The sequence below is a fragment of the Danio aesculapii genome, chromosome 12 (genome assembly GCF_903798145.1).
Source record: "Danio aesculapii chromosome 12, fDanAes4.1, whole genome shotgun sequence".
Taxonomy (NCBI): Eukaryota; Metazoa; Chordata; class Actinopteri; order Cypriniformes; family Danionidae; genus Danio; species Danio aesculapii.
In genome coordinates, this window is record NC_079446.1 from 30,023,321 (window position 1) to 30,311,678 (window position 288,358).

General features: G+C 35.7%; 4 protein-coding genes and 1 long non-coding RNA gene across 5 annotated transcripts; 1 reads left to right on the forward strand and 4 right to left on the reverse strand.

Annotated features, from left to right (window-relative positions):
* Positions 1-5,238: 5,238 nt before the first annotated feature.
* LOC130238896 (uncharacterized) lies at positions 5,239-8,941 on the reverse strand. Its single transcript, XR_008838655.1, has 2 exons — positions 6,024-8,941; positions 5,239-5,823 (listed from the first exon to the last, which is right to left on the reverse strand). It is a non-coding gene; the product is annotated as an uncharacterized LOC130238896 (long non-coding RNA).
* Positions 8,942-9,034: 93 nt separating this feature from the next.
* On the reverse strand, positions 9,035-138,238 carry myo1d (myosin 1D). The gene is made up of 23 exons (XM_056469283.1): positions 138,215-138,238; positions 137,774-137,874; positions 110,264-110,472; positions 106,038-106,131; positions 103,141-103,306; positions 100,951-101,004; positions 100,571-100,666; positions 97,877-97,993; positions 97,258-97,461; positions 95,150-95,295; positions 94,944-95,058; positions 94,629-94,799; positions 80,471-80,541; positions 79,558-79,632; positions 79,342-79,474; positions 78,230-78,396; positions 74,145-74,352; positions 57,674-57,897; positions 55,725-55,863; positions 55,524-55,628; positions 55,325-55,438; positions 47,426-47,580; positions 9,035-9,898 (listed from the first exon to the last, which is right to left on the reverse strand). The coding sequence occupies exons 2-23, from the start codon at positions 137,866-137,868 to the stop codon at positions 9,742-9,744; spliced, it is 3,015 nt and encodes a 1,004-aa protein (XP_056325258.1). The 5' UTR covers positions 137,869-137,874; positions 138,215-138,238; the 3' UTR covers positions 9,035-9,741.
* Positions 138,239-143,610: 5,372 nt separating this feature from the next.
* Positions 143,611-152,049, reverse strand: LOC130238619 (uncharacterized). Its single transcript, XM_056469693.1, has 8 exons — positions 151,941-152,049; positions 151,674-151,748; positions 151,453-151,518; positions 151,291-151,353; positions 150,028-150,097; positions 147,625-148,074; positions 145,269-145,364; positions 143,611-144,526 (listed from the first exon to the last, which is right to left on the reverse strand). Exons 2-8 carry the CDS (start codon positions 151,746-151,748, stop codon positions 144,123-144,125), a joined length of 1,224 nt encoding a protein of 407 aa, XP_056325668.1. The 5' UTR covers positions 151,941-152,049; the 3' UTR covers positions 143,611-144,122.
* An 11,288-nt stretch (positions 152,050-163,337) lies between these two features.
* On the reverse strand, positions 163,338-173,827 carry pdk2a (pyruvate dehydrogenase kinase 2a). The gene is made up of 11 exons (XM_056469315.1): positions 173,639-173,827; positions 172,568-172,709; positions 171,805-171,876; positions 171,381-171,565; positions 171,197-171,286; positions 170,981-171,058; positions 169,515-169,591; positions 169,325-169,423; positions 167,254-167,364; positions 166,225-166,338; positions 163,338-165,920 (listed from the first exon to the last, which is right to left on the reverse strand). The coding sequence occupies exons 1-11, from the start codon at positions 173,754-173,756 to the stop codon at positions 165,777-165,779; spliced, it is 1,230 nt and encodes a 409-aa protein (XP_056325290.1). The 5' UTR covers positions 173,757-173,827; the 3' UTR covers positions 163,338-165,776.
* Positions 173,828-177,627: 3,800 nt separating this feature from the next.
* Positions 177,628-270,505, forward strand: tbkbp1 (TBK1 binding protein 1). Its single transcript, XM_056470055.1, has 10 exons — positions 177,628-177,833; positions 222,673-222,914; positions 232,732-232,857; positions 239,525-239,629; positions 240,217-240,361; positions 246,206-246,405; positions 247,823-247,884; positions 259,033-259,148; positions 263,986-264,773; positions 268,191-270,505. The coding sequence occupies exons 2-10, from the start codon at positions 222,690-222,692 to the stop codon at positions 268,320-268,322; spliced, it is 1,899 nt and encodes a 632-aa protein (XP_056326030.1). The 5' UTR covers positions 177,628-177,833; positions 222,673-222,689; the 3' UTR covers positions 268,323-270,505.
* The last annotated feature ends 17,853 nt before the right edge of the window (positions 270,506-288,358 follow it).

Sequence of the window (288,358 nt, forward strand, 5' to 3'; positions counted from 1 at the left end):
TGTATCTCTTTCTTTATAGTCAAAAAAGAAAAGGAAAAAAAAAAAGAATGTGACAGTCATATAAGCAAACATGTCTTTGTTAACTCATGCCTGTTCTTCTCATGACGTGAAAGTGGGATGGATGGATTTTGACTGACCTGCTCGCCCTGCTGCATTGCTTTACGGGACTGAAGGAAGCCAATTATTTTACAGAAAACGAGACTTGCACTTTTTTCTGTGAGTCTGAGAGACCGCAGGGGTTCGAGGTTGTGGGGGCAAAGTAGGTGAAGCCCTCCTTCGCCGCTTGCCTGCTATTGTTTGCCCCCAGCCCACAACAATGTGCCATTTTTTTCACTTGCATCACAGAGTAGTCCTTTGAAACAAAGAAGAAGCAAAAGATTAAAACTCCTGTCAAACTCTCTCTGTATCTGTTGTGTAATTCTTTGAAAACATGTGTTATAAAAGGATTCCATGAGAGTGTGTGCGAGTGCATTTGTATTGAAGAATGTGAAGCGCGTGTGTTGATTTTCTAGGATCAGAGCATGGCCGTGCTTATTAGAGAGTAGGACTCTATAGTATCAGGCTAGAGTTTGACTCGGGGTTTATGGGGTCTGTTACCATTTTGTTGTTTTAAAAAAGAAAACAAGATGAGAATCTGTTGCTGTGACCTTTTTTGCATTTGTTTTCTGCTTATTTTGATTTATTTTTGTACTGTGATGGAAAATAAAATGCACTGATCGTTAAAGACAGCACGGTGTGGTTGTTTTCAGCTGTAATTATCAGCTGGACCGTCCAAATTTATCCTAGTCACATTTGAGGCACAGGGTTGTTACGTAACTGCAGCTTAGCGACATGACCACTGGCAGCTTGTTAACATGATGTCCCCTTTTTTCCAATTATGTGGGTTCACATTATAGCAAATCGGGTTATTTATTATAAAGGTAGCTTCTTAATTAATATTTCCTCATTTAATAGATAACACTGAAGCTAAAAGATGACTTACAGTAGCATCAGAAAAAGCCAATAAGCTTCGTAAATAATGTCTCTCTTCCTGTCCCTTCCTATTTCCTGTGAGGTGGATCTTCAAATAACAATGAGGACATTCATTCTGTATTTAATTACATATATATTTGAGTGAGATGCTAATGGTCTAATCTGTTTCAATGATCTATGCTAAGCTAAGTTAAAAGAGCCTCCTCCAGACCCAGATTGGCTGATTGGATGCAAAAAGCTGTGAAACTCAAATGTTTAACTCTAGAGGAGTTGTAAACTCAGCCTATTTTCTAATAAAAAATGAGAGAAATAAGTCAGCAAAGAAGTCAATTAATTCAGTAATCAATTATACATTAAATACATTTTTAATGAGATGCTAATGGTCTAATCGGATTCGATGATTTATGCTAAGCTAAAAGAGGCTCTTGCAGACCCATGTTGGCTGAATGGATGCAAAAATGGTCAAACTCATCTGAAATTCTAAAATTAGCCTATTTTTTAATAAAAAATGAGAGAAATAAGATGGCAAAGAAGTAAATTAATTCTGTATTCAATTACATATTACATACATTAAGTAAGATGCTAATGTTCCAATCTGTTTCAATGATTTATGCAAAGCTAAGCTAAAAGAGCCTCCTCCAGACCCAGATTGGCTGACTGGATGTAAAAATGTATTTTTTTATTATAAATGAGAGAAATAAGACAGCAAAGAAGCAAGTGTTTTTGTTTTCCTCATTGTCCATGATGTTTTAAGCTTGATAAAACTATACCAGTGAAGCAGTGAAGTAATATTTACCGTTTGGGGGTAACGCAGTACAATATTACAAGAATTAAGTAATAATATTTGAGGCACTTTTTAAAAATGTAAAGCAACTTAAACTAAGTAATTCCTTAAAAAAATCAATAGCTGAATTCAAATTAACCTAGTCACGTTGAATCATGCACTCAATAAGAGAATGCACTCCCAGCCGGAACAGACACAAACAAAAACAGCTCTGGCTTACATTTCCGTGATGGAAGAATTCTCATTATTTTGAATGCATCAAAGAAAAGGAAAAGGGGATTTTCTCAATGGACAGTGATTACACTTAACTAATAAGACAAAAAGTACAAATGTAGCAAACACATTACTTTAAACTTTCATTAATCTGTATATACAGCATGTATATAGCTCTGGGGTCAGAAAGTTCTCAGAAAATATCATATTAAGTTTTTATTTTTATATGTTTATTTAAAGGTAAATGAAGGTTATATAGTTTCTTGTTAATAGCAGAGCTCCTCTATTTAAAAAAAGAAGAAAAAAAACACCTGCAAGTTTGAGATCAAGCCTCAGCCAGGTAGGAAAAGGTAACACAATAGTAACACAAATATAACATAACACATTACTTAGCAAAAAAAATAGCCAAGCAATGCAACTAGTTACTTATTTGGGGAGTAATTCAATATTGTAAAGGATTAGATTCGAAAGTAACTTTTGCTGGATATTTATTTGATTTATTGTTGTTTGTTTACATTGTTATCAAGTCTAATTTGATTTGTGTAACAGTAAAACATACCTGTTCAGAAGTTATATCAGCTGTTTCAAAAGTTGCTTTTTTTTCCCTGAAATAATATCAAACATACTATGTCTATAACACTGTTCAAAATATCTTTAACTCATAACGGATATCACATTATTTAGTAATCACATTATTGCCCTAAAATAAACCCAGAATAGCATGTTTATATATCTAAATTGTGACAGACATGCAAAAATCAATGAATTAAATTAATAATAATAATAAACAAATAGCTATGGCAATTCTCAAAAGCAAAGCAACCCAATTAAATGTACAAAATAAAACTGTCTCTTCAATAAAAGGAAAATATACAAATTGTACATAACCGAATATCTTTGGCACGTTTGGAGTGAATCAGCTCTTAATCTTGCTGACTTTGTTACTGATTCAGGTTGTTATTCCACGTATTCTGTATTTTATTACAGAATATCAATATTTTAAGCCATATTTCCACCTTAAACTAAAATACCCGTTGATGAGAATAAACAGTGTGAGCATGAACACTCACACAACTGTCACTAGATGTGCTTAGGCCACACTCACTTAAGAAAAGACTGACAGGTGAGGACCACCATGTTCTATGGTAAGTGAAAGAAGAAAAGGACAGAACTGGCTCTTCCTGCAGATGAAAGTGAGGATGAGACTGGTTTAGTGGCCATGAGCATGATGCAGATTGGACATTTGATAAGAGCAGTGATGGAGACAGTTCAGGTACGTTAGCTCAGAGGCAGGCGTATTATAGTAAACATTGTTAGCTAGTAGCTACATTATTCTGATGCATCTGCATATATTAGACTTTTTATTTATTTGTTATAACATTTACTGGAAGAAATAATCATACCTAATGTATGCTGTATACATGATCATACAATGTTATGTATGTTTTTATAATATTCAGCAAGAAAATGAAATGGTGTTGCAATAACAGTTGTTGGAAAGTACGCATAAGGTGTAATTTATAAATTCTGTGTTAAAGCTTATAATACTGCACAGGCCAGGATTAAGAATTCAGAGGCACCTGGACATAATAGCTGCATCCCAAATCGCAAAATTATGCACTATTCAACGCCAATTTGTAGTATAAATAGTGTAAGTAGCGCGTTCACACTGAAAAGTCTAAAATTAATAAGTGCACTTTAATTACCCGGATGATGCACTCATTCAACCGGTAAAATGAAGTGTGTAATGATGGACACCTCACGCACTCAACGACCGCAGCTTTGCTCAGGTGGCGGAAGGGGCGGAGCTATCGGGCGCACATGTTGGATTATTTATTTTGGATGGTGAAAGCAAAATTCTCCTACGAGAGTGATTATTGCGCCCCAGATGGTGAATGCGGTTATACTCATGATAGGTATTATTTAATAGTGTGGTCATTTATTTCACTGATTTGGCAACCGTCAAACGTCATCAGGGAAATGGATTGAATTTTTCGCTTAGTAAAAAATCATTAGTGTTCCATTTGGGACGACACTACATACACATACTATGCTGTTTAGTGTGCAAGTGCATAAGTATATAGTGCATGAGTGCATAGTGTACCATTTGAGACGCAGCTAATGTCTTGTAGGCCCCCTATCTGACCGCACCCTTATAGTTGAATTAAAAAATAAGATTAATATAATATTTGAAAAATAAAATCAATCTATAATGTATTGACCACATTTTTAAAATAAATGATATACAGTACATTTCTAGTGTACTAAGATTTAACTTATTTTTAAAGCATTTAAAGCGTACTTAAAAAAAAATACTAATACAGCTAGTAAAAATTAATGGATTTTAATATACTTGTTCAAGTTTGCTGAAGCAGTACTAAAAAAATATACTTAAGGGTATTTTTAATGTATAACTTCTATAAACTTATAATGCATATGATTTAACACCTCTCCAATCCAGTTTCATGAATCCGAGTCCTCCATAATACACACACTTATTAATGATTCCTATTTGTCTGCCTCGGGATGAAGAGTAGGCTAAATCGCATATGTAGTGGGGGAAAAAAGAAGAATGTGTTCATCAGACTCTATTTAAACCGGGTTCATGATGCTTATTCCAACGAGGTGTGCTATTTGCACTTAGCCTAAATAGACACTCCAAAATTGGCATTTTTTCCCCTCTCGCAGGGGCCCCAAGTGCACACGGGCCCCTGGGCCTGTGCCTATAATGCCCATAGTTAATCAGGCCCTGATACTGCAACACCATTTAATCAAAACAAACAACATTTAAAACAACAAAATGATTAATTATATGGAATATAAGTGCTACATTTGAAATTTCTACGTTAGATCCACTATTGGACGTCTCATATGATACTGGACATATCATAAAGTACCTTAAAAAAATTGTGTTTTACTGCACTTCAAGTAAAGCCATTCTAAGAAAAGAAAAACAGTCAAATTTTTTTTTTCTTATAGGTCTATCAATACGTGCAGCAGAGGTTGTTAATCTTGATGGCTTTGTTATGGATACAGCTTATGATTTTACATATTCTGTATTTTATTACATAATATTAATATTTTAAGACAGGTTTCCACCTTAATCTAAAATACCCATTTATGAGATTAAACTGTCACTGGCTATGCTTTGGCCACACCCACTCGAGAAAAGATTGACAGGTGGAACAACCTCACCAACTTCCCAGCGGCAAACAGATGCTCACCCTGAATTGATGGCAGATCAATAAAATAATGACAATATATCAGTGTGATGGAGCAAGAGCCTCGGAGCAGACACTTCAAGGGCAGGTTTATTTTCAGCAGAAAATATCAGATACAGCGTTTACTTGATTAACAAAACCGACTATCATAAATCAGTAATACGGATTCTACACAATACATTGATTTGAAAGTCTTGTTGTTTGGTTTCTAATTTCGGACAATGCAGATTAATTATCGCATTAATATATACGTAAACAAGAAAACACAGTATAAGCCGGATTCCCTTTTCGATTTGGTCCACATTTTTAACAAATTTTAACATCACTTTAATATATATATATATATTAATTAAATAAGAGAAGTGTAAAAGTAGGCACATGGTTTGATCGGATCTGACTACATCTTCAATATCAACCAAGTTATAATTACAACAACATAACAGATGTTTATCTGGGAGCTGAAAGTATTCGGCACTTAAATCCAATCACCACAAGAAAGAAAGAATTAATTATATATTACATAACAACCCTAACAATATCTGCCAGAATGAAACTAGCTTCTCAATCTATGATATGCAACTGAACAATCACATAACTCCTATTATCAGCGCACACATTTTCAATATATTCCACCTAAGACAGGGGTGTCCAAACTCGGTCCTGGAGGGCCGGTGTCCTGCAGATTTTAGCTCCAACTTGCCAACACACCTGCACGGATGTTTCTGGAAAGACTAGTAAGTGCTTGATTAGCTAGCCCAGGTGTGTCTAATTGGGGTTGGAACTAAACTTTGCAGGACACCGGCCCTCCAGGACCGAGCTTGGACATGCCTGACCTAAGAGATAATAGCGTTCGATAGATGAAATGTAGACTTTTAGTGTTCGGATTTTGCTTTTAACAACTAAGAGAGAAAAAAAAGGGCAGAGTGTCTGATTTTATCCATCTAGTCTACTTTGTTCTTGCTTTTACTGACATACTTTACCAAATCGAGGCTAATAGAAAGCAGGGACTGAAGAAGTGGATGAGGGAGAAAGACATAAATATTGTTTTCGATGCAAAAACGCATCTAAAGCGAAATGATTCAAACATTATTGACTGAGCTTCATTTCAGATCACTTATAGAGCTCAAAGTATGACAGCGACGGATCAGTATTCGTGGCTTAAAGCTTGTATCGAATCCACGCACACAAACACACTGGAAGAAGCTTATTTTTGGCCACAAACAATGATTCTAATTAACTGATAAACAATATCTTTCGAAATGCAAACCACGAACAAAAGAAAACAATTATAGGAAAACAGATTTATGCAAACATTTGCTTTGAAAGGAAGATCAACAGTCAGTTTTCGGCTTGGCACTTTTTTTTCCATTAGTTGCGAAAGCTTCAAACTGGGTCAGACATCTTGGGAGTTTCCACTCAGAACTCTGTTGATTTTGTTCTATGAATCAATACTGTTCTATGTCTCTCTCTCTTCTTTGAACACATTTACTCAAACAGATGTGCAAAGCTGGTAATATTAACATCCTCTGTTTGCTGTGTTAATACAACTAGCTGACAGAGGTAAAATAAACCCTGATCTGGTTGCTTCTTCTTCAACAAAATAGGCTCTATTTATCAAACTTTTTGTTTGTTTTGTTTTTTGGTGGTACATTTTTGGCTGAAGTAAAAATGGCGACTACTTTGGATTCACTCTTTGTAAACATTGTTTAGGTACATTTACATAACATAGTTTCCAACTAAAAATGGAAAACTGTTTGTGTTTTGGCTGTTCCTTTATATGACAACAGCATTTTAGGTTTCTTTATCCAAAATCAAACAAAAAATGCTCAGGGATAGCTTAAAAACTGTGTCGGTGCTCTTTGGGTAAGGGATTCATCAGAATAAACAGCAAAAGTCCAAGGTACTCGAAATATGTGGAAAAAATATTAAAAACACAACCTTGATGAACACAGTTGTTTGCCAAAAAACGTAGGTGCAGTTTGAAGGCGTTTTAATATTTTTTGCTTATTTTTCGAAAGCATTGGACTGATTTTTGCTGTATAAAACTGTTATCCACTTTGATTAAGCACTTAATTTATGAAACAACAATCGCAGACGAACAGACTGTGTTTATATGTCAAAGACTGTATATGCGCACAGATGTGTAGTGTTTGTTTAGTGATCTGTTTTGCATGTTACAAAATTTGTAATTTTTGCCAATCCAAGTGTAGAAATACCCTTTTTTTTTACATTTACACTGTGATTTATGGGTGTTTTCCATTTATTTATGCTTCTGAATTGTATTACGGGACCTTAAAGGGATTGTTCACCCAAATTTTGTCATCATTTACTCAATCATCACTTGTCACACGTCTTTAGTAGTTTTGAAAACATATATAAACAAACATTTTGAAAACATACATAAACATAGTTATTGACCTCCCCAGGATTTGTATTTATATGGAATTATTAACTATGGAAGTTGTTTTATGTTTTAACATTTTTCAAAGTATCTTAATTTGTGTCTGACAGAAAAAGGAAACTCATAAAGCTATAGAACCACTTGAGCTTGAGTACATTTAAATTTGTGGGTTAACTATCACTTTAAAATCATAAATAAATGTAACACAATGTGAATCTCGAAATACAGGGTTTTGAATGGGTATTTTTGGATTCACTCTTTGTAAACATTGTTTGGGTACATTTACATAGCCTCATTTCCAACTAAAAATGCAAAACTGTTTGTGTTTTGGCTGTTCCTTTATATGACAACAGCATTTTAGGTTTATCCAAAATCAAACAAAAAATGCGCAGGGATAGCTTAAATAATGTGTCGGGGCTCTTTGGGTAAGGGATTCATCAGAATAAACCGCAAAAATTAGTTCAATGCACTCGAAAAATTTGGAAAAAAATAATGAAAACGCTACCCTAATGAAAACGCATAAGCACAGTTTTAAGAAATAGCCATGTCGATAAAGGCTTTTTAATATTTTGCACATTTTTCAAGTGCCTTGGACTGATTTTTGCTGTTTAAAACTGTTATCCACTTTGATTGAGCACTTAATTTATGAAACAACAATGGCAGACGACCGGGCTGTGTTTAAATGTCAAAGACTGTACAAGCGCACAGATGTGTAGTGTTTCTTTAGTGGTCTGTATTGCATGTTACAATATTTTTTTGTCATTTTTGCTGATCCAAGTGTAGAAATACCCCTTTTTTAACATTTACATTGTGATTTATGGGTGTTTTTATTTATGTCTCTGAATTGTATTAGGGGACCTTAAAGGGATAGTTCAACCAAAACTGAAAATTCTGTCATCATTAACTCAATTATCACTTGTCACAATTGAGCTTCTTTAGTAGTTTTGAAACGTTTTGAAAACATGTAATTATGGATTCCATAGTATTTGTATTTATATGAAAGTATTAACTACGGAACTATGGAAGCCAGTTGTTTTATGTTTTTAACATTTTTCAAAGTATCTTCTTTGTGTTTGACAGATAAAAGAGTCTCATAAAGATACAGAACCACTTGAGTTTGAGTACATTTAAATTTGTGGGTGAACTATCGCTTTAAAATCATAAATAAATGTAACACAATGTGAATCTTGAACTCTAGAGTTTTGAATGGGTATCATGTTGCTAACATTGTCATCTATAGAAGGAACATTTCCATTTTTAGTACATCATCATATAAATGTACCCTTAATGGCTTTATCATTACAAAAGTGGTTTATTTTAACTTTATTTCTAATTCTTTTATATATATATATATATATATATATATATATATATATATATATATATATATATATATATATATATATATATATATATATATATATATATATATATATATATATATATATATATGTATTTTGGAGGACTAAAGGGCATAAAAAAAATCTACTCCAAGGTCATGACATATGTGAATAAATGATAGTTATCATCCTACCTATGCTATATATATTGCGTATACAGTACATGATACAAACTATATCCAACTATTTGACAGTTTCTGTATATAATTATGCTATAAATGACCAGCTATACGCAGAAAAAGAGAAGTTTAAATTATGAGAGAGTTTAATGCTCCTCTCTGAGCAGTGAATGAGTTTACGGATATGATCAACACATCCAAAAAGCTCAAAAAAATAAAAAAAACATCTGAGCAGCAACCTCAGGACTGCTTCTGTTCTGATCTGTGCAATATATCAGGATGCAAGCAGAGCTATTCTTTATCCCACATGAAGCGGTGATCAAAAACCAATATATTCCCTTTGAAACTCAAGTTGGATACTTTCAAAACTCTGCGTATCCTGCTAATCATAAATATTACATTTATGATCACCCTTCATTTGGTTGTGATGTTTAATAAATAGAATCGAGTCTGGTAAATCTATCTTAATTCCACCTTGTCATGTTGTAAATAATCAAAGCTAAAGTTTGGAATTTAGGGACAAACTTCTCTAAATTAAAGGTTCCTCCTTGCCCTGTAATTAGGCAAGTTTGGTATGGCTTCATTTTGACTACCCAGCTGTAAATGTCCTGGAAAATGGGATCCCGGTCCCCTAGTTGCCTGGCACTGAGAGAATGTATCCTGATCGACTTTTGGTGAAGTCTGGCTGTGATTGGCTGATCTTGGTTTCCACGACCACAGTGCACTTCCTTCCATTCATACTGCAGTGAATGGGGCTCACAGTGTTCACCTGTAGCTTCCTCTTCTCACTAGAAACAGAGAGAGAGAGAGAGAAAGAAAAAAAAAAATCATTGAAATATTCCATATGTTGTTGTTTTGGTTCGCAGAGCTCTGTCTGTGTGCTTGTCGCATCTGGTTGGACGTTTCTGGGTGGATGGGCATTTTATGCCAGACTGTCTCGCTGAGGGGATCAATGAGGCTCTAGAGTAATTCACAGAAAAAGCTGTGGGTTTTTTTTTTTTTGAGAGAGAAAGGGGTAAATGGAAAAGTAAATGTGTATCACACACTCTGCAGTTTAAAGGCAATAGAACCGCTAAAAGCATCGTTATACAGAGCAAACCTTTTAGCTCCATAATTACATCCTCACATCACATTGGAAAGCTGTATATTGAAAATGTGAAGCCAATTTGAACATGAGATTGAATATTCTGAGTTCAGTAGTGGTAACTAGGAAATAAATTGATATTGAGAACAAAAATGATTAGGAATTTAAAGGAAATTATTTGTTAAGTTGATTTTTATGGATACAGAAACAAGCAATTTTCATGTATGTATATATTTACATGTAAAAAAAATATGTATTTACACATTCATCTTTTATACACATCTTTTATATCATGCATACACTTGAATTGATGCACTTTCATTTTATATCCATAAATTCTTAAGAATTTCAATAAAAAAGTCAAAATCTCACTTTCTGAAAAAAAAAAACTTTTATTTGAAATTTCAAGTAAATGTTATTAGACCTTTATAGAATACAATAAATATGATCTTTTTACTCAAACCCAAACCTAACAAATCCAGTAAATCACAGGTGTCAAACACACCTGATCAAACTAACTGAGTCCTTTAGGCTTGTTTGAAACCTGCAGGTAAGTGTGTTGAAGCAGGGTTGGAACTAAACTGTGCAGGGTTGTGGTCCTCTAGGATCTGAGTTTGACACCCCTGCAGTAAATCCAGGAAAACTGAGACCAATCAGTATTTTTCCCCTTCAATATTAAAAAAAGAAAAGAAAACTTTTTGAAATAATGTGTCACAATATATGCAAAGTTATTTACTAACCCTTTGGCTATAAAGACGCCTGCAAAGTAACTATGCACCTCATGCAACTTTGCTTTTACTATCTCTTTAACACTCTCACATGACAGATTCTTGAACAAACTGTTTTTGTAAAACATCATTGAATGTTCTGTCTTTGTGTTTATTACAGCAGAACGTCAACAGCTCAGTCATCTGCTATATTAGAAGTGTTATTCAGAAGAGTGACATTCACCAGGCGGCTTATGTAAGAAATCCTGCTGATGACAAAGTGCTGGTTTTACAGAGTTTACTGTACCAGACATACATTAGCAACCCAATGAACTCAATCATGTGTTGAAGCTTTTATCCCTTCATTCACAATCATTGTAAAAGGGCTGGAAAACCTTACAACTGCTAGTGTACATTGCCATCAATATGCCCTAAATATGAGTAGTGTATATACATACACACACACATACACTGAAGCCTCTTGAGTTTGTTTTTAGTCGAGAATGAAATCCTTGAAATCTTTTCCACCTGTTTGTGAAGATGTATGTACAGTAGATGATGTCAGGTTATAGTTTTGGAGACTTTCTGCACCTCAGAAAAGTTCAAGACTCAGCTACTGTCATTTCTGCAGCCGTGATTCTCTCTGATTTTTTTTGCCTACCGGAACTTTCCTCCTAACTGAAAGACACATGTTCTCATTAAGACCAATCCAAAACATTTCCAGCTGACTTGAAATTCTGAATTATTGCTCTGAATTATTGCATTTTCAGTGTTTTGTTGTTTTCTCACAGGTACTTCCCATTTTGTGAATTTAATCCCAGGACAATTACCAAGCCGAACTAGCAGCACTGAAAATGACTGTGTTGTCATCTAACATTGGCTGTGTCTGGTCTTGTCTGGGCCAAAAAAGCTGTACATGTACACACCAAACAGAAGACAGCCCAGTGAAGCGAGAATGTATGTAAGAGGATGCATCTTTTCATTTTCACTGGTGGCAGTACTCTGTATTGTCAGGTTTTGTTCTTGCGCTTTGATAGCTGAACAGCCAATCAGAGCACTCTCTTTAACTTATGGTTGATGTCAATTTTACATGCTGAATCATGCAAACTCCCTCTAACATGAGCCCAACTAGACATGTGTAACCCACTAAAATAAAACTAGCCTGACAGACACTCACCGAAGGTCCGACACTACCCAAAGGGCAACCATCTGTTTGTTCTGGCCTTTAGACTGTGTTTCCTTATTATTATAATCCTATGAAATGTTCATGGATCAACAATTTCATTATTCTACATCGTCAAGTGTACTAAAAGAAAGTAAAAAAGTAGGTACTGCAATCAAATTTAAACTTACTACTCAGCTGTTATAAAAGTATGTTCTATACAGTATGAATGTCAGTAGTATGAATGGAACTCAGACATACTACATCTGCCATTTTGTCACGATAATGTGACCTTCCCACGTGAGTTGCCTTGCTTCACTCCAATTCATGAATTCTCTTGCGGGGCATCATGGGTGCAGCGTGCATCGGATTCAAAATTTTGAATCTCGCCGGAAATAGATGTATTTGGCCAAATATTGTCTTTTACTAACACATCATACAATATTTTTTCAGCTTTCAGATTTAAAAAGATGTACCCTTATGACTGGTTTTGTGGCCCAAGGTCCCTTAAATATTGATAAAACCTTGCTGTGCTGTGCTTACAACAGTTTGTTCTCAATGTGAGCAGCATGTGGATTTTTGTTAGTATTTTGAGCAAAAGATCAAAAGGTTTAACAGAAGACTTTTTTTTTCACAGCGTTTTTTACTCATATTTACCAATGGTGCCAATATTAGTAGAGGTCACTGTACATGCTATACAATTTCTCAAGCTTCCTGTTGAGGCGGGACTGAAAGGTTAGTCAATGAATGGCTTAAAGTGTACTTGAGTTTTGATTTTCGCAGCAGGGAAGGGCAGGAAGACTGCAGATTTGGCCATAGTGAGCATCTGTGTGTGATCTAGACTCTCTCTCACAGCGCTGGGAAGCAGACGGCTCTGCATGGCCCACTGGAAAATCAATAGTTTCCAGCTCTACTCTCCCCTGTGCCTGTGCCCTTCACGCCAACTGACGCACCACCTTTGAGGCCTGCACTGCTGCTGCCGCCCAGAATAGCTGGAGTATTAAGGCAAGAAAAGTGAATTCTCCGGAGATGCAGAGCTGACTGGTAAATACCACTCCAGTTGTCTAGTGGTAAACAGAATCATGGATAGGGCTGTATACGCTCTATATATGCTATGTATAGCTATTCTGTCATGCTTCTGTAAATAATGCATCTTTACAGTGATGTTTCTGGATTCTGTGAATAAGGAGACCACATTTACAAAAAATTCACTTGAAAATATTTGAGTATCATTGTATTACAAATTTGATTATATAAAAAATTAATGCATTTAAAAACGATTCCATAAGCACGCCCTATAGGAAAATATTTCACAAATGTTAGCTATATTTTAAAGATTTGCATTTAACCAGAATAAGATTCATAAATGCCTGCAGTTACGTGTATGGAATATACATTGAGTATTTACGGCATACAAGTTCTTCTAAAACGTTTGACTGGTTGTGAGTCTGTATATATATATATATATATATATATATATATATATATATATATATATATATATATATATATATATATATATATATATATATATATATATATATTTGTTTGTTTAAATGATTTATCTATGAAATATATTTGTAGTAATGTAATGTAATGTAATGTATTTTTTATTTAATGCCATGTCAGCAACCAAGGTTATTTTCATGGCAGGAACATTTCAATAATAAATATACAATTAAAAATCAACAAACCAATGAATACATAAATGAAATAAATCCTTAGTGTTAATACATGATAAAAATTCTAACCTGTTTCCTGGTGTCACTTTGTTAAAAATGTCCTTAAGAGAGTTCATTTCATTAAAAAGCCTTCTCGAATCATTAAAAGCAGGACAGTCCAGTAAAATGCATCTTACAGTAAGGGGAATTGTGCAGTTACAAACACTGAGTAGGGTCTTCACCTTTGAGCAAAAAACCATGGGTTATTCTTGTATGTCACATATTTGTAGCAAGTTTTTTTTAAATGATTATAATTTAATAATAATAATATAACTGCAATGTGTGAAATCTGGTATTCTAAACAAAAGCCTAGGAAATGTATAAAATCAAATGTCAAAGTATGAAATGATTGTTACAGTGCTTTATACATTGCCTAGGCATTCTATAGAATTGCCATTTTTCCCCCCATTGATGTTGGCGGTGGCACTTGAGTTGTTGTTTGATGATGGCAATTGAAGCATGTGAGTGTAAACGTTATTGTAAGATAGTGTATTGCTGATACGAGGTTCCACTATCACAGAAAATATTGTAATAAATACGTAATCTCAGTTCTTCTGTCATTGTTTTTCCAGTAAGAACATCCTATGCTTTATTTCGTACTCCTTCCACTTTAAAAATTGTAATGATAAATAAAAGCTTTTGTTGTGTTTTTCTGACACTTTGCTTTACTTGTCATTCTATATAATGCCTAGGAATTGTATTCACCTTATTCTCCGCGTACGAGCGGACGCAGCCATTTGAATCTTTTTGGCTTGAGACTTCCGGTCTCATTCACTTCCATTAATTTTTAGAGGTTAAAACAGCTTGTTATGCTGCTCGATGTTGCAAACTCATCTTTTCTTATTATATTATTCAACTTTTTATGTATAGTCATGCAAACACATGTTTGTAGAGCGAGTAGTTCTGCCGTTTATTATTTCTAGTCATTTCTCCCATAGGCAACTGAATCGTAAGTCCTAAAACAAAATCGCAAAAACGAGCGCACTTCAGCATTGTAGAATAAGGTCAATACAATGCCTAGGAAAAGTATGCAAAATCTTTACAAAAAACTGATTGTTCATACTTTGCCTAAAACCATCAGGCATTATACATTTCCTAGGCATTCTACACAATACCAGGATATCACACATTGCCAATAACATATGTAATAAGTTTAACTGTTGTTAGAATTTATTAATTACTAGTAATTAGTTAAAGTTATTAGTAATTAATGAAGTTGTGGTAACTAACCTTAACTTTTTTTTAATTTTGATTGCAATGCAATAATGTGTACTTTTGTAGAGCTGATTTGAAACTATAATTATTGTGCTATACAAATAAACTTGAATAGAATTGAATTAACATATAACAGTTAATTACTATTTTACTTTTATTCTTTTTATATTTTAATCTTCATACATAGTTTCTTTTTTGAATAATGTTAATTTTATTTTGAAGACAAAATAAAATTTTATTAAAATTAAAATTCAATTCAATTCAATTCAGTTCAGTTCAGTTCAGTTCAGTTCAGTTTAATTCAAATAAGGGGTGACGGGGTGGCACAGTGCGTAACGCTGTCGCCTCACTGCTAGAAGGTCGCTGGTTCGAGCCTCAGCTGGGTCAGTTGGCATTTCATGAGTTTGCATGTTCTCCCTGTGTTCGTGTGTGTTTGCTCCGGTTTCCCCCACAAGTCCAAAGACTTGCGCTATTGACCTTATTCTTCAATGCGGAAGTGTTTGCGATTGTTTTAGAACTTCCGATTTAGCTGCCTATGGGAGAAATTACTAGGAATAATAAACGTCAAAAAACGATCAAACTACTTACTCTACAAACAAGTGTTTGCATTACAATACAGACAAAATAGAATAATGTAATAAGAAAATATCAGCTTTCAACACCAAGCAGCCAAACGAGCTGTTTTTAACGTCTAAAAATGAATGGAAGTGAATGAGACCGGAAGTTTCAAGCCAAAATGATTCAAATGGCTGCACCCGCTCGTACGCGGAGAATAAGGTGAATAGGTAAATTGAATAAGCTAAATTGGCCGTGGTGTATGTGTGTGAATGAGTCTGTATGGATATTTCCCAGTGATGGGTTGCAGCTGAAAGGGCATGCGCAGCATAAAACACATGGTGGATAAGTTGGTGGTTCATTCCGCTGTGGCGACCTGATTAATAAATCCCATGGCATAAATATAAACCAATTATTAAATAAATAATTTCTAGAAGGTCAGCAGGCCGAAATGAGGATTTTCTTCATGTGAGTAAATCCCCAGTGACACCTCCTCTACAGCAGCAGAGGTTGAGAGGGGTCTTAAACACTCTCGTATGATCACTATCCTCCATCTGTATTCATCTGCAAGGCAATTTTTTTCCCAGCAGATTTAGTGGGTCGAGGAAAGAGAGAAAATGGGAGGAGAGAAGAACGAATGTGTGTCTGCAACACCGTCACACCCCACCTCCCAAAATAGCAGATATGCCCTTGGGCTGATCCGTCTTCACATCCTCAAAAAAAAAAAAAAAAAAAAAAAAAAAGTATAATGCTTGCTGTGCACTTGAGAGAAGAGAGGCAGAATCCCAGCATCCTTCACTTCATAGAGCCCCACCCCAATCATAACACACACACACACTGACTTCCTCAGGCTCCAAGCACATTTGTGAGGCTGCTATTATTAAACCTTGTCCTACAGGATACAGGGATTAGAAACGAGAGCACAGTTTATGATGCTAGAAATTAGAGAAGCGAGTCTTCACCTACCTCTTGTGAAATATTTGATTATAAAACGATTTATAGTACATATATTGCAAATTAATGTTTACTATAGTAATGGCCACTGTATAGTTTTTTGATGTTGCTATAAAATAAATGTCAAAAATGCAAACAGAGATCAACAGATCAATAGGAGAAAGTTAATCAACAGAAGCGTTTAAATAAGAAACAATACTAAATGTTTTTGTTGTTGTTCCTACTATTGATATCAATGCCTGCATTTTTACAACATTCTTCAGAATATGCTGTTTTGTGTTCAAAAAAAAAAAAAAAAAAATCATTAACATTTAGAACTACAAGAAAATAGTGAGGAAATGTTCATTTTTGGGTAAACTATCTTTTAATAACATCTAGCATAATAATATACAAGTAATATGTAAATAACATATAAGTAGGCCCACACGGAATCTGCACATGCAGAAATTTGCAGATTTCCGCAGATTCTTGACCCATCATTGAGTCTACGTATTTACTTGTGTAATTGTGAGTAAACTTATATTTATTTATTAAGTTCATGAATTTATTTCACTATTATTGTAATATAATAATATTAATATTAAAATGTTCATATAATGTATTTACAATACAGTTTGTAAAGTAATATTTTCTGTCTTTTAGTAGATATATTATATGAGAGACTTTAAGCGGATCTAATTGGATTTGCATTGTAAACATTAAATAAAAGTTACAAATTTGTTATATTTTATTTTTATATATTAAGTTTTAGTTATGATAATCTTAAAATCATTCTGCATAAATCCAAAGATTTTTTTTACAAAATTCTCAGTAGAAATAGCTAAAAATGTCAGCACATTCTGTCTGTCCCTACATATAAGTGATAACATAATATAAGTGTTATATACTGTATACGCACGTACCTAATATAATGATACAGATAATCTTTTTACCCCCTCTGCTTATGTTTGCTTAAAACAGGGGTGCCCATACTTTTTTGTATAAAGGGTTTAAAAACTAAATACCATTGATAGCTGTGGGCCTAAGATAAATATACCAAATTATTTTACATTAAAATCGGCATGGGTAATTTATTAATTAATTTCATAATCTTGAAAAGTAAATAGAAAGCATTACTTTAAATCATATTAACTAATGCTGTATAACTTTTTAAATGAGAACTTATTGCAATAAAAATTCAAACAATCACATTTATAACACAGTGGAGTTCAATGCTGAATTCACTAGTCAAGCAGAATCTACCTTTGCCTTGATTCGCTCACCAAAGTCTCTGCATTGCCCTCTCTCCGTCTTATGTACATTTTAACTAAATCTGGTTAATTTAACACATCATTTACAGTACATTGAAAGATGTAATTTCAGATAGCTGTTTGAAGTTTAACAATAAAACAAACAAATAAAAGCTTACATTACATTTGAAATGATGCAGAAGGCATGGTGGGCCAAATCAAAGATTACCATGGTCCAACTAGTTTGTGCATCTCTGGCTTTAAACATAACCATCTATGATTACATAAATTCATTTATCATGAGATAATTGTGTGTGTATCTGACTGTTCTAGTACAATATGCTGCTTTTTAATAGCACAATATGCTGCAAAAAAATAGAAAAATTTAAATATCTTGTGTCTTACTGGGTTTAATAGCTCTTTTAACATCAAGCACATCTAACACTTTATTTTCGAGTATACTGGATTGGAAAAGCCATACATAAGACTGATATAGTTTGTCATGTAAAATTTTAAATATATTAAATCAACAATTTATGCATTACAGTAAAAGTGTTTTGAGGTGAAAGTGTTAGGAACCTTGCAGAAGTCTTTATTAATTGATTATCTACTGCATTAAATTTCCTGCATTCATGGCTCGTTTCCACTGAGTGTTACAGTACGGTACGATACGATACGGTACGGTATGGTACGGTACGCTTTTATGGCCGAACCGAACCGTACCGTACCACTTTTTCAGCACCCTTTCGAAAGGGTACCAAACACGAGAAAGGGTACCAGAGAAACAGAGAAACGTCATTCGCTTACACAACAAGCCAGAATGAAAACAAAAGAGCCACCATGTTTAAAATACAGCTGAGAGATTACAGCTCAATACTTATAATAACAAGCCATGGTTGACCCGGGCTCAAACAAGCCTTGTCATTGTCTTGATGAACAGCCACAATGCCAAAAAGTCTGAAGCGCGAGCAGTTTCGCTTTCTTGCTTGCACCCACCGCGCGTCTATTTCTGAAATAACAAACTTCTTGAGCTGATGATAATAACGTGCGCTTGATTATTGACGTGCTTTTGAAACCCTGTCAGACACTGACAAATGCGAGAGTGACATGTGAAAAACAGAGAAGCCGGAAAAAAAGGAGCACATTATTTTTTCAGCAAACGTGAACAAACTGCCATGTTTAACTATTATCATCACCTTTTGGACTATTATTAACTCAGAATGATGGAATGACTCTCTAACAGAGGCTACATGTGCTGCTGAAGATTACAGACACAGATGAGAGGTTTGCACTGACTGTGGGCTATATTTCGTGTTGTTTTTGAACCTAAATAAGGACTAAATGTATGCTGTGTGCAGTTTTTCTGTAGTTGGTAATATTTATTGGCATTTAGTTCATCTTAAGGGTGTGAAATCTACCAAAGAGAGCATGGCATTCACTAAAGCACCAGCACTGATTATGATGGAAATATAATTATTCAGCTTCCTCAAATCTGCCTGTGCCGTAAAGCCCACCCTCTAAAACTGCTATTTATCAAATGGCAGCAGAAGCTTTAGCCTCTAGTATGCATCAGATCAGTGGTGGGGCTTCACTGCCTCTGCTCTTTTTCACAATTTTAAAGAGAGCTGTTAAGGAGGAGATTACAAAGTAGGTCATTTAGAAGCACTGGGAGAAAAGGCTTAGCACGAAGAAATATTGATCAAAGCTGGGGCTCTTCTCAGAGAACGGCAGACATGAATACCAAACAAGAGTGAGGAGGGCAAGGAGATAGAGGGATGAGCGAGTGAGTGAAAATGAGAAAGTAAAAGAGTAGAATGAGAGGAAACAATGGTGGGGAGGGAGAGAGAGAAAGAGGCCGAGCCTGCAGGGAAAAACACAGTAAAACTGTTTTGACAGGTAACCTAAAAATATGCTTCATAGAAACATCTACATTAACTAGTTTCATTTAGGTGAATAATACGTCTCTATTTTAAGAAACAAAAACATATAAACTGTATATCGTCGTCTTCATCTTCTACAACTACTACTACTACTAATAATAATAATAATAATATGTTTGACTTATGGCAGCATGGTGGCTCAGTGGTTAGCACTGTCGCCTCACAGCAAGAAGGTCGCTGGTTCATGGTTCAAGCCCCGGCTGGGCCAGTTGGTATTTCTGTGTGGAGTTTGCATGTTCTCCTCGTGTTCATATGGGTTTCCTCTGGGTCCTCCGGTTTCCCCTACAGTTTAAAGACATGCGCTATAGGTAAACAAAAATGGCTGTCGTGTATAAATGTGTGTGTGTGAGAAATAAAGTGTATGGGTGTTTCCCAGTACTGGGTTGCAGCTGGAAGGTAAAAAAAAAAACAGCTGCTGCGTAAAAAAAATGCTGGAATAGATGGCGGTTCATTCCACTGTGGCAACTCCATATGAATAAACGAATGACTTGTAATCTAAAGTTTATGTTGTGTTGTAAAAATCCATATTAACTGTTTAATTTAAAGTAAAAGTACCACAAAGTGTCACAAATTTACATGTAAATGAGTAAAAAATAACATTTTGTTTTTAAACAAAACAATTTTTTAAGATAAAACACTTTTTATAATGAACAAATATTAATTATTTCAGGATTTAAAGTTTATTGCCATACTGCATACTGCTACTAATAACAATTATACATATTAGAATTATTGCTTTTTATTAGTATTTATTACATTTCTGAATCAAAATCTATATTTAATTAATTCAGTAAATAAAATAAATGTACTGTAAAATATTTAAGCTTGCAAAATAAAACAAAACAAACACAAATCATTTTTGCTTGGTATTTAAATCCACTTTCAAATCAGGATTGTTTTCTGACATTTCAACTATAATTCATATTTTGAAAGGGTTCCATTTATAACAATAATAAACAACAGATATATAATAGACAGATATATATAATACAATATAAACAGATGTATAATTACAGCTAAGGGTCAACATTTTATTCAGTCTGGTGGTTTCGATAACACTTCTTTGCTTTGCGAATGCATCAAAGAGCTAATATAACTGAATCAGCTTGACTCTACAACTTGAAAGCTCAGATCAAATAGAAACAGGAATCAAAGCCAAAAGTAACCATGCTTTTATTGAATATCTGCATGACTTCAAGCTCAACAGAAACCTGCAGATCAGCTTGTTGACTAAAGACAGACACCGGTGTTCCCGTCAGGCTATCCGGATCTGAAATCACCGGCAGCAGGTGCTGATGTGCATCAGAAGTATTTAGGCAGTATATTTGCTGAAAGTGTGCAGATACACTTTCAGTCAAGGGTTCACCAGGATAAAACTTAACCACAGAAAACGTCTGCTGATGGTTTTAGCTTTAAAACACACAACTTTTACTGTATCATCCAGACTACTATGACCATTGTTCAACCCTCAAAAGTGAAATGATGGAAATGATGCAGACCCTATTTAAGTTTGAAGACTCTGGAATTGTGTTTCATGGTAATAGTATAGATTTTTACAAGACATGTTACTTACATATTTTGAATAGGGAAGCGTTACATTTATTATTGTTTTTTCAAAGAAGATAGCCCCACCTTCTAATAAAGTAGCCAATCATCAATCGCTATACACTAACGATTCTCCAGGGGAGGGGCTTGGCCCAGACATGTGTTTTTATGACAGTTTCTGCAACTTCATTGTTATAAATTCTCTGGGGTGAGAAAATGTGCTGGAAACTCATGCCTCACAGACATGAGAAATTTATCAACATAACCTTATGAAAAGAACACAAGGTACATTCTTTCCACTCTGACCTCATTATTTTAAATGAATTCCGGCCTCTGCCATTGAAATGCAAATCACACCTAAATCTGGCAGGAGATATGATTTAAGATATTAAATTACAAATATCGTTACATTGTTTGATTGACAGGATGGTGTTTTAACAATAAATTTATGAGAGAGTTATTACATTTTTATTAGTGATTCCAAATATGAAACTTTATTGTAAGCTCGTCAAATACTTTTGGAGAATATGATATATCCCCATTTAAAAAGATAAAACAGGGTTTGATTGGCTCATTTGGATCATTGCATATTCTCTGATTTGTCAAGTTTTGGTCATAAGATTACATTTGATTATTGGTGATGAACATCTCAGGTTTAAAGGACCATAAATACCTATGTTTTATTTAAAATGCCACAATGTCTTGTTTTTATAGTGAGTTTCCACAAATAAAGGTATACCCTTTACAGTTTTGAGTGATGTCATATTTGCAGTATATCTGTATGAATAAAAAAATGACAGAGTATTTAATATTATTTTGTTATAATGATCAAAGTCTGTCCTTGTGCTTTATATGTATTGCTAACTGGTCATTGTAGCCTCAGGTTATATAAATATTTATAGAAAAAGTTACAGTGTAAACAGTTACAGTGTGTAGCTAGTGCACTAGAGTAAACTTAGCCTTAGAATGAGTCAAAACCTCAATAGTGATGCAGGGTTCATTACTGCCCTAATCTTTTAAACATCTTCCAGACTTCCAGGCCAAGGGTGAGCAAAACCATTCACTGACTCCCAGACAATCTGCTCCTCAATGGTCAGAATACAAAGCGACAGATGCCCCATGAAAATCAGCACACTTTAAAAATACGCCACCCACTGTTATCTGCCCTGTTGGCTCTTGAGGAGACAATGTCACTTCCTGAACAAATCCCCATGGTAGCCGCAAAGTCAAAACGACATTTTTGGTGGGGGCAATACTTCAAAACATTCTGAGTCACTTTTCTGGTTGCTTCAAATCATATGAAGATAATCCTGACTGAGCAAAATTGACATGCTGATGTCGAGATGTAAAGGCCTAATAGGAGGAAATCAATACTGTTAATGCAGATTTCCCAGAGCGTGGCGGGTTGCAAGGACAGCCTTTCACTTTATTTGCAGCAAGAGGCCATTGCTGTGTTTAAGCGTGACTTACCAAACCTCCAGATAATGTCTATATAGCCATAAAGCTGCTTACTGTCATTCATCAAAGCTCAGAGCAGAGTCTCAGCAGAGAATCACTGCAGGAGATGAGGAAAGAGTTCGGGTTATAAAAGAAGAGAGAGATTTGAATAAAGGCAGGATTAAAAAGAGGAATGCAAAAAGTGAATGAGGATAAAGAGGCTATAAATGATTTTAGATGTAATACACCCTACCATTTCCTCAAACTAAATTTTTGATATTAAAAAAAAAAAAAAATTAATTAAATAATAATAAATGATATCTTTGATTGATTTGTTTTCTCACAAACAACAATGTAAAATGTTTAATTTCTTGCATTCAGGTTAAGGTGCTTTTTTAAATTGTATATGTTGAGCATATATATATATATATATATATATATATATATATATATATATATATATATATATATACACATATATACACACACACACACACACACACACACACACACACGGTACATCCAACTAGCACCGGGCTGGACCCCCTTTTACCTTCAAAACTGCCTTAATCCTTTATGGCATAGATTCAACAAGGTACTGGAAATATTCCTTAGAGATTTTGCTCTATATTGACATGATAGCAGATTTTTCGTCTGCACATCCATGATGCAAATTTCCTGTTCCACCTCATTTCAAAGGTGCTCAGTTGGATTGAGTTCTGGTGACTGTGGAGGACATTTGAGTACAGTAAACTCATAGTCATGTTCAAGAAACCAGTCTAAGATGATTTTGCGCTTTATGACATGGTGCATTATCCTGCTGGAAGTAGCCATCAGAAGATGAGTACACAGTGGTCATAAAGGGATAGACATGGTCAGCAATAATACTCAACTTTAGGCTGTGGCATTGACACTGTGCTCAATTGGTACTAATGGGCCCAAAGTGTGCCAAGAAAATATCCTCCACACCATTACACCACCGCCAGCCTGAACCATTGACACAAGGCAGGATGGATCCATGCTTTTGTTGTTGACGCCAAATTCTGACCCTACCATCTGAATGTTGCAAATAGAAACAGGAATCAAAGCCAAAAGTAACCATGCTTTTATTGAATATCTGCATGACTTCAAGCTCAACAGAAACCTGCAGATCAGCTTGTTGACTAAAGACAGACACCGGTGTTCCCGTCAGGCTATCCGGATCTGAAATCACCGGCAGCAGGTGCTGATGTGCATCAGAAGTATTTAGGCAGTATATTTGCTGACAGTGTGCAGATACACTTTCAGTCAAGGGTTCACCAGGATAAAATTGAACCACAGAAAACGTCAGCTGATGGTTTTAGCTTTAAAACACACAACTTTTACTGTATCATCCAGACTACTATGACCATTGTTCAACCCTCAAAACTGAAGTGATGGAAATGATGCAGACCCTATTTAAGTTTGAAGACTCTGGAATTGTGTTTCATGGTAATAGTATAGATTTTTACAAGACATGTTACTTACATATTTTGAATAGGCAAGCGTTACATTTATTATTGTTTTTTCAAAGAAGGTAGCCCCACCTTCTAATAAAGTAGCCAATCATCAATCGCTATACACTAACGATTCTCCAGGGGAGGGGCTTGGCCCAGACATGTGTTTTTATGACAGTTTCTGCAGCTTCATTGTTATAAATTCTCTGGGGTGAGCAAATGTGCTGGAAACTCATGCCTCACAGACATGAGAAATTTATCAACATAACCTTATGAAAAGAACACAAGGTACATTCTTTCCACTCTGACCTCATTATTGTGTGTATATATATAATAATAAATATATATATACACACACACACGCGGTACATCCAACTAGCACCGGGCTGGACCCCCTTTTACCTTCAAAACTGCCTAATCCTTTATGGCATAGATTCAACAAGGTACTGGAAATATTCCTTAGAGATTTTGCTCTATATTGACATGATAGCAGATTTTTCGTCTGCACATCCATGATGCAAATTTCCTGTTCCACCTCATTTCAAAGGTGCTCAGTTGGATTGAGTTCTGGTGACTGTGGAGGACATTTGAGTACAGTAAACTCATAGTCATGTTCAAGAAACCAGTCTAAGATGATTTTGCGCTTTATGACATGGTGCATTATCCTGCTGGAAGTAGCCATCAGAAGATGAGTACACAGTGGTCATAAAGGGATAGACATGGTCAGCAATAATACTCAACTTTAGGCTGTGGCATTGACACTGTGCTCAATTGGTACTAATGGGCCCAAAGTGTGCCAAGAAAATATCCTCCACACCATTACACCACCGCCAGCCTGAACCATTGACACAAGACAGGATGGATCCATGCTTTTGTTGTTGACGCCAAATTCTGACCCTACCATCTGAATGTTGCAGTAATCGAGACTCATTAGACCAGGCAACGTTTTTCCAATCTTCTTTTGTCCAATGTTTGGTAAGCCTGTGTGAATTTTAGACTCAGTTTCCTGTTCGTAGCTGACAGGAGTTGCACCCGGTGTGGTCTTCTGCTGCTGTAGTCCATCTGCCTCAAGGTTTGACGTGTTGTTCGTTCAGAGATGCTCATCTGCATACCTCGATTGTAACGAGTGGTTATTTGAGTTACTGTTGCCTTTCTATCAGCTTAAACCAGTTTGGCCATTCTCCTCTGATCTCTGGCATCAACAAGACGTTTGCACCCACAGAATTGCCACTCACTGAATATTGTCTCTTTTTCGACCATTCTCTGTAAACCCTAGAGATGGTTATGCTGGAAAATCCCAGTAGATCAACAGTTTTTAAAATACTCAGATCAGCCAGTCTGGCACCAACAACCATGCCACATTCAAAGTCACTTAAATCCCCTTTCTTCCACATTCTGATGCTCAATTTGAACTGCAGCAGACTGTCTTGACCATGTCTAAATGCCTAAATGCATTGAGTTGCTGCCATGTGATTGGCTGATTACAAATTTGCATTAAAGTGCAGTTGGACAGGTGTACCAAAAACAAGTGGCCGGTGAGTATATATACGTATATATGATAAAGGTTAAATAATGTTTGCGGTAAGGGGTGTATATGTTTCTGTGTCTGTCATGGATGTGTGTGCATTTGTATCAAAGACAATGCAAGCATGAACTTTGCATTAAAAAAGGAATGATTTGTAATTTTATGATATTGTGTAAATATAATTACTGTATTTGTGCTGTAAAACTAAAATAATCGAATTATTGTATAATAATTTAGAATGTTAATGCTTGAAACTACTTTTGACCAATCAGAATGAAGTATTGTGATTACCACACCTAACTTTAAGAAAAGTGCCATTACAGATGCTCGAGCTCACTTATGCAAACCAATGCAGTTAATAAATAATACAGTTAATTATTAGAGAGACTATATGTTAGAGAGAGTACTGTATATGTGTCTTTGAATTTAATTATTTATTTATTTGACTGTCTTAGACCATAAGAACATTTTAAATAACTAAAACCATCTTAATGATTTGAAACTACAATCAAATCAAGAAGACTCCTCTAGTCTAACTACTTTAGCTGTGCATTTATTTTTGAAATACTGTAACTGCACAGCTAAGAATATTCATTAACCAATCAGAATCAAGCATTCAACATTCTTGTAGCATAATAAGTGACACTGTAGCAGGATAACAGAATCAACAAAATTACTATAAGAGTAATTGTATTAGCGCATTAATAGCCACAATAGCAGCAATTACAAAGAGAGAAACTATAATTATGGCATCACTCGTAAAGGCAGCAACACAAGCTTAAACATATAAGCATTTGATTACATTCGATCAGTGACAGAAGAAGAAACGGTAAAGAAAATGGCTGTGCAGGCAACAGAAGCAGAGCAGGTGAGAATCACACAGATGGAGGGGGGTTGAACATGAGCCAGCGAATCATCCACCCTTCATCACCTTCATTTCTGGCTGGTTGGAGAGCAGAGAGTGAAAGAATGTAAGACACAAGGGCAGTGGGGGTGGAGCAAAAGCGAGCGAGCGAGAGAGAGAGAGAGAGAGAGAGAGAGAGAGAGAGAGAGAGAGAGAGAGAGAGAGAGAGAGAGAAAGAGAGCGAGAGAGAGATGCAGCATTGCAGAGCCAGCACTGCAGAAACTAGGTCAGATTCATCGACTTCAATTCAAACGCACACAAGCGCAATATCAAGCCATCCACCTACACTCAAACAGCCATATAAATCCCCCAAACTGCTCTTCAGATAAGCCTTTCTCTTCAAGAGTTCAACTCAGGAAACGCATAAACACACCCAGATCATTAGACTGTACAACACTTATTTGACAGAGAAAGTGTATCTATTTATGCACTTCAGACTTCTAATTACAGAATAATTGACAGCACATTGATAGAATGACATGTTGTGTGCACTGTTTTTGAGAGCTGTGTTTATTCATGGATCTGTATCTGTGTTAGATAACTGTTCGGATTGATTGCTGTTTGATGTGGCTGCTAGTGTTTAGTGATCAATGTTTTATGTCTGAAGTTCTTGTTGCACCATCTATTGGGCTGGATGGTGAAAGAGGGCAATAGCTATGGTGGCCGAGAGAGCTTAACCTGCTGCAATTTAAGAAAACCCATGCAATTACAAAAAAACACCAGCAAGTTCTGCAAATCTTCACAATGCATTGACATTAAAAAAATGGTGCTGCATTTCACACGATGCAAACAAATTAATAAAACACGCTGCATTTTCTCACAATACTTGCAAAAACATAACTGAAATGTTTTAAGGGAAACCTAATATGTGATGGATGCCGCTGTGCCATGACTATTGCTCAGTGAAGTTGTAAGTCTTTGAAAGGGGAGTTTTTTGTTTGTTTATTTTAACATCCTGATTCCCTTGTCTTGAATTTTATTAGCCTAAATAACCATAAACTAAATAACCAGGTATGTGATGTTTTAGGGTCCCCGTTGTTCTGTCCTTTTTGCTAGTGTTGTGAGAAAATGCAGTGCATTTTCGTAAATTGTTTGCGTTGGGAGGATTTGCAGCATGTGTGCTGTCAAAGGAATGAAGATCTTTTCTCAATTTGCTGGCGTTTTTTGTGATTGCACATGTTTTCTTAAATTGCAGCACGTTAAACCTCTCTCGACCTCTGTAAATATCAGATAGTCACCCTAATAACAATAATAAAATAATAATAAATAACCAAAGCATTGTTGTTATTAACTCATGTGCATATTTATATTTAAATTGTGCTTTTCTTCAAAGCAACCTACAAATACATTGAAAAATACTCAACATTTTCTATTTTGAAAATGAGAAAATACATTCTTATTGCTCTACAGTGGTTCCTCGCTATAACGTGGTTCACTTTTCGTGGCCTCGCAGTTTCACAGATTTTTTGTGCAATATGACATGTTTTTTTATTCTACAGAGCATCGTGTTCTACCTCCTGATTAGCGCATTGTGTTCGCAAATTTACATGAATCTAGCAGTGTGACTCTGAAGTGCTGGACTGTATGTTTGCAAGTTTTCTCCCACAACATCATCGAAACGTTCCACACTGTCAAAGGCACCTGCGGTAGCACCCAAAAGGCAGAGGAAGATGCTAACCATAGCACAAAAAGTTGAACTTCTGGACATGCTAAAGGTAGGTAGAAGTTACCCGGCTGTAGGGTGGCATTACACAATAAATAAATGAAGATCATATAGATTTGATCTTTGAGTTCATTCCATAATACTGGATTTAATTTTCTTAACTTTCAGAGTGTTTAAACAAGACAGAAAAGTGTCAAAATGTTAATGCCTGTCTGGGAAAAGTGTATAAAGTGTGCAGTTTTATAGCCTTAAAACATCTATAATATTTGTAAAAAATAAAGCTGACTACTGTTACGGAAGCAGACGGACAAACAAGGGGAGTAAGTATAAATGAGGTTTATTACAACAGCAGAGTAATGTGGATAATGATTGAGAGTTGAAATGGAGTTTGGATGAACTGATGATTCTCTTTGCCAGGTGGGATGACAGACACAGAAGGATGACCGAATGCACACACCAGAGGACTTGCGGGGAAGACAGACTGACGAGACACACAACGTTGACAGGACAACTGGAACACTGGACAGACTGGAATGAAAACAGAGTACAGGTAAGTATATATGCTGAGATCGCAGGGGAGTGAAACCTAGGAAGTGGTTCACTCAGAGTCCGCTTCGTAGGAACGAGACCGGACAATGAGTGAAGTGAGGTGTGTGCTTATATAGTGAATAGGAGTGATTGGGTGCAGCTGTGCGTGGTTAATACTCAGGTGAAGGTGCTCGATGCGTGATGTTGGTGGAAGAGCCTGGCCAATCCGTGACATTACCCCCCTCCCCAGGGCCCGCTCCTGAGGGCCTGAACCTCCGACGTCGTGGTGGTCTACCTCGTCCTCGAGGTGCTGGAAATTTTGGGTGATTGGAGTGGAACTCTTCCATAAGTGCGGGATCTAATATATCGGATCTGGGGACCCATGACCTTTCTTCTGGACCGTATCCTTCCCAGTCAACGAGGTATTCAAGCTGACCACCACGACGCCGGGACCGTAGGATGTCCTTGACTTGGTAGATGGCCCCTTCTTCTAACATCAGGGGGGGAGGAGGTTCCTCTTCATGGCCAGGCTCTGTGGAGGGAATCAGAGGATCGTGAAAGGGTTTTAGAAGGGACACGTGGAATGTGGGGTGGATTCTGTACTGTGGTGGTAACTGTAATTTGTATGTGACGGGGTTGACCTGTTCCAGAATGGTGAAGGGACCAACAAATCTGGGACTTAATTTTCGGGAGGGCAGTCGCAAACGGATATCTCTGGTGGAGAGCCAGACCTTTTGTCCTGGAGTATAGATGGGGCCTGGAATCCTCCTCTTATCAGATACCTCCTTTGTTCTGCGTACTGCCCTCTGGAGATGGTGATGAGCATCGTCCCAGACTCTCTCGCTCTCCATAGTCTGGCGATAAATTGTGGTCCTCGGTCCGAGACTATATCTTCTGGTAACCCAAAATTTCGAAAGACGTGGTTGAACAGGTTTTCGGCGGTCTCTAGGGCTGTGGGTAGACCTTTCAAAGGAATCAAACGACAGAATTTAGAGAATCGATCTATGATGACTAGAATGCAGGTGTTACCTTCAGACAATGGGAGGTCTGTCATGAAGTCAACTCCTAGGTGTGACCAGGGGCGGTTTGGGATGGGCAAGGGATGGAGTTTACCAGCAGGTAGATGGCGAGGACTCTTCGACATAGCGCATTCTCTGCAACCTTGGACGTACCTTCTCACATCCCTCGCCATGTTCGGCCACCAAAAGCGTTGGGATAGCAGCGAGAGGGTGTTGTTGGCCCCAGGATGTCCTGTGCCCAGAGATGTATGGCTGGAATGAATGAGATCTACCCATTGATTTTCAGGGATGAAACGTCGATTGGGGGGACAGCCCGGCGGAGTTCTGGATTCTGGAGTGGCGGTTACTGTAGGAGCGGACCATTGGATGGGACAGATAGTGATCTGATCGGGAAGGATCTTGGCCGGTGTCTCAATTTCATGCTGGTCTTGAATTCTGGAAAGTGCGTCTGCTCGGATATTCTTTGATCCTGGTCGATATGAGATAGAGAACTGAAATCTGGAGAAGAACAATGACCAACGGGCCTGACGAGGACAGAGTCTTTTAGCATCTTTTAGGTATTGGAGATTTTTATGATCTGTGATCACCTGGAACGAATGTTTGGCCCCCTCCAACCAGTGTCGCCACTCCTCCAGGGCGAGCTTGATGGCCAGAAGTTCTCGATTTCCGATGTCATAGTTCCTTTCCGCCGGGCTGAGCTTCCGGGAAAAATAGGCACATGGATGGAGTAATGGAGGAGTACCGTGGTACTGGGAGAGGATGGCTCCCACTCCAGTGGTCGATGCATCCACTTCGACCAAAAACGGTAAGTCAGGATCGGGATGAGTCAGCAGTGGGGCTTGAGTGAAGGATTCTTTGAGGTTTTGGAAGGCTGCGGCGGCTTCGGGAGGCCAGGGTAGTGTTTTAGGTTTGTTTTTCAACAGGTTGGTGAGCGGAGCGGTGATGAGACTGTAATTGTGGATGAAACGTCGATAGAAGTTAGCAAATCCTAGGAAACGTTGGAGTTCCTTTATGGTTTTTGGTTCGGGCCAGGAGATGACGGAAGTGACCTTCCTCTCGTCCATACGAACCCCTCTCTGATCGATGATGTACCCCAAGAACTGAACAGATGGTAAATGGAAGGAGCATTTTTCAGCCTTGAGGTACAGGCGGTGTTTCCTGAGGGTTTTCAGGACCTCCGCAACGTGGTGGCGATGTTCGGCCTCACTCCGGGAGTAAATCAGGATATCATCTATGTATACAATGACGAAGAGATGGAGGAACTCCCGGAGGACTTCGTGGATGAAATTTTGGAATACGGAGGGGGCGTTAACCAGACCATAGGGCATGACCAGGTACTCGTAGTGTCCAGTAGGGGTCACAAACCCAGTCTTCCACTCGTCCCCCTCACGTATTCTCACCAGGTTATAGGCGCTGCGGAGGTCCAACTTGGTGAAAATTTTGGCGGATCTGAGTTGTTCCAAGGCTGCCGGGACGAGAGGAAGGGGATAGCGGAATTTGACTGTACCTTGATTTAGGGTTCTGTAATCGATACATGGCCGCAGCCCTCCATCCTTCTTAGCCACGAAGAAGAAACTTGAGGCAGCAGGTGACGTGGATGGACGGATATACCCCTGACTCAGAGCCTCATGGATGTACTCCTCCATCGCCTTGGTTTCTGGAAGGGACAACGGGTAGATCCTACCTCTGGGCATAGGAGCATCTGGAAGCAGGTCTATGGCTCAGTCCCATGGCCGATGTGGAGGTAGCTGGGAAGCTCTCTTGGGGCAAAATACATCCTCGTATGAGGAGTAGATCTTCGGGATCTGAATGGATATTTTCTCGACTGGACTTTCGACAGACGTGACGTAGACGGTAAGGGGTCTTTGAATTTGTAAGGGTAGATCGGGAAAACAGCTGGATCTGCATTCTTCTCCCCATCTCTTAATCTCTCCTGTGCCCCAAGAGAGGATGGGATCGTGCTTCACCAGCTACGGGCGCCCTAAGATGATATCCATCGATGCACCCTCCAGAACCAGAAATTGAATCTCCTCTTTGTGGAGCAGTCCTACTTGGAGATTGACGGGTTCACATTTTCGATGGATATGTGCCTGAGAATGGATATCGTTGGTTATGGGTTGAATCTGGTAGACGTGCGTCGAGGCTTCGGTGTTAAGCTGGAGTCGGCGACAGAGGGCGTGCGAGATGAAGTTTCCTGCTGACCCGGAGTCGATGAGGGCTGTGACTGAAACTGAGACAGAAGGGGTAGTTAACTGGACATTAGTGGTGAGAGGATGCATCTTTTCAATGGGAGAACTGAAACTCACCACAGAGCGTGCTGGACGAATGGGACAGTCCAGCCTGACATGTCCTTTGGCACCACAGTACATGCACAGACCCCGGGTCAGCCTCCTCTGTCGCTCGGTGATCGTGAGTCTACCAGATTCTATGATCATGGGTTCTGGTTCTGGAGGGACGGCTGGCTCTGGCGAACGGAGGAGTGCTTGGGATACTGGTGGAGGATCATGCTGGTAGACCCTCAGACGATCGGAACAGCGCAGAGAGTGTTGGATGAACTTCTCCAATCCCATCGTGTCGTCGAGGGCGGCCAGCTGTAACCGGAGGCTGGGCTCTAGTCCGAGCCGGTAGGTTGTGAGGAGAGATCGCTCATTCCACCCGCTGGCAGCAGCCAGAGTTCGGAACCTGAGAGCATAATCCTGAGTGGACATGGCTCCCTGTTTGAGATGGTATAACTGTTCTCCAGCTGCTACTTCAGCATCCGCGTGACCAAAAACCTCCTTGAAATACTGGGTGAATGACTGAATGGAATTTGTTACCGGCCCAGACTGTTGCCAGATGGTTTCAGCCCACCGAAGAGCCGACCCAGAGAGAAGGGAGATGATGAAAGCGATTTTGGAACGATCTGTAGGGTATAACTCGGGTTGCATAGTGAATACCAGAGAACATTGTAGGAGAAATCCATTGCACTCCTCCGCCCCGCCAGAGTAGGGCGCTGGTCGAGCCATGGGACTGGATGAGTGGGTGGACGGTGAAGAAGTGCTCGGTGCTGGTGGTGCTTCGGGAAGTGGAGCAGATGGTAGTAGCACTCTCTTCAATGAATCCACCAACTCCTGAAGGGGATCGTGAGTGCTCATGCTGTTGGTAGTTGAAGGTCCGGTCTTCTGTTACGGAAGCAGACGGACAAACAAGGGGAGTAAGTATAAATGAGGTTTATTACAACAGCAGAGTAATGTGGATAATGATTGAGAGTTGAAATGGAGTTTGGATGAACTGATGATTCTCTTTGCCAGGTGGGATGACAGACACAGAAGGATGACCGAATGCACACACCAGAGGACTTGCGGGGAAGACAGACTGACGAGACACACAACGTTGACAGGACAACTGGAACACTGGACAGACTGGAATGAAAACAGAGTACAGGTAAGTATATATGCTGAGATCGCAGGGGAGTGAAACCTAGGAAGTGGTTCACTCAGAGTCCGCTTCGTAGGAACGAGACCGGACAATGAGTGAAGTGAGGTGTGTGCTTATATAGTGAATAGGAGTGATTGGGTGCAGCTGTGCGTGGTTAATACTCAGGTGAAGGTGCTCGATGCGTGATGTTGGTGGAAGAGCCTGGCCAATCCGTGACAACTACTTTGAGAAACCTATTGCAGGTTTTTTTCAGAACGGTGCTCCCACGAATAATACTACTCTACACTTTTAATGTTGGAGTTTAACAAACACATAATTACATAGCAATAGCATAGAAATTCATTAATATTAATTAATACGTAATTATAATAAATAAATGCTGCTGAAATGTTGTTAAACGCTGTTTTATTCCATTTTAAAGTGTATTAAAAACAGTATTAATACTTTACAACATTACCGCTTTTTTCCAAATTACATTCGATTTGTTTTATAGAAATAAATAATATTTTTCATTAAATTAATGCAGCCTGTATAACACAAAATCTTTTTTTTTTAATAAGTGCAAAAAATAAATTTTCATTATTTCAGTGTAGCTCGATACAAATAAAATGTGCAAAATGTAAATTGTAAATTGCAAAATGTAGAAATATGATTAGGTGTTGTAAAAAAGGCACAATAGTGCATCAAAAAAAAGGTTCACATGGCCTTGCAAAAATTTCAGATGACAAAAAAAATAAAAAACAGCCCTTGCAATAATTAAAGGGCTATGAAAACCCCGTTTTCACATCTCTAGTTTGAAAAAAGTTTGGAAAGTGGGTTAGCCCAGCTTTGTTTAGGTAGGAGTGTTGAGTGGCGAAAGAGGGAAAGGTTTGCATGAAAAGGGGAGTTTCAGTACTTGCACGTGCTGATTTTCACATAAGAAACACCGATGCAGGGGAGATAGACAGTGACTACATGGACATCAGTAATCGAATTTGCCTTAATTTGAATAAGATAATAATATGATTAAGGTGTTTACATGTGTTGCTTTTTGAATGTTCCTTTCATGATCCGGTTTACATGTTATAGCACAAAACTCGATTAACATCATAGCATCACCACACTATCCACATTTACTCTGGAGTTTCAAGTCATTTCGGGTGTTTCCTTCTTAATTTGTCAACTTCAACTGCCAGTTTTGCACTTTTACTTTCATTCAGGAACATTTCATGCATGCACCCTGTGACAAAGGAGATACTGGATGTGAGGAACTGCTGGAAGAGTGTAGTTTTGATGGAACGTTTGATACAGCACACCGTATAGAGGGGAAAAAAAAAAAACACTGGTTTTCTCGGTAGATGCAGAGACTTTGTATAGGAGCAGAGAACATGAAACAGCTGTGTGTGTATAGACTATCCTGTCACAAAATTGCGGCGGAAATTCTACACGACCATCATAGTTTGATTTAGGTGTTTACATATTCTACATTCGAAGAGTAGCACTTACAGCGGATATTTCAGTCCATAATATTGTAGTGATATTAACGTACTGTAAACTTAGTAACCAAATCATTTTGACTAAGGTATGTCTTTAAAAACTACTGAGTACTGCTGACGATACTAACTTTGCCATCTACATACAGAACACTGATCACACACTTACCAATCCGTAGAGACAGGACAATCAACATGAACTGGAACTCCATCTTTTTTTTTTTTAAAGCAGCAAATCCGGATTTCACCATTTTCAGATGCGAAAAGCTCTTGGGTAAAAAAATATTCCATATAAAAATATTCTTGTTGTGTGTTAGCAGACCACTGTAATCCACAAATGTGGGCCCTCACGCAGCGGTGCTCTTATTGCTGGAAAATGGAAACAAAACCTTCGTTGCAGCACATATATAAACACAACACTGACGACCCATGTCTCCGAACAATTCTTCTTCTTCCACTTGTTTTGATTTCAGTTGGCAACACAATATGGCGTCTCTCTGCCATCTGAACACTGTAACAGGTAAAAACAGTCTTCGAAGCTATCATGCATATTATTGAAGTTGCACCTCATTCACAATAGAGTGCGCTGATTGGTTCGAACCATGTCTTTTTCATAAATAAATGTTGAAAACTCAGAGACATCACATTGTACCGGCCGGAACAGACATCCAGTCTACACACTGGAATTTACACAATGATCTCATGGCCATGACGTAGCTTAAAAATTTCTTTTTAAACTGGAAGAACGAATTTGCGCGAAATAATGCAAAAAAAAAAAAATAATAATTTCGTTTTTTTTGAGCAATATATGTGTCCTAATAGTGTTTTTAGCAGCGTTAGGACATACATATATATGACTGTCAACTTCTCAAAATAAAAATGCATTTTGGTGTTTTCGTGACCCTTTAACAATAGCAGTTTTATAGCATGTATTTCAATAAAAAATATATATTGATTATAAAAAGTGTAAATGCACTTAACACCTAAAACTAGATTAACACTTGACTAAAAACAAACACACAGCAGACTTTACCACTGAAGTGGATACCCATATGCACATTGAAGATTGCAAATTCTTACTTTTTTGTTTTGCTTGGATGTACTAAACTGCATTCTCCCTATGCAGGCTACTGTAAGGCACTCATTTACATAGAAATTCTGGTGTAATCACTGGAACGGGCAATTCATAGCAACCTTTACCTTGGAAATGGAGCTATTTAGAGAAGCATTGCTCTCTCTCTCTCTCTCTCCTTCACTCATTAGTATTCTGAACCGGCAAGCCAACTAATGGACTAAATATCAGACAGACATGGATCGTCTAGTTGCTATGGGAACTGCATCTGCAGCACAGAGCGTGAGGTGAGGTGAGAAATACGGAGGCAAAGAGAAACAGATAGAGATGCAATGAGAAGGCAAGCAAGTGGAGGCTCAGGGAAATAATGGAGAACAAAACAAGAAGGGAAAACAAAAACAGCATCAGAAGACAGACGAGTGGTAAATTTGACCATATGGAGGCTAAATAAGCGTTCAGCATGAAGGATGACCTTGCTGAAGGACACAGTGATTGCAGCCAGCACCTCAACTCAAGTCATTGGCAAACAGACTAATGAGGCCTGAAAAAGCGTTCACATTATTGTGTGCATTTTTAATACAGCACATTAGCCACAGAGCAGGTTCCTGTTGCAGCTCTGTGCTGTATCATGCCCACTTCTCATTACACTGACACTCTAACACACTCTTAAGCCAGACGCTTTCCTCAGAATTAGAAACCCGATTCCATCAATGGAGGATATGGACTTATGGCTTTACTCTGAAATTATTCTCTCAGAAAGTTTCTATCCATCGATTTAAAGAATGCTAATAGATGTACTATTATTGTAATATTTAGAGTTTTATGAAATTACAGGGTCATTGCGCTTATTGAGATTTAATTTTAAAGTAAAATAGTTCACCCAAAAATGAAAATTCTGTCATCATTTATTCCACTGTTTAAAACCTATTTGATTTTCTCTCATCTGATGAACAGAAAAGAAGATATTTTGAAATAAATGCTGGATACTTGTAACCATTTTCTTCCATAGTATTTGTATTTACTACTGTGGAGGTCAATGGTTATAAGTTTCCAGCAGTCATCAAAATATCTTCTTTTGTGTTTAACAGAATTATGATCTCACAATTTTCTTCTCTTAAATTCTGACAAAACAGAAGTATTACTTATTGGTAGGCCCACACGGAATCTGCGTGTGCAGAATTCCGCAAATTTTTTGCAGGTTTTCCACAGAATTCCGCAGATTTTTAGCCCATCATTAATTCTGTTTATTTACTTAAGTAAATCTATATTTATTCAGTTTTTAAATTAAATACAGTAATATTATTGACTAATATGAAAATGTTCATCTGATTTATGTACAGTGCAGTTTGTTCAGTAATATTTTCTGTCTTTTAGTAGAGATATTATATGAGAGACTTGCTTTGTTTACCAAATAAAGTGAATCTAATTGTATTTGCATCTTAAACATTAAATAAAAGTTAAAAAGGTGTTCTATTTTATTTCACATATTAAGGTTTTAGTTATGATACTCCCAAATAATTCAGCAGAAATCTGCAGATTTTTAGCAAAATTCTCAGCAGAAATAACAAAAAACGTCCACAGATTCCGTCTGGCCCTACTTATTGGGCCTAAATCCTGTACACAGCGGATCTCACAACTCGACCTGCAATTAGAGGGATCCAAAGTTAGTATCAGGTTGACTGTAAAAGATCTGGGTGGCATATTAGACAGCCATTTAACTTTTGGAAATCATACCTCTTTTGTCAGAAAAAAACCTTTTTTTATCTGAGAAATATTGCTAAGTTATGAAGTATGCTATCCATCTCAGATACAGAAAAGCTAGTTCATGCTTTTATGACTTCTAGGCTGGATTACTGTAATGCTCTGTTCGCTGGTTGGCCAGCAACCTCTATTAATAAACTTCAGTTTGTGCAAAATGCAGCTGCCAGAGTTCTTACCAGTTCAAGAAAATATGACCATATCACCCCAATTTTATCCTCCTTACACTGGCCATCTGCTAAGTTCCGTATTGATTATAAAATAGTGCTTCTTACATATAAAGCTTTAAATAATCTAGCTTCTGTTCATCTAACCAACCTTCTGTCTAGATACATTCCAACCCGCTCTTTAGGATCTCAAAACTTAGGGGTTCTGGTAGTATCCCAGAATAGCAAAGTCTACTAAAGGAGGTTGAGCCTTCTCATTTATGGCCCCTAAACTCTGGAATAGCCTTCTTGATAATGTCCAAGGCTCAGACACACTCTCTCAGTTCAAAACTAGATTTGAACTAGAAGACCTATTTTTTTGTAAAGCATACACACAACGCATCACATAACAGTATGATGCACGAGTGTGCTCCACGCAGGTGAGTGGGCTTGACAACCACCTGTAGGACACACTGCTCCTGTCTTAATGCACTAGGCATTTTGTTAAAAACACTCATATGCTTTACATGTTTGTTTCTATATTTGTTTATATTGCAACTATTTTCTTTTATAGCACTTAATTTTTGCATTTTGTGTTTAAATACACTATGAACAGCAGCTACGCTACTTATTTTCTTTATTTTCTATTTCCACCTGGGTATACTCAGAAACCTCTAGAGATTATGCAGCGCCATTGATGTGACTCAAGAGCTATGAAGAAATGATGCCATGGTATCTATAATTTTTCTCCACTTGTCAATTAGTGAAGTTTTGTTCTTCGCCACTGTCGCCACTGGCTTGCTTGGCTTGAGAATTGTGGAGCTACGCATCGATGGATTCAGTGTTTGGACTTTCAGCAGTGAAAATTAAACCACACTGAACTGAACTAAACTGAACGTCAACTCTGAAACTGGACTGACACAGTTTCAATTTACTAGAACTTCCATGTTAAGCTGCTTTGACACAACATTGTAAAAGCACTATAGAAATAAACATTAATACACCACACAAGTGTAAACAGTGAGTGACTTTTTTTTTTAGTTTGAACCATCTCTTTCCAGTTTAAAATTTAACTATCAGCAAAGAATAGTAGAACAAAGGAAAACAATGCACATGAAAGCAAAGCTAGTTTTATTTTTATTAATTTATTACTTGAGCTGAGAAATCAAATCTTTTTAATTATGAGGGGTCATTGAACTATAAAAGCTAAATTTCTTGTTGTCTGAAAGCAGCCTGCATTGAATCTAATCTGCCAAAATTACAGGTGCCACTATGTGACCGTGTGTCTAAACCATAGACTGTATAAAAATATGAATGTAGAGTCTGTGATTTCACCCATAGGTTTCTGAAGAGTGCAAACAATGTTAAAGTGGGTGGAGCTAACAATTGCCATTAACCATGCTTCTCTCCTAGTTAATAGAACATGGGCAAAGAGGTGGGAAGTTTTTTTATTTCTTTTTTTCTTAAAATGCTTAAAACTTGCTTAAATGCTTATGCTTAAATGCAACTTGTTCATGTTCTGGCCACATGTGCTTCATTGCATACTTTATTAATAATATCAATAATATTTCCTAAATTTGGTATTTCAATGCATTTAGCCATATTAAATATTATCGTTAAGTTGAGCTAGTGTTCAAGGACAGCACTTTTTTGTCTTCGCTCTTAGTAATGTGACAGAAGACCTTGTCAGTCTTTATCGCACATGAAGCATGTCAACTCAGATTTAATAAACTGAATTGCCTCCTCCACAAAGATGTACTGGAAGGAGAAAATTTGTTCAGATGTTCAACACAGTATATGGATTTGTTTAGTTTGTTTCTCAAGGTTCTTTTTTCAGCCTTAAATACAGGTTCCAAAAGACGATTTTCACAGTAACCATTTTGAGTTTGGACAAAAATCTTTCACACTAGATATGGAGTTAACACTAACACTAGAACTACAGAGGCACACATTTTGCCCATTTCTAAATGTTGTAATTCATTAACTGCTAAAATAAAACCCATATAACTACTATACCCTGATTTTTCTCAAATGTGTGTATATTTTTATGTAAACATTGTCATTTTATTAAAATTGCAAAACAAAAATACTGAGTATTTTTTGCAGGGCTATAACAGGCAAATTTAATATCACCTTCAGAGACAATCTAGTTCCTCAATAAGCTACTTTATATTACAAAACAAGATCATTTTTTAGGCTAATGACTTAAATCTGATGACAGACTACGATTTTAATGGTAGCTACAGTGTTAAAGAGTTATTGAACCATTGATTTCCTATTTTCATTTAACTCTTTTTCAATATAAATAACATTTTAAGAAATGAAAAAGACTTATTGAAGTAAAACTTTCTTCATGGAACTCTGAATGCCAATAAAGAATCATACGTTTTTGTAGTCTAAACCAGTGGAGTCTAAACTAAAATATTTCTCAGGGCAGGAGCACACAAAGCAGTGTTGGGTTTCATCTGCGTTAGATGTTTGGCATCAGTTTAGTGTGTACCAGCCTTAAATCAAACCTAAAGATATTTACAACATTTTATAAAGTAGCTTGAACATAAAACTATGCTTTATGAGCATGTTTTACGTCATTGAGATGTCCAAGAAGCTTTAACTTTTCAGTTGAGGTGCACAAGAGTTTTCAGTGCCCTTCATCTGCAACAAGAATTTGGGTTCACTCTTATTTTAACTTGTAATGGATTGCTAATACTGAATTATCACAAGCTAGACTGCTAATAATTCACCACTTAACTATTATCACTGAGTTAATAGGATGCTTTTAAACAAGCTATCATTGATTTTGGGTTTAATTAAATGTTTAATCGCTTAACACAAATTTATTTTGAACTTCAAGTTTTACAGTGTGTGTGGATTGCTGTAAATTGCTCTTCTCTCACACAAGCACACACACACATATTCAGTCTTTGTCTCTGGATCTTTTGCAGCACAGCACATTAACAGTGTAACAGGGAAGTGCAGATTGGAATCTGGCCCAGTTTCGTTAGCAAGGCCATGAAGGTCATTCAGAGGCACTCTGGGTAATAACCAGGCAGAAAGTGATCAAAGAACAAGTTAAGATCAATAAAGAGTAATGGCATGTGATTTTGCTGAGTTGAGAAAGTAAAAAAACAACAGATAATCCTTATTTTAGCAGTGCATGGAAAGCCCTGAAGACAAATCAACATGAAGGATGATTTAATATCAGTGACGGATTAGTGTGTAAGAGCATTTCCATGACCTTGTGACCTCCTATATGCATGTCAATATACAATTACAATGACAGAGATGCAAAGCCCCCCGTTTGCTTTCTACTGCCTGAAGCACAAGTCTTTGACCCCTAATCCTTAACACTGTAATGATGTCAGAAACGACAAGCAAAGTCCTACTTGCTCTCCCAATAGCACTGCAACGGGATTTGAGTCCGAAAGACCCCATTCATTCCCTCAGCGAAGTGTTAAAAGGGGACAGACTTAATGAATTCCTGTAGAGAACTCTTTCATTTCATCTCACAGAGCCTTTTAGTTCAAGCCACAGTGATCAATAGAGACAAGGGTCCTCATTCAGATGAGACACTAGCTGAGCTGACACCAACACCTTTGTTTCAAGCCCAATTTAAACAGATTACACAAACACACTGGACTTGGCATCTTGCAGTGGAATTCCCTCTTTTGAAAGAGTTACACAGGCTAATAATGGGGACTGAGGACTTTTTTTTGCTGCAACAAAGTAGTCAACAGAAGCTGAAGACTGAAAATAGTTCAGCTAATCCTGACCCGGGTCTTCACACGTTCTACTCTGTGCACGAGTGAGATGTTTTTTGATATCTGTGACAGGATGACTGACAGCTACAGTGATGCAGAAGGATGTGTGTCCATGTGTGTGTGTGTTTATCTGTCGGCTTGTAGCTTGGAACTCTTTGAATAATGTTTAAAGGCAGGTGTGACGGCTGGAGAGATGAGGTATTCCCTCTGTAGAGAGAAAGAGGCGCAGTGCTTTCTGTGTGCTTTGCATGCCAATGATGAAGAGCCTGGTTAAAAATAGAGCTGCAGTCACACAACCTTAAATATTTAATCTCCTACATCTTGTCGCTGGAGGAGAAGAGAGAAAGTAGGGTAAGATAAGAGAAATACGGAGTACTCACAGGCTAAACTTTGGAAAGATGGGTATTAAAATATATATATATGATTGTCATTAATTACTCACTCTCCTGTTGTTTTTTAAACCTGTTTCTTTATGTTCTGAGGAACATGACAGTATTTTTGAAAAGTACTAGTTTAAACTTCCTTGCAACTTTGGTATTATAAAATTTATGAAGTATGAAGCTTTTTTCCAAAGCATGCATTAACTTTGTAAGAGGAATGCGCTGTTTTTAAAGGAACTGATTTTAAGACTAAAACAATTTTGTTTTACAATTAAAAAACTAAAACAAACATTACAAATTCGAACTATTTTTTAAATATTTTGCTAATGTTGTTTAACAGAGCAAGGAAATTTTCACTGTATGTCTGATAATATTTTTTATTCAGGAGAAAGTCTTATTTGTTTTATTTCAGCTAGAATAAAAGCAGTTCTAAATTTTTTAAAAACCATTTTAGGGTTAAAATTATTAGCCCCTTTAAGCTATATTTCTTTTCGACAGTCTACAGAACAAACCATCGTTATACAATAACTTGCCTAATTACCCTAACCTGCCTAGTTAACCTAATTAACCTAGTTAAGTCTTTAAATGTCACTTTAAGCTGTATAGAAGTGTCTTGAAAAATATTGAGTCAAACATTATTTACTGTCATCATGGAAAAGATAAAATAAAACAGTTATGAGTTATTAAAACTATTATGGTTAGAAATGTGTTGAAATGTTTTTTCTCTCCGTTAAACAGAAATTGGAAAAAAAAAAAAAAAAAAAAAAAAAAATATATATATATATATATATATATATATATATATATATATATATATATATATATATATATATATATATATATATATATATATATATATATATATATATATATATATAATATATATATATATATATATATATATATATATATATGTATATATATATATATTATATATATATATATATATATATATATATATATAATATATATATATATATATACATATAATATATATATATATATACATACATATATATATATATATATCATACATATATATATATGTATATATATATATACACATACGATTTTTTTTTTACTAATGTTTAGATATTTTATTTACTTTTAGTTTTATTTATATATATTTTATTTTATTTAGTTTGTTTATATATATTTATTATTATTATTATTTTAGATATTACTATAATAATAATAACAACTGATTCAGTTTTTATCCATCTCAATCTGATCAAACTGGTTCTCAGCCTCACTAGAAAAGAAGATTACCAACAAACCAACAAATAACATTTCAAATCCAGTCTGTTTTTCAAAATAGCACATCTTCAGAACAGAAAATATTTAATAGTATATGGTTTTGGAATGGCAGGTCATTTTTGGGGTCAGTTACTCCACAAAATGACTTAAATAAATTGTTCCAAAAATTCTGTGAAATATAAATTAATTTATTCATTTATTCGTTTTCCTTCTGCTTAGTCCCTTTATTTATCAGGAGTCGCCACAGTGGAATGAACTGCCATCTTATCTAGCATATGCTTTACAAAGCGGATGCCCTTCCATTGCGGATGCAACTCAGTACTGGGAAACGCCTATACACTCTCACATGCACACACATACACTACGGTCAATTTAGTTTATTCAGTTCACCTATACTGCATGTCTTTGGACTGTGGGAGAAACCGGAGCACCTGGAGGAAACCCACGCCAACACAGGGAGAACATTAAATTATACATTTTTAATTTCTAATAAAAAACATGGTATTTGTAGATTTAATTTACTAAATTAATAAATATATAATAAACACTAGTTTAAATTAAACAAGTTCAACAATGTGTTTATTTAATGTCTGCGTTATCTCTTTCTAAGCTTATTACCATTAGCACTGTTAGCTTAGCAACATGCTAACATAAACCTCACTCCACTGTGAAATTAATTATGGCTCTAGTCACCTGTGTGCACGCAGAATGCTGTTTGCATAGAAAGGTTAAATGCTGCCTATAGAGACAGCAGAAATCAAAGCTGATCGCTGCTTTGGAACACAGCCAGAAAGATGCAGGAATAATGAGGACGATAAGCACATACCGGGTCTCAGAGAAAATGAAAACGTAGAGAGAAAGTGTACACTTAGAAAAATAATCCTCTCCTCTTACTGCAGAGTTATCAGTGACTTTATTGACAACATTCTTACCGCAGATAAGAGGGTTACGAATTTTCTCGCATGTGGCACAGACTGTGCCAGTCAGACTGATTTTCAATACATGGGCTGTTCTTCCAATCTATTTATAGCACAGGCAGAAAAAAATGGTTATGTCTGCAGTTTCCCCGTGAAGCCGCTCTGGCAGAAAAGTCAAACCGGTTCAGTGTCAAACCTCAGCGAAACGTGCCTGGAGATCCTAACTCACTTAACGACCACACCGTGCATAATGTGATAGGTTCAGTATCACTGAAAATGATTTAAACAGACTACAGTTTTAGTATTGCAAACTCCTAAAAGCTGCTGCACAAGCCCTTTCCTAGACGTCACTGTTGAAATGGTGATAGGAAGTGAAGAAGCAGCCTCTGTGCGGTGGCTAGAGCTCAAGCCGGACAGCAAAGGAGAGATAAAGGTTAAGTACACATCTACAGGGAGAGGAAAGCAGCCTCAGAGCCTGGCCTTTTGTTCAGTGAATGGATCACGCTGATGGATGGATCTAGAAAGCGCTTACGACTGCAGGTCATTAGCAGCGAAACGTTAGCAAGGTGTTTTCACCAAAAAAATCAGTCTACTTGGGGGAATACAGAGGCTTTATTTAAACAAAAAGCAGTGAAGTTTCTGTGTAAGGCAACTAGATATTGCTGAGCATGTTCACTTGCGCAGTTATTTTTGTAGTTAAGCTACAATCCAACTGGAAAATACAGCGCTTCACTTTTTCACATTTTTTTAGGCTACAGCCTTATCCAAAATGGATTCAATTCATGTGTTTCCTCACAATCCTTCACACAATACCACATAATGACAATGTGAAAAAAAATGTTTTGAAATTGTTGCAAATTTATTAAAAATAACCTGAAAAATCACATGTACATAAGTATTCACAGTGAAGCTCTAAATTGAGCTCAGGTACATTCTGTTTCCACTGATCATTCTTGAGATGTTTCAGCAGCTTAATTGGAGTTCACCTGTGGTAAATTCAGTTGATTGGACATGATTTGAAAAGGCATACACCTGTCTATATAAGGTCTCAGGGTTGAGAGTGCATGTCAAAGCACAAACCAATCATGAAGACAAAGGAGGTGTCTCTAAACCTCAGAGACAGGATTGTCTCAAGGCACAAGTCTAGGGTTACAGAAAAAATTCTGCTGCTCTAAAAATTCCAATGAGGACAGTGGCCTCCATCATCCATAATTGGAAGATGTTTGGAATGACCAGGACTTTTCCTAGAGAGTCAGGGAGCAGATCAATAACCCGATGGTCACTCTGTCTAAGCTCCAGTGTTCTTCTGTGGAGAGAAGAGAACCTTACAGAAGGACAACTATTTGTGCAGTGATCCACCAATCAGACCTGTATGGTAGAGTGGCCAGACGGAAGCCACTCCCAGCCTGAAATTTGCCAAAAGGCATCTGAAAGACACTCAGACCATAAGAAACAAAATTCTCTGGTCTGATGAGGCTAAAATTGAACCCTCTGGAGTGAATGCCAGGCGTTACGTTAAAAAAAAAAAAAGGCGCTGCTCATCACCAGGCTAATACCATCCCTACAGTGAGTGCATCCACAAAGTATTGAGCAAAGGCTGTGAATACTTATGTACATGTGATTTTTCAGGTTTTTTATTTTTAATAAATTTGCCACAATTTATAAAAAAAAAGTTTTCACATTGTCATTATGGGGTAATGAGTGTATAATTTTGAGGAAATAAATTATTTTAATCCATTTTGGAATAAGGCTGTAACATAAAAATATATATATGGAAAAGTTGAAGCACTTTGAATACTTTCCGGATGCACAGTATATGCAACAAAAAAAATCTATTATTTTAAGAATTATAAACATTGCAAATAGTGTTGTCAAAAATCCCCCCAAAAAATTATAAATTTGATTATGAAACACCTACATATATTACGCTACTGCATTATTTTAAGTCATAAGAGGAACGTTTTTTCTTCTTAGACATGCTAAGAAATTAACAAATATGTATGTACAGTCAAGCCTGAAATTATTCATACCCCTGAGGTATGTTTTAAAAGTTGAGAATGGATGGCCAGGTTATTTATCATCGTTTACAGTGACTAAAGGGCCAACAAATCACCAGCAGGTACAACAGTGGTGACCAGGGCGATGCGTCACAGTGCACAAATGATCTCAGAATTCTGGGTAAAAGCCTGTGTAGTCAATGACCCAGCCAGGCCCCCATGTTACATATACAATTGCCAACAATGCATGCAATCATCCCAAGATCATAGAGTTTAGACCATTGATGATCTGACAAATCAACATTTACGGTGCATCAAATCAATGGATGGCCGAGCACAGTTGATGGCAATTTCTGTACAAACAAAGGTCATGGCATCTTACTACACTCTCAGCCAACCCAAATTTATGATGGCAGTTTCTGCTTTGAGCAATGTATTCTTGGAAAATGTTAGGCCCAATTTTCTCAACAGAACACACCCCATGACAGCTGTCTGGTATCTGAACTTCACTGTGGCATTGTGCACCTATTCAAGGCCACTGTGTTTTCTGTCAGTGATGGACATGCCACACTGACAGAATTGCCAAGGAGTGTCTTGAGGAACATGCTGGTGAATTTCTGTTATTTCACAAAACTCAGCTGATTTGAACCCGAACATTTCCTTTGTGCCTTGGAAAATCCGGTTTTAACTACATGACCGTTACCCCAGCAAACATTTTAAATTGTAGAAATACCAAAGTGGAAAGTTACAACAGAAAAATAGATATTTAAAATAAATGAAAATTCATATGAACTTCAAAGATTCTTACTGGATCACTGCATTTTCATTTTAAAGGGTACTGTACTTCTAGGGAACTACTTTTATGATTGTGTGTTTGTGTTTCTAAATCATAATCTGCCCTGTCAGCCTGACTCATTTGGCTAAAAGACACGGAAACATGACACTGAAACATGACACAGAAACATTCATTCAAACTGCCCTCGTCTTACCCGTATCTCTTGACCTCCCTCTAATCTCAGCACAGACGCACTTCACAAACCCCAGACAGTCAATCTCATTTTCTCTGACTCGCAATCTATACACAAAAACATCAAAAATGCGATTATAAAGCCTACCGCCCATCGATTTCAGGAAGTGTAACCCTTCAGCCCAACACACCAGGGCATAATTTAACAAACATCATGCAGAACATACTGAATTTTATCTCCTTTCTGCACCATGCACTTTGTATTCGGCAGCTTCTAGTAGGCTTAAATGCAGCTACTAAACCTAGAAGACACTAACTTTTCATAAAAAAGCCATAGGGGGTACCAATCTGACAGAACTAAGCTGACTGCTCTGTCCTCAAATGCCCTGAACTGGCATTACAGACAGCAGAATGAGTGAATTATTATGGTTGGCATTCTTCGCCTTAAGTGCCCTGGCTCCACCCACAATGCCCCGCTATGTCACTCAGGAGCGCCCCCTGTTGGTGTTACCTTTTAAAGTGGCTGAGCAGGGTCCCGACCAGCTCCCCGATGCGGCTGTCCCCCGCTGGCACCATGCCCTGCAGGCACACGATCAGGTCCCTGTTGTCTTTGGTATGGAAGACGACCAGCTGGTCCTTCCCAGGGGAAATGCTCACTCCGGTCACCTGAAAGAGAGAGAGAAAGGGTGATGAGAGTTAAATCAGCACACATACAGAGGCAGCAGACCACCATGTGCTAATAAGCACTGCCATAATCTAGTTCTCATTAGCGTGTTTTGGAAACATTATGCATCAGCAATTCATTATTTAGCAACAAGGTGTGATGCATGCTAATGGAGCAGATGACCTTCAGGACCAGTTGCATTTTCATGTTTTAGTAATTCATATACTATTATAGAGTTTATGACTATTTAAAACTAGCTTTTGTTTTTCTGTTTTCACTTATAATTTATAGTAATTTTAAGTATTTTGGATTTTTTTTCCCTACATTTCTAATTAACATGAAGGGCTCTATTTTAACAGTCCAGGCACAAAGTCTGAAGCGCAGGGCGCAAAAGCATTAAGGGCATGTACGAATCCACTTTTGCTATTTTAAAGACGGGAAAAAACGCTCTGCGCCGTGGTGCATGGTCTAACAGGGTTGAGCTTTTTCTCTTAATGAGTTATAGGTGTGTTTTGAGAATAAACCAATCAGAGTGTCATGTCTCATTCCCTTTAAGTGTCAGTTGTGTCGCTCCATGGCGCATTTGCTATTTACATGGTGGACTTTTCAAGTGGAAAAACTGAACACTTCAAAACAGTTTAACAGCATCTGCAGCAAGAGGATAATGAGCCTAATCCATTTAGCCTTTACTTTCACATTCACTCTTTTTTGGATAAGGAAACAGTGTTCTACGCACTCCACTGAAGACATCCATTAGCCAACGGAATTAATTCCGTTTGTTAAGCGCAAAGATTTGTTTCAAAACTATTTCTAAATTCAGTTCTAATTTCCAGCAAACGAATAAATGAACAATAATAACAAAGAGTGGTTAAAAAAACTGAGTTATATCTAAAGACATGTCCTATGCCCCATACGGTCCACAATCTGACAGGTGGACAAATCTAAGCTTGTTCTTAATAAAACAAATATAAATATGCATATAATAAATAATACTAACAATAATAATAACATCATAAAAAAACAAGTTGTTGTAAATAAAATGAAAAAAGCACCCCGAGGTGAAGGCTTGGAGGTAATGGTTCTTATATTTATGGAAAATAATAATTTTCGTAAAATTTTAATCCTTTAATTCTTTTTCATTTATAAAGATATTTAAGCGAGGCGCACAACTGATGTGCTCTGCGCTGGACTTTAGACCTGCTCTCAGCTGGTCTATTGCGCAGTCTTTTTTAGTTCCTCAAAATAGCAACGCACCAGCAATGTGCCTTAACACACCTCCTTTTTAGTCTATGGGTGCACATATGAGTGCAAATGCATTTGCTATTTAAACAGCGTGGTGCAAAACATCAAAATGATACTTGCGTCGAGCTGAAACTGGCACATAACATTTACGTTGTGCCTAGTTCTCTGGCATTGCTCCTGGTGTATGATAGGGCCCGAAATTATCTGCTGTGTAAAACATATGCCGGAAAAGTTGGTTGTTCATTCTGCTGTGGTGACCTCTGATAAATCAGAAACTAAGCCAAAGGAAAGTGAATAAATAAATGTTTCCAATTTTTTTTCCATGAAATTACCTTTTATTCCTGTTAAATGAAAAAATTGATGAACAACTAAGCAATTGGGCGTCATGGTGGCTCAGTGGTTAGCATTGTTGCCTCACAGCAAGAAGGTCACTGGTTCGAGTCCTGGCTAAGCAAGTTGGCATTTCTGTGTGGAGTTTGCATGTTCTCACCATGTTCGCATGGGTTTTCTCTGGGTGCTCCAGTTTTCCCCCACAGTTCAAAGACATGCGCTATAGGTGAACTGAATAAACTAAATTGGCCGTAATGTGAATGCGAAAGTATATGGGTGTTTCCTAGTACTGGGTTGCAGCTGGAAGGGCATCTGTGGTGTAAAACATATGCTGGAAAAGTTGGCGGTTCATTCTGCTGTGGCAACCCCTGATGAATAAAGGGACTAAGCCAAAGGAAAATGAATGAATTAATGAGCGGAGCAATTATTACTTAAAAATTATGCTAAAATCTTTGTTTTATAATTTTGCTAAGAGAAAACTACTCTACGCATTTAATTTGTTTAAATACAGTCAAAATTTAATCAAATTAAGCTTTTGAATTTGTTGACATGAAGTGTCATGATGAAGATGTTTGCGTTTCTGTATATGACATGACAATAAATGATTATAGTCTTCCCCAAGTAAAATGGTTATTTGCCCAGAAATGAAACAGTAAATTATAGACGCTCTTGATCTGTAAATGGAATCATCAATCTTTTTATGACATGGCAAGGCTAGCTCAGGTTGGTAAATGTAGAAAACAGCAATAAAAACTTTGATGTTCATAATTCAGATTTGCATTCATGACATAGTAATCTAACAAATTGTAAAATAAAAATAAACAATTACCTTGAAAAACATAATTAAAAAACATTTGACTATGACAAATGATCACTCTTCATAGCTGCTCAAAAACTTGTGCTGAAAACATTTGATAATTTGTTTACATTTTTTATTTAAAAGATTACATTTCTAAAACTGGACATTCAGACATCCCTATCTGATATAATACAACAGCAAGTGTATGTACACAAGTGTTCTTATCCAGATGGAGCACTTAAAAAAATCTGTGCAGTTTCCTTAAGGTAAAATATCTTTGGCTTTCATCTTTCTTGTTCGCCCAGACAGAGGGTAGGGTTCACCGAACACAGTCTGGACTACAGTAAAAAACAGCTAGGGGGAAATTGAGTGTACAGACTCCCCTGCGGATGAGTATTCCTTGGCAAAAATCACTAGCTGAATAGATTAAGAAACTAAGGACTTCACACCACACTGTTAGTAACATTTATCTTGCCCTCATTTATCACAAACCGAAGATCAGCTAAAAAGGAACCATTACAAAGATCTTGCTGATGGACTAAGAGAGAAAAGATGCGTGCGGGAGGGTGACAGCTGGTGTGAACAAATTAGGACCAAATGATAATACAGTCATTATGGCATGCAGGATATGAGCAATTTGTCACTTACGGTATGAGTAAATATTTAAAGGACAGCTACAAAAGGCACGACGTTAATGACCACTCCGGTTTTTATTTTCTTCCTTGTGTGGAAAACATTTACATAATCCAAAGAACCATTTTTTTCACTGTAAAACAGACTTGGAGGGATAAAATGTTTTCATGGATGTTCAAGGTTTTCCAATAATAACCTTCATGGCGGGGGCGTTGGATGGCAGAGGGGTGTCGTGGATGAAAGTGAAGAGGGTTGGGGAGTTGCGGAAGAAAGTGAAAGTGAACAGCGGATGGGGGATAAGGGTGGATGGGGAGTGGGATCAATAAAATGAGGTGCACAAATTAAGCCCAGGGCTTCCGGTTAGGCGCATTCACCACGTGCACACACCATGCGTAGCAATGGGGGCGTGGTCATAGGTGCTGTAATGTTATAGCAGAGAAAACTAAAATCCCATACAAATGCTGCTATTGTGCACAACACAAAGATAGAAATGTTTACAATTAAATTTTAATTATGTTCCAGAGAATTAAGAAAAAAAAATAAAAAAAGTATATATATATATATATATATATATATATATATATATATATATATATATATATATATATATATATATATATATATATATATATATATATATATATATATATATATATATATATATATATATATATATGACAAAGGACATCTTGCAGAATCTTCTCCAGTTCAGTGCTGTATTCGGCAAAAAATTCCTTAAAGAAACAGCAGTTCCAACCATAATAGACGAAGCTGTGGATTGTGAGCCACAACATTTAGGTATTTTTAATTGTTCAAATTTATCAATTACATGCACAGTTTCTAGCGTTAATGGTATGTTGTAGCGAGGACATAAACAAGCATGTAAACATTGGGAAATACTGTTTGGCACCGCTAACAATTTAGCTACTAATTCATATTAATCAGTCAAACTCCTGTGAACACTCACAGTCTTCACCAGCGCTACAATGTCTCGCTGTGGATGCTTTGCCTGCGTTCTACATCTCAAATAACGAAAAAGATACGTGAACGTTTCATATTACTTACACATGCTTATTTCGAATATATATGAAAAAGCACAAACTTCTGCAGCTAACAGCTTGTCTGACTGACTGTTTGCACAGCGTGCATGCTTGAAGCGCCGTGAAGCTTCCTGGTGGCGTGGAGCCGATTTGAGAATCACATTATGCTAGCTGACCAATCAGAGCCTCTTGAGGGCGGGCCTTTCAGAGGAACTAGGTAATATGATAGTCGTTTTCATGTTAGCTGAGTAGCTGTATATAATCAAAGATATATGAAAATATAAGGTGATTTTCCACAAATGAAGCATGAACACACATTGCTTTGCATCTTATAAACACAACCTAGCCTTAAAAAAATGGCTCTCTGAACCACCCCTTTAATATCCCCTAATTTCTCAAAAAGTTTCTTTACAGTATTTTCTATTTTTTTTTTTATTAGCTTAGCAGAACAAAATATGCTGTCCTACTTGCCTAGTTAACGTTATAAACCTAGTTTTGCTAGTACTAGTAAAACTAGTAGTAATATTATGTACTGTCATGAAAGACAAATGAAACTAGTTTTTAGAAATCAGCTATTAAAACTATTATTTTTAAAAGTGAGTTGAAAAAAAATCTTCTCTCCATTAAACACCACTTGGAAAATATTTGAGAAAGAATTAAGATTTTAAATGTCTAATTATTTAAAATAAAATAAAATAAAATAAAAAAATAAAAAATACTTCAACTGTATTTGACAAAACCTTTCCTTCCATTAGGGATCGTAAATATTCCATACAGTAAGGACTGCATTGATTTTACTACATCAGTTGAAGTCAGTGTCCAATGATGTGACATTGATGAACTAGTTGATCAACCAAGACCTCCATCACATGCACAACATGAGTAGAAAGCATTTCACAGTAAGCAGAAAGTTGCAGAATAATTTCATAGTAATAAAAGATCCTAGAACTATCATTTCATAAATGTGTTTGTATGTACATGCAAGTGCTTCAGAAAACCCAATTCTGCCAATGAGGAAAATATTATTGTAAATATAACTGGAATTCCTGACGACTTGCTTTAATAATACAGAATTGATTCCTTGTTTTTTTTTTTACAGACTTTTTTCATTCACATATTAATGAAAAGATCATAATAAGTGCACTTTAAGAGTGTTTCCCCATAATGCTTATAGAAACATGGATTTACAACCAAATATAGTACATTACATCTCCTACTCTTTGTCAAATATGGATTTCATGCAGTGTATTTCTGTGTGCTATAGGGTGTAAATCTTCTTTTCTCCTCTCTATACTGATTTTATTATCATTTCAAATCGTCATGGTGAGGTAAATGACTCATAAATGACTACAAATGAGGACTACAAAAAGCATTCGAGAATATAAAGAGCCTGCAACAGGAGAGAGAAGATGAAAACAAAGAAACACCACAGAAGTGCGAAGACACACACACAAGCCTGAGCAGAAGGAGCACACAGAGGAGGCAAATCTGTGCACATGCCGGAACGATACTAGACATCAGCTGATCTCCGTCACCATGACAACCCCATCCCCTGGGATGTTGGCATGACAACAGCGGAGAGGGAAATGGATGCAGGAGGAGGAGGAGCAGCAGAGTGGATTGTTTTTTTTTTTGGGGGGGGGGGATTAACGTGGTGTTTATTTATTTATTTTTTGGGATAATATCTCTGTAGTTTTCTAGGACATGCTTCCAGCCCAAGCATTTAATAATGCAATGATCGACCATGATGTCCTTTTGTCTTTGAGGTGTGAGGTGCCACATAAATTATTTTTTTTCCCATTTCCTCTGACTGGTGCGATTCTCTGTTGCTGGAGAAATAAATATATGTGAGGGGCAGGACAGGTTCATCCGGGCAGTGACCTTCTGCTAATCAAGAGATGTTAACTGCTCCTTTCCAGCAATCATAGTGCTATAAATAATTTATCAGCGTGAAGCAATTTCTTATCTGAACCATAAACAAAGCATTAAAAAATCCTTTGATGTTTGTGTGAGATGAAAAAAAGAGAGTGCTGATGGATTTATACTACACTTTCAGAAATAAAGGTACGCAAGCTGTCACTGGGGTGGTACCTTTTCAAAAGGTACACGTTTGTACTTGAATGGTCCATATTGGTACCTTAAAAGTATATATTAGCTTATATTAATAAGTATATATAAGTATACCTAAAAATTTAAGGCGGGATACTTTTGTACTCTTAGGTACTAATATGTACACTTGAGATATTAATCTGGACCTTTTAGGTACAAATTTGTACCTTTCAAAAAGGTACCACCCCCCCCCCCCCCCCCCAGTGACAGATCGCGTACCTTTATTTCTGAGAGTGTATAATTGAACGTGTTAATTCTATTATTTTGCTCTCACTACTATAGTGTGTGTTAATTTAGTTTGATTAATTACGTAAAATATAACAAATCTCACCACGAACTGATAAAAAATTCAATGTTATAGTTGCTAAAATCCAAACAAAGCAGTCGAGTGACATTTCGCTATACATATGCAAACGATATCTCAATGAAAGTGATTTGAGTCACTTTCAGCCAGTTTAACTGATGAAGAATTTAGCCAATGAGTGTATGATTCCTTTAATATATGGTGATGTTTATTCATCTGTTGGATTTTATGTAGTATGTGCTATTTCATTGGCATTCGTTTGCATTATTTTAACACAGATATGGACTAGTGCACATTCAAGATAATGTTAAGCATTATACAATCCTCTTCAAACAAACTAGTCACCAAACAAACTTCAAACAAACTAGTCCCCAACTAACTTGCAGTCACAACTTGTCTATAATTAAAACCTTAAAAGCAATGCATCATGATTTCTACCAAAATATTAGTTTTGCCCTCATGATCTGAGCTGCGATTTTAAAAACAAAACATGTACAGAAACAAAATTGAGGGGTGTGTTATATTAAAGAAGTAGTCCCCCCCCCAAAATGAAAATTCTGTCATCATTTACTCACTCGACACTTGTTCCAAACCTTTATAAGTTTCTTTCTTCTGTTAAACACAAAATGAAGATATTTGGACGACAACAGGAAACCTGTAACCACTGACTCCCATAGTATTTGTTTTTCTTACTATAGAAGGAAAAACAAATACTATGGAAGTCAGTGGTTACAGGTTTTTAGTTTTCTTTGAAATATCTTCTTTGTTTAGGAGTATTTTGTATTCAGCAGAAGAAAGAAACTATAAATAGTGAGTATATTTTTATTTTAGGGTGAACTATTCCTTTAGAAGCAAAAAAAAAAAATGCATTCGATACAAATAAATTAGTAAATAAATACCTCATGGACAAAATTCCAAATCCAAATCCATTTAAAGCTGTAATCCTTTAAACAAAGGCTTGACCCAAGCTACTGTATGTTATGTAAACTGTAAATTGAAAGACAAGATGTTCTACCATAAATTCAGCACACAGGATGAAATGCTTTGGGTTTAAGGATTAACAAAATCAAGAAGGATGTAAACACAATCCGGTTAGATTTTAACTTTGAAGAAAATAATATCGTACAGTTTGAACTGTCCATTGTCATTTTCCTAAAATTGAAGATGTGATTGCCCATCCTCTTTGATCACCAAATTGTTTTAAATCACAAACATAACTCACAGGCATGTTAAGCTGCAGTGTGAAAGCCAGCTTTGAATAAGTAAGCAAGAATAGGGCTGATATTTACATTATAGAGTGGGATGCTCTTCATGGGCTTGTATTGCTTTAGGGGATCCATTTTGTAGAGATGGCGATCAGTGATGAGCAGAGCTCGGTCTTCTGCTTTATTGAAGCGATTGATCTGTTGAGATGATAATATTGTAGAGGTTAACATTAACAATGCCACTTCTGCTATGCTAACTGTCTGATTACAATGAAGAACATACTTTGCGGACATTGCAGGAGAAGAGGACCCTCATGAACTTATCTTTCCTCTGCAGATCACTGGACACCAGAGTAAAAGAAGACGCTGTCCCAGGACTATCCTTTTTCTAACAGGACAAAAAAACCTTGTTAAACATGCATTCAAATTTATTTTAAACCTGATGTTAGTATCAAATACGTTGCATGTTTTTTAAAATACTAACCAGGTAGTTTCCTTCCCAGGCTCTCTGCAGTCCGAGATCTGCTCTCTGGCCCTTCAGACACTCCAATGTGGCCACTTTGGCCCTGATTTGCACAGTCTCCTCTGGAGAAAGGGGTTTAATCAGTGTCCAGGCCCACCATCTAGATATGAATACAAATACATGTATAAAAACAATTTTATACAGCAATTGATGCAGTATAATATAAATGTTGCTATGAAAATTCCATATATTGATCATTACTCAGTGAGCGATAATTATTATATACTGTTTAGCAAGTAAATAAAACATAAATAGGTGGCACAGTGGTTAGCAATGCCACCTCACAGCAAGAAGGTCGCTGGTTTGAGCCCCAGCTTGGTCAGTTGGCATTTCTGTGTGGAGTTTGCATTTTCTCCCTGTGTTTGTGTGGGTTTCCTCCGGGTGGTCCAGTTACCCCCACAGTCCAAAGACATACGGTACAGGTGAATTGAATAAGGTAAATTGGCCAGAGTGTACGTGTGGGAATGGGAGATTGTATGGGTGTTTCTCAGTACTGGTTGGCCGGAAGGGCAACCGCTGCGTAAAACATATGCTGGATAAGTTGGCGGTTCATTCCACTGTGGTGACCCCTGATAAATACAGAGACTAACCCAAAGGAAAATTTATAAATTAATAGAAAATAAATTAAGTTGGTGCCAAAATATGAAGAAATTACAGTGAAACATACTTGAGTAAATTAATTTGACACTTAATTTAAATTATGCACAGATAATTAATCATTTTTGACTGAACATGGAAGGTATGAGATTCAAATTCAAACATTGTTTTCTGTATAATTTCTGTATGTGTGTAAATAAGAAAAAAAATGAATAATTGATAAAGTACTACTTAAATAAATGTAATACAGGGTGATTCAAAAAGAATCCCACAACTTTGAAAATCTGTATTTATTCAAAGAAACATGATGGAACCTTGGGTAACTAATCAGTGTGAAGAGTACTTAAAGTTTTTCAAAACTTCAGAGCTTCCTTAAATTGACGACAGAAAGACCTTAGCTCTCCTTTTCTTCTTTGCAGAGTTCTCGATTTTCAAAGTTGTGGTATTCTTTTTCAATCACCCTGTGCATGAACATATTTGCAGGTTCAGGAGGAGGATAATAATGATTACATAATATGCAAGTAAGCATTAATAAAAATGATTAAACCAAATAAAATTTCAAATAAGAACCTTGTCATGTGGATTTTTTGTTTCAAAGTGAAAAATATTAAAAATATAAAAAGTTTCATTTATTGTGATTGAAAATCAGGGTTATACCACCAAATGTCTACTATTTTGCTGAAGTTAAAACATTGTATTGTCTAAAATATATATTATATAAAATTTTGTTATTTAATTCCACAAACTGTACAGATGTCATTTCTTCCAAATAAAAAATAAAGATGTTTAACATTATTATTTTTATAGCCCAAATTGGGATATTTCTCTACATCAATCCAAAAACAACAAAACACAGAGAAAAAGTTTATAAGTAATTTTAGTTAATCTCAGTGAGATTTCTCACTCAAGTTGCTAACAATATAACATATTATTTTTATTCCGTGTCATTAAAAATCAAACAGTTATATTATTTGGACTTTTTAACAAGTTGTTTTTCTCCATTGTTTTCTCGAGGTCAGAGCAGTGTTAAGGCTCTTGTGAACAGATCTCCAACAAGACTTTGATCCAAAGATCAATATGTGCTCCAGGCACAACAGCCTAGTGAAACGCAAGACAGCCTTTCTGTGCTTAAACACCAAGGAAACACAAAAGCCTATAGAAAAAAAAATATTTCCTTGTCTAAAAATGATAAAGCCTTGAAAGTGTTGCATTGAGTCAGAGACATTTCCATTATTACATTTACACTGAGCACATCTGGACTCATCATATATGACTGTTCCATGAGTCACATCACCACCATCACAGATGCCCACCTGTTATAGATGCTCCTTAGCGCCTCCTCAAACTTGCGCAAGACTTTAGGTGGTGTGGGCCACTTCACATGTTTGCCATGGTCCTTCATGTCACGGACATTTTTGAAGCGCCGGATGACCTCGCGGATGTACGACTTCACCTTGTATCGTCTGTATGCCCGGATGATGATGAGCGCGGCACGCATGCGGCGGTAACGCCTTCTGGCCAGAGTACCACGCCAAACCTGAGACACACAGCGAGAGGAGACAAAGAGTTTGAGTGTAAGAGCAAGATTAATGTTGTTAATTAATTCAAATATTACAATAGGATGATGAATATAATACTGTGTTGAGACACATAGAACACTTTGAAAAAAATTCCTTCACGCTGTCCCAACACAAACCAATTAATTTAACTTAATTGTTTTTACAAACGTAAGTGGATTGAACATAAAACAATTAAGTTATCCCAAAAAAAACCTCAAGAATTGTGATGCTTCATTTAATTTTGAATTAGTCGTTTGAACGAGCAGCAAAAATCTTTTTTTGAGTGATAGAGACAAGAGAAAAGCAAAATTCAATGGAAAAAGTGTACATTTAATAAATAATTGTAAATAAAAGTCACAATTGGCAGAATTACTCATAAAAAAAATGTATCATTTTGAACATTATTGTCAGGTGAAATCAGCGAAATCTAAATGTAATAGTAAAATAAGCTAAAATAATGATTTACAGGGGAAAATGTTTTGGCTAAATTAAAGTTTTAGATGAAAGACAAGCAAAATCTACATTTCCGCAATTTTTGCTTCAGTTACTATTACTTTTTTACACAAATTTAAATGCTATTTTACAGAAAAATGGTCCAAACCAGTGTTTCTCAACCACGTTCATCACATTTTCCATGTCTCCTTAACTAAGCATACCTGATTCAGATCATTAGCTTATTAGCAGAGCTTGAATGAGCTGTAATGGGTGTGACAGACAAAAGAGACATCCAAAACATGTTGGTGGTCCTCCAGGAACGTGGTTGAGAAACACTGGTCTAAACTATACAGTTGAAGTCAGAATTAACAGCCCCCTTTGCTTTTTTTTTCCCCCTTTTTTAAATATTTCCCAAACGATTTATAACAGAGCAAGGAATTTTTCACAATGTGCCTAATAATATTTTTTCTTCTTGAGAAAGTCTTATTTGTTTTATTTCGGCTAGAATAAAAGCAGTTCAAAATTTTTTAAAAACCATTTTAAGGTCAAAATTCTTAGCCCCTTTAAGCTATATATTTTTTGATAGTCTACAGAACAAACCATCATTATACAATAACTCACCTAATTACCCTAACCTGCCTAGTTAACCTAATTATCCTAGTTAAGCCTTTAAATGTCACGTTAAGCTTTATAGAAGTGTCTTGAAAAATATCGAGTCAAACATTATTTACTGTCATCATGGCAAAGATAAAAGAAATCAGTTATTAAGTAATGAGTTATTAAAACTATTATGTTTAAAATGTGTTAAACAGGAGGGCTAATAAAAAATAAACAGGGGGGCTAATAATTCTGACTTCAACTGTATATCTAACAAGAAAAAAAGTTTACTCAGTATGGTTAATATTATAAATGACCGATAAATGTCAAAAACATATTTCAATAATCTTTGTTTTACTTTACTGCTTTTTTTTTTTTTTATTTGCAGTGGACCTAAACTTTTAAAAAATTCTGTTAACAGTTATATTACTTTTAACAATATTGCAGACATTCTTTTGACTAAATTTAAATGTTATTTTAGAGTAATGTGCAATATATACACTCAAAAAATTACTTTTGCTCCTTGTTCAAATGACTCATTTAAAATGAGTTGAAATGCAATTCATAAAAGTTTTTTGGGACAACTAATTGTTTTGTGTTCAATCTACTTCAATTTGTAAAAAGAATGAAGATATGTAAACGATTTGTGTTGGGACAACATGAGTAAATTGTGTGGAACCCTGCATATTTCACACTGTAAAAAAGATTTGTTACTTAAAGCAAGTAAACCTTAAAAGCCTTAAAAGCAACAAGTTGACTTTACAAAAATAATGCAAGTCATTGTAACTTGGAACTGTTAGGGTGACTTAACTTTTATAATTATGCTAATAGTACTTACTTTTTTAAAACAAACTAATTTTTTTTTTCCAATAGACCTTTATTATATTTATTTTTCCCCAGCTTTTCTGTATCTAGCAAAATGGCATACAGTAAAATAAATCTGCTCTTCCAGACTCCAGTGTGTCTTCTATAGGCTATAATTGTAGATTTTACTTAATGAAGCACCAAACATTTAATATTGTAATAATTACAGTAATTATTTGAAAACATAATTATAAAAATTAAGTCAACTTAACAGTTCCAAGTTACAATGGGTTAACTTACATTTTTTTTGTAATGTCAACTTGTTGCTTTTAAGGCAATTGGTTTACTCGCTTTAAGTAACTAATCACTTTTTACAGTGTACAGTATAGAGAGATATGCTTAAAATGTACTAAATAAAATGTTTTGATAATAGAAACGCAACATTGAATAATCTCTTTCAAATATTTATGCTATTTCACAGTAAAATAAAGATTTCATGAAAAAAAAAAAAATTTTACATTTCATATATGACAAAAACCAACATATTTCTGTAATGTCTGCTTCATTACTTGCTAAATTATTACTCTTTTTTTTACTTGCATCTTCTGTACACAATTATAATTTCTGACTGCATTTAAATCATTTTAACATTTTAACAATGCAATGAATAATAATGCAATTAACATTTTTAAGACAAAATATCAATGTATCAATTAATTTTTGCAACATGTTTTGTACTTCCTTTCATCATTACCTTTACTACATTTATACTTTTCTGGCCACTATTTGAAAAATGTAACCTAATAAACAAACATGCCATTTGATATGATGTTTCAGAAAAATGATTCACAAAATGTTTCAAATCAGATCAAATCTTTTTAATAACAGCTATAACAGAATAAAGATGTGTATTTTTAGCAACCAGCAACATAATATTATTTCAGTTCCTCCTCAAGTTTAAACATAGCACTGTTTATCTTGTTTATTTGTGAATGAGAATCCCCCTGGTAGAGATACACTAAACCATGGAGCCATATATAACACATCTGCTCATGTATGGCACTTACGGTACAGTAGCTGGACTCTCTAATAATACATATAATCTGATCTGTGGCACCCAAAGTACATTTGTGAGGGTGTAAGCCTTGCCTTAGACGTTAATAATAGATGATAATGGACCTCTGGGGAGCTGTTTGAGTGGCCCAGGACTCAGTAAAAATCCCCACCATATGCTGAATCCACTTTACATCGACTCAAATAGGAAGAAGTGAAAGGAGCCTTATGTCTGGCAAATATGCCATAAAAACAAGTGGTTCAACTTCATGTGTTTTCCAAAAACGTCATTTCCAATGCCATTTTCCTTTTTGGTGAAACAGTCTAGTGTAAAATATATATTACCCTAATATTTCTAGAAACTCTTTGCTATGTTTCAGTTTAATTCAATTCATCTTTGATTCTATAGCACTTTTACAATGTAGATTGTCTCAAAGCAGCTTAACATAAAAGTTCTAGTATAAATTGAAACTGTGTCGGTCCAGAGGTATAGAGTTCCTTCAAAAATGAAATTCAACCACAATATCCTCAGTAGCTCAGATGTCAGAAGATACGCAGACTCCTATGTTCATTAGTGCATCAACTGCTGAATGTTTGGTGCCTACATTATAACTAGGGCCAGACAAAATCTGCCGACATCTTTTGCTAATTCTGCAAAGAATTTTGTAAAAAGTCTGCAGATTTATGCGGAATGATTTTGGGACTATCATAACTAAAAATTTAATATATGAAACAAAAAAAATATTCCTTTTAACTTATATTTAATGTTTACAATGCAAATCCAACTGGACCCACTTATTTGGTAACCAAAGCAAGTATCTCGTATAATGTATCTACTAAAAGACAGAAAATATTACTGTTACAATAAAGTTATATGAAAATATAACTGTATTGTAAAAAAAATTATATAAACATTTTCATATTAATCACTGAAATTTATATAAAACTGAATAAATATAATTTTACATACATTTACACAAGTAAATGAATATGACTCAATGGGCTAAAAGTCTGTGGAAATCTGCAAATGCAAAGATTCACTCAGCTTGAGATTTGATACGATACACAATACTGATCTCACAATAGGATATTTTTATGCTTTTTTTTTTTTTTTAACAATATTAGTTTGAGGCAGTTTAGAAATGAACAAGCTCCCTTTAATTAGTTGCATTAAATAATGCCATGAGTATCTTATTTGCATTAAATAAAATAAGAGCATTGTTTTATTTATATTTGATGTACAAACTTGTAAAATGCTCATTAGAAAGAGACAAAGAGAGAGTGTGAATGAAAGAAAGAAAGAAAGAAAGAAAGAAAGAAAGAAAGAAAGAAAGAAAGAAAGAAAGAAAGAAAGAAAGAAAGAAAGAAGTCAGCTTTGCACTTTTTAGTACTTTGATTTAATACACGACTGAATTGATAAAAACTGGCCGAGTTAATAGTGTGGAGCGATCTGCATCTTTATGCAACCATTTCATCTCTGCCGGTTTTTACAAGAGAGTTCATTTGTATTTAATCAATGACAGTAAACAAAGAACATGACAAGTTGTAAGTCGTACTGCTTATGTGACAATGTGCACCAGACATTTTGCTTCTATGGTCCGGCACTGATTTGAATAAGAATGGAGCTGATGGTGAGAATAACAGCATTGTTGTTGTTTGCCACTATTGCACACATTTACGAGTTTGCTGTATACGCAACATCCCAGCTGTTCAAAACATATATCACAATTCATTTAACATTCCAATAGACTTGATTCATCACATATTTGAATTAATTTTTAACTAGCTCACCATAAGTAGACTGAAAAAAAATTTCAAAGATGATTCCTTTTTTTAGGTTAAGTGGTTGTAAAGATTTATTTGGGCTGAATTGAAACAAACAAATTAAGTTGAACATTACTAAATTTAATTTGTTTGTTTAAATTCAACACATATAAATTGTTTGCAACAATTTTTCAGACATAATTTTTTAAAGCGTAAGTAAAGTTTATTTATAAAGCACAGTTAGCACTGACCAAAGTGCTGAACATAACCAAAACACACATTCTAAAATAGAGCAAAATAACAATAAAAGTAATAATAAGAATAATGGTTTGATGATAACAATTCACAATAAAGATTAAAAGCCTGGGAAGGCAATATAATAAAAATGTGTCTAAGTCTGGACTTAGAGAGAAGAAGCACTTGTAATGTTCAGTGGCAGCTGGTTCCACAAACATGGAGCAGCAACTGTAAAGGCTCTATCTCTTTTCAGATAAAGACGTGACAGAGTCCCTTGTCAACCTAAGGGACTAAGGAATTGAATGTATGTCAATAAGTTATATAATATAAGAAGGTGCTTGCCCATTCACTGATTTCTAAAATTAACAGTAAGCCAATGAAGGCATCCCAAAACTGGGGAAATTTGAGCATGTTTTTTGGTGACTGTTAAAAGTCTAGCTGCTGCATTTTGAATCAACTGCAACCGTGCCAATGAAGATTGAGGGAGACCAATCTACATGGAATTACAATAGTCTAGGCGAGGTGTGATAAAAGCATAAAGAACTTTATCCAGATCTTGAAAGGAAAGTCTGGAGATGATCCTCAGCTGATAGCAACTATTCTTAACAACTGAGCTAATTTGTTTTCTAGAAGATAACTCCTAAGGTGCGTCCCAAATCGCATACTTATGCACTATTCTATATAAATATGAAGAGTGCAAGTAGTGCTTTCACACTAAAAACTCTAAAAAGAATTAGTGCACTTTAATCACCCAGATGATGCACTTATTCAACTGGTAATATAGAGTGTGTAATGTTGGACACTTCACGCACTCAGCGGCCACTTTTCTCACGTTTGGGCGCTCATGTTGGATTACTTTATTTATTTTGGATTGTGAAAGCAGTATTCTCCTACGAGAGTGATTATACCGCCTCCTGTTGGTGAATGCGGTTATATTCATGGCAGGTATTATTTGGTGCTTCGGTTTTGTTTTTTTTTTGTTTTTTTTTTGGTGCTTCGGTTATTTACTTCACTATTTGGCCACCGTCAAACGTCATCAGGGAAACGGTTTGAATTTCTACTTAGTAAAAAAACATTAGTGCTCCATTTGGGATGACACTAAATACAGTATATATATATATATATATATATATATATATATATATATATATATATATATATATATATATATATATATATATATATATATATATATATATATATATACTATTGAGTGTGTAAGTGCATAAGTACATAGTGCATGAGTGCATAGTGTGCCATTTGCGATATTCTATGTTTTCTTTTGTTACACACGCAAAAGTATATATTTTTCCTTCACAAAAAAGTACATACTTTTAGGACATAGTACAAGTATGCAAACTGAGACACAGCACTAGTTTTTTTTACTTGAGATTTAACACGATTCAAAACACTCTCAATAGTAAACAAAAATTCACTCAAAAAAATTACATTTGCTGTTTGTTCAAACAGCTTAAAATGAGCTAAAAAAATAACAATTCTTATTTTTTGGGGGAGGGACAACTTAATTGTTTTATGTTCAATCCATTTAAATTTGTAAGAATGAACAAGTTAACTTAATTCCTTCATGTTATCCCAACAGAAATCGATTGTGTGTAATTCAGTATTATTTACAGTGTGGCTACTGCTCCAGTGGTGCTGTGGCTGGAAACGTGTAGATTACAAGCAGCGATAATATATAATAAGATCCCCTTCAAAAGTATGAAGAAGAGCAAAATCTGACTGCTGGATGAATGGATGATTTTTTTTTACATGTTTACAGAAAAAAGATTTACCAAAACAAAGTTACAGAGTTGTCCTTTTTCACATTTTCTGGGTTGGCATGCACTGAGAATCTGTTGAATGGGAATGCTGCATTTGGTGATCTGGACTGTCACTCACAAGGGAATGGCTCAATCCTGCATTATACTGTATTCAGTGTTAAATTTAGTGTGAAATACAATAAAAATTAAATAAATAAATCGATGCAGTGTGGGCGAGTATCTGTACATGATATGCAGTCCAGGGCTGTGTGCTAAAACTGACCTCAAGGAAGATGTTGCGTTTGAGTTGCTTTGCTACTGTGACTGAACCCATTACACAACGATACTGTATGACTAATGCAGAGGAGTGAAGAAACAGCAAGACTCCACAGTCCTACTCAGCAAAATCTGCTCTTAGAGCTCCTGCATCACCAAACCGATGTGACGGACATAATGTACACTCGTCTCATTTCTAACAACATACCTGTCATTCAGTCTGAAAGGCAAACATTGCAATTCAGAAAAAAACTTACTGTTATTATTCAATATGATGCATTGTACATCACATACTGGCAATTAGGTTTGCTAATTGGAAGCTGGAGGGTGAATTTCAAATCTTTTATAATGCTGACTCCAAATTTGGTTTATTTATTCAACATTTTTAACATTTTAAACACTCTGGATTTTGCCTTAACTGCACTTTTCTTTTCTTAGGTCGACCGAAATAAGCAGATGATTTTTTAGTTGGATGTAATGAGATCATGATGATTTGCAATTTTAATGTCGAAATCAATTTACATATTACATAATAACAAAATTACTTGTTACATAAGCTATTGTTTTAATCAGACTACACAGATGTACAAAGGTGTTTCTGTTCAATGGGGTGAAAATGTCTCAAGATTACATTTTAATCTGAATGAACATTAAATCCATGTGCATTTAATAGCAAATATTTAAAATGTTGTTATACACAGCTTAAGAGACCTCTTGGAAATTTCTCTAAATTATTATTATTTTTCAAAATGTATGTGTTGTTCTGGGAAACAGGGTAACACTCATACACTTCAATAAAGCAATATTTGGTTGAATAACGCTTTTAAATTTTAAATTTAAATTGCAACAAATTAATGTGTGTATTTATATATATATATATATATATATATATATATATATATATATATATATATATATATATATATATATATATATATATATATATATATATAAAATGTATATATATGTATACATACAAAAAAAACATTTTTTGATAAATTTTTTTCTGAAAAAAAGCTTTAAATGACAACATTTAGATTAGAAATTTGGAAGAAATTATATAATTTATTTCAGGCGGCTAGCAAGAACTTATTGTATCTTATGATTGATTGATTGATTTGCAGAAAATTAATTAAGGTGATTATGGTTCTCAATTTTCAGTAAACAAAAATTCAAATATTAATATTGTCAATTTAAAAATGGGTAACACTTTAGTTTACGTCAAAATGGGGTTTAATGCACATAGACTTTTAATTTTCAGTCAGCCAGCTCCTGGGCTTCCGGTGAACTGTCTTTCCATTATAAAATCGTCACGATTTAGGTCTGACTTCTTTAAAAATCAGTGATCTTCACTGCCTGATAGATATACCATATGAAGTGGGTCTCAGACCAAACAAGAAGCACTGCACTAAATTCAATTTACCCCTGCCATGTCTTTAAAATATGACAGCTTATTTTCCTCCAGTACTTTCAATTATGTTACAGCTTAATTGCTGATGGCACTAGTGGTTACACAGTCTTGTTTTACACTTGAACAACTGAATGAATGCTTCAGCCTATTTAAGTAAATGTGTTTTAATGACATCACAATATCGATGCTGGAAAAGAAACATTATGAAATTGAAAATAGTCACATTAAGTTTATAATTGCCTGAAAAACACTTGCTGTGCCCCATTCTATTAACTATTGGCTTATTAGCTGCCTATTATTAACTGTTCATTAGTAGTTATAAAGTATTATCTTATTCTACATCCTTAATACTACCCAAAACCTAAAACCAACTTCTACCTTACTAACTAAACAGCTAATTAGTAGTTTATTAAGTTAGCAGTGTTAGTTAATAGTTTGTTAATACTGTGAATCGTGACCTAATCTAAAGTGTTACCTTAAAATGTTTAGATATTAGTACTGAAAAACAAAACAAAAATACTGACTGAGAAAATCATTTTTGCCCAAGTAAAAGTCAGAGCTGTTCAAGCTGTGTTTACGGTCATCTGGAGGGTTAAGGACAACTGCACATTCACACTAGCCATGCTGATGACATTGGAAATGTTTAAACAGAGGGGCGGACAGACGGACTGTGTTTGTTTTTCGAGAGGATGTGGTAGTAGACGACACCCGGGGGAATGTGGGTAAATCAGGCCAATAACAGGACCTCAACTCACTCCACCCCCTCCGTTCAGCTTGTCTGATCAGCGTTTAACAAACCCAGCACAATACCGCAGATTTACACACTCAAAGCCAAGCCAGAGAAAATCCAGACAAAGACGACTCATGAATTAAATAATTAAAGCAAGAATCTTTCAATCAAGCCTCATTGTTTAGCACATTTATCCTTTTTAATTTCCTTTTCAAATTTGGATTCAAGCTAAAAGAGTGTGACAGGATACGATCTACATATTTTAATGACTGCAACTGTGTGCTATTTAAGGTGATTTGTAAAAATGAATTTAAAAAAAGAGGCTGGGGGAAAACAGGACAAAGAAATTGAAGCAGAATCCATTCAGATGTGCCATCAGGTGTCAAAAGACAATTACAGATGGCTGACAGAATGCAAGGTGACTTATCATTAATCAGAGAGGCAGGCAGGCAAATCCCACAATCCCTCAACACACACAATTTCACACACTGGCAGGACAGAACCACGGTCAGGGTATGTGACAGTGTTAAACGCACGCACAAAAGATCCCAACCGCAGACAACCCCACGAGACGGTGGGGGAGGAAGATTCGGAGGAGACATTTTCATAAATCAATACCATGTGCTTGGCAAACCATCGACTTGAAGATGGAAGCCCCCATCTTCTCCGTGTCCTCTGGCAGAATGTTGGACTAATGTGTGTGTGTGTGTGTGTGTGTGTGTCTGGGGTAGATAGGGTGCCATCACTTTCTCAGCCAAATAACAGCAAGGCTCCTTTTGCAGCTGTCACTGATTGCACATTTGACTGCTCTGATATTAATCTAAATTTGTATATTTTCAGAATAAACTGTGAGCTGTGCAAAACTAAACTGCAGTTATATTGGCTGCAGTGTTGTAGGGGTTTTATGTGGCTTCTATGGAGGTCTGGGTTGTTTGCTAGGTGGCTATAAAAGTTTGGTTGTTCAAATCTTAAGTATATTAAATCGCTATGATATCTGTGTGCTATCATAGTATTTTGATTCTAGGAAATCACTGCTTTGCACCAAATAATAAGGTAATATTATACATTTCCATACATATAAATTACTTTTCTTAAAACAAGCTTTTTCAATAAATCTGTGAACAAGTTTATTCTTTTATTCATGAGAATCGTGAATGTTTTAACCAATCACACAGATTTAATTTTTAACTTGACTTAGTCAATTGCACTTACAGTAACTCAGATAGATGGAGTGAAATATCTGAATAACAGACTGCCTCTGGAGGTGGAAACAGTACAAGATCAAAAAGTTTCAGGTTCTGAAACTGTATTTAGCAACACCCCCACAAAAAGAAAATTCTGTTATTGTTTACTCAGCCTTTACTTGATCCAAACCGAAGTTTCCTTCTTCTGTTGAGCACAAATGAAGATATTTTGAAATATATTGGTAACCGGTAGCCATGGACTTATATAGCCAACCCAGGCTCATTCTGATTGCGTACCCCTATATACTTTCCTGGAGAGAGCAAATACGTCCCAGGAGCTACGTTTTTTTGCAGTTTTTGTTTTCGCAAATCCACATGAGGTTGCTCTGTAGTCTTTTTCAGATGTCAAATTTCTCTCGCAAGAGGCATTTGCACCTGCTCCACCAGAGGTCACTGTCAACTGACTGGTTTACTGACTGACCAACCAACTGATACCCCCACCCTCCTCCTTCCCTAAAAACAACCAATAGTGTTTTAAAAAGCATTGACCACCCACTTTCCTGAACCCAACCGCACACAGTGTTTACAAAGCAATCCAGAAAATAAAAGCCCCCTAATAATTACCATGTTTTCAGATTTTACCACATTCTCGCCCTGTTATTTACTAGTTTGTTTTATTTTGTGGCTTTTGTTTTAGCTTTACTCGCTTTCCGGAACCGTTTTCTGCTGGACTCTAACCCTGTTGTCACAGTCAACTCTGCTCTGCATCACAAGTCCACTGACATTCACTTGGAGCTACTGGACAAACTGGTAACAGCGGGACAGCCGTCCAAACGGAGGTAAGCGGTCAGCTGGTGAGCGAGAAAAATAACGGTGTCATAACGCCCTGCAGAATTTGTTTTAAAGATGAAATGCAGCCAAATGTAGCTCTGGTTACATAATTTGCAATCTCCAGAAATCTATATAGGGCTACGTTTTCAGAATAAGCCTATTGTGCATATAGCTTACATTTAAACAATCTTCTAAATATCTTTTTTTACTGCAAAAAAAGAAACTCGAGGGTTATATACTTACATACTCCAAGTTTTTTTTTATGTTTCCAACCCAAGCTCATTTTAATTATGTACTTCTATATACATTTCTGGAGAGCACCAAATACGTCCCAGGAGGTACATTTCTTTACATTTCTCTGAGGCTGCTGTTTACGCTCTCGCGAGTGCCATTCGCGTAAATGTTCAACAAACAGTAGCATTTATATAGTCTAATATGGCTTTGAATGAATGAATGAATCTACGGTAAAACAATTTTTCCTGCTGATTAAAACTTTTAGATGAACAAATAGATTTTATTATTCAATAAAATAACTCTTAATGAACTGCTGTCTTTAAAATAGGTGGAATGAACAATTCAATGACTTTTTTATGAGGGAAAGGTGAGGCACAATGCTACTTTACTGTAATAATTCCATTTACAAAACAAGAAAATCTTTACTTGCAAAAATATCAAAATAAGTTTACATACTACAATGTTTTGGTAAATGAACTTCATCATCAGCTTCTTCATCAGGCTTTATCTGGTGTTTGCACGATGAAGGCTATGGAACCAAAATATTGTGCATAAAATAGTTTAGCTATTTTTGCATGATTTTCTTGTTTTGTAAATGGGTCTTTGGATCTGTCTTGGTGAGAGCACAGTCCACCATACGTAGTTTTGTGATACTGACCTGGTCAATCACAGCCTTAACAATGCAACCTGCAAATGAGGAAAAATGCAAATAATTCATAGGATGTGTGCAAATAATAATATAATATCAGTAAATTCCTTAATAAGTGAAATGAGGTCTTTTATATAGACATATTATATTAGCCCAGATGAATGACCTTCAGCACATCTGTACTGCCTCTTTTCAAGGACTGACTTGTAAAAGCACCATCATTAGATACAGTACCTTTTCATTTCCCCATTTGCCAGAGATGGCGTGTCCCCATTAACAGATTTCTCTTGAGCCGCCAGGACAGGGATATTGCAATCGTACATCACAGAACCAGACGTACGTTTCACAAAAACCTTTAGTTTGACATGACAAGTATGAAATGGAAAAAATCCCCAATTGACTGTGACCGTATAAGATGCATCATATTCACATAAAACAGTGCTCACCCATCACCAACACAACAAAAGGAAGAAGATCAGAAAATATAGGTGTGAGCCAAAAGCAAACAAATAATGGGAAATATGTATAATTTATAAAGGGACTCTGACATCCCTGTGCACTGAGCATTTGTTTGCTTCAGCAAAATGCAATAAAATCCACATTGTGTTAGGCAGGTAGTTTTAAATCTGTTTCAGAAATTAGTGATGTGGGATTTAACTCATTCTAAAAAATAACAGAGCCTCTCTCACAGCAGAAACCACTACCAACATGCCCGATGTTGTGGACGCTGGGGCTTGAACGTATTAAATATTAAATAAAGGGAGGGAAGAAAAAATATCATGAATAATGTAGCATCTCAGTGTTTGTGTTTTGTAAAAGCTGATCCGATTTGCTTCAAATTGCCTGAGTTTAAACCACATCCTGCTGATGAACTGAGTGATGGTGAAAGTTATCACATTTGCCCAAAGGAGTTCACTAGCAACCAGAGAATCCTGGGTATTTTCATCACCTACGGGAGAAGCGCTAAAGCATAGCGGCTTAGTAATGGAGGGGGTGGAGGAAGGCAATGGCACAGAAAAATGGCAGAAGATCTGTGAAGGAGTGCTGGGGTGAGACAGACAGGAAATCAGTCAGAAAAAGTGGGAGGTGAAGAAAAACTGAGCATTGATTGGGGGGCTTTTTTGGTTTATGAGCTCAAAAAAAACAGATGAAAAGATAAGTGCATCCCCATGAGCTATGCACTGAGAGACAAAGAAGTAGAACTCAAACAGAGGACTAGTACAGATGAGCAGTTGCATGTTTAAATTGGGTTCTTAGGGAGAGTTTGGCACAAATGATGGAACCGCTGGCAAAACTGGCAGACTTGGCACAAGCCAGACCAGTCTGCCATATGCTGATAAAAGGATTGTGCGTGAAGGAAAGATGATCCAAACCTAACGACACACAGTGTTTAGGGCCAACCGTAAGCTGTTTTTTGTGCAAAAGAACACATTAGCTTCTGTCACTCACTAGAGATCAACACAGGTGATATCAGCTCTTCTGGGACGCTCGGTTATTGCCTGCAGGTATACAATGTGATTAATACAGTGACAACATTCCCACAAATACCGTTTTTTTGGTCCTCCTTCGGGAGCCTGATGTCAAGATGACACCTTTATCCAGCTCTGAATCCATACAAAAGATCAAACAATCAATCTCTGATCCAGCCAGGGCAAAGATTTTTCACTTTGATATCTCTGTCTGCTCATGAATGTGGCAGTCCGGTGAGACCACTAGACAAAAATAGTGAGTGTTTGATACTGAATGTAGAAGTGGGGGGGAAACTGTGTCAGTTTGTGTTTAAAAACCAAGAAAACATCTTTTGAAAATGCGAATAAAACCTTGCAATGGAGGCAGTGGGAAAAACACTCACACAGAAACAGACAGAGGCTGACAGGATATATCCTTTGATTTTTAAAAACCGTCAGTCAACGAAGACAGGAAAGTGAGGGTGGGGAATATGCAGCAGCATGCTATGAGCCTGCAATCATTTTGTGTGACAGTGGCAGTCAATAAATCTGCCATTCAAAATATTGTTATGCTTCTGAGGAGGAATAAACGTAGGAACATCCCTGCAAAATGACACAGAGTACTGTGTGTTTACAGAGACACAGGCAAAATATGCTGTGAGCCAGAGGGATTTACATGCCATATTGTTTTATTATTTCTCTGTCTGCTGCTGAGTATTAATGGAGTCAATGAATCACTGGAATGTATGGTGCCGAGGATATGGCACCTTGGTATTTCTGGAGCTGATTAGGTAAGTGTGTGCCGTAATGCAGTCACATAAAATGGATAATCAGAAATCATATTTCAGAAACCAGCTGAACGCCAAATGAAATACAATTAATGTCTTACAGTATAATCAGATGTACTATAGCACAGGGGTGTCCAAACTTATTCGAATAAAGGGTCAAAAACCTAATATCATTGAGAGCCGTGGGCCGAAGATAAATATACCAAACTATTTTACATTAAAGTTGCCATGGGTAAGTTCCTAATTAATTAGAAAACATTACTTTAAATCGTATTAACTGATGCAGTATAACATTTAAACTGATAACTTACTGCAATAAAAACATGAACAATCACATTTATGACACAGTGGAGTTCAATGCTGAATACACTAGTCAAGAAGATCTGCCTTTGACTTGTCTCATTCTCTATCTATCGGGTGACAGTATGTACATTTAAACTAAATCTGATCAATTTACACCATTTAAATGAAACATTTAATTTCATTTAGCTTTTAACAAAAAAAAAAAGGTTACATTAGATTTGAATTGACAATATCTAAACTATCTCTTTCATTCTTCCTCTTTTCCCAGATGGAATGGTGGGCCAAATCATAGGTTACCATGGACCAACTTTGGCCCGTGGGCCCTAGTTTGGGCATGTGTTCTATAGCATTCAAAGGTTAGGGGTCAGTAAATTTTTTTAATTTATTTTACTGATAACATTCTAAAATAATACATAATATGCATCACTTTGAAAAAAGATATTAAATATTACAATCTTCAACACTGATTAACACAAAGGTTAAGCATCACATCAGCATATTATTATGTCTTAAGGATTGACATGACAATGAAGCCACATATGCCACATATATATGTTAGGGTTAGGATTAGGGTTAGGGTTATATTGTTATTTTGCAGGAATGTTATATTTGGGGTCTACAATAAAGGCAACATTTACTTGTTATGATTGATTGTTTATTTTTTTTCTTTGAAATGTGTTTTAGGAGAACCGAGCAAAATATGTTTGTATTTGTCTTTAATGGAAACATTTTGTGCTGCCATTTTGGCCAGGACTCCCTGGAAGGAGAGATCCTATATCTCAATGGAACTATCCTGGTTACATAAAGGATAAATAATTAAAAATAATAAATAAATATACACACTCGAACTAAGACATAATTTTAACTGCATGTTTAGTGTAATTTTTTTTTGTTATGTGTTGGTAAGTATTAATGTGTATGAGTAAGTATCACGTAGTCTTCTTTTAATTTTTTTTTTCTTTTTAAAAATCCTCCTGACCCCAAGTTTTTGAAAAGTAGCTTAATGAAGTTAGATATGTCATGATCACCAGCGATCCACTCCTGGCAGATTACTGGTGAACTACAGATATCACACTAATGAACCACAATTCCCAACATGCGGTTTCACACACACCGGTTCCTGTTTACCACTGATCACACAGTTAAATCCTGTCATCATTGATCATTTGGACTTCTTCTACACCACACATGCACCAGTTCAGGGCTGAGTCTTTGTTTGCTTTCACTGTTTGTTGTATCAAGTGTTTCTAGTTCTTTGTTTTACGTGCTGTATTTTGGACCCAAGTCTTGTCTTTTTGTTGTATGTTTTTTAAACGCCTGTACTGAATTTACGCCTGTTTGATGACTACCTGTATGTTCCTGTTTTGCTCCTGTATTGACCATTGCCTGTATGACTAATCTTATTAAACTGCACTTGGTCTTGAGGTCTTAAAGGTTTCAGTGGTTTCATCATGACTTACAGGAGTCGTGCACTTTGTGGGAGGACATTTAATTTTTAAATACTTGTTTATTAATATATAGTTCCCCAAAAGAATTTATAAACATATTTGGAGACTTAAGTCAAACCTAAAGCATCAGAATACCAGTGCATTAGGTAACAAAATCACAAATCCAGTGGCATCTGCCAAGAAGTGATAGTGAATCTTTTTGTTTTGAGCCACTTTTTCCCAAACAGATAGCATAAAGTAGACATTATTTTAAGATAGTTTGTTGTATCGCACCTTCTGCAGGAAGAGGATGATCCTCTTCACCATCTCTGCTCTCTGTTCTTCCAGACTGAAGATGGTTCGTGGTGTGCGAATGAAAACCTTGGTCTTGCCGTAGGCCACATCGTGTTCAAACCCACAACCTTGCAGCAGACGCTTCACCGCCTCCTTATCAGACGAAAGGTCATGATTGGGCCAGGTGAACTCAGATATCATCTTATACCTGAAAGAGAGAAGAAAATGAATCAAAGACTGTTTTTGGTTGTCAATCAATGTGCAGTTGCAATTTTCCACAATAATACAGGCTTTAAATTATGTGGCTTATCCAATAGTATTTAAAAGTCTGAAGTACCCATTTCCCATTATCAAGCATTATATATCACACAATGGGTCTAATTTAAGAGATGTGAGGATGCAAAATTAAATCCTTATTTGTCCAGTCTTTCCTCTGAGTAGTACATTATATTCCAAGCACATCTGTAGCTTTGACAGAGACACAAAATACTCCTGTGAGTGTGGTTAATGCTGCATTCTCAATTAGATATAATTCAGTATAACTTCCTCTCAGCGACAGACATTGTCAACTCAGGTGTTGAATCTCATGAACTCCTCAGAGTTTTGGCAAGTGCATTTCAGAGTGTGTTTTTATATACACAGAGGACTTAGAAAGTAAAACTGGAACATCGTAGAATTTCAGATTCTGGTTTTCGTCCTTATGTACTGACAATCACTGTAAAGTCAGCAACAGTACAGTGCTCAACAAATTCTCAAGGCTTTATAAAAAGCATATTTCTCACAATAAATACAGATTGTACGTCACTGTTACATAAAACCATTCAGCAGTCATGACACTTGGGTAAGAAGAGATGACAGTTTTCACACCAACAGACGTTACATAAGACCTTCACAATCTGATTGATCAATCTGTGGTTTCAGATGTTGCTATGAACCAAAGACGCAACAGTCTGACACAAGCTGTCACAAGAGCATTGATGCACTCATTCATGAGCTGACAATGTACATGAATATAATATTTAAATGATTAAAGGAATAGTTCACCCCAAAAAATCTGTATTTACTCAACTCTTACTCCCCCTCCAGTCTTTTGAGTTCTGTTCTTCTTTTAAACATTATGTTGAATAATGCAGCATTCAGAGGGTTAATAATGCAGTATCGCCAGAGTCAATAGTATGAAAAAGGCAACACTCATTCTTCAAGTGATCGTTTGTGTTTAAGGTAACTCATACTGGTTTGGAACAAGTTAAAAGGGTATAAATGCAGACAAAAATGTTATATTTTGGTGAACTATCCCTTTAAACAATACTTTGAAATGAACACATGTTGGCGATATAAATATAAGAGTTAATACCTCGGTATAGTTCAAATGAAATTGAAAAAAAAAAAAAAAAAAAACTCAAATGACGTAATTCCGAACAAAATCTGGTGAAAACGAAAATCTTTGAGTTTATTCCGACAGTTCGAAACAACTCACGAAAGCAAAATGTTTAGGGGAGTTTGTTTTGGTTCTAAACACCTTTAAGCTACCATTGGTCTAGGATGCACCGATACCACTTTTTTTACAAACTTTTTTAATTTATGTACTAGCCGATACCGAGTACCGATACTTCATAAATTTGGTTTCAATTAAGTTTATTTGTTCGTTTTTATTTTGGTTTGTTTTTTTTGTTTGTTTTTTTCCTGTAGCAAAGATGAACACAAAAATCTTTTAACAGAAGGCTGTTTCAAGCCAAAATATACACACATTGTTGATAATCCTGCGAATCCAGAACTTATTAATTAATGATTAAGCAAGGACATTTAAAGGACTAGTTATCCTTGCGCTGATATGCGTCCACGACTTCACACATTACACAAAGTGTGTGCAGTGTACATTACCTTATGGAGTCACTCTCATTGCATATTGGGGATGCATAAAACCCTGTTATGCCCGATTTTTTCATATTCACGAGTCTTGTCGTTAATCCGCTGGTCAGGTAATCAAAAAGTAGGCTACTTGTTGTTTAACTATGGGTGAGTCACGGGTAGATAAGATCAATAGCCATAAATACGCAACGTATACTCTCATTTTAAAAATCATGCGACCATCATCTCACAATGTTTAATAATAAATTAGCTTATTTTGTATTAAAATAAAAGTGATTAGCACTGACAAGCCAACTGCAGAGAGTCATCCAGACATCGACGTATGGACGCCACACAAATCAAGTAGCAAAACTGAGGCTGGTACCAGCTGACAGTTAGAATAGCTGAAGCCTGTGTGAAATCTATCAAAATACAGCACTGAAACTAACAGGCATAAATGTTTTTGAGCCAAACAGTCTATCTGTAGGATATCTGTAAAAACGCAATCAGAGCCAATGTTATGTAGAAGTAGCCTGATAATTACATTAATTCTAATAAGATGAAAACCAAACAATTCATTGTATTTTTACAGAATACAATATACAAACATAAGGAAACAAAAAAAATTAATAAAAGATTGGCTATTTGTATTAATGTGTTTTAATATTAATAAAAATATTCTTAGCCTAATTAAGCTTAACGGTTATATACGCTGCCAGGCTAGCCATTCAAAAATATTATTTTACTATGTACTGGGTTATAATGTATAATTTACAATAAAAACTAAATGTAGCATGTCTCACTGTCATTTAAATCATGAAATTCATAACACACCAGAGCTGTAGGCCTATCTATGCAGTGTGTAAACTTACAGGGATGTCAGTCATACTGCACACCACGTTATTAATCTCTAATGTCTCTGAGGGAAATTATGTTGCCTATATTAATTTAAAGAGATTTCAAAACAAACAAAAGGCATTATAAAAAATAAACAACACGCAAATCGGCAACAAATAAAACTGGTTCCGTGGAGTTCAGCACCTGTCATCTTGCCACTGTATGCCGTTTAGTGTGTATAGCGCATGCAGCGCATGTCAACTGCCGCTGGTGAGAGAGAGAGAGAGAGAGAGCGCACGAGCTCAAAGCCTGCATATAACCAAAAGCAAGATCATATCGCTATAAATATTCCATTAACAATACTTATCGAAATATTTATACATTTACATGAAGGGTTTATTGAGATTGTGTGATCTGTATTGGCTGTCTGATCTTTACAGCTGTAAAATGATATGCGCACGGTGACTGCAGTGATGTTCAGCTTTGACAAGGCGCTTTTATTTAACCTGTAGTCTTTAGATTTTTACATAATGTTCCATTACTTAAAATTTATTGCATTTTTATATTTATAGTTTATAAATAAAATGAGTGTTAGCTTGTTTAGCTGTGATCATTATGCAATGATCATATTGCATATTCGGTTTATTATTCAGTAGCCTAGATTACTTAATAATGTATTTTATAAATGGATTGTTTATAAGGACTAAGCTATTAATCCATATAAAACATTAGGCTAATTAGTACATTAAGAAATTGAAATCAGGTAGGACAACAAATCACATCCATGAAGTGACTTACTGTTGAGTGGTATTGGTGCGTGATATCGGCCTTTCATGTCCGATAGTAGTACGAGTATTTTAACCAAGTATCGACCCGATACTGATACTGGTATCGGTGTATCCCTATGCAATCAGTGGGAGTATTCTGAAACTCTGCCTTCTTTGACGTGCTTCGTATCCACACAGTTCAGAGTCATACATGAGAAAAACATCACCAAGTTGCTAACATGAATACAGATGTATTCGTAACTGTACGATCACTCGTGGAAAGACTCTGAGGGTTTCACACACCAGACGAGAAGGCATATCTGACAAAGTTAACATTGTTTCATTTGGTGTCTGCCTCTGGGAAATATAAAGTAATGTGAATTGCTTTATACATGCTCACTTCTCATGGACAAAGCTGTTTGCCAGATGTTTATCAAACAGTTCTTCTCTCTCAGCTGCCATTTTTGTTGTGTTAAACAACAAACATTTAAAACTACGTCTATTGTAGTGCAAGGTATAAGAAGGTTCGAAAACCATGTGCAGTTACACAAATTTATTGAACTTCTTTAAAGCCTGAAACAAGAAATAAAAAAGAACATTGTTTTAAGTACACCGAGGCCTTTAGATGCTCACCTCTGAAGGAACCGTGGGTAGGTCTGACGATTAGCAAAACCAGCACGTCGCACTCGGACATTCTCCAAAAGGCCCAGGTACTCCACTTGGTGCTTGCAGCGCTCATGTTCAAAGAGCAGTGGTGACTTCACATCATTTGGCTTAATGCAACGCACATAGTAAGGCTCCTATATAAAACAAAAGATATCAGAAGTACTGTATATATGAGCATCAAAAGAGCACAAAAGTGCTCCACACTTTTTCAACAGTTGAAGATCTGAAAGTATTTTCCATGTACAGTACAAAAACCAGCAACAAGGTGAATCTATGCACACTTATTAAAAGTATTTGTAATTCTTATGAAAGTACAATTGTACAAAAACTGTGTACTCAACGACTGTACTAAGGGAAGGAACTACAATGGCAGGAAGAACTGCAAATGAGAGTTACAGTGAAATGGATAAATAGAAGCCTGTTGAGTACAAACTATTTTGCTTCATGGCACTTGGTGGATGCCATTTTGGCATAATCTGCTGGAAGTGATTGTTTGATTGGTGGAGATTTTTCTGAAGAAGTATCATGGGCAATGTAATTTTATATGAGGAACCCCACTGTTCAAAAATATTATTAAAAAAGCTGAAACGATGGAACTTGCTAACTTTCAGCAAACTGATGAATTTACACACATATCATAATATTCACCCTACCATCAGAAGCCATGGGTATTAGTTTAGTTTTGCCTGTTTGTTGATTTGACTCTCAAAATGCCAGCAGCTGTTCTATTATTTTGTGAATCAGCCAGTTTGTTCTTCAAAAATTTAAAAAAAAGTTACCTAAACTTGGATGACAATGAATAAAATTAACAAATTCTTAAATTATCCATTAAATAGCGCTTTGGACTACTTAACTGTTATTAGTTTATCGCAGTATTTTGCATCAAAATACTATAAATAATATCATTTTATTTCCAACTATCTGTTTCCTACATATCTAATGCAAAAATTAACTGAAATCATTATTTATTGATCACAAGTATGCACTTTTGGTAAAAAGTTGTGCAAATAGCAAGATAATTAATAGTGAGGCAATAATTTAAAACAAACATGATCATAGTTTACACAAAACTTGCTGACCTTGCTGGCCAGTTTCTCCACCAGAGATATCATGGAGTTTTTGAAAAGCGTGGCAGCAGTCAGGGGACGTTTGGTGACCTCTGTGATGCTCAGCTTGCCCTCTGGCCACATGGCCTTCAGCACAGTGTTTGAGCTGTGAAACATGAAAGTTACTGTATGTAGATATGGCAGGTATGCAAATAAAAGTAGAGGCACTTATTGTATGATAATACAAACCTGTTGTAAAGTAACCTCTTGAAGTCCTGAAATAAGGTGTCCTTGTTCTTGTCAATGAAGCCCACGACAGAGTAACTGAAATGAAACAACCACATCGACTATAATACCAGCAGGCATATAGTTTGAAAAGGCAAACTAATTGAAGGCCAGTAAATTATTAAACACATATTTAAAAAATAAGCTGAACTAATGCAAATGAGTGGGTCCAACAAAAGCATAAACAATCATTTAACAACATCAAAGCTTGCAACAGGGCAGTTTACAAAGGTTAAGCAGCTATTTCAAAAAATCTATTTCCCTTTGGAGGAAATGAATGGAGTTTCATGTTGCTGTTGCTGGTCTGGTACGATTTGACAGTGCACAAAGAGTGCATTTATATTTCTCAAGGTAATGAAACTACAAATAGCTAACTTACAGCTGGCTTGAATTGAACACATTATTTTACCATCAGAAAGAACACACTTCACCTTTAACACAGATCTAAATATGAGAGTTGTAGAAGATGTTTAAGTCTCCTTGGAAAAGAGCACTCAGAAATCTCTAGGTCCTTAATTTAGATATATTGTACATATAATTTTAGCTCGATTTTTTCTACAAGTTCTTTTTTACAACACTTTAGGATATAACCGAGCCTGCAGTGGCAAAGCGCTCAAGTGAGGACTGCATCCGCATGCGGAATAAACTTGTTTTTGCAACCAGCGGTTACATCATTCGCAGCATTTGCGTCACTCAAATGTTTATTTACCAAACCTTTTTAAACCCGATCTGTGCCCAAGGGAAATACTAGATCTCTTTCCACTTAGTTAAGCTTCCTGTGGGTTACTAACAGTGCTTATTAATTACGGCATTTAGGGCTTAAGGTCTAAAACAGCAAAGAGTGCACTTACAGTACGCCTCCTCTAAGTGTACTTACGTGACATCTCCTGCATAATGGCGAATACGGAAATCTCGCTCAAACTCCAGGTTTTTGTCAGTTGGTGAAAGCTGTGGAGAGAGAAATGAGATATTAGGGTGTTTAAAAACAAGAAGACTCAAAACTTCTAATGATACTTGGAAAGCAATGGGTCTTTTTTTGTAGTAAACAAGTTTGCAAAAGTGCAGCGGTGTCAGAGAAAGAGCGAGGCAGCTCAAAGGCTGGAAAGGGGCATCTAAGTAGCTCTGAGCACATGAAACATAGATGAGCTGTGCGCTTCTTATCTAGGAAAGATGTGTTGAGAGAAGTTCAGTCAGCGAGTCTAAAAGAAATGGTGCACTTATAACTGCTCAATTTTGATGAGGAAGCAAATGAGTTTGCTTAAATTACAGTAATCAATTAAATAGTTCTGACTCTAAATTCTGATTTCATTAGCTGAAATCAAAGCAGTGAAATGCACACCTGTATCTGTGTTTTATGTTAATCAGGGATGGATCTAGGGGCACCGGCACAAAACACACAATCTTGATCAAAGACACGTGCAACTTCTCCTGTAAGCCTAAAAGGGTCTTGGAGTGTATGATAGAGATGAATATGTTGCATCTGACTGCTAAAATGGGCAGTGTTAACTAACCCCATGTTACAACACGTTCCCCATTTATTTTCTTTCTCACAGAAATGCTGCAGTTAAAAATATGATATCTCTACTATTTGTACGTGTAAAATTAACCCCTGAAAAGAAATGACAGGCCTATATATATATATATATATATATATATATATATATATATATATATATATATATATATATATATATAGTGCAAGCACCAATTGAATAACTTGGCCTCCTCTATAAACTGTGGCCCCACCTTGACCCCTGCCTTTAAAACTTCCTAAGTCCGCCACTGATGTTAATGTATCTAATCATCTATAAGCAGCTAACACTTTACTACTATTTTATCTCTGAGAATTGTTCAATTAATTTAATATATTTAAGCAAGTATTTAATTAAGAATAGTGTGTTTTGTCTTTAATACTCCTTCCTCTCTTGTGCCTTTTTCATAATTATGAGGTCATATTATTATAATTATTTTTTATATTTCACCACAATACAATGCCTATTTTCACATTAAATTTGTTTAATTATCCTATGACAAATTTACATGTAAAAATATTTTTGTTACAAAATTGTGACCATAAATACTAAATAATTAATAATCAACGTAATGAAATGATTTGGTATTTATGTGCTTTTGATTTTAATTATGAATTATTAAATGGTCAAATTAGCACATGAAAACTTAATGTAGTAAATGTTAGCAAAATTACATTACCACCACACATCTGACTGTTGATCAAGTACAGAATCAGAGGGATAAAAGCATTGGAGAATAATTCATTATAATAAATAACACATATAATAGTTTTTAAATGTATCTATGTAGTCACTTATTAAAACTAGCACTGCCACAAATGTGCATGAACTTGATCTAAGACCCTGTTATCAGTAGCACATCTCTGTCCTCCTCCAGTAGTCTCTGTATGCTGAATGAGGGCATCTAGTGCAGTTATATAAGACTCACTGTCATTCATAAAATACAGCAGTGACATCAAAGGCAAGCAGCCTCAGCTCTCATTAAGATACAGAAACACTGCTGATCCACTGCAGGAACAGGGACGAGCGTTTCTGCAGATTAAAGCAAAACGCAACAATGGCAGTCTGGATCCCTCAAGCCACAAGTATTCACATGCTGGATTAATTAAAGGATTGACTATCAGTAAGTTTTGAAGAGATTTTTGATTGTCATTGTTACAGATGGCTGCTTTTCTATTCTGTCTGGTGCCATTTTAAGGGTTTCTGTTTGGTTTGTTCATGTGGTGAGTCACTGGGCTTATTTTAACTGCAATACAGAAATAAAAACGACCCTCTAAGGGAAAGGATGAGAAGCCGCTATCTCTATGAGAGAGGACACACCAGAACACTTCACTCAAAGTGGAAAAGCAATCCGAATCAATTTGAATGGATTGCTTGGAAAAAAAATTCAATCATTTACTCATTTGAAATTGCAGAGGAGACACTTATTTGATGTTGGTCATCTGAAGAATACACTTTGCAAGAGTTCAAAGTCTTTATGGGTAATACCCACAGCTGGCCACACGACCCACTTAAAAAAAATGAAGTAAAAATTCGTCATGCACACAAATATGCATGCATAATTGAATACACCATGCAATGTGTTGAAAAAAAATGTACAGATGTGCCATTGCCACAAAGCCCAGCTAAGTCACCATTCAAATGAGTCTCACCACAAACTGAATAGCATTTAAACAAAGAACATTGGTCAGATAGAATTAATTCACACCATCTTTTATATCGAGAAGCATGATTTAAAAACTACAACTCAAACTACAAAGTTGCACCTTAGTGTTGAAGGTAGTGAGTTAATTAAATTCCTCATTACTTCAACTTAAATTTAGTAAGTTCACAATACTCATTAATAAACAAATGATTTGTTGCAATCGCTTTCCTCAAATGGTTTGAGTTACCTTAACTTTTTGAGTTTTACAGGGCACAAAATACAGTATTGTAACTTTCAGCATTGATATTTGCTCTCACACATAACGTACATTATTTCACACCACAAAAAAATTTGTTTTCTTTTTTGAATTGGAAATTTACATGAAAACTACACTGTAAAACCCAACAGTCAACTTTGCTAAAAGTTAATTCTACTCATATGAAAAGAGTTTTGAACTCGGTGTTAAAGGTAATGAGTTACTTAAATACCTCATTAGTTCAACTTAAATGGAGTAAGTTCACAATACTCATATAGATTAGTTTTTTTTTAACTCAAATGGTTTGTTGCAATAATTTTCCTCAAACGGTTTGAGTTGCCTTAACTTTTTGGGTTTTACAGTAGTCAGTTGGTTTGAGTTCTCTTCATTTATCGGGTTTAACCGTGCTCAAATTGCTTCATTTACTCAAACCACGTTACTTTAACTTAAATGGAGTAAGTTCACAGTACTCATTAGGATTAGTTTTTGAACTTAAATAATTTGTTTCAATTGGTTTCCTCAAACGGTTTGAGCTACCTTTTTGGGTTTTACAGTGTACCTACTAAAGACAAATGACTTTCCTTTTGTTTGAGAAGTTTTGAATACAGACTATGTTGTCAAAAAGATCAATGTTCACAGATCCACAAATATGGGTAAAAATGCTGGATTTTGTGCAAAGAAACACTACACAAGTGTACACAATCACAGTCATGTAGTCTGCTGTTTTCGTTGTCAAGGGCTGTATATGAAAATTGCTTTTTTTCTTGAGTGGGTGCAAATTAAAAAATATCTAAAAATATATACATATGTAGTATGAATGTAATACAGGTGCTGTATGCTATATCAGCCATCCTGTCATTATCATAAACCATCATAGTTATTTTGATTATTTCTGCATTTTACTTGCATTAGGAAGTATGTGACTTAAGCGTGACTATAACCTAAATCAGAGATGCCAAAGTAGTGCCTGCAGGCCAAAGTTGGCCCAGTGTTACCTTTAATTTGGCCCACCATCCCATCTGAGTGGAGATCAAGTATTATGGAGAGGGTTGGGGCGAATGCCTTTAACATAAAGTTCATAATTTCTAATTTGACGCAACCACTTTTATTTGTTTTATTGCTGAGCTACAAAAAACCAAACTGAAACTAAAGGTTTTAATTATTTGTTGTGAATAAATCTGATTTTTTTAAAAATGTAAATACTGTCACTCACAAATACAACACTCAGATTGTTTTATTTTTACTGTAACAAGTTCATTATATCAATATATTGGTTAATATAAAGAAGTGTTTTCTAGTCATTTTTTAACATTATTAAATAAATTAGGAAATTACACATAGCAAATATATTTACCTTTGGCCCACTCAGTCAAGTTTGATTTTTGGCCCTTTATAGGAAAAGGTTTGCTCCTGACCTATATGCACTAGTATTGTGTATAATTTGAAATTTAGCAATTCACTTGAAAAGTAGAAGATTGGGTCTGGAAAATTGTAAGTTGCTGTGGCAGTTTCCATGATGGGCTGCCTCTTTATTTTCATTTTGTGTTTATGGTTATTTACCCATTAAATCTGCATTAAGCATTTGCCAGTTTCAGTTTCCTTTTTCCTGCCATGAAATGAGATGGGAAGAAGATGAGATGAGATGAAAATCTGCACCAAGGACTGAAGTAATGTCAATTTGAAGAGGTTTTAATCTACAGACTTTTTTACTTGATGTTTATAAGGTTCAACAAAGTAAAATCCTAAATATTTCCTTAACACCTCCTTGTTACTTTGTTTTAGTTTCTTTGTTCAAGATGGATAGATCAGAATTGAACCAGAATTGCTATCTGAATTCACACATTACATGCATATAAACCAAAGTCTGGACCCACCTGACTAACCTCTTAGCCAGAGTGTCAAACAATGACCAATGAGTCTAAATCTACCCAGTCCTGATTTACAGGGGGATTTTTTGAAAAGAGAGAGATTTTTGATTGTACAGACACATTTAATCCTGGATCCTGCTGGTGGCACAGATGCCTCCCCGTCCTCCCACCCCGAGCTCAATTCTCACCCCCCAGGACTTCACCATCCTGTCTAGCACCTGTGCTTCTCAATACAGAAAGCTGGATAAGCCAACCAAACAAACATAGCAGCAGCACCTGCCAACAGAGCCCAAAATCTGCCAGTCATACATCAGCAACAGCAACCAGGTATCCAGATCACAGATGTCTACATCAAACACAAAAGCCAGTATATCTGTAAACTGCAAATATCTAGGACTGCTCAGTTCAGGGGTGTCAATGTCATTTTGAGAGCCACCCTGGGGAAAATTTATGTTGAGTGGCCTGAATTAGCTTTTGTTAAACCCTTGCAATAGCATTATTTAACCATACCCATCACAATAACATTTACAGAAAACTGTTTTTTAAACAAGGTGCCAGCTCATTTTAGTGGTGTAGCAGACAGACATGCAGAGCACGAAGTGAGATGGGACCCCGCGTGGTTGGGGTTTTCATTTATGTAATTTTTTTGAACAATTAATGACGCTTATTAAAAAATAATTAACTGAATAGATTGTCAATATACACATGAACAAAACCAAATTTAAAATAAGAAATGTTCCCCAAAGCACAACCTATTTGTTCTCTCTCTCTCTCTCTCTCTCTCTCTCTCTCTCTCTCTCTCTCTCTCTCTCTGAACAAAATTGTCCTAAGTTTTGTTAATAAAGTTAAATATTCACAATTGCGAATACTCTTTGATTTTATATCTGTATGGTCAATAACAAAAGAGCAGCAATGTTTTTTGCTGTTAATGACAAAATCATTCATTAAGTCTGTTTGTTTAATTTTGATTCATTTAATCAAATTGTTTGACCACCATGGCTTTGCAAGCTTGCTATTTTCAGCACAAAGCTAGATGGGCATATCAGACATTGTGATATGAAAATGCTTTAAGAAAGGAATGTTACAGATATTTTTTATTCTTATAGGATTCGTTTATAAGCTTTTCAAAGTTTATAGATAAAAAATCATTTTTTAATGATAAATTAAATAAAATTACAGCAGTCAATTATTTTAACGTTAAATAACCGATAGAAGGCTATATGACATGGCACTTGTACACACTGGCTGTTTCTCCATATGCGTTCTTCACTGATCTTACTTGTGTTCTCATGTAATGTCATCATTAACTGCCAAAAATCAGTTCCAAAACTCAAGACCGAACGGACGACACGTAAAAATTCCCGGATGTCTTCTTGGTATCGAGGATGCACCGATGCAGACATGAGCACCGAACTCGCTCTAGAAGTCCCAGAAGTCATTGCGAATGAATAAAGGAGGCAGAAAGCGCAGCATTTTAATATAGATTTATTAATAAAGTTTTATTAAAGTAACGGGTGTTTATTTGCTGACAATCATGTTTTTCACGAAATCTGTTTTATTTGTACTGTGCAAAGTATATTTGTAAGGCTTTTGTGCATGTTATATATATTGAAAGGGGAAAAAACAATAAATCGTTGTATGAATGCTGTAATGTTGAAATAATTTTCTGTTAAAAACACATGAAGGTCTTGTGACCATAAGAAAGAACGCAGCATCTCATTTCTCACAGGACGCGTTCTGTGTTCTCGTGGTCTCCCGAATTGGTTCTTCCAAGGTGATCTGGCAAGACCGGTCTTCGCAAGAACACAAGTCTGTTCTTTGCGTTTTTGGAATTGAGAAACTTTGAAGTTGAAAATTGAAATTGAAAAAGACTACGCAATTAGCACTACACCACAGGGTGTGCGATACTGACAACTACATTTTTCACTCCTTTTTTTCTCTGAAAGTATCTTGAGCGGGTTTTGTACTTGTACATTAGCTGGATTAGGCCTGTCATGGATAGGACAACATACTGTAAATATGACACTAAATTTGCCAGGATATTAGACGACTTGGTTTTGCCCAAGGGCCATATGTTTGACACCCCTGGCTAAGATAAACAGCAGAAACAAAAATCACTAAATGTGTGTTCACAAAACATTATGGTGCATTTCAGGCTTATAATCCAGTTGTCTTGGTTACTTTGGTCTTGGGTTGTTTGCTGCGAAACCAAGGTTTGGATGTCAGCATTCGCACTTCAAATGACCTCAATAACAGAGCAATCACACCAATCAGACCAAACCTGCCAAGTTTGAACACAGTAAAAGAAAAGATGAGGCATTAAAAAGCTCTTCGAAAAGTTAAATAGAGAAAAAAAAATCATATTATTTTACACTTCAAAATAGACAAGGCATAAATCATGGCCTTGTTTTGAACGATGTAACCTTTAAAAAGTCAGCGGCAAGCAAGGTCAAAGGTGAAATCCCTTGAACTTTGAGTTGTGCTTGATCAGCGCTGCAACATACAATTCAATTTACTGTGCAATGCTGACATGAATTCCGAATCAACACAACCCACCTTATGCTAAACCTACAAACCTGTATCCACGGTCCATGTTAAATGACATGTCAACTCAAGCTCTACTGGGATTTCACCCACCAATTACCAAGTAACATGCGTGCTAAACGTGTGTCGGTGCTTCACACATCATCACGAAAACAACACAATTACTTCCACCGAGATGGAAACGAGTCATGATCTCTTCCTGATGAAGAGCTCTGCAAAAGATCGGGCCACAGAGGCCAAACGAGGAACAGAAGCTGAGCGTTAATTGGCCGGTTGCTTCAGTCTACAAAAGCCAGATCGGGTAATGAGCCTGCCCTCGACTTCACACAACCAGACATCCATGCGTCCCACGGCAGCTTCCGCTCACCTGCAATCAGCACGTGATGAAGAGAAGAAATCCATAAGGTGTAGGGAATGGGGGATCAAAGAACGGGGGGAAGAAAACAAGCCTGATGCACACCTTCAGACAGCCGCTTGTGTCAGCAAATAACCATAATTAAAAGCTGACGGGGAAAAGAGGAATTTTATAACACATCTGGAAAGATCAAAGCTGTTTTAAGAGTGTGATGATAATGTTGGAAGCACTGAGAACAGCGAGAGCCTGTGAGGCACATGGTGGGAGATGTAAACAAGCTGATAAAACACAATGAGAAGGTGAAAGTGCCAGTAAATGAAGCAACTTATCGAGACTGATTTAGCAGCTCAAGGCTACTTCTGTCATTACATCTGATGTTTTTATCTTAGATAAAACAGAACTTACCTACAGACTGAGGCTAACGTTTTATTCAAGCAATTATACTTGAAATTGGAGCTTCTGCAGTCAACTAAAGTTTTCAATCCAGGCTCATTCTGATTACGTACCCCTATATATGTCTAGAGAGAACCAAATACATCCCAGGAGCTGCATGTTTTTGCAGTTTTTGTTTTGACACCCCTGTGTATGCTTTTAGAGATCTCAAATTTCACTCGCGAGTGCTATCCCTGCCTGCTCTTCTCGCGTAAATCCACCAGAGGCCGCTACAAACTGACGTACTGACTGACTGACCAATTGATCCCCCATGCCCTTCCCTAAACCCACTTGACAGTGTTTTAAAAAGCACGGATTGACCAGCTCCCATCCACCTCCCTAAACCCAACTGACAGAGTTTTGAAAAGCAGTCCAGAAAAAAAAGCCCTCGCAGCAGCTTGATTTGATCACGTCTTCAGATTTTAGCACATTCCCACCCTGTTATTTACTTGTCTGTTTTATTTTTTGGCTTTTGCTTTACCTGCTTTATGGAACCGTTCTTTGCTGCACTGGAACCTTGTCATCATGGTCAACTCAGAAAAACCGTCCATATGAAGATAAGCGGTCAGCTGGTAAGCGCAAAAAGGAACGGCATCATACCACCCCGCAGCGTTCATTTAGAAGATTAAATGCAACTATACGTTCCTAAGGCTACATAGTTTACAATATCCAGAAATGTATATAGGGCTGCGTTTTCAGAATGAGCCTATATTGAAAGTTTAGTCTTTTATTAATTCTTAGATGGCTCACTATTTTCCTGATGAGCACCAAAGCCCAATGTCTAACCACTAGACCATGCAAAAATTGACTTTAAATGGTGTGCATAGGGGAGAGATAACTGTAATATTCTTATGAAAATTTCTTAATGTATAATGCACCCAAAGTTGAATCTCAAAGCATTATAAGTAGACACACACTGAATCTGCACGGACAGAAATCCAAAGATTTACGCAGATTTTTAGCCCATCATTGAGTGTATTACCTTACTCTATATTGATTCAATTTTTTAATTATTTCAGTAATATTATTGACTAATATGAAAATGTTCATATAATGCATTTACAATACAGTTTGTAAAGTAATATTTTCAGTTTTTTAGTATATTATAGATATATTATGAGACTTGCTTTGTTTACCAAATAAGTGGATCTAATTGGATTTGCATTGTAAACATTAAATACAACTTAAAAAGGTATGTTTTTAGTTATGATACTCCCAAAATCATTCCGCATAAACCTGCAGATTTTTTGCAAAATTCTCTGCATAAATAACAATAAATGTCCACAGATTCTGTCTGGAGCAAAGTGAGCAAAAGTCATAATACTTCACCATTTGTTTAAACATATTGATGTTATGTTGACAAAGATATCCTAGGCATTTGTATATGCATTGAGCCAGCAGTGTAAAACTTTCGAACAGTATGTGCTCCAAATTTCAGTTCTTTTATTCGTGATAAAAAAAGAAACAGGCTTATTTAATGTGCAGGAGAATGGCTGCATGACAAAAGCAATGACATTAATAACTGGTTAATGTAGTCACTCTGTGCACTATATTCCTTGTTAGCTTTTGATTTTCTAAATGTTTTGGCATGATAAAATAAGAACACTTTATCTGTCATAAACTGCCTTTCAGACAACACACTGTCCCTTAAATACCATATCCAATTTTAGCATTTTCCTCTTCCTAAAATAATATTCTTCTCATATTGTTTTATAGTTAAATGTAAAATAAATGCACCATAACATCTGGCCACCACTGAATCAGTAAGATATTTTAAAACTGAGCACTTTCTATCTTTATTTATTCATAATTATTTATTTATTATCTCCTTCAATATCTAAATAAAATAAAATTTTTCATTATGATTTATTTTCATAATAAATGAGTGTTATAATTATCATTAATCTTTCTCACACAAAATAAAACATGTACAGCAAAATAAAACAAATCTTGCAAGACATTTTCCAGAATTTTACACTACAGTCATCCACAAATCATACAGAATATCTGAATTTAAAAATGTATCTCTTATTTTTATTGATTGATTTTTATTTTATTAATAATTTATTTGTTAATGATTATTTTATTAAATAAAACATATTAATTTATTTATAATTATTTTATTAATAATGACTATTATATAAAAAATGTTCCTGCTTCACAATTTGGTAGAAACTATTTGTTTGATTACTTGATGAGAAAGCTCAAACTAACAGATTTATTTATTTATTTATTTATTTATTTATTTATTTATTTATTTATTTTATCTCCTTCAATATCTAAATAAAATAAAAATTTTCATTATGATTTATTTTCATAATAAATGAGTGTTATAATTATCATTAATTTATCTCACACAAAATAAAACATGCAAAATAACACAAATCTTGTAAGACATTTTCCAGAATTTTACACTATACAGTCATCCACAAATCATACAGAATATCTGAATTTAAAAAATGTATCTCTTCCTCTCTGCTGCTGCTCATGGCAAACCAAGTTCCAAGTATCCTGTCAAGTGCAAGTTAGGAGTAAAGAACTACAGAGAAAAAAAATCCCAGTCCACAGGGTATAAATTTCTTACTGAAAACCAACCAAGGGTGAAACTTTCGCACTTAAACCGAGAGACTGCAGAGAAAAAGGGCAAAGTATAAATCCTTGGTAAAGAAAAATCGCAAGAGACTCTGCCACAGATTTTTAACAAGCAACCATTAATTATGCTGTTAAAGCGGCCTGCACTTTTCACGTCTCCCAGAGAGGATGTCTAACATCACAACACAAGCCTGGAAACATCTCAGAGGAGGCTGTGAACGATGAAAGTGTCACAGTTTGTAAACACACACCTGAATATACACTACCGGTCAAGGGTATGGGATCAGCCTATTCAAGCTTGCATTTATTTGATCACAAATACATTAAAACTACTAAATTGTAAAATATTCTTATAATGAATTAAAAATGTAGTTAAAAATTGTATATATTCCTATGATACGTCACTGAATTTTCAGCATCATCACTCCAGCCTTCAAAATTGATTATATGATGACTTTATGTTCTATCATGATTTATTTCTATTGATTGATTTTTTAAAAATGTATTTATTAATAAATATTTCATTAAAACATTAAATTATTAATAATTATTTTATTAATAATTAATAATGACTATTATATAAAAAATGTTTTCCTGCTTCACAATTTGGTAGAAACTTTTTTTGAATTATTTGATGAGAAAGCTCAGACTAACAGAATAAATTTTTTATTTATTTATTCATTTATTTAAAAAAAATTTACTCTCATATTTCGTGTGTCCTTGGTGAATAAAATTTAAAATATATTTTATGGTTCTTTGGAATGTGGCTGTTGGTTTTGTGTAGTTCTTTGCTTTGCCGCCACTCTAGTTTCATTTTCCCCCTGTAACTTTTGGTTTGATTATATTTTGATGATTGCTTCTATTTATTTTCAAATGCACTGTGCAAAGCTCATAAATACCTCATACATACCATACATACCTGGCTTTATCATTTTTCTTTATAGAGGAGTTAACAAATTAAGTGTTAAGACTGCGCGTCCTTGTTTATTTCGATCTATTTTCTTCAGTGATAATATAATATTCTAAATGTTACGTTTTCTTTCTATAGACACTGTATTAAATCATAACAATCACTGTACCACATTTTCCACAAAAATATGAAGCAGCCCAACAGTTTTTATTTTTACAGTTTTTACTGTATATGTGATTAAACAAATGTGATCATTCCTGCTGTGGAAAAAAACAACAACATATGCTGTTATATGTTTTAACGCTTGGCTACTGGATTGAGGAGAATTAATCTGATCCTGAGCAGAGGCTAGTGGCTTAAAACCAGCTAAGGACAAGCCCAATACCATCTTAAACCATCTCTTAACCAGCTTAAACCAGCTCTTGACCAGTTTACACCAGCTCAAATTCAGCAGCCATGCTTTAAAACATCCCTAAACATACAGATGTTGTTGTTTATTTCTACAGAGTTACTGAGCAGAACAGGCTTATAAAAACATAAAAAAACAGATCCCCATTTTCCCAATTTTACAGATCCCAAATATTAGACTGGTAATACATTTAAAAGCTTTCTTTTATAGCAGCCCATCCGTTTCGCTTTTATATGCTCATATCGCGTGTCAAATTTCATGAGAGTGCTCTTTACGTAAATGGATTAGCCATATCTTAAAATGAAAGCACGTATGCAGATGTTTGTGCTCACGCGCAGCAGGAGAAAGACACATCATCCATCCAGCTAACAGGCCTGAGATTCCTCCACAGTGAGGAGTAAATCCTCTGCATTACAAATGAGCTCTGAAGGACACTTATTATTCCTGCATCCAGGGAGATCTTTGATTATTCACACAGGCCGACAAGGGGGAATTATCAGGGGGCAGACGATGCCCGTTTTCTTTTCCTTCCTCTCTTCGGTGTGTGAGCTAAAGGCAGATTTAGATTAAGCTGTACATGAACTGACCCTCGGCTGGGTTTTTGCCCACTGCACTGCATGAGGAGCTGATCAGAGTCCAGAGAGCACGTTTCTGTCTAGGTGGGTCATGTTTACAGTTTTTTTCTTTCACTGTTTTTTTTTTTTTTTCTATCTTTATCTCAGTCTGTCTCTAACCGTCACTCTCCTACTCCCTCTCGCTTTCTGACACTTCGCCAAGGCTGAGAGACATCAAGCTTCACCAGCATCCATTGGTTGCCAGTGACATCACCGAAGGCTCAATAGTGAGAAATACTTGAGGACTTTTTCACTGGCTTTTATTGCCTCCTTGTGTTGAATCGGGGTAATGCGTACCATTCTGTTAAAGGTTATAATTAGAATGATCTTTTTTTATCAACCAAAATGGATGTCCGGTTATAGTAAATTATGATAATTTTTCGATAGCTAATGACAATTTCAGTTCAAGTTAAATAAAATTTTAGAAAGTTTAAAAGTTTTCAAAGTCTTGGTCTGTTTAAACTAAAACACAGATATATTGTCTAGTTATTAATTATGAATAAATACCCTATAATGATAATAATAGAATTATTAACTTCAATAATAATAATGGTAATAATAATAATAATACTTATTATTATTATTATTATTATTATTATTATTATTATTATTATTAATGAAGAACATTGTACTATACAATAATCTAATATGTATGTCAGAATTTCTTTAGGTCAAGCTCAGTAAAAACTTTTATTTTTTTAAAAGGCTGTCATGTTCATGATATAAAAATTTTATTTTCACAATATGATGGATTTTTCTCACATTAAATGATAAAATGCTCATAAAAAGAAGACTGTCTCTTGTGTAAGAAATGAGACATTAAAAACACCATATGTGCATGGTGAATAAATTTTCATTTTTAGTGGACAAGCAAAAAGAATAATCCCTTTTTTTGGGGTGACTGAACAAGTGCGGCTCTCTTTCACTTTTTGACATAAAATAAATAAAGCCATGTGATTCATTTACATTAAGAAACAAATCCCTGCAGCAACATGCAGCCTTTTGTATAAAGAGTATTTTAGTTGAAAAAAAATCTGTTTGATAATTGTTGTTCAATTGGGCTTTCCACACCTGGCAAGTCGATTGTCCCATTACTTTTGGTCCCTTAACAAGTGGGAGGCACGTATGCAAACTGTTGTAATTCCTACACTATTCACCTGATTTGAATGTAAATACCTTCAAATTAAATCTGACAGTCTGCAGTTAAAGCACATGTTGTTCTTTCACTTCTTTAAAATCCATTGTGTTGGTTTATAGGCCCAAGGTGTTTTTTACATGCATTTTCATTTCTCTTTGCTATTTGGGTTTATTGGAACCTAATTAGAATAAAAATCTAAGTATCATCTTTTGATATGATGTACTTTTAGAGAAAAATTATGTCCATATATGTGGACTCATGGTCCGAATTTACATAAAACACTTTTTCCTGAATTTCTTTTAATGCTTTTCTAACATTATTTAACTCGCTTTGACTATCAGAGAGTAAAAACAAAATGTTTTTCCCATTTTGGACAGTTAGAAATAGGGTTTGGGACATTTCATATGCAAAACAGTAGCAGATTGACACTGTATGTCTGTAGCAAAATATAAAACCTTCAAAGTATTTTATATAGTCACTTAAGAGCTAAAATGTGCAGTCCACATATGCGGACACTCAAGCCCTAGGAGGATAGACCCAAAATTGTGAAAATTGTGTAGATGTCCCAATATATATTGACCTGACTGTATATAATATATATTTTTTTATTATTTTAGGTTAAAATCTTTTTGTATTTTTATCAAATCTCACATTGTTTTTACAGTGTATTTTGCGAGTATCCCTGGTAAGAATAAAATACGTTTTTCACAAATACTGAGCTTTAAAGCAGTTTTCTGTACCTTGCGGCTAGTGTAGTGGGCATGTTTGGCCAGTTTCCCATTGAGGGCCTGCAGGAACATCTCATCCGTCACCTTCCCCACATTCATGCATGCTTCATCCAGCACCGCAAAAATGCCCTTATGCTGCTGTTCCACGAGATCCACGATGATCTGATTGTTGAAGTAGTCAATCTGTTTCCATGAACACACAAAACAAAGCTCATATGCTTACTGCAATAAAGCCAGGCAGACCCAGGCAAATTGAGTTTTTTGAATTAGAATATAAAATAATGAAGATGTAAAAAGCTTTTAGAGAAACAACTGAATAAAACCCACATGTTTCCAAGGGATGCCTTCTCGCTGGTATTCTTCCTGCTCTTGTTTTAACACCAGCTGAATGAAGAGCTGCTGCAGTTTCTCATTACAGTAGTTTATACAAAACTGCTCAAAGCTGGAGAAAACAAAGAAGATGTTGAAGAGATGCTGCATTTTGATTATGCATAGAGATACAACATCTCAATGCTACAGTATTATGCTCTTACCTGTTATTCTGAAAGATCTCAAAGCCATAGATGTCCAGAACTCCAATGACTGTGTTCTTCCCATGAACTCGAGCATCGTAGTTTTTCACCTCAATGATGTCATTGATTCGTCCCACAATCCAGCAGAAAAGTCGTTCATAGATGGCCTGTGAATAGCACATGGAAAAATAGTTGATTAGTCAGACTTTTTCTTAACCTATTGTCAGATTATTTTGTTTGCTTTAAGAAAAAATTTTGGCAGATTATTTCTTAAAACAAGACATTTTTTTGTTTGTCTAGAAATTGCTTGTTTATGTAAGATATTTTAGATATTTGGACTAATAAGACACAAAACTAAGTAAGAAAAGTATTTTTTTGCAATGTACAGATAAAATAAACAGCAAATAAAACATTTACAGTTGAAGTCAGAATTATTAGGCCCTGTTTATTTCTTTTCCCCCAATTTCTGTTTAATGGAGAGAACATGTTTTTCAACACATTTCTAAACATTATAGTTTTAATAACTCATTTCTAATTTATTTAACCTTTTCCTTGATGAGTAAATAATATGTTATTAGTTTTTTTCAAGACACTTCTATACAGCTTAAAGTGACATTTAAAGGCTTAATAGGTTAATTAGGTTAACTAGGCAGGTTAGGGTAATTACGCAATTATTGTATAACAATGGTTTGTTCTGTAGACAGTCAAAAAAAATAGCTTAGGGGGGCTAATAATTTTGACCTTAAAATGGTTAATAAAAATTTAAGACTGCTTTTATTCTAGCCTAAACAAAACAAATAAGACTTTCTCCAAAAGAAAAAATATTATCAGACATGCTGTGAAAATTTCCTTGCTCTATTTAACAATTTGGGAATTATTTAAAAAAGGAAAAAATAAATAAAAGGGGGGCTAATAATTCTGACTTCTACAGTATCTACCGTATCTTATAAAGTAATAAGAAATAAATGCGCTATTGTTCAAACAATTGGGTCAGGGAAAAATATTTTATTGCTTTTAGGAAAAGTCTCAACAGGCTCACCACAGCGACTTTATATGTTCAGAAGTAGAGCAAAACAGTAATGTTGTGAAAAATAATTGCAATATTTATTACTATATTACTACAGTTATTTAAAATGATATCTATAAAAATCGATATTTTAGAATGTAAACTGTTGCTTTGATGTCACAACAAAATTGTCAGTAGTCAGTTAAGTCTTCAGTGTCACAAAATCCTTTGAACATTATTCTAATATTCTGATTTGATAAGCAAAAAAAAAAACAATCATAATTACAGTTGAAAGGGGTTTTACTGCTTAATATTTATTGGTAAACTGTGAAACCTTTTTCTGAATTATGAAGAACAGAAATGTTGAAATAATCTTTTTAATTTGAAATATACTGTATAAACATATACACTACCAGTCAAAAGTTTGGGGTCAGGTTTTTTTTCATATATTTTTTTAAAGAAAATTATTTCGTTCATTAAGGCGACTCTATTAAATGTAAAAAAAAAAGTTACATTTTTAAATATTTATAAAAATTTTAAATAACTGCTTTTTTATTGTAGGTAGTTTTAAATGAAATTATTCCTCCAGTCATTATTGCTTTTATTACAGTGACTCTAAAGACTTGAGTAATGAAGTTGAAAATTCATCTTTAAAAATCACTGGAATAAATTATTAAATTAAATTATAAACTACTTTTGAACTGTTATTTTATAGTGCAATAACATCGCTTAATTTTACAATTTGTACTGTTTTTTGATTAAATAAGTGCAGCCTTGGTGAGCGAGATAAGCTTATTTGAAAACATTTCAAAATTGATTGATTGAAATTACCCCAAACTTTAGTGTATATACTGTATATATACATAATTATTTACTGTCACTTTTGAACCATTAAATGCATCCTTGCTTAATAAAACTACTAACTGATCACATAGCTTATTTAATAATAAAATAGCCAACAACACAACAAATAATACATAAAAAATATGCATCAAATATGCTGTGTGTGAATTTATCAATTATAGTTCAACTAAAAAATCATGTGTCATAATCAGGGACATTTTATTGATTGTATGAACATTCCTCTACAGCTGGATGACCAAACAGGAACCACAATTAATACCTTGGCCAGGGCATCACGGCCATAACTGGCCTCTTGATGAGTGTGTTGTTTGTCGATGACATCGCGGCCAGTGGCTACCGTACGATAGAGCATAGCCTTCTCTACATTCTCCTCTTTGGTGGACAGCAAATCCCCCAACACAGACACCAGCTTCGGGTTCTCAATTAAAGTCACATCTCCATCAGTTCCAAACTTTAGATTCCCCTGAAAACATAAAAAAAAAAAATCACCATTCAATAAGTTCATGTAACAGGAAAACATAGTTGGTAAAACTTCAAGTGAACTGAAAGGCATAGTTCAACCAAAACTGAAATCCCCATCATCATTTCCTCACCCCTTATTTGTTTCAAAAAATGTTAGACTTTCTTTCTTCAGCTGAACACAAAAGAAGACACTTTGAAGAAAGCTGAAAACCTGTAACCATTGATTTTCATAATATTTGTTTTTCTTCCTATGGATGTCAGTGGTTACCTCGTTTCAGCATTTTACAACCTATCTTGTTTTGTGTTTAACAGAAAAAAAGAACTCATAAAGGTTTGGAAGCACTTGAGGGTGAATAAATAGTAAGTCAATTTATTTTTTTGGTGAACTATCCCTTTAAATATTAGAAATACTGAACCAGATGCAAGATGGTAGCCAGGATCTTGTAGACCGTCTGAATCTCTTCCGTAGTAAATCCAATGACTTTCATTGCATCGGCAACAGCTTTAAATTCCGCACTGTCATTTATTGACGACTGCAAGATTGTAAAAAGAATCTGGGTAAGTTTCAGTCACAAACAAAAGCACAATCTTAGATGAAATAAAGCTGAAACATCATCTTCCTGTTTTTTTCTGACAGTAAGCTTTTAATTCTGCTTTGTGAATAACCCAAAAGCACCCAAATGCAAAGAGCCAAATGCCCTTCATTTACTGAAGCTAAATCAATGCTTTTAAAAATGGGAGGTCATTAAACCTCCTATTACTTTCACATCGAATTTACAGCCGAGCAATTAAAAGCTGAAAATTGCTGACACATCAACGACTTCCTGAAATAAGCACGCAACAACACTCAAATTACTAATTATTCTAGCTAACAGCTCCTGCAGAGAAATGCTAATTTCATTCAGCAGGAACATTTCACAGCCACAGCCTTGCTGGACAGAGTGTGAAGTGTAGCCAGCATGCACACATATAAAAGACTCTGGAACTGGCGTGTTTTGTTCCAAGCGCTCCAGGATGTTTGCTTCAGACCTCTGTGAGCTCAACAATCCAGCCTGTTCCATGACAACACCTTGTTTGTTGCTATAAATTTGTTTTCGTGCTCGCACATTAAACTCCCTGCAGAAGCAATGGAACAGTGCTCAGCATCAGTGCTGTCTCAGCATATGAGGCAATAACAAACAGGTTTTAATATGCACTGAAGGCTACTGTACGCATGGAACAGCTATAATTAAATTCCCTGCACAATCATGTGCGATTGCTCCATGGTGCTTTTAATCAAGGTTTCTGCAGGTTAAATGAGGGAAAATTTAAGACTTCGTTAAGATATTTTTAAGACCAATTAAAGAACATATTGATATAAATATTTAATACTTGGCCACACAATTTTAGTTTTATGAGTTTAATGATGCTCTAAAGTAATTTTAATGAACCCTTATAATGCCTTTATTGATGTTAATTAAAAAAACTGCAGTAGGCTTTACATTTACATCCATCTCTTGAAGGCTTCACACAATACCACTAGATGGCGCCACTAGTGTGTGCTGTGCATGTATTGCAAAATTCAAAAGTGAAAGTCATCATTTTTTAAGTAAGTAAGTAATGCGAATACATATATAGTGCATTTACTGTGTAATGCCATACACTTAAAGCACTTTATAATCATGTAAAGGGGTCTTTAATGTAAAGGCAGCCACGGGACAACAGCATTAGTGCATTCACCACACACCAGCTACTGGTGTAGAGTGAAACAGCCAATACAGTGGATGGGGATGATTGCGAGGCCATGATGGGTACGGGCAGACAGGGAGACGGAAATTGGCCAGGATACCGGGGTTCACCCCTACTCTTTCCGAGAAGTGCCATGGGATTTTTAATGACCACAAGTCAGGACCTCAGTTTAATGTCTCATCTGAAAGATGGCGCTTACTTACAGTATAGTGTCCCCTTCACTATATTGGGGCCCACACAAACCACAGATTGGCCACAATAACACCACTTCTAACAACGACTTAGTTTTCCCACGTGGTCTCCCATCCAGGTACTTACAAGGCTCTGCCCTGCTTAGCTTCAGCGAGCAACCAATACATTATAGGACAACTCTAGGACTGCACAATATTGGACAAAAATGACATTGCGATATTTAGTTTGACTGCGATATGTATTGAATATGACTATAATTTCACAAGATCTCATATATCTCTGGAATTATTTAATTTTTTTACACTGGGATTATTTAGTAGAGGAGTGTCTGCATAAAGTTTAATACAGCAAATACAACTGTACAAAAGTACAATTGAGCAAACTGTGGAGTCTAACAGAATTGAGGTACAGAAATTTTATAATAATAGATAATATAGCACTGTATAGTGTAGAGTCCACATTGTATAAATCATTAAATACAATTATTTTGGGTTGAAATACCTTTATAAGCTCTTGATTTAAGTTTTCTTAAATCATACACAATCACAGATCTTAAAAACACATCCAAATGATGTTTCACTCTATTTTAGGGTTAAACTTTGTGATGACTCCACAAATCACATGTTCTGAACTGTGATGCTGATCAACTGTAATCCCAACTTGACATTGCATATCCAGCGATGCGACTATTGCACATTGCGATATAGATGCTGAAACTATATACTATGCAGCCCTAGACTACACATTATCATAGTTTTATATACACAGTGCCTCCCACAGATGAAAGAAAATGGGGAAATTTGTAATTATAAGGTACAATCGCATGACTGAATGATATGCTTTATCGTGTACCGAATGAATGCAGTAATACAGCTAATTTTCAAGCTCCGTGAACACTGAATAAACCAATGACGAGGACTATGATCCTCACAGCTTGTGCTTCACTTTAAAATCAGCAAACAATCCCTTACAAAATGTAAGGCAATGATCATATGAATTTAACACTAGTTCCTCTGAATTCACTAAAAATGAAGTTAAGACTTTTAGATTTTTGTTTTTAAAACCCGCAGAAACCTCCTTTTATTTTCCTGAGATTTTGGAGGCCTATTGAACCCAATTAAATTTCAATTTAATCTTTCATAAACATTATTACTCATAATGGTCTTTTTAAATGTCTGCATGGTTAATACCTTTAGCTGGCCTCCCACTTTAATGTAGTTATATGCTGTGGGGTCTCTCTGAATGTGCAGGGATCGCAGCTGAGCATCTGGAGCTCCTTTCACCAGCTGAAAAACACATTTAAAAACACTTTTGACATTTCTCCTGTTGATTTGGAGGAGCATGTAAATTATAGGCTTGCTAATAATGGTTTGCGGAGTGTTAACAAGCAGGCAGAATTGTTTTGAACATGTTTTGAAGCATAAGCACTCTATTTTGTAGGGGCAATAAAAGTGAGATATGACTGGCCTTTGTAGGCTTTAACTGTGGAGTCATAAATACAGGTTTGGTAGGATTTGTCGACTGGAAAAAACAAAAACATCTTAATTTCTGTGATGAGTCTCTTACTCACCTGGTAGAAAGAGTGGAAACTCCTCTCTCCTTCCTGCTGAAAGATGACTCTGGACTGAGGAAGATATGAAACTAAGTGTTAAAGATAAAGATCAGACTAATTTAGAATAAAGGAGAAAAATACAGCTTCAACAATGCTTGGGTGGTTTTATGCAGTTGCACAACACTAGAATTTATAATGTAGGTGGTGGTTAAGTGGTTGCTGTTTTGGGTGGTTTCTATGGCATCTTGCATGATGGTTTCTTAAATAGCATCTTAAACTGGATTGAGCAAAAGTAATAGAGGCCATCACTGATAAACTGTGGTAAACACTTTAACAATGACTGTTTATATGTGAGCCAATAATGATTATTTCCAATAATCTGATTAAGGAATTAATTGTTGCAAGATGTTCACATAACAAACAACTTCTCTCCTGTTTACATGCAATTTTCATTATTCTAATTTGCTGAAAAGTATGGCTAAAGGGATAGTTCACCCCAAAATGAAAATTCTGTCATCATTTACTCACCATTTCTATGTTCTAAACCTGTTTGAGTTTCTTTCTTCTGTTCAACACAAGCCGAGACATTATGAAGAATGCTGAAAACCTGTAACCACTGAGTTTCATGGTATTTGTTGTTTTCTACTATGGAAGTCAATAGTTACAAGTTTTCAGCTTTCTTCAAAATATCTTCCTTTCTGTTAAACAGAAGAAAGTGACTCACAACCAATTGAGGGTTATTACATTTACATTTGGAGGTGAACTATCCTTTTAAGTGTAGGGTCTACACACATTCCTTCTGAAATAACAAAAAAGCACAGCATCATTCATTCATTTTCCTTCAGCTTAGTCCCTTATTTCTCCAGCCTCTGGCACCTAGACTGCAGCTCTGCACAAGAAGTTTGGCCAGAGGAGAAACGGTTGTGCCAAACTTGAGCCTGGAATCTCTCTAGGTTTTTTTCTTCTTCACTTTTGTCAATTGGTGAAGTTTGTTTCTCGCCACTGTCGCCACTGGCTTGCTTGGTTTGGAACTTGTGGAACTGCGCCTCAATAGATTTGCTTTTCAGTGTTTGAACTGTCAGCAGTGAAAATTAAATCACACTGAACTGAACTAAACTAAACTTCAACTCTGAAAACTGGACTGACATGGTTTCAGTTTACTAGAACTTCTATGTTAAGCTGCTTTTACACAATCTAAGTTGTAAAAGCGCTATAGAAATAAAGTCCAAAGACGTGCACTATAGGTGAACTGAATAAGCTAAATTGGCCATAGTGTATGTGTGTGAATGCAAGAGTGTATGGGTGTTTCCCAGTGCTAGGTTGCGGCTGGAAGGCCATCCGCTGTGTAACGTGTTGGATAAGTTGGTGGTACATTATGCTGTGGAGAGCCCAGATTAATAAATGGACTAAGCCAAAAAGAAAATGAATGAATGAAAGTTTAAATGATATGTATCAAAACATCAATGGTTTCATGTTGTGATGACACCATATTCCATAAATAGCATATATTGTCATGATGTCTGACTCATTTCATCTTTTTTTAAGCATGTGCAATCTTTATAAATAACCGTCTTCAGTTAAAAACATAGAATTATTCTGAAAAATGTATTTTTAGAACAAAAATACATTTTTTATCTGCTTCTCTGAACTGATTTTTATAGAACATTTACTTAATAGGATCTAAAAATGAACAGTAATCCCTTTTTTCAGTTGATAATTAATGTAATTAATACACCAACACCAACTCATTATTCCCAATCCTGAGCAAAATAGTGTCCACTGTTTTAATTTAGCAATTCAGAGTGAAGGAAAAAAAATTGCAGTTCATTCAGAAGTAGTGAGAACAATACATGTGCACTTTGGTCACAATGATAATAATGCAATTAAGGTTTTTATATGCTTGTTTATTGCAAATAAAACTGGAGTACACAACACAGCAATGGCCACATAAAGGGATTGGCACTTGCTATTATGGTTACTGTGAGCTTACCAAAAGCATTGTTTACATGAGGTTAAATTTAATTGCAATGCTGCAAAAATCCCATTCTAATCATAATATAAGGATAAATGCAAGCCAATAAATAATGCAAAATCAATTTTTGACTAATAGTAATTACTTTAGGTTTGCATTGCATTTGTAACTGATCTTTATTTTTGTTGTATTATTTTAATATATTATTTTAATAGAAGTAATCAAGCGCCCCCTACCTTCTCAAGCAGGTAGTTGTTGATATGGCCGCCAATGGGGTCTCCTTTAAAATCAAAGTTGATGTCCATGTACTTGCCGAACCGGCTGGAGTTATCATTGCGGTTGGTCTTGGCATTTCCAAAAGCCTCGAGGACACAGTTGGATTTCAGCAGCATGTTTTTCACCCTGTATAAACACACACTTTTCATTTCTACAGCATTTATTAGCCACATGTGCATCACTTTACCTCTATAGCTAAATGAATGTCAGTTTCAATATGATCTGATTGCTCCCAACATTTGATTTTACAGTAAATGCACAATCCTGTCTGTGTGAAGCCTTTATGAGTCATTATACATGGTTATATCTGGCCATTTTAGTGTATAGAGTATCACCTTGTGGTATCCCGGTATAGTGGTTTAAAACATTTCAGTGGATGATTTATGGGTCCTGCTGCACGAGTCAGACCACAGAAAGGTCTGCATTGGTTCTGTAGCTCAACAGCTATGCATGACCTACTCTTCATACTGAAGGACGGCGCTCCATTCAGAGGTCCTAACCTTAAGGTTACAAGCCTGTCAGGCATTAAGTGGGACACTTTCCTTCATTTTGACTCAAATACCTACAGCATCCCATAAAAAGCACTTTGCTTTTGCACTGTGCCTATAGTAGAGCTTTACATATTACATATCTCAAAAGCCCCAACAAAGTTATTATTTTTAAGTATAACTTTTAATTAAAGTTTGAATTATTTTAATTATCTTTAACTGCTTGAATAATTTATTTATAAAGTCATAATTTCAGTTTCACAACTTAAACATTAAAAATCTTATCAGGCTATTTGCTTCCTGGAAAATATTTCTACCAATCTACGCCCAGTTTTAAAATAGCTTTCACCTTTAGAGAATAAACCATATCAACAGGGTGTAATAACACTGATATAAGACCAAGAGATTGCACAAAGCACATATGCATTGCACAACAGTTGCCTTTATTTTTATTACTATTACTGCAATTAAAGGGATAATGACCCTAAAATAAAATATGCTGTTCATTTACTCATCTACAAGGCATCCAGAATGTTTTTTTCATATTATTAGTTGAAATCATGATCCCTGGTTAATTAATAAAAAGCAAGGGAGCAGTATGCACTGCTTCTCAGAGCTACTTTTAGAGTAAAAATATATCATCAGATACACAGCATCATCACATGCCAAGGATGTTTATTTAATTTTGCCTGTTTTTTGTCTCAAAACATTTATTTTTACTGTAAAAGTGTCAGTACCCATTACAGTACCCATTATATGAATAATCAAGGACCACATTTTCAGTTAAAATCTGTAATGAATTCTGAATTCTGTATTGTTCACTACAGAGATAAGAAAATACACAGTTTATCCGAGTTTTAGGAATAACAAATAATAACTTGACTTCTAGTTGATCATTTAGTTTCAGAAGTGGCTTATCTAAAAGGCAAAGGCCTCTAGATTACACTTATTTTACCAATAGAAAATATGATCATGCCTTGATTTTTAATTATTTAATTAGGAGAGTAAGGTCTGACTTTGCTTAGACAAAAGTCTTCTCACTTAACAGAAATAATGTACAGTATAGAATATAAAGCCATGGTGCAGTGGAAAAAATAATTAATATTGTGTATGACTCCCATGAGCTTGAAGGACTCCATCTATACATCTCTGCAATGATTCAATTCAATTCAATTCATTTTTATTTGTATGGCGGTTTTACAATGTAGATTGTTTCAAAACAGCTTCACATAGAAGATGATAGTGAATTTAAAAAGAGTAGTTCAGTTTTCAGAGTTTAAGTTCAGTTCAGTTTAGATTAATGACATAAATAACTTATCAATAAAACTCATCAAGATTCCTTGGATTTATCTTCAATGCCTCCTCCTTCATCTTACCCCAGACATGCTCAATAATGTTCATGTGTGGTGCACCTGGAGCACCTTGACCTTCTTTGCTTTCAGGAACTTTGATGTGGAGGCTGACGTATTGTATGAGAAGGCGTACTATCTTGCTGAAGAATTTGCCCTTTCCTGTGGTTTGTAATGTAATGGGCAGCACAAATGTCTTGATACCTCAGGCTGTTGATGCTGCCATCCCCTCTGCAGATCTCTCGCACACACCCCTTCTGAATGTAACCCCAAACCATGATTTTTCCTTCACCGAATTTGACTGATTTCTGTGAGAATCTTGGGTCTATGCAGGTTTCAATAGGTCTTCTACAGTATTAGTGATGATTAGGATGCAGTTCAACAGATGATTCATCAGAAAAAATTCTGCCACTTTTCCAAATGATCAACTAGAAGTCAAGTTATTAATTGCTTCTCTTACAACTGGGATCGACGACAAAACTTTTGTCGAGTAGTGTACAGTCTGACTGTATAAATAGGTCAACTATCAATTTAAAACTAAAGAATAAAGGTCTTTGCAGTTGCACAAGATCAGTGCATTTTTTATTATTACCTAAATATCGTATGCCCTACATATTTTTATAGTAGGTGTTCTCTTTATCAAGTTACAGAGATAAAATACCATATAAAGCATAGTAGACTTTCCTATCATTTAAGTATCATGCTGTTATATTTCAATTAGCATGACCTGGCACTATTTTAATCTCTGCTCTAAATTTAACTACTATCCCCATCTCTCCTGCGGACTAAATCACAACGTACAGTATCATTCATTCACTCACTACTTGTTTTTTCTTAACCACAACTAAACAAGGAATTAAACAACTATGAAGTCCATCTCCATAAACAACATCAAACGCTTGTGAAATGTTCAGCAGTTGTTGATTATAGCATTAAGCAGGCATGAAGAGCCTCGTGTCTTTAACATGACTCATCACTGCAGCAGAGATGAGAGGAACAGAAAGCTTTTGTTGAACGTACCTCTCCACCTCTGCTCTTTGGCTGGGATTGGTGATAGCAGCGATATATTGCATAATGTATTTACTAGCCTCTGTTTTTCCAGCTCCACTCTCCCCTGCAAAATAAACAAATGACAATGAATACTTTATAGATATAATAATAGAATTTGACTTTAACTTAAATAAATATATTATAGAACTTACAATGTGGTCCCAAAATCTGAGACCATGTGGAAAAGTTTTATTTAGATGCTTAATTCATTTTTTAAAGAAAGAAGACACACATTTTTTTAATAATGTATTTTTTTTAAATACCAGTGTCAGTGAAGGGATTATAAGAAAATTAATAATAATATACATAAGTAATTATTTTTTATTATTTTCATAAAAGTGTTACATGTATAAATGTAAATTAGTGCATTATAGTGATTTATGAAAGGCCATGTAACACTGAAGACTAGGGCAATTATGCTGTTAAACTGTAAATATTTTGTAATATTATTTCATCATGAAAAATGTTTTTTACTGTATTTTTAAAAATACTTTCTGAAAAACCTTAAGCATGAAAGACTTCTTTATAAATAGTTAAAATAGTTTCATCATAACAATTCAAATGGTAGTGTAATTTAATTTAGCATAAGTTAAGTATAATTATTACAAATAATATGAATTATTATACGTCTCATTTTATATAAGTCTTGTGGGGAAATTTAAGTAAAAAAAGGTTTAAATAAATAAATAAATAAGGCCTTTAATCTGTTAAGCTTGTCAGACAGTATTATGCAACCACACAAAAGCTTGCACAATTGATTTGTCATAAACACCTGAACAGATGCTCTCACTTCATTACACCTCACTCTCAAAATAGATAAACATGTTCGTCTGTTTGCCACAAGATGGCACCACACATTTTTTTTTTCATACAAATATTTTTGGAGTGTAGTCACCATCTGTGGTCACTCTCTGAATAATAATTAATGTTTTCTCATAGAGACATCAGAGTGGTCACCAGATTATTCCCCTTGAGCAATGCGCTCCACCTCAAAATAGTTCCCTGGCATCCCAGACAGAAAACAAACACTGTCTCAAAGTGACTTTTGTGTAGAAATTGTGAAACAACCATATTGCCGTTCATCTTTTTCACACAATGGGCATGTCTTGTGAAAGCAATTTGCTCATGCACTGAACTCTATAGTAAGCTTCTGCTCAAGCAGTCTAGTGTGACTGGAAAACCACACTCCACGTCAGTGCTGAGCAATTCTCATCTTACCACAAATCTAATCACATCACTCCCAGTCATACAGCGGCCCCACAAGAACACCCTGAAACCAAGCCTGCTTGCCTGAAAGGCCAAAGCAGCAGGAGAACAATAGGCTGTTTTTACTATTATTTGAGGATGAAGTAATGCATTTTACCCTTTAACTGAAAGATTGCTTCACTCAAAAATGACATTCGGTCATCATTTAGTCATCTTTCACTTGTTTCAAACCTGTTTAGGTTTCTTTCGTCTGTTGGACACAAACATATCATCCAAACAATGATAGAAACTGGTAAATCATTGACATTTTAGTTGTCAATAGTTTTCAAACTCTTAAAAATATCTTATTTTGTGTTCAACAGAAGAAAAAAACTCAAAGGTTTGCAATCACTTGAGGGTGAGTAAATGTTGAGCAAATTTGAGCAAATGTTGAGCCTAAATGCCCAAGTAAGTTTCATGCCTGAACAGCTTTCTAAATATACTCAATCATGAATGGACGTCTTCTGAAAAATGTGCAATACCACTAGTGGACTCTTTCTGTTTCAACATTCACTTTATGTCTGCGTTGTTGTATGCATGTGTGAACAGTTCATGTCTTTTGGCATTAAAAAGTACTTTAAAGATTTTCTATAGGCAGGATGTGAACATTTTTTACTGTATATTCATTTGTCAAACTTTTCCTTTTAGACAAAATGTTTGGAAGAGAGTATTTAGCTTAATCACACAATGTTATTTATTATTTAAAGGGTCATGAAAAATAAATGATAGCTTCTGTGATTTTAACAGAGGTGTTTGTGTTGCATATCATGCATGGAGAAGACTTTAGCATCATCTTTTTTCTGCTGTTTTCATCTTCATCTTTGAAATCTGCATAATCACAGGACATGACGTGGACTATAACAGTGCTTAATGACATGTTGGTGTCTAATAAATATTAATGAGATTTGCGTGCTCTTATTCTATTAGAAGACACTTTATTTAATTATTTATGCCAGCTTTCCTATGACAGACGGTTGCTTTCCTATGGCAGGAAACAACCTGTAAGATCACATACTGTAGTAGTTCAGAGAGGCAATTCATGGGTCAGATGTACTGTATGTGTTGCTGTTGTGTAGAAAGGTGCTTCAGAGAATTCTCTGTGATTCTGGCTGAGCAAAAGGTTGACTGTGAACAATTGCTTGTTCGTCAAAAATGCATACATGGGATATTTACAGTCGAAGTTAGAATTATTAGCCCCCCTGAATTATTGGCCCCCCGTTTACTTTTTTCCACAATTTCTGTTTAACGGAGACAAGATTTTTTTTCAGCACATTTCTAAACATAATAGGTTTAATAACTCATTTCTAATAACTGATTTATTTTGTCTTTGCCATGATGACAGTAAATAATATTTTACTAGATATTTTTCAAGACACTTCTATACAGCTTAAAGAGACATGTAAAGGCTTAACTAGGTTAATTAAGTTAACTAGGCAGTTATTGCATAACAATGGTTTGTTCTGTAGACTACTGAAAAAATATATAGCTTAAAGAGGCTAATAATTTTGACCTTAAAATTGATTTTAAAAAATTGTTTTTATTCTAGCTGTAACAAAACAAATAAGACTTTCTCCAGAAGAAAAAAATATCATCAGACATACTGTGAAAATTTCCCTGCTCTGTTAAATATAATTTGGGAAATATTTAAAAAAGAAAAACAAATTCAAAGGGTGGGGGGGGGGGGCAATAATTCTGACTTCAACTGTATGTTTCTGGCATATATGTGAACATGTATGTTTCTGACATATATGGGTCATATATGTGCTATACATGTAGGGGACAAATGTTTTTGACATATATTGGACATATATGTGCTATACATGTAGGGGACATACACGTTTCTGACATACAGTATTTGAGTTTTACAAATATGGACATTTATGTTTCTGGCATATATGGGACATATGTGTTATACATGTAGGAAACATATATGTTTTAGGCATATATGTGGACATATATGTTACTGACATATTGAACTAATGTCAGTAACTAAGTTACTGACTTATTGACATAAAATAAACATTATTTTAACATTACACTATCAGGCCCGTAGTTATTTTTTTCTGAAAAAACTGAACCTTTTTGCAGTTATTCACTTGTTTTTCTATTTCAATATGAGGTACAAATATTACATTTTAGCAACATTTTAAGAACAAATTTTTACTGGATTATCTTGTCGGATCGTTATCATAATCACACTTTTTGTTGTATCATAAAATATTTCCAACCATTTTGTCAAATTGCTTATCAAACTATTTTACTATTTTAAGTGTTTATTCAAAAATGTGCATTTAAACTGTAAGTTTTATATTATAATTTCATAAAAATAATGAACATTTCTAATTAACAAATATGAAAAGATACTTATTTATAAACTACAAATTTATTATCATCTATCATTACAATTTTGGGCAGTTGTGGCCTAATGGTTAGGGAGTTAGACTTTTAATTAAAAGGTTGCAGGTTCAATTTAGAATTGAAGATGAGGAAAGTGAATGAACTGCACTCTCTCCATCTTCGATACTCAGTTGAGGTGTCCTTGAGTAAGGCACTTAACACCCTAATTGCTCCCTGAACGCTAGAACCAATAGCTGCCCACTTTTCCGGGTGTATGCTCACTATCTGTGTGTGTGTGTGTGTGTGTGTGTGTGTGTGTGTGTGTGTGTAGTCACTTGTGTGAGTGACTACACCGGGTGTACACCCACTTGAATGGGTCAAAACCATACCAATTTCAAGTATGGTAACCATACCTGACAATTTTCATTTCACTTCAATTTAACAAAATAGTTTGGGTTTAGCAAGCAGACATTTTTCAGGCTCAATCCTGCTAGCTTCAGTGGGCAACCAAACCTGGTTTATATGGTGATATGGTTGTGGAAAGGAAGTTTGTCCCCTGATCTCTAAATTTTAGCAATTTACAGGTAGTTTATCTAAAAGGAGCTACAGTCTACCTGAGATAACGATGCAAGTGTCTTTGTTCCTCCTCTTCATGGCTTTGTACGCAGCATCGGCGATGGCGAAAAGATGTGGCGGTCGCTCATACAACTCTCTGCCTTTGTACTGCTCGATGACGTCCCGTCCGTAAATGTTCATGGCACGGTAGGGGTTAACCGACACCACCACTTCTCCAATGTAGCTGTAGATACGACCCTTTTCAAACCTGCAGCAGAAAGACGAGCACATCATTCACATTCATGCGTATAACAGAATATTTATTTAACCATGACTCCACAACACATCTGTTTGGTTTGTGGTCAGTGTGGCCTTGTAGAATCATATTTCAGAGCCTTGTGTAAAGAAAGGGCAGCTTAATGAATTATCACTGTCAGGAATCAAAAGCAAATAAAAATGGCAGGATAGTCAAGGTCATGTTTCATGAGCTGCATAATCTGTTTGCACAATAATAAATCCAGCTGAAAAAGACCAGCGTGAGTTTCCAGGCTGGTTAATGCAGCCGTGCTGTTGTTCGGCAGCCAAACTGACAAGTCATTTCGAATCTCCACATCTCCCCTAAAATCCTCGGCCATATAAAGCGAGCAATTGATGTTCACCCTGCCTTGAAAAAGCAAGCTGTTCTGAGCCTCATCCTCGGGGGAACCTCACTTCCTTGTTCTTGCGAGCAGACCTGGGTCATGCCTAGAATAAGGCATCCTTTCTTCTCAACCTGCGGGTTTGCCAAGCCTCCCTCAGCTTCATCCTGCCCCAGTCATTGAGCTTAGAAGTTTGAGGCATGACTTCATAAAGTGTCATGCTGAACTACAACATTGCACTCAGTCTCTGGTCTTGCTTTTTAAGAGCCACAATTCAATTAATTATGTATTAAACATCTGGGAATGCATTCATAATTTACACTCGGTCCTTAGGGAAGTCCTTACTTACGCCTTGCAGAGCAGAAATGTACCATACAAAAACATTCACACAAACAAGTCACAGAAACAGGCCTCGGTTCCCTCAGGTCTTTTTGCAAATACATCAGGGATTCACAGAATGAGCAGCGATCCTTTAAACCAGAATAAATCACCATGGACACATCCTGATGCGTATTTAAAGCCCTGTTTCCACCTGGTGTTAGTACGCATATTCAGTGTTCTAAACACACAAGAGGTCAGTCAAGACAAATTGCCAATTTAACCATGTATTAACATGCAAGTTGACTCAACAAAATTAAGTACACTGTAAAAAAAATCCTGGTTTCCTTACATTTTTAAGCGGAATCAAATTAACCTTATGAGTCCATTTAACTTACATTATGTAAAACTGACTTAATTGATAAAAACTGATGATTAGGTAGTAGGTAGTGCTGTCGCCTCACAGCAAGAAGGTCGCGGGTTCGAGCCTCGGCTGGGTCAGTTGAGTTTGCATGTTCTCCCTGCGTTTGCGTGGGTTTCCTCCGGGTGCTCCGGTTTCCCCCACAGTCCAAAGACATGCGGTACAGGTGAATTGGGTTGGCTAATTGGTGTGTATGTGTGTGTAAATAAGTGTGTATGTGTTTCCTATGTGTTTCCTAGCTGGAAGGGCAAAAACAAATGCTGTTAAACAAATGCTGGATAAGTTGGCGGTTCATTCCGCTGTGGCGACCACAGATGAATGAATGATTACCTTAGTTTAATAAGTTACAATAACCGAAAAACATATGCTGTCAGGACTAATCGATCATATAATTATTTACAGTGTACAAATTAAGAAAAAAGCTGCATATGAACCCTTTTTTTTGGCAAGCTTTCTTACAACTAGTCTCAAATCATTATATTAGGTCAGAAGCCAAATATTGGGTAATGGTTTATGGCTGTTTGAACATAATTTCATATACATACTTGAACTAATGTAAGGATGCACCGAAATGACATATCTTGGCCAAAACCGAAAAAGAGGAAACCAAGGCTGAAAACCAAAACCAAAATAAATTTTGACAATTATTAGTAACATTGTACTAACCTTGCTAAAATCAAGGTATTATTCATTCATTCACTTGTCTTTACAGCTTAGTCCCTTTATTAATTTGGGATCGCCAACTTATCCAGCATACAGTAGGTTTAACGCAGCGAATGCGCTTCCAGCTGCAACCCATCACTGGGAAACATCCATACACACTCATTCACACACATACACAACAGACAATTTAGCTTACCCAATTAACCTATACCACATGTCTTTGGACTTGTGGGGGAAACCGGAACACCCGGAGGAAACCCACGTGACCACCAGGAGAACATGCACACAGAAATGCCAACTGACCCAGCAGAGGCTCGAACCAGCGACCTTTTTGTTGTGAGGCTATCGTGCTACCCTCTGCACCACTATGACGCCAAAATCAAGGCATTACTATTGCATAAATTAATATTAAAGTTTCAAAAAATAAATCAATTGTATTTGACCCAATAAATGCATCGATGATATCCACTGACTTTTATATAGTCAATCAAATGAATTTAAATGATGAAAAAAAAATGCAACAAATATTTGTTTGGGCCTGAACTACAAAACCAAATTTAAAACAATTTTACTATCAGTATCATATCATATGCACACTGTGTATAAATATCATTATAGCTATATTCATTCTTTCATTCTCCTTCGACCTTATTTATCAGTGGGGTACAGTAGGAATGAATCGCCAACTATTTCAGCATATGTTTTATGCTGCGGATGCCCTTCCTGGAACCTCATACTGGAAAACAGCTATACACTATGGCCAATTTTGTTTACCCGATTCAATTGTACCGCATGTCTTTGGACTGTGGGGGAAACCGAAGCACCCGATGATCAATTAGTAAAATAAAGAGTTGCAGGTTAAGGAAACAGCACGGGAAGAAGTTGCCGCAGGCCTTTGTGCAGACAAAAGTGAAAATAAAAAGTGTATAGTGTATTTTTATTAAGACAGATAGGTAACTGGATAGAATAGACAGAGATAGATTGTTCTGAGCAACAGCTGCCGTTCAGCTGCGAAAGAAAAAGGAAAAATGTTACGCGCTGATCTTTATATCACAGATCAAGTACAGTCGCGATGAAGTGCAGAGGATAACACATGCAAGCTGCGGTTTCTGTTTGCTTAATCATCACAAATTATACTGTTTGGCCTGTTTTGGTGATAAAAAATTTTCGGCCGAAAACCAAATATTTTCGGTGCATCCATAACTATAAGTAATTCTTGTTCATCTTGATAAATGTATCACAGTGTTCCCAAATACATTTATAAGCAATAAGAAGAAATTTTAAATCAGCACAGTTCTGAAGCATCATGTGACACTAATAATGCACAAAAATCACATTGAATAAATTATATTCATTTATAAATTCATTCATTTTGCTTTGGCTTAGTGCCTTTATTCATCAGGGGTCACCACAGCGGAATGAACTGCCAACTTATCCAGTATATGTTTTACACAGCGGATGCCCTTCCAGCCACATCCCAGTACTGGGAAACATCCATATACACTCATTCACACGCATACACTAATTTAGTTTGTTCAATTGACCTATAGCGCATGTCTTTGGACTGAGGGGGAAACCAGAGCAGCCACACCCACTTATACACTATGGCCTATTTTTTTTTACCCAATTCACCTATACCATATGTCTTTGGACTGTGGGTGAAACCGCAGCACTTGGAGGAAACCCACACGAACATGGGGAAAACATGCAAACTCCGCACAGAAATCTCAACTGACCCAGCCAGGACTCGAACCAGCGACCTTCTTGCTGTGAGGCAACAGTGCAAACCACTGAGCCAGCGTGTCATCCCAAGTAAATTATATATTAACACATAATAAATAAGAAAAGAATTACATTAGTATAACTGTAATATTTCACAATTTGTTGTACTTTTATCAAATAAATGCAATTTGTGAGAATATGAGAATGTTTTTAATTAAAAGAATTTAATTGTACCAACTCTAAACTTTTTATTAGTAGCAGAATTACATTACAGCTATATAGTCATATCAAGTTTTTCACCCAAAATTAAGGGACCTATCATACACCTGGCGCAATGTGGCGCAAGGCGCAAGAGTAGTTTTGAGCCACACTGTTTAAATAGCAAATGCATTTTTAATGTTAATGTTATCATTATTAGCAGTATTATTTATTATATGCATATTTACAGTTGTTTTTTTAAAAACAAGCTTAGATTTGCCCACCTGTCAGGTTTCATACCATATGGGGCATAGCATGTGAATTAGGATATAACTCAGTTTTTTGACCACACTTCATTATTATTGTTGTTTATTTGTTTGCTAAAAAATTAGAACAAAAAATTTGAAACAAATATTTGTGCTTAACAAACTAAATAAATTATTTATAGGCTAATGGATGTCTGTGCGTTAGAGATGCGCGGATCAGCTGAAATGACACCCGAATCCGCCGCTTCATACTAATCATCCACCCGCCCACACATATTTTTTATCTGATATATGTATCCGCACCCGATCGTCACTTTAATCATTTAATTCTTTCTTTTAGGCATGATAGGTCACCGTCAGGGCCGGAGCAAACTGAACTGGAGCTCTAGGCAATAGGTGAACATGCCGCCCTCATACCGAAAGCAAAAACGAGAGTTTTTCTCTGCTTTTTCGCTGGTCCACTGCCATGTCCCGCTACATCCACCCGCAACCGACCCGCATTTAATCATAATGTATTTTTTTACTATCCGACCGACCCGCGGATTATCCGCAGCACCCGCGGATATAACCGCCATCTGCTCATCACTACTGTGCATAAAAGAAGTTTCCATATCCACGAGAGTGAAAGTGAAAGTAAACAATGAAGAGGCTCATCTCTCATTCTCGCGCTGTAGATGCTCTATTTAACTGTTTTCTCTCTAGTGAAGGGTTCAGTATTTATACTTACAAAGTCCATCATGTAAATAGCAAATGCGTTATGGCGCGACGCAACTGACTCTTAAAGGGAATGGGAGATGAGACTCTGATTGGTTTATTCTCAAAACACACCTATAACTCATTAAGAAAATAAGCTCAACCCTTTTAGACCATGTGCCATGGCGCAAAGCGAATTTTTCCATCCTTATTAGCAAAAGTGGATTCTGACATGCCTTTAATGCGTTTGCGCCCTGCACTTTGCGCATGGATCGTCAAAATAGAGCCCTAAGTCTTCTTCTTAGTCTTCTAAGTCTACACTATCCCAGTCAAACAAAGCTAAAAGTGACCGTGGCTGTCAGGATTTCAAGAGATATAAACTGTACAGAGCATAAACTGTAATATGATCTTCTTTGTCTTTTTGAAGATTTATACATGGTCACCATCCACTACTTTTTTTACAAGAGCACAAAAGAGCAGCTCAAATATAATGCTAAACTTCTTATTTTGTAAAGAAGACATTTATGTGTTTGGAACAATAAAAAGGTCAGCAAATGCCATTTGTTGGTCAAAAAAAAAAAAAAAAAAATGTTCTACTAATGTTTTGCCTCTTAGACTTTTACACACCTGAAACTTGTCTATAGCGCTTGTTCACTGCTGCTCTTATAGTTGTGTAAATTGCTTTCTTGTCCTCATTTGTAAGTCGCTTTGGATAAAAGCGTCTGCTAAATGACTAAATGTAAATGTAAATGCAATTACTTCTTTAAATGAATCTAGAAGTTTTAGCTACGTCAGTTTGTATCAGATGCAATGTCAATGAATGAATGGCAGGCAGGGTGGCGTGGCAGTGATGCTTGTGCCTTTGGTGGCAGCAGGCTGTCAGGCCAACCCTGGAGCAGCACAAATGAAAGGGCTCTTTTGTGCCAGTATGTGGAGTAGGATGCTGCGGTGTGCCCGCTCCATTGTTCTTCTGTCAATGTGAGGTCTGTGTGTAAGGAGCACAGGCCAGACCTCCACACACCAACACAGCAGGCTGACTCTACTCACCCACATCAGCCCCTCAGGGAGCACAACGCCAACTAATGACAATGACAGAGATCGTTTGGAGAAATATTCTATCTATCTATCTATCTGTCTATCTGTCTATCTGTCTGTCTGTCTGTCTGTCTGTCTGTATATTAATCTTTTTTATAATAACCAGCTAGGACAAGTTAAAATATAGCATCAGCACTAAAATAATGCTAACATCATGCTAAAGAACAAAAAAATGCTAGCACTAAAACTTTGCATCTTTCAAATGTGTTTTAAATAATAAAGGCATGCTAGTATCTGTTAAAATCAGCAAGCAACATATTAGCATTTTGATAAACATGCAGTGTGTAATGTAATTTTAACAATATGTTAAAACATTTCAAATGAGGCTAGCAACATGCTAGTTCCTGCTATGTTGAATTAGCATAGTAGCAAGATGTTAATTCATGGTAACAATGTTAACCATGCTAGACACTTGCTAATTATGGGCTATCTTATGTTTTTTTACTTTCTTTCTACTTAATTTCATCTTATAGTACATTGAGTCATTTCAAAGATTCAGATTCTTTCTCAAGCAGACAAAATATCTGAGCCAAAAATCTCATTTTTGTTTGTATTACAAAAGTGTTTTAAGCTAACCAAACAAGCTAATAAAAATACAGTAACACGTTGTTAAATATATTAATGATAGATTTATTCTTCAAAAATGTAATACTTTCTTATGATGACAATCATCATTACTTCAGAATTCGGGGTTACATGATCATGTAGATATCGTTCTAATATGGAAACTTGATGCTCAAGAAGCATGTGAAAAGTTATGCTGCTTAATATTCTGCTGGAAACTGCAATACATTTTTCAAGATGAGTACAAGTTCAAAAGAACAACATTTATGTATTTGAAACAGACTTTCTTACTTTAATTTTTAATCAAACTAAGGCATTCTTACTGAAGCAAAGCTTGATATAATGTATTTGCGAGCTTATGGTACTGTTATTTTGGTGTATTCTGTGGCAGCTGAAATCATTTCTCTAGAAAAAGTCTATCAAAGTCCTTCTTCAGGGGCTGCTCATGGCATGATTTTCTTTGTCCTTTGATTTTCTTTCATCTCCCTCTCGCTTGACAGTCTGTTCCCTCATTTCAGCAGAAATAATACTGTACATATTGTCACCTGCAGAAAGAATTATGGCATCACAGCCTGTCATTTATCCCTTCGTCAAAGTCATAGTGAAGACATATTTCATTACTGACACGTCACACTGAACAAGCCACTGAATCCCCATCTGTCCACTCATCACAACCCGGCTCAACATCCCCTGCGATTCTGAGAACTTGCCTGTAGATCTTTGTGATTCCATTGTGTTTTACTTTCATCTCTAGACAAAACAAACTCTCTTTAAGTTCACCCAAGTCCCAGAGGACAAATGGCCACAGAAATCAATCAATTGTGTGTGTGTAACAGAATCCCAGCATGTCGTGGGCTGTGCGTGTGTGTGTGGGAAAGCACAGAATCGTCATCTCCCATCTGGCTCTGAGATCAGACTATTATCAACATCTGATAACAGGACCACACTGAATCTGCTCTTGGGGAAATCAAGATGAAGGCCTTCTTTGTTCATTTTATAGAAGTTTCCACTTAAATCACATGCCAAAAGGCATTTGTGGTTTAACCTTGATTCAGTGTTTCTGAACTATCAATGTTTTTGAACAAGAATGCCAGCCTAAAGACGTGGAGTTGAGTGTTAGGTGTTGTCCAGGTTTTAGAGGTTTTCCTGGGAAGGGCATGCAGTGGTGGCTGTGACTCTGTCATCTTTTCTGTTTCCCAGAAGACCCAGGGAGGAGTTCCTGTTCAATGGATGAGTCTCAAACAGCAACAGGCCACTTCCTCTGAAAACTGGATCTATTTCACAGGTTGAAGCCTCCGCATTATTGACCAGAAATTTATTCCTCTGAACAAAATCGAGTGAATTATATATATACACATACATACACATATATGTATATATACACATATATACATACACAAAATTTGCAGTAGTCTAAATAAATCTTAAACATTAAAAATACTTTTACATCAGCTGTATTTACAAATATAGCCTATGAATAACCTAATAATAAACTATGCTTAAATTATACCTAAGAGAACCGTTAAGGTACCGAACCGATAAGTGGTTTAACAATCATCTGACTGATAACAGAAATGATTCTGTTTGCAACTTTAGGGTGTGTTCACATTTGCTGTTGAATTCACTTGAATAGTTTGATCTAGAAAAATAGAAAATGATGCATTTATTCTTGGTTCAATTAGTGTTCACCTTGACATTGAGAAAAACCCTAAAGATATGGTTTATTATCGAATTAATGCTTTAAAAAATATCAAACAAAATTGGTAAAGCGTAACAGCACATCCTATACATGCACTTTCTTTTAATTTGCTTTAAAACAGTATGTATTGTGAAATAGAAGTATTACTATACAAAGTATATGTGTTATCATAAAAACTGAATCAAACAGAATGCCATTTCTGTCATTGTTTTTGTTAGTTTCTGAGGAATAATTTCAATTTGAAAGAATTCATTTTTGGTTTTCATTTAATGATCTATTTAATCATGACTTTCTTCTATAGAAGATAAAAAAGCTATTTTGAAAAAGGTTGCAGTGTTTGTTTGTTTTTTATTTACATTAAAAGTCAGTGGGTGTTAGTAACGGAGTTTCCATCCTAAAATGCTAAATAAATTTATGCGCAAAACTGGATTTTCGCATAAAAGACGTGTGCATTATGCAGCGTTTCAATCCAACAAGTCAAAGAGAGCAAAATAGTCACTTCCTGATTAACTGGCGCCAAATATCAACAGTAAAAACGGAATTTGCTGTGGTAGGAGAAGCTGCGTCAATCTTTTCTTTATTTAATAAATGACTTGTGCCTTAGAAGACAACGCCGACATGCAATGAACGTTTTGTGACGTTTAAAGTCACGAGAGTATAGACCCTCTTCACAGTTCTGGAGGTAATTAATAATATAATAACACTTATGCTGAATTGGTTAAGGCATTTTAGAATAACCAAAACAACATTTTAGATGTTTTACAATGAGGTCAGCCAGCTAGTTTGTTCATTCACATAAATTTTTCAAGAGTTCACACTTAGCTGATAATCAATAAAGCGTATTTGGCATGCTGTCCTGGGAGAGAGCCCTGAGCTCGTAATATCCTCGAGCCTGGGGCTCCCTCCCGTTAGAAGGGAGAGAGGGGAGTTTGAGCTCAGGTAGGTCTCGAGAACTCCCCTGCTTGTCGGCATGTGAGAAATGTAAACTAAAGTTGTTTTAGGTGATAATTTGGTTTAGTCGATTGGCTATGGTTTGTTTTTGGACGGTGGGAGGAAACCGGGGAACCCGTGGGAAACCCACCCAAACATGGGGAGAACATGTAAACTCTGCACAGAAACACCAACCAGCCCGATAAGAGGTTAGACCAGCGGTGTTCTTGCTGTGAGGCAACAGTGCTAGCCACTGGGCCACCGTGTCGCCGTATCGGAAAAAGGGGAGGAAGTAGGGGTGGAAGGGGGAAAGCTTCAAAACGAAGAAACATGGAGTGAAAAACTATGGTTATTTATAATGCTTCCGTAATCATCTAATGGGTCAGATTACGGAGCTAATGAGGAGCCAGCCGTGTTGATCATAAGCACGTGATCCTCTCGAAATTAGTTTATAAATAAACCACACTTATCATCACATGATCTCGTATAACAAAATCACATGACTTTTAGGCGTACACTGGAATTTGTTCGGTATTGTGTGTATTTTTAAAACTTATGCGGATCTTGGTGTTTCCATCAATCGCTTTTTATGCGCATATCCAAAATGAGCATACAAGTAGGTGAATGGAAACAGCTAGTGTTGTTTTAGACCCCTCTTACTAGTTACTGTAAAGGAATCGAAGGAAAATGACATGACATCTTGGTCAGTAAATTACTTTTTAAAATGAATTCTGGGCAAACAATTCATCTTTTTGCACCATATCCCTTTATTTATGTTCAAAAGGAAATCAGCTTCTCCTTTTTTTAGTGAGCTTAAAGGTTTGCTGTCGGAGCTACACCCTCGTACGCCCACATAAAGACCAACCTTTAAAGCACTTGGGTCAAAGTCCCAGACAATAAGAGCTTGACACCATTTTTAGAAAGGGATCACTCGCCAGGCTGAGGATAACTACTGGTTTTAGGATTGTTTGGGTGGGTCTCCTGCGGTTATTTGCTTGTGGTTGACTGGGGTGGGGTGCAGCCTGTAAATTCCCTCACACCAGTTGCAGTAAAAAAAAAAAAAGTGAGAGGAGTGAAAATTACCTTAACTGGATGACAGCACAATGTAAAAAAAGAGGAATGGAAATTAGAGAACCAAGTAAGAAAATAGACAAAGGAATATTAAAACATTAAATTCCTGCATGCTTAGTGGTCTTGAAGATCGTCAAACCCATAGATAGCACATCAAAGCCTGTGTATTCAAAACTCCAGCAATGAAAGGATAAGCTGTCCTTGATCCATGTTTATCCCCTGCACACAATTTACCACCAAGCAATCAGTATTTCTCAGTCCACAGCTTAACAAAGAGCATGAAGGGAATGGCCTGATACGGAGACTGTCCATCATGAACCCAAACACACACAAGTTCAGAACCGAAGACTAGAAATCTGAAATCTCATTTAGATCTCAGGTGTTTCTCTTGAAATTTAGTAAAGTAACGGTCAACATTTAGTACATTTAACACAGTCAACAATTAGTTAAGAAACATATACATGCCAGCTACTTGCTTGGAGACTGGTGTATCCCATCGAAACATTTTCATGATTCTTTTGAACGAAACAAATGTGAGATTGCTTTCTCAGGGATTTCAAAATATGGATACTGATAGACAAAATCTTCTGAAAACAAAGACTTTATATGACAAACACACTTCAGTTTGGCTTTTATTCACATATAAAAATTGATCTGTAAACAGAAACACAACCATACCTTCTTGACATGCAAGGACTTTATTGGTTCTTGGTGTGTCACATGACACACAGTCTTACTGTTTCTCACACATCAAGCAAGTTTCTATGACCAAATTGATGTTGTTAAAATTGTTTGCAGATCAGTGTTTATAAGTGAATATGTTAAGATTAAGGCCCAATTCTATGTTTTACTCCTCCTCCTTGACCCATGAAGAGGTCTTCAAATGTACCCATAAAAAATAGGACAGTACTACAACACCTGCACACGTCATCATATCATATGTCATCGCGATCTCTTACTTCATATGAGATTGACGATGGCGACTACTGTAGTTATTCCAGTTGCATTATTTTTGGAATTTATCTTCAGAAAATCACTGAAGGGAACGATATCATGTGGACATAAGCTCATAACTATACTGTGCATTTACACCGTAGCCATATTTATTCATGTAAACACACAAAAACAACATTAGCAATATAGACACTGTACCAGACACCAGACACTGTAAAAAGCTAATTCCCAAGCCACTAGACATTTCTGACAGTGTATTCAAGTGTCATCGAGTGACAGATGTGAAATATGTTGTGGGACTACTATACAGGAGTTATTATTATGGATTATAAACAGCAAAATTTTGCGTTGTTTTTTTAAAAGCATAAACATAAAATACGAACACCGTTATGAATGTAATAAATCATGTTAAAACTTGTTTGTTGTAAACATTCGTAATAATGACAAAAAAATACTAATTTGTGCATCTCCATGACTCCCGTGTGCAGCCATGCAGCCGTTGTAGATGGTGTGTTCTGGGAAATTTTAGTACCCCTTGGTTTCGAGTGTGGTTTTGGAAAATCTCAGTATCAAGGGGTATCTAGCCCTGACCCTTAGCCCTACGCCTTCAAGCTAAAGAGAATTGGAACAACCCTATCCCTTCACATGAACGCGCAAAATGAGGGGTAGGGGTCAGTGGAAGAGCTAAGGGGTAGAATTGGGATTGGGCCTAAATCTGTTCATCTTATAAAATAATCTTATCTCTTTTTAATAAATATCTTCATTTTTCTACTAAGATGAACACATTTCATATAGGTTTTGAACAACAAGGGTGAGCAAATGATGACAGAATAAGATCTCAGTATTAGATGATATTAAAGGTAATATAGCTACAGTTATGATAACTACAAAACTTTACTCTCTGAAAGCAAATGCAATGAGTTTGCTCATTTCTTTACGAATAAGATCAATAATATCAGAAAAGCAATCAGCTCATCCAATCAAAAAATAAGGTCAAGAATCTTGGTGTAATTTTGAAGTCAGATCTGAGTTTCAACAGTCATGTCAAAGCAGTAAGTAAATCAGCATAATACCATCTCAAAAACATTGCAAGAATTAGATGTTTTGTTTCCAGTGAGGACTTAGAGAAACTTGTTTATGCTTTTATCACCTGCAGGGTGGATTACTGTAATGGACTCCTCACTGGCCTTCCCAAAAAGAGTCAGACAGTTGCAGCTAATCCAGAACGCTGCGGCCAGGATTCTGACCACAGCCAGGAAATCAGAGCACATCACACTGGTCCTTAGGTCTTTACACTGGCTCCCAGTTACATTCAGACTAAGTTTTAAAGTATTACTACTTGTCAATAAATCACTAAATGGCCTAGGACCTCAATACATGACAGATATGCTCACTGAATACAAACCTAACAGATCACTCAGATCTTTAGCATCAAGGAAATTAGAAATTTCAAGAGTTCAGTCAAAGCAGGGTGAATCTGCCTTCAGCTACTACGCCCCCTGCTGCTGGAATCAGCTTCCAGAAATGATCAGACGTGCTCCAACATTAGGCACGTTAAAATCAAGACAGAAAACACATCTGTTTAGCTGTGCCTTTAATGAATGAGCACTGTGCTACATCCCACAGATCACACTATTATGTCTTTATATTCTCTTTTCATTCTTTTAAAACTGTTTTAACATTTTTTATCTGTTTTTATAATAATTTTTTATTATTTTAATCATTTTTATTTTCTTGTCTCTTTTATTCTTGTTTATGTAAAGCACTTTGAATTACCATTATGTATGAAATGTGATATATAAATAAACTTGTCTTGCCTTGTCTAAATACTGATTAAATCTATCCTATATTCTACACAACAAAGCTGGCGTTTTCTTGCCCTGTGACTTTAACCTCTGAAGCAGCATGTCACCCCACTACAACAACTCTTCTCACACATGCTAAATGAGTTTCTGTACAACTTGTACATTTGTTAGCTATTAAACACCAGCTGCTTCTGTACGGCGACGATCCTTTAAAGCTTAACACACACATCCTTCAAAATGGCAAAAACTTCTCTGGAAAGCTCTTCATGCCCACTGGACTCAATTCATGTCAAGCTAACCTCCTTTGTTAACATACTGCTATGTGCAAAGCCTGACTACAGAAAATGCGTGTCCCACTTGGCAAAGCTTCAAGCCATGTCTTAAACGTGCAGCTTTCACGCTAACCTTCATTAGCTTTGCACTGACTACTCAGGAAATGAGAGCCAGGTGTAAACGTCAGAGTGCACCAGAAAGCTGAAGTTTTTGTTATTTTGGCCCACTCCCTTCATTGTCTCCACAAGATTATAGGCACTTTTTGTTCTCCCGTCTGGATGAGGGAAAGAAGATGAGGGAAAACGGAGGCATGTTATGATGATTGCGTTTCAGAGGTCAACGGTTTAGTGACTAGACATGGCCACCAGCCAATCTCGAACTCATTTGTGCTTTTAGCACATGGTTCTGATCCCAATATGATGTCACTGAGCAGTAGCGGATGAGATGACGGCCAACTTGAGAAGGAAAAAAAAAAGCAGACAAAAAGAAAAGACTGGCCAAACGGAGTCAGACATTACTCAGCAAGCTATTTCAAGAAGCCATCTCCATCAGGGTAAAAAGAGGGCAAGGATGGAAAGTACAAAAACAGACCCAAAAGAGAGAAATAAGTACAGTTAATAGGGTAACTGGCTGAAAAGCAAAGGAAAGCGAGAAGCAGGGTGGAAATTAGTGAGAAATTTACTGACAATTAGCTGCAGCACAGCTCCAATGACACAGCATGAGACAGATCTGACTGAAAAAGGCTTGGACGCTGTCCCTGCATTCAAAATAACTTAATTTGTAGGTGTTAGATACTAAAAATTAGACACTGTATATTGCTATCCACCAAATTTTATGCACATTTTAGGATGTCACATAACACAAACACAATGGATGTGTCACAATCACCAGCGATCTAATCCTTACAGATCGCTGGTAAACACACAGATCGCATAGAACTACAAATCCGCCATTATATATACTGCAAGTTCCAGTCATGCACCACACAACCTCACACCGGTTCCTGATCCTGACTGAATGCAAACACAAAGCCTGAGGATTGTCAAAGACTGATTACTAGGACTTTGAATACAACGCACACACACTCGTGGGCTGAATCTTGTTATACAGTTGGTAAACATTACATGCACTTTCCTTGCCTTGGAGTGTTTTTGAGACTCGCCTTATTTGTTTGTTTATGTTGTCTGCTGACTACCTGCACTGACCAATCGCCTGTGTATTTGACTACGACTCTGGATTTGCCTGCATACATCTGTTTGTTCCTGACTGTAACCGTTGCTTGCCTGAGCATTCTCACTTAAACCTGCATTTGGACCCGCACCTCCCTTGTCAGCCTCCACGTCACATTACAAAATGGAAACAGTTAGACGGGCATACATTCAAAAAATGTGCATAAACAATGTTTATACTACAATAAGATATGCACATAAACTACAACGGAAACAGATTTACTGAATTAATTCCGTGATTTAAAAAGGCATGTGATTAAAGATTATATGATTGGCTAACTGGACTAACCGGTGCACTAAACTATTTGCACATCATCTCAGTTGTTGTTTTAATAATTCTGCAAGCAGCTGAGCAAAAATACATTATCAAATATTATTCAGTTACATTCAATTAATGTGCCCAAACGCAAATAACACTAGAGAGTTATAATTGCATCAACTTCTGCCTATTCACTAAGAAAGAAACACATGTTCTATGGTTTTCCTTGTTTATATAAACACAATTTTTATGATTAACAGACCTCTAATTAATATTTTCGATATGAAAACAGTGCTTTAATCACAACTGTGATTAACAGTAATTATTTTCATACATGTCAAATTTAGATGATGGCTTTATTGATATTGGCATTGTACATATAAGATAACGCCATTAGCCATATTACATATTTCTGAAAGGATAATAAATATAAGGAATAGCTAATAATCATGCCATTACTGCTGTAAAGAATAGCATTATTTCACTCCAATTCAACTGCCAAATCCTCTACGTTTGCATTATGGGATAATAAAAGCATTTTGTTTATCTTTGTTCCTATAGTGTGTTTTCAATGCAGACTGTATCAGACCAGCTTAGCATAGATGGAGAAAAACAAATAAAGAGCCATAGCAATAGTGTAATTCAGATTATGGGATATCCCTGCATAACATACTGTATAGGGAGCAAAGTTATGGTAGAATGCTGGTGTAGTTTCAGTTTCAGATTCAATTCAGTTTAATTCAAATGTGTTATCTTTGTGATCTTGTCAGAAATAGGTCATCCAGATACGTTTTGCTTATATTGTTTTAAGAGTAATATGCATGCTTTGCATAATATTTTTCACCTGCTATTTATAAAGTAGACATATTAAAACACAGGGTGTATTTCAATGCGTGCAAAGAATTACTCAAGAAAAACCCTGAAATACATGGTGAATCCATCATTGTGTTCCATCTAAATGTTATTAGATAGAAGTGATTATATATAATCTCATTAATGTGTCCATCTAATGTAATCAAACCGCATCATCTGGAAAGGATGGAGAGAGGAAATGGGCTTCCAGCAGGGGAGAATACACAATTTGGGAATTATTTAAGAGTCGCTCGTGTGAGTATGGAAAGCAGACTAATGAAATTTCTATGTAGCTCATCGTAAGCATGAGCTGAAAAGGGTTACAAAAAGGGTGAGGGGTCAGTCGAGACTGTAAAATATATCAAAGCTATAAACCATAAAGACAGTGAAAGTGAGTGAGAGTGCTTGTCTAACATGCTTAGTGGTCTCAGTGACCGCCAGCCAAAGCACACAGTCCACAAATGAGACGTCTGTGGAGCTTGAAGCTTATTCTGGGGGGGGAAAAGGCCAAAAAAGCAACAGCCTTGTTTATGTAAGGCCAGTGATATGTTTCAGATTACAGGGGGTTGTATGGAAATTCTTGAGGGCAGACTGGCCCTTTTTTATTGATGGAGAGTGAGAGACAAATCAGGCTGCTTTTTGAGCCAATCAAATGACAAATCAACCTTTTGAGGGAAGTTTTATCATTAGAGATTCTAATCTGGAATAGAAATACTGGTTTAAGAGAAAATGTGAATATATACAGGCACCAGCAAATATTTTGTATGCTTGTGTCATCTACATTATTTTTAAAGGGTCATGAATCCCCCCCCCCCCAACCTCTTTTGGTTCAAGTATACCTCAGATTTTTTTTTAAATGCTCCAAGATGGGCGTCGAGTGCTACGAGCAGAGGAGGAGTGGGCGTGGCCAGCAGAGTAGGGGAAACAGAGGGGAGTAAACAACTGTTGTCAGTTCGCTCACAAAAGCAGACACTAACCATTAGACCCATGACTTTATAGTTTACAAACTTAAAATGCAAATAAATAAACAGTAAGTAATTTAATGTCCTGCTACATTTGTTATTCCTAATTTCATATAAACAGAACCACAATTCGTTATATCATTATACAGATTATCATGTTTATATAAACACTACAAATGAGGAGGACTCTCCTCCTGAATCCCCGGGTCTGAATGCAGACACAGTGGATAGCAGTGCAGCGGGTCTCTTTCCATATCTATTCCAACCGTTAACCCTGCCGGTAATCTGGAGGATTTTAAACATAGACAAACACAGCAGCACGGATATAGGCGATGTGTCTGAATGGTAGCGAACTCAACTAATAAAAGAAAAAGTCCGCTATTCTCCAATTCTCATTCAGTTCTCCTGATAAAAATGCTTGCTGCAAACCAACAACTTTACTGTATCGGCTTTGACAGAATCGCGGGGAAAAACATCCAACAAACCCCGTGGATCATGGAAACAAACACAAATGACCACTGCCGTGCGCGGATGTGGTCTCACCCAGTCATTGGGTCTCACAGCTTGGCAGGTCTGCCTTGCCTTTGGAAAGCACATGCTCTCATGAATAATTAAGAAACAGGCTCTTCTCATAGGATAAGAAAACTCTGCCATGAATAATGAGAAACCAATGCATCATCACTCCATTAGCAGATTCGCGCTACATAGCGATTTTGATCCTGCTCCAAAAATTATTTTAAACCCGGAACATGAAATTAGCCGACAAAAGCTCTAAATTATCCAGTTTTCCCCACAATCAAAGCTGACAGGTGCTACCGTTTTCTTAACTGATGCTCAATACACACAAATCTGTTACATTTTCAAAAAAAAAGGACTCCAGGGTGTCTTAAACCTTTAAATATCTAGATCAGAAATAAATAAAAAAAAAAGAAAAAGCATAAGAAGCTGTTTTAAACAAAAATAGAAAACAATCATACTGTAATTTCAGGAGTTCACACTTAGATGATGAGTGAAAACAAGGCATGTTTGGCACGCTGTCCTTGGGGAAAGCCATGAGCCAAAAATCTGGTTATTTATTATCCGTTTGGATTTGTCTGATTGGTAAATCACGTGATAGCTAATGTGAGACCAGCCGTGGTCAATCATAAGCACATGATCCTCTCAAAATTACTTTACAAATAAATTTCACATATGAAAATTACAATTAGTAAATCAATCTTTCAATAAAGAAATAAGCACAAATAAACTAAAACCAACACTGAACAAAGAATAAAATAAGTATTTTGTAATCATACACTTTAACCAAATTAATTGTACAGTAAAATGAGAGAAATCAACAACACTTTTGACATTTGAAAAGACAGGAGCTGTGACCATAGCAGTTGCAAAAAAGATCAGACCAGACTTGGATTTGCCTTAAAGGAAGGTTTGAAAGTGAACAGGTGAAAATATCCCATTTACAGTCAAGAAAAAAGCTCATACTGTGGTTTATATTGTAAACAAAAAGACAGGAACCACGGAAGATTAAACCACACAAGAACTCATAGCTGCAAGCAAGCATGGATGTACCCTGCCACTGGTCAGAGGCTATTATAACATCACAGGACAAATCCTCTGAGATTGTAATATTTATATGGAAAGTATTTTTCCAGTGGCATTCTTTCTACATCTCTTCATCTCCCACACTGTGGACAGTTAAAACAAGCAGTGCATAACTTCATAAGCAAAATGAGGAAGTAAACATATTATTTTATAGAGTAGTATTCAATATAGTGATAAAAGCATAAGTATATAAACTTACTGTAATAATTCTTTAAAGAAATACACATGTTGACTTATAAATGATGTTCCCACAATACTCCTTTACTACTTAAATACTTCTGTAATGCATAGTATGTGAAGTTCCTGCACAATAACTCAAAATTAAACTGTGCTCACAGCATCCTACGTTTAGTCAAATATTGTTGTTGCTATAAATACAAGGAAATACAGATTGTTTTAAATACATATCATCCATCCCTACCAACCACAGTAAAATTTGTACATTTTTCATTCCTGCTTCTAGGCTAAAGCATATCTGTTTAGCTCCGTCTGTCCATACAGGATAGGGAAATAAAACCTTTGACCTTGTTTCGGGCCCTGAGCAGTGCACCTGAGCTCTGAGAGCACTTTGATCCTCTGTTTGCTGTGCAGGATGGGAATCGGGTTGCCATGTGTCACAGCTGGACTCCACGTGGCCCTGCTGTTAAGGCAACAAGTGAGCTTTTACGCCGCTGATATGGGAGAGGCTTAGGATTATTCAGCCAGCAGTCCTCACACAACTCAAATCCTTAAGAAATAATACAACTATGGCAGGAAGGTCAAATTCAAGCACTATTACAAATGTTGTCTTTGTTATCCGGCCCCATGAGGACCTACAAAAAGTTAATTTCATTCAAAGGTCTGAATTCATTTGCTTGCCTGAGTTTATATTTGCCTCTAGTTTGTATTTGTGCAGTGGCACCACACTGTAAATATACAAGAGAAATAAACACATGGGCTCAATTTTCACTATTTCCTGTATGGGCTTTCTAAACTTAACCTTAGACCCCCACTTACAGTTATCATCCGGCTGATTTTGCTCAGCTAAGAGCCTGATAAAAAGCTGAGGAAATGGCACAAATTTACAACCTTCTGCTTTAAAACTTTCCCCCATTCCATTGTATAACCACACAACACTGTACCTCAATTTTTAAGCAATCATCATCTGCACTGCATGTGCAATTATTCCTAGGAATGAAATAGACCCCTGTAACTGTAAACCTGAATAACAGATGACTAGCAAAATGTATTACTACTGTATCTACACTGTTAAAGGAAAATTACAAGATTTTCATCAATTATGGACCCCCATTCAACACTTTCTAAACCAGGTGGACCCTGCAACATGTTTTTGTTGTTTGAGCTTTCAAACCCTTGTTGGTGTCTTATAGTATTATTCAGATGTCTTACATTTCAGCAATATTTAGCAAATTTGTTAATTGTTAGACTGTTAATTTTTTAATTAGACTTAGTTTTAGACTAATTTAGACTTAGACAAATTTAATTTGTTAATTGTTAAACTAGCACACATTGGAAAGCTGTGAAATGCAAGGAACAAAACATGTATTGAACATTGTTATTATTTATTATTTTTTAATTATGTACTGTTATTACTTGAACTTATGTAAATATTTATTTTCACCTTTTTAACTATTTGTAATTTTGTATGCATTTTGTTCTGTGGTTCAAACATTATTCATTCATTCATTCATTCATTCATTTTTGGCTTAGTCCCTTTATTAATCAGGGCTCGCCACAGCGGAATGAACCGCCAACTTATCCAGCATATATTTTTCGCAGCGGATGCCCTTCCAGCCACAACCCAACACTGGGAAACACCCATACACACATACACTACGCACAACTTAGCTTATTTAGCACCTATAGCACGTTTTTGGACTGTGGGGGAAACGGGAGCACCCAGAGGAAACCCACGCGAACACAGGGAGAACATACAAACTCCACACAGAAATGCCAAATCACCCAGTCGGGGCTCGAACCAGCGATCTTCTTGCTGTGAGGTGATCGTGCTACCCACTGCGCCACTGTGCAAACAGTGTTCAAACAGTTTGCAGCTAAACAGCTAAAAGTTTTCCCTTGATACTCCTTCACAAACTGCTGAGAGACAAACTTTCACTAAGCAATAGACAGAGGTCCAATGCTGAGAGTAAAGATGAGGTTGACCATGTTGCTTTGGATGATGTTAGCATGAGTACTATCTATGCACACACAGTGACTGATTGAAGAGAAGGGGAAGGCGTCTGTAGAGCATTTTTTTTTTTAAATAAATATTGTCCAGTGTTTAAAATTAATTAATTTTCTTTAAAAATATATTTACTGATCATAAATCTCTCTCTCTCTCTCTCTCTCTCTCTCTCTCTCTCTCTCTCTCTCTCTCTCTCTCTCTCTCTCTCTCTCTCTCTCTCTCTCTCTCTCTCTCTCTCTCTCTCTCTCTCTCTCTCTCTCTCTCTCTCTCTATATATATATAAGTATATCAACACACAGTTGAAGTCAGAATTAATAGCCCCCCTGAGTTATTAGCCCCCCCTGTTTATTTTGTTTATACTGTCATCATGACAAAGATAAAATAAATCAGTTATTAGAAATTAGTTAGTAAAACTATTATGTTTAGAAACGTCTTGAAGAAATCTTCTCTCCGTTAAACAGAAATTGAGGGAAAAGATAAACAGGGAGGCTAATAATTCTGACGTCAACTGTGTGTGTGTGCATGCGTGCGTGCATATATATATATATATAGGGTCTTTCTTGGATCGTGTGATTTAGTCTTGTGAATTAGGAGTCCTTTTGGAGACTTAGAAAATGTGTGTTTTTTTTTTTTTTTTTTTTTTTAACTGGTTAGGAGCTTATTTTTAGAAGCTTCTCATAAAACATTAAATACTTCTTTTAGCTTTAAAGAAGTTTTGTGAATATGGCAGCTGTTCTGTTTTAAGGCCCATTTACTATGCCATTTAAAATTGGCATAATAATGTGGTTTTCTGCCTTTTACTATTTGCATTCAGCATTGTATTTTGCTATGTAGTACCAGTCCAGCACCATAACACACACAATGAGTTTGCTTTGTTCTAAAACAGACTTAAAGTTGCATTGTTGTATTTTCTTTGTGGTTCACATGTCTGAGTGCACCTGCATATGTTCTACTTCAACATCCATCAAAGTTGGCAAATTTTCTTCACAGGCTTACAGTTCCTTTATGTGACACAATTTTAGAAACTAGTCAGGTGTTATAAATCCAAACATATAGCTACTGTACACACATACCAACTTTCAGTACACATAAACACATGAGCTCTGTAGCATGTGTCAGCACTCCCAACCCTTGTTTAACTTTGACACCTTGCTGAAAAGAGCTTAAATGCTCACAAATAAACTGACAAATTTGCTTTAAATCTCTTGGTTAAACATCTAATCGTATCCTTTGTATAAAAAGCCATTATTGTTTAATTTAGGAGCTTCTTTGGCAGAGCAAATGCAGGCTAATTGTAAACACCATAGATCAAATGTATCGCAAATATCCAAATGAGACAATTCAATATACCTTTTGATATTATATTAAATATATGGTCCTCTAGAATATAAAAGAAAGATCCTTTAAAAGTCATTAGATCAAAATTCATTTTGAATTCGACAACACTTCTCTGAGTATTTAGTTTCTAAATGTGTGTTTTTCAAGGATTCAGGCGAGTCAATAATTCAATGAGCCATTTATAAAAATCGCTTCGGCCCTTATCCTGAATGAATCGGCAGCTTTGAACAAATCATCTGAATGAATAATTAAGTGACTAAACACTTAACACTTGGCTTTAGTTCTAAGCTCCCAATTTTAAAGCATCACGAAACACCAATACACATTTTTTTGAGATGTTGACAGTCATATATATGTCCCACGTTGCTAAAAACACCATTAGGGCACATATATTTAGCAAACAAGTGAAAATTGGTTGTTTTTGCGTTGTTTAGAGCAAATTCATTCCTCCAGTTAAAAAAAAAATTTTGAAGCAACGTCACAGTGATGAGATCCTTGTGTAAATTCCAGCGTGGAGACTGGCTGTCTGTACCAGCCGGTACAGAGTGACGTCATTAAGATTTCAGCACATCTGTTCATTAATTCATGAGAAAGGCTTGGTTTGATCCAATCAGCGCGCTCTTTTGTGAACGAGATGCAACTTCTTTAATATGCATAATTTAGCTTCGATAACTCTTTTTAGCTATTACAGTGTCCAGAGAGATGCCACGTTGTGTTGCGAATCGTAATTCAATTAATTAGTAGAAGAATTGTTAGGAGACATGGGTCGTCAGTGTTGCGATTATAAATGTGCCGCAGCAAAAGATTTTGTTTCCACTTCCCCGCGATGAGAGCATAGCTCGCGTGTGGACCCAAGCAGTTGGATTACAGTGGCCTGCCAACACGCGACAAAAATATGTTCACAACATTCTAGGATCAGGTGACACGATGGCTCAGTGGCTAGCACTGCTGCCTCACAGCAAGGAGGTCGCTGGTTCAAGTCCTAGCTGGGCCAGTCAGCATTTCTGTGCAGAGTTCACATGTTCTCCCCGTGTTCGCCTGGGTTTCCCCTGGGTACTCCGGTTTCCTCCCACAGTCTAAAGACATGTGACACAAGTGAACTAAATAAAAATAACAGTCACAAGCACTTAATACTGAGCTTCTCGAAGACCTGTATTATTAATTTAGGAATAGGCCAAACGAATCGGGGAAGCTCTCGAGCTCAGGGTTCACTTCCGGGACAGCATGCCAAACCTGCGTTAAGCATTTTCTAAGAGTAAACTCTTGAAAACGCTGTTTATTTAATTAGCATAATTTTCTTTATTGACTTTATCTATGCTTGTGGATTGTTTAGTATATTTTATGCACTCCCCTGCAGAATCTTCCCAATTAATCTAAAGTGATAAGATTCTTTACAATCATTTATTCAAATCATTCAGTGAAATTGTATTCGTATCGCAATATATATCGCTGGAAACAAAAAAAAACATTGCAATGTGTAATTTTTCCAATATGTGCAGCCCTAAATGACAGACTTTGGAACAATAAACCCCTTTATACTAGTTGCTAATACTGGGAGGGTCAAAGGTTGCATCTCTAATGCAGGAAAATGCCAATAGGAAGAGCTGAAAGGCCTCACTCTTTTCCTGAACCCATTTGTCCAGTCACTTCCAATGCAATTCCAATGCAGTGAAAGGTTAAACTCATCATCTAAGAAAAGACTGTCAAGGAAAAAAAAGTCAACTATATATACATAAAGCATACAGTGCCGCAAGTTCAAATTATGAAAATTACTAGTTTGTCAAACACTTTTTTTAGACTTGACTTTCTACTGAATCACACAAGATGTGAGCTAAACTTGGAAAGTGCTTCCACTGTGTGCTGATTATCAACTATTTGATCTGCAGTATGAAAGCCAATGTCTGGAAGACTCTGGAACATGGTCTCGGGCAGCACTTGTAATTGTTTTTGGAAATGTGCAGAGGATTGCCAAAAAAATTCCCCAAGATCCTAGGGGCAGACAAAACAACACTGCCATATAAAGTCAAGCCCTGAGCTCACGTCAAATTAAGCAGCGATTCCAAAATGCCTACACAAACTCTCTCAAAACAACAGGGGCGTTATGTAAACACACTCATGGGTAGAGTTCAAATCACACCAAAACGTACAGTACATATCAGCGCTCCCGTCACTTGTTTAACTTTAACAACTAACTGTAAAGAGATTAAACGCTAACAACTAAACACACTGACAAATCTTTTAAGTAAACATTCAATCATAGCTTTCTTTGCATAGAGAAAGGCTAATTTGTTTTATTCAGAAGCTTGTTTTATTTAGCAGGCTGATTATATTTTACTGGATAAAATGTATCGGAATTATCCAAATGAGTTCAAACTATTCACTTTATGTTTTGCTTTGACATCAGATACAGTCAATTCAAAAGAAAAAGGCAAGGCTAAAGCCATTTCCAGTTGGACAGTGCTTCTCTTTATCACTCCAGAGGGCACAGGATGTGATCTGGCATCCCATTGCTCCCTCAGTTCCAGCTGAAGCCCCAGACACAGATGTGGAGACTGAAGGAGCAGGAAGCCTGGTCACACCCTCTGCAAATAACAAACTGCACACGCCATCGTCTCCTATCCAGAGAGAAAACCAGGCCACGGCTGAGAGGTGGGAAAAACAGACAACGGGTGCTCCGAGTCATTAGAGTTACATATATATATTCATTTTCTTTTCGGCTTAGTCCCTTTATTAATCTGTGGTTGCCACAGCAGAATGAACCGCCAACTTGTCCAGCACATGTTTTACGCAGTGGATGCCCTTCCAGCTGCAACCCATCTCTCTCTCTCTCTGTGTGTGTGTATATGTATGCATGTATGTATATGTTTATGTGTGTGTGTCTGTGTGTATATACAGTTAAAGTCAGAATTATTAGTCCAACTTTGATATTTTTTCTTTTTTAATATTTCCCAAATGATGTTTAACAGAGCAAGGACATTTTCACAGTAGGTCTGATAATATTTTTTCTTCTGGAGAAAGTCTTATTTGTTTTATTTTGGCTAGAATAAAAGCAGTTTTTAAATTTTAATCACCATTTTAAGGCCAAAATTATTAGCCCCTTTAAGCTAATTTTTTTTTTCGATGGTCTACAGAACAAAACACTGCTATACAATAACTTCCCTAATTACCCTAATCTGCCTAGTTAACCTAATGAACCTATTTAGGCCTTTAAATGTCACTTTAAGCTCTGTAGAAGTGTTTTGAAAAATCTCTTGTAAAATATTATTTACTGTCATCATGGCAAAGATAAAATAAAATAAATAAAGATAAAATAAATCAGTTACTAGAGATAAGTTATTAAAACTATTATGTTTAGAAATGTGTTGAAGAAACTTCTCTCTGTTAAACAGAAATGCAGCTTAGGGTAATTAGGCAAGTTATTGTATAATGATGGTTTGTCTGTAGACTATCAAAAAATTAAATAGCTTAAAGAAGCTAATAATTTTGACCTTAAAATGGTTTTTTAAAAAATCTTTTTTTTAATTAACTAGAATCTTTTATTCTAGTCAAAATTAAACAAATAGACTTTCTCCAGAAGAAAAAATATGATCAGACATACTGTAAAAAAATGTCCTTGCTTTGTTAAACATAATTTGGGAAATATAAAAAAAAATATTACATGTAAAATATTACATGAGATTTATGTTTTAAATGAATTCATTTTTTTTTCACTTTCTTTTGACTTTTAAAAAATGATGGTGTCCAAAAAACACTAAGCAGCACAATTAATTTCAACACTCAAAATGAGTGAAATGAGAAAAGTTTCTTGAGCAAATAAGCGTACAATTTTTGAAGGATCATGTCAGACTGGAGAAATGAAAATTTATCTTTGTTATCACAGGAATTATTCACATTTAAACAGAAACTTGAAAAGGCAGTTTGACCTGTAATTCTGACCCCAAACTTATAGTGTACTAAAGCATCTAATTGGTTTTATTCATAGTGCGAATCTATGTTAATGCCTATATCACAATATATAACAAATGTTTTAAGCTGTTTAAGACTTTTTAATATATTGTTTTAATGTGTTATTGCAGTCTGATCTCACAAGGAAACATAACTATTTTATGTTTTGTCAGTTGAGTGGCTAATTCATACGAAGTTGAGTCAAATGAAAACGCATGATTTTAAAAAAAGAGCCGTGGCACCCAACCCCACCCCTAAACCCAACCATCATTGGGGATAAGCAAATCGTTCTGAATTGTATGAATGATAAAGTATGAATTCATACAAATTAGCCACTAAATTAAAAAGTTACAATTTGTCGTGCGATTTTATTGGTTGTTGTGCATTCAATGGCATCAGACCACCATATGGCATAATAAAAGGTACTGTCATTTTCAAGATAAAATATCTGCTTTGCATACATTATGGTTTATTAGGTCATTCAAAAACATCTCCAACAAAAATTACCTGCAATTTCATAGAGACAACTAATTATGTAATTACATGCTAGCACTCAATTAAAAATAAAAATCAAGCAATTTTACAAATTAGATGCAATTATGAGACATTCAAATATAGGTCACAAGTTCAGTGGCAGCACTTCATGCAATTGCTTTTATGGCATTGTTATATTAACGATTAACACAAAGAGTTTCGTGCTCAACCTACAATCTTATCAGACCCAGCAAGTCATTTATTGACAGTGTGTTGATGAGGAAATGTGATCCACATCACCAAAAACATAACACACAATAGCAGGATATCCACTGCAAACTAGTTTGAACAATAAGGACAACTTACTCTGGTCAACACACCTCTCTGAGGCACTCATACATTCATAACTCTGGCTAAGCAGGTGCAGCCAGTATGAAGCAACAATAAATACAGCAGCAAACACAGCAATGCAACACATGAATTGCTTTAGTGCAGATATAAGACATGTAATGCATTGTTTCCTTGACCTGAAAATCTCAAAGCAGATGCAAATCTGGAATGTGATTCAGAATTCAAGATGTTTGCAAGATGTTTTGAGTATCTCCTCCATCTGGATTGAGGTAAAGTTGGCTTTATATTCGCACATTCTGACTTTCTCCTTAATATTATAATTTCAGTACAGTTTCCTTTGCAAATTCTGAATAGGAAAATCTAATTAGCGTCCAATGACTATTAAAGTGCATTATTGTTTGCAGTCAATAGTGCTGATGTTGTTTTAAAGTCAAACATGCGATTTCAGATTGAACTCAACTATTAAAACATTATGCAATTGCAATGATTCAGATTTATAACCTGTTATTTGTTACCAGTTCACAGTACCAGTTAACAAACATAACCACTAATACATACACACAAAACAAAAGGTTTTATTAAGATAATAAGAGCTTTTACTTTCTTTTTTCAAATGACAATTGGTCGGAATGACAAACGTTGCCGTTTGATTTTGATTATAAATCAGGGTTCTTGCTCCAAATATTGATTTCCAAAGTCTTCTAAAGTTAAAACATTGGCATTGTGATGTATAAAAGTAATACAGTCACATCTAAAAGATGGCACCTTTTTATTATTTTATTTGACATTTTTATTATCAATAGTTTACTGTATAAAACAAATACATTTAACTCAGAACCTTAACCATAACTATATATATATATATATATAAATTTTATTTTGCAATAAATAATAATAATGTGCTATGTTTTAGATCATTTTTTTAATACAAAACAATACCAACGTTTTATTACTACAAAACTGCTTATTTATATAAATTTTAACTTCCAATTCCAAAGCTTTAAGTTAACCAGATATCATTATGATGCACATGGCAACAGAAGATGAGTTACTGTATCTTACCTGAGCTTAAGGTTGGCCATAAACTCTTCCAAAGACACATTGTCCAGAAGAACAAAGTCCGCCTTTCCGAACTCCAAACTTTCGTGTTCTGCCATAATAAGCTGTTAAGAATATAAGACTGAAAAAAAATAATAATAATAATAAAGCTAACTGTTGAATGTCCCACGAAAAGTAAAGTCAATTCTCCAACACCAAACAGGAGCTACAATGCATTTCCATGAATTTGTTTACATTTGCGTAGCGCACAACTGGTCGGCTTCTTTTCATGTTAATAGTAAAGGCATATATAAACACGCAATGTTTGTTAACAATACGTGGAACTTGTGTGTTTAAAGGTCGAAATTCCTTAAAGCTACGCACTCCACGGTCGCCTGAAAACTTAAGCCAACTTTTCGAGCCTCCCGGTGTTTGAGTAATAGTCCGCTACATCGAGACTCGCACCTCTCATCCCTTTTTCCACGAGCTCCACTCGTCTCGCCTAAACACGGCGGCTTCAGTGTCCTGCCCGTCCGACTTAAGCCCCTCCTCTCTCGGGCGCGAGCTAAGCCGTGCGCGCTTTACCTACACACACATCATGATTATGAAGTTATGAAGGTGGATCCTTCTCGAGTATCGCTCTTGCTATTTACATTAGCATTGGTTTCTTAAAGCGAATTTCTTTTAGTTAGTAGATATATTTTCAGACTATAGTCTCCCATAATCCAAAATTAACTGTTCAAATTAAGTATATGGCAAGCCGTTTTGACTTTGATTCATTCAAAGGTTATAAAGGATTAACTCAATATTAAATTCCTGTTATTAGAATTTAATTTCTACTAGGTTGCTTTCTTTCTTCTGAATATTGTGCAGTAGATATATAATATATATCTAAAGGTATATATATAAAGCATATGTAAAATTTCATTTTTGTGTAAAATATCCTTTTAAATGTTTTACAATGCATGTTTATCATATCCCTGAACTGCTAACTATATATCAATATCAATTTTTATTAAAGATTCTTAATATCAATCACGAAAATAAATACATTTTTATCAAGAATTAAACTTGTAAAAACTTCTCAATGTCAGTCATTTTAGCCTGATATATGCCTATATGCCCCTGAGTGCTTTCCTGAATGCAAAACTTAACAGAACTCTCCAGAACTTTCACCTTCAAATTTGCCTTATTCTACTCTGGAGTCTCTTTAATTTACTAAAGCCTGAAGGGGTATACAAATAAACACATTATTGGTGAATATTCAACTTTGGTGTCTGAGTGTTTTGTTGTCATTGAAGAGGTATAGTCTCTGTTATTAATAACAGTAATATAATTAATACAGTAATAATAACATATTTTCTTTCTTGTTTTCTTGTGAAATGGACATCTGTTTTATGCTTACTATAATTATTTAGTCTAATTATTTACTTATGGTTATAATTTATTTACCTATTATTTTTATTTGCATGCTCGGTGCATACCAATGACTGTATAAAATACCGAGAACACTAGGAATTCTCCTGAATTTATAGGCTGGCACATATAACATAATACAGAATTTGCAATTGTATTTGTTGCATAATGGTTCCGTGAATTGTCAAGATGCATAATGGAATATAATAAAGAGTACCTTTATTTTAGTACTATTTTATCTGTAAACAAAGACCGTTCACATGCATGATAATGATTGTGTTTACCTGTGAGTGATGAAGGGGCAGCATGTTTTTCTAGAGCCCCTATTGAGTTTCGCTGTAGCGCTCTCTACCGATTGCCTGCCAATATAGCGGAGTTTAGATTGCATGACGTCAACCTCAGGATCTTGTCTTTTCTTGACATCAACAATTAGTAAAATATATAATAACTCAGAACAAATTTCATTTAAACTGTTACACAGATTTTACCCAGCCAAGACATTTCTAAAAAAAAAAAGTCGGATACACATGCTGCTCTTTCTGTAATATATTTTTGTAATTGCCTCAAACACAATGCTTTTGGATTGAACTTTTTTTGGTTATTCGTGGCAAAATACTGCCGAGATTCTTGATATCTTTTAAGGATATCCTGTTGGGTTTTTCCAATAGTCCTGATGATAAAAGTAAGAAATGTTTCATTATTAACCTCCATATTTAACCTCCTTTTATTAACCTCCTTGCAAAATTCCATATACATCGCTGTAAATTCACTCAACGTAAACCTTCTTTTATTGCTTTTGAAAGGGAACTTCAACAGTACATTAGAGCTATTGCTTCCTCTAAAATCTTAAAGCTATCAGAACTGTTAACCTATTTTCCTTTTTTAAGTTGTTTAACACATGATTTTATATTATCTGATGTTTGTTTTTTTAGTTTTTATTTTCTTGTATGTGCTTACGCTTATTTACCCTGACATTAATTAAAAAAAAGATTTTTTAAAAAGACATCAACAATTTAATCTTTACCATCAGAAATGTTTATTTTTGATATCCATAATTATATGTTATTTTTTGTGTTTTATGATTGTGACTGTTAAGGGGTTTCTGCAGGTTTCAAGTCAAAGTTAAGACTTTTTAAGACAATTAGGAATTACATTTTAGACTTTTACAGGGCTAAACACTAATGCTTATTTTGGTTGGCCTGGTTTGCCACTTTTTTCCACCATAATATATTTCATTTGTTTTAATGACAAGTTTAACATTGTTAAAAGTATATTTATTGTGGAGGCAATTACATAAATAATCCAAAACATATATTTGTTGGCATTTGGTCCAAATTTTGAGGATAACATTTTAACCTAATGTGTTTCTGTTATAAAACCTTAAGTTTCATGTCTATTTATTTATAAATATGTCTACTTCCCCTTATTTCTTTAAATATTCTTTTTGTATGGATGGAAGATGATGTAAAGAGATTTATTGCTTTGTTATTATCACGAGGAACTGTGTAATAGCTTTTAGTTTTCTTTCCATGATTTTAAGATGAATTGTTATCGATTGGATGGATGTTGGCCTGATTGCTTTACTTGGACAGAGGAAAATTTAAGACCTGTTTAAAATGATTTAAGACACACAACACAATATTTCGCTGAATTTAAGACTTTTTAAGGCTTTTTGTTTTTGAAATTTAAGACATATTAACACTTTTTAAGACCCCGCACAGGAAATCCTGTAGTAAGAACCCCTGTTAGATAGCTGAAATTTCTCTTCATTTATAACAGAAACAGATTCAGATATCATAAAAGTTACATAGATGGATCAAAGTAAAAAATTCTTGCATTATACTTGACAAAAGTAAGAAGACATATTCGCTGGTTAGTGACCGCTAAAGAATAAGTACTTAATAAATAAAACAAATAGCTAAATAATTAATTGATTAGAGCTATTGGAATTTATTTAAAGATACAAGTGGAAACAGAAAAAGCCATGGATTTTCTTTCTAATAAAATTAAAGTATGTTTGTCTAATATCATATAATCTACTTAAAATAAGAAATGAATTGCAATTGTTAACTTGATAATTATCTTTAATTTGAATGGGATGGTTGAATTGTGCATAGTTGACATTCTTGAAAGACGTATAATCGTAATCATCAGAGTTTATATATCTCTGGAATGTCCGTCTGTCCTCTGTCCATATAAGGCAATGCATCCCAATTGGAATGGACTGTCGTATAGTTCAGCATGCTTCAGGGTTATTACAACAAATTTGACAACAGAATTCATTAAAATCTATTTTTTTCTCATTGGTAAGGTCAAGCAAACAAAACATGTTTTTTTGTCTCCTAAAGCATTAATTAAATGCATTTTCTTGGTTTCCCTCATGTGGTAAAATGTGATTTGGGACTGGCACGTGTTGTCAGCGTGCGTGTGTGTGTGCGTGTGTGTGGTGACTTCAGAACACAAGAACATGTTTAAGTTTAATGAGGACTCAAGATGAGCTTCAGGTTGCTCTATGCAGTTTTCTGTGGCTGATTAAACACAATGAGATGACTCTGCTGCTCCCGCCTGTGTCTAGGAGACTAAGAAAACACTACAACTTAATAGCTTTAATACTTCACCATCTACAGCGATACTTCAATTTTAACAACAATATAATAATAGTATATAAATAAATATGGTCAAAAAGTAATATATATATATATATATATATATATATATATATATATATATATATATATATATATATATATATATATATATATATATATATATATATATATATATATATATATATAAATAATAATTTAAAATATTGCACTATATACAGTTGAAGTCAGAACTATTAGCACTCCTGAATTATAAGTCCCCCTATATATTTTTCTCCCAATTTCTGTTTAACAGATTCAACACATTTCTAAACATTTTTGTTTTAATAAGTTATTTCTAATAGCTGATTTCTTTTATCTTCACCATGATGACAGTACAGTATTTTCCAATTTTCCAAATTGCAATTTAAAGGCTTCACAAAGTTAATTAGGCAAGTTAGGGTAATTAGGCATGTCGTTGTATAACATGTTTATTCTGTAGACAATCATTTATTTATTTATTCATTAAAATTATTATTATTTTATTATTATTTATTCGTGCATATGATATTTTAAAAGACTCATATGATTAAATATCAGAAAACATAATTTGGGAATTTTTTGGAAAAAAAAAATCCCAGAATGGTTAATATTTCAGATTTCAACTGTATTATGTATGTATATAAATATATAAATATATATATATATATATATATATATATATATATATATATATATATATATATATATATATATATATATATATATATACATACATAATACAGTTAAAATCTGAAATATTAACTGAATTATTAACCCTTCTGTGATTGTTTTTTGCCGTTTTGTCTGGCACATACACATCCGCAAAAGAAATTTACTGTAAAATAATGGCCGTTAAATTACAAAAAAGTACTGTAAAAATGGACGTTAAATCACAGAAACTTACCGTAAAATAACGTCCATGAAATTACAGAAATTTACTGTCAAATAACGGGCATTAAATTATAGAAATTTACTGTAAAATAACGGACATTAAATCACAAAAATTTCCTTAAATTTCAATTTCCAGTAAAATTCTGTCAATTACCATCTGTTATTTTACCGTAAATTTCTATAAGTTAAAGGCTGCTATTTTACGGGGGTTTTTCGGCACCCCAGCTGCTGAAAAAGAATGTAAAATAATGTTTGTTTTACAGTGTGCAATATGATACAATATCATAAATCATATAATCAGTTTATGATGGCGAAGTATTAAAAGCAACAACTATATATGTATTTAAAATAACATACACAGTACATTTCAATATGAATAAAAATATTGAAAAGTTTTTTTATGAAAATAAAAATTATTCATAATTAAATAGATATGAATATTTGTATGAAAACAGAATATAATGATAATGACAAAGACATTTTTGTCTTACATTCAGAAGTTTTATGGCAAATAATAAAAACATTTGAAATATGTATCTTAGATATAAGAACGTACACATATTTAGAACACACATATTCAAATAAAACAATGAATAGACAGGACAAGACATTTTCAACCCAGGCTCATTCTGAAAACGTACCTCTATATAAATTTCTGGAGAGTGCCAAATACATCCCAGGAGCTACTTTTTTTTTTTTTTTTTTTGCTGTTTTTGTTTTTGCGAATCCACCAGAGTCTACTGTGTATGCTTTTTGAGATCTCAAATTTCTCTCGCGAGTGCCATTCGCGCCTGCTGTTCTGATGTAAATCCACCAGAGGCTGCTGTCGACTGACTGAATGACTGACTGACCGATCGACTGACCCACCTCCTCCTTTACTAAACCCAAACAATTGTGTTGATTGACCCACCCACCCTCTTCCCTAAACCCAACCAACAATTCTCATATGCAATCCAGAAAATAAAAGCCCTCGTCTGATTTTTACAACGTTTTCAGATTTTACCACATTCTCACCCAGTTATTTACTTGTTTATTTAATTTTTTGGCTTCTGTTTTTGTCTTTTCTGCTTTCTGGAACCCTTCTTCACTGAACTCAAACCTCATCGTCGTGCTCAACTCCTCTCTGTGTCTCAAGTCCGCTGACATACATGGTGAGCTAACAGGACAAACTGGTAACAGCGGTAAAGCCGTCCATACAGAGGTAAGCAGTCAACTGGTAAGAACGAAAAGGAACAGCATCATACTGCCCCGTAGCGTTCGTTTTAAAGATGAAATACAGCCATACGTACTTCCGGCTACATACAGTAATTCGCAATCTCCAGAAATATATATAGGGCTAAGTTTTCAGATTGAGCCTATGGTGAACATTTTATATAATACCCAAGTCAAACAAACTAGTAAATTTAGCCTCTAAAAATCCAATCGGCTTTTACATCATCTTAGATATTTCTCACCATAAGTAATGAACCCCCAAAAGCAATGGTGTTGGATGCGCTATTGGCCCAAGAGCGGCCACGATTATGGGTCACATAAACTATCGCCCCCTTGCGCAGAGTCGTCATGTATGTGGAGAGATTCCCAACCGAGCTGGAGCCCTGGACATTGCTATGAGACACAGCCACCCAGTAATTATTCACAACAAGCCACAGGTCAGTAGCACCGCTTCCCCCAGTCTGAGTGGAGAAGAAGAACTGATAAACGCCTGACACCGGAGCCCTGAAGATCCCCGTGCGAGGGTTGAAAGACTGGCCTTGATTCACATAGACTTTCCTGAACACAATCTTGTTGACTTTTCCTGCAATGCTGGACGGGTAGGTGGCGAAAAAATGCACGTTTGCTTTCACTACGGATTAGAAAAGGGAAGAAAATGCTTTGTTATTAAAAAATAAAATATATATCTTTATTCTAGTTTATTTTATAGCATATATTTCACAATAATTTGTTTCAAAGCAGGTTTACAGATGCATAATACTGCATTACCAAAATCAAAGTTGAGGAGACGAAAATTGCAGACATTATAATGATTTAATGATTTAAATTTCATCTCACTTATTGATTGATTAGTTCACCCAAAACTGAACACCTCCTGCAAATCTAGGTTTTTTTTTCCTCAGCAGAACATTAGCTGGGCATTGGTGATTTATAAAATGCAAGTCTACACCAACCAGAACTTTGAGAGTCAACAAAAACATACAGAGGTTAAATAAAACTAATATTTGTGTCTCCTGATGATACATTCAGCTCTTAAGCAACTTTTTATGAACTAATTTTATCCACAGTCTCCATTAAATGGGGAAATTAAATTCCTTTTTGAAATCTGATTCTTTCAGACAGTTATTTTGTTAAATAATTTCTTGCACAGGCCAGTTGTTTCTCTTCAATATATCACCAAAAGTTGTGATTCATTTTGCATCCTCTGATTAGCTTTTTTTCTGTTTGTTAGTTTTTTCATACGGTAAGTGATGGTTACCATTATCTTGCAATATATAATATTACTCACCAAGGGCTTTTGGTTTCATCTAAAATGTACATTTTGGTGGAAAATATCCTTTCATTTTAATTATTAATAAAGAGAAATGACTCACCTCTTCTTTTGTTTTTCTTACACATGTAGGTGATTTTGTCTCTGCTGATGCAAGACTCGCTTTTTTTGCATTTTCCACAGACAAGTGTGTTGATGTCTGAAAGAAAGGTGTCAAATATATGCTTACAGTGTACAAAAATACCTCAAATTTAATAACACGTTAACTTGATGATCAGATTTAGGCATTTTGTTGATGTTACTGTGTAGGTATTGTCATTAGAGTGTTAGTAGTGTCTACATAATATTCCATAACAATTTATTTTCCACGGAGAAGTGTGTTGATGTCTGAAAGCATGGTGTGCAACAGTCAATATGCTTATATTGTACAGAAACACCTCAAACTTTATTAACACATTAACTTGATGATTCGATTTAGGCATTCTGTTGATGTAACTTTGCAAGTATTAGTTGGCATTAGAGTGTTAGTAGTGTTCACATAATATCTGTGAATATCTGAAAATTCAACTGTCCACATAATATCTGTGAATATCTGAAAATTCAACTGTCCACATAATATCTGTGAATATCTGAAAATTCAACTGTCCACATAATATCTGTGAATATCTGAAAATTCAACTGTCCACATAATATCTGTGAATATCTGAAAATTCAACTGTCCACATAATATCTGTGAATATCTGAAAATTCAACTGTCCACATAATATCTGTGAATATCTGAAAATTCAACTGTCCACATAATATCTGTAAATATCTGAAAATTCAACTGTCCACATAATATCTGTGAATATCTGAAAATTCAACTGTCCACATAATATCTGTAAATATCTGTGAAAATTCAACTGGTTAAGTAACTCTACAACTGTACAAAATGTTGAGTTCCACATGATTCCTTTATGTTGTCTCAACACAAATCGATTAAGTTAACTTAAATGTTTTGACAAATTTAAGTTGATTGAACATAAAACAATTAAGTTATCCCAAAAAACTTAGAAATTGTGTTGTTTCAACTCATTTTAAGTAGCTTTGAACATGCAGCAAAAGTCATTTTTGGAGTGAAGTATTACAGTAGCGTATTAAAAGAGCAATCACTGTACATAACATTTGCCAACACTTTATTTTATTACCAAAATTCCACTGACCATAACATTCCAAGTATTAGCAGTCATTAGAGTATTTATTTGCCATCTACATTTACATTATTGCTTTAGTTATTAACAAAAAATCAAATGACCATAAATAAGTTTGAAAGTACATCAACTTATTCTACAAACTCTATCTCAACAGTGTAATAATGTTCTCATGACAGTTGACATCAGACCATCAAAATTAAGTGCAACCTTATGTTGTTTTTTTAAAATCAGTTGTGTAGAAGTACACTCAAAAAATGACTTTTGCTACTTGTTCAAATTACTTCTTTAAAATGAGCTGAATCAACACAATTCTTTAGTTTTTTGGGGACACCTTAATTGTTTTATGTTCAATCCACTTAAATTTGAAAAAAAAAAAAAAAAAAAAAAATATATATATATATATATATATATATATATATATATATATATATATATATATATATATATATATATATATGATATTAGTTAACTTAATCAATTTGTGTTGGCGTAGCATAAAGGAATTGTGTGGAACCCAGCATTTTTTACAGTGTATTGTACTCAAATGTTTTCACTTGAATAAACCTTCTGCATAATAACTGCTAACACTTTATTTTATTAACAGAGAAATTCTACTGACTACAATTAAAGGGATAGTTGACGCAAAAATGAAAATTACGTCATGTTTTCTCATTCGTTACTCATTCCAAACCAATTATTTCTTCTGTTGAACACACACAATAAAAGATTTACTGAATAAGGTTGAAAACTTGTAACAGTTGACTTCTTTAGTATTTGTTTTTATCGACTAAAGATGTCAACGGTTACCTGTTTCCAGCATTCTTCAAAATATCTTCTTTGTGTCCAACAGTTTCATTTAAAATTACAATAAAAAGATGGTTTGGAACAAGTCAAGTGTGAGTAAATGATGACAAAATTTTCATTTTAGGTAAACTATCCCTTTAAATTTGCAAATATATACTATACTAGCAGTCATTTGTGTATTATTATACTGTCTGCATAATTTCTGCGAACACAAGTTTATAAACAGAAATTGTAGAGACTATAAGCAACTTTGCAAGTACATGTAAAAAAGTTCACATGCAAACCCGTCCAAGTGCCGTCTGGAATTTTCTTCAAAAATTAGCATTTTTATCAGACTCCTGTGATTATGTTCAGTTATTTCAGTTTAAAAGCCACGAAAAATATGGTCTAAATGGGACCATCAAAATAAAGCAGAAACAAATTTTTTATTATTTTAATTTCTGAAAGAAATTCGCATCTTACCTGAACAATACGCCAGATGGCAAGCAACTGGTTTGACAAACTTGTAGACGTAGTAGTTTCCCCTACATGCTTTGACTTGAATAGGATTAGACTTGAACATGCAGCAGTTGTTTTTCCAGTTTCCACAGACTTTTCGAGTGACCACCCCGTCCCGAATGCGAGGATGACCACCGTCAAGCCACAGTGGCGAGTGGGTCCCACACTTTTCTACCGTCACACACCTCTCGGGCATCTGGATGGTCTTACCACGGTAAAAGAGACGATACCAGCCTTTCCAATCGACTCGGCGGTCACAAGCAACATTACGGGTGCTGTAGTTTGTGGCTCTCCAGGTCTGGTCCAACGCAACATAGTGAAAGCAGGGGTCCGATGGGTTTTCACTGTCATCCTCGCCAGAGCCTTCATCTGCATTCACATTCTGAGTGAAGGTGGACAGAGGATGACTGGTGCCTATACAAACATAAATAGCAGGTTGCAGATTTAAAAATTCATTTGTTTGGGGAATTTTCATTCATTCATTCATTTTCTTTTTGGCTTAGTTCCTTTATTAATCTGGGGTCGCCACAGCAGAATGAACCGCCAACTTATCCAGCATATGTTTTTACACAGCAGATGCCCTTCCAGCTGCAACCTATCACTGGGAAACAACCACACACACTCATTCACATACATACACTTCGGACAATTTAGCTTACCCAATTCACTTATACCACATGTCCTTGGACTTGTGGGGGAAACCGGAGCACCCGGAGGAAACCCATGCGAACACGAACTCCACACAGAAATGCCAACTGACCCAGCCGAGGCTCGAACTAGTGATCTTCTTGCTGTGAGGCGACAGCACTACCTACTGCGCCACAGCATCACTCGGGAATTTAATTTAATTTAATTTAATTTAATTTAATTTAATTTAATTTAATTTAATTTAATTTAATTTAATTTAATTTAATTTAATTTAATTTAAAAATGCCCATTTTAACAATGCAATGCTAAAGAAACACAGAATAAATTATATATATATAATTGATATATATATCAAATTACATATTTAAAATTATAATAAATAAATAACAGCAATAAAAATAATAATAATAATAATAATAATAATAATAATAATAATAATAATAAGTAAATAAATAAACAAAATGAAAATATAGAAGATAAAATAATAGTAAAATAAAATACATAAATTCAATTATGACATAACTCAATATGCAGCTTAAAGAAACATCAATAAAATCCAAGTAAGGAATCCAGACTCTATGAAAAGCCTCAGTGGACATATGAATGACACAAGTAAGGAATTCTAAGGGAATCATTTTCCTAATAATATTGTGCCACCCTTTCAAGAATGGGGGTTTATCACTGATCTAGTTTATCAGTATATTTTTCCTGGCAGCAAAGGCTAAAATGTCAAATAAACGATTAGTGAATTTGTCAGGCCAACGTCCACAAAGAGAGCAGAAATCAAGACAATGGATCCAACTGTAGCTGAAGTCCAAACATACAGCACACAAAAGTAACCACTTTTGACAATTAAATTAAATTAAATTAAATTAAATTAAATTAAATTAAATTAAATTAAATTAAATTAAATTAAATTAAATTAAATTAAATTAAATTAAATTAAATTAAATTAAATTAAATTAAATTCAGTGCAACAATTATTGAAATCTTGAGCATTCTTATGACCATTTTTGCCTTTTTCATGTAATATTTGTGATCATTTTGTTTGTGTTCATTTAAAAAACATACATTTAGCAAAAAAATGTAATATTTCACCCTTATTTCCCATAATAAATCGATTTTATGTTAGGTGCAAAATAGTTCTTCTCAGGACCTTAATGGGAACAAAAAAGTCCCTGTTAAAAGGACAATATTTTCCTTTAATCTTATTTAACTAAAAAGTTACACATTTTTTCTTAAGATTTGTTGGCAAGGTTTCAAAATATATTGCTGTTTTTATTACAATTTGAAACACTTTGGATTATTTGTTTGTTTGTTTGGCCTTGGAAGCAAATAATTGTAATTTCCAATTTTGTGAGTTTTAACTGCAGGCCAAACATATGCAAATTATTTAACTATAATTATGTAAATGTTTTTGGTATGGATATCAGAGCTTATTTTGCATGTGCTGTATATACTAAGAAAATTGTATGTGTGAGTGATTATGGCACACAAGATCACAATAAAACAAATAAAACCTCCTCCTCCTAGCCTTTAGTATATTGAATATAGTGCATTTTACAAAATTCAAAAAGGCAACATTGAAATGCAAACATACAGTAATTCATATGATTATAATATCTCTAATTAATGTACAGTATATGTGCTAGTTGTTGTTCTCTTTTAATCAGTGTAACTTTTTTAATGGTTAAAAATGGGGTTAAAAAAATAACTTACCAGTTTGTAGTGATGTCAAATTCAACTCCACATCTGTATCAATAGGGTTCTGTGAACAGTATGGTAATACCTACAAAAAAAAGCAATCATATAATTTTCTAATGGGCAGCACGGTGGCTCAGTGGTTAGTACTGTTTCCTCACAGCAAGAAGCTCGCTGGTTTGAGTCTCAGCTGGGCCAGTTGGCATTTCTGTGTGGAGTTTCCTCCAGGTGCTCTGGTTTCCCCCACAGTCCAAAGACATGTGGTATAGGTGAATGGAATAAAGTGTATGTAAGTTAATGTGAGTGTATGGGAGTTTTATAGTACTAGGCTGTAGCTGGAAGGGCATCTGCTGTGTAAAACATATGCTGGATAAGTTGGCGGTTCATTCTGCTGTGGTGACAACTGATGAATAAAGGGACTAAGCTGAAGAAAAAATAATGAATGAATAATTTTCTAATGGAAATAGTTTAATCTGTCTCATTCATTCATTCATTCATTCATTCATTCATTCATTTTCTTTTAAGCTTTGTCCCTTTATTAATCAGGGATCGCCACAGCGCAATGAACTGCAAAATCTGTCTTAACGTTGGATAAATATAAATACATTGAAGCATATTTAGATTCGTTTAAATACTTAATATCTGAAAAATAAGCAAAAGGTTAATCATAAAAAATAAGCCTCATTCAAATTGAATGCATTTGTAATTTTATAAGTGTAGTAAATTTACATAACAGATGTTTTCACATACTATCTTTTTAGCCCTGCTCTTCAGAATTCAGAATACACAAAATAGTTACATAAAGAAACAAGTAAAATTTCCCCTAATAATTCAGTTCATAAATTTTACCATCTTAATACATTATATTTTAATTTTAATACATTATACTTGCTTCTTAACAATCAGTAATGTTTTAACCTTGTATATAATTGCATTTTTCAGCTGGATTCAGTTTGAAAAGATAGATCTCAAACATATTCACTATCTGTTGGTGAAATATGCAGAATATTCTAGAAAAAAATAGGAATGTGCATGGAGCATTTTTCTGAAAAATTGTTGAACAAGGACTCATGAAGAGCAATTCCAGTTATGGCACAGCATTCAAATCCAAGGTTATGAATGCTTATAAACAAAGAAATTCGTATGTTTCAGTTTTAAGCAAAACAAATAAAAAATTCTGTTCTGCAATAATTGTATGCAAAGAATTGTACACATGAAATTAATTAACATTCATTATATATTTTAATTACATACAGTATGAATTATATTAATCATTGTTACCTGACTCAATGCTTCTTGCTTTTGTTTCATCACTGATTGTTCATGTTTCAAGCTTTCCATCTCCTATATACAGTAAATACACAGAGAAATGATAACAATAAAAAACCCAAAGTCCTTTAATGAAATTCACATGCTTTGCACTTAAAAGCATCACGAATGTACCTTATACACTATAGCAAGTTGTTCCTGCAAAGGCTGGTCAAGTGTATTCCAACGTTTGAATGTATACTGGAACACAATAAAATAAATAACAATAATAACAGTTATTTGCACATTACTACACAACTGAACCAATCCTATTCTATAAAGCTGCAATATTAGATTTTTTCTAAAATGTTGGGCACTTTATCATCAATTATATTAACCAAATCAATCATGCTTACTGAAATATCTTTGTTCTCATTGCAATCTGCACAGATTACCAACACGGCAAACAGCTGGAAGCATAAGGAAAGCATCTGAAGGTGATAGAAAAAAAGAGTCTTCAGCTGTGCATTATCTTTTTACATACATTACAAATGTATATTAATAACAACAATAATAAAGTGACTCTTTTCATTCACAAGTAGTGAAATTAGTATTGCACTTTAAGTATTTAATATTGATTTATTCATTTAAACTTTAAAAAATTATACAGGTTTGATGCTTACCTTTTCACAAAGAGCTGCTCTCTGTGTCTTATGCAAGTATATTGAATAGAGTACATATACTGCACTAGATTATATGTGGACACTAATGCTGTACAAAAGGAAGTTGCTAGTTTGACTTTCACACCATTATTGTCATGGGATTTTGGTGGCAGTGTTCACAAATAAGGTGCTAACTTGCACATGAAAAATGGCCACGGGCGGTTTTTGAGCTGATGGGGTCAGCAACATTTTGGTGTAACATTTTTTTTTTTTTTTTTTTTTTTTTTGTGCATACATGCAGTATTAGAGAAATGTGCACCAATGATTCAGCCATTGCATAAATGACTTTTAAAATATATCTTTTAAAATGAATATATTTTTACACGTATCCGTAAATATATATGCAAAGTGTTAGCATTAAAATTAAAGGACATTAAAATGTTTACTAAAAATGCCACTAAACAGTACCGTGACTTCATTCTTAAAATATAAATAAATAATAATAATAATAATTAGTTAATTATATTTAATTCAATCTAGCACTTTTATCACACTACAAACAATACAGTAAACAAACCACCGTTTCTCCAAAGACCATTTCTAACTAAACAAACATTTGAAAAAGTTATTAGTTTTGTGTGAGACCACGTTCTAGCCATGCAAATAGCCAAGTGTATTTACTCTAACACTGAAATCCAACACGTTATTTAACTGTTAGAAATTTTGCTTTCGTAAGTATCGTTCAAAAACCAAATGGCAGGTCGATGGTTAAAGCGGCAAAACGACTTGCATTATCAGCTGAATAGTTAACAAGTAGGCTATTGCTACTACTAGCAAGCCGACTGCTACTTTTTGTTCAAACACATTACTATTAACACACATTATTATTAACACAATATTTAAAATAACACATTAAATCAGTTTAGTTTTTGTTATGTACAGTACAGTACAGTTCAATGTGTTATACAAGTGTCTAAATACCTGAAGAATAAATAAGACTTTCACATTTTAATTTTAGGCTACGTGGCGGGAAAAATGTGGTCATTAGAGGAAGAATTGAAGATTCACAATAAAGTATAGACTAAAAGATACTGTGTAGGCAATAGGGTAATGTAAGTTATGCACCAGCAGATAGTTGTTCCCTTGACAAGCGGAAATTAAACTGCCACCGTGTCTTCTATAGAAATGCTGCAGTAGTTTCCTGAAGAAAAATCTGCAATAACAAAAGCCACCACAAGGTGGTGACCTCTACTCTACTTCAAAACATAGAAGCCCATCTATTTTCCACGGAAATCAAAATCTAGTTTAAATTAAAGCTAAAATAACAACAACTGAAAATAATGCTTAAATAAAAATGCTATTATATTTAAGATTATCTTAATATTTTAAAAAGATAAAATATTAAAAGTAATATTTGAAAAAATAAAAATGATTTATATATCCTCTGTTATTACTGTTGATGGACGTTTTTAATCTTGTTAAGGTCTCAAGAAGTACTCTTTGCACCTAGTGTAAAATCGACGTATGAAAGGAAATATGGGTGAAATATTAAAATCTGAACAGCAATTCCATTTTTGTCTAAATATATGCTTTCTTTACATTAACCCAGAAAAATTGATCACAAAAAATAATTGTAATAATTATTGCACTGCTTAAAATAAAATCAAATTTTAAATAAATAAAGTACATTAATGCTGAACTACACTGCAAAATAAATCCATAAATTAGCAGTTTTCTATATTTTGTGATTTTTGCTTTATTAGTTTTTTGTTTATTTATGCTTTTGAATTGCATTATGGGACCTTGATCTTTCTTCCAACAACTTTTAACCTTAAAAGCGACTTTTGTGAACATTTTTAATAGTTTAAGATGATATATTTTCTGGGTTGGTGGTGTATATTACACAAAAAAACATCAATGTTTGAAAAGATTTGGGGCACATGAATACATGAATAACTTGGATGTAACATTGACTGAAAATAATGATGAAAAAGTAGGACTCTTCATTGCTTTAATCTTTCATTTGTCATCATTGTTTGCTTACTTGTTTATCTCCTTTTATTTTACATATCAGCTCAATGTTCCACAATTATGTCCATTGAGGTGTTCTGTCTTGTGAGGGTGGGACTGGGGGGAAGGGTGGTTAGAAAAGAATGTTTACATGTATACTGAAATTATTCCATAAATTGTTGAATATATTAATAATGAATATATTGATTTTAAAAAGTTACTTTGTTATACTGTAGAGTTTTAACATCAAAAGTCGACAAAGAAGATCAAAAAACACTTTTGAATCATAAAATATGGAAACTGTTAATTAACACATATGTTTACAGTGTAAATATCTAAATAATTGCATTTAATTATTAATAATAATTTAATAAAAAAAAATAGAACACCTCCAAACAAAATTACTAAAACTTTAATCAAAAATGAAAACAGAAAAATGAAAAATAATTCAAACTAATTAACAAAAAGCACAAAAGTTACTGAACGACACTAAAATTACACTGACCCCAGTAAAGTACTTCAGTGTAATTGCAGGTTTAATGAGCCTGACAGGACTAAAAGATTTCACTGCTGCCTCATTAACTGATTCAGACAATAAACCCGAATCAACTATTATGCAATCTCATCTGCCCACATTAACACAACAGAATCAACAAGAACATTGTGTTTCTGATCTCATTCCTTAACTGTAAAAACCATGCCACACATCATTCAGTAATGCATAACAGCGTCTGGCAGCAGCTTCAGCTCTCACTGTCAATAAAGCAATGAGCAGTCAATGGTGTGATTAGATAAGACCAGTCCATTCAGTACAACAGTCCAGCCAGCAAAACAACACACGCATGGCTGCAGTCTTTTACATAAGCGGCACCAGTAAACACAGCCGTGGGGAATGACAGGCATGTTAGAACGAGAACAGCCACTGGGATGTGTTTGCATACATTACACAGGCCTTCACTCCACCCGACGACCCTCCATCTCCACTCACCCGCAGATCAACACGTACAGTCCGTCATTTATGGCCTGTACTTTTCCTATCAGGATTCCTGGAAGTGGCCTCGCACGTCTCTGTAGATTCTCTAACATGAGGTTTCAGTCTTTCACAGCTGCGAAACAGAGGAAAGCCATCTGTTTCAGATCTGTTTTTACAAGTGTTTGTGGATTAAATCAATATCCTGATCATATTTTTATCACAATCATAATCTTTTGTCTCATATTTTTATTTTATGCTTTGTTGTTGACTGTCTAAAATGACTTTTTGGTCAATTTTTATTAAGATACTTTTGACAATTCTTGTAATATTAACTAATGTAAGACTTTTAGCTTAATAAATGAATAATTACTTCTAATTAGCTACTAATTAGTCACAGCTGTGGAACAGGAAAACCATCTGTTTCAGGCCTGTATTTACAAGTGTTTGTGTATTATACAAATCAATATCCTGATCATGGTCTTTTCATGCCACAGCCACATCACCCTGCAGCCGAAGACCGGTTACTCACTGAAGCGAAGCAGGGCTGAACCTGGTCAGTACCTGGATGGGACATCACATGGGAAAACTAGGTTGCAGCTAAAAGGGGTGTTAGTGAGGCCAGCAGGGGGTGCTCAACCTGCGGTCTCTGTGAGTCCTAATGCCCCAGTACAGTGAAGGGGACACTATACTGTCAGTGAGCGCTGTCTTTCAGATGAGATGTTAAACTGAGGTCCTGACTCTCTGGTCATTAAAAAAAATTCCATGGTGCTTTTTGTAAAGAGTAGAGGTGTAACCCTGGTGTCCTCGCTAAATTTCCACTATCGGCCCTTACCCATCATGACTTCTCAATCATCTTCATCCACCGAATTGGTTCTATCACTGTCTCTCCACTCCCCCTATAGCTGGTGTGTGTGGTTAACGCACTGGCGCCGTTGTCCTGTAGCTGTGGCATCCAAGTGCATGCTGCACACTGGTGGTGGTGTGGAGAGACCTACCCGCCCCCTTATGATTGTGAAATGTTTTGGGTGTATGGCCATACATGATAAATGCGCTACATAAATACACATTACATTACATTTTTCTCCTACTATTATTTTTGAAATTATGCTATATTGTTGACTGTTGAAACGCTCACTTTTTATTAAGACAACAGAGAAATACTGGGAAATCTCAGTAGACTGATGCCATTTCATGCTGTTCAGCCTTATAATCTTAAAATGTGAGCAAAATCACCTGTTTTGTCATCACTTTAGATATTACGCTAGAGAATCATTCCAATACTAGCTCTAAAGTGACGTGTGTGAAGTTGCAACGGTTTCTTCTGTTCTGTTTCCTCATGCAAAAAAAAATTTCCTCATGTTTGATTTTCTTTTTTATATACATGATTATACTGTTGAACTGTTGTATAAATGCAATATCGTAGCAGTGCGATATGGCTGTATATCGTCACTGGTGGGACACTAAGGCACTCGGACTGCAGCCTCGTGCCATTGATTGTTTATCTCATAATTAGGCATCTAATAATTAAGTAGGGGTGACGCAGTGGTGCAATAGGGAGTGCTGTCGCCTCACAGCAAGAAGGTCCACTGGTTCGAGCCGCGGGTGGGTCAGTTGGCGTTTCTGTGTGGAGTTTGCATGTTCTCCCTGTGGTCGCGTGGGTTTCCTCCGGGTGCTCCGGTTTTCCATGTGGTACAGGTGAATTGGGTAGGCTAAATTGGCCGTAGTGTATGAGTGTGGGTGGGTGTGTGTGGATGTTTCCCAGAGATGGGTTGCGGCTGGAAGGGCATCCGCTGCGTAAAAATGTGATGGATAAGTTGGCGGTTCATTCCGCTGTGGCGACCTCGGATTAATAAAGGGACTAAGCCGAAAAGAAAATAAATGAATGAATGAATAATTAAGTAGGGAAGAGCAGGGACGGAAGTACCATTTTTCATAAAAACCTATTTTTAAAAGATAATATTTTGGACAGAAATATATATTTTTGCTGTGGTTACTAACTTATACTGTAAATGTGCTCTATCATTATCAGGTGGTATTTCGAACAAACATACTTCAAAAAAAACTTCAATATTGAAGTGAAAAAAAAGGTATGGCAATAAACAGTGTTACTTTCGTCCCCATAGGAACTCTTGCCATTTAATTATACTTTTAAAGTGAAAAACTCTTTAAAGACATTTCAAACTCAAGGGTGTGTTATTGCACTAAATAACCTGTAGATTGATCATTAGTGTGACACATGAAAAGAGAAACACAACTTGTAATAAGAAAAAAAGAAGCCAAAAATTTACTTTTGCGCTTAAAAACTGAAATTCGGACCAAACCGCGGGACACGCTTCCCAAAATCAGGTGATATTTGGCAGCTCCATCAAGGGTTGCATGCTGACTATAGCCTGGAAAGCAAATGTTGTCAGGGCTTCGGAAAAAATCGATTTGTTACTTTTGTCCTGTGTTGTTTTCATCCCCACTCTCCCCTTCTTATTTATTTCCCCTTATTGTATGTCATCCCTTTCTTGTTTAATTAACTTATAATTAGAGGCTGTGTTTTTAGGTTTTCAGCAGATTCATGACACATTCATAGTTTTTTTTCCTATTTTTTTTTTTTCATGCTATATTCTTGACTTTGTCTTAATTGACTTCTCAGTCACTTTATTTTAAGGTATAATTCTCGCTATATTAACAAATTTAAGACTTTTAGCTCAATAAATTAATAATTACTACTAATTAGTTACGATAATCAGTCACATCTGAGGATTAGTGGAGAGCCATCTGTTTCAGACCTGTTTTTACAATATTCTGATCATTTTTTTTTCAAAAGCAATTCCAAACCACAAGTATTCTTAATAAATACTATTAATTTTGTATATGATTTTTTATAAGTGATGTATCATTTTAATGGGAAGTGAAAAATGACTTGTATGCCATGTATGATTATTGATAATTATCACACTTTTAAAAATTGATTTAACCGAGCGTTGGGTCAATTGGTGAAAAACAAGATTTGGTTAATTTATTCAATTCAATTAAAGTGTCAGCTTTTAACCTGATGGTTAGGTTTATGCATATTTAACCAAACTTTCTCAAGTTTTATGGGGGGACAACTTCATTGTTTTATGTTCAATCCACTTAAATTTCAGAAAATGATTAAGTAAACTTGATCGATTTGTTTTGAGACAACATGAAGGAATTGTGTGGAACCCCTGCATTTTTTTAGAGAATGTTGGGCTAACACATACCAATTGTTTTGTGAAAATTTAATTTTACACAAAATGTTTCAAAAACAAGATTTAACTTGCACTGAAAAGTAAAAATAAAAATAAACAATCACATGAAGAACATAAAATAGAAACTGATCACTTAAATTAAGATGGATTTGTTGGACAACAAATGCTTACTGGTGCAGCAGGACAGGCAGCAAACGTGCGCACACACGCACAAAGGATTGTTCACCCAAAATGAAAATGAATCACCAATTGTTCACTCTCAAGTGGTTCCAAACTTTTATGAGTTTCTTTTCCCCCTTTTGAACACAAGAGCAGTTATTTTGAAGAATTCAGTTCAGTAAATGTTAACAGAATCTTAGTGAACTATCGTTTGAACTTCAAAACATTTCAGGTATTAAGGTGAAGAATTAGGCGTGAAACCATAAATTAAAGCAACAGAAACCTTTCTGATTCTCTTGACTGGAATCTTCAGAGTGCATAAATGTGGTTCCTCAAGACTCTTTCAAATGATTTGTTCATAAAACTTTTTAGGATTTTTTATTTTTTTTTATGTCAATTCAGCTTGTAATTCTAATAAAGCTGGGCTCTTGTTTCAGGATTCTTTCCTGTCATCTTGAAATTCTGGACACTTAAATTACAGCTTGCAGAAGTAAAAAAGGTAATAATTGTGACAAAAGGTTGTAATTATGCTGTAAAGTCAAAATTGTGAAACACATAGTCTCTGATTATGAGACAAACACTCCAAATTATGCAAAAAAAAAGATCAATTGTGACAAAAAGTTAAAATTACAATGAACTTAAATTAAACTTTACTTAGAGGACACCTATTTGACCTCTTTTACAAGATGTAAGATAAGACTTTGATGTCTCCAGAATGCATCTGTAAAGTTTCAGCTCAAAATACTCTACAGATTACTTATTATGCAATTTAGAATCTGCCCATTTTGGTGTCTGAGCACAGTGTTGATGTTTTTGTAGCCTGTGGCTTTAAATCCAAATGAGCTGCTTCTCCCTGCCCACCACTCCACCGTGCATGTTTGCTTCTCATGTGTTATGATTAACAGCAGTCAGTGACAGAGACAGACACGAATGACATGGACATACAGCTCATTGGTCAAAAATACCAAGTAAGTTAGGTTGATGTGTTTGTGGTGGAGTTTATACAAGCCTTTCTGAAATGATGAGTCACACACTAATGCCATTTGCAGTACACACACACACACGCACGCACACATACACGCACACATACACGCACACACACACACACACACACACACACATTAGCGTTAACTGACACCATGCGGCCGTGGTGATTATATCAGTTAAGACTTACATAGCGATTTTACTCTCTTTATTACAAATATGCTCCGTTTTAAAAATGTTTTAAGGTTATAAAATTCATTATTGAGGTGCAGCTGATCACAGAGAGTTGTAATATATGTTTTAATCCCATAATGTTCTGTGGACATGCGTATACCGGTTATTATGGTGACATGGCACCTGTCAATCAATTCTGTGGGCAGGGAAAACTGCACGCCTTCGTCAAGTTGTGGTGGGCCTCAAAATCACTGGGATTTGAACCCTTTTTTAACATCAGTAAATTTTAAAAAAGAGACTTGTTGGGTTTCTATCAGTCCAATATGACATTGACACACTATACATACACACAATTCCGGTTTCTTATTTCCTGCTTATTAAAATATTTGCTGTTTATTAGTACTTATAAAGTATGAACTTATACTACACCCCTAGTTTGAATACCCAATATCTAAAACTTACTAACTATACATTACTGATTAGTAGTAATGATTAGTTTATTGATCTAAAAGTTGTTTAATTTGTTAATAAAGTGAGAGTTGTACCTTATAATAAAGTGTGAGTGAAAGGTCAATTGAAAGACGGACATAAAATAGAATTATGATTGTGATGAAGTCATAAATATGCTCAAAAACTAAAAACTCAACATGCCAATTATAAGATAATCAGTCAAAATCAAGGCAAAAATAAAAGAAAATGAGATTCTAAGAAGATATATTATATATTATATATTATAATATATATAATTCTATGATAAAGCCTTAATTATGGCAGGGAAATCCTTAATTGTGGGACAAAATATCATAATTGTGCTCATACTTTCATATAAATTAAACAAAAATTAAATAAAATTATATACACTTTAAAAAAGTGAGTAAACGTGTTGTCTTAAAATTAAGTAAATAAACTGTGCATAATTTTTGCTATTTTTAAGCTAAGTCAATTTACAGTTTCAAGTTACAACAGGTTTACTCCCTAGTTACTTTAAGTAACTAATAACTTTTTACTAGATAGATAGATAGATAGATAGATAGATAGATAGATAGATAGATAGATAGATAGATAGATAGATAGATAGATAGATAGATAGATAGATAGATAGATAGATAGATAGATAGATAGATAGATAGATAGATAGATAGATAGATAGAATGTAATCAGATAAAGGAAAGGTTGGCACATTGTTTAAAAGTTTTTCATAATCTAAAACATTCCAGAGCCTCCTGCACGTCAACAAGCTTACTGTCTATCCTTACATGGAGTACGTGCTTTATGGTGATGCAGTAAGCAGAGTACTTGTTTATCAGGCAGCTCTTGAGAAGGTTAATCCATCAAGAACACTGTGCTCTATACACACAAAACAATCCTGACGTTACTTTTACATTTAAACATCAACAGTTTTTTTTCCTGCGTATCTGACCTTCATCAAGTTCATGGTTTCTTCGAGGTTTGTTGTTTCATTCATGACTTCTGTTGTGCTCCAATGACTTCACTTTCCATCTGACCTTTAAATGGGCTGTTGTTTACTATGAAAATGTAACCTTTGTCCTACTGGGCAAAGAATCAGTGTGTAACGTCTCGTCCACACATTAATAATATACAGTATATTCTGTATATGAATAATTTACTTTCCCATTATGGAGTAAAACTGCGTAAAACATATGCTGGAATAGTTGGTGGTTCATTCCGCTGTGGCGATCTTTAAAATAGAGACTAAGTCGAAGGAAAATGAATTAATAATTTACTTGCTTAAACCTATTTAAACTTAAATAATTGGATATCTAATTAAAATGAATCAAAATTGAGTTGTCCGTTTTCGCAAATGAACTCTTTATGTAATTTGGTGTTTAAAAAAAAATCAAGAGTACTTGGGTCACATACAATAAGGCTCCAATAGTGAATTTACTAGCATGATGATCGATACTTGTGCAGCATGTATTAATAATCATTGTTCAGCATTTACTAATACTAAGTTTACTTTATGAGCATGGTGATATTGGTGTTCTCTACCAGTCAGAAATAAGCCGGTTTGTTGATTGCTGTGATAAAAATATGTTAAAAACAAATACTAAGAAAACAGAAGAGATGGTATTTGACCCAAAGTATGTAGGTGACCATGGTTAAGTAGTATGGAGTCAATTTATGGGCCATATATACTCGCAAAATAAAAGAAAGTTTTGCAAACAAAAAATATAGTATTGAGCAAAAAATAAATAAATAAATGCAAATCTCCAAAAATCACAAAGCGAAAATTCAGTCTTGAGAAATAAAAATTAATTTTGCTAACTAAAATAAAGAACTGCAAAGGCAAAATTAAGTTGAGAGAAATAAAATGAAATTCACAAACAAAATAAAAAAACTGCAAATAAAAATCAAGCAGTGCAAAAAAAGATAAAATATTGGCAATTAGAAAAAAAACTATAAATGCAAAACATTTTTATAGCATTTATAATATAATCTAGCATTAGCCTTTACAAAACCCATCCAGTCAATGCACATTTTGATTAGCTTTTTAGTCAACCAAGTGTTTCTGCGCGTTTCACTTTGTGGGGCTGATTTGACAAGGGGGCAGTCAAGGGGGTATCAAGGCAACTTGGGCATTTAGGGAAGGCCCAGACCTGCCTCCATTTAAGCGATTTCATCACCTGGATTTTTGTAAAGGCAATGTTATAAAAAATGTTTTGCATACATATATAGTTTTTTTCTAATTGCCAACATTTTAGTTTTTTTGCACTGCTTGATTTTTATTTCCAGTTCTTTTTTGTTTGCGAATTTCATTTTATTTCTCAAAACTTAATTTTGCCTTTACAGTTCTTCATTGTTGTTAGCAAAATTCATTTTAATTTCTCAAGAATGAATTTTCACTTTGCGATTTTTGGAGATTTGCATTTATTTTTTATTTTATTTATTTTTTTGCTCAATCCTATATTTTTTGTTTGTAAAACTTTCTTTTATTTTGCGAGTATATATGGCCCTGACTCCATAAAAAGTGGTTGTACATGACCATCCTATTACTCAGACAGAGACCTATAGGTACTTGGGCATTCACATTGACAGTTCTTTTACATGGAAACACACATAGAGTGTGTTTGTTCTCATTTACACTAGAGATTTTTTTGTTTTTACAGAGGTTTCGTCTCTTTGGTGCTAACAAGAAGCATACGCTGTCATTTTATAAAGCTGTTCCTGAAAGCATTGTCATGTATCGCAGTGTGGTTTGGCTGTACAGTGTAAATCTAAGTTGACGCATCTCTTAAGGACAGGATGGAAAATTGTTGAGCACGATGAATATTTTAATCCTCAACTTTTATATGAGAACTGTGTCCTCAATCAGGTGGAAAGGATTCTGAATGATCCAACTCATTTTTTATTTCCGCATTTTAAACTGCTTTCCTCTAGTAGGAGATACAGAGTCCTTAAGTGTAGGCTAAATATTAAGAAATCCTTTGTACCCGTTTTAGTGGGTTTATTTTACAAGAGTTTATTTTAATTAGCATTATAATTATTGTAACTACTGTATTTTGTATCGTTTTGAATTTTTATTATAATTTTATTTATTTTTATTGTATTTTTATGGAATGTCTGCAGCAATCTGGTGATGCCCATAACAGATTTCCTGTCAAAAACAATAAAGTTTACCACTACTACTACTACTAATGTATTATTATTATTATTTTAATGTTATAATGTATTATTATATTATAATGTATTATTATAATAAAAGTGTGTTTGTAAACATTAATACACTGAGTTAACTAAAACTAACAATGAACAACTATTATTTCATTAACGTTAACAAAGATGACTGAATACTCTAATAAATGTATTGTTTATGTTAGTAAACACATTATCTAACTCTTAACTAATGCAAGACCAATGAAAGACTCCACCAGAATGTAAACTTGACACAAAAGTGTGTTTATTTCTCTTTATATAGACATCATTTAGTTTGTCTGGAAAACTTTTACAAAAATAAGATTTAGATTTTTTTTCAGGAATAACAAAACAACAACAAAAATAAATATAAACACAAAATATGGTCCTTACATGTAAGGTTATGTGGTGCAAGCTGAAAGCCGATGGTTGATTTAATACAGTAGGCATGCTCTCCAAGGAGAAGGCTTAAAATTAGCAGCTCTAATTTCATGCTGTGTGCTATTTGAAGAAACTAGCAACTGAAGGCCCGCAAAACTGAAGGACGCAAAATTCTCTGAGTGCACAAGCTAACTTCAGTCGATGAGGTATCTAAAATGCTTCAGCACGTTTAAGAATAAACATTAAAGCACCAAAGACTGTTTGAAATGCTCCGTGCATAATTTATAAGTGTTTCAAGTTTACATCAATGAGATTATCTGTACAGTACATTCAATCCGGTTCTAAACACATTTTAATTAAAGAGATAGTTCACCAAAAAATGAAAAAGTACTTACATTTACTTTCCCCAGTTGTTCAAAATCTGTATGACTTTATTTCCAGTGCTGAATATAAAACATTCTGAAAATTATTGCTCTGTAAAAAGCGATTAGTTTCCCTAAAATTATGAAGAAAATGAATAATGACAATAATTCTAAAAATTAAGTTAAGCCAACTTAACAGTTACAAGTTCAACAGGTTTACTCACTTTTTTATAGTAGTCAACTTGTTGATTTTAAGGCAATGGGTTAACTCACTTTTTAAATCCCATTTTACAGTGTGGAAACCAATCGATATTAGCCATTATTAAAATAATATCATTAATACTGTCTTTCAAACTCATACTGTATAGGCTTGAAACAAGTGTAGGGTCAGAAAATAATAACAGAACTCTCATTTTCTGGGTGAACTGTCCCTTTAAGAGAAATACCATGGATCACATTGACATTTGGCCACACAGAAAATACAGCTACAAATATGGCCTCCGATCATCTTTCTTTCAGCTTTTGAGTATGGAAACTGCTGTGTTAGCAGTCACTGAATTACAAGTGTTCCTTGATTTCAACATTACTAAGTCTGTGCAACATGTTTTTAAGTATACTTTTATATAAATGATCCATCCGTGGTTGCATATTGACTTATTTCCTCATCTTGGCCCTATCCTACTGTACTTCTAGTAATGTTTATACATGGTATTAAGATGCAGTTTTGTTGAAAATGGGATGCACGTTTTCTTTCAAAAATCAAGAGCATTTTCATACACATTAAATCATATGAATTTGTATGAATATGCAAAAATAGTTACGTTTCTTTGTGAGATCATACATGCATTTGTCATTGCATATGGTTATTGAAGCCTGAAGGGAATAACTGATATCACCTACTAAAAAAAGTGATACTTGTAAGGCATGACATCACGCTGAAAGCTTTTCCGTCAAAATATAATAGTTATAGTGAAGTATACTGCATCCTTGATTGATTTAAATTATATCATAATAGGACAAGACATGCAGTCAGTCAGAAAAGGAAAATATGGTCATAATACGGTCAATAATAATATAGTCATAATCAACATCATAATCAAAATACGATCATATTCTTCATCCAAAAGAAGAATAGCTGAAATTTGATTTGCATCATACCCAGAATACTGATTTCTACACTTTTATGAGTGCAGCAACTGTTATTTAGTCTTAAAATATTAGTTAGGTGGCTTAGGTTTTATTGTGAATTCATATAAATCTACTGTGTTCTGTAGTTGCTAATAGTTTTACAGTAATAACTATATTTTAAACCTTTTATAAATTGTTAAATTTGAATATTTTTTTTAACGAAAAGACCATTTTTTAAATGTCATCAGCACTGTTTGGTAGGTCTTTTTTAAAAAGTAAAGTTTTAAAAGTATCAAATTGGCTCCAGTATTGCAAAAATCCTAAGCAAACCCTACCTGTGATCAGAATCAACAACATTGTATTTCAATACCAGCTATAAACAGGGTCTTTGAGTTTATTTACTCTTAAGTTCCTTGAAACAAACCAGTTCCAATATCTAGTCTAAACCGTCCTTTCCTCTAACCCAAAACCTGCCCGATTGGCTGCCTTCTCCACACTGAAACCTCCACTTAACACAGGTCAGTTGAGTGCATAAAGCTGGCACTTTGTTGTTCCGCTTCATGAGAGTTAGTATGGTTTGCGTGTAACGCTGTGATAAAGCCTACAGTAGTTTCTCAAACCAAGAAAACAAACGATACAATCATGGTGCATAGAAAAAACCATCGCATGCGACATCTAGAGTATTGCTGAGAGATTACGCCGCTTCACAGTGAGTGGAAAACTGGGCTTCGGCCATGAGAACATCGTGTCCATCCCCACTCACTTATGTCAGTCGCTCACTGAAGGGTCTTATATCCTTCCTGGAGGCTCTTCATTTGGCCAGTTTGAACACAGCCAGGTCCAAAGGCTCTCGACTGGGTACGCACCAGTCATCTGCACCCTGTGTGACTTCATAATTTCGTCGAGCAGTCTTATTAAACACTGGGAGTCTCTCAACAGAGTCAGTGGATAAAGCCTGAGGGGGAAAAAAACATGATGTAATCTGTTACAACACAGTGATAAGTTTTCCAAGTACTCGCGAGTACAACAAGTTCCCTGTGCTTTTACATTTAGCAATGTGTTCTTTAAGGGATAGTACAAGTGCGCTCTTACAAATGCAGTAAAAATCAATCAAAATGTATGATAATACCCAGTTGATTTTCATTGCATGGATAAATTTAGTTTATTTTTGTTCAGTATTTTTTCATACATCTTCTGATCCGAAGTAAAAATATGAATGAATTGGAAACTATTCAGTTACGTATAGGGTGTAAATGTACCTTAAGGTGAATGACTGCATCAGTGCCATGGCCCTCCATAGAGTAGAGCTGGAGGTCACCCTGGAAATACTTGGCATAGAGTCGAGAAATAGGCAAACCATAACCAAACCCAGCCTGTGGACAAAAGATGACTAAAATTATAAAGAGGCACTGTATTTGATGTGCGGTTATAAGTGATATCACATTTAAACACACATGAACACAAAATAAAATCGCCAAAATATGAGATTCAAAATCTAAAGATGCATTTAAACACCTGTCTAGTTGAAGCAGATCATTTTTACACAAGGCAATCTTCTTTTATATATTAAAACCACTAGTTTGTATGGAAGCACAGATTTTAAAATAATATCACTCATTATTAATATCTTTACATTCATTAATTTAATTTATATTTCATACTATGGTTTTATTTTTGTTTTTATTTGTACATTTACATTTTTTAGGTCTGAAATGTTAACTCATTTAGGGATGCACCGATATGGATTTTTGGGCTGATATCAAGAAACGATTACTCTTTAGATTTGGAGGCAGATAACCGATATATTAGCCAATAAATATAAATATTTCAAAATGTTATATTTTTATACCGTGAACAACTGATTTTATTTTAAAAACGTCATAAAAGTTTGAACAGATCTTAAAATAGCCTACTCAAAACAAAAAAAGCAATAATTTAAAAATTGCAAGGTGATTATATAGACCTATAGTCACGATTTCACATGAATCAGCATGCCAAAAATTGATTATTTAATTTTCTTTGCATAGCAAATTAACATGCAACTTGACTGTTGCATCAAAATAATAGGTTAAATAACAAAACGAGAGGCAGTCAATTCTGTACAATGACAATCTATCAGCTTAAAGATATCGGCCTAATTTTGATATTGGACCGATAACAATAACATTAAAAATAACATTTATCGGCCGTTAATGATATGGCCGCCAATATATCGTGCATTAATACTATTTTTTCCTGTACTTTGCAATTCCTATTTGTATTTCAATTTCAAAGTGCTAAAATCTCACCAGAGGAGCCCTTTGTTTCTCATCCATCTGCGGTGTTGGTGCTGTGGAGTACATGTAACTGAAGAGATTCTCCATCTTCCTGAAAGGAACTCCACCACCGCGGTCACTCATCTAAAAAACAAAGAAAACATTGTAGGAATAAATATATAGTAAATTAAAAAACATAGACATTAAAAACAGGCTAACGATGAGAGGGGAAGAGCACTTTGACCCCAATCATGACTGGTTAATATGTACAGTACATGTCTCAAATCAGTTTTGTCAAGGTAACCAAACAACAAGGCCAGTCAGCTCTTCTGTACTGTGTTATGCAACAGCAGGTGTTTCACTCATGGGAACATGACCGACTGCTCTAGTTACATCAGACTAGAATCAATAAGGCAGGATTAAAATAGTAAGTCACAATAACTTTTTCTGTCAAGACCACATGCTTGGAAAATATATATATAATTTAATAATATAATTAATTAAATCCACAAAAATAAAAATAAAATGTTTGGCGTTAACTTACTTCAATTAAAATGTATTCAATATTTTTATGAAAAATTAAACACATGCACTTCAATTCTACATTGATTACAAAGATTTATAATTTGAAAAAAATATTGATTTAAAGCATGGTTACCACTACTCAGTAGATTAAGTACATTAAGAATAATTTGGAAAAAAAAATACAAATTAAAATCAAAGCAAGGCTAAAACTTTGAAATTATTGTAGAATATTCTTAATTGTTAAGAAAAAAATACCTTTTTCTATCCATCTATCCAGAGGAAAATATTTTAAAATAAATTTTAAATAATACACATTTTTTTTTTAATTATCTAAATAATAAATCTAATATTGTGTTTGGCCTTCCTATTTTGATTGGTTAATTATTAAATAATAATAATTAATTAATTTAAATATATTATTTTCTCCTAATGTGGTCACTGGGGTGTTCTCAAATAATTTGACTTATTTTGTTAGAATGGTTCCAAAATTGCTGTTTGTACAAACCAAAGTAAATCCAGTGGTGGAAAAAGTACAGAAAAATCATACTTAAGTAAAAGTACCATTACTTGCCCAAAAATGTAGCATAAGTATCTGTTGTAAATAATACTCAAAGTTTAAGTAAAAAGTAGCCCTTTCAAAAGTACACAAGAGTAGTGAGTAGCAAATATTACGCTGTATAAAGCTGATGCATTTACATGTAATTTGTGGATATGTAAACGTAACATTCTATAGAGCATTTAGTTATTGCCCAGCAGGCACACAACATCGTAAGACATTAATATTAGGTTTAATTTAGGTCGTGACGTCAAGCGACCAAAATTTAATGTCTAGTCAGCGACTAAGGATAATGTTAATTTGACGTCCAATAATGACGTCAAATGACATTAATATTTGGTTGATTTAAGGTTGTGTTGGAAAGTGGCCAAAATCAACGTCGAGCCAACATCTTAAACCAAGATTTGGTATTTGGTTGATTTTAAGTTGGACGTTGGACAATAACATCGGCCTGACGTTGAGTTAACGTCAACCCGATTTCATTTATTAAAAAAAATAAATACAACGTTCCCAGGAAATAGGGGTACAACATCAATCTGACGTCATGTTGATGTGCTGTGCCTGCTGGGTCTTTAAGGCCATTTCGGTCATCATACAGTAAACACCCGTCATCTTTTTATCAGTGACATGCATCTAAACAGTCTCTGGGTCAATGCATGTTAAGATTTTCTAATCCCATAGATAAGAAAAAATTAGGTAGTGACTGCAGGTTGAAGAAAACTAATGGAGTAAAAGTACCGATAGAGCACTAAAAATTTACTCAAGGCAAAGTAAAAGTACACATTTTTTAAACTACTTAGTAAACAACAATTTCTCAGAAAAAACTACTCAGTAATTAGAGTAGTTTGAGTAAGTTGTTGTGATTTGTTACTTTACACCACTGAGTAAATCCAGTAAAGCAGTTGTAAATATCTCAATATACACGATACAAAGAAAGTATTCACCTAAACGCCATTTTTAAAATATTAATTTGTTTACAACATAATGATAGCACTGTAATAAGCCATTCTAGAATCAAATCACCTTTATAGTGAGGTCTTCGCCTCCTACAGCCACCATGACTTGAATGGCTGGAAGATTACTGCCTTCTTTATGGTTCTCAATGGTTGCTCTCATTGCATTCTGAGGACGAAAACACACTGTCATGACAACATTCAGATCTTACGTAAACAGCGATGTATCTGGGCAGAACATGAGATGGGTTACAACTCACCTTGAACAGTTCAAACAGTATATGGTACAGATGGGAAGGCACATACACTATGCTAATAGGCTGGTTCCTATTATTAGCTGTTAAAAGAAGAACAAAGAGACAGTGTCAATATTGTCTATAGCTGATAAGACGTCTATTATCACCGCTAAGCTCTGAGCAATTAGGCGTAAAACATGTAAAACCAATATAAGAAATACATTTTAGACTCTGGGCTCTTACTTAGTGCTATGGAAAAAACTAATGGACTATACTAGACTATCCTCGGTTTTCCGCATTATTGATTTATATTTGTTTAAGTGAAATGTCATTTTTGATTTATTCTGTAAATTACTGATAACATTTCTACCAAATTTCAAATCCAAAATGTTGTCGCATAAAATAACAAAAAAGTAAAAATAATTTGCAGCACATTAATGATGTTTTAATCTTTAACATACACTACCTGACAAAAGTATTGTCGCTTATCCAAGTTTTAGGAACAACAAATAATTAGAAGTGGCTTATCTAAATGGCAAAGGCCTCTAGATTACGCTTATTTTACCAAATAAAATATGATCATGCCTTGATTTTGAATTACTTCATTAGGACAGTAAGGTCTGACTTTGCTTAGACAAAAGTCTTGTCACTTAACAGAAATAATGTACAGTATAAAATATAAAGTCATGGTGCAGTGAAAAAAGAATTAATATTGTGTTTGACTCCCATGAGCTTGGAGGACTGCATCTATACATCTCTGCAATGACTCAAATAACTTATTAATACAGTCATCTGGAATGATAAAGAAAGCGTTCTTGCAGGACTTCTTGCAGGCTCAATAATGTTTATGTCTCATGACTAGGCTGGCCAATCCTTGACCTTCTTTGCTTTCAGGAACTTTGATGTGAAGGCTGAAGTATGAGAAGGAGCGCTATCCTGCTGAGGAATTTGCCTTCTCCTGTGATTTGTAATGTAATGGGCATAACAAAATGTCTTGATACCTCAGGCTGTTGATGTTGCCATTCCATCCGCAAATCTCTTGCATGCCCTCATACTGAATGTAACCCCAAACCATGATTTTTTCCTTCACCAAACTTGACTGATTTCTGTGAGATTCTTGGGTCCATGTGGGTGCCAATAGGTCTTGTGCAGTATTTGTGATGATTGGGATACAGTTCAACAGATGATTCAATCGAAAAATTTACATTCTACCAAGTTATTATTTGTTGCTCTTACAATTGGGATCGATGACAAGACTTTTGTCAAGTAGTGTATGTGGTATTGATATCAATATGTAGTAGAATAATAGTGATTTTTACACAATATCACAATATTTGTATTTGAAATATGGAAGAAACGATTTAGAAGTTAATTATAGAATAAAACATGTTAGCATTTTAGTCAAATAAATCCAGCAAATCTAGATAAGCTGTGAATTATCACTTTACACACAATTTAAGATGAATAAAATGATATTTCTCTGATCTTACTGTTGAGTTCTTGAAGGTCCAGGTCAGGTGAGTTAAGGTAGTATTGATCACAAAGCATCCTGGCACTTTCATATGCATCTATATTTAGAAAAATGATGACACAATATCATTTTAGAAACATATAATAGTGTCTGAGTGTTGACTAAACAAACGGTTCATCGATTTTTGAGATGAATATCTGACATAGACACGCTCTCAATGTTTGTGAAAGTATACCTTTAACAACGTCTGCCACTTGACAGTGAGGGTCTATACTGCCAATGGTATTGGGGTGAACTGGATTTGTGGCACCATCAAATACAAGAGCTAAAAAAAAAACAGAAGAAAAATATATATACAAGGAATTTAAGATGTAAGGACACACTTTGGATTAGTTTGGGGAAAATATGGTACTACTTACTGTGCTGGTTGATGAGCATTCGGATTGATATCCGGCTCAAGTAGAAACGGTCCAGGAAATACTGGATATTCTGATTAGTGACTGGATCTTGACCAAATACTTCTTTGTATTCAATCACACCCTGGGCCATTGTGGGTACTACATCATTGTGTCTGTTGCGAATGTTTACCAGAGCAGCGACAAACCTGTGAAAAAGTTAAAAGTGTGAAAACATGCAATGAAATATATCATATTTAACATGAAATTGGATTTCTTTAGTTAGATTACTTTAATTTAAATGCACGCCTTTCAATTCTAAATGTAATAAAATAAAAAAAAAGCAAAACAATGCAAAAAATATGGGTTCTAAACTGGTTAAAAAAGATAATATCTTGTTTTCATTTAGATTTTCTTCATAAACTGTACTATTTATGTTCCTACTTACTCTTCTAATACACTGTGGTCATCGGGACTTTTCTCCAGGAATTCCAAAATCTCCATCAAACTCTGAATATACCTTTGCAACAAATAAAAGCAGGGGTTAAACTGATGTAAATGATTTAAAAAAACATTAAAACAAGGTTATTGTGAAGACTGCATTTATCATCAAATAAGTTTGATGGGAAAAGATGAAATATTTGTGTGGAACCCAGCATTTATTACAGTGTATAATTACATTTGTATTATAATATTGACCAAATATTTGTGAAAAAATCTAAATCTGACATTTTAATTAATAGAGATGACACCACACTGATAAACATATTAAATACAAAGACATGGCCTAACATCTGAGGAAAACAACGGTTAAACAGTTGCATACCATGCATATTAATGCTAGACTGTTTTGTTTTGGCTATGGCCAGGTTTCCAAGTTTCCACTCTTCAGAAAAGGCAACAACAAGAGGGGAGTGTGACGCGGTCAAGCACGAGGCAGTGAAAGTAGGACAAAGTTCACAGCAGAATCCCTTCTTGAAGGAAGTCTATCCCACCAAGTTGATTTTAGGGGAAAGTTCAAAACGCTCTCTCTCTCTCTCTCTCTCTCTCTCTCTCACCAAGTTCAAAGTTTGGCCTAGTTTCAAGTGTTTACGAAGCATACTAAAAATAAAATGCATTCCTCTGGCTATAATCGTCTTTTAAACAATCCGTCATTGCAACAATAGGGATGGATTAGTTTGTGTAGTAAAATGTTCTGCAACTTAACTCACCAGCTATGCACCATTTGCACAGAAGGTGTGGTAAGTAATCTTTTGGGGAGCAAGTTGATTTCTTTCATGATGTTTGACAGACGAACGGGCAACTCTTGCCTCAAGAAAACAAAAGACGTTTTCTCGCATGCATTTGTAGAGCCTGGAAGAAAGCAACACGTAAAACAAATAAACATGACACGCTGGTCAATGTGACAGAGATATATCACAAACATTTATGAAGTGTTTATGTTCAGGACGTACACAAGTAATGCGAACAGTCGAACAGAAGTGCATAAATATTGTAGTGTTGCAGGACAAAGACAGCAGCTGTAAAATGACGCAACACTTCGCTCGTATGAACAGTAGTGATTGGATTTGTGAGTCATTTCAACGAATCGGTTCTTTAGAACAGTTCGTTTCAAAAAAACAGGTTCAATCCCGTAGTATTTGATGCTTTAAAAATCTTAAACAAAAAAAGGTGTTATTAGGAATGTAATAATTAATTTTGCGTCACAGCTGCATCCATGATGGACATAATTAAGGAAACTAACGTTAATGTATTTCTGCCTGATTTACGCAGTAAAATAACGTTACAGTCACATGTAAAACAACTCTGTTGCGTTTTATTTGTCATCTGCTATTCGACTATTACAGCAAACTTGTGTTACTATATGCTTAGATGAGTTTCAAATTGTGGAGTTCAATATTCTGTCCGCTATGTGAGTGCACCGTTGAAGATTCGTAAACAAATTCAGATTGACTCTTTGAATCAGTTCAGTTTGCTGAAAAGATCCGAATCAAAGGTACACATTGTTCTATATTACGACAAACCGCTGGTAAAGCAGCGCAAAATAATCATAAATTAGATGTTAATAACACTAAAAACGTGCAATGCAGCTAACGTTATAAAGTCATGCTCGTAATTGAGGACTATAAAGAAAATAATATGAAGTGATACAACTGCTACAACTGACTGACGTTACAAGACCACATTCACTAGCAGCGTTATGCTCATGATATGAAGCTATTTCTTCATAGCATACGATTTCATACCCGACCAAAATAATAAAGTATATAAAGTATACTCACCAAAATCAAGAAACTGTTTCATTGAAAGCGGAGAAGGTGAAAATTTGGAGAAGTGTTCAATGTGATGAGGCACATTGGCCAGCGCAGCATTCTTCATTATAAACCTGACGAACTTCATTTCTCTGGCTGGGTAGAAATCAGTTATAACAGCTGCAGATATCCAGTTTATCAATAGCTGTGCTGTGATGTTTACATATGATGGTGAACAAGGCAGCTGTTTTTCCAAGAACACCCAACAGCCAATCAGAACCCGAGATTCATATTACTAATCCAGATCTGGCCAATAGAACTCGGAGGCAGGGCCATATGCTGTTCATGACCCTATAAATATAATCATTCAGCACGACATAAACACGTGAGTGTATTGCATGAGCAATGCGCGTTTCTCACCCGAAGAAACACATTTGTTTTTCCACATCCTAAACTTTAGTGATCATATCAGAGTGAAGGTATTGTGTTAATAATATTGTAGTTGTATTATTATTTTGGCATATTATGCTGGAGTGTAATTGCCACAGTTTATAAATTAATCAAGTGCAGCAAGGCAAGTAGATTTAATGAATTAATTTCAGTTAATAAAATTGAATGATTCATCGTAAAATTAGGATAATTAGGGAAACAACTCATAGAATAATGATGAAAACTGTGGCTTTAGAACTTCCCAAAACATTTAAAAAATATTTTGACTCCACTTATCTTTTTCAGAACAGATACAAGGACAAATCCAGTATATAAATTATATAATTTTCATGATTAAGGTTTACTATTTTGAATGATAAAGCTGTGGTTGAGGACATTATATTCTATGAAAGTCTACCAGGCCAAATCTATTCTTGCATAACAGTCTCCATAAGAAACAAAGCAGTCATGCATATTTCACTCGATCCCTTTCTTTCGAGGCAGCTGTCGGCCGAGTAAACCAGAGATGTGCCCATTTTAATGAGCTATGACCTTAGACGTATGGCAAAATTGGACAAATTTTGAATTGAGCATCTTTATAAATGAACAAACTGAGCTTCATCTGTAGATTCACATTTGCATTTGCTATAATTGTGCACTGTAAAAACATTATATGATAAATTAGTCATACAACATATGTTTTAGTTCATTGTAAAGTTAAAATTAAAGTTAATCATGTTCTAATTTAATTTTATAAGCTGTTTTAGTCATCATAATATAAGTTCAATGGACTCGATTCAGCTTAAAAAAGTAAGGCAACCAGGATTTATTTTACATTGTGGGGGTTGGAGGAGATTTCCCACATAGGAGACCCAGATAAATCAACACGTTGTGGCTCTTTTCATGATTAAATAATTGCGAATATCGTTTCCCATATGTCCAAACATAAAGCTCCAGCTCAGCAAGTGGTCAACGGCGCCACCGTGTGGTCAGTTTTATATTGTTTTTATACCTTTCACTATTAAACATTTCTACTTAGAATTGTCCATACATTAAAATCTCAATACATTTTTACATTCAAACTGTAAACGTTTTTCTAATAAATTACATATATATATATATATATATATATATATATATATATATATATATATATATATATATATATATATATATATATATATATATATATATATATATATAAATTGTATGTGATTTTTTGTTTACAGAATATGTGTGACGGCTACATTTTTTATATTTGTTTTTACATGAACAAATGAAAAATTACACCAAAATATACATATAATGCTGGACATTAATGCATAATATCATTGTAAAAATATTCCACAGGAACTTGGGCTTCATTGCATAAATGGTCTCTTTCAGTTTGGCGTTTACTTGTGTATTATTCTCGTTCAGTGTCAATTGTCATTTATCAATATTCAGCTTATAACTGTTGTTATAACATTGCCATTTTTGCTACAAATTCACATCAGTAAAAAGTACAGAGACTACATGATTTAAGATCAAATGGATAAACTAATGAATAACAGATATTAATAAATAATATCACTCAGTATCCTTCGGCATAGTCCCTGATTTATCAGGGGTCGATGCAGCGGAATGAAACCACCAATTACACTGGCATATGTTTTATGTGGCGGATGCTCTTCCAGCCACAAATAAATAATATATAAAAGTCAAATAATACTAATACTACTGCTAACGAAATGAGTATACTAATGTTGATGAAAATATATATTTTTATATATATTCAAAACACAATTAACATACAGAACTTTCAAACATGGTTCTTTATGGAACCTTAAAAAAAAGTTCTGTTTAGCACCATAAATGGTTCTGCTATTGTTTCAAGATGAAGAACTGAAGAGTTGGCATTGTTTAGAAGCATTTTTTCTGAAATAACATACCATTTGTTTGGGGAAATAAAATGTTATTTTATCATTATAATAAAACCAAGGTTGTTAAAACAGTTTATTTGAACCCTTAGTTTTAAAACCCATGGCTAAATTTATCAGACCAGTTGTAATTTTCCTATACACATTTGGGGTGTAAACTCCAAAGCTTTAAGACCTGGGGGCCTGGAGAGAATAAAACATGCCCAGTGGAAATTTCCTTCATGGTCAGACACGGGCCATTGATGTGCTGTTTTGTGCCCTGTTTGAATGGAACAGCTTCGAGCCAAATGTCAGACTCGCTTTCAGACCATTCCTATTCAATAGCTGTTTTCATAACAAATAATACCCGAATCCACATAATCAATTGAACTCACAATAAATCTACTGAAGTTACTTATGAATACACATTTTTTATCATTCTAAAACATGTATATTTTTAAAAGCTACAGAATTTCTGTCATTATTCTGTCATAATGTTTTATTTTTATTATATACCTAAATAAAAATACATACAATATACAATACACAAATAAACGCAAAAAATGTTGGTTTTATGTTGATATATGCATGTGTGTGTGTGTGTGTGTGTGTGTGTGTGTGTGTGTGTGTGTGTGTGTGTGTGTGTGTGTGTGTGTGTGTACATTTCTACAGACCACCAAGCAGCCCCCATGAGGCCCCCTGAGGGTCAACAGACTGCAGTCTGAAGTACTGTGCTTTAGATTATTTCGATATTTTTCACACCAAGAAAATGGTTCCTATAAAACACCCGACTAAAAGATTAATTGAGGAAATGCTTCTATATCAAATTCCCCATTGCATCAGCTTTTACATATAGTATTTCTGGTGAAATTGTGTATTAAATATGTATGCATATGGATTCTTTTTTTTCTAAAAATGTTGTTTAGTAATATCACTTATATTAATGTTGTTGACTGAAAATATGCCACAAATGCAGTTTTGCAGCTCTCATTCCTGTATTATATAGTATATATTCCAAGCTGACCATAATTTGTTCCTAAATACAGTGCTCAGCATAGAGTACACCCCATTTTAGAAAAATGAATATTTGTATCAATTTCTCAGTGAATATAGGCAATGTATTTTATTTAAACAAAACAGAGTTATTAAACAGATATATTTACTAAAATAATATTTTAGTCACCGAACATATTTAGAAATTGAAAGAGAATACAATTAAATTCAAGCTAAATATTGCAAAAAAAAAAATGTACAACTTACAACTAAATTATTATTATTTTTTTTTTGCTTCTCATGATTTTTCCTCTTTTAAAAATTTGTATTCAATATTTTTCCATAACATATAAATTCGGCTGTACTAATTTTTGGACCGTTATCCTAAGTTATTTTGTTAGATAAGCTTCAGATTTGGCTTCAGTACTGACTAATCTAATATATATGCACAAATATAATATTGTATGGCTTCCTATTAAAAATACGAATTTAAAAGAGAGATTTGTGAGGGGTGTACCTTTATATGCTGACCACTGTGGCATATTTATACACAATTGGTTTTAATTAGGTCAAATGAAAAACACAAACGTTTTAAATGGAAAATAACAGGTTAAATTACTATGATTTAAAACGAATGTTATTGTTTTTACCCATACCGCAAGCAGGACTCTTTAGGACCCGAAACAACCAGGAAGTAAAGCCCATCTGAGCAGGACATGAGGGTTGTCGGTGATGTTTTCTATTGAATCTTCAGCAGTGGCGCTCAAACTCCTCTCTCTCTCTCTGATCCCTCACTGAGCGCATCTGAACCAACAACAGCATCAGCCTCATCATCCTCCAGCACTTCTCTAGTGTCTGGCCCTTCACTGAAGACATGACGGCAGACGACGGATCTGTAAACCACTGTGAGTGCTCTTATTATTCACAGGATATGCATATTGCTTGTGTGTGGAATATTGCACTGCGGGTTACATCATTACGGGCTTTACAGTGGCAAACAGCGCACAGCCATGTTTTACAGAGCGCTTTACAAATGTCCGTGTAAATATAACGCAAGGCGACACGGGAAGCGTTGCGTGTTCGTTATGCACCCATATAGTCATCTTTAGCATTGCACAAATAGAATAAACACCGGATTGCTGGAACAAAAGGATGCGCTTGCGTGTTTGACATCAGCATCGCTTTGCTGCTGCAAGTGTGGATCGTCAAATGCTATAAAACTGCGCTGTAATTGATACGGTTTTATTCATCTGATATTAAATCATGGAAATTACTGTTTATGAAACCCCGTATTGCACGCGGTCTAGCTAATAAATTCATATTTGATTCCAATTATGACCAGTCTATGTGGAGAAACAGCAGCGGGTGATGTGGTTTGTCCCGTACTACACTATAAATAACTTTTTCCTCTCTGTAGAGCACCCGTGCATGAAGGATAATGCTCGAGATGACATTCCGACACTCACTTTTGTCCTTTACGAAAGAAAGAGTTTACATTATGATACGCTACAATTGATATAATCCAGAAAACTTAGAGGAATATATCGACGGCATCTAGGTTTGCAGTGTTGTGTAATGAAACACGACCGCATTATATTGAGCTGATGTGGCGAGTGATAGCTAATCTCACTTAATATAATTGTTTCGTGGTACTGAGATGTTCAAGACTGCAGCATTTGATTGTTTAATGGAGCTATTTTTAATAGTTATCTATAATAGAGCTGGGATGTGAATGTTTTTGTGCAGGTCTTCTGTCTGTTGTTATGTGGTTTAGCAGACGGTCATTTGTAACGATGCACTGGACAGCTCCAGGTGCTGAAGCGCTTTTTCAACAGGATAATAAATGAAACATTCAACTCCCATGAAATATAATGACACGCACGCAACTGCTGGAGCTTAGTTTTTTATTATTAGAGGTCTTACAGATCTTAATCCATTTGGAAATTTATTTTTTAAATGGTCAAAGAATGCAAAATAAATGGAAAATGGGAAACAAAACCCTTTGACTGCCCATCTACCAAACGGTTGACCATGTTTTTACTGTTTTATATAATGACTGTTAAAGTCATTTAAAGAACCACTGTTTTAAATAATGTCTTACACACACAACATTATTGGTTTGCAAAAAAAATTAAACAAACTTAATCCTGTTGCACTACTACCCTTGGTTTTATAGAAAAAAAAATAAATAAATAAAACAAGAAAACATGTTAAATGAGAATCTGAAAAATAAAGAATCTGAAAAAAACAAAGGTGATTTAGTATTCAAAAATGTTTTATTTTGAATATTTTTTCTATATAAATTGGTCTTTCACTTCATATTTTCAGATTTTTCAAAGTATATGTATTATTTCCAGTACTTTTATCATAAACCAACATATCAACCATTTGGTAGAGGCTGATATTTTAGAAATTATGGGATGTGTTGGAAAAAAATGCATTGAGTTTGTTAACTAGTGACATTAGGAGTTAAGAAATGCAATCCAAACATTGTTTTTCTTGGTAGGGTAGTTAAAGGGATAAAATGATATTAATATGTTATGACAATAATACTGAGCATAAATGCCTTATAAAATAATGTATAGTATAAAAGATATGCTTTTGGTAACTCTTCATTTGGCATCATCATTTTAACATAACAGTACATTCTAAATAATCACTTGCCATAATCATAAAGATAGCTTACAAGTCATTAACATAGGGTTCAAGGTACTACATTAATTCTGTATTCTCTAGATATTCTGTATTCTTTTTAAAATTAATTTAAATGACAGAAAATTCCAAGTACATTTTTTAATTAAGTACATGTACTCAATTAACATTACTCATTAGTTTAAAGTTATAATTAAACTCCAACATTGGTTTAATATAATTAAACTGGCACTGTGTGATATTTTACTTTCTACAACATTTTAATTTGGGGGAAAAGGGGTATTCATTATGATTATTGTATTATTTTTAGAGCTATTAATATTACAAAACAGCATGTCCAGTCTTGTTTTGGCCAAAACGTAAAATAAATCAAATATCAATTATAAATATTATAAGAATAGCAACATATCTACAAAAAAAAATTATTAATCTGTTCTAAAACATAATCAATGTATTTTTAAGTTCTGGAAACTAGCTGCTATAGTTGAACAAAACAAATGAATAGTCTAAAGTTTTAGTAAAGAGATACAATGTAATCCTGCAAGTTGTTTTTATAATAATATTATATATAGTTTTCTCTTCTAAAATCTTTTGCAATTTAGCAAAACAAAGAATGTCATACCACAATACTTCAGAGCCAGATTTGTTTTCAAAAAGCCGGACATTATGTGTTCTCAGTTGCATTGTGCATTGAAAAGCGATGTGTGATGGCTGACTGCATCATGCTTTAAAAATTCCTTGAACAGAAATATTGGCAGGAACCAACAGTGGACCTTCACAACTGCCCCATCTTTTCATTTTTCTCCTCTGTTTGGAGCCTTGACTTGATTATTGTGCACTTAATTAGCAGCACCGCCTTTTTTCCTGGTGGGAGACTGTCTGCGGGAGCTAATTTAAGGGTCTGACGTTGGGAGGTGAATCACGTTAGCCTCTCAGCTATTCCCAGTCACAAAGCACTTCTCATGTTGCCCGATGTTGCAACATGTAATTATGATTTATGCTGCTTTCAAATGGCTTTTGTAAGACCTGAAAAAATACAGTATTTGTTCTCTTATATGTCGCATTTTTATTTTATTCACCTTTAAGAAAATGCCCAGCTGTGAGCAGGTCAGAAGGTGTGTAAGATATGAATCAGGCTGGTGGAGAAAGAAGGAATTGGTGAATTTATGAAGAGGCTCATTTGTAAGTGTCAAGAGATGAGGTTTGCCACCCGTGTCTCATCATCAATGACTTACAGACACGACTGTTAGTCCTTACCTCATTTTGCTCATTTACTCTTCAAAATAAACATTCTTTTTGGCATTTATGGTTCCATGAAGAACTTTAAGGATTCATAGATCTTTTTTGAACGCATAAAAGATTTTTAATTAGTGGTGTAACGGATCACAAATCTCAGGGTTCGGATCACATTATGGTACTTTAGTCACAGATTGGACCATTTTTCAGATCAGCCAATACGGGGACAAATGTCATTTGCTTTCCAATTATTACAAAAACAGCACTACAAGACACTTTTGGTTTTAACAAACAGAACTTAGAACCTGTAATTAAATTTAAAAAAATTAAAATTAAAAATAAATAATCAGCTGAATAAAAATAAACTGTAAAATATTCAGTACTGTGAAAATTCATTGTAACTACTACTGTTACTGATAACTCTAATATGTATATTTAGTATAAAATGTATATTACAATTTTTAGTCTAATTTTTAATAAATAATCAGTTATTCACTGTCATTTTTGAAGAATTATTCAGTGGCATATTTTTGATGGCTGGTTGTCGCCACCTATTGGTTAAATAATGTAATTGCTGCCTACAACTTTCATTTTTGAGCATCGTTAAATGCACATGATGGTGATTTTAATCTTTACCATAAACATCAGTGATTTTATCTAAACTATAAACTGTTATCCTAGTACTAGTGTGTTATTTTGATCGTCAAGTATTATAGATTATTATTGATAGGTTTCTGCAGATTAAAAAAAGTATTTTAAGGAAGCTTAGATCAAATAACAGTTACCAAGCTTAAGGGATGATTCTAACTGATTGAGCTGTATAACCTACAACATAATATTATGATGCTAAGATGGGTTGCACTGGTCCATAACTTTAAACCGGGTCTCAATGATGCTGGTTTCAAGAGGTGGATAAACCAAGGTTTGACTGCTTTATGTATATTATTCTTTATTATTCAAAATACCTGTTTGCGGAGGTGGAAAGATTTTGCTTGGAAAAATCTAGTATGTTTTTTCATTACCCCCAAAATTAAAAGCAAACAATTATCCACACCTCAAACTTGGAGAATATGTGGGAAGGATGATGTAGAGCATCTCCATATTTTCTGGAGCAAAAATATTACCTTTCTGGAACGAGGTTTTATCGGAAATGGAAAAGATCTGAGGATACCATATAAATATATTAAATGTGGCTAGCAAGAGGAGTATTACCAGATACTGGTATAAGCATGACACCCCCTCTATTAGTGATTGGATTGAAATTGTGAAGGAAATAAGCAATTTGTAAGAATAGACATTTATTTCTAAAGGACTTATTTCTAAAACATTGGAAGAAATGGATTGATTATTGCATTGTTGACAACTGTTGAATGCATTGAATCTGGAACAAAGTAACCCCCCAAGGTTTGTTTTTTATTTACTTTTCATTATTTTTGTATTTGTTTATTATTTCATGTGCAATACAGCAAAATTGTATATTTTTGAATGTAAAATGTTCTGTTAAAAATTTTAAAAAAATCTTTTTTTAAGAAGTATTTACATCAATATAATTTAGGAGCTTATTTTTGTGTTTTAGGCAGCATTTGATTAATAAAAATGGCAAAAAAATAAAAACTCATTTTTAAGAGAGTGGAAGCAGATGGCACAATTTAGTATTGTTAAATATCATCGGCAAGCTAGCTAGAAGCACATTATTCGAAATAAATGATTCAGACAAGCTAAGAAATTTGTAGCTTTCAACTTGCATAAATTTTTCATTTTTCTTTTAAATCCAAATACAGTCAGCCAAGTGCAGTCAGAGTCCCATAGGCAAGTCTTGGCTGTCTTCTGTTGTACTGTTTGATACTAAAACAGCTTAACCTTGAGTATAACCAGACAAGATGCGATGAAATACCTACTATTTACACCTACTATTTTATGTTTTATTACGTTTTATTAAGTTTGTATTATGTACGTTTTTTTGAAAAGTGTTGCATGCTCTGCAAAAAAATGCAGGATTCCATGCAATCGATTTGCGTTGGGACAACATGAAGAAATGAATTTTAGTTATTAGTTTTTACAAATTCAAGTGGATTGAACATGAAACAAATGAGGTTCCCCAAAACAAAAACTCAGGAATTGTGTTGTTTCAGATCATTTTTAAAACTGTCCTCATTCACACTGATAGGCAAAAATTATTTAGCATGCCACTTTGTAAAGAAGCAATTAATGGCATATAGGCTGAACATGTAGACTGTGTAGATTCTTACCTTTCAAAACTGATTTTGAACAGACTTGTAAGGCAGCATAATGGATTAATGATCTGTAACAAAATAGAGAGAGCTTTAGTGATTACTAATGGAATCTTTAATAATTACTACTGTACAACATTAACTTCTCATTAGAAATACCATCAAAAGTAATAATAGGTTAGGTAAAATTCTAAATTTACACACAATTGATAACCAAGCTCTGCTTTCAGACATCTATTGTTTTAGCTCAACTGACAGAAATGGAACACACAGGATTATGAGATATCAAAGGCAGTGAAGGATACATCGATACTGGCTTCAACAATCGATCGGATTGGGATTCAGATGTGCCTTGATGCCTTCACCTTGGAATGCATTGTTTTAAAGACAGACGTTTCCAGCTTTCAGAATAAGGTTTTTATGAGCTCTTTTTTGTTGTTTACATGGAGATAACAGTATTATATTCAAATCTTGCACGTTGAGGCTCATTTTCAAATGTTTCTATTGTTAGACCTCGAAGATGCTGTTGTCATGTAAACGGATGACTTAAGTTTTTGCAACTGACCATGACAAATGACTATTGATGTGACATTTTGCTGATGCCTTTTTCTTTCCTCATGTCCAAATAAGCTGCATACTATATTGTAGGCAAAAAACAGAACATTAGTCAAGGAGTATTCATATTATTCATAATAAACATGCAAATTAACTACTTCTGGATCAAATTCTGAATTAGACACTTTTTTGACCCATGAGGCAAAGGGAGAAGATTTATGAATTATAGTAAAGTTATATAACTGATGTAGACAGTCAAATGACACTGACAGCATACTGTGGTAAATCCACATTTCCTTCACTCGGCAGCCATATTTGCAAAGCCTCCAGGCAGTTCATCCAAAACCAAGTCCTATCTAAATCCTGAAATCTCAAAAACTTGCAGTTCAATTACATAATTCAAATCAACAACAAAATCTGAAGTGACCTGTCCCATTACTTTTGCTGTTCTAATTACATTTAAAACATGTCATTTCCTGCTACTGTGCATGTGCATGTGCATGTAATTGTTTGATAAAAATATATTATGTTTACTTGTAATGGGCTATAGGCACAGCTAGTGTTCTTCAGCCAATGATAAACTTCTGGTGAAAGCTTAATGTGACTATTTTAAATTCTATAAGGTTCCTTTTACAGCATCGATGTTGTAATTTCATTAAAATACATTCAGTTAAACAGACTTAAACATTCATTTAGTTGTTCAATCGTCAAACCAGATGAAAGACCATGTAATCGCTAACGCCATCAGGATCAGCAGGCGAGTGCAGAAACTCCATTGAAAATACTGTGGTAAAATAAATTGTCATATTTTAAAGACATGGCGGGGCAAAATGGAATTTAATGCAGTGCTTCTTGTCCGATCTGAGACATATGGTATATCTAGTTTTAAAGAAGTCAAACTTTAAACGTGGCGATTTTATAATGGAAAGACAGTGCACCTGAAGCCCTGGGGCTGTGACTGGCTGAAAACTAAAAGTCCATGTGCACATACCCCATTGTTTCACATTATTTAGCCATTCTGAGTTAAATGTACTTAAAAAAATACCTTGCTTCTACATTTTGTTCTTCAAACTGTGTTAATGAGTTGTCCCACTTTTAATGCATTTCGACTGAAGTGATCAGTTTCATTATGTTTTGAAATAAAAAGGTGATTCTGAGTTTCACTGATTAAAAAAAACAATTAAAAGTGGAACAATTCTCCTTTAAGATCTTTCTCAGTAGGATTCAGTTCACTGAGCCACGAACAATACAGAACTAAGCACTTGAACATGCACACTTGTAATGCACTTACAAAGTACTTCAGCACCCCGTGGACAAATAATCATGATTCATGGCCAAACTAGTATGATTTCATTACATTCTCCGGTTCTTTCATACCTCCCATGAATAATTTAGGGAGACTTTATGTAAGGTACTTGCAGCCTGGCAAACTTTTGCATGTGGGCCTTAGCAACTCCATCAGATGGAATATTCATGAATGGCAGGGCAGGTCACGCAGACCCAAGCGAGGGTAAAACTGAAATAGAATGAGTCATTAAGCCCAAGGTGATGTGATGCTTCTTCTCCATCAGTCAGACTTTTGACAGATCCCGCAAAAGCTGTCAGAGGATTCCGTACCTTCCTGTCTTTTGTTCTTGATTCCTGTTTTTTTTAAGCAGCCCGAGGTCCCTCAGTACAGAACAGATGGTAAAATGTTCCTTTTGATCTTCTTTTCAGGTTTCTAGAGTTTGCTGGCTGTCGCATGAATCACAAGCGCATTTGTTTGAAGAAACAGTCTGTTTACATGTGCTGAGCATGAATTGGCAATAAATAGTCAATTTCTTTTTATAGTTATAGGGGCTTCCTTGCTAGCTGGTGCTTGTTATGGTCTGGCACTGAGTGAATCTGACCCATGGCCAGACTGATAAACTAAACTAAAAAACAAAACAAAACAAAAAATGCCACCAAGCCACCAACCCAAATGTGTCAGAGCCAGATGGTAACAGTTTTTTTTTTTTGCTTATTGGCTACAGAGGTGGATGTTATTTATAATGTATATATTTAGAGCTGCACGATTAATCTGGATTTAAACACATACACTCACTGGCCTTTTGCCTTCAGAACTTCCTTAATCCTTCGTGGCATAGATTCGACAAGATACTGGAAATATTCCTCAGAGATTTCGGTCCATATTGACATGATAGCATCACGCAGTTCTCTGATGGATTGGATTGCATTGAGTTCTGGTGAAGATGGGTACACAGGGGTCATAAAGGGATAGACATGGTCAGCAACAATACTAAGGTTGGATGTGGTGTTGACACGATTCTCAAGTGGTACTAATGGGCCCAAAGTGTGCCAAGAAAATATTTCCTACACCATTACACCTTCACCACCAGCCTGAACCGTTGATACAAGGCAGGATGGATCCATGCTTTCGTGTTGTGGATGCCAAATTCTGACCCTACCATCCCAATGTCGCAGCAGAAATCAAGAGTCATCAGACCAGGCAACGTTTTTCCAATCTTCTATTGTCCAATTTTGGTGAGCCTGTGTGAATTGTAGCCTCAGTTTCCTGTTCGTAGCTGACAGGAGTGGCATCCCATGTGGTCTTCTGCTACTGTAGCCCATCCACCTCAAGGTTCGATGTGTTGTGTGTTCAGAGATGCTCTTCTGCATACCTCACTTGTAACAAGCGGTTATTTGAGTTACTGTGGCCTTTTTATCAGCTCGAACCAGCCTGGCCATTCTCCTCTGACCTCTGGCATGAACAAGGCATTTGTGCCCACAGAACTGCCACTCACTGGATATCTTCTCTTTTTCGGACCATTCTCTGTAAACTCTAGAGATGGTTGTGTGTGAAATTCCCATATACTTATACCAATACTTAGACCAGTCCGTCTGGCACCAACAACCATGCCACGTTCAAAGTCACCTAAATCTCCTTTCTTCCCCATTCAGATGCTCGGTTTAAACTGCAGCAGATCATCTTGACCATGTCTACATGTATTGAGTTGCTGCCATGTGATTGGCTGATTAGAAATTTACATTAACGAGCAGTTGGACAGGTGTACCTAATAAAGTGGCCGGTGAGTATAAGTGTGGATTTGAGTCTAGAAATTGGCATGTATCTTTATGAAGTTTTAGTCTATCTTCATGATTTTCAGTTTTTAGTCATTTCAACCACACTTTTTGTGTTTCAGAAAGTCAAAATATCAATTTAAGTACTGATCAAGCAATCAAAATAAATTAGATAAATAGATTCAAAAATGCTGATTCATCCAGTACCGAACCAAGTGAAGTCTTTATCAGTGAATCCTCCATAATTTGCAGCTGCAGCCATATGTGATCTATAGCTAATAAACCATGTGGATGGATGATAACAGTCAAGTCATCTGAGTCAACCAGTAGGCGCAGAAGGCCCCCACTGGCCCAAATCTATCAGCTGATAATAACTGATAATGCCGATTTAATCGAGTGATAACATTCGAATCAGTTGGCAAGTCTTTACTTTAAAAAATAGGACATGGGCATGTACAACTATTTGAGCTGGTAAGTGTAATATGCTCTAATAAATGTAGCGACAATGCAATGATATTAACTTACAGTAAATGTTAATGATATTTTATGCATCCCTCATGAAAGAAATTAATGTAAACGATCATTTACTAAGTAGAAAATGGACTTTGTTTATATTTTGAATAATTATACCTGTTTTGGCTGAGAGTCTAAGTAATGTGTTGATGGGTCAGCAATACAAACAAAACCTTTAAAAATAACTGATGAATGCAAAAGCAATCTTTTTCAAGCAAAAGTACATGGGTCAACATTTGAAGTGGATAAAAACCCTGTCCTAAAATGATTTAACAATGCCCTTTCTTGTCTTAGGACAATTTTGACAATTTTTTTCATCCACTTCAAATATTGACTACTGTATATTTATGAATCTGTCGAAATCAATAAATCAATTGCTTTTTGTTGGCTAAAAACAACAATAACTATGTAATTTAAAGTCTAAATGGGTTGTTCCCACAAAAAGCTATATATCATATTTCATAAATGACTGAGCCATAGAAAATGTTAGCATGGGAAAAATCCCTAGTCAGGAAAATTCTTCTAGTCAAAAGTTAGGCAGTTTTATTCTGCAGTTTGAAGCTTTTTTTTAAAAAATTGATTGATTGCCGGATTGTCAAAGGCCCGGCTGCTTGGCAGGAAGCAGTTTTTTCTCATTTGTGAGTACTTCAACACATCAGAGTCAAGCACAGCGAGCCATTTTTCAAAGATGACATCTCCATCCTGCCCTCATCCTCATGCCGTCCCTGCGCTTTGCATTCATCACCATGTCACGACAGAGTCTGTGTCAACACACTCTGAATGCAGGTCAATAGCAAGGTTGCGGTCATCTGATGGAAACCCAAACCTTCCCCCACCATGCTGTTGCTGTGTAGGTAGTAATTTATCACGCAGGAACAGTCAAAGGATATTCAAAGTACTTTAAAATGACCTCTGGATGTGGCTGGGTGGACAGACAGGTGCCCTTTGTCTTCTACTTTTTAAAATGCTGACGCTCATGCGGATTTAACTCCCCCTCGCTTTCCATTTTATTCTCCTCGTTTTGTTATCTACCTGCCCATTTTGTCTTTCTCTGATAGTCCGCGTTTGTTGTGCTCTGTCATTTTCCCTCCACATCCCCAGTGTGTATTTCCGTTTATCTTACATAACTGGAATCAGAGGTGATGACCTTCACACTCCTCTATATGCGCTGCAGTCACTCTCTGGGAATTGCTGGCAATAAGCAAGCCGGAGGAACTGCTGTCTCCTGTTTGCTTGCTCATTTAAATCTGGCTTGGGGTGGTCTGAATAATATACCAGAGACAAAAACTAAATGCTGATCTTTAAGAAAATAAAAAAAAGATTATTTTCTGGAATATGGAATACTAAAAGAAACCACTTTGTAATCAGTCTCAAAAGGACAAAACAGTGCAAATAAATGTGTTTTATTTTATCATTTTATTTTTTTGCCTTTTTCTGAAGAAGAAATATTTTCTTCTGGCCAAGGCTGAATTCATTTGGCAAAAATACAGTGAAAATGGTATTTATATGAAATAGTTTTTCAATTTAAAAGAACTGTATTGCATTCCTGTGATGGCAGAGCTGAATTTTCAGCATTATTACGGCAGCTTTCTGTCACATAAACCTTCAGAAATCATTCTAATATGCTGATTTTAGGTATTATGTATTGTAATAATCAATGCCAAAACAATTCTGGTGCTTACGATATACAGTAAAAATAAAAAAAATAATTTGCTTAAATGTGGAATACATAGAGTCTCAACCACAAACAAATGCAGTGATGCAGTAACAATGATGTAATGAGGTCAAAGGTTTATTTTTATCGACTGATTTACAACAGCTTCAAATGGGGCTCGAATAATTGCAATCAATAACTGGAACTATCCATTTTAGAATATTCAATTTAACCAATTGAATATTTCACATTTTTTGCTTTAAAGGCACATTGTTGAATTGAATTTATATGTTGAATTTTATTAAATGGGATAGCCCCTTGAGATGAACCATCTCATTTTCGAGGGGGGTCCATAAGAGATACATAAATCAAACAGAGGACAACACATCATAACAAACATACAGTACAGCTGAACAAAACAAACAAACAGGCAAGCAAACAAGCAACATGCTTCACCTGAACCCCACAGTCTGAACCTATAAGCAAACGAAAACATATAACCAAAGGTACAAACAATTTGATATACAAATTAATAATAAGCATTTAAATTGGAACTGAAATTAATAACATTTACAAGTTCATCATCATTTTCTTTTCGGCTTAGTTTCTTTATTAATCTGGGGTCGCCACAGAAATATGAGCCACCACATTTACAAGTTGTTTTTTAAAAAAAGAAGTCTAAATGACTTAATTTATCTAAAAGAAGTAGGGAGATTATTCCAGTCAAAAGGAGCTTCGTATTGAAAGAATCTACTGCCACTTTCTGTTGTAATCGTTGGAACAAAAAAGTAATTCTGTTGCGTACGTCGAAGAGAATATGAGGTCTTTTCATACAGTATGAATGACTTTTTTATTTAAATATCCATAAACCACTACAATAGTGTTATACAGTATATTTTGCTGATTTATATACTAAAAGCTTCCCAAATGTTTCGAAGAATCTTAAAATCTATAGAAATAAGCCATTTTAACTAGTGACACAAAAAGTGTCTTGTGTCAATTTTCCTCAATTTTCAGTTTAGTTTAATAGAAAACATGGAAAAACCAAAGACACTTTAATATGTTGTGCATTTAATATGACTGCACAGAGCAGCATTATAACAGAACCCTAAAATGTATTTCGTGCTTTACGTGTACATCACGCTCATCTCTCCTCAGCAATACTTCAGTCATTTTTATGACTTTCAGCCTTGCTTTATACTACCCAAGTTTATTATAGTTAACGAAAACGTACAAGAAAAACGAAAACTAGAATTGAAAAACATTTTCATTAACTGAAATAAAAATAAAAACGAGAGTTTTTGAAAAAACTAGAACGAATTGAAACTGTAATGTGTACATACACAACTAACTGAAACTAGCTAAAACTACAGCAAAAATGTCTATTATTTTCATCTTTGTAAATGTATTTAATATCCTGTATGCCTTTTAGAAGTAAATCTATTTACTTTGCGTTGTCAGATGTTTAACCTAGACGGCACCTTGAAATCTGTAATCCTGATGCCATTGGTCAGATCCAGCTGGTTCTCCTCCAGTCAGTCCTCGCTGTTGCTCCTATGACAAAAGCAATGGCTGGACATGACAGCAGCACGGTGACAGCATTAAATACAACCCAAACAGACACTTAAAAGTATTAATTTAAGACATTTGTGCGAAATAATAGGTTTTATTTCCGTATTAGTAATCGCAATCGAAAATGAAGCGTTCTTTTTAATCAGATCTTCTAAGTGAACCAGTTGAACTAATTCACCAAATCGAACTGAATCGTTATTCAGCTATTAGAATAGTACACTGAGATCAGATTTGAGAAGCGGTGAACCGATAATGCTGTGCATGCATGATTCACTGAACTGAACACAAACAGACTTTGGCTGTCGTCTGTGACTGAACTAAACTTGAACTGCAGCATAAGTAAACCGGGGGCTTAAATGAGAAGATCTGGCAAAACGTATGTTTATTTCATAACAGAAAGTCATAATGGAATTTAAATAAGTGAATCATGCTTCAGCTGGGTTTCAAAACATAATAGTAAGAAATATTCTAAATCATGGTGAGGTCTTAACTGACTGAAATTATGATTGCTGACTACATATTTTTGATATGTTGAGTCCAAACTTGGGAAGATTGTCACAAATGATCCGGTTCACGTTAAATATCTAAACTTCCCATCACTACTGTGTATCTAACCTCAGAAGCAGCCTTGCGCACATATTTTACTTAAGGTTGCTATCCTGTGGGCTGTTGTATTTGAATTTGAGGATGGGTAGATGGTAGTGGTAGATGGTATTGTTCTTGTGTCAAAACAAAAATGTAGCCAGTCGTTGGTTGAGTTTTTATTATGCAGTCTTTATTCTGGTGATTTTGAATCTGCACCGAATAAATATTCTCATTTACAAAAAAACTACAAACAAAAAAACTAAAACGAACACTGAAACTAATAAAAACTCATTTAAAACTAAGCAATTTCAAAATATAAAAACTAATAAAAACTAGTAAATCTACCTTTAAAAACTAATAAAATTAACTGAATTTGAAAAAGTCAAAACGAAATAAAAACTAAAACTAATGAAAAATCCAAAACTATTATAACCTTGAAGCTACCATAATAATACATTTAGGATAATTTACCTCATCCATGAACATAATTTTTGCATGATGTAATGATGACAACTCTCACGATTCCACTAACAAAAAAAATCCACACTCGCTCTCTGCTTCATTAAAACATGTCTTTGTTTGTTGTGAATATGTGAAAATCCCCCTAGTGGTGAAAATTGCACATTGCGCTTTATTGATATATAGCCTAGTGGTTATGTTTCAAAAGGCATTAAGACTGGTCATGCATGTTAACCCATCCCAGTCCTTTATTTGTCTTTTTGTGTAGCATCGCAGGAGGTATGGATTAAGTTGTTGCTTATGTGACCTTTAAAACCCATTCAGACAAATTTCTCCACAATGCTTTTAAGGTTCAACAATATCTTTAGAAGCAGTTACTAAGTGTAACAAAGAGTTGCTTAGGATTGTTGCCCTCACTAATGCCATGTTGTGATTGCAATGTTCTACACGCATGCCCAAGCTTCTGATTTTCCAATTATCAGTGAAGAGCGACTGGTTAATGGGTTGCCTGTGCGAAAGTGATATTGTTCTGTGAAGCGATGGCTTCAGTAGCCCACACAAAGCACAAGACCTTAGCATGGAGGCGTAACGTAATATATCTATGTATCCATAAACGAGAAAAAGAGCGAGATGAGCAGGTGGGGGGGAGCCGGGACAGGGAGCGCAGGCTTATGAGACACACATTAGGGTGAAAAATGAATCTAGGGGAGGAAGTAACGAGATGAGAGGAGAGAGAAAATGGAGACGTAGAATGATGTGGAAGAACGAGAAAGGGAAAGACAGCGCGTGCTTGCTAGACATTGTGCTGGAAAATATTCTCGTCGTGTTTCTCTCTCAAGGAAAACCAGGTTACCCACTTGCATTGCTCTCGGTGCCGGACTGCTCTAATTCCCCCAAGGTGGCCCTAAAAATAACAGAGTCCACTTTTCCACTGCGTTTCCTCTGTGTTTCTTACTGCCCCTCTGGCAGTGTTCATTGTTGACAGAGATTCTATCAGGGGAACGGAGAATATTGCAACCACCTGCACATACAGAATTGTCACTAATAAAGCAGAGTTATTAGCAAGCCAGGCTTACTGGAAATCCTGTGGTGACATTTCTGCTAAGTATTATGTTGCTTCTTGCACACTTGAAAATGAAATGTCCATTCAGTGACTATCCGAAACAGTTAAATGTAGGGCTGCACGATATTGTAAAAATCTTCAATATACACTTTATTAGGTACACCTAACTAATACCGGGTTGGACCCCATTTTGCCTTAAAACTGCCTAATCCTTTGTGGCATGGATTCAACAAGGTACTGGAAAATTCCTCAGAGATTTTGGTCCTTATTGACATGATAGCATCACACAGTTGCTGCAGATTTGTCAGCTGCACATCCATGATGCGAATCTCCCGTTCCACCACATCCCAAAGGTGCTCTATTAGATTGAGCTCTGGTGACTGTGGAGGTCATTTGAGTACAGTGAACTCATAGTCATGTTCAAGAAACCAGTGTGAGATGATTTGCACTTTATGACATGGCGCGTTTCGTGCTGGAAGTAGCCATCGGAAGATGAGTACCCTGGGGTCACAAAGGTGGTTATGACCATGGTTAGCATCAATACTTAGGTAGGATGTGGCATTGGCACAATGCTCAAATGGTACTAATGGGCCCAAAGTGTGCCAAGAAAATATCCCCCGCACCAATACACCACCACCACCTGCCTGAACTATTGATACAAGGCAGGATGGAGCCATGCTTTCATGTTGTTGATGCCAAATTCTGACCCCAATATCCCAATGTTGCAGCAGAAATCGAGACTCATCAGACCAGGCAACCCAACAGGCAGTATTAACAAAAACAAATATTAAAATGCATTTGCTTATACGACCATGCCATGTTAGCTTGCTTCTATTAGTATCTGCTGATTTTAAAATATTTTTCAAATTAGAGTTAAATTACTTAACATATGGGCTACCAATGTAAATTTACATAAACGACCAACAGCTCCTGTATGCTGCAAAGTAAAATTGAGTGAAATTAGTATTTTGCCAATTGAATCTCAATTGACCCTAATCGTTGGTAAAATAATCAGCCTTTTAGCAAAGCCTGATATTTTCCTGCATGTTTGAAGCGGACTAAACTAAACCATCTGAGGCCAGATTTACTTAATAAACATTCCCTCGCCTAAACTCGCCACGAGTGAGATGGAGAAACTGAAAGTGCTAAATACATTTTTTTTTGTCTGAAAAAATATCTTTTTGAAACTAATTTTGTTTGGTATAATTTGCTGGTTATTTTATTGTATTTTTGTTGGTCAGTTATTGACAAAATAAACAAGAATATTTGAGGTGAAGTTCAAAACAAGGTCCGCTTATAGACCTATGCTTCAGCACACAATCTGACAATCAGGTCTGTTAAATAAAATGTTAATATATAAATGACAGATAAATGAAAATATTCACAGTTTCAGAGCAGCCTATATTAGGCTAAATCACTTTCTGTTAATGACAATTCATATGCGGCGGGCTGCCAGTTTCATTTATTCATTCATTTTCTTTTCGGCTTAGCCCGTTTATTAATTAACCTTTTAGTTTTTCGTGTATTGTTAATAAATAGTGTAGCAATATATAAACCATATCAACATTATTGAGATAACGTTAACCAATTTAACAGGAAGATCTCTGGAGAGCAAAAGCACGAAAAGAAGATGAAACTCGAGGCACAAGTTGTGAGATAATTCTCAAGTGAGCAGCCAGTGTTTTGAGAGTGCGCGAGAAGTTTCGTCCACGAACAGAGGAAAGCGGCGTGTGAGCAAAAAGATTTGCTCGCTCGTATTACATGAATGCGCTTACGACATTTGTCAGGGAAATAACGCCATAATAAGGTATTTTTAACATTCATTCAAAACGTACCTTTCTTTGTGCAACTTCAAGTGTCGAACAAAGTTGGAAGTTGTGGCATCTCCGCCCGCATGTTTTACATACTGCAATTTGTTTTTTGTTGACCACCTCGTAATTTTTATAGCCAAACAAAACTATCATGTATCATTTCGCAAACTGGCGTGTTCACGTAGTAGTCACGTTGGATGCTGTCGAATCAAAACAATCTACGGTACTTTGACTGGATGTCATGGCGAATGAGCGCATGCTCTCTGTCACACACACGCACACACATAATCAGAGATAGAGCGGTCCGTACTTTTTATCTTTTGGCATTTTACGGGAAGTAGCAAGTCTTTACAAGTCAATAGGCACAAGTCCAAGTGAAAGTCACGAGTCTTTTATGTTCAAGTCCAAGTCGAGTTGCAAGTCCTTTTATGTTTTGTCAAGTCGAGTCTAAGTTATCAAATTCATGACTCGAGTCCAAGTCACATGACTCGAGTCCACACCTCTGATGATGATGAAACCAGAGTGGACATTTCACTAAGACAATGAACCAAAACACAGCCAAGGAAAGTCTCAAATGCTTTCAGAGAAAATCAAGCTGTAGAATGGCCCAGCCAATCACCTGGCTTGAATCCAATATAAAATACAAAATAAAGATTAGTTTGGATAGATGAAACACACAAAACCATCAAAATGTTTACACTGTTGAAGTCTGCAAAAAAAAAAATCACACCTGAGCAATGAATGTGACTTCATTCTCCACATGAGAGGCGTCTTTAAGCTGTTGCAAATATCTATTTACCCTTTTCCTAAAATAAAACAATGGTTCATTCTCATAAGAGTGTCACCTGCATACGATACTTGACATGGTATTTTTTTTTAAATGTCTTTAATATTAATAGTGGACCACAGAAAACATGATTAAATTCAGAATATTTGAAATCAAAGTTGGTTTATATTTTGTTAAATTACATAATTAGCATTCCAGCATAGAAGAGCTTCACTTGCCAATGTGCTATTCTGACACTTTCCCCCGATAAAATAATATCTGGCACTGGCATATGCTTGCTATACAGTATGTCGTTCTATCTATATATGCATTAATGCATGAGTGGGTGTTTGTTTGTTTGTTTGCTTGCATGTACACGTGCATGAATTGCGAAAAGTTCGCAGTTCCCCAATCACCGCATGAGCTTTATCTTCTTGTGATCTTCATGTTTCCTGGAGTGTTGCACGATCAGACCCCCTCCTTCACACTCCTCCTTTCTCTCTGGGAGAAAATAAAAGCGGCAGAGCAGATGCTGATCTCCACATGCGTGTGACGTCAGAGGCCGCCTGCCAGTCTCTTGATTGTCTTGTAGACATTCATTGCGATGTGTTTGTCTCTGCAGGGTTCACTGGTGTGGGTGTAAGACTATACAACATCCCTATTGTAACACCTTTAGTTGATGGCTGTTAAATCAAAGCCAATTGTTTATTTCGTACCTCACATAATCCTCCGTTTCTCCCTGGAAACCTGATTTCCAGTGTGAATGTTTTGGAAGTGTTAAATGTCCTTGTCAAGGACACTTCAGAGCTTTCATTTCAGTAATGCAGCTATACATCAACTCACAGAGCGGAAAAAGTGACACACATATATGAAGAGAGTGCATTCAGCAAGAGCAAGCCAATGTTTTGTGATAATTCATTCCTGTGCTTGCGCCTCCTCTTTGCTGAAGTTGCTATGTGACGGAACAATGAACTAGAACACCTAGTGAACAGTGTTCAGGGTGTTGACTTCTCTTATCCAATTTGTTTCATTATTGAGTCACTGCCAGCTTTGGAAAAGGGAGCGTGCACATTATTTATGTGTGTCACTACTGAATATATTACATTCATTTTGAATAATGTGCACATAAGCTGTTGGGTCAATCTGTCTATCTGTCTGTCTATCACTTCTGCTCTGAACCTCTAAACTCTCACTGTTCTGCCACAAACCGTAGTAGCACAATTGCAACACATCTTCATTTGGATTACGTTTGGTACTGCTTTTGACATTCGCACTTGTCTGGAAATGTTTGTTTATATATATTCTAAAAATGTGTTATAATTAGGTTCGGAGGTAGAAGACTGATTATTGACTTAAAATAATATATTCTTAACCCTATATTCTTATTATAATCTCGTATTTCCTGCTAATTTTACTGCACTGTTTTTTTGTTTTTGTTTTACTCTAAAATGGTTATGCACTGGATTCCACACAATACATTTGTCTTGGGACAACATAAAGGAATTAGGATAACTTAATTATTTTTGTAAATTTAGGTGGATTGAACATAAAACAATTAGGTTGGAGCAAAAAAAAAACTAAGAATTGTGTTCATGCTTAATTTAACTTAGTAGTTTTAACAAGCTACTAATTAGAGCAAAATGTTTTTGTGTGTTAAGATTAGGGGTAGGGTTATGGGATGTAAAAAGTAAAATCTAATAATAATAAAATCATAGTAAAATGATGAAACTAGTTTAAATAATTTGATTACATTAGCCTGATTTGGGCTTGTTAAAGTTACAAGTACTGACTATAAAACAAACATAACAGCCTCTTATTATGTATAAATAGAGTTAAGTAACATTTACAGCTAAAATGTGCATTATTTTCAGACAGACAGACAGACAGACAGACAGACAGACAGACAGACAGACAGACATGTTTATGGAAATGTTTGTAGTTTGTTAAAGGCATAGATAGATAGATAGATAGATAGATAGATAGATAGATAGATAGATAGATAGATAGACAGACAGACAGACAGACAGACAGACAGACAGACAGACAGACAGACAGACAGACAGACATGTTTATGGAAATATTTGTAGTTTGTTAAAGGCATAAATTCTGATCCCACACTTTACTTTCCAGCGTTTTCCTTGATTCATTCCTCTTGTGAGTTTATGATTTTTCAGAAGCACTATTCTTGTCTTTAGGGGCAAAACTTTTTAATGAGGAACAAATTACAAAGTGCATCATTAGTGGCTTATGTAAAATGTTGTTTTTAGGATGTTTTGCTGAACTTTTAGTACGAGGGGAGGGCTGGGTTACAAACAGAAGAAAGATATAAGATAACTGATAAGGAGGAAATAAGATGGAAGTAGCCCTGGAGGCACAAAGGTGGAGACACCAGCAGTGCGAGTAAAACTATAGCCAGGAATAGGACGATGGGGAGAAAGAGAGAAAGGAGAGAGTGATATTTTGCTTTTTTTAATCTTTTTTCCCATCATCTATCTTCAATTACACCTACAGATGCAGCACCCACACCTGCTGTGCTTTCACTACACTCACCTTCCTTATTCATCCTGCTGCCATCAATGCATCATACACTAGTGGTCAAAAGATTGGGATCAGTAAGATTACTTAAAGGGTTAGTTCACCCAAAATTGAACATTCTGTTATTAGTTGCTCACCCTTATGTTGTTTCAATCCCCCTTGTTCATTTTAGATATAGTGTATTTTAGACAAATACAAGTTGAGATATTTTGAATGAAATCTGAGAGCTCTCTCATCTTTCATATACAGCACTGCACAATAGATGATAAAAGTCCAGAAAAGTATCCAAAAACCTTGTCAAACAAACTTCAGTGGTTTAACAGTAATCATATGAAACTCCAAGAACAATTTTGTGCACCAAAAAAGCTTTGTTAGGCAGGCAGTACAATGTATTGTCATTAGAGTCAGCAGTCAAATTAACAAGCATCATTTTACCCATAAATATTTATCCTAATCTGATGTGAAAGACAGGTGAACAAAGATGTTTATACAAAATTTTTGGCACATAAAATTGTTCTTAGAGCTTTGTATGTTTACAGTTGAACCCCTGAAGTCCATCAGAATGTTTTGACAATGATTCAGATTACTTTTCTGGACTTTAAACATCTGAGTAGACAATTTTAAGATGAACAAAGGTCTCGGGATTAAAATTGTTGTGTGAGGAAATAATATTAGAATTTTCATTTTTGGCCAAACAAAGTTTTAATGATTTTATAAGAAGACTATTCTGCTGACTAAGGCTGCATTTGTTTGATCAAATATACTATATAAACTGTAAAATTAGGAAATATTTTCTTATTAAATGCATTTTAAAATGTAATTTATTCCTGTCATTCAAAATGGAATGTTCACCATCGTAAATCCATCATACATCTTCAGTGTCACACGATCCAACAGCGATCTAATACATTAAAGGTGCAGTGGGTGATTGTCTTCAGAAAAATTTTGTTGTGTTGGTTGAAAGTCTTTTCCCATTCCAATAGTAATGATTAAAGTAAATGATCTAAATGTGTTTATATGTATTTTTATATTCTGGGTAAGGCCAGATTTGGACAGTTAAAAATAGTATTTAGGACATTTCATATGCTGCAAAACAGTTGCAGGATGACACTGTATGTCTGTAACAAAATATAAAAATTCAAAGTATTTTAAGTAGCCATTTAAGAGCTAAAATGTGATGTCCACATATGTGGACACTCAAGCCCTAGGAGGTTATGTAAAATGCATCACAGTTTCAACAAGAATATATATAAAAATATATCATAAAATATATAAAAATATATCAGCATTGATAATTAAGAGTCATTATTTTCACGGTCACCAGCGATTCAGCCTGTGCAGATCGCTGGTAAACATACAGTTTGTTAATGGACTACAAGTCCGCCATTTTGGAGTACAAGTTCCAGTCATACACCACTCACACACAGACACAGCTGACACAGATTTCAAAGACTATTTAAACAGCGCACGCACACACACACACACACATCCATGATGAGTCTTGTTATACTGATTGTAATCATTACGACGTGTTTTCCTTCCTTTGCCTTTTGACCATCCGCCTGTTTTATGACCACGACTCTGAATTTGCCAGTTTACATCTGTTTGCCCCTGTGTTGACCATTGCTTGCCTGACTATTTATAATAAACCTGCATTTGGATCCGCACCTCCATTGTCCAGCGTCCCATTCACATTATAATTATAAGATCAGAATGTTTTCTGAAGGATTGCGTGACACAGAAAACTAAAGAAATGATGCTGACATTTTTACAGTTTTTAAATATATTTGTACAGTTTTTACTGTATTTTGGATCAAATAAATGCTGACTTGATGAGCACAACAGGCTTCTTTCAAAAACATTTTAAAAATCCAGTGTATGTGTTTATCTGCTAAAACCCTGCCAACTGTCCTCATACACACTCCATAACATCACGGCTCAATGTGAGACACATCGAACACACATTGATTTGACAAACCTCTGTACCGCATTATATGAACATACCAGCATTGTTATTAAAGCCAAAAAGAGCACAGTTTGCAGTTGTGAGCATTGTAGAGTCGATATCTCCCCATACTCCCACACCATGGTAAAAATACTCGTGTACAAGCTCTGATTTGCCCACAAGGCTCTACCACAGTCCCTCTGCAACACCCACTCAGTTGTGTTGCTGCTTGTGCCAACTTGTGCTAGCCCAACGTTCAGTCCAAACGGAGGCGTTTCGCTATCAACACGGTCAATACTGTAGCTGACGCATAGTGAGTTACTCGCACAGAGGCTGTTTTTTTACTTCCATGTGGTAAAAACTAATGGCTTTAATGTAAGAGAAATTTCTCACTTTGAAAATAGTTATAGTGTAATAATAACAGTTAAAACAAGAATAGACAATACACACAAGGAGAGCTAATTATACAAAGGAACTGCTCAGAAAATGAAGTGCTAGAGTTAGGAAGGGGGAGGTTTTTTAAGAGAAGAGGGTTTTTACAGGTGGTTTATCAAGCCCACTCACCTGTGTGTAGCATACTTCATAAATGCACAACATTGTTTTTTTTTTGTTTTTTTGGGTTTTTTTTTTTTTTGAGATATGGAGTGATTGTAAGTGTAAGTGTCTGGAGCAAATGTGCGAGACTGGTGCAAGTGTTGGTTAAAGTGTTGAATGAGTGTGATCTGTGTGAAGCACACTCAGAATTGCATAATGTTTTAAGGATGTCGAAGTACTGCAATAAATGTGTTGTTCATATGTTAGTAAACATATTAACTAAACTTAACTAAGGCAAACTTATAGTAAAGTGTTCCTAATTTTCTGAGGAATCTAAAAACAGTGTGAAAAATGAAAATGAAATGTTGTTTTGAGATATGGTCTTATTATACTAATTTAACTAACCTTTTACTTATGAAAAACATGATCATTTTATCTGTTTTCAAAGCAAGTTTATATGAGTGCATATTAATAATTTGCATTAAAATATACACTGATAATTTGTGTAGATTCACTCAATCATTTTATTTTCGGCTTAGTCCCTTTATTCATCTGGGGTTGCCACTGCGTGTGTTTTACGCAGCGGATGCCCTTCCAGCTGCAACCCGTCACTGGGAAACACCCATACATTCCCATTTACACAAATAAACTAAACCTATTTACCTATACCACATGTCTTTGGACTTGTGGGGGAAACCGGACCACCCAGAGGAAACCCATGCAAACACGGGGAGAACATGCAAACTCCACACAGAAATGCCAACTAACCCAGCCGAGGCTCGAACCAGCGATCTTCTTGCTGTGAGGCGATTGTGCTACCCACTGCGTATTTTCATGTCATGTGCAGTGGTGTAAAGTAACAAATTACAAATACACAAATTACTGTAATGAGTAGTATACAGTGCATCCGGAAAGTATTCATAGCGCTTCACTTTATCCACATTTTTTTTTGTTAGAGCCTTATTCCAAAATGGATTAAGTTCATTTATTTCCTCAAAATTCCACACACAATAACCCATAATGAGAACGTGAAAAAATATATTTTTAAATTGTTTCAAATTTATTACAAATAAAAAACCTGAAAAATCACATGTACAGAAGTATTCACAGCCTTTGCTCAATACTTTGTTGATGCACCTTTGGCAGCAATTACAGCCTCAAGTCTTTTTAAATATGATGCCACAAGCTTGGCACATCTGTCTTTGGGAATTTTTGCCCATTCCTCTTTGCAGTACCTCTCAATCTCCATCAGGTTGGATGGGAAGTGACGGTGTACAGCCATTTTCAGATCTCTCTAGAGATGTTCAATAGGATTTAGGTTTGGGCTCTGGCTGTGCCACTCAAGGACATTCACAGAGTTGTTGTGAAGCCACTCCACTGATATTTTGGCGATGTGCTTTGGGTCATTGTCCTGCTGGAAGATGAACCGTCACCCCAGTCTGAGGTCAGGAGCACTTTGAAACAGGTTTTCATTTAGGATTCCTCTATACATTGCTGCATTCATCTTTCCCTCTATCCTGACTAGTCTTTCAGTTCCCGCTGCTGAAAAAAAACCCCACAATCAACTGAATTTACCACAGGTGAACTCCAATTAAGATGCTGAAACATCTCAAGAATGATCAGTGGAAACAGAATGTACCTGAGCTTAATTTAGAGCTTCTCGGCAAAGGCTGTGAATACTACATGTGATTTTTTAGGTTTTTTATTTTTAATAAATTTGCAACAATTTCTAATTTTCACATTGTCATTATGGGGTATTGTGTGTAGATTTTTGAGGAAATAAATGAATTTAATCCATTTTGGAATAAGGCTGTAACATTAAAAATGTGTAAAAAGTGAAGCGCTATGAATACTTTCCGGATGCACTGTAGTTTCAAAAATGTGTGCTTTTACTTTCACTTCAGTACATTTTTAGCGCTGTGTCTGTACTTTTACTCCACTACTTTCCTACAACCTGCAGTCACTACTTTATTTTTTCTTGTCAATAAGGATTAGAAAGAAAAAAATCAAGACTTGCAGCAAACAGTTTGGAAGCATTAAAAGTGTCCAAGAAGATACTTTAAACACTATGATCCAGAGACTGTTTAGACTGAATGTCATAGATAAGAAGGTGATGGATGTTTACTGTATGATGACCAAAATGGCCTTAAACAATCACTAAATGCATTACAGAATAATACGTTTACACACACACACACACATGCACAAATTACATGTAAATGCATGAGCTTTTCACAGCGTAATACTCAATACTCTTGAGTACTTTTAAAAGGCTAATTTAACTCTACTTGCACTACATTTTTGGGCAAGTAATGGTACTTTTACTTAGTTAGATTTTTAGTACTTTTTCCACTACTGGTCATGTGATATACTGTGCAATAAATATGAATGAAACCAAGTAATATAAGGACCAAATGCAGCGGGCTAAAATGGATTAGGTTTGGTTGACATTAAGAATGATCTGTGATAATAAATAGTTATAATAGTTAGTAATAGTTATAATAATAATAGTAAAATAATTTGTAAAATGTTTAATCATGATCGTATATACTTTTAAAATTTCAACAAATTACTATTTATATATAATTTTATTCATTCATTTTCCTTCGGCTTAGTCACTTTATTCATCAGGGGTCACCACAGCAGAATGAACCGCCAACTTATCCAGCATATGTTTTATATAGCAGATGCCATTCCAGCTGCAACCCAACACTGGGAAACATCCATACACACTTATTCACACACATACACTGCATCCAATATTAGTTTATTCAATTCACCTATAGCGCATGTCTTTAGACTGTGGAGGAAACTGAAGCACCGTGTCGCCCCTATTTAATTTAATACATACCGTAAATGTAATGTAATACATACATTTTTTTGATGCGATTAGTTGATTAAACATCACTAATAAACAATAATGAATAACTTTATTGTTATAATTTAAATATATTTAAATATTTATTCATTCATTTTCCTTCAGCTTAATCCCTTATTTATCAGAGGTCGCCACGGCGGAATGAAGCACCCACTATTCCGGCATATGTTTTAAGCAGTGGATGCCCTTCCAGCCAACCCAGTACTGGGAAACACCCATACACACTCATTTACTCATACACTACGGCAAATTTAGTTTATTCAATTCACTTCTCTAAATTGAACTTAACTGACTGAGCCGGGACTCGAATCAGTGACCTTCTTGTTGTAAGATGACAGTGCTAACCACAGAGCCACTGTTTCACCATATATATGTTTAAATCTTTATATAATTGTATTATGTCATCAAATGTGATCTGGCTGGCAGTCAACCCTTGTGTTTTATCATCACAGGACAATAAATCTTTTTTAAATATCTGCCAAACAATAAACAACGTCTTGTTTGTCACGCACAATGCGTTTCTGGTTTTAAAATATGTGATTTTGCTCTTTTATTGTCATCCCATCTCTTGTATCCAATTACATTTTATCAAGATTGTGTTCTGGCTGTGTGGGATGTGGAGATGTGTGTGTGCAGGCATATGTCTGTGTGTGAAGAAACACCTGTAGGTCTGCAGTGGTCATTTCTATTTTTTAATCACACTTCTTCAGCAGCCCTGCTAATCGTCCACCAAGTCAGTGGCCAGAAACCCTGCCAAAATCAAACACACACACTCACACCCTGCTGAAATAACAGGTGTGTGTGTGTGTTTATGTCTGTGCCATCATTTCTGCTTTATAGCAGCCAGATTCCCTGTGATAAAATGGGCTTGAGTCCGATATGACTGTGTCCTGCTGTCTGTAATCGCATGCGGCTTGTGGTAAATGTTTAGGATGATCGCCAATTTCATGAGCAAGTGTGACTGAGGAAAATTATGCAATAGCTTTGTCTGCAGAAGCGAGTTAGATGCTGGCGTTCCCAAATTTTTGGATGCTTTGACTAATTATTATATAATTCTTAGGCTGCATGTGAAGATCTCTGTTGAACACTAGCATGATTTCATGTGAAGCCTGCCACATCATTAAGGCCAACGATGGTCATTTTAAGCTTATAGCCATTTGATTCAGATTTGAATGCTAAATGGTTGTTTTTGGTAGCATGACACATTTAGGGAAATATGAATTTACTTCTACTATCTATTACTACTACTACTATCAATTTTGGCATTTATTTTTTGCAATTACATTTCAGATGGAAGTAGTATATGGAAGCACAATTTAGTAACAAGATCAAACTATGCAAAATGTCATTGACACTTTTTACTCCCACAATTCGTGATATAAAGTTGCAGTTCACATGGAAATCAGATTTGAGATCTCAGTTTTGCGCAATAAGGCTTAAGACTTGTTTTGCGCGATTTGTTGCTATTTTCAGACCAGCGCAACCCTAATTTTCAGGTTTTTGCACCACGTTGTTTAAATAACAAATCAAAAATAACAAACTTGTGGGTGTGCTGGTCTGTAAAGGAGGTGTGTTAAGGCACATTGTTGCGTTAATATTTTGAGAAACTGAAATACACCCCGCCATTGACCAAGTAAAAGTTGGTCTAAAGTCCAAAGTTTAAAGGTCTAAAGTTTTTGTTAGAATGTTATCATTATTATTACAATATTATTTATTATATGCATATTTATATTTGTTTTCTTAAAAACAAAAAGCTTAGATTTGTACACCTGTCGGGTTTTGGACATGTATGCGTCACTAAATAGTGCATAAGAATATGATGTGTGTTTGGATATAACTTTGGATAAGTTTTTTGACCACACTTTGTTATTATTGTTCACTTATTAATTTGCTAGAAATTAGAACTGAATTTAGAAATAGTTTTGAAACAAATCTTTGTGCTTAACAAATAAAATTAAATATGTAGGCTAATGGATGTCTTCAGTACAACACCGCTATCTTAACCACAAAAGTAAAGGAGTAAAGAGTAAAAGTAAAGTAAAGAGACAGAAAAAGTACAGAGGCCGAAAAGAGGAGGTTTACTCGCTAGTGAAGCATTCAGTTTTTCCACTTACAAAGTCTGCCAAAATAGCAAATGCACCATGGCACAACGCAACTGACTCTTAAAGGGAATGGGAGATGAGACTCTGATTGGTTCCATCCTTAAAATAGCAAAAGTGGATTTGGACACTCCCCTAATGCTTTTGCACCATGCATGTGCTTTAGGCTTTGTTCCTAGATCTTTAAAATAGAGCTCTTTATCTTGCAGTTCCGATTTTTTTTCCTCAGAATTGCAAAAAAAAAAAAACATTTCCACACATGCACAGCTATCTTTATAAACAGTTTCCCCTTCATTAAAAAATGTAAATAAATAAATAAAAATCGCTGTCCACATGTAGCTCTGTTTCACTATGTAAACGCACTGTAGTCATGTTTCCATCCTAAAATGCGAAGTAATGCATAAAAGATGTGCGAATAAAGCAGCGATTCCATCCAACGAGTCAAAGTGAACAAAATTGTCCCTTTCTGATTAACTGGCACTAAATATAAACAGTAAAAACGGAGTTTGCTGTGGTAGGAGAAGCTGCGTCAATCTTTTCTTCATTTAATAAATGACTGACACGCATGTTTGAAGGTGTCAGACACAGAGCGCAGACGTTCTTGAATTAAGATGGTGGGCAAACTTTTTAGACCCGATGGCCACATCAAGTTTTACAAACCAAGTGAAGGGCCACATGTCAAATCCTTCAAAAAATAACATATTTATAGTGGCAGTATGCATAGAACATGTAATATCGGACAGAAACATGTCACATTAACACAAAACAGATTTTTTAAAATAGTTATTATTGAGTCAAATTTACAAGTCAAATGAATTTGCACTGCTATTTATATTTACTTATCAATCATTATAAAACAATTAAATAATCCCTTAAAATATAATAATAATAATAATTCTAATTATAAATGTAATAATTTTTACAGTGGAGAATAGAAAAGATATTGTCTGATAGAAAAATCTCATATTAACACATTAAAATAATTCTTAGTTTACTATTCAGTCAAATTTACAATAATTAATTTGCACTGCTTTTGAAATATACAGATCAATCATCATAAAACTTGATAAAACCACAAATCTTTGACAAAAGAACTTTTTAAAGTGGATGTATGCATGAAAAATATATTCTGTGATAAAAATTGACAATTAACCAGCAATTATTATATAATTTGAGTCAAATTCACAACAATCTCATTTGAGCTTGTATTAATATGCTCATATCAACCATTATAAAACTATAAGATAAAACAAAAGAAGAATCTTTGTCTTTGTTATTCAAAGTCATGTTATTATGAGTGTGTTAATGTGCACAATGAGCCTGAAAATTAAGTTATATTAATATCGACAGCAACACTCTTGCAAAATACCCAGCTGATTCAGTTGTTGCCTAACGACATAAAAAACGCGCACTGCACTCCTTTTTTTCTTGTCAACAAAAAGGCAGTACTGTGCACCTCGCGTTTTTGGAACGTAAATGCGCGTGCGGTATGATCGGCCCCTTAGGTTGTAGTCTTCAGTCATTAACGGTCGAGTGCATTTTAGTATCCGAGAGTGTGTTCTAATTCTACTGGTTGCACCAACTGTACCGCGTGCAATACTGCCATCAAATGGCGTTCACTTGTATTGCATCATTAATTTACTAATTCTGAAACCAAACCGTTACTCAAAAGCAGCATTTTAAAAACTCCCTCGCGGGTAGGATAAAAGTGTTCGACAGGCCGCATATGGCCCACGGGCCGTAGTTTGCCCACCTCAGCTCTTGATTCTGGAGGTTATTAATAATATAATAACACTAATACTGAAACTGTTAAGGTGTTTTAAAATGACCAAAACAACATTTCAGATCTTTTCCAATGTGGTCAGCCTGCTGGTTTATCCATTTGCACACATTTTTATGACCACATGATCTCTTAAAAACAAAATCACATGACCTTATTTTTAATGCACATACTGGAATTTGTTTGGTAAAAGCTAATCTTTTCTTATCGAATAAAAAGGGTATCCTACTCAGTTATGCGCATGTTTTTTATTCGCATTTTCAAAATTTATGCGGATCTTGGCGTTTTCATCAACCGTTTTTTTTTGTGTGTGTGTGCAAATCCAAAATGCGCATTAAAATAGGTTGATGGAAACATAGCTCGTAATGCATGTTATGTCCACGCCGAACCAACAGGTGGAGATAATGACACTTTTGTGCTAGATTCATACCAAAGGTTGAATATTTTCATGATTAAGATCATAGGTCTTAAACTCAATTTCAGGGCTGCATCTCTACACAGTTTTGCTCCAACCCTAATCAAACACAGCTGATCCAACTAATCAAGGACTACTGGAGAATTTTAAACAGTTGTGAATTGGAGGTGATTGGAGCTAAACTATGCAGAGCTGCGGCCCTCCAGGAATTGAGTTTGAGACCACTGGTTAAGATCCACCTGAGTGTGATTAAATGCTGAGGACATTTTCATTTTAGGGTGAAATGTCCCTTTAGCTAAGTATAGACCTTTAAAAAATACATATTTTTGTCATTTAATAATAAGGAGCTCCAAAAGAGTAGCTGAAAATATCTCTACAGAAATACACATGTGTGAGTGTGTGTGTGTCCGTGTCTCTGCCATCGAGTCCGCAGGTAACAAACGACTTCCTGTGGTAATTGCAGTAATGAAGCAGGGAGGAGAGCTGTGCAGTTGTTAATAGGTGTGTGCAGAATTAAAGCGTTCACAAAAAGAGGTGCGGAGGAGAGAAAGGCAGTTGAGACGTCTGGTGAGCAAGACCTGGAAAGAGTGTCCCATTTGTGTGTTTTCTCGTGCATCTCGCCAAGGTTTTGAGCCCTAACAAATCGTCAGATCCATGATATAATCCCTGTGCTTAAATTCATGTTTTCTCTGAGACGACTGCATGTTTGAGTCAGATTAGCTCTCTTGTCAATATGAGGAAGGGGCATCATGCACCTGTGGGTTTTAGGGGACAACTGTGCAGGAATAAATAATAATGATTTAGATTTATACAAAATGATTAATATTGTAATTTTAAAAATTATTACAATCAAACCTATCAAAATTTCAAAGCAGTGTTTATTGTTATCATTATTATTATTAAAATTATTATTATTATTACTACCACTGCTTTTACTTCCAATACTACTGCTACTATTACTATTACCACCACCACTATTACTATTACTACTGCTGCTTCTACTATCACAACTACTACTACTGCTGCTACTACTACTACTACTGCTGCTATTACTATTACCACCACCACTACTGCTACTACTGCTGTTACTACTACTGCTGCTACTACTACTACTACTGGTACTACTACTGATGCTGCTAATACCATTACTACTGCTGCTATTACTACTACTACTACTACTACTACTGTTACTACTACTGCTGCTACTACTACTACTGTTACTACTACTACTGCTGCTACTACTACTACTGCTGCTACTACTACTACTGCTGCTACTACTACGACTACTGCTGCTACTACTACTACTGTTACTACTACTGCTGCTACTACTACTACTGCTGCTATTACTATTACCACCACCACTACTGCTACTACTGCTGTTACTACTACTGCTGCTACTACTACTGTTACTACTACTACTACTGCTGCTAATACCATTACTACTGCTGCTCTTACTACTACTACTGTTACTACTACTGCTGTTACTACTACTGCTGCTACTACTACTACTGCTGCTATTACTATTACCACCACCACTACTGCTACTACTGCTGTTACTACTACTGCTGCTACTACTACTGTTACTACTACTACTACTGCTTACTAATACCATTACTACTGCTGCTATTACTACTACTACTGTTACTACTACTGCTGTTACTACTACTGCTGCTACTACTACTACTACTACTACTACTGTTACTACTACTGCTGCTGCTACTACTACTACTGCTGCTACTACTACTACTGCTGCTGTTACTACTACTACAGCTGCTACTACTACGACTACTGCTGCTACTACTACCACTACTACCAACACAATCTCACGGCAATTCGTAACTTTTTGATTTAGTGGCTAATTCGTATGAATTCATACGATCTAATTCGTACAATTTAGTATGATTTGCTCATCCACCAATGACGGTTGGGTTTAGGGGTGGGGTTAGGTGCCACGCCTCCTTTTTAAAATTGTACAATTTCGTACGACTGAACTAAACTGACAAAACGTAAAATACTTACGTTTTCTCGTGAGATCAGGCTGCTGCTACTGCTACTGTTACTACTACTGCTGTTACTACTACTGCTGCTGCTACTACTACTACTACTGGTACTACTACTGCTGCTGCTACTACTAATAATAATAACAACAACAACAACAACAACCTATTATTGCTCAATAACTTAAAAATAATAATAACAATAACAACAACAATAATAATAATTATTATTATTATAAAATAACTAATAATAATAATAATAGTAAATAACCTATTTTTGCTCAATAAACATTACATAATAATAATAATAATAATAAATAGCCTAAAATCGCTCAAAACTATAAAATATAATAATAATAATAATAATAATTATCATCATCAACATTACTACTACTACTAATAATAATAATAATAATAATTAATAGTAACATAGTTTAATAACTATGAAAACTCATTTATTATTATTAGTAGTAGTTGTATCATTTCGTAGTATACATTCATTCATTCATTCATTTTCTTTTCAGCTTAGTCCCTTTATTAATCTTGGGTTGCCACAGTGGAATTGACCGCCAACTTATCCAGCATATGTTTTACGCAGCTGATGCCCTTCCAGCTGCAACCCATCACTGGTGGGATACACTCTTTCACACACATACACTACGAACAATTTTAGCTTACCCAATTCCCCTGTACCTCATGTCTTTGGACTGTGGGGAAAACCAGAGCACCCGGAGGAAACCCACATGAACTCGGGGAGAACATACAAACTCCACAGAGAAATGCCAACTGACCCAGCCGAGGCTCGAACCAGCGACCTTCTTGCTGTGAGGCGACAGCGCTACCCACTGGGCCACTGCGTCACCTATTTAGTTGTATATATAGTATGAAAAGCAAGAATATATTTCTGTTGTAAATTAAAGTTGCATTGAAAATTTTAAAAAATGCTGTATTTCAAAATGAAGTGATCTGCATGCACAAATTTAATTTAATCAATCAATTCTATTAATTAATTTACGATTTTATTGTATGTAAAGAGCAGCACTGACATTTTCCTAACTTTTCCAACAGTGAAAAACTTTATTTAACTAAAATAATCTTGTGCCTTGATTATCATCAATGCAAAAAATACATACCCATGACTCTTCAAAATGCTTTTCAAAAGCAGACGTCACACAACATGCGAGGTGTACTGTGCAGTACACAGAGTGAGAGTGAGAGAGAGGAAGAAAGAGAAAGCCTGATTGCGAACACACTTGCATTAATGCAGTGGCTCTGAATGTCTCTAAAGTGATATTCTTCCACCTACACACATTCACACCTTCATCAGAACTGCATCTCTCTGCCCATGGCCTCGTGCCTGAGCAAATGTATCAGGCTCGAGTGGGTGTTTTTCTGGATTACCCTGAAGGATGAAGAGAAGGAGAGATTGAGAGAGAAACACCCAGGAAAAGGTCCAAGGCTTCTCTGTATGTTTTTTAGCACTGGTACGCAAGTAAATCAAAAATAGATCACCAAGTAAGGAGCATCTGACTCATGTTGTGTGTGGTAAAATCTCCTCACACCTCCGTTCTTTATCAGATGGCCAACCTGATGCTGCACGCGGATCCATATCATCTTACTAAACAGTTTACAGTGGAGATGTTCTGTTTTTCTGCTTATCTCTGCATGTTTGTGTCTTACTTCAGTGGCGTCTGAACAGACAATAATTATTAATTTTGTGATTAAGTAAATATCCACAATTACAAATCTGATACTTAGAAGTACAGTATATGCAAATTACATGTGTTATACAAGTTCATATTTGGGTTTGACATAAACAGTGATAGATCACGTCACCGCTTTTCTCATTTCTAAAGGTGCTGTTGGCTTGAAAATTTCACCAGATGTTGGTAACAACCAAAGGTATCCATATATAAAAACAAAACAAAACTAATTAGTATACAAATGAAGCTGTGTAGTAAAAAGAAATGACACAGGGAAAAAAAGTATTGAACACATGAAGATATGGAGGTATAGAAAGGCAGTGAAAGCCCAGACAGCAGCTGAAATCTCCCAGTAGTTATTCAGCAACCCTCTGCCCTTCATCAGTGTAAATTACTATTAGCTGTTTCCGTCCAGTTTTTCCTCAGCCTCCTGTGTGTAGGTATTCATTTTACATTTCACTTTTCTGGACACTTAAAGCACTACACATTTTTGGGGGGAAATCTCCTCATCCACCACCAGTGTGCAGCATCCACCCGGATGACGCGACAGCAGCCATATTGCCCCCGACCGCACACCACACACCAGCTTATTAGTGGAGAGGAGACAGAGTGATGAAGCCAATAGTGTATAAGCGGAAGTATGCCGATGGACTTTTAATTTGTCAGTAACCTGGGTCAAACGCTTCCGGTGAACTGTATGCCATTACAAAATCGGCACGTTTAGGGTCTGTTATATATACTGTACCTCTGATTATATATTAATTATATTACAACATCGATGCTGTACATATATAAAATGAAAAAAATTCACATTAACCGTTCACCTGAAGTTTATCAGTATGGGAAGAAACTCTAGCTCTGCATATACCCTATTGTGATATGGGGATGGTTAGGAGGCCATGAAGAACAGAGGCCAGTGGGCAAATTTGGGCAGGATGCTGGGGTTAAACCCCTTCTCTTTTGCGAAGGGCATCCTGGGATTTCTAATGACCACAGAGAGTCAGGACCTCGGTTTAACGTCTCATCCAAAAGAAGGCACTCACTGAGCAGTATGGAGTCCCCATCAAATTACATGGGGCATTAAGACCCACACAGACCACAGGTTTAGCGCCCCCCTGCTGGTCTCACTAACACCACTTCTGGCAGCAACCCAGCTTTCCCATCCAGCTACTGACCGGGCGCAGCCCTGCTTAGCTTCAGTGGGCAACCATGTAAGGGCTGCAGAGAGCTTGCTGCCAGCATTAGATTAGATTAGATTACATTTCTCTAATTTCTGGATTAAAGAAAAACAAATCTCACATTAATTAAATGACCTCATCATTTATTCTCCCTTATGTGAGTTTCTTTCTTCTGTTGAACACTAAAGAAGATATTTTGAACAATGCTGGCGGCACCCATTGACTTATAGTTTGTGTAGACTTATATATTTGTGTCAGCTACCTGCATTCTTAAGTACACCGCCATTTGTGTTCAACAAAAGAAAAAGTTTTCAAGTGAAAGGTGAGTAAATGAGGAAAGTTTTTAAACTTTTGTATAAACTATGCCGTATGAGTGTAGTGGGAAGTGATATTTTATGAGTTTATTTTATTAATTTTTATGATTGTGTTCTGCTTTGGTGGTGTCAGCGCTGATAAAAGTGATTTATGATGAAGTAAATATTAGACAACAAATGGCACTTAATATTGAGGAAGAATTCACAGCATTAACTTGTGCCTCAGATATATTTTGCAGCTTATTAATATTTTAAAAAGTGCTGTTAACTTTATTTACTTATGGGTAAGGATTAAGGGATCTGAAATACGCTCATGTAGAACATGATGTTAATCAGTACTAATAAAAAGCCAATATTTTTGTAATATTCAGCTAAAGCAGGAACTAAGTGAGAATTGGTCTCCAAACTAAAGTATTTTCAAATCAAATAATTTCTACATCAAGTCAGTTAGTTCTGATGAGAATAAAAATAAATGTAAATCGTGTTGGTTAAAGATTTAAAAATGGTTAAAGCTCGTATACATTAAAGACTAAGCTTATAAGTACATTTACTTGGAATTGTTTTTTATGTTAACAAAGATTTTAAGAGAAAATTTCAAAGCAATACATTTAAGTAAAACCTACTCAACTTTCTGGTTATTCTGGTGTTTGAATCAAGAAGATTCCAGTAGCATTTACAGTTTTATCATTGCTTTTGTTGTTGTCATGGATTGGTCAGGCTCTCACGACCCCCACTCACGAAGATCACCATCACCTGACTTCTAATGAGCACACAGCTGCATCACATTCACGAGCACCAGATAAAAGCACAGCACTCCAGTCGCTCATTGTCCGGGCTCGTCTCGACGAAAGCGGACAACTGAGCGACCACTCAGCGTAGTCATCCTCAGCTAAACAAACGATTTACTTACCTGTTCTCTTTGTATTCCTCCTAGTCTTCCTGGTCCTCCCGAATCGTCCTGTCTTCCAGTCCTTCCAAGTCTGTGTCATCCTCTGTCAGCTGTATCTGGTGTGTGCTGTCCATCCTCGTGTATTCCTGTTACCCAGCCACGGAGGAAAAGACCCCAACATCATTCCTGATCCTCCTGGCTATCCTTCATGTGCTCCTTGTTGTCATTCAATAAACACCCTAACGTTTCCTTACCTCTGTCTCCTGTCCGCTTCATAACAGAAGCCCGGACCCATAACGACGACAACATGAGCACCCTCGATCACTTTCAAGAGCTGGTGGACCAGTTGAAGCGGATTCTACAGCCACCAGCTCCACTTTCCAACGCACCACCAGCACCGAGCACTTCCGCCTCCACAGTTTCTTCTTCGGCCCTTCCTTCCAGTCCCATGGCCCGACCAGCGCCCTACTCAGGCGGAGCGGGGGAGTGCAATGGTTTTCTGTTACAATGTTCCCTCATATTCGAAATGCAACCTTCTCTATATCCCACAGATAAGTCAAAGATCGCCTACATCGTATCACTACTCTCTGGACCTGCACTTAAATGGGCTGAGACGATCTGGAACCAAGCCGGGCCGGTCATGAATTCCATCACTACCTTCACGGAGTATTTCAAAGAGGTGTTTGGACGTTCTGATGGGGAAGTAGCCGCTGGAGAGCAGCTGTATCATCTAAAGCAAGGTACTCTATCTACACAGGAATATGCTCTCCGGTTTCGCACTCTAGCAGCTGCAAGTGGATGGAATGAGAGATCGTTGTTGACCACGTACCGGCTCGGCTTGGAACCCACTCTCCGAATCCAGCTGGCCACATTAGATGATACAATGGGTCTGGAGAGATTCATCCAACATTCTCTCCGATGTTCCGATCGTCTCCGTTCCTATCAACAGGACACCATCACCCCCTCGTCTGCACTCCTCCAATCGCCTGAGTCAACAGCCTCTCCAGAACCAGAACCCATGATAATAGAGTCTGGAAGACTGACATCAGCGGAACGACAGAGGAGGCTGACCCGGGGTCTGTGTCTATACTGCGGTGTCAGTGGACACACCCGTATGGAGTGTCCCCTTCGTCCCATTCGGACTTCAGTGAGTGTATTCAGTACGAATATTGAACAATGTAAACCACTTACTACCACCGTACAAATAACTACTGCCTCTATTTCTCTCCTTGTCACAGCCCTCATCGACTCCGGGTCAGCAGGGAACTTCATCTCCCAATCCCTCTGTCGTCAACTCCACCTCCGTACTGAGGCGTCCTCGCATATATACCAGATACAACCGATAACCCAGTGCACTCGATCTTCGACCCGTATCCATCGACAATGCGAAGACATCCTTCTTCAAGTGGGGCTGTTACATCAAGAGAGGATTCAATTTCTGGTTCTGGAGGGTGCAAATATGGACATCATTCTAGGGCGCCCGTGGCTGGTGAGCACGATCCCATCATCTCTTGGGGCACAGGAGAGATAAAGAAATGGGGATCTGGATGTACACCTACCTGTTTTCCAAATCTCCCTCTTCAAGGTCGGAACCCCATTTCTTTGTTTGCAACATCGGTCGAGAGCCCTCCTGAGAAGCAGTCTATCCACATTCCTAAGGAGTACAGCTCCTTTCATGATGTCTTCTGCCCCAAGAGAGCTTCCCAGCTACCGCCGCATCGGCCATGGGACTGCGCGATCGACCTAGTTCCAGATGCCCAGTTGCCAAGAGGTAGGATCTACCCGCTCTCGCTTCCAGAGAATCAGGCAATGGAAGATTACATAAGGGAGGCTCTGAGTCAGGGGTACATACGTCACTCAAAATCACCAGCCGCCTCAAGCTTCTTCTTTGTGGCCAAGAAGGACGGAGGGCTGCGTCCATGCATCGACTACAGGGTCCTAAATAACGGTACAGTAAAATACCGATATCCCCTTCCTCTGGTACCAGCCGCTTTGGAACAGCTCCGAGAAGCTAAAGTCTTCACTAAATTGGACCTCCGCAGCGCGTATAATCTGATAAGAATACGTGAGGGGGACCAATGGAAGACAGCATTCGTGACCCCTACTGGCCACTATGAATATGAGGTCATGCCTTACGGTCTGGTCAACGCCCCCTCCGTATTCCAAAACTTCATTCATGAAGTCCTCCGGGAGTTTCTTCACCACTTTGTAATAGTGTACATAGATGACATCCTCATTTACTCCCGGAGTGAGGCCGAACATCGCCAACACGTTGCGGAGGTCCTACACACATTGAGAGAACATCACCTCTACCTCAAAGCGGAGAAATGCTCATTCCACCAGAAGTCGATTCATTTCTTGGGATACATCATTGATCAAACCGGTATACGTATGGATGGGAAGAAAATTGAGGCTGTTCTATCCTGGTCAGAACCCACTTCCATTAAGGAGCTCCAGAGGTTTCTTGGGTTTGCTAACTTTTATAGACGGTTTATCAAGGACTACAGCAGGATTACATCACCTCTCACTAATCTCCTCAAGGGTAAACCCAAAGGACTGGAGTGGACCAAAGAAGCAGCCGCAGCCTTCCGCCTTCTTAAGAAGGAGTTCACAAGGGCCCCACTCCTGACTCATCCTGACCCAAATCTTCCTTTCGTGGTGGAAGTGGACGCATCCACCACCGGCGTCGGGGCAGTATTATCTCAACATCATGATACACCGCCCCGACTGCATCCCTGTGCCTATTTCTCTCGGAAGTTGAGCCCGGCGGAGCAGAATTACAGCATAGGAGACAGGGAGCTGCTAGCAATCAAGCTAGCCTTGGAGGAGTGGCGTCACTGGTTGGAGGGAGCCAAACATCCGTTCCAGGTGATCACAGATCACAAAAACCTCCAATATATCAAAGAGGCCAAGAGACTATGTCCACGTCAAGCCAGATGGTCACTTTTCTTCTCACGTTTTGATTTTCTCCATTTCCTATCGTCCAGGACCCAAGAATCTAAGAGCAGACGCTCTCTCTCGTTTACACGAGCATCACGATCATGAAGAACTCCCAACGAAGATTCTTCCCGAACACATCTCCATTTGTCCGATCACCTGGAACGCTCCTCCAGTCGTTGCCACTCCGGAAGCCCCTGCTCCGCCGGGATGCCCTCCTCATCGGCAGTTCATACCACCTGAACACCGGGTAGATCTGATCCACTCCTTACATACCTCGCTAGGCACTGGACATCCAGGGATCAACAATACTCTCTCGCTAGTATCCCAACGATTCTGGTGGCCAAACATGGCAAGGGATGTGAGGCAATATGTTCAGGGCTGTAAGGACTGTGCCCAATCCAAGAGCCCACGTCATCTACCCGCTGGAAAGCTCCATCCCTTGCCGATTCCGAACCGTCCCTGGTCACACCTAGGAGTGGACTTTATCACTGATCTCCCTTCGTCAGAAGGTAATACCTGTATTCTAGTCATAGTAGATAGATTCTCAAAGTTTGTCAAACTAATCCCTCTGAAAGGTCTTCCCACAGCCTTTGAAACAGCCGACAATATCTTTAATCAAGTCTTCAGGTCATTTGGTATTCCAGAAGATATTGTGTCGGACAGAGGTCCACAGTTCATCTCACGTCTATGGAAAGCCTTCTTCAAGCTCCTAGGTGTGGCCGTCAGCCTCTCTTCTGGATATCATCCCCAAACCAACGGGCAGACAGAGAGGAAGATTCAGGAGGTGGGACGGTTCCTGAGGACCTTCTGCAGTGGTCACCAGAGCTCCTGGAGCCAGTATTTGGGCTGGGCAGAATATGCCCAAAATTCACTGCGGCAACCCTCCACCGGACTCACGCCATTCCAGTGCGTCCTGGGCTTCCAACCACCGCTCTTTCCCTGGGATGGCGAACCATCTGATGTCCCCGCAGTGGATCACTGGTTCCGGGAGAGCGAGAGAGTCTGGGACGAGGCTCATCAACATCTGCAGAGGGCAGTCCGTCGAAGCAAGGTAACCGCCGATAGAAGAAGGTCTGAAGAACCCAGATACACACCCGGACAAAAGGTGTGGCTATCCACCCGGGACATACGCATGCGACTGCCCTCTCGCAAGTTAAGTCCCCGATTTGTTGGTCCCTTCACCATCGTGGAACAGGTTAACCCCGTCACCTACAAACTACAATTACCCTCTCACTACCGTATTCACCCTACATTCCACGTATCACTCCTGAAACCCTATCACGATCCTGTTCTTCCCTCCACAGAGCCTGACCACGAAGAGGAACCCCCTCCTCCACTGCTCCTAGAAGAAGGAGCCGTCTACGCAGTGAAGGAGATCTTGCGTTCCCGACGTCGTGGTGGCCAGTTGGAGTACCTGGTGGACTGGGAAGGGTACGGCCCCGAAGAAAGGACATGGGTTCCCAGAGCTGATATTCTCGATCCTAGTCTCATGGTGGAGTTTCATGAGAGCCACCCTGAGTTCCCAGCGCCTAGAGGCAGAGGGAGACCACCACGGCGTCGGAGGGTGTCGGCCCTCAGGAGCGGGCCCTGGGGAGGGGGGTACTGTCATGGATTGGTCAGGCTCTCACGACCCCCACTCACGAAGATCACCATCACCTGACTTCTAATGAGCACACAGCTGCATCACATTCACGAGCACCAGATAAAAGCACAGCACTCCAGTCGCTCATTGTCCGGGCTCGTCTCGACGAAAGCGGACAACTGAGCGACCACTCAGCGTAGTCATCCTCAGCTAAACAAACGATTTACTTACCTGTTCTCTTTGTATTCCTCCTAGTCTTCCTGGTCCTCCCGAATCGTCCTGTCTTCCAGTCCTTCCAAGTCTGTGTCATCCTCTGTCAGCTGTATCTGGTGTGTGCTGTCCATCCTCGTGTATTCCTGTTACCCAGCCACGGAGGAAAAGACCCCAACATCATTCCTGATCCTCCTGGCTATCCTTCATGTGCTCCTTGTTGTCATTCAATAAACACCCTAACGTTTCCTTACCTCTGTCTCCTGTCCGCTTCATAACAGTTGTTAGGTGTAGTAACTTTCTGTTTTACGACATCTAGAGTTCATTTTCTACTCATAATCACACTTAAATAAATTTTTACCATCATTGTGTACTTCATTACTTCCACTGAAGTAATTATGAAATTACTTCATTACTTCAATTGCAGCAGTCACCCTTCCAGCTGCAACCCAGTACTGGGAAACAGCCATACACTCTCATTCACAAACACACTCATACATATGGACAATTTAGATCATCCAGTTCCCTTATAGCGCATAGGGGGTTATTGGAGCACCTGGAGGAAACACACGCGAACACAGGGAGAACATGCTAACTCCACAGAAATGCCAATTGGCTGGGACTCGAACCAGTGACCTTCTTGCTGTGAGGTGACAGTGCTACCCATGCACTGAGCCACCGGTCCACCCTGGCCCAATTAAGTGCTACAACATTAAGTGAAACTTGCAAAAAAGAAGAAAGTCAAATGTACTTGTACTGTACTTAAAAAAGAGATTTGTAAAGTAAACCTAAAATAAAAATGACTCAACAATCGATGTTACATTACATTACTTTTACATAACTTAGTTCAAAAATGACTCAGCTACATACTTGAAATTTACTGTAAATAATACCTGTGTGCAAAAACTTATTGGTTCAGTATGTGTGTGATTGAGTGTTGAGTTTAACACTGGAGAAATTGATCATGCTGTGGACAGTGGACTCTGGAGACTGAAGGGCATGAAGAAAAGCCACAGGAGACTAATAGAGCTACAGTTTCATAAACACTGCTGTCTGACAGGATTTTTAGTAGTTCTGTTGATTTATTTTGACAATATAACTTGGTTTCAGAATCCTGCTCTCAGAATTCCTGACAATGTAGTTAATTTAGGCTTAATGATGCAACATTTGGGTATATATATATATATATATATATATATATATATATATATATATATATATATATATATATATATATGACCTGCCAAAAAGTCAAAATTATAAGCTCTCCTGTGAAATGTTTCTTCTTTTTTTTAAATATTAATTGTAGCAGCAAGGAAATTTTATAGTGTTTCCTTATTTTTATTAGGATTTAATTAGCCCCTATAATTTAATTAGCCCCTTTAAAAAGGGTTTTGATAAACAGAACAAACTACTGTTATCTAATAATGTGCTTAATTACCTGATAACTTGCCTAATTAACATAATAACATAGTTAAGTCTTTAAATTGCACTTTAAGCATTAAAGTTGAAATATACACTCATTAACTTGCAAAATAAGTAGAAAAACATTATGCACTATCATCATGGCAAAGACAAAAGAATTAGGTTTTAGAAATTAGTTAATAAAACTATTATGGTTCATAAAATGTGTTGAAGAAATCTGTTAAGCAACACTTGGGAAATAATAGAAATATAATTAATGTCATAGGAGAGCTAATAATTTTGACTTCAACTGTATATAAAGCCAAGAGACCATGGCTATAATCTTTGAGTAAAACTAGTTTTGTTTTATTCTGTAAATACTGATGACATTTCTTGCATATGAAACATAACGTTGTGCTTATTAAGATTTTTTTTTGTTGCATAAAATAAAATTGGCACAAGGTATGTGTTAATAACTGAAAAATAGCAATATTGAAATGAGCTTAGCAACTCGCTAACAGCATACTATTTCCATCAGTTATGAGTCACGTCTTGTGTGTATATGTGTGTGTGTGAGCACAATTTATATATGACGCACTTACTGCCTATGCAGAGCGCTCCAAATCTGTCAACTATGAGGCTTCACTTCAGTTAGTACTGTATACCTCTTTAGAAGAAGACAGCTAGTCATCTCATTAGGTATCAGAACACTGTTTACATGTGCCCTATCAATTCAATAAGAATTGAAAATCATAGCCGAGTGTGAAGCGCATGTATTTTTCTCTAAAACCCTAAACGTATTGACTGAATCTGCTGCTCTTCTAAGAGCCTGGAAGAAATGGCATCTGTACAGGTGAAGTCGGCGATGGTTGCTAGGCGGTGATGTCACCCTCTCAGCAGCACAGCGTGTGCTTCAGTGAGGTCATGCTGCTTGCTCTCAGTGTCTCTGGCTTTTGTCTTCCTGCATAATTGATGATGTCTCATTGACTGCGGTCAGTCCACATCGTCCCCCCAATAAAGCAAACATGTTAAGACTTCATAATGCAATCGGGGTATGTTTTAAACCAGAAAAGATAAGTAAAACAGAGCGCATTTTACATTTGCATAGAAAATGCATAGCTTTTGCTAGGGGAACGAAATTAATACAGAATGTCATTTTGGAACTGGATACATCAAAAAATGCACCAGTTGGAGGTAAAACTATTAGCTCAGCTGGGAATTTTTAATTCTTTTCATAAAAATATTTCCCAAGTGGTGATTTAAAATGCAATGGAGGTTTCACAGTATTTCCTATAATATGTTTTTCTTCTGGTGAAAGTTTTTATTTTGGCTGGAATAAAAGCAGTTAAAAATTGTTCAATAATTTTAAGATTAATACAGTTAGCCCTCTTAAGATTTCATTCTGTTGGCTTCATCGAACATGGATCTTCAGCATGCACTGGGGAGGTTTCCAGTGCATCTCATTCCGCAGCTGGGATGAGAATCAGCACCTCCAAGTCCAAGATCAAGTCCTTTCCCCAGGTGAAGGAGTTCAAGTATCTTGGGGTTTGTGAGGAAAGGATGAAACGCGAGATTGACAGGCGGAATGGTGCAGCGGCAGCAGTAATGCGGTCGATGTACCGGTCTGTTGTGGTAAAGGAGCTGAGCTTACCGTCAATCTACGTTACTACTCTCACCCATGGTTATGAGCTTTGGGTCATGACTGAAAGGACAAGAGCTCGGAAACAAGTGGCCAAAATGAGTTTTCTTCGCAGGGTGGCAGGGTGCACCCTTATAGATAGGGTGAGGAACTCTGTCACCGGGAAGAGCTCGGAGTAGAGCCGCTGCTTCTCCACATCAAGAGAAGTCAGCTGAGATGGCTCATCTGGACATCTGTTTCGGATGACTCCTGGAGGCCTACCTAGGAAGGTGTTCCAGGCATGTCTCACCAGAAAGAGGCCTCAGGGAAGACCCAGGACATGCTGGATATGTCTCTCAGCTGAACTTGGAATGCCTCGGCGTGCCCCGGAGAAGCAGGAAGAAGTGTCTGGGTACAGAGAAATCTGGAGTTCTCTCCGAGACTGCTGCCCCCGCGAACCGGTCCCGGAAAAGCGGATGAAAATGAATGAATGTATGAATGAACCTAGTTAAGCCTTTAAATTAAGCAATTTAAGCCCTAGTATACCAGTATATTGCAGAATATCTAGTAAAATACACTGTACTATCATCATGGCAAAGACAAAAGAAAGTAGTTATTAGAAATTAGTTAGAAAAACTATTCAGTTTAAACATTTAAACTACAAATCCACCAGTATATGGACTACAAGTTCCATCATGTACCTCGCACACAGCTGTTTCAGTTTGATTACACGCACACACATAGCCGGAGGATCGTTACGGACTGATAACAGGGACTTTAAATACAGCACACACGCACCCACATCTTTGCTGAGTCTTGCTATACTGTTCCTGTGAACATTACAACAGATTTCCCGCGTGTTTTGACCCTCGCCTTGTTTGTTTGTTTGTTTGTTTGTTTGTTTACGTTGCTTGCTGCCTGTAGTGACTATTCACCTGTTTAATGACTATGATTCTCGATTGCCTATATACATCTGTTTGACCCTGTTGACTGTTGCCTGCCTGGATCATTCTGTTAATAAACCTGCATTTGGATCCGCACCTCCGTTGGCTGCATCCCTTTTACATGACAGAAACATTCAAAAACTTGCCTTTTTTTCAAATTCACTCATTAATAATTTGCTTATTACAGTAGAAACAATGTACATTTAGCTCAGAAATATCAAATCAAAACTGTTCTGTACAAATATGACATTTATTTGTATAAATGTACCTCAAAGGAAAAAACACTATCCAGATTCGCAGTGCATTATGAGGGCTAGAGAAGCTAAAGCACATGTAGTTGACCATGAAAAAACACTGATTGACCTTCAGTGAATATGTTTTGGTTTGGTGCGGTTTGGTGGTTTGCATGTACTGTACAATGGCCTGGATGTCAATACCAATAAGCGTTGCTGAGAAATCAGATCATTATCCAAACTGCGGCTGAGATGGAGCTCATAACGGAGAGAGCACAACAAACAAAACCACTGAAGAATTGAAGTGAAGAATGCTAGTGAAGATGAAAGACATGTTTGAAAGCTGACTGCTTCACATAAACAACTGTTGTCTTCTTTCTCTCCCTCAGGTTGAGAATCAGGAGTCATGGAGTCTCTCTTCGGGGGTCAGCTGGGCTTGTTGGGGGGCAGTGAGGGTCTGAAAGAGGACGGCTGCGGGGTGGGCTGGTCCAACTCTCCCTTATCAGACGACATGTACTCGGCCTCCCAATTCGCCCTCATCAGCGCCTACCAGGACATCAAGACCCGACTGGCTGGCCTCGAGCGAGAGAATGCAGACATCAAGCGAAAACTCAAGATTTATGAGATAAAGGTAGGAAACGGCTTAAAGATGCTTTAGTTTCAGATAGGAGATATCAGTGGAGGTCACCTTAAATAATAGGCAGTGGTGTAAACATTGGTTTGTGTTCATCAGATATATTCAGGTTTGTACTTCCGCTACTGTGCGACAATGTTAGATGCATTTGGCTGTTGTTTAAGAATTAAAGATTTTCTAACCCACACCTGTGGTGTTAAACTTACTAAAAACTGGAATTATTGACAGACATACAGTTGTGATTATTGTAATTGACCACATTATATATTGACTTATATTCAACCCAGGCTCATTCTGAAAACATACTTCTACTTGTATATACATTTCTGGAGAGCGCCAAATACGTCCTAGGAGGTACGTTTTTTTGCAGCTTTTGTTTTCACAAATCCATCAGAGGCCACTGTGTATGCTTTTTGAGATCTCAAATTTCTCTCGCGAGTGCTATTCGCGCATACTCTTATCACATAAGTCCACCAGAGGCCGGTGTCAACTGATTGACTGAATGACTGACTGACTGACTGACCGATCGACTGACCCACCCTCCTCCTTCCCTAAACCCAACCAATAGTGTTTTCAAAAGCACAGATTGACCAGCACCAACCACTTCCTACTTTTTTTGGATTCTGTTTTTGTTTTACCTGCTTTCTGAAACCAACCGGACTCAAACCCTGTCGTCGTGTTCAACTCCTTTCAGTGTCTCAAGACATACATGGTGAGCTAACTGGACAAATTGGTAACAGCGGGAAAGCCATCTATACGGATGTAAGCTGAAACGCAGCCGTACGAACTTCTGGCTACATAATTCGTGATCTCCAGAAATGTATATAGGGACAAGTTTTCAGAATGAGCCTATGTTGCTTAGATTTACTGGAGTTTCCGATTTTTACTGTAATAAAAACATCCAAAGTACACTTTTAATTGTTTCTGCTATTGATTTATTATGTTGATTATTATGTTGGTTTTTAATTGCACCATTTTCTTTTTTAAAATGCTTATTTCTAATGCTTATTTTGAGTTTTTATTTTATTGCTATTGTGTTTATGGACAGAGAACAACATTGTTTACAGACTGTTTTACTGATGTTTACGTAGTTCTAATGTTCACTCATTTTTATACCATGTTATGATGGCAAGTAAAGCATAAGAGATGATTAGTTTCAGTAATCCAATTACTCCAACGGTAATTCAGTAACTCCAACAGTTTATTTTTAATTTTAATTGAGAATTTGAAAATTATTTCATATTAAAAGAAGTTCAGTCATTAACAAAGACCATTCATGGACCCGTTTTAGTGAAATATTTAATGTCAGAAACCTGCCTCAAAGTATTGGAGTTGTCCATTGTTTGCTTTAATCACTGGTGCATTCGATCTGGATGAAATACACAAGTTCATATAAAAACACGATGATCATGTTTTCCAGCTTGCTTTGAGAAAAATGCAAAAAGCATCTTGTGTTTCAGCGGAGGAGAGAAAAACTTGATTAGTGACCTAGAAATAGTGCAGAATCTTAAATTACCATTACGTAACTTGTATTTAAAGCTGTCAGCTTATTTCCAGGATAAAATGAAAACCACCCCAGTGTGCCTTGTGGTTCAAACTTTAGATAAAATAGTCTGTTAACCCTAGGTAAGCTCATTAAAATATGATAAAAATGGCATTCTCTTTTAAATTAACCTGAAAGTTTTTTTTATATTAGTGTAGGGATGTGTACTAATGTATACTTGACATAGCTATCTAGTCAAAAGTGGGGCGTAGACATCCTTATTAGCCCCAAATCCATTTGTCCTCTACCTCACTGCTCATCTCACATTAACGCAGAGAAAGTGACACAGCCACAGACACAATATAGGGCACTTCATTAAAGAAGAGCACAGTGGACACACACATTGAGTGATAATATCTGTGTGGACACACATACAAACCAGAGATAATGTCTATGTGGAGCATAGCACTCAGAAAGAGCATGAAGAAATCATTAAACGTACCACTTTGTGTATCAACAAACCTAGTTTGATCGAACAGAAAGAGACAGGCACACTAAGTTTGTGATATGAGGTCTATTAATGTGTGCTGTGCTGCTGTTTTAATAGTCTGGAGATCTCTTTTTTTTTTCTTAAAGCCTCCCTGTTCCAGCACTTAGTTATCACCACTGTTTTAAAAAAAATGCACAAGTGGGCATAAAGTGAAGAGAGTACTGTGAGCGCTGACCCATCCAAAAGATTAGGGGTTAGGTGCCTTGCTCAGAGGCACCTCAGCTGGGTATCGGAGATGGAGACTGGGAATCGAACCTTTCGATTACAATTCCAACTTCCTAATGATTAGGCCACAACTGCCCCTTCATAAAATAAACATTACACTGTGTCCTAACAACACGCACCACAGCAAGATTCCAGCAACAAGCAGTTTGATGTGACACGACAGAAACATTTATATATCAGAGCCATTCAGGTGTGCAGAATAATGCACTGCACTCCCAATGAAATGGTATTGTTTATAGTCTAATTAATACATAATAAACATATTAAATACATGCTGAGTGACTAATATTTGCTGGTTTCCTCTGAGTCACAGTTCAATGGTCAGTCAATACAAGCAATTATCCACAACAAGCTGACTGGCTTCTCTCACGGACATGCACATGGACGTTGAGATTGGCAGAAATGTTCACAGTGCCTCTGGTGGATTTACAAGAAATGGCACTAGCAGAAATTGCAACATATTTAAGATTGTCAAAATTGTACATGTCAGCCTCTAGTGCATTTTTGCAAACAAAATGCAAGTGCGAAGCTTTGGGTACATATTTCTTGGTTCTCAAAAATGGAGCCCTGGGCACATATCTCCAATGAGCCTGGGTTGCTAAAAGAGGTAAAAGAAACATTTTATTTTAAATAAGGGATTGTTTACATAAAAATGAAAATTCTGCATCATTCAAGTTTGGGTAAGTTTTTTTTAATGTTTTTTTTATGTTGAATTGAACTTGATGCTCATTCAAGATTGTGTTTCAAATTCAGTTTCTACTGTTATATAATTTAAAATGTAATGCATTTCTGTGATTGCAAAGATGAGTTTTCAGCATTGTTACTTCAGTGTCACACAATCCTTTGGAAATCATTCTGATATGCTGACTCACCCTTCACTTGTTCAAAACATATTTGAGTTTCTTTCTTCAGCTGTACACAAAAGAAGATATTTTGAAAAAGGCTAGTAGCTGGCACCCATTGACTTCCATAATAATTGTTTTCCTAGTATGGAAATCAATGGGCGCCAGCAAGCAGCATTCTTCAAAATATTTTCTTTTGTATTCAACAGAAGTAAGAAACTTTAAAGCTTTAAAACCACATGAGGGGGAGTAAATGATGAGGTAATTTTCATTTTGTGTAAACTAATCCCTTTAAAGCCCTATAATACATTGTTCCAAAAATATTAATCAGCAACCTTCTTGAATATTGCTAAGAAATGTTCTTTAAACAGTGAGTCAGCATTGAATGTTTCTAAAGGATTGTGTGAAACTAAAGACTGAAGTAATGATGATGAAAATCCTCATTCCCATCACAGAAATACATCTGAATTATATAATAGTAGAAACTAAAATAGAAAATACAACCTTTATGAGGTTATAAAAAAATATATAAAAATCTTTTAAGCCATATTTGCTTATTCTTGTAGCCTGCGGGAAGATGGAAGTTAGCCTTGGTACTAGTTACACCAATGATGCTATAGACATCAAACATACAGATCTTTTGGTTTTCTTCTGAAATATATTTCATGTTCATCAGCACTAATATATGCTGTTGTCAGAGTTTTATGTTCAGCCACGTTCCACTGAGTTGATTAATGACTGTGGTGTGACTGAACTCATTTGGAACTGTATCTGCTTCATGTATGATGCAGCTTTATTTATAGCCCAGTCGACATGTGAGCTGAGCTCCACATAAACAAGCATGCTCACTGTAATTAGCATGTCAAACCGCACATGAAAAACACACAAAGCTGCTCTTCTTCCGATGCACTTCAGATGAATGTGAATGAGGATGAGATTTTTATTTAGTGAAAAAAGGAATAGCTTGTGTTTAAAATAATCGGTATTTTGGAGTGATAGCACTGAATACCAGTAATAAGAATTGGTATTTGGCAAATTTAAGATTAATTTGCACTGCCAAAAATTCAGGAGAAAATGTAATATTGTAATTTATTATTTTTTTTTAAATAATGAATTCTATTTTTATATTTTTAACATGAATCTTATTTCTGTGATGTTAAAGCTAAATTGTTAACTTTTGAAAATAATTTTAGACTTTCAGAATTTCTAAACATTTTGGAAGGTTGGGTCAGTGTTGGGTGTTTTAATGTTAACAATGATGTTGATCAATTTAGATTAGATTTTGTCATCAACTACTATTTACCTAAAGTTATGTTCTTGTGTTTGGCCAAAGCAGCTACAGCAAAAGTCTCTGACAGAATCAGTTGAAGCAGAAAAATATAATAAAATAATTAATATAAAATAAATTAACAAAAAACAAATAACGCTGTTAATTTGTAACAATTCTCAGAATGATTATCTATTTTCGCACTTTACATTTTCATTTGATGCTTAAATTATTGAAAAACATTTTTAAACTATTTTCATTCAGATTTTCAAATTTAATTAATGTAGACAAAATATAAAACAATGATCTTGTCTCTTTGCAGAACATTTCATTAAAAAATAAGTTGTTTCAAAATATGGATACAAAGACTACTGCAATATATAATTTACAATATATTATTAAATGCTTTAATTTTATGCAGACATTACCATTAAAATAAATCTATATTAGATAGCAAAGGGATGGATCATGCAAAAATTTAATTACAAGCATTGTACTCAAGTTCATTGTATTTTTGTTAAAAAAATTTAAAGAAAAAAAAAAAAACAGTATTGGAAATTGGTAATTTAAAAAAAATACTATGGAAGTCAATAGCTACTGTACCTGTGGCCAGCATGCTTCAAAATATCTTCATTTACGTTCATAGGAAAAAAGAAGTTGAAACATCATTTTTTGGGTGAACCATTGAGCACGTTACATGGAAACCAATAATCTGATTTTAATATGATTAAGACACATATGAATAATAGTCTGATTAAGAGTCTGATTAAGGTCATAATCAAACTAAACAGAAATGAAATTAAGAGGCTGGGTATCCCGACTTTAGTCGCATTATTGAAGTGCAGTACAGACATGTAAACACCGCAATCAAACTATAACCGCCATATAGGAGTTTTCACTGTGTTTTGCGACAGGATATTCCATACTTACATGGCTGTTTGACACTATTCTCTGCACCTACGGAGTCAGTACTGACACACACAGCACGAAATGCGAAGGTTTTTTTCTCCCATTCGGCATGCGTTATCAAATTCCATTAAAGCAACACTCTTCCACCAGTCCGTACTTTGTACTTGCTTCCAATACCTCAGTTTTACACGGGGGCATGAATGAAATGTTCCAGAATAAAAGTGAAAATACAGAACTGCAGTTAAAGTCAAAAGATGTAAAATTAAACAACCGAAAGGACATGAAACTCCGAAGAAAACGCTGGATAGCGCAGTGACACAATGACGATAATCGATCTATGTGCTATAACATGTAAAAGGGAATCATGAAAGGAACATTTAAGAAGCAACTCATGTAATCTCCTTAATCATATTATTATCTTATTCAGATTAAGGCAAATATTTTGATTACTGATGTCTATATAAACGTAGTCATTGTTTTCAATCATGCATCCTTAGAAACAGAAACTGGATGAATTCCCAATTGCTGTTAAAGTGAATTTAATAGTTTGTTTGTTTCAATGAAAATATGTTGTTATTGGTGTTACTGGGATATTAGATGGTAGCATGGTACAGTACGGAGTTAAATAACACACCAAAAGCACAATGCTGTGCAGTAACTAACTCAACAAGGTGCACAGCTGGCTTGTTTGATATGATCTCTGGGTACAACTAGGTAGTTTGGGCTGCTGCCAAAAGTCTAAGGAGCTGCAAGTAGAAGATGTTCCAGATTGGGTATGTTTAAAGCTTTTTGGTTCAGCTCTGCCCATAAAAATGCACATACATGCACTGTTGACGTCTGCTTCTGAAGAACAGCTGTTTTTGCAGAAGGAGAGAGAGATGGAGAGAGATAGAGAGATTGAAAGAGAAAAAGAAAGGGAACGAGATCGAGAAAGGCTCCAGGGCTCTGCGTTCAATATGGCTCACTGCCTAGTAAAGGGCTAAACGGGGGGAACAAATGCACACAGCTATCAAAGCTCGTAGGAGTAGAAATACATGAGATCCAGCACATCAAAGCACAGAGCATCCAGTGATGCCAGCAGTGAGGTAGATGATGATGCAGGAGATGAACTTGTAGCCTATAAGTGCAGCGACTAAATGGAAAGATACATAGAGAGAGGAAATGGAAAGTGACTAATGTGTGTGTGTGTGCGTGTGTGTGTGTGTGTGTGTGTGTGTGTGTGTGTGTGTGTGTGTGTGTGTAAGGGTTAATCAATAGATTGCTGGGTGCAAAAGGATTATACATGCATGTTGTGGAGGGTGGTTGCCTCAGCGAAGTTTATTTTATCGTTATCTATTTTAACGATCTAAGCGCAAAGTCTAAAGTGCATGGCACAAAAGCATCAAGGGCATGCCCAAATCCACTTTTGCTATTTTAAGGATGGAAACCTCGTTATGAGTATCTCTTAATGAGTTATGGGTGTGTTTTGAGCATAACATGCATTAAACCAATCAGAGTCTCTTCTCACATTCCCTTTAAGAGTCAGTTGCATGCCATACTTTGTAAGTTGAAAAACTGAATGCTTCACTAGAGAGAAAACTGAACAGAACTAAACAGAACTAACAGAACTAAACAGAACATCTGCAGCGTGAGGATAAAGAACGAGCCTCCTTAAATCGACCTCTTTACTTTCACTTTCTCTTTACTTTTACTCTTCACGCCTTTACTTTGATGGAAAAGAATACCGTTGAAACTGAAGACATCCATTAGCCTACATATTTAATTTAGTTTGTTAAGGGCAAAGATTTGTTTAAAAACTATTTCTAAATTCTGTTCTAAATTCCAGCAAACAAATAAATCACAATAAAAAAGTTATATCTAAACAGACGCCCTATCCTTTTATTCTTAAATACTACTACTACTAATATAATATACTAATGCAAATTGTCATGAATAAACTAAAAGATGTAAATGACAATGGACATATCTTATCGCTCATGTAACGTTTAACTACAAATAATTGAAGCATATTTACGAGTTTGTTAATCTCCATCAACTCCCTGATGAAGCACGTCGGTGTCCTCGAGATTACACAGAGGAATGAAGGGCTCTGCTAGCAACTACTATAGAGTTGCTCTGGATACAACACTGTAAAAAGTGATTAGTTTACTTTAATAAGTGAGTAAATCTATTGCTTGAAGTGAATGAATTATGAGCTTAAATTTAACAAATAAGGTTAAATCCACTTAACCGTTCCAAGTTGCAACGGATTTATTAACTTTTTAAAACACAGTCAACTTGTTGTTAAGGCAACAGGTTTACTCACTTTAAGTAACTAATCGCTTTTTACTGTGTACCAATGTTTTTGGGGAAGCACATTTATTTCAAACTTTGATCAAAACTGACTGAAACTATCTTTGCTTTAAACCATTTTTTACACTCCCTCCAGTCAATCAGAACCAAGAATCTCAACAGACCAAATTAATTTATCTAAATATTCATATGCTATGTCCTGTTTCTCTCCAGAATTTTGGGTATCAAGTATCAAGCTTTGGGACACACTGTCATGGCGTAAAATTTTATTCTTAAATGTGTAAAATAAACATGTTTTCGGTTGTCTTTGAAGTGTTATAAGCTGCTTATACATATACAAGAGCTATAGTCTCAAAAACCAACACAATCTCATGACAATTGGTAACTTTTTGATTTGGTGGCTAATTCGTATGAATTCGAATGATCTCATTTGAACAATTTAGTATGTTTTGCTTATTCCCCAATGACGGTTGGGTTTAGGGGTGGGGTTGGGTGCCACGCCTTCTTTTTAAAATTATACATTTTCATACAACTGAACTCGAATTACTAATTCGTATTCGAATACGAATTACTAAACTGACAAAACGTAAAATAGTTACGTTTCCCTGTGAGATCAGGCTTCAAAAACTAAAGAGAAAAATCCCCAAGAGATATTCTTTATAAAAGTTAAGACTCATCCATACTTTCCTTAAATGCCTCATTCAAACATGCCTAATCTACCTCAAATTTACATGAGTGTGTGGAAATATTGTCAACACACTGCCCAAATGCATATCCAAAAAAAGATGGTGTATCTTTAGTGTTGTTGCTGTCCGAGCCATGGCATTGTTTCACAAAATCTTACCAATCTGTTATGTTCTACTCAAGTTGCGCTGATGAAGCTGATTGATCAGCTTAATCATCTGCACTTTCTGGATCGGATTCAGCATCAAATTGATAAGGCAGTAAGGGTATAACATTTCCGTCACACACTTGAGGCATTTAGCCAATCACAACTAAATGAATAAGTGGCCAATCAGAGCACAAAGAGCTTTTCAAAATGTTGAGGTTTTGTAAATTGCTTTTTAGAAAGGAGGGGCAACAATAAGGTATGATATGCAGAAAATAATGTGTTTTTAAGCTTAAACCATGTAAACACATTGCATTACACCTAATACAAAAACTATTATTATTTTCAGCATGACTTTAAAGTCCTCATGAAATTAAAATGTCCACTTTGCTTTGTAAGGTCACAAGCTGTTCTTGAGGTGAATAGAAATCCATCTGGAGATTTCCGACATGCCGTTTTCAACACACTATGCTACACAATTCTGATTTCTCATACTGTGTATGATGGATTGAGATACAAGGACAGCCTTGTGTACCCAGGGCTCTGTTCAGCACAGACGAAACACTGCAAAACATTTTTAAATGGAAACTGGTGCGTTGAACACCGTGTACTGATGATGCAAGAGTTGCAACTATGGCAGCAGAGAAGGCCATTCTTGGTGATCTTTTTCGAAGAAACCCATTTAATTATCTTTTGGGAATCAATTGTACTTTGTAATACCTTGTATTTTCCTTCTAATTTCTATGTAAAGTATTCAATCATTACCATGTATGAAATTTGGTAGATATATTTAACACACCCTCCATAAAAAGAGAAAATATAGCTCAAACCCCAGGAAACAGTATAGTTTAACACTGGTTTAAGCTTGAATTTGCCTCAGACCTTTACAATCACAGCAGCTCTGTGCACCTTTCATTGATCAAGCACACTTGACTGAAATGTTAAGCGACCAATTACAGTTAATTTTGCACAGAGTCATGTGTAGGTGAATACAAATATAATTTTGCTGTCCTATGAATAGATTTGTACTTTAAAGTCTACTACAGCATTAATTTATCATGACAAGTACAGCTGTAAACACAACTGCCTTTTCTTCCATGGTTTTCAGTCATTACAGGTTTATTTCCTATTGGACTATTAAAGAATGTGACCCACGAGTCTCATGGAAATCCTGTAGAAATCAGACAATTGCATGACAACTTCTGAATTCAGGTGTTCAGCCATCATTCCACTGGAAGACTGAAACTAATGCATATCATGCCCTATTAAACCAGATTGCTAGTGGTGAGTTTTTAGCACCACAATTGGCACAACTATCTACTGAACCCTAAATAATTTAGGGTTTAATGGTTTGGTTTAATGCTTTCTGCATGTGATGACCCATATGTCCTTTTTTCGTATGTGTGTGTGTGTGCAGTTCCCCATGATAAGCGAGTTTGGAGAGGACAGAAACTCCTACTGCTCCTTCGAGCCCAAAGACACAGCGCTACTTCAGTCAGAGAATGGCAGCCTGCAACAGAGAGTCAACATGCTGACCCTCGAGGTGAGACTACAAACACAAATATGTACAAATAAACAATTCAGTGAATGAGACAGTTCACCCAAAAATGGACAATGGAAGTCAATAGCCAGGTTTTCATTCTAACATGAAACAAATAATTTCAAAGTAAAAGTCCCAAACCCAAATTAGGTGCTTTTCCATCAAGCTGTTAGAGTGGCTGTCTGTAGGATTGGTAACCTAGTAACCAACAATAATCAAGGCAAGCATAATGGAGTCACCTGGGTGTAATGTTTACTATGTCAGTCTTTTAAGCAAATGTGTTTTCATCTGCCATTTAGGCTGCATTTACACTGCATGGTTCAAGTGACCCAATTCCGATTTTTTTCTCCCATGTGGCACAGATCGGATATGGCCCTCGTACGTGTAAGAAGAAAAAAAACATCACATGAATTCTGGTTTACTCAAATCAGATTGAGGCCTTGTTCATATGTGGAAATGTATCCGATATGAATCAGATCTGTGCCCTCGTGTTTGCAGTGTAAGCAGGTAGATGGGATTTTCACCTGTCAATGCGAGCAGCGCATCATAAAACCCGTAGCGAATGACACCAACTCTGACGCTTTCATTTCGGAACAGACTTCAGCAGCCTCAAACCTTTAATCTCATACACAAGGACTAAAAAAGCATTTATATTGTTATTATATATGAAAAATATATGAGAGAGAGCCCAACGTCCACCACGTAAACAATATAGGCTTGACTAAAACTGTTGCATAAATCACATGCAAAAATCACACCATGGGCATTACATTAGGATGCCTACTGGTTTAAATAGGCCTAGATTAAAAGATTAAAAGATGGCCAACTGAGAACTTTTCTGTCATAAACTATCGTAAAACGACTTGTCAAAAATAATTAAAAGAGAAAAAAAAATCAACCCTGCGAACAGATTAAATACAGGAATGGTAAAAAGAGCGCTCTTTTACTATTAGCTGTCAGTCAGCACCCACGAAAATGGACAATGGAAGTCAATAACCAGGTTTCCATTCTAACATGAAGCAAATAATTTCAAAGTAAAAGTCCCAAATGCAAATTAGGCGCATTTCCATCAAGCTGTTAGAGTGGATGTCTGTAGGATTGGTAACCTAGTAACCAACAGTAATCAAGGCAAGCATAATGGAGTCACCTGGGTGTAATGTTTACTATGTCAGTCTTTTAAGCAAATGTGTTTTCATCTGCCATTTATTCTGCATTTACACTGCATAGTTCAAGTGACCCAATTCTGATTTTTTTCTCCCATGTGGCACAAATCAGATATGGCCCTTGTATGTGTAAGAAGAAAAAAAGAAAAAAAATTCACATGAATTCTGTATATATGAGCCAAATGAGAACTTTTTTGGCTTAAACTATCGTAAAACAACTTGTCAAAAAGAATTTAAAACATATTACAAATCAACCCTGCGAACAGATTAAATACAGGACTGGTGAAAAGGGCACTTTTTTACTATCAGCTGTCAGTCAGCACCCACTCTTTTTTTCTGACTCATTGCGCCTTTTCCCTTGTGCCATGTAAATGCAGGCAATCGGATACGAGTCACTTTTAAAAAGATGATGTAAGCAGGTCATCAAAAAAAAAAAACAATCGGATACAGCCACAAAATCAGAATTGATCATCAAGATCTGCAGTGTAATTGCAGCCTTAGTGCATTAACTTTATTTGCTCAAGTCCAAATTAAACCACTTCAAGTCAGCATAAAATAAGGGATTCACTCATTTCGCATGTAATACTTCAAAATGTGTATCAACACTGATGGAAACCCAATCCGCTTATAAAGTCGTGACGTATCAGTCATGTTTGAAATACTGTTTCTGGGTCCAAACCGCAACTCATTTAAATTGAGAAAGTTTTATGGTTTATGAACACTTTTAAGCCCTATCACACATTAAAGTGAATTTTATATAAAATTTTGCTGCATCACAAATACCAAAATTTTAACAATTTATAAAAAAAATTATCACTTTCTGGCCTTCAGATATTAGGCATGGACATATACAGTTGAAGTCAGAATTATTAGCACCCGTTTATTTATTTATTTATTTTTTATATTTCCCAAATTATGTTTAACAGAGCAAGGAAATTTTCACAGTATGTCTGATAATATTTTTCCTTCTGGAGAAAGTCTTATTTGTTTTATTTCGGCTAGAATAAAAGCAACTTTACATTTTTTAAAACATGCATTTTTTTAAAAGGTCAAAATTATTAGCCCCTTTAAGCTATTTAATTTTTCGATAGTCTATAGAACAAACCATCATTATATAATAACTTGCCTAATTACCCTAACCTGCCTAGTTAACCTAATTAACCTAGTTAAGCCTTTAAATGTCACTTTAAGCTGTATAGAAGTGTCTTGAAAAATATCTAGTAAAATATTATTTACTGTCATCATGGCAAAGATAAAATAAATCCGTGATTAGAAATAAGTTCTATTCTAAAATATTATGTTTAGAAATTTATTTTAAAAATCTTCTCTCCGATTAACAGAAATTGGGGAAAAAATAAACAGGAGGGCTAATAATTCAGGGGGCTAATAATTTTGACTTCAACTGTATATTGCGATCGTGATTTTCGAAAGTATTACAGCGCTTTGTAAACGTTTATTATTACCATTTGATAAGCCTACCCATACAGTTTGATATATCGCTTGGACCCAGAAGACACATGATGTCACACTTAACAAGCAGATGGCCAACAATACTCATGTATTGTCAGGAGCCATGAGTATTCATTTTGTTTTGCCTGTGTGTGTTTGACACTCAAAGCACTGATAGCTATTAGCTTTTATTTTACAAATCACAATTATGATTGATTTATATAATAAATCACCCCTTTTTCAACTAAAAATCTTATTATTGTTATTTTGAGAAAAAAAATTCTACATTTGGGATGACCTTAGGGTAAAAAATTTGCCAATTTTAGTTTTTGAGTGAACTATCCCTTAAAATTCATGTTCTGAATTACATTTCATCTGCAAATTTCCAACAATATCATCTTATATTGTGATTTGCCTATATTGGGTTGTAAATCTGGATTACACATCACAAAGCAGAAAGATTAGAGCGGAAATACGATTACTAATGTAATAAAGGACAACTTCGAAAGCCCAGTCATTCACGATAAAGGCCTTACGTAATCTAGAGCACAAAGTGTTTGTTTTTTTGCGTGCCTAAAGCCTGCTCTCAATCGTCTCTCCCGACTGGCTGTGATGTGGAGTGTAAATGGGAAGATCATACTCTCTCTCTGCATCTCTCGGCTCATTGCCTGGTGAAGCGTCTCATTAATTAATGATGCTTGCTATGTGTTTCCATAGTCACCCAGCAGCCTTCCCTCCGTCGAAGAGACAGATTTCTCTTTGTCATCTGTTCTTCTCTCTCCCACACCTCCCTCGCTTTTGCTGACGTTTGGTACTTTGTGTATTTGTACGCTGCTTATTCTTCCCCACCCTCCTAGCTTGACTGTGGCCTTCCTCCTCGATTCGTGTCTTATTGCATTTCGTTCTTCACTTTTTTTCCCCCAACACCCAGAGCTTAGCAGTCATGAGCTGTCGCTGAGATCTAATGCAGCGCAATTGGAAGTAAATACCCTGTTCTGCTATTTTTCTGAAAATAAGCTACAATTATCTGTGAAGGCAAAGGATCACCGCAGAGAGGTGCAGTATAATTGAAGTACATGCTTATGTGTCTGTATTAAAATGAAAGTGCTGGCAACAACATGAGTGCATTTGTTTCTTTTTTTATATATCAGGCAGAACAACCTCTGTCTGTAATGTTTTTATTTCACGTACATTTTCTTAAGTGGTTTTAGCGACAGGCAATTTGTCCGAACATGAAACCTGAACAAGCAGCATGACAGGCTGACAGACCAGCCATTCAATGTCGAACAATTTGTTGATCTGCTACAACCTTTTTTTTTCTTGTAAACATAAACATGTTTTTCTGTTGCTGATTTGTCACCAGGATGAAAAACTGACAGGTTGTCAGAATTTGACAAAACATAGCTGTGTGTCTGCATGTAGCCTCTATAGAATGCATTTATACTGTATGCCCCTAATAATCAAGATATGTCCCCAGTCATATTGGAGTGATATAAAGACAATAAGTCCTTTTTTAAATTTCCTGATGTTAAAATAGGATCTAATTCCCTCCCATTTTGATGCCCACTGCAACGTGACGGAAGAGTGCAGTTTCCCCACCCACCGAATTGGTTGACAGCCGCAATTGATTGTAACAACATCGTGTGCGACTCATCGTTGCAGAAAAGCTTGAACTCTGCAACAAATACATCAAATAATCATTGGGAAAGTTCTTACTGTAGTATTTCTCTCAAACGTAAGGTCTGCTTCCTTCATGTCTGTCACTGTGCTGTTTATCTGACGCAGCCATTGAGTCACACTCTGACAGGCACATGGGAACGGTTGGCGGGGTGAACTAGCATTAAAGGCACAGGCAACAAAAACAGCTACATTATGTTCAGAGCAGAAAATTAAGATATTCTGAAAGGTATAATAAATAATAATATGGGTGTTTTAAGCCGAAACTTTACAGATACATTCTGGAGACACAAAAAAACTTATCTTAAGTCTTGAAAAAGGGGTAAAATAGGTGCCCTTTAAAAAAAGAACTGGTAACAATTTACTTGAAGGGTGTGTTGATAAGATTTTCATAGGACCTTTATCATGACATACTATAGCACGTCATGAATACGAAGTGCATGTGGATTTTATGACCTCAACTATAGCTGTAAATATTGAATTGTCATTGACGTCATTAAATGTCTTTTCTTATTTAAAGTATTAACACTTTAAATGACAAAGCCTAATGACAAATTCAGTTTATTCCACTGAAAAAATTATCAGATAACTATTCATAGGTCAATCACAACATAGGCTCATTCTGAAAACGTAGCCCAATACACATTTCTGCAGATCACAAATGATGTAGCCAGAAGTACGTATGGCTGCATTCATCTTTAACATGAACGATAAAGGGTGGTATGATGCTTACCAGCTGACTGATTACCTCAGTATGGACAGCTTTTCGGCTGTTACCAGTTTGCCCAATTAGCTCGCCTTGTACATTGGAAGACTTGAGATGCAGTTAACAGCGACAATGGGGTTCTAGTCTGGTGAAGAACAGTTCTAGAAAGCAGGTTAGACAAAAACAAAAACCAAAAAATAAAATAAACAAGTAAATAACAGGGTGAGAACATGGTAAAATCTGAAAATGTGGTAAAAATCAGGGGGCTTTTCTTTTTTTGGATTACTTTTGAAAACATTGTCGGTTGGGTTTAGGGAAGTGGGGGGGGTCGGGTCAATCTGTGCTTTTGAAGACACTATTGGTTGGGTTTAGAGAAGGAGAAGGGTGGGTCAGTTGATCAGTCAGTCAGTCGACAGTGGCCTCTAGTAGATTTGCGCAAAATTGGCTGACACGAATGACACTCGCGAGAGAAATATGAGATCTCAAAAAGCATGCACAGTGGCCTCTGATGGATTTACGTGAAATGGGCAGGCACAAATTCCACTCGTGAGAGAAATTTGAGATATTTGGCACTCTCCAGAAATGTATAAAGGGGGATGTTTGCAGAATGAGCCTGGGTTGGACCTTATGACAATCATGTTTATGACAGATTTATGACATGTTATGTTGTGTTGGTAATTTCAAGCTGTCATGACAAAAATAGATTGTGATGTATTTAGTTGTGTCAGGTCTTCATAAACAATGTCAACTTTGCATTTATAATGACAACTAATCGAACAACACTTAATTGCAGTTGTCATAATAATTATAAAGATATCAAGACAGTCTTATGAACAACCCTTAAAGAAAAGTGTTACCAGTTTGGGCGATGAAACAAGGTTTCCACATACAGCTTCTAGCAAAGAAGAGACTGTGAGCCTCCTAAGAACAAATAAAAGTCCATAATGCTAACAATTCTTTTTTAAAATTGATAAAATGAGAATGTTACTACACCTGCGTATGCCAAATGTTACAACAGCTTGTCATTATACAGACAGAAGACATCCCAACTGTCCTTGTAATTCAAAGTGCTTATTAAACACGCAGTTATGCTTTGATAAAAATCTAAAATGCAAAAAGATTTATGTGAGGATAATAGATTTGAAAACATCATAGGATCTATGAGTTCTCACAAAAATGAAAAGGCTGTCATCTTTCGCCCAAACTCATGTTGTTACAAGCCAGTAAGACATAAAATATTTAATAAAATCTAAGATATGTTTGTCCCTCCAGGGAAATTACATTCAACCCAATCTCTGATGCTTCAAAACAATTATAAAGAGGTCGAAAAATAAGTGGCTTACTTCATGATCATGAGGAAAAGGTTTAGGTATTTATTCACAGTAAAACACTGAGCAAATTTTACTTATCGGCAAGTACAAATTCGATTGATTCTCATGTGTCAAACAGGTCTGGTTCTACAGTTCTTAACCTTATAGCAACAATTAAGGTTTTGAAATGACCAATGAGGTTTATTCTTACGTTTCAGTTGTAATTAAACCACTTTATTTGCACAAATTAATTTTTTCATCCCTTTATTAAAATTTTGGTAAATAGACTTTCAGTAGAGAGATAGAAATGTCTTAGGTTTGCTTTGGAAAATGTTGATTTGTAATGATGCATGTGTGTTTTCCAGCTCCAAAAGAGCAAAGAGCGTGAGGAGCAGCTTGAAGATGTCATTCAGGCTTATGAGAAGATCCACATGGAGAAGTCCAGCCTTCAACGAGACCTGGACAAGATGGTGAGAGCTCTTGTAACACATCCATGCTAAGTTTGGCTGCCGAGCGGATGGGCAGTTGCGATAATTAGCCTCTCCATGTGCTTCAGGCTTTAATCCAACCAGGTGTCCACTTGATTAATCTTGTACCAAGCATACGTCCTATAATGGGGCTCCATGAATGTAATTGGCCTCTCATATTACCCAGCCCAGCCTAAGCGTAAATGGATGATGCTGATATCTATAATCACATATGCACATTTGCATCCTCGGTTTTAAACACGGGTCTCAAATGGCTTCGAATGGATTTGGCCCCGACCAAAAGACTGAAGTTTTGAAAAATTCATGATGCAAACGTTTGAGCATCTGTGCCGTTCGCCTCTCTGAAACACTCAGCCAACTATCAGCTGTTACATCTACGAGTTCTCATCTTTTATTGCTGACAAAAACTCCTCATGGACGCAAAGTTTGGATGAATCTGCATGGTTAAAGTAATGGCCTCCCTGCCCTTGTCTATCTTTTGATCAGTCCCTCATCGTCCTCTGTACTTTCTCTTTTGGCGTTTCACTTTGAATGTTTTATAATCTTGTGCTTCTTCTCTCCCTCCTCAGACGTCTCTGGTGGAGAAACACGTCGAGCGGATCCATGGTTTAGAGGCGGCTCTGAGGCAGAGGGAAAGCTCTCTACACAAACTCAACACACAGCTACACAACAAAGACATGCAGTATCTGCAACTGCACAGCCCTGACTCGCATAGTAAGTTTTGTTTTTGTGTGTGCTGTGCGTGCAGGTGTTCATTTAGAAATCACACTGTGCCTAAAATCACTACCACTGACTCATTCACTCATTCATTATTGAGTGTCATAAAGATTCCTGTACAAGAAAAGGGTAAACAAAAGTGTATTCAGATGCTTCTGCTGTCACGGACATGGTGCTGTTGTGGTAAAATCCAAAGAGCGCTTTAAACCACAAGTTTAACAAACTATACACATTCATTATTGTGTCTATGAGACCAAACAATGGACTGACAAAATGTGCTTTAAATAGACATGATAATTAACACAACTATGGACAGGTGATGTAACTAAGGAGTAACAATGGAGGCAATCTATCCGCAGCAAAATGGGAACAAAGGTAGAATCAAATGCAAGAAAAGGGAACTGAAGAAGAAAAGAACTGAACAGAAACAAACATAAATGTGACAACTACACGGTGTATGATCTTATTTAAATGTTGAGTTTGAAACGTTTTAATATTTGTTATTGAAATATATTGTTATTTGTTATTCAACATATTTTAATTTGAGTTTAACTCTCATATGTATTAGATTAAATTAGATTAGAGTCATTACACATGTAAAAGTACAAGCAAATGAAATGCAGTTTAGGTCTAACCAGGAGTGCAATAGCAGCAAGTGCAGGATATAGGTATAAGTTATAAAGTGCAATTTTAGAAAAACTATGGTTATATTTACAGATGGATGTACTATGAACATTATATACAGGTTGTGTTAACAGTGAACAGAGATTTACATTAGATGAATTTATGCACAGGTTGCTATTATAATTCAGGATATGCAGATAGATATGAACATAATTACAAAATGTATATGTGCAGTGCATATGTACAATTCTAGATGCAAATATATAGAATACAAATATAGATGCAGTGATTATGGGGAGTATAAGTTATGAGGAGAGTGTGGGGGCGTATTGGGGAAGAGACAGTGGGGGGTAGGGTTCAAAAGGGAGACAGCTCTGGTGGTTTTTGTCTGGGGGAGCAAAACCATTTTAAATTCCTATAAACTCTGCATACCCGGTACCGGGTCCATGATGTCATTTACTTCCACATTCTTTTAATTTAAAAGTCAATACTGGCCCAATACCCCCATAAGTGGTTCTGTTCTCTCATCAGTTGGATTAGAATAACTTTTGCATAGATTATGACAGACACATTTTTCTTTTTTTCTATTATTACTGATAAGTGCAGGAACCAACAAAATTAATTACAGCAACATAGACCACACAGAACCTAAAAGGTACAAATTTAAGCTTACATAAAAAAGCGCCTCTTTTTTTAGGGGGGGGGAGGGTTGGGGGTTATAATACAGATAACATATACACTTATTTTAAATCACTTTCAGCAGTGTTTTGTGAAAATTTAAAGAGTTTTCTTTAAAATTATACCAAACTTTTGCATTTACACCCTTGCATCTGGATTTTGGAAGCTTTTGAATTTGGCTAGGCAAAAAACATGCGGAAACCCCAAAATAGCACTTGACTTTAAGTTGACTGGTTTTGTTGGCATACTGTAAGGTTTTCTTTTTCCCTCTTTTCACATTTAAAAGAAATCACATTTGAGTCTGATAAGGAATGAATTTAAAGGACAGTTCATCCAAAAAATGAAAATAAACTCAGTTTTCCCATATGTTCTTCTCAACCTTTATGCATTTCTTTCTTCTGTTGAACACAAAAGATTATATATATTATTGTCTTTTTATTGGTCTTTTGTATGGCAATACAAATCAAATATTGAGAAAGGTAAGCAGTAATATATTGTCCATTGTTAATCCCATCCCATAATCTCTCATTAATTAACTCAATTAACAAAACAAGAAAAATGGTCAATCTTTATTTTGATGGTCCGTTTGCTAAATTTAAGTTACATTGCATCTACATGCCAACTAATTCTCATTAGGACCATATGGACCATCATAATAAAGGTTTCCCAAAAAAATAAATAAATACCAAATTAAGTACATTAGATACATAAGTCCATAACATCAGAGAATAACTGGATACAGATGGGGAAAAATAATAATAATTAAAAATATACAATAATAAACCTAATAAAATCACAAATGTTACAGGTTGCCAGCACCAGGTATAATAGGGAGGCCTTCGATATAATCTAGAAAGAGATCCCAAGTCTTAGAAAAGGAATCTAATGAGCCAAAGAGTAAGTATCTTAGCTTTACAAGTATGATACAGTAAAAAAATGTCTTGTATATCCACTTGTCATGTGTTGGGGAGCAGTATGGCACATCTGGCTAAAATTTTGGTAAAAGCAACAACCTTGCAGTCACAGACTGTCAAATCAGGTCCAAAGGATACTTCAAAGAGGGCTAGCAAAGGATGAAGGTCTATATTGATTCTGAGGGCTTTATTTAATGTATTAAAAACCAACACAAAAGATAACATTTTTAAGAATGCTGGACCCAACAACTTCAATATAGTAGAAAAAATACTATAAAAGTCAATGGGTTACAGAACTCAACATTTTTCAAAATGTGTTCTTTTTTGTTTAACAGAAGAAAGAAACCCAAGCAAGTTTAACTTGGGTTAAGTTTTTAAAACAAGGGCAAGTAAATGATAACAGTATTTTTATTTTTGACATCATTCAAACAACATCAATTCAATTTGACATCATTCAAACAACAAATCAAACATCAATATTACAGTACATAATATATATATAAGCTATCCATAAGTACATTATATTTTTAAGATCTTGTTCATTATTTGTCATTTGATTTGCCTGCTTCCTTTGTGTTCCACTCCCAACAACATGGGGTCTTTGAAGTGTCCTTTTTCATTATATATGCTCAGCATTTTCTATCCAGTTTCCAATCTAGCCTAATTTCGTTTTTTCAAAGAGCACCTCTCCTGTGAAGCACTTCAAACAGGCCGAGCATCGCTCCTCTTGTCCTTTTGCTCCTCTTTGTTTTCCCCCCAATTGCAGTGTTGTTCTGTATCTCTCTCATTTTTATCCCATTTGTCTTTTCCTTCCTTCCTTTTCTTCTCTTTCCTTTCGCTGCCTCTTTTAATTCACCACAAATAAACGATGTAACCAGGTGAAACACATATTTTGCGACAAGAAGGTTTCCCCTGTGACCCCAATCCAGGATCTAAATAGATTCAGTCAAACTTAAAAGAGCTCAACGGGATTCAAATAATCCCAGAGAACTCAAGCAAATTATGTATTTATGTAAATTAGGCAACAGAGATGTTCTGTAACCCCGTCAGAAGGTAGTACAAGAATTATGTCAATTTAATTTGCACTTGTGAATACAAATATTCCATGCAAATATGAAGAAAAAGAGTATAAAAATCCATTTGGCTGTGGTTTTGGTGCGAGGTGTAGGCGTGCAGCAGGGGTGTGTGTTTTCTGGCTTATTGCTGAACTGTCACAATAGCTGCTGGCTCAAGGACGGCTGTTCAGTGAGCTGCTGAATCACAGTGCCCACGCCGGGGGTGAGGAGCAGGAAACACTTCAGTCTTCATTCGCCATCTTCAGTGCTCCACAGCCGCATAGTAAAGGACATGCCTGGACCGACTTTAGGCTTCTAGCTGTGCTGGACTTGGGGCAGCAGCATTAACCCTCCTGCCCAGACAGAAAGCTGGTGCTTGTTGATATTGGCTGATGGAGGATGCGTAACATAGACACACAGTACATTTGTTGGCCTTAAATCGGAGTTAAGTTCAGAGGCCAGCAGGAAATCTGTATTTCTTTTATACATAGTCAGATATCATATTTATACTGTACAATTCAGATATCAGATGTTATTTCTGCTTTTCTACTTTTGGGTGCAGGACACTACAGTATAAATCATTTATGTAAGTGAGGATAGCAAAATAATGTAAACTAGCATAGCCAAAAAGTCTACACAGAGTGTACTAAAATCCAACAGGAACTGAAAAGCTGCTGGTTAATAGCAGCCTAGGACACTACAGGCTGGGGCTACTGGTGGTCCAACAAAGTATTAATAATTGTGTAAATATTGTCAACAGTTGTACAAATCAGTTTTAGATTGATTGGCATCCATTACATGTATGTATGTACAACTGTAAATTAACAGATAGCATATTTAATGATGAGGAAAAGGCATAAAAAGGTAAAAATCATTAGGATAATGCTCGTTTGTATTACATTTAACCACTTATAGTACAGTTTGACCTTAATGAAAAAAAAGTCTGTTCTTATTAACAATATTCAGTGCAATTCACTGTTGTACTTTCCATGGGTGGTTTAGACAAGACTGTAATCATTTAAAATAATGATAAAAATGTAATAAAGCAGTCATTTAACTAAAATATTGTGATATGTTTTATTAAGCGTACCTACCAGGGAGAAACAGAAGGACAACTGTGTCCTGGTGTCCATCAAATGCTGTCTGAGCTGCGATCCCGATCCCATAATACAATTTGAAAATGTATATAAACGGAAAAACACTCGTAATACGTGTGGTATGGAAAAATTCAGTTAAAATATACAGTCATTTAACTGTTATTGTACAGATTTTTTTACAGTGTACTTTAATCTATAAGATGAATTTGTTGGGACACATTTTAACATTCATTTTCTAATCAATAGTAATTTGAACAAATTTCTCAGTAGCGGATTTCGTCATAGTTGAGTACAACAAATATTTTTTTACAATCCTATTTGCTGAAATAATAAAAGAAAAACTCCATGATGGTGTTATGACTTTCAGAAATAGAAAACCAATAGTGTTTGAGACTGATAACGGCAGCCAGAAGAGAGAACAACGTCAAATTTACTGCCCTGATGCTCCATTACCAATGCCTCACACAAGCGGACATTTGTTTTTAGTAATTTGATGCAAAGATGATATAATACATACATAAATACATATTCCCAGTGATAGGTTGCAGCTGGAAGGGCATCCGCTGCATAAAACATATGCTGGATAAGTTGGTGGTTCATTCTGCTGTGGTGACCCCTAAATAATAAAGTCACTAAGAATGAATGAATGAATAAATACATATGTGCACATTTTTCTAAATCAAAATATTAAAAACTTTTAAGGATGAAGATGCTAATGACTGTTAAACACCATCATAACTGTGTTGTGAAAAGGGTCCATGGTGATCACTTCACGCAGAAGTATAATCAAGGTCTAACTGTGCAAGACACAGTTGCGACGTGGGTGACACATGGGTGTCAAAAGCAAGTGAGAATGACAGCAACAACAACAAAAAAAGTTGGACATGAGTTACTTTTCCAAGGAAAGTGTAAGTCACTGAAACTCACATTTGCTGCTGAAAGAGTCCATAAAACAAAGGCGGTTCAATTAAATGAAATTCAGTTTTGTTTCAGATTTTATGAAAAATCAAGATAAAAGATTATCTATTCCTTTCCAGCAGCCCATATTAGATTAATTGGTGCCCACCAATGTCCAAATCTAGCCAATCAGAATACAGTCTTGGCACATGAACTCACAATGTGTGCCATTTCTGAGATTGAAGTCCAGAGTAACAATTTGTTCTTTGTCAAACTCTAGTGTGTTTGGTGTCAGAATTGGAAAAGCTGCGTTATTATTACTGACTGAAAGCCAGTTGTCTATGCTATATACATTATGCTGCTCTCTGAACTGATTTGGTTGACAAATGGACCTCCAGGCTAGGGGTTTTCATAATGGCTCATCAGTGTGTTCAAAATCATATTGACAGTTTCACAATATCTGTCCAGTTATATCTGCATTTGTTTTGTATGCATTGATTCACATATGCCGGCTGTTGAAAAATAATCATTGATTCAATCTGTCTGGCTCATCTGATTATAACTGTCCTCCTCTAGTGCTGGACTGCCCCATGACCCTGCAGAGCTCCCGCAGTCTGGACACCCTCTCTGACCTCAAACTGCAGCGTCTGGAGGCAGAGCTAGAGGGGGCACGGCATGAGGCTCAGGGGGCGTGTCAGAGGGAGGAGGAGATTAAGGCTGAATGCGAGAGGCTGAGGGAGGAGCTGAGGGAACTGCAGAGCAACCACAGACAGAGGGTCTGTAACACTCACACATAAACACTGATGATGTTGATGACAATTCCAAAATAAAGATAAGTATATTAGCATCTATAATAATCTAACTATATATATCATCCCCACCAATGCACAATAACTTTTAGATTTTAAGCTGCCAGAAGCTGTCTCGATTACCTTCATTTAAGTCGATTATGTTAATGTTTTTATCATTCACCAAAGCTTAATTTCAAAGCGACTCTAATGATATTGTTCCTCGTCACTTTTAATAATTTTGAGTGCGTCTCAATCAGCAGCCTAGCTCCCGAGGTCATTTGCACCTTTGGTGTACTTAAGGATAGGGATGAGCTTTGTTCACTACAAATTGGGACACACAGTGACATGAGATTGTCCTCAATGTCCATCATCAAAACTGAAATTAATAAATAACAGCAGAACTAATAATTTTCTAATATTCATTTAATTACGTATTTTAAAAGTAGGCTATTATAGCTAAATAATTTGATAGTTTCATACCAGCGACATTACCAAAAAATTATATAAATCTTTGCTAGACTTTTTCTAACATATCATATGTTTGTTCATGCTAAAATTAAATAAACAACAGATTGTTTATAGGTAAACATCTCTTGTTTGTCATTGTGTTTGAGGATTTGGTTCATGTGATTCATATTTCACACATACTGTACAGCATGTGCATTTGGGGACTTTTCAGGGTGGGAACATTTCAGTGCACTGGAAAAAAATTTGCAATTGAGGCAGCACTTAAAATGGCAGGCAATCTGAACAGTGCACTGGCAAGGGTGCACTAATTGAGACGCACCCTTTGTAGATGATGTGGATTCTACCGTTTTAAATTTATATAGGCTTTTATAACTAGATATTCATACATTTATCTTCACTTGTGTGAAAGTGGCCTTTAGATTCAATAAAATAACATTAAAACCCTAAGACATTTAAAAACGGCATATCTGATATTTGCCTTTGGAATAATGTCTGTAGAAATGTCTGAAATCTAGCAGTCATTTGTGACCTGATTCTTTTTTTGGTTGCACTTCAGACTTTAAGCCATTTACATTACCATTGTTTAAAGAAATATATATTATAATCATGTACTTGCATAAAGCAGTACACTTTTATTTTTCTTAAGCATCACATTATGATTTCTAAAGGACCATGTGACATTCAATTCAGCTTTGCCAACAGAAAAACAAATGAAATGTAAACATCAATGAAAATAGAGCATTTAAATTATAAATCATCTTTCACAACGATAGTTTTACCTGAATTTTTGATCAATTATTTGCAGCATTAGAGACATAAAATCTTATCAACCTCTCACATTTGAAATGAACAAAAGTTTTACAAATAGTTTGCACTGAATATAAGTTAATGTACATAAAAGTCTGAAAATCCTCTATGAAATTCTTTCTTGCAGGACGTGAGCTCCACATGTGGACAGTGTGACGTGGAGTGGATAAAGAAAGTTGGAGATGAACAGTAAGTGTCTGCTTTCTTCAACCAAATATTACGGCTACTGTAAACCTGTTTTAAGTGTTGCTGCAACTGCACAGCTGGTTGTGTGGGCAATATACATGTGCCAGTAGAGGGCAGTGTAAGTATCGGCAAGTCTCCAGATGACTGTCACGATCACGCAGAAGTGGTCTGAAGAGAATACAGGTGAACAGAAAGTAACCTGGTTGAAGTGAAATGGGGAGTCTTGGAAAGGAAGGTCACAGTAATGCCTACGTCTGTTTGCACCTCAGTTTCACACTCTACTCCCCCTCTCTGTTTGAACTGCTGGTTCTTGTAAGAGTCGTGATTTAAGAGAAAACGGCCAAATGCTTTACTTGCAGTTACTCAGAATCAGGTAGTTTTTGAATGTTTTTGTCGTCTTTTCTGATGGACGGTTCATTTGGGGGGAAAGTGAGATTTGTTTTCATTTTCATCACCAACGGTTCTAAGAGGGAGGAACATAATATTTGCAGTTTGAATCATTTAGACGATTAATGCACAGGCGAAACAGATTTGATATCATTTTGGGTATTTTTTAGGCAACGATTACACATTTTTGGCATATATTCAAGTTATTTATTAAAACAAGGTATTTTATACTTCAACCTTTTATCTTTAAAATCTTTTATATATTAAAATTATTATACCTTTATGTAAATCTTTCATTTTTATTTTATTTTTGCAAATTACACAATGAAAATTTATTAAACCATGTGTAACAATTCGGGTTATGTATTCTGATATCTTTTGAAATGATTAGCTATTTTTTGATCTGACTTGTTTATAACATGGATCTGAATAGGATTATTGTTTTATTAATAAAGAGAGAGATATAAATAAAATATACATCTTTAATATTGACAATGAAATTATGAAATGAAAGAAAAGGTTGATGAAATGCTAATTAATGAAAAGTAAAATATATAAAATAAAACAAATACATTATTTTAAAATAAATAAAACACTTGAAATCCCAAATTATGTTCATTTACTTGCATGTCAGTGTGACCTTTAACCAATATTAGAGAGCTTCAAACATGCAAATATGTTGCAAATCTACTTCAGTATTTTACATCAGAGAGATTCAATTGTCAAGATGTTTTGAGAATCCATACATTACATGAAGAAATATGAATAGACTTGAAAAAAAGTCACATTCTTTCATGTTTCAAACACTTTTGTCAGTTACAATATCATTTATATTTTAATATAGTATTATTTATAATATTACATTATTATTATTATTGTCAGTTAAATATTATAAGCTGCTCATATTAAGTAATTACTAACTTGTATAATCATTTATACATTAAACAACTGATTAAGAGGGGACTTTTTTACTTTCAGATGTTGTGTTTCTAAATGATATCATTTAGTTCAAAATGACAGTGAATCGATATAACAAATGTTTTCATTTGGTGTGATTCAAACAAATGATTCTGGGTTATAATAATAATAATAATAATAATAATAATAATAATAATAATAATAATAATAATAATAATAAAAATAATAAATAATTCCTTACATTTATATAGCACTTTTTTAGACGCTCGTTTTTTTAGACGCTTTTTTTAGATCTCGTCATCCACCACCATTCTACCAATTTACTAAATATGGCTTTCTTAACTCTTCTAAATTTAAAACATTGATATTGTAAAAATGAAAATACACCTTTTTGCGAGTATTTTGACCAATTGACATTGTTAAAAATGCTCAGTTTTTCCTTTTTTTAAGAATCAAATAAAATATGTTTTACTTAACACATAACTATAAATCTATAAATCATACTCCCAGTGGAATTTTCATGATCTCTGTTATTTGTTCCATATACAAATAAAAAAAGAAAAAGTAAAAGAATGGCCATAAAGCAGGGGTGCCTAAACTTTTTTCGTATAAAGGGCCAAAACAAAATATCATCGAGAGCTGTGGGCCGAAGGTAAATATACCAAACTATAGTTGCCATGGGTAATTTCCTAGTTTATTTCATAATATTTCAAAATAAATAGAAAACATTATATCAAATCATGTTAACTAATGCAGTATAACTTTTTAAATTAGAACCTATTGCAATAAAACATGAACAGCCACATTACTAACAGTGGAGTTCAATATTAAATACTCAGGTCAAGCAGAATCTGTCTTTGACTTAATTTGCTCTTCAAATTCTCTGTATGTCAGGTAACAGTACATACATTTAAACAAAATCTAGTTAATTTACACCATTTAATTAAAACATTTAATTTCAGTTAGCTTTTAACAATAAAACAAACAAAGGGTTACATGAAATTTAAATTGACAATCTCGAAACCATACCCATCATTCTCCCTGTCTTCTTAGATGGGATGGCGGGCCAAATCAAAGTTTACCATGGGCCAACTTTGAGCCCTAGTTTGGGCATCACTGCCTTAAAGAGTTAAAGATGTAATATCCTTTAACATGTATTTGACTTTCATTAAGATGTTTGGTTTGCAGTGCGTTATTTAGCAAAAAAAAAAAAAAAGAAAGAAATGATTTGAGCACTTGAGAAGTATGTTTTGCAATTATTTTTAAAATGCTGCTTGCTGAGCTAAGCTACTTATTTGTTCTGATTGCATAGTATTTATCGTCTGCAGCGTGGGCTGCGCTCATTAGCTTATTTGGCTGCTCTGTAGTGAAGTTTAGCTGAAAGAGAGAAGCTAAAACTCATATAGCTGGCATTTGTTAGCATGAGGACGGTGAATATTATAGATACTGGTTTCAGAGCAAAGTTCAGACATCGCTCAAGCAGCCCACATACACATCCCTCCTACACTGGATCATCATCATCAATATTCACATTGAAATCACACATACACAGCCGCCCACACTGACTTTTTTTCAGCATTTTGTTCTTTTTGTACTTAATAGCTCTGCAGCTGCTCAACAAAAGAACTTTTTCATACTTCAAGGATGACAATTTTACCCTTTTATATAATATATTAGATATCGATAAACACAGGAAGACTGAAAAATAGATTTTAAATAAACAACAGATCATTTAGGCTGACGCAGAGTCATGGATGTATGATAATCATCAAGGTTTTATAAAATATGTTTGCTAACTGTGATGCAAAGAGAAACTTCGTCATCAGATGAGCTTTATCTGATTAAACTCCCAATTTGCTACAATCATCTTAAATATGCAAACACTAACGGTCAAAAGTTTGGGGTCAGTATGATTTTTCAAATGAGCTTATTCTCATCACCAAGGCTGCATTCATTTAATCAAAAATGCAGTACAAATTATAAAATTGTTAAAAGTTATTGTACTATAAAATAACTGTTCAAAAGTAGTTTACAATTTAATTTGGCAATTTATTCCAGTGATTTTAACGATGAATTTTCAGCTTCATTACTCCAGCATTCAGAGCGCCATGATCCTTCAAAAATCACTCTAATATTAATTATTATTATTTTTATTATTATTATGTTTATTATTATTATTATTATTAATAATAATAATAATAATAATATTCAGGGCTTGACATTAACTTTTTGATCACCAGCCACTGTGGCTAGTAGATTTCCAACAGTACTAACCACTCGCCATTTTATATATACACAGCATTTTATATATACACAGCAATTCGTAACTTTTGGATTTTGTGGCTAATTAGTATGAATTCATACAATCTAATTCGTACATTTTCGTAAGATTTGCTCATCCCCCAATGACGGTTGGGTTTAGGGGTGGGGTTAGGTGCCACGCCTTCTTTTCAAAATCGTACGACTGAACTCGTATTAGCCACTAAACTGACAAAATGTAAAATACTTACGTTTTATCGTGAGTTCAGGCTGATATATATATATATATTATTATTATATGTATATATATATATATATATATATATATATATATATATATATATATATATATATATATATATATATATATATATATATACTACATCCAAAATGGTAAAAAGCCTCAGAGTAACGATTGATGACCAACTAAACTTCTCTGACCATATTTCTAGAACTGCTCGATCTTGCAGATTCGCACTCTATAACATCAGAAAGGTCCGACCCTTCATATCTGAACATGCAGCTCAACTTATTGTTCAAGCTCTTGTTCTCTCCAAACTGGATTATTGCAACTCTCTACTAGCCGGGCTTCCAGCTAATTCTATCAAACCTCTTCAGCTGCTTCAGAACGCTGCAGCACGAGTGGTCTTTGATGAACCCAAAAGAGCACATGTCACTCCGCTACTCACCCATTTGCACTGGCTGCCAGTTGCTGCTCGCATCAAATTTAAAGCTCTGATGTTTGCTTACAAAGCGACCTCTGGCTTTGCTCCTTCTTATTTGCTCTCACTTCTGCAGATATATGTGCCCTCCAGAAACTTGCGTTCTGTGAATGAACGTCGCCTTGTGGTTCCATCCCTAAGAGGGAAGAAATCACTTTCCCGAACTCTTGCTTTCAATCTGCCCAGTTGGTGGAATGAACTCCCTAACTACATCCGAACAGCAGAGTCACTTGCTGTCTTCAAAAAACGACTAAAAACTCAACTATTTAGTCTCCACTTTCCTTCCTAATCTGTAACTGCCTCTCTGGCTATACCACTAACTGTACTCTCTCAAAAAAAAAAAAACATTACTAATGCTTTGCTTCTTTACACACCTGAAACTTGTCTATAGCACTTACTCACTGCTGCTCTTTTAGTTGTGTAAATTGCTTCCTTGTCCTCATTTGTAAGTCGCTTTGGATAAAAGCGTCTGCTAAATGACTAAATGTAAATGTAAATATAAATTATATATATATATATATATATATATATATATATATATATATATATATATATATATATATATATATATATATAGTTCTCAACATTTACTATAGTTCTCAACATTTACATTTATAATATTTGCCAAATTATGATTAACAGAGCAAGGAAATTTTTTTCAATTTTTAAATTAAAAAGTCTTATTTGTTTTATTTCAGCTAGAATAACATTTTAAGGTCAAAATTATTAGCCCCTTTAAGCTATATTTTTTTCGATAGTCTACAGAACAAACCAAACCATTGTTAAACAATAACTTGCCTAATGGTCCTGCCTAGTTAACCTAATTAACCTTGTTAAGCCTTTAAATGTCTTTAAATATCTAGTAAAATATTATTTACTGTCATCATGGCAAAGATAAAAGAAATCAGTTATTAGAGATGAGTTATTAAAACTATTATGTTTAGAAATGTGTTGAAAAAAATCTTCGCTCCGTTAAACAGAAATTGGGGGAAAATAAACAGGGAGGCTAATAGTTCAGGGGGGCTAATAATTCTGACTTCAACTGTACGGGTTAAAAAAAGTGGTCAAATGTGCCACTTAAGTGTAAAAGTCTCGCCTGATAGATCTATCACAGCCTCGGAAACTCTTTTATAACAGTTTAAATGTAAGTTAAAACACGGACAGTGTGATCTTAAAATGTATATACTGTTGTCATTGTTTGCTAACAATCCAGACAGACAGATAGCTGAAAATAAACACAGACGCAAAGAAACAGGACATAAGAGGTGACACTACTCTTGTTTCATTTCATTTATGTTTAAAGGAAAACGTTCACACATTCAGAGAGCAACTTTGTACACAGTCCATGAGGTGATGCATTTAAAGGCCTCTTCATGAGATGCATACTAGATATGTGTCCGTGTGTGTGTGTGTGTGTATGCGAGAGAGTGTGTGTGTATATGTGTGAAAGAGCAAGCATGTGAGGAGGTGAGAAAAAAAATGTGTCACTCATCATCTAAATCTGTTGTAAATACCTCTTTGATAGATAGAGTCTATCAAAATGAGGGTGGCACTTGGATAGTTGAGTTGTTTCTAAGACGTTGGTAAAGTAACTCGTTATCGATGAGTGTTAGCATGAGCCTGCTAATATCTGCGGCAAATGAAGATGCGATGGTAAGAATATCCAATGCTACAGCTCATTGGCCAGAGGAAGGTTTAGCAGATTACTGGTGGTGAGAGAGTTAATTCTGATTGGCCTTTGGTTTCTTTTAACGTGCGGTTTGAGAATATAAATTAAGGCTGAACATCTAGTGCTTTGATTATTTTGAGGCGAGTTTGTTCTTTGCTATCTAATATAAACAGATGCAAGGCATGATTATGCAACTGTGCTGCTGGTTGTCTCTTATTCAGTTAGCGCAGACTTCTTTAGGCCATTTGGCAATTTGTGTTTGTGTGTGTGTGTGTGTGTAGGGGGGCGGGGGGCGACTGAGGAGGCAGAGAGTTTAATGCTACGCTAAATGAGAGAGAAAATTGACGAAATGTGACCTTGCACCATACCGCTTTGGTGGCGACTGACTCATTTGACTCGTATTAAAATGCAGTGAACTTCATTATTAGTCTGAGCCCTTTCTATGTTTATTTTGACCCTCTTAATCTGCTTTTTTTTTAACAGTTGTTCATTATTCTCATTTGCAAATAATCTAAATATGCTGTATATGTTAGGGGCATTAATTATTCCAAATGGCAGTTGACTTTAAAAGCTTTTGAAATCATTTCAACTTTGAAGTGAAGAATAAATGAGCTTGTTTACATTTCATCACAATGAATTGAAACAAAATAATTGAACAGCATGCGCTTCACAACTTTTACTACACGCTATATTCTGTATTTATCTGTGGTTTCCAGCTTCATACCAACATATGCGTGTTAAAAGTGGTCAAATGTGCCACTTAAGTGTAAAACTGAAAAGTCTCGCCTGATATATCTATCACAATCTCAGAAACGATGAGTGTTTTTAAAATAAAGCACTAAGGTTTTTGCGAATTTGTTAGAGCTTAATCAGATAAAGTGCAGTTGATGAGAAATTTCTGTTGCTTTGAGTCAAGTTATCTGACTTGTTTTACCATAAAAGTTAGATGATTATCCTAAATGTTTGGCTGTTCTTTATCAGACTGAAAACTGTTGTTAATTTTTGAGTAAGCTAGATAATATCAGTTCAGTATCTGATCAAATTTGTGTTAAAAAGAAACGATTGTCAGTGTACTGTAAGGAAAGTGACATGTTTGTGAGATAAAGATGGCTGGTCATTATCACAGAAACAAACCAAGCTAGGGTGTATTTCCCAAATAACGGCATAACTCTTGGCTGAACTATCATAGTATGATGAATCGTTTGGGAAAAGAAGGATGTAGTGATGAGTGTTTCCCAAAACTGTAGTTTCTCTGTCGCAGATCCATCGTTTGAACCACATTAGTTATAACTTAAAATGACGTTCTAAATGGGGTGGAGTAACAACAACTTAAGAGAAAATCCCCATAACTTTTTGCAGATTGTTTTACACGCACATTTAAAAAAAATAACTTTAGTCATGAGCCATGGCTGCATGTAAAATGGCAAATGATTTCAAAATGTTCTATGAAGGGAGCGCAATTGTCAATATGAAGATTGCTTTTTTAAATCCTTCCGAGTTTTAATGTTGGAAAGTTCTAAATGAATAGGGCATAGGGGGATAACTAATAATAGAACACAGCCAAAGTACTATGATTCTAACTAAAGCTCAGGAGGTGTAGTTGCAAACGTACACGTACAGTAAACGTAAATGGAACGATAGATTTGAGAAACATTAAATCAACCAACTATGCTTGTAACGACGAAACTTGCGACCCTAGTTGTCTAAGGACGGTTTTCAGAAATGCACCCCTGGTTTATTATTGATAATGACAGACTGAATGTTTAATATGTGACTCACAGTACCATATGCAGTTGAAAACAAAATTATTAGCCCTACTGTGAACTTAAATTCTTTTTTTCATTATATTTTCTTCTTCCTTTAATCAGGCTGAAACACTGTTGTCCAATGCCTTTCCAAATTAACCTAGCTTGCTTAGTTAACCTAATTAACCTAGTTACGCCTTTACATTCCACTTTAAGTTGAATACTATTATCTTGCACAAAAAAGTAAAAATGTATAATTTGACAAAAACAAAAGAATTTATTTATTAATTTATTCCTTTTCTTAGTCCCTTTATTAATCTGGGGTCGCCACAGCAGAATGAATCCCCAACTAATCACTGGCAAACATCCATACACACTCATTGACACACATACAATATGGTCAATTTTAGCATACCCAATTCACCTATAGCGCATGTCTTTGGACTTGTGGAGGAAACCGGAGCACCCGGAGGAAACCCACGCAAACACGGGGAGAACATGCAAACTCCACGCAGAAATGCCAACTGACCCAGCCGAGGCTCGAACCAGTGACCTTCTAGCTGTGAGGTGATTGTGCTACCCACTGCGCCACCATAGAATTTAGTTAATTAAAAATTAGAAATTAGTTTTTGAAACTATTTGCTTAAGTCGTCACGTATGAAATACTGTTTCTGGGTCCAGGCCGCTACTCATTTGAATTCAGAAAATATTAGTTTATGACCACTTTTTAGTCATCATATCACACATTAAAGTGAATATTATATAAAATCATGGTGTATACATCAGTCTCTGGACATGCTGCATCACAAAATACCAACATTTGAACAATTTATACAATGTATACACACATATACATACATACACATATATATATATACATATATATATATATATATATATATATATATATATATATATATATATATATATATATATATATATATATATATATATATATATATATATATATATATATATATATATATATGTATATGTGTGTATACATTGTATAAATTGTTCAAATGTTGGTATTTTGTGATGCAGCATGTCCAGAGACTGATGTATACACCACGATTTTATATAATATTCACTTTAATATATATATATATATATATATATATATATATATACATACATACATACATACATACATACATACATACATACATACATACATACATACATACATACATACATACATACATACATACATACATACATACATACATATATATATATATATTTGATGAGCTCCCCATACACTTTGCGTGATGTCACACTTAACAAGCAGATTATATTAAAAACATTCTCTGTTTAACTGTGCTTAAAACTAATACTTTTAAAATATATATTTCAAATTTCACAGGAGTGCTAATAGTTTTGCCTAACTTTGAAGGCAAAAATGAATTTTTGAATGAATTATTGATTCATTTTAATGAAGAGTTGGAGTTATTTCTTTGTAAAGAATGAGACTGCAAAGCAATATGAGAGACTAACACAGCTCTGTGAGGAAACAGTTGCCAGTTTTTATGATGAGCGAGGCTTTTTACAAATGTGGTTGCCATGTATAGTGACTGCAGACTCAGATGATTTGAAACTAGACTGTTTTCTTCTCTGTGCCAGTCATGCTTTATGTTCTCACTTGTTGAGTTAAACATCATCACAAACTGTTATGAACCCAATTGTCAACCACTGTTTTGTGCTGGAGACTATCGTCTTATTATTGCTTTTATATCACACAGCTAAATGCTGAAGAAAAAGTGCAGATTTTTTTATTGTCATTGTCACTTTTAACGTGTTAACACTCTCAATGTTACAGTTGCAGATCTATCTTCACATATCTGTAGGTGGTAATAGCATGATGTTAATTGCACCTGGCAATGAGTACTTTAATTAAATATACTATTTCAATGCATTTAGCACCTGATTACTTAATTACAGGTAGTTGGAAGACTATAATGGTTTAAATGGATTATGAACTTATATTGTTCTCAAGATTTTTACACTAAGGAAATCATAATTTAAAAGTAGGTTGTTTACGGTCCTGGTTTGCTTGCCTTCATCAGAATACATCATTTGATTAGGTGTGGCAGATTGTAGATTCAAAAGTGAATGCCCACTGGTATGATTGGCTAACAGTGTTCATATTTAAAAATTAAAAACTAGTGGGACCGCCATTGAAAACTTCTGAATGTATGTTTGACAGCCTACAGTGCATCCTTCACATGCTTCATGATGCTGCTGTGATTTAGGTTATAAACAGATATACAGTATAGTACATGACAAATGATCTGTAATAAAGCAATAGTACCAGCATACTGTAACAAAAACAGTTACTTAAAGGGATAGTTCACCCAAAAATGAAAATTCTGTCATCGTTTGTTCACCCTTTTCTTGTTGTAAACCTGTTTCATTTCTTCATCCTTTGTTTTTCCCACTATGGAAGTCAGCGGTTACAGGTTTTTAGCTTTCTTCAAAATATCTTCTCTTGCGTTCAATAGAATAAAGAAACTAATAAAGGTTTAAATTAAAGTAAATAGTAAATAGTGAGTAAATTTTCAGATTTGGGAGAACTAACCCTTACACCTTGTGTGGTGTGGCATTACTGTCAGATCTACTAAAGCTGGCATACTTTCAATCTTTCTGAAAATCCAATCTGTACATTCCACAAATCTGTGGTGAAAAAGTAAGCAAAAGACTGAGCTCTTATTGACATGGTCTATATACTATACTATACTACTACTACTATATACTATAGACTAAACACCTAGGTTAAATATAAAGTAAACACACTCCCCAGTCCAAAGACATGCAGTACATGTGAATTGAATTAACTAAATTGGCCGTACTGTATGTGTGTGAATGAGTTTGTAAGGGTGTTTCCCAGAACTAGGTTGCGGCTGGAAGAGTATCCACTGTGTAAAACATATGGTGGAAAAGTTAGTGGTTCAATCTGCTGTGGTGATTTCTGAAATAGAGACTAAGCTGAAGGAAAATGAATTAATGACACTTTCCCAATGTTATAGGATCAAAAGGAAGGCAGTGGAAAAAATGTGTTTTACCTAAATCTTATCTTGGGTTATCTTTACAATTTGGTTTCTATATACACCTGCATTTGCATCTCTCATTAATTATTATATTTCAATAGGCAGAGCTAAACAGACTAATGTAGAAGCAGACATTAATCTTCTGTAGAGGCAGGGTTTAGCAACAGTATTATGTAATACAGTGGCACATTCTACAATGGCATTTTGGCAGATTGGCATTAGAATAAGATGTTTTTAGACTAACAAGATAATTGCATGGTGTTTTTCTATAGCACAATGACCTTTTGTTATGTCAAAAGATCACCAGAATTTTAATTTCTCAGACGCCTTTAATAAATTACATTTGACTCTCTCTCTGCCAGAGTCTTTTCTCAGTCTGTCTCTTTCTCCTGCTCTCTCTACAGAGTAAATCTGGCTTTGGCTTATACTGAACTAACAGAGGAGTTGGGCAAGTTGCAGTCTCTGACCTCGAAACAGACTGAGATACTCCGGAAAGCCTCACAGGAGCCGGCAAGCCCAGGTATGATATGGCATATCTCATGTATTTCTGGGATACACATACAATAGTGGCCAATAGTTTCCAGAGGAGAAAATTGCTAAACGTTTTTAATAAATGATCTTAAATGTTTAATTATTCCATCAGAATATGTGGAAAGGAAAGCCGTAAACTTGGTTAAGGTAAATTTAAAATAAAGTATACAGTAAAATATAATCAGTTATTAATATTTCATTGAGTCTCGCAACCTTTCGGCTCGCTGCGGTTCACAAACAGTGACGCCGTCGCTCCACTAAACTATGCCTCGGAGCTGCTTTGGCTAAGTTTTGAATAGCCCTGTTTAGTCCCCAGTGACCAGATGGCCCGCTTATTCCCAGGAAAGTCCCTTATTTGTCAGTTACTTATTTCGGTGCTACCGCAAGAACATTCCGGTCAAAGATAGTCCAACCAAGTGAAATTCAACAAAACAAAAAGTAAGAATCCAAACATCCGGGATATAGGTGGAATCATACAGAATGAACTTATAACCGAACCTCAGTCTTGGCCGCGCACCTGCGCAATTCTGCCCTCGCATAACTGAAACAGCGTCTGACCAAAGCAAATAGCCTACACACAGAGTTATCAAAATGTCAATCACTGAGGAGTATCCATGTCAGGAAAATACTTGGTTTAAGTCTAACTCAACCAGTTAGAAGGCAAAGTTTTAAATTAATGAATTTCCACTTTTATAAAAACCATAGACGCCTAATAATCCGGAGCAATCAAATATTGACGCAGGCAAAAAAATAAAATTGATTAAGACCAAAGGGGAAATGAGCTTTTAAAAATGTTTTAGGCATTTCCGCTCAGCTAAAGTTTAAAGTATAAATTTGAAAGATAACCCTATTTAAAGTATTTATTGAAAAGCACTCATTTAGGATGCAAAGGTGTTTTTTAGTGACTTTGCCAGCCTGTATAAAATTTAAAGTTTATGTTATGTGATTAATTTTCTATGCTTGTGCACCTACTTAAGTCAAATAGAAAACATTTATATTAATCAAATATAAATCAAATATATTTTTACAATTAGATAATTTTAATTGCATTTCGTTGCCTTGTACTTGTACATGTATAATGACAATAAAGTTGAATCTAATCTAATCTAATTTTAATTCACAAATTAATAATAATAATAATACAATTTTTGAAAGACAATAAAATAAATGAGACCCTTGGGTTTGCCCATGGCCCAATATGTTCTTAATCTGGCCCTGACTACTGTATAATATTGTGAACAACTATAAACTCTCATAAAGCACCAAAAGGTGTATAATGAACATTTTAAAAAAAGATTGCAAATAGAAAAAAAGTATACCGGTATATTCCAATATTGCTTAATTGGCCATAGCCATGTGATCCTTAATGAAGACCTTTGGGATAGATTTGAACATCGACTGCCAATCAGGCCCAAATACACAGCATCAGCTCCTGACCTTACAGATGCTAATACTCCATGTCTTATACTGTAATGAGGACCTAATTTAGGTAATAATTAGATTTTCATATTATAATGAGCAGCTTTTGTAATTGAACCAATTTGTCAAACTCATCAAAATTCAGCATAGTTGTTTGATAACATGCCCTTTTTAAAGCCCTGCATGCTTGTTTGCTATCTTGTTAAATTCCATAAGGAATATTTTTGCTGACATGTTCTGATCTCCTCTAAAGTTGAGTGCCTCTTCTTTACAGTTTGAGAACATAAACAACTCCCTCTTATCTTTTTTGCACCTCTGCTAAACCACAGAACACATCTAATGTTAAAACCAGACCAAAAAAGCAGAAGTGGAGATGGAGGGGGGGAAAAACCGTACAAAAACCGTACTGATTCATAGATAGGACTGATTTCTCTAAATAGGAGATTGCAATCTCATGATTGCAGGAAGCTCTGTATATATGTATATATATGCACGCTAGACTTCTTGAGAGATGCATCTTCTGTACTAGATCTTGTGTACCCGTTGCTAGTCAGAAAACTGTGTTGAAGTAGCCCAACACAGGTTCTCAGGGTGAATGCACAGGAAAACAAAATGAAAATAACTCAAGAGGAAATGTAAGGGGAAGAGGAAGTCATTACAGACATGTATCTGTCCATTAGGGACCGTTTTCTTTGCAAAGCCTTTCAAGATATTCTTCCGGTAATAAAAGGAACCACATTACTTTTAACAAATTCAAATTTTAGTTTTATCTTTTTTGTTGTTGAAGAATTAAAAAAAATGTATACAGTTGAAGTCAGAATTATTAGCCCCCCTGAATTATTAGCCCCCGTTTATTTTTCCCCAATTTCTGTTCAACACATTTCTAAACATAATAGTTTTAACAACTCATCTATAATAACTGATTTCTTTTATCTTTGCCATGATGACAGTAAATAATGTTTTACTAGATATTTTTTAAACGCTTCTATAGAGCTTAAAGTTTACTTAGAGCATAGTTAGAGCAAAAAAAATCCTGAGCCTGAAGTTTTTGTTGTTGTTGTTGTTGTTGTTGTTGTTGTTGTTGTTGTTGGGGAGGGGGGGCTTGGGGGGTATGGAGAGAAACTGTGCAGAAGGACTTTATATTGATGATATTAACAAAAAATAAAGTAACAAGAGCTTAAAGTGCTTAAAAACTGGTAAACTGAGACTGAGATAGACTCTCTATTTATTTAAAAGTACCATGACAAATAAAGTGTTTTCTTCTAAACAATAACAAGTGCTCAAAGTGCTAAAGAACTAAACTGCTAAACTGAAGATTAGAAGTGAAATCAAGGCCATTATCACTTTTATTTCCTGGGTTTTAAGCAAAGTCCTGCAAACTCTTTCTTTTTAAGACAATTGGACTAAAAGATGGAGCTGGTACAGTGGAGGAGGCTGAGGGTCTGCTGTTTGTCTAATCATGTTTTTTTCTTCCGTCAAAAAAAAAATAATAATAATAATAAATAAAAATCAAGCTACATCAAATCCGTCGCTCCACAGGAATTATGCATTTAATGCTCCACTGTTAATATTATTTCACAAAACCTCTGTCAATATTTTTAATAAAAGTCATTAGATTAAAGATTATGTCTTATTTCCTCTGTCTCACTCGCGGTTCATGTGCGCGAGCTGCGTGTGATGAAAGAAAATGACAATGAACTTCAAGGCTCATATGTTGACTTTTTGTATAGCAATTTTGTTGTTTACATATGATATTGCATTAATTTGCTTACATGTTTTTTAAGCTGTAAAGTTTGGTGCAGAGGTATCATTATACAAAAATCAAGAAAATCTTTGGATTTGTTTGATTAGTAGATTATGTAGGCTATTTTAAAAACTGATATTATATAAGAACTATTAATAACTGTAATTTTCAAAATGGAAAAAAAGGTTGGTTTGTGGGTTGCACACCAAATCATCAATAGCCTGTTTGTTAAGTTTATGACGTGGCTCCAGCACAGAGGCGATCAGCATCAGCGCTGGTTTATGTCAACTCAACTGTGACCAGCAATTTGCTTCTTTCATTTTGCTGCTTTGGCAAAATACGTCTGTAGACACGTGTGTTTGCACGTGTTACTGTCCCGAGAGTTAACAAATATTTGTTGAACATTTAGGGGCCGATCACAAAGAGCACACCTTTCCGTTCCAAAAACACGAAGCGCACCGCACTGCCTTTATGTTAACAAGAAAAAAAGAAGCGATGTGCTCTTTTGTTTGTCACTAGGAAACGACTGAATCAGCTGACCCGTATTGTGCGCGAGTCGTGTTGCTGTCAATGTTATAATTGTAATATTTAATACACTGTAAAAAATGCCCGTGATTTCAACGGTAAAAAACTGTAAAAATGCTACAGAAAAAAATCCGTAACCTGGTTAACGGTTTGTTTCCTTAATATATACGGCGAATAACCGTAAACTGACTTTCCCAGAATTCCCTGCATGGCACATCAGTTTTTATGCTTTTTGTTGACATTAATATGAATCTTTTTAGTTGTTTCCCCATCAGTTATGTACATTAGAGATTTATGTTACAACTAATGTTGATAAACAATGTTTATTTCATGACTTTGATTTCTTTCTTGTAACCATACTTGTGTTTAGTAGCTGCGTGAATGACAATGAGCACCTTCTATACATTTATACACTTTTTTACTTGTGGGAAAAGTTGTTTGGGATGAGCGATGGTTCATTATGTAACTTTTGTCATCTCCACCTGCAAATGGCTGTGACAACATGTCTATCTGTGTAACAAAAGATGTGTAGATATTGGTTATTCAAAATACAGACATATTACATCTATAAATTAATGAAATACGGTAGTTTACTGTAAAAATGAGAAACTACTTTTACGGTTTGTACCATATTTTAACAGTAAAATACTGGCAACCACAGCTGCCGTTTTTTTACCGTAAATTTTACGGATTAATTTTTTACAGTGTAGTATTGTGATATTCAAGATCTGTAAAGTAATACAGCTCTGGATAACTAGAAACAGTGACCACAAGTCTCTCCTCCATCATTAAAAGTTCACCTAGTCGCATTGACGACACAAAGTTTGTATGAGTTTGTATGTTCTCCCTATGTTTGTGTGGGTTTTCTCCATGAGCTCCAGTTTCCTCCACAGTCCAAAGGCATGCAGTATAGGTAAATTGAATAAACTAAACTCTCCATAGTGTATGTGTGTGAATGAGCGTGTATGGGTGTTTCCCCATTCAGTTAAACCAACTGAAGTTGCTGGTGAGTGTGTATTGATTGTATAATTTGTGAGAAAATGTTTAGGACAAGGATTTTCTTGTATTCAATCGATTATTATTTATGTTTTTTTTTCACTTTTCCATGTCTTGTTTTTCTCTTGATTTGCTAATGTAGTTCAGCGCCACTCTCCTGTCCCTCACCAGAGGCATTCTCCAGTTCCACAGCGCCATTCTCCAATCCAACAGCGACATTCCCCCATCCAGCAGCGACACTCCCCTGTGCCCCAGCGGCGCTCTCCTGTGCTGCAGCGTCTCTCTCCGGACATGCACCGTCGCTCGCCTCTGCCTGAACTCAGCGATGGCCCTGCATCCTATTCCTGCAGGCCCACTTCCCATCACCTGAGGGCCAGTTTCCAGGGAAGACGCAGTTACTCTGAAGTAGCTGATCCATCGGCTTATCAACGTCCTCCACGGTTCACTCTGGACCCGGTGTCCACCCTACCCAAACCTCGACCCTACGTTGACAGCTACCACAAGCAGCAGCAGCAACAGCAGCAGCAACAACAGCAGCAGCATGGAGGAAGCCAGCACATGCTAGTTCAGAGACAGAGCTCTCAGTCTGGGGTTGGAGGCGATGGGGGATTGGTTGAATCTCCACGGCTGTCCAGGGAGTTATCTTTTCACCACTCAGAGGTGTCCCACTTGCATTTCGATCCTCAACCCAGTCCAACACCTCTGCATTCATCCCCACAGCCTCCGCAGTCTTCAGAGGATGAGGAGGAGTGGTCCTGCCCTCATCCAATCAGTCCTCCGCGAACACTGGGGGTGTCGAGTCCCTCATCGAGCTCCAGAGGTCCAGCCTCTTGTTCAGCATTCCCTATTCCTTCCCGTCCCAACACCCTAAGCTGCCACCCACCTGGATACCTGCACGCAGAGCATGCCCAGTCTTGGCCATCAATCAATGTGAGTATGCAGCATGCCAGGGGAACATTTCTGCAGAATAATGCTGTCCTGCTTAATATAATGTATGTGTGAATATTGTGCATGGATTAGCACAGGTGCAAGGTGAATGATGAAGTAAAATAAGTCGACTAGGTGACACTGCTTTTGTCTAATTTGTCCATCTCTGCAAGATGGAGCACTATCGCCAAGTAGTACCAACTAGTCGACTTATTCTGCCTAATTCGTCCATCTGAACAAGATGAAGCAGATCGTAAAACAAGTAGCAGACCCAGACTTTTAGACTGCATCTGAAATCACATGTTTGTACTTATTTTCCTCAAGTAATTACTTCACAGCCATTCTATACAATTCAATTCAATTAATCTTTATGTCTATAGCGCTTTTACCATGTAGATTGTGTCAAAGCAGCTGAACATAGAAGTTCTAGTAAATTGAAACTCATTCAGTCCAGTTTTCATAGTTGAAGTTTAGTTTAGTTCTCTTCACTTTCGTCCACTATAATCACCACCATCCATCCGCCCCCCACCACCACCCCCCACTCAGTTTTTACTTTCACCTGCACCTTCCACCCTAACCCCCCACCCCCCTGCTCTTCACCTTCGTCTGCGACATCTACGAAATGTTTTCACAGGGGCCAGTAATTATTATTACATTTATTAACAATTTTTATGTGAACGATTATTATGTGAACTACTGCTGCAGCATCAGTCACTTCATTGCCATTCACAAACCCTCTCCTGTGGCCTCAAGGAACAGTATCCCAGTATGGGACAGGTCATCTGGATACTTTTCTGACATTGTGAATTTAGACATAGGCCCAATCCCAATTCTACTCCTTAGCCCTTCCCCTTAGGGGCATTTGCTATAGGGCAAAGGGGAAGGGCTATATAGCCCTTAAAACAAAGGTTTTTCAGGACCACACTCGAAACCAAGGGGTAAGAACATTTCCAAGAATACACCAGCTACAACAGCAGCAAGGCTGCAAACAGATGTCAGGAGATGCACAAATTTGTATTTTTTGTCATTATACCGAATTTTTACAACAAACAAGCACATGTTTTTAATACAGTCATAATGGTGTTCATGTTTAACCGTCATACTTAAAAAAAGCTAAAATAAATACCGCTAAATTTCGATATCAATAATCCGTAATAATAACTCCTGTATAGTATTCCCACAACATACTTTCACATCTCATTGAGTGGCACTCAATGACACTCGAATTCCCTGTCAGAAAAGTCTGCTGGCTGTGAATGAGCTTATCACAGTGTGTGCTATAAACTTAATGTTGTTTTTGGTGTGTTTACATAGATGAATATGGCCACTGTGTAAATGCACAGTACAGTTACAAGCTTATTGCCAACTTATATCATTATGATAAAATTATATATGCCTTCAGTGATTTCCTAAAGTACAAAAAAAAAACGCTACAGGGAAAAACTACAGCCGTCGCGATCGTCGATCTCATATGAAGTAAAAGATTGCGATTACATATGATGGCACGTGCAGGTGCTGTAGTGCTGTCTCATTTCTTAGGGGTAAATTTGCAGCCCTTCCCTTCACACTCAGTTTCAAGGGCCAAGGGGAAGGGGTACAAAAATAGAATTGGGATTTGGCCATAATTTGTCAAAAATAGTTTTTCACCTAATATATCACATGAAAGCATGTGGTTTTGAATGCAGGCTTACATTCCTATAGCTCAATCCTATTTTGTTTTTTGCAAATAAATAACACAAATATAAAACCCCATCCCAAAGCTCACATCATTGGTTGAGCCACGGTTGCCTGCGGCTACAGGGACACAGATTGCATCCAAAATGGCATCATTTTAGGAGTAGGTACATATTCAGAAAAAGTAATTTACTTTCTAACCATTTTGAAAAGTAGCAGGCAATAGCAGGGACTTTTTGACTGCACTTGTTACTAATATATAGTATGAAAGTATGTGATTTCAGATGAGGGCTACATCCCTCCTAATGGACAATTCCGGTCTGCTATTGGCCATATTGGCTCACCTCCAATCTTATATCAGTTTATGAGCCGCTGTTGCTGGGTCTGACCGCCATAACAAACTGAGATATATTTGCTACAGTAACAATGTTTACAGATATCAGAGAAACCAATGTTCAGAAGGCTTGAGCGCTGCAGTTTTTTTTTCTAGTCAAGGGGCCTATTATACACCCGGCACAATAAGACGTAAGACACATTTTGCGTGATTTGTTGCTATTTTCAGACCAGCACAACCCTAATTTTCACGTTTTGCACCACGTTGTTTAAATAGCAAATCCATTTGCGCCACTTTGTGGACTCAACTGAAGAAGAACTGAAATAGACTGCGCATTGACCAACAGAAAACAGGTCTAAAGGCCAGCGCATAGAGCACGTTAGTTATGCGCCTATGTGGGTTCAAATGCTTGCACTGCTTAATACACACAGGATATACAGCAATACACAAATATCTTTACATTTGAAAAAATTCAAGGATTACAATGTTAAAAAATATATTTTCTACATAAATAAAAAACAACTGCCTCCATGCCTTCTTCATGCCTCCATGCCTTTTCAGTTTATTAGTGACAATTTGCATTCGTATAATGTCATTATTATTATTAGCAGTATTATTTATTATATGCATATTTATATATGTTGTACTAAAAACAAAAGCTTAGATTTGTCCACCTGTCTGGTTTTGGACATGTATGCATCACTATATGGGGCATAAGAATAGTATGCGTGTTTGGATATAACCACATATATATATTGACCACATTTTGTAATTATTGTTTATTTATTTGTTCGCCAGAAATTAGAACTGAATTTAGAAATAGTTTTGAAACAAATCTTGCACCTAACAAACGAATTTAAATATGTAGGCTAATGGATGTCTTCAGTGGAGTGAGTTAAACACCATTTCCTTATCCACAAAAGTAAAGGAGTAGAGTAAAATAGAGAAAGTAACGAGGCTGAATGGGGGAGGCCTTGTTTTTCATCCTCGTGCTGCAGATCTGTTTAACTGTTTTTTCGTTAGTAAAGCATTCAGTTTTTCTACTTACAAAGTCTGCTGTGTAAATAGCAAATGCACAATGGCGTGACGCAACTGACTCTTGAATGGAATAGGAGAGGAGACTCTGATTGGTTTAATGCAGGTTATGCTCAAAACACACCCATAACTCATTAAGAGAATAAGCACAACCCTGTTAGACCGAAGCAACATGGCGCAGAGCTTATTTTTCCATCCTTAAAATAGCAAAAGTGGATTTGGACATGCCACTAATGCTTTTGCATCATGCACTTTAGTTAAGACTTTGCTTTAGACTTTACTGATTGAACTATACATTTCTATACAGTACATGTATCTGTTTTATTAGTGAATTTTAAGCATTATATCGGTCAAACTTGTCGCTGTGTCTATTGCAGCTGTGGATGGAGACAGAGGAGGAGGGTGATGTCAGGAGCTGCCCGTTGTGCCAGCTAATCTTTCCTGTTGGTTACCCTGATGATGCCTTGATCAAGCACATTGACTCACACCTGGAGAACAGCAAGATCTGACACCCACAGCCACTTCATGACCTTCTGTTGTTCCACAGTTACATTCATTCGCCGCTCCTGGTATTTTTAGCTGGGTGCCTTCAGACAGAATGTAGGCGATGCACCTGTGGCCAGTCTTTCAATTTGATAAGTGAAACGGAGATCAATGACAACCTACGCAACTCATATCTCTATGTATTTTGCTTTTTTTTAACACAAATGTCTTGCAAGATTGTACCATCTTAAACACCAATTATCAGCAATTACACACTAAACTGACACTCCAAATGAGCCTATTGCAATATTAAGGCTCATTTTCTACGCTTCTGGCGACAATTCCCATGATTACTTGCTTTTGACATATATCGTGATACATTTTATAAAGCAGAGATGTTATGAGGATGCTGTATTGGATGATTTTGAGGAAATATTACACACACAGCCAATGGTTGCATCATTTGAATTTCAGCACTTTATATAAGCACTTAATATCCAGTTTACCTTTACCAATACTACTAACACTGAGGCAAAAAAGTAAAACCTTACAGATATTATTTATTTTTTAATATTCCAGGGTGTTACCCTTAAATATATCTTAGTTTGGCAGAACTTCCCTTTAAAAACTGGATTATTTATAAGTATCTGTAAATTCACGCTCACTTCTATTTTGTTGGTCTTCCGGGGTGTTTGGATGTACAAAAAGGGAAGTTTTTTTTATTTATTATTATTATTCTAATGTACATAATGATTGCAGCTCTGTGTTTCAGCCAAACACTGACAAAACACCAGTTACTGTTGTTTCTAAAGACAGTAATACTGTGACTCCAGTAGTACACTAGGCCGATGGATGGTTTTAATGACATTTTGATGTAATTACATAAGAAAAATTGTATAACATCACAGGGCGCAATCAGTTTTTTAACATACTGTAAATGTACACATGCATTTAAAGTCAATTATATGTATTATTAACCTGTAAATTCAGCTCTATAACATAGATATGCATTTTGCAAGCTCATATAAGAGCGAATGGACTGCTGAATATTAAAAGAAAACTATTGGATCTGCTAATAAGTTTAATTTTTTCCTTCGCTGTAATCCAAACGATAAAGTCACCTTGTTGAGTATTTAATTTGCTAGCTATCTTATTCCCTATTCTTCCATGTGTACCCTATGCCATAAAGTCTTCTTTCTAGCTACTTTCCCTGATTCAAAACAGGGTGCTGGATATGCTACTAACCCAAATGCAGAGGAACTAATTTGGGAAAGTAGCACAAAGAAGTCAGTCATTGCTGGTGCACATGTGCGAAATTACGAAGCCAAATATAGCAAACAGCAATGAGAGGCTGTATGTGTCTGTCTTATAAATGAGTGGAGGATTCGTCCAACTGGTCATTTGATACAATGTGGAAACTGCTCATATTCTGGAAGATAACATAACTGATGTTGTAAATATGAATTGTCTATGATATCACCACTGAATATACCATGACTAAAGGCTTAAAAAAAAGGTGTGGTACGAATATAACTACAACTGAAAAACCATCAATACAACCAAAGACACAGACTGCTTGTTTTCTTTTTCACATGATCATTTACAAGCATATTTTGTTGAAATATGGACCATTTTTAAAGGAAACCCCTTGTGAAATTTGTACGCGCAGACATGGAGCTTGCAACTGGAGTGTAAAGACGATCCATTTCTGCAAAAATCACACAAAACTTTCCATATACAGTATTAACTTGTCTTGCACCCTTGTCCAGAGTAAAAGCAAAGTAAATCTTTAGCCACTATTCACAAAGATTCGCTCAGGAGTTATTTAAAGAGCTACTGCCGTTTCCTTGCTCCTCAAGACAGTGTTTTTCTCATGGCAAATTAGCAGAGTGCTTTTCTGGATGCTCAAAGTACATGGTCGCTCTATTGCCCTGCAGTTTGGTGTGTGACTTTTTGTGATATTTTTAAATAACTCAGGGGATAAAGCTTTGTGAATATGGCTCCTGGACCATACACGACTGGCCTCCACAGGAACAATGGGACAAATCGCCAAATCTATTAAAGAGCTAAGAGGACACTAAAGGGGTAGAGATATTTTGTCATAGGAACAATGTACTTTAAAGAAAGGAGAAAAAAGATGATAAAAGACACTGAAGTGAATGCATATTGTGTCAAAACATCTTCTGTAAATATTATGAAATAAACTGGAACATGCACTGACTTGGTGTGGTTTTGGTTTCGTTTTTATAATTAATTTACAGTATTTCAGAATGTTTTTGAATATTTTTTATCATGGTTTTTGCAGAAAACAAAGAACAGACAGACAAACCCATCATGTAACTATAATCTGTGCATAATGGAAAATAAAGCAAGAAATAAGGGAAAATGGTGACATACAGGACATACAGAAGTATTCACAGCCTTTGCTCAATACTTTGTTGATGCACCTTTGGCAGCAATTACAGCCTCAAGTCTTTTTTAATATGATGCCACAAGCTTGCCACACCTGTCTTTGGGAATTTTTGCCCGTTCCTCTTTGCAGTACTTCTCAATCTCTATCAGGTTGGATGGGAAGCAACGGTGTACAGCCATTTTCAGATCTCTCCAGAGATGTTCAATAGGATTTAGATCTGGGCACTGGCTGGGCCACTCAAGGACATTCACCAAGTTGTTGTGAAGCCACTCCACTGATATTTTGGCAGTGTGCTTTGGGCCATTGTCCTGCTGGAAGAGGAATCATCGCCCCAGTCCGAGGTCAATTGCACTCTGAAGCAGGTTTTCCTTGTCTCTGTACATTGCTGCATTCATCTTTCCCTCTATCCTGACTAGTCTTCCGGTTCTTGCTGCTGAAAAACTTCCCCAGAGCATGATGCTGCTACCACTATGCTTTACTGTAGGGATGGTACTAGCCTGGTGATGAGCGGTGCCTGGTTTTCTCCAAACGTAACGCCTGGCATTCACTCCAAAGAGTTTAATTTTAGTCTCAACAGACCAGAGAATTTTGTTTCTTATGGTCTGAGAGTCCTTCAGATGCCTTTTTGGCAATTTCCAGGTGGGGAGTGGCTTCCGTCTGGCCACTCTAACATACAGGTCTGATTGATGAATTGCTGCACGGATGGTTGTCCTTCTGTAAGTTTCTCCTCTCTCCAAAGAAGAACGCTGGAGCTCAGATAGAGTGACCATCGGGTTATTGATCACCTCCCTGACTAAGGCCCTTCTTCCCCAATCACTCAGCTTAGATGGCCGGCCAGCTCTAGGAAGAGTCCTGGTGGTTCCAAACATCTTCCACGTATGGATGATGGAGGCCTCGAGACAATCCTGTCTTGGAGGTCTACAGACAATTCCTTTGTCTTCATGCTTGGTTTGTGCATTGACATGCAATGTCAACCCTGGGACCTTATAGACAGGTGCATGCTTTTTCGAATCATGTCCAATCAACTGAATTTACCACAGGTGAACTCCAAGCTGCTGAAACATCTCAAGAATGATCAGCGGAAACAGAATGTATCTGTGCTCAATTTTGAGCTTCACGACAAAGGCTGTGAATACTTCTGTACATGTGATTTTTCAGGTTTTTTATTTTTAATAAATTTGCAACAATTTCAAAAAAATCATTTTTCGCATAGTCATTATGGGGAATTGTGTGTAGAATTTTGAGGAAATAAATTAATTTAATCCATTTCGGAATAAGGCTGTAACATTAAAAATGTGCAAAAAGTGAAGCGCTATGAATACTTTCCGGATGCACTGTATATAACCTACAAAAAGATGTAAAAAGAGAAAAAAAATGTACAAATCTTTAGAAATTAAACACCATTGTTAGTCTTTGTGTTCAAAAAAAATTACTGGATCCCACACTTAATAACATTTTGCAGAGTTCCCAGAGGTGGGATATCTAAATCTGGTCACACTTTATTGTTATGGTCCGTTTGTTGAATTTAAGTTACATTGCATCTACATGACAACAAATTCTCATTAGATTATAAGCAGACTGTTAGGTTGGGGTTGCGGTTAGGGTTAGTGTGTTTGACAAGTACTGGCAAAGTTTTTTTATAGTCAGTTTAATGTCTGTTACATGCCTGTATCAACATATATTAAGCAGACCGTCTACTAATACTCAAATGGACCATCAAAATAAAGTGTTACCCTAATTCTTCTGAATGTAAAGTCAAGGTGAGTCCAAGAAGCCAGTCAGAAAAAAAAGAGCCCAGACATTTTTCCTATATTAGAATGTTTTTAAATAACCCTCACATTATTGGGTATTTCATAGCTGAATATGTAAAAGTTCATCTATTAGCCCAATGATGAAACTAACAGCACTGTCGAATGTTAAATGTGTGTAAGCCTTTCCTAGCACATCTGTAAATAATTGCCTTGTTTATTAGAATTGATTCATTTATTTCCAGCTCCGAATTTAATCTGACTTCAATTTGAAGTGATCATTAAAAACTGTGTTTCTAATTGGTAACTGATCACATTCATCAAAAGTTAATAAATTTGGATATTTGATTATTTCAGATACACTATACACTTTCAGTTATTCTTTTTTTATTGGGGACAAATTGTTGTCGTTCTGAGTCCAAGCGTGGCCAATTTCACATGCCTTCCCCATTTGTGCTCGACAGCTTGATTCTTAGAGGTTTGCAGGCGACTGGTACCTTTTAAGTTGGCCTAACTGCTTGCTCTGTAACAGAAAAGGTAGTCTACCCAGTCTTTTACCATGCAACTTGCCAGATCAAAAGTGGTCAGAAAGGCCTACAAATAAGTGCTATCTGTTTCTTTATTTGTGATCCTCTAGTTCGATCCACACTGGCCGTAAAACACCAAAGGTCAACAAAAGCGGATACACAATTTACTGGTAATAATTATTTCAGTCAAATTCAAAATAAATCAAATATAACATTTTATTTGTCAGGTAAAATTGTATTATGCCAATTATATAAAACGATCAGAAAGCCAATTCAGAGATGATACTGTACATATACAGCATCCATTACTCAACGATAAATCAAAGAGTTAAAGACTCTCACGCGGCAACGGGATGTCTTGGCTACAAGATCCCAATGACATTTTTGCACCTTTCTCTTAAATACTCAACTCAGAACAAAAAGATAATAAAAGCTTCACCAAGGCCTTTGTCTGGTCATACGTTAGCCTAAAAACTAATCACCACCTGGGGTTAAACGTTGATAATTGACAGACAATTTCACACTTCAGTAGGACAGAGTTTTCCCTTTACCCAAACTCAAACAATAATTATCATAATACAAGTGACTACTGCAAAATTCAGACAAAATACCAATCACACAGAGACATTTAAAATTATACCAAACACAACAATTTAAAGTTATAGATTCACAAGATACACAATATGAAGAGGATTAAGATTCAGTGTGGAATGTCAGTGAACTGAGCTCTGATTGAAGAAGTTCAATTCAATTCAATTCACCTTTATTTGTATAGCGCTTATACAATGTAGATTGTGTCAAAGCAGCTTCACATAAAAGGTCACAGTAAATAGGAACAGTGTAGTTCAGTTTGTAGTGTTTAAGTTCAGTTCAGTTTAGCTCAGTTCAGTGTGGTTTAATAATCACTACTGAGAGTCCAAATACTGAAGAGCAAATCCAACGATGCGCAGCTCTACAGATCCCGAAACATGCAAGCCAGTGGCGACAGCGGAGAGGGAAAAAAACTTCACTAAAGGTGGAAGTGAAGAAAAAAACCTTGAGAGAAACCAGGCTCAGTTGGGCACGAACATTTTAATTTCTCCGCTGGCCAAACGTCTTGTGCAGAGCTGCAGTCTCAGTGGCGGAGGCTGGAAGCTGGCCTCAGCGAAGACTCGTCTGTCTCTGGACCGTCACAGGAATCAGTCTCATGTTCTCCACTCCTCCATGACCATCACAGTAGCTGCTCAGGATTCGGCCAGGTCCAGGATATAAAAACCTTGGGATCATCTCGTCGTTGGTCTTGGATCGAATCAGTGGCTCTGCATAGTCTGAGGGCCTCGGGAAGAGTATCCCCAGGTGGAAATGGAGAATAAAGAAAATAATTAGCGTAGCTGATGTTCACAGTGTATAGAAGAAGTGAAGAGGATGGCAGAGAGGGGGGCACATGATGGGTAACTGTGGCAGTTGAAGAACTTGCTCTCTTGCAGGTCTGCTACTCAGACTAAAAAGCTTGTTTTATCGCAAGGCAATTCATTTGTTCTTGCCTCATGGAATTCCAAAACAGTTTGCGAGGTCTGATATTATGGAGAGATTTAGCCATCCGTACCGATATGATCATTAATTTTCACACATGTGTGGAGCACATATTGCATAGAATTACAGTTTGTGGATGCAATAAAGCATTGACTATTGTAAATTGAAAATAGTTTTTTCTCTGGAGTCATTAGCAATGGGTTTGAGAAAAATGCTTATATTTGTTTTATTCGATAAAGTTCTGATAGTATTTCCTCAAATTTTGAAATTACCATTGTCATTTAGAGTATTTTTTGGCTCAGAATAACAATATATGGTTTCTTTGATATACAGTGCTCAGCATATATGAGTACACCCCTTTTTGAAATGAATTTGAACAAAACAGATTTATTAAACAGATATACTCCAAATAAATATACTAAAAATCTGCAATCTCCAACACATCTTTTGACCAAATTTGGGGATTGTATAATTTTTATATGGCCGAATTATTAAAATGTAATATTTATAATTTTTTAATTCAAAAACTATAAATCTTATCGGCATAAGAGATTCTCGACTGCAGAAGGCACCTTTTGGCCAAATTTGGGCCCTGTAGCATGAACGACCTAGGAGATACGTTTGTTTTTTCAGACAGAATAATAATAATAATAATAATAATATGTTTAAGTAGGATAACAGTATGTTGACTTTCTCAAGCCAACAAAATGAGAGATTTGTGGGGGGTGTACCTACACTCTCAGAAATAAAAGTACGCAAGCTGTCACTGACGTGGTACCATTTCAAAAGGGAGAAATTTGTACCTATAAGGTCCATATTAATACCTCAAGGGTACATATTAGTACCTAAAAAGTACAAAAGTACATTAAGTTCACTTAACAATGAAGTCCCCCCCCCCCCCAAAAAAAAATAAATAAATAAAAACAACAATTGTATTGTTTCAGCTCATTTTAAATAAGTAATTTTTACAAATAGCAAACATAATTTTTTGAGTGTAATTCAAAATACTTTTAAAATAACTAATAATTAAATAATAATAATATACTTAATAATAATTACTTGAAAATACAAACTTCTATGGTATTTTTGTAGAGTTTAGCGTTTTCCTGTAAAATGTATACATCCCATTTATTTGATATAATTTAAACACAAATTTGTGAAAGACTAAGTATTTTTGTGAATCATTATTAATCAGCGATTGTACATTGTAAATATGACCACTAACACACTGATCTAAACATAACATTTAGAAGAAAATGTTTAAATTTAATATAAGTTCTATATACAACTAGAAATGAAAATAATTATGCATGACCAGTTGTCTTCCATTATTATTTTATTCATCAAATAATAACCAAACTTATGTTTTGCTGTCTCTTAACAGCCCCTGCATCTTAGAAAGATGCATTTTTCATGCCATTTGAACTGTCATCAACAATAGAGGTGTTTTTTTTTTTTTCAAAGTGCTCTCATCTGTTTTCCTCTAATTCCCCCACCCCATATCCGACCCGGTGTCATTTCTGTGCCACACGCAACACTCTTAATGAGAGATGCACTTCTTTCAAGTTCACAGGATGGCCCTCCCATCCGTTTTAAAACCACAAGCTACACTACACACTCTTTTACTCTCTGCTTTCTCCCTCACTCTCTACCCTCTAACTCTTTCTTGACACAAATGCAAATATTTAACATTACAGTAGATATGGGTCAAACTTGGGTTTTGGAGAATTTAAGAAAACTTTCGAGGAAAGGAAAACAAAACCAAGTTGATTGATGAATTTTAATTTCAAAGTACGCTCTAAATATGCTGTGTTGGTTGATCAAACCTGTTTGAAACCTAATTGCCCCAAACCTGTTTAAGTTACTTTCTTCTGTTTTACACAAAAGGAGATATTTTGAAGAAAGCTGTAACCCCTGACTTCTATAGTATTTGTTTTTCTTACTATGGAAGTCGATGATTACAGGTTCCCAGCTTTAATCAAAATATCTTCTGTAATCATTGACCTCCATAGGAAAAAATCAAATACTATGGTAGTCAATGGTTACAGCTTTCGTAAATATATTGTCTTTAGTGTTTAACAAATAAACCAAATAGGGGGTGGCGTGGAGGCGCAGTGGGTAGCGCTGTCGCCTCACAGCAAGAAGGTTGCAGGTTCGAGCCTCGGCTGGGTCAGTTGGCATTTCTATGTGGAGTTTGCATGTACTCCCCGTGTTCGCGTAGATTTCCTCCGGGTGCTCCGTTTTTTCCCCACAAGTCCAAAGACATGTGTTATAGGTGAATTGGGTAAGCTAAATTGTCTGTAGAGTATGTGTGTGAATGAGAACATTTGGGTGTTTCCCAGTAATGGGTTGCAGCTGGAAGGGCATCTGCTGCGTAAAACATATGCTGGATAAGTTGGCGGTTCATTCCGCTGTGGCGACCCTAGATTAATAAAGGCTAAGCCAACAAGAAAATGAATGAATAAACCAAATAAATAATGAGTAAAATTTTATTAATGTGTGAACGAGCCCTTTAAAGACATTTTTAACGGTTGGGTTTGTCCATTTATTTCCCAGCATTTGGGTACAAACATAAATTTTTCAACTAATCTGAGTAAGATCACAGTTCACAGTTCTCACAGTTATCTTTAGCAATATTTAACCATTCAGTACAGTTGATGAAATGTATTGACTGCCAATTTCCAAAGAAGTGTTCACAGCATTTTGCTTGTTCATGAGAAAATGCAATAGAAATACATGACTAGGATAAGAATTTAATGTTAGTGGTTAACACAAACACAAATATCTTTTCTGACGTGTTGTCATCTTCACACATTATAAAAAAACGAATAAAGGTCTCAGAAATTAACCGCTTGATTAACTTAGACCTGTTTTTCAATAAGCATATGTATGATTCATGTGTTGTATATCACAAAAAACAAGTCACTGAGGCATCAAACTCTATACAGAAGAGAATTTATATGTGTAGAAAATTTATGAAATGCAAATAAAATGTCTACTTTAACAACAACTTTTGTGGAAACATCAAAATGTGGGTAAAATATTCACACTAAGGGTAACTGGAAAGGTTTGAGGAAACCGATTGCAACAACATTCATAGTACTTACTGTACATGTACTTAATTAAACATAAAATAAGTGATCAGATTCAGTTTTGTTGTTTTAAATAAGGAAAAACATTTCGAACAAATTTGGAGTTGTTTGAACGTTAGTGGCAAAATATACACTATTTTTATTACAATTAATTAGTATTTTTGGGCTGCGCTGTAATCCTTAACTACTTCTTGATTATATGAATTGATTCTTGTAAAATGACAAGAATTTCGGTAGATAAACAATTGTTACATTGAATACTATTGTAGTGGGTGTGCGTGTTTGAGGATTGGGGTGGTGAAGCTGTATTATAGTTTTATAGTTTTGAACCTCCTGTTTTTCTTTGAACCATGTTTATACTGTACATGTACACACTCATAAGTGGCACTCTAGAAACCACATAAATTGGTTCTTGTTCAAAAAAAATTGAAAAACAAGAGAATTTAAATAAAGAGTTGGTTCTACCTTTGCTGCTGCAGCCTACAGTATATATGGAATGATATTCCACCATAGAACTCAAGATCCTTAGGTCAGTCAACATCTCAGTTTATCCAAAATCTGAATGTTTTACAAACCATTATGTATCTTCCACACAGGTACAGAGAGTAAAGTAATGCTGAATCGAAAAAAAAAAACATTTCAAATTTTGCATGGTTTGATTGTGTGCACCTGCTAGTAATTCTACGGTGCAGCTGAAATAGGCAAACCTCTTAATTTACAGCGGGTGTGTTTTGTTACTGTTTCTCTCAACTGAGCAATTATTTTATAGAAGAGACAAAAAAGAAGTGTAAATGTTACATCTGAAGATAAAATCATAATTACTTACTTGTACGAAGCCCTCTGCTGTAGGTTTTGGATCCAATTGTTGAATTGTTTGATTATCTGATGTGATCTCCACTGAGTCCCCTTTTTAATCCTGCAAGTGCTGCGTACAATACAGGCCTAAAATGAAAGAAAAGTACTAGAACTACTTAAATTAAGTGCAAAAATTCTTTAAAAATAAAGTTTTTTTACTGACATTGATGCTTTGGAACAGAGATGCCCAAAGTAGCGCCCGCGAGTCGAAGTTGGTCCATGAAAACCTTTGATTTGGCCCACCAACCCATCTGAAAACAGAGGGAGAATGATGGGGAGATGGCTGAGGTGAATGCCTTTGACAGAGATCATCATTTTGAATTTAACATAACCTTTTGCTTCCTTGTTTCATCGATGAGCTACAAAAATTTTTATTAAATGATTAAATTAACGGTGGCACATGAATCAGAATTTTAAAATGTAAATACTGTCACTTGACAGATAGAGGACAATGCACCAGTCATCTGCAAGAAAATCAAGGTGAAGGCAGAAGAGCTTGACGAGTGTATTCAGCATTGAACTCCATGGTGTTATAAATGGGATCGTTTATGTTTTTACAGTAAAACATTTATTAGACAATGTTAAAAATGATACTGGGTTATAGTTAATATGATTTAAAGTAACATTTTCTAGTTTTTTTTAATAATCTAATAAATTAGCAAAATCCCCTTGGCAAATGTTTTGTAATATGGTTTGCTATATATGCGGCCCACAGCCCTCAATCAAGGTTGGTTTTTGGCCCTTTATAGGAAAAACTATGGGCACCCCAGCATTAGAGCAACCTTTAACATCAATACAAACTTTTCATTCCACAAAAGGTTTACAGTAAAAAAGGGTGCGTTTGGTTATAAAAAGGACAATTTAGCCAAAAAATGAAAATTCTGTAATTATTTACTCACCCTTTAATTGTTCTAAACCTGTTTGACTTTCCTTCTTCTGCTGAACACAAAATAAGTTGTTTTGAAGAATGCTGAAAACCTATAACTATTGAACTCATAGTATTTTCATTCCTACTGTGGAAGTCAATGGTTACAGGTTTTCGGCTTTCTTCAAAATATGTTATTGAATGGACCCCAAAAATGTTTTCAACCACTTGAGGGTGAATCACTTTCGGGTGAACTATCCCTTTAAAATGCTCCTCACTATGTAAAAATATCCAAAAAAAAAACTTTTCACAAAATGTTCATTTTTTCTATGGCGACACAGTAAACACACATTTTTGGTTAATGACACCTTTATTTTAAGTGTTTACTGACTTCTAAACTGGCAACTGTGGCCTGCTTAAAGATCAAAAAGTGTCAAGTTCAAACCTTATTTTTCCCCCTTGTTACTCGTCATGGTTCACCGTTGTTCGAGACTGAGCTAATTTGTCTTTATATAGTTTTAGTTGTACATAGCAGCTTTTGTTTTATATCGCAAACTGATATTTATTGTTACTTTAATTGAAATATTGTAGTAGGCTAATTTAGAAGCCTACGTTTGTAACGCAAGCAGCTTAGCATGCTGTTCGTATTATTTACCTTTAGCGGCTATTTAACTTGAAATCTCACTCATTCACATAAACAAAGTGGATCAGTTTTCGATAGTATCCATCACTATTAATCATGTTTACCTCACTACAGAACGTACCCATGCGTCTAGTCCACATTTTAGTTAGTCTCCAGCCATGACTTTTAGCAGCATCACACGTTTATGACAGATCTAATTTGTCTCAGTATCCATGTGAATCCCACATTTTCCACTAGATGGCCAGGAAGATCAGAGGAACAAGCTATTTCACTATCAACGTGTGCCACACTGAGGATTTACAGTAAAGAATAACTGCTTTATGAATATTTTTCAGGGTGTACACGAGACAAAATGAGTTTCAAGCGTAAAACACAGTTGCCAATCTAATTATGTCCTGTGATTATTTTTTTAAATGTAAATATTCATTCGTTTTTTGATTTATTTATCCATTCGTTTATTTATTTATTTATTTATTTATTTTCATAACTTAATTTTTGTAGTTAGCATAACTTAAATTTTTAAGTTATTGCGTGTTCTTTTTTTCTAGTTGCTGCAATTTATATTTCTAGTTAAAGCAACTTAATTTTTCAGGTTTACACACCTTTGTGTTCCTAGTTGCTCCAACTTAATTTTTCCAGTTGCCCCAACTTATTTTTCTTACAAAGGCCTTGTTCTTATGTTTTTATGTATTTTGTTTATATAGTTACTGCGACTTAATTTAAAACTTTATTTATCTAGTTCTCATAACTCGTTTTCTGTGGTTAGCGTATCTTACGTTTTTAAGTTACTGCAACTTATTTTTTTCTAGCTACTGCAACTTAATTTGTCTGGTTCTCATTACTTAATTTTTTGTAGTTATCACAACTTAAATTGTCAAGTTATTGCATCTTATTTTTCTTGTTACTGCTAATTAATTTTACTAGTTAATGCAGTTTAATTTTTCTAGTTTTTATAACTTTATTTTTCTAGTTCATTTTATAACTTTCACAGACCTTTATGTTCCTAATTGCTCCAACTTCATTTTTCTAGTTACCCCAACTTATTTTTCTTACAGAGGTCTTGTTCTTATGTATTTATTTATTCATTCATTCATTTTCTTTTTGGCTTAGTCCCTTTATTAATCCGGGGTCGCCACAGCAGAATGAACCGCCAACTTATCCAGCATATGTTTTTATGCAGCTGATGCCCTTCCAGGTGCAATCCATCACTGGGAAACATCTATACACATTCACACACATACACAGCGGACAATTTGGCTTATCCAATTCACCTGTACTGCATGTCTTTGGACTTGTGGGGGAAACCGAAGCACTTGGAGGAAACCCACGCGAACACGGGGAGAACATGCAAACTCCACACAGAAATGCCAACTGACCCAGCCGAGGCTCGAACCAGCGACCTTCTTGCTGTGAGGCGACAGCACTACCTACTGCGCCACCGCATCACCCTATTTATTTAATTATTTATTATTCATTTATTTTTACTGCAACTTAATTTAAAACTTAATTTTTCTAGTTCTCATAACTCCATTTTTGTGGTTGGTACAACTTAAATGTTCAAGTTACAGCAACTTTTTTTCTAGCTGCTGCAACTTAAATTTTAAAAACTTTAATTTTTAAGTTATTTCATCTTATTTGTTTTAGTTCTTGCTAATTAATTTGATTAGTTACTGCAATTATCTTTTTCTAGTTCTTGTAATTTTATTTTTCTAGTTAGGGCAACTTAATTTTTCCTACATAGGTCTTGTTTTTTAATTTACTTATTTATTATTTCTTTCTAGTTATTCAACTTATTTTTGCTAGTTCTCATGACTTTTTGTAGTTAGCACAACTTAAATTAAAGTTAATTTAACTGCAACTTTTTTTCTAACTACTGCAACTTTTTTCTATTTGTTTTCTATTTTATTTCTATTTGTAAATTTTTCTATTTGTAAGTTTACATTAACAAAGATTTAGTTAAAACTGACACTGTTTTCGCCTGCAGCGTCTCAATGTTCCTGCATGTACAACAAAACGAGGCTGATAGTACACAAGCACATCAAACAGAGCATGGATCAAACAGCGGGGAGCAGAAGTGAATGTGTTTGTGCAGTGAGTCAATCAGGACGGAACAAGGCATGAGTCTGTGACCTGCGTTTGAACTGCTGACCTGTGTAACTCACTCCTATTGATGAGGGCACACGCACTACCACACTTACACCATAACGCTTCAGCAGGCACCACGCGGCCCCGGGCCAGAGGGATGCACAGGGGCAAGAGGAGGGCAAGAGGCAACAGGGTACCATTTGTCAGGGTGTGAGTTCATTTAGTGGAGTTTTACACCCAAATGAAGACAAACAGTAACTCTGCTTCAAACCTCTGGCCTCATGAGATTCTGTGTGCTGGAAAATGACACAAAAAGGTTAAAGACAATAATGTGCATTATTAACATTCAGCCATCTGTTATTGATAACTGAGTCGATTATTTTCAGGATCAGTTATTCATCCATGACTGATGTTCCCTCGACTTCAATTACACAACTACACACAACAGTGGAAACAGAAGCGTTTAAAGATTCATTTGTTTGGGGGCTTGTTTTCGGCTTGCTCAGAATACATATTTACTTTGTGTACAGTTTGTTTTGTCATGCATTGCACTACAAAAAAATGACTTTCAAGATTTTGGCCATTTTCGGGTATCAATATTTATAAATATATAAATATATACATATGTACAGTGCTCAGCATATATAAGTACACCCCTCACAAATCTGTCTTTTAAATTGATATTTTTAATAGGAAGCTATACAATATTATATTTGTGCATACACAGTTGAAGTCAGAATTATTATTCTTTTTTAAATAATTCCCAAATGATGTTTAACAAAGCAAGGAAATTTTCACAGTATGTCTGATAATATTTTTTCTTCTGGAGAAAGTCTTATTTGTTTTATTTCAGCTAGAATCAAAGAAGTTTTAAAATTTTTTAAAGCCATTTTAAGGTCAACATTATTAGCCCCTTTAAGCTATTTATTGTTCCGATAGTCAACAGAATAAACCATCATTATACAATAACTTGCCTAATTACCCTAACCTGCCTAGTTAACCTAATTAATCTAGTTAAGCCTTTAAATGTCACTTTAAGCTGTATAGAAATGTCTTGGAAAATATCTAGTAAAATATTATTAACTGTCATCATGGCAAAGATAAAATTATTCAGTTATTAGAAATCAGTTGTTAAAACTATTATGTTTAGAAATGTGTTGAGAAAATCTTCTCTCCGTTAAACAGAAATTAGGGAAAAAATAAACAAGGGGGCAAATAATTCATTATTCTGACTTCAACTGTACATTAGATTAGTACTGAAGCCAAATCTGGAGCTTATCTAACAAAATAACTTATGATAACAGTCCAAAAACTAGTACACCCAAATTATGTTACAGAAAAATATCAAATACAAATTTATAAAAGAGAAAAAATCAAGAGAAGCTAATTTTGTTGAAATTTTGTAGGTTGTAATTTTATTTTATTTTTTTATATTTTGCTTGAATTTAATTGTATTATCTTTTCATTCTAAATATGTTTGCTGACTAAAATATTACTTTAATAAATATATCTGTTTAATAAATCATTTCGTTTAAATGCACCAAAATACATTGCCTATATTCACTGAGAAATGCATAAAAATCATTTTCAAAATGGGGTGTACTCAATTATGTATGCTAAACACTATATATATATTAGGATTTTGTTATTTTGGTCATTTTATTTTTTTAGCTCATTTTAAGGTGTTGGTCAATAGTTTACTCCAATGTATTGAGAAATATTATTATAATTATTTGTATTATTTTAATTAGTTTTTAAGGAAATCAAAGCTATACAAACAAACACACCATTTTAAAATTCAATATTTATTATTATTTTAATACAATGAATTGTGAAAACTGGAAATGCCTATATGTTTTATTCATTTTGTTCCTTTATTTTTGTATTTTTTTAACCAAGTGACTAATTTAGTAAACTAAATTTAAATGAAAAATATGTTTCTCGGCTATAAGCAAATTTTTTTCTGTTAATATTATATGTTGTCAGGGGTGTTTATATACTTGGGGTGTCAATAACTCTAGAAAAAAAAATCTAATATTATCAGAGGTCCTAAAATGCAGTTAAAAAATGTAAATAAACTGAAATCCCATGAATCAAGAGTTACTTTTTTTATACAGCATATGTTATATAACTGTAACCCTACTATTCTTACCTCATATCATGGTCTTTTTTCTTGTATTAAGCAAAAACTAATTTCAAATTTAATTTTAAACATCATTTTCTAGGGCAGTACGATGGCTCAGTGGTTATCACTGTCGCCTTACAGCAAGAAGGTCGCTGGTTAAAGTAATTTAATTTGCCATTTTTCATATGGAGTTTGGATGTTCTCCCCATGTCTGTGTGTGTTTTCTTTGGGTGCTCCGGTTTCCCCCACAGTCCAAAGAAATGTGCTATAGGTGAATTGAATAAACTAAAATTGTGCATAGTGTGTGTATGAATGAGTGTGTATGAGTGTTTCCCAATAATGGGTTGTGGCTGGAAGGGCACCCGCTGTGTAAAACATATGCTGGAATAGTTGGTGGTTAATTCCACGGTGGCGACATTTGACACAGAGACTAAGCCGAAGGAAAATGGAGGAAAACTTTCTTTTAAAAAAAGTTTGTTGTTGAAATGTTGAAACAATTGCTTTGTAAAACAAGACAAAAAACTGAATGAGACAAAACTTGCAGTGTGTTGCTGTTCTTGTATTTTATATATAATGCAGGAAACAATGCATGGTGCACTTACATGAAAAAAAAAACTTCCTCAAGCTCAAACCTTTGCCCAACTGACCCCAATTTTCAGCCAACAACATGACCTCATCAAAGATGTTTGAGGGTTCCGACCACAAAATATGTCCTTTTGCAGTCGCAGTCTGTGCACCAATTTTAACCTAAAAGCCCTGAATCGCTGGTTTCAGCAAGCTGATTACTGATCAGGTCTACAGATAAAAACAATATCAGTAGAAACCATTATCTTTTCATTAGGCTTTGCGGTGGCAGCTTGCATTTTATGTGGGTTTTCACAAACCATCTTTCCTTGTTGGTGGCACATTTACTAGCACACGTACTGTAGAGAAGAGTAAGTGTGACCATACGTTCTTTCCACTAACAGAAAGAGTGACTCACAGGGCAGTCTGACTGCTAAAAACAGCATTAACTAAAACACTAACACTAGATTTCTTTTTGGAATACATCTGCATTTCATCTCCATTTTTAGCAATCAGCCAGGTGTTTTTGTAAGTTGGCTCCATTTAGTCTCTTGTGACTGGTATCGCGGCGGTTTTTCTGTCAGCATTCATTTCAGTTCTGCGTTTGGCGGACATGGAGCGCAACTTAGCAGAGCTCATCATTAGCTGTTGCCGCATGGCAAACGGGTGGCGCAGCCCTTTTTTTCCATGCGGCAGTATCACAGCTCCGATCTGTCACCCTTTGCTCGCCTTAATGTGTGAAAGTAAGACGTGTTGCGCCTATTAGCACTTTCTGGCAAGGCTGGCATGCTGATCTATCCTCCCTGGGGAGCCAGGCAATATGGTGGTCCGCACTCTGGGCCTGCCAGACACAGAGCCCACTGTCACTCCACATCAGCCTGACATTAACTGCCCAGTCAGGCAGCTACAATCTCACACACACACACACACAGTTCAAAGTGTGATTAATTCCTATATGTCATTTTTAAACAATAATATTCAAAGTGATAGATACCCATACAAGAGGTCACATTTGTGTTCCATGTACATCAATGTAAAACAGATACATTATGTTACAGTTTTACAGTACAATACAATATTTATCTATAAAGCACAACCGAAGCTGACCAAAGTTCTGTAGTTAGATACTTAAAGACAAAGAAGAAAATAAAATGTAAAATGTAACAATTAATAAGTAAAAGCCAGTAAAACAGCAATAAAGGAGTATTAAACAGAGAGAAAATAGATAGGTCGTTAAAACGGACTAAAACACAAAGGGGAAAGCCTAATGTAAATGTGTACAGTACTTCAGAGTTTAGGACCAGACATTGCAAATGCTCTTTTTTAATTAAAGCGTGTCCTAGGCATGGGGACTGATGGTGAGTTCTAGTGATTTTATTCATCATCATTAAAATAATAAATAAAATAAACAAAATAAAAACAGAACAAAAAAATCTTTTACTTTTAAAAATATTTCTTCAAATCGCATGACCACATTTCTGGTAGTGGAATATATAAATATGTTCTGGAGACTGAATGGGCTGTCCTGAGGTATGGAACAGATTATGTGACTTATACACTCACCGACTACTTTATTAGGTACACCTTACTAGGACCTGGTTGGACCCACTAAGCTTAATCCTTTATGGCATAGATTCAACAAGATTTGGTCCATATTAACATGATAGCGTCATGCAGATTTGTCAGCTGCACATCCATAATGCGAATCACCCATTCCACCACATCCTAAAGGTGCTCTATTGGATTGAGATCTGGTGACTGTGGAGGGCATTTGAGTACAGTGAACTCATTGTCATGTTTGAGAAACCAGTCTGAGATGATTCACACTTTATGGCATGGTGCATTATCCTGTTGGATGTAGCAATCAGAAGAGGGGTACCCTGTGGACATAAAGAGATAACAAATTCTGACCCTACCTTTAAAATGTTGCAGCATAAATCAAGACTCATTAAACCAGGCAACGTTTTTCCTATCTTCTATTGTCCAATTTTGGTGAGCCCATATGAATTGTAGCCTCAGTTTCCTGTTCTTAGCTGACAAGAGTGGCACCTGGTGTGGTCTTCTGCTGCTGTAGCCCATCTGCCTCAAGGTTTGACGTGTTGTGCGTTCAGAGATGCTCTTCTGGATACCTTTCTTGTAATGAGTGGTAATTTGAGTTACTGTTGCCTTTCTATCAACTCGAACCAGTCTGGCCATTCTCCAGAGAGGCATTTGTGCCCACAGACCTGTCACTCACGAGATATTTTCTCTTTTTCGGACCATTCTCTGTAAACCCTAGAAAAGGTTGTGCATGAACAACTGAAATACTCAGACCAGCTCATCTGACACCAACAACCATGCCACGTTCAAAGTCACTTAAATCCCCTTTCTTCCCCATTCTGATGCTCAGTTTGAACTGCAGCAGATCGTCTTGACCATGTCTACAAGCCTAAATGCATTGAGTTGCTGCCATGTGATTGGCTGATTAGAAATTTGTGTTAATGGGAAGTTGGACAGGTGTACCTAATAAAGTGTCCAGTGAGTGTACTTTAAAAGTAATTTTGCTGTATTTCTTTGATTGCAACACTATCACAATTATGAATTGAATTGAATTACAGTGATTTTTTTATGTGAAAATGTCAGGAAGTTTAGCAGTTTTTTTAATATACAGTACCTTTTAATATTAAATTGTGTTTTTATCTTGGTATTACCAGTAATAAACCAGTAATCAGCTTCATGACTGACTTCATCTCTTCTCTATAATCAATGAGTCTGACACTGAATGGTGCAGGTCCATTTTCACTGACTGTAACTTGCTCGGTATGTACTTGACAGTAATTTTTTTCTTCAAATATTACATAACATGATAGGCTACCACTGGCATTTTCACGTTAAATAAACTGCTAAAGCACTCAGAAATTAAGATTTTTGAAGAAAAAATCAATTGAATTGGGACCCTAAATAATAGATCTGAGTCTGACAGAGACTACTCTAAAAAACGGGACGTCTGGTCACGGTAGATCATATGAGATGAAGACTATAAATGCTAATACCTGGAGTACTTTTGCTTGTTAAAGAAATTATTAATAAGATTTATTATTATTACCTATAATCTACAGCACCATCATAAGAAATCCTTATGCCTAAAATACAATTTTGGTGAGCAATAAAAGAAATGTGTTGTGAATTATGTTCAGTTCCTTGCACAGGCTGATTGTTTTGCTTCATAAGACCTCAATGTATGTATCATCAGGAGCCTCAGATATGTATATTTTATTACCTGTACTGCATACAGGCTTGTTAGTAGCAATTTGATTTCCATTTTATGAATCAAGCATCACACTTTCATCTAAAAAATCAACTTTAACCTTCTACTGATAAAAAAAATCTACATCTAGAATCACCTGAGGCTGAGTAAATTAACAGCACATTTTCCTCCAAGGTCTACTCCAAATCAGAGTTCATGGTGTTGGAATCAGTGGTGTGAAAAGGTTAAGTACCTGCCAGTGAGGTTAGCGACCCCGATCTCATCACGCCAGGCCTGGTCGAGAACTGCAACTGAGCAGAAACACTCCTGTAACATTAGCAGAAAGGTCAAAAATGGAAAAAACGTCAAATAGCATCATCCTCCAACACCATCTGACCTAACGCATC

Bases quoted from the DNA above. Each gene is read 5' to 3' on its own strand.
- myo1d (XM_056469283.1), bottom strand. From the start codon at position 137,868: ATGGCAGAACACGAAAGTTTGGAGTTCGGAAAGGCGGACTTTGTTCTT. The intron at 103,307-106,037 runs GTACGTTCAACA...GTGTTTATACAG, and splicing joins CAAAGAGCAGAGGTGGAGAG to GGTGAAAAACATGCTGCTGA. The intron at 97,462-97,876 runs GTTCAGTATTTC...TTATGTTTTCAG, and splicing joins TGGCTACCATCTTGCATCTG to GGGAATCTAAAGTTTGGAAC.
- LOC130238619 (XM_056469693.1), bottom strand. From the start codon at position 151,748: ATGCTTTCCTTATGCTTCCAGCTGTTTGCCGTGTTGGTAATCTGTGCA. The intron at 151,519-151,673 runs GTAAGCATGATT...ATTGTGTTCCAG, and splicing joins ATGAGAACAAAGATATTTCA to TATACATTCAAACGTTGGAA. The intron at 148,075-150,027 runs GTAAGTTATTTT...ATGTTTGTATAG, and splicing joins TTTGACATCACTACAAACTG to GCACCAGTCATCCTCTGTCC.
- pdk2a (XM_056469315.1), bottom strand. From the start codon at position 173,756: ATGAAGTTCGTCAGGTTTATAATGAAGAATGCTGCGCTGGCCAATGTG. The intron at 167,365-169,324 runs GTGATTTGATTC...TTTGTTTTTTAG, and splicing joins GCGAAGACCTCACTATAAAG to ATGAGTGACCGCGGTGGTGG. The intron at 165,921-166,224 runs GTACATTTACAC...TTTCCCCCTCAG, and splicing joins ATGCAGTCATTCACCTTAAG to GCTTTATCCACTGACTCTGT.
- tbkbp1 (XM_056470055.1), top strand. From the start codon at position 222,690: ATGGAGTCTCTCTTCGGGGGTCAGCTGGGCTTGTTGGGGGGCAGTGAG. The intron at 239,630-240,216 runs GTGAGAGCTCTT...CTCCCTCCTCAG, and splicing joins AACGAGACCTGGACAAGATG to ACGTCTCTGGTGGAGAAACA. The intron at 246,406-247,822 runs GTCTGTAACACT...TCTTTCTTGCAG, and splicing joins AGAGCAACCACAGACAGAGG to GACGTGAGCTCCACATGTGG.